The sequence below is a fragment of the Lipophrys pholis genome (genome assembly GCF_963383615.2).
Source record: "Lipophrys pholis genome assembly, chromosome: 1".
Taxonomy (NCBI): Eukaryota; Metazoa; Chordata; class Actinopteri; order Blenniiformes; family Blenniidae; genus Lipophrys; species Lipophrys pholis.
The window spans coordinates 31,621,947-31,905,552 of NC_137635.1; the positions used below are offsets into that span (position 1 = coordinate 31,621,947).

Below are 283,606 nucleotides of genomic sequence, written 5' to 3' on the forward strand. Positions count from 1 at the left end.
GTGGTATAGGTTTATGTTTGTCTCAGCCAACAAAAGCAAGATGAAGGAATAACTTAATATTTAATTTTAGGCTAATACACTTAGCCTAATATTAAACTGAGACACGAGTTGCAGCCTTCAGTTTCATCACTTTTTGATGCCCTCAAGCTTTAACTCTTGCCCCTGCCCCTTAGAATCCAGGGTATTGGTCCCTGGGATGTTTACTCCACATTTGTTGGGTCCAGGCAGTAACCATGGTAACGTAATGAGTCTCTGCGTTCGCAGCAACACGTGCTCACTCTGTCTTTCTTTCCAGAGTGACTCATTCAGCCACAGCAAGCACTTATTATTATTATTCCTCCAAGACAACTCTCCCTACCCGCCCATCCCATCTTTTATGACAGCTAGAAAAGTAAGAGTGCCTTCAGGACAATGCTTTAAAATGAACATATTTGGGATCTATTTTTTATTTAATTCTTTTACATTTGCACTTGTGAAGAGAAAGAAAATGTAAAAATGTGAACTAAAGTATTCAAAGACAAACCTGAAAGGATAGTAACGTGCATATGTACTCTAAAAGAAATCCAATAGTGGACTCTATCATGTAAACCTGGGTCTGAACACATGACTCAAGTACATGTGAACAAGATTGATCTGATGATCATCAGTCATCACATTTTATGCTCATTTGAACAAGTTCTTTACTGTGTTTGTGTTCCCGCTGACAAACACAGTAAACAAGCGTGCGCTTTCTCTAGCATTTCACCCATTTCTTCTTTTCTCGATATCAGTATCTCAGAAATTGGAGCAATTTTGATGACTTTGCTGTTTTTAGTTATTTCTCATTGCTTTTTGTGCTTCTGACATCTTTCCTGCTGCATTTTGTAGTCAACTACCAGTCTGACATGGAATGGCATAACGGGGAAGTTCCTTTCACAATCAGTCTGAAGATAGAGAAGCTCTGATGTGCTATTTCAGAAGGCTCTTATTTTGATATACCACATCAGATTGGGCTGGGACTTTGTGAATGACGTCCTGACTTGACCTACTATCAGTCTGACATGGAATGGGTTTATGATAACAGGCAATTTCCTGTTAATATCAGTCTGAATTTAGAGTGAAATAAGCCTCCACTTGGTGTTTTAGAGGGCTCTTATTTTAACATGCCACATCAGATTGGGCTGGCGCTGTGTGACGGACATCCAGACTTGACCTACTATCAGTGTGATATGGAATGGGTTTACGACAGAGGTAGGCAACCCACGGCTCTTCTGTTCCTCTGCTGCGGCTCAAGGAGCCCCGGTCCCGCTGCAGTACGGGGGCGGTGCGGTACGGTACGGTTAGGCAAAGCGCACCCGGGGGGCTTTTCCACCAAAAAGAACAAGGTGCTAGTTCTGGGTCAGTGCCGGATTTAGCACCAGTTCTTTGTGTTTCCACCGCCAATCCCCGGCCTATCAGGGACAAAACAGGTACTAAGCCGGCCCCACATATCGTTGCTGGGCCAGAGCAGAGTCATCAGCTGGGGGCGGAGTTATGGCTACCTACGAGGAGGAAGCGACGCCGTGTAATGCGCCGATGAAGAAGGTGATTAGCCGTTCGGTACAGGTCGTATCTTCTCTACCGTAAGTTCATGTGGGTGAACAAAGCCAGTAGTATTACTCGCAGAAACACCATAAGCACCGTCACTGTTGATGTTTTGTGGACTTCCGTTTGGCGGGCAACTTATGCTTCTTCTTCATATTCCTCATTCTTTTCCGGCAGTTTAGACAACTTTCGGCACATTGCTGCCTCCTGGAGGTTTTCCACAGAAGTGCTCGGGACTACGTATGCAGTGACGTGGCTCTCACTCAGCTCCCTTGACAATGGAAAAACAACCGCTTCAATAGCGCCGGCCCTGAACAAGCGCCTGGTTCTTTTTGGTGGAAAAGCCCCTACAGACCCGACTGTGTTTCGCGGTCCCACCACAGAGGGTGCGCTTAAAATGTAGGCAGGGTTGTGAACGCCACATGCCATGTAACGTTATTACGCAACAGTACTTGCCGGAACAAAGTTGCGGAATTTGAATTTTGAATTTATTGTAAGGAAACCAGGGGGCTGCAGCTCCGAGAAAAGCCGTGAGCCTCGGTTCTCTGACACAGTTTAAATTTTCTCATTGCGAACAGCAGCGTCCAGCTTCCACTGGATCTCCTCCTCTCCTGTCACTGAGAGGAGCGTCTGCACCTCGTCGGGATAAACCGAGTCAACAAAACAAGCAGGGAGCGCAGAGCGGCGTGTGTATACAATAACAGGAGGGTTTACGACAGATGAGATATTTAAACACTGCGGGCTTGTCGAGAGTGACGATCGTCGCTGACCAATCAGCAGACACGTGGAGGAACAACGGTGACAAGGGTCATTCACTTCTTCACCTCACTGGCACCGAAGGGGACAATTATTCACTTAACGTTAAATAAGGGCGACTCACACGGAGAGGGTGCTGGTCTATTCCTGGAGGATCAGAAGCTCCAGGGTTGGAAAGGAGCCACCGCCTCTCTCTCACCCTCTCCTCACTTATGTTTTGCTTTTTATAAAGGGAAATTTTAATTGGGGCCAAAACTTTTATTGAAAAGACTGAACTGGGTGATGTGGTGATAAAACCTTAGGAGGAACTGATTTACAGTGTGGCCACCGTAGTCCAGTGGTTATGACTTATACCTGCCATGAAGGGAGAATTTGTGTTTTTTCTAACTTAGAGATCTCATTTACTGGAATCTTTATTTTGAAATCCGTTTGAGTATATGCTCCTATGGTAATACATGGTGTATAGGCGTATATGATATTTTATTATTCTATTCTGTGTGGAGCAATGCTGTAAAAAATAAATCCCTTTATTTTAAGAATTTTTAATTTGTTATTTTGTATTTTGCAATTCTATTTAGTTATATAAAGGATGCATACTTTGGAATTATTGAAATTATTAAGGAATATTTGGGTAAACTGTTTTTTGAAAACAACATTTTAATCTATTTATTTCTATAGTGCTTTCCATACAAAATAATGGAACACTGTGCATTAAACAATAATAATAACGAAACAAAAAACCGATATAAGAACTACATTTAAAATCAAGGCAGGAAGAAAGTCCAGAGAGCGTCACAAAAGGTCATTTCTGCATTTAAGGACAAACAAATAAATGGTAAAGAATAACATTCAAACCCCAAGTAAAATACTAAGGCTTAAAAAAAAGGCACATTATGACACATTTCTCAAAGAACAGACAACAATCTTAAAATGAGACATTTAGATTTACGATAACAAGATTCAAAACAATAATAGCACAGTAATGATAAAGTATTTGGGTAAATGATTACTCAATAAAATTGGAAATATGTGAAAATCCTCAAACATATTGATAAATGATCATCTTGAAAGGAATTTCACATAATAAATCTGCACTTAAGTGAAGCATTGTGAGCATTTAAAAGTTAAAAGTTAACTAAACGCAGCAGTTTTGTCAATGAACAAGCAAGAACTGAGACGACAAGCTGTATTTCCAATCAACCGGTTGAAACTTTCATTTTAACGTGAGATGTGTCCGGTGAACTGGACGAGTTGCGGCTAAAAATAGACGAGAAAAGAAAAGAGTCTCACCGAGTGGACTCCGCCGCAAAGCCTCCGTCCAACAGCCGCACTTTGCAGAACAACACTCCGTTGACGAAGGGGACCGAGGACAGCTCCTCCAGCTCGAAGTCCACTTTGAATTTATATTTCTTTTTCTTCATGAGAATGAAGGACATGCTGCCGACTTCCTGGACTGGCTGCGAGAGAATCAAGAGACGAAGTGCGGCTGCGGCGCTCAGCTGCTGCGGACCGACTCAAAGTTCAAACGAGGCCCCGCCCACTCGGAGAAATACCAGCGTGACGTCGGGCGCGCTCAAGTATCTGATTGGTCAATCCGAGCAGGGGAATTAAAAAAAAGTACAAATATCGTCTGTCACGATCATAAACATTACCGGCGGAAGTCGGTTACTCCTGGTGAGGAATAGGTAACGGCTGCTGTCAGATTTGAGTCATTGAGTTTTATAGAACCAGAACAGAGATATATAGTCATAGTGAACCACGCTATCTTTAAAGTAAACTGCTGTTGGATTATTCTTTTCCTGCACAAACTTCCAGAACGACACCAAACCTATAGAAAAAAATACAAAAAACTATTTAAGTGAGTTCATTGTTCACCATTCTTCTATACCGGTTTAACCAGTTCAGGGTGTCGTCTATGATGAAAGCAGGTTACACCCTGGACAAGTCAACAGTCCATCACAGGACACACACACACACACACACACACACACACACACACACACACACACACACACACACACACACACACACACACACACACACACACACACACACCGACACACACACACACACGCACACACACACACACACAAAAGAAAACCCACTCACATTACAAGAGGCCTGGCCTGGATTTGAAGCCAACATCTTCTCACTATAAAGTGAAAGTGCTCACGACACCAAAGTGCAGAGTCATGATTGATCTTTATGAAATCTGGCGATCAGCGGAATGCCTTTGGAGGCAGTGGTGACTTAGAGGTTAGAAAAGTGGACATGAGATCGGTTCCCACAGCAGACACCACTGGGGGTCAAGACCCTGATCAGGTCCCCAGAGTTCCCTTCTGTGGCTGCCCACAACCTTGCATTAGGATGGGTAAAGGGGGATTTCCCCATGCACATTGACAGATAGATAATAGAGTATGATTAGTTAGTTCCTTGTGTGGAGCAGTGGTTAGCGCCGTTGCTCACAGTAAAAATGTCACAGGTTCAAATATCAGCCAGGCCTTTCTGTGCGGAGTTTCCGTGTTGTACAAAGCAGTAAATTATTTCCCATAATGAATATTGTGATTAAAAACAAACAATTGATCAGTTCTATTAAAATATATATTTTTGGACTGAATTTGTTGCAATTTTGAAGGAGATTGATTAAAACCATATCGTGTGCTTCAGGAAACATTAGTGCAACAAAGCAGGGCATGCAGAAACAGTTTTCCATTTTATTACCAATTCATCTCAACACCCTTTAATTTATCCAAAGTTAAGTTATCCAAATGTTAAAATGATTAGAAAATCCATCATTTGGATCCCCCAACTTTAAATGTTTTGGTATTAGTTCACTTCAAGGTGCAATTTTCCCTTTAGCTGTTGTCAGGTTGTTATATAAAGAAACAATCACCGGAGGGTCAATGAACCGAAGTGAATATATACGTAAAACCACAAAGTGAAACCGTAAATGAGAAGTAACAGAAAAGGAGAAGGACATATTCTGTCAGTTGACATGTGACAAAAGAGGAAAAGTAAATATTTCCTTTCCTTTACTGTCCATTTCTGTTGAATCAATGTGTGAAACAATGATCAATTGGACCAGTTTTAGCTCCCCTATGTATTCCTTATGGTTCAATAATGAGATCATATTGATGTTATTATTAAGTTAATATTACATGTGTTTAAGTTTACAATTGAATGAACATTTCTATTATATTTTACTTCTTTGGGTTCTTGTCTTTTACTGCTTTCGCTCTGAATATGTTGTCAAGGTTTTAGAAAAGAAGTTTAGGAAATATATTAAAAATATGTAAATTTTCAACCCAATGCGACCTCTATAGAAAAGATTTGGAATTTTATTTGGTCGTATAGTACTATAAATATTAAATATTGATATTAGCATTTGTTGGTACCATTTTTTGTAACAGGCTACAACTTGCTGTGTGGAGTTTGCGCGTTTCATGGGTTTTCTCCCGGTAATCTGATTTCCATTTGAGGTTAATAAATCCACCAATCTTCTACACTTTTTCTATATCCAGTTCTGTGTCCTGGGACGCTGGAGCTCATCCCTAACAATGGCCAAAAGATGAGTTCATCTTGAACAGGTCTCCCACTCACCACAGGGCAAATACAGACCACACGTACCTATGTGTAATTTAGACACCAATTTATCCCACATGTGCCTTTTTTGGACAGGGGACTTGGAAGATCATGCAAAATAGAGATAGGTTAATTTGTAGGTGTGAATGTGACCTTTTTGAGTCTGTACAGTCTAACCTGCATTCATTGATGGTAAACTGGGACGCGCTCAACTGCTCTAAGACCCTGGATTATGAATGGAGATCTTATTTTCCTCTCAAGCTATATGAGGTCACGCGTGGAGAGCAGCTTCCTCCTGTTCTTCAGAGATTATAACTGAAATATAAAAGCCTCACTGTATAATAAATTAGAAGACAGTGTGTTTGCAGTGAAATGTCGCCCCCTGCAGGCGGCCGGCGCCGTCACGCCGCCCTGTTTATATTAAAACCTCCGTAATGCTGCAGCACATATGACAAGGTGGGGTCAATAAAGTTCACCCTCGCAGCCACGAAGCGGATTATGTACAAGATTAATCCGGGGGTTATTTATTCCCGCTACTTTCTTTTTCGCCACGTTTTCCTGTTTTCTGCAGGAAAACGTCGCCTCGGTCGCTCCGCCCTCCATCACTGCGGCTCGGCTCGGGTTGCAGTCTGCGGACGGACAGCACTTCACAGCACGGGAGGAAACCGGAGGAATGACCCGGTTCTGACCGCAGGGCGGTCCGTACCGGCCTCACGATGTTTCGCGCGCTCCGGACGCTCGTGCTCCCGGACGCCCGGTGCTGGGACGCCGACAGCGAGAGGTCATACCAGGACCTGTTCGAGAGCCTGGACACGAACAAGGACGGCAGGGTGGATGTGGCGGAGCTCCGAGTGGGCCTGAAGGCGATGGGCATCTTCCGACAGGGCGCCGCTCAGGTCAGACACCCGGCCGGGTGTCAGGGCAGGGAGGGAGCGCGGGGGCGCGTGCATCCCCTTCAAGTCCGGGCCTGCTTCACCTTTTCCTGCATGACATTCCTCTTTCAGCTACGTGGGTGACACTTCAGGTGGTGCAGTGGTTCGTGCTGTCAGCTCAGAGGAAAATCCCCCAGTCCGAGTCCCGGCTTCTTTGTGGAGTTTGCATGTTTTTGTTCCTGTGACAGATCCATGCAGACCCCATCTTAACATATCTGTACTTACATCATAATCACCACTTTTAGTTCAATTCGTAGCTATTTAGGTCTTAATGTTGCTGGTTGGTGGAACAACTTCTTCCAAATATGGCTGCATCAATGGTCCACTGTTTGGATCAACATCCATCTTCTATACTGCTTTATCTTGTGCATGGTGTCGGGCGCTGGAGCTGATCCCAGTTAACTACAGGCGAGGGTAGGGGCATCGGGACAGGTCTCCAGTCCATCACAGGACAAACTCCACACAGAAAGGGATGGGCCAGTATTTGAACTGGGATCTTATCTCTGAGGTGCAAACCACTGCTCCACTGTGCACCTTTTTCAGAAACTCTCTGGAGTTAAGTTAAAAATACGGTTTACCTTGGTGTTTTTCCTTAGCTGAAAGAAAATACCTTTCACGTCTGTCTCATACCACATCAACTTCAGATTAATTTTACACATCAGGCTTTTGACCCAAGTGTCAATAGCAGCTATGGTTTCACCTGGTATCAGAAGTGTAATAACACAATATTTATTCGGTGTGTTACTGGATTATTCACCTAAGCAGTTGTTTTATGCAGCTCCAAAATGTCTTCTGTGAATATACATGATATGGTAATGGAACACAGTGGAGCGGGGCACTACTTTGATGCACTTTCTATGGTTTCCATGTCGGAGGTGCATCCTGCCGCGGCCTTTGACCCCGGGCAGGATGAATCAATGAGTGGACTCACACTGACGTTGCTGATTGTACGCGCAGAAAATCGTGTCCTCCGGAGACCAAAACAAAGATGGGAGTCTGGACTTCAACGAGTTCACCAAATACCTGAAAGAGCACGAGAAGAAGCTGTGGCTGACGTTCAAGAGTCTGGACAGAAACAACGACGGTGAGAGATCAGCTGACGGTCACTGGCTGTTCAGTTCAGAGGCCACATGCAGCCTGGAACAGTGAGAGGAAAGCATGTTTACATTTTTCAATAACTTCAGCACCACATGTTTCCCAAAGTACTTTAGGAAACATGAATCGATCTGTTCAGGTGTTTCTGTCCAGACTGAAGTGCTTGTGCCTTTATACACATCCCCACAGTATGCTTTGGATGTTATCGTAGTTTTGCTCAGTTTCATCTGCTACACGTGAAATATTGCAGTTTGTGTCTTCTGTGTAGTTTTTACTCGATCTGAGCTCACCCCGCGGGCCGGGAATGGACCCACCTTTGGCCAGCGGTCTTTAAGGTTTGACATACAAGTCATATATTCGTTGTTTACTGATGTGTTTCTTCATGTCTCAGGGCGCCTCGATGCTTCAGAGATCCAGCAGTCCCTGGCAGAGCTGGGGATAGACGTCAACAGAAAGGATGCCATGAAGATCCTACAGAGGTTCGACCTCCAGCACACGTTTGATTTTATTCGTGTTGGTCATGTTCACCCTGCCATTTTATTTTCACTGCATATTTCATGGCACTTTGGAATTGTTTACAAAGACTGAACAGTTTTGAAGGTCTCATATAAAATCCTGTAGTTTTCATTGGAGTTCATGATTTGGATGTATTGGCCTCTTGTCATATTTAGTATTTCATAAACGAATGGCAGTCATGAGTTTTTAACAGTCACTCTTCACTCCAGAGTTCAGTCTGAGTTTCCTGGATCAGCTCTTATAGGTATTATGTCGAGCCCAGATTTTGCAAACAGGAGCTACAAACAACAGAGTACTTGCAAGTATGCATTTTCAGTGAGTCGTTCCAAAGTCCATTCAAACAGTCAATAGGTCACAAGTGTCTCTCGAAGTTGTTGCGGCAGAGAGTACTCTAAATTTACATTTCATTCAAAGGAGCCGATTGCAAATATCTCAACACGGCCGAATGGATCAAATGACATTCAGCTGATTTTGAAAGTCAAATAGTTCAAAGCCAGTTCTTTAAAGGCTCGTGGGTGAGTGTCTTTCATGGCAGCAGTGAGAGTGTGTGTGTGTGTGTGTGTGTGTGTGTGTGTGTGTGTGTGTGTGTGTGTGTGTGTGTGTGTGTGTGTGTGTGTGTGTGTGTGTGTGTGTGTGTGTGTGTGTGTGTGTGTGTGTGTGTGTGTGTGTGTGTGCAAGATGGGTGGATGTCAGTGATCATGTGCATATTGATAGCAGTAGTAATGACATTTTTATTTATATATATGTGTCAACAGATGTCATTAGTTGCTTTTGGATCTGACATAGACAATGATACATTTTGGAATACAACCAAAATGTACTACTTGAGTGTGAGTTTAGTGTTAATTAGTTTCACTCTTAGTGACTGCTCTGTCTACTTGGATGTACTGTATTTGTTGTGGTTTTTCCAGTACTAGTGAAGTGGTGTCACACAGTGGTGTAGAATCAAATAGAATTCATTATTCTCATGGGGAAAGTCTTAATAGCGTTGTTCGACACAAAGAAAGTACATCTACATTAGATAGAATGATACGCAATCACATTTTAAATAGTGAATAGTTCAGATTGTGGTGAGGATGCTCGCTTCACATCAACACGGTCCCTGGTTTAAGTCCACTATGTGCTAGTGGAGCCTTTCTGAGTGGAGTTTGCATGTTCACCCAGGTTTCCTTCCACAATTCAGACTATGTATATTATATATATATATGCACTTTAATTGTTCCTCTGTTGGCCCTGCACCCCAAACAGGTCAGACTTATGTTGTTCTTTACGTTCAAACATCTCTGTATGTTTCCTCAGCATGGATATTGACGGGACCATGATGGTGGACTGGAATGAGTGGAGAGAGCACTTCCTCTTACGTCCCGCCCACAACCTGGAAGAGATCATCCGCCACTGGAAACACTCTCTGGTGAGGCTCACAGACAAGCACAGTGACACACATGCAGATTGCTGCTGTGATGATGAATCACATGTGTTTGGCCCGCTGGGGCTTGAAATGGATTTTGTCTGCAGTGGGCTATTTGGCAACAGTGCAGAAAGTCTAAACAGGTTGAGATAATCAGGTCAACGCAGCCCTCGACTTGGCTCTCTTCCACCTCCTCCTCACTGCACACGTTTACAAAGACCGAGTAATACGCTACAAATACTCTCGTATGTGTTCCTTAATAATCAAAAGTAAAAAAAGACAATTAAATGTCAATGATAGGTAATATAATTCTGTTGGAACATTTAAAATGGACCAAAATGACAAATTATAAACCCCGGTCCTGTAGATCTGTTATCATTCTTCTTTTTCTTAAACAGAAATGTGTCTGTGAGTCTGGGACATGTAAACACCTTCATGACGCTCTGCTGTTTCTGTTAATGCTTTTGGTAAAACACTGCTCATGTTTATCTAAAACAACCAAACCCAGAGCAGCTCAGTGATTAAAGGTTCACAGGCTTTTCTCAAGACAAAAATAGCTCAGTTTTTGTGGATTTTACAAGTGTTGTCTTATCTTGAACTCTTTATTGAGAAAGTGACCATATGTGTTAATAAGCACTGATTTAAAAAAAAAAAAAAGACAGCTCTGCTTAAAAACAGTTCATATATTGATTTAAAAACCAGCAGGCTTTGCCTCTTTGTTTTGGGGGTAAAAAATGTTATAATAGCAAATCTGAAAAATTGCGAGATATTTTATCACAGTACACATACAAAAAGTGACTACAGACACATTTTTAGGCGTCTTCAGCAGCTTGTTGCACATAAGAATCATTAAACAAGGGACTTGTGTTAAACTCTGTGGCAAAGAGGTGGAGGCTGATTCAACTGCCTCTCTGCACATAAAGCAGGAGCTGCCAGAGACAGGTGTGACAGGTGGAGAAACAGACAGCAGCCCAGAAGAGGCTGCGTCTGTGGCCACGCTCACATGTACTCAGGTTTTTACAAAAACGGATAATTCTCCCTCTACGTTTACAAAAAAAATCATAGCTGATTATGGTGTTTTCTGTGATTGTAGGACAACTCAGAATTTATGCTGAGAAAATAAATCCTGTACAATGTAGTTTTGCATATTATTTCTAATTGATATTTTCTATATGTTTCATATATCTAGTATATGCCCGTATATATTTAGTATAGTATCATATGGCTTTGTTTCTTGCGAAGAATGGTCTTCTTTGCGCACATGATGCCCCGTGGCGCCCCCCACCCCCCCCCCACCCACCCGAAACTTTGACACTGCCGTGTGCTGCACATTCCAGCTCGCTGATGACTATCAGTCATATTTTAATCATGTAACGTCGCTAGTCTATGAGCCCCGCAGCTGAAACGCATCACTCAAAGCCGTCATCTATGAAGTGGTGTTTTAACTTTCTGGCTTTTTTGTAATAAAAAGTCGGTCTGTTCCCTTTGGTCTTTTTCTCCTTCGTTCTTTGATCTTTTCCTTTGAAGATCCCTGTGGCTGGGTGTCGTCCTCCACCGGCATTTCTGTGCTTGTACTAACCTCTTCAGTGATATGGGTGCTGAAGCACTGTGAACTGTGGTTTTGGTCCTGTTGCTGTGCTTCAATTTGATTGGTTGCTTCGTAAGACGTACTGTTCAGTGCGAGTCCCTGGACTCTGCTCCCTCAAGCGTCCTCTCTTTCCTTGGCGGATCTTCAACCCCCTAAGTGATTCCATATTTTCCCTGCCAAAGCTGCACACCTTTTGCCGGGATAAAAATCTTGAAATATGGTCAGTTTCTGTCAGATTCACACTTTCCTGCACAAACTCATTTATAAATTTAAGCTGCAAGCAGCTTTGATCGGGACCTCGCACTCGTGATTTTTAGGTCTTGATGAGACAAATAATTGAGTTTTGGTTTGATCTCCCTACGATATTCCTACTAAAACGGTGGCCGTTTTAGTGTTTCTAGGTGGTGCTAGAGATCACATTTTAGAACTCTGGGTGTTAATTTTTACATTTCCTTAAAGTTTTCACCAGTTTTGATGAGCGTGCTGAATTTGATCAACATTTGAGTGTGTTTAGTGGGTCACATTTGGGCCCAATGAGGCGCCAGGAGTCAAAAAGAAAAAGAAAAAAAAAAAAGAATTAGAATCATTACAAATACAATGGGGTCCTGGCCTTTCGTGCTCAGTCCCTAATAAATTGCACATGTTTTAATGCACCTCTAGAATTTTCATTCCTTAAAAGATTGTTCAGCAATGAGTGGTGAAATACTATTTGTGGTGTTTATATAGTCATTTTAAAATGCTGAGGAAATAGAAAAGTAAGTTGAAAAGTTTAATGTAAGGTTTTGTGGGTTCTTATTTTCCTATATAGGAACCCATTTTGCCGTGCAGATTAAACATGCTGAAGACTGTGAGTTGAGATGATTTCTAGTAAATCCATCATGTGATCATCAGGTGCTGGACATAGGCGAGAGTCTCGCCATCCCAGATGAGTTTACAGAAGAGGAGAAGAGCTCTGGCATCTGGTGGAAGCAGTTGGTAGCCGGCGCGATGGCGGGGGCCGTTTCTCGTACTGGAACCGCTCCACTGGACAGAATCAAAGTCTTCATGCAGGTAGAGAATGTGAAATAATGAAAGATCTGTGTGGAAGACTGTCCTGCTCAGTGCATGCCTCTGTACCGCAGGTTCATTCCTCCAAGACGAACCAGATCGGTCTGGTCGGGGGCTTAAGGCAGATGGTTACAGAGGGCGGTCTAAGGTCTCTGTGGAGGGGAAATGGAATCAATGTTTTGAAGATCGCTCCAGAGACGGCAATAAAGTTCATGGCCTACGAACAGGTGAGGGAGTGTAGCCCTGAATAATCCATGGTAATGCCAGAGGCTGTGGTGATTCATCATTTCCTGTGTTTTCTGTTGCAGTATAAGAAACTGTTAACGGCTGAGGGTAAAAAAATTGAGACACACAAGAGGTTCATGGCGGGCTCAATGGCTGGAGCCACAGCGCAGACGGCCATCTACCCGATGGAGGTGAGACACGGCGTTCACTGCTTTAAAAAGCTTCAAATTGTGTTTGTTTTTTATTTGTGAGTGTGGGACTGGCATCCTGTGGGGAGCGCCACTGAGCTGTGGAGACAATCAGACAATCCAACTGATGGTGACTGTCAACTATAAAACCACCAAGTCCCAGGAGAATATGAGGGGGTTTTCTGGAAAGCGGGTTTTGTGAAAACTCCGAGCATGTGAACACTGAAATGAGGGAAACTCTGAGTTATCGGTTCCAGAAAGAGAGCTAAATGTAGCTCGGGGTGAGTCACCACGGTAACAGACTCTATGAACTGAACCTGCTCGCTGGCAGGTTTTGTAGCGGAAACCCTGAGTTTCTACTGGCTCCTCCCACCTGACGTTCCCAGAGAGTATTTGAGATTACATACGTCATGAGAGAGTATTCGTGGGGGAAATCCCTTCCTGAATTGCCCCGTGCCTCACAACAGAGCGCATTTAATGCACAGCATTACGTTTCTTGCGTAAAGGTAGTTTTCTTTATAATATTGTTAAAGCAACAGTGTGTAGAGCGGTTAGAGAATCACCCTAGCACTGAAACAACAGCTTTTATTTTATGTTATTTTACTTATTTATTTATTTATTTATTTATTTATGTAATAATAATAACGTAGTAATTTTAGTATTTTATATTATTGAGTGTTGATTTACACAGGGTCACATTTGAAATGAATCTACTCTACTAAAAATGTGTAAACATTGTGTTAATCTACTCAGTAGGATATTAACGGAGGACGAGTTCAGACATTTTGTTAGGAGTTTAAATTACTACTTGAAGTAGCGACTGAATTTATATTTTTTTAATTTAATAGCCTCCATCAATATCCAACAATATAAAGTCTGAAATTAAAATGAAAGTGACGCACAATCATAGCATATATGCATATACGCCTTTTCATTCTGAATTACGTTTTTTTATTTCATTTTTAGCTGCTTTCAATTCCCCTTTCTCCTGTTGGATTGCACCTAAATGAAATTCAGATTTTATACCCATTTACTATTTCTACCTGTCTGCTGCCACCTAAAGTTAGATGTTAAGTCAATAGAGTAGATCATTCAACCTTATGCGTTGATTCATTTCTGCAACTCTCTCCCGGTCGTCTCTCTCCTCTGCTGCTGCAGCGCTGGAACTTTTACGGCAAAATAACTGTTTTTTCAGTCTGTTGCCATAGTGACTGGTGGTATCCTTTTATGTTTTATACGTTTATCGTTTGCTTATTCATGTTTCTGGATGTACCTGTTGACTAGCCATATGTGCAGGTTTTATGTTCGCCCACTAGGTGGAGCTGGGGCAAGGTGGAGGTTCTAAAGCTTCCATGTAATTGATGGCAGGTGTGCAGGAAGTGGAGAGCAATCCCTTCCCAGACCATGTCAGGGTGACAGGTCAGGGTGAGTGAGAAAAGCTTATGTGGTCATAGGAACTCAGTATTGGTCTGAGTAGTTGATGATAGGCAACAACTTGCGGAAACCACATATAAATAAACGGATTGTCATACCCAAGGACAAGTGACGCTTTGGACCTTGATCATTGTTGCCCCAGTACATGCATCGAAACCAGTTACCCGTGCCACCACAGCGGGTGATAGACACTGTATTGATCCTTTATGAAATTGCAATCCGCCTATGGAGGAATGCATGAAGGGAACTTCAACCTGAAGAAATAAATTCATGAGTATTTTGCCCACATATCCACGTTAGTAATTTGTGTCGAAAAAATAAGGAAAGATACACGTGAAATATCTATACTTCAGGTTAATGCTGCTTTCTGCACACACAGCCTGCTGTTTTCTCACAGTGCTGCTGTGTTGTGAAACCTTTGGATGTTTTCAGCAGCATCACGGGGCACTTCTAATCCAGGGCTCCTGATCACACCCCCAAATATACACCAATCAGCCATAATAATATGACCACTTACATCACCGTTGTAGTTTCATTAGTGGCTGCAATATATCAGGCAGAAATGCACCCCCCCCCCCCCCCCCCCCCCCAAACCTGATGTGTTGGAAGCAAAAGTGAATGTATGACTGGGTCCTGTGGGGCGTGTTCCCAGTCTGCAGTGATCAGTTTCTATAGAAAGTTGCTCGAGGAAGACAGGAAGGGAAGCCTGGACCCTTTAGTCCACTCCACCGCACCACCTGTTTCTGAGGGTATCTAATGTTTGCTTGTTTTCTTTTTGCTAAAGGTTTTAAAAACTCGACTGACCCTGAGGAAAACCGGCCAGTATGCAGGGATGTTTGATTGCGCCAAGAGGATCCTGAGGAAGGAGGGCGTGAAAGCTTTCTACAAGGGCTACGTTCCAAACTTAATTGGCATCATCCCCTACGCTGGAATCGACCTGGCTGTTTATGAGGTCTGCAGACTTTATGATGAATGCTAACCCCCCTGATATTTCACAACAGAGTGCACTTTGTTAAATTAACACAGTGATTTGCACAGTTAAGTAATCTGTCTTGGATTGCAGGGCTCCATTAAGTTTAAGCATAGTACAGTTCTGTCATACATTAGATGAGTGTCAGGCTGCGTGGTGGCGAGGGCTGGGAGATTCTATGTGCAGTTTGCCTGTTCTCTCTCTCTGTGTACATGTTTGGTTTTTGTTTTTTCCGAGTACTTTCCCCTGACGGTCCAAAAACATTTGTGGCAGATTGGCGAATTTCGCCGTGTGTGAATGTGTCTGACTGTGCTGTGTCTTCACTCTTCTATTCTCAGACTCTGAAAAACACCTGGTTGTCATATCACACCAAAGACTCTACTAACCCAGGAGTCCTGGTGTTGCTGGGCTGTGGGACCATCTCCAGTACCTGTGGGCAGCTGGCCAGTTACCCACTTGCACTTGTACGCACACGGATGCAGGCACAAGGTGAAGTCAATGGGACGTTAGAAAGCAGCCGTGGTCTCTGTGTCTGCCGTTTTGCCTGTTCTTACCCTGTAACTCCTCAATGCAGCTGAAAGCCTCCACCTCCCAGTCGGGATGTTTCCGCTGCTCCGCTGCCAGCTGTGTTTCCTCATGTGGGATTGTTGAGCTTTTCACTGTAAAAGTGCAAAGAGAAAACAACCTTTTAGACACAGTCATGTTTGGAGTTGAAATAGACAATATGATCTTTTGTACAGTTGTAAACTTTGTCTTTTTTCATAGAGTACAGAATAACAAATGATTGGTTACAACGTCTCTCATCATGATCTTTCCCTGCAGCCTCTCTGGATGTGTCATACCAGCCGTCCATGACTTCTCTGATGAAGAACATTGTAGCCAAAGAAGGCTTTTTTGGACTCTACCGAGGGATCCTGCCCAACTTCATGAAAGTCATTCCTGCTGTCAGCATCAGCTACGTGGTTTACGAGTACATGAAGACTGGTCTGAGAATCTCCAAATGAAGCCCAAAGCAAACACAAAGAACATTTACCGTGTTTACCACACTTGAAAATGACTGAAGCAACTCCCCCCTCCCAAAAAAAACCAAAAAAAAAACAATAAACGCAGACAATAGAACAAACAGAATAAGACTTCTGCCTGGAGGAAAAACATTAAAGATTTGTGGCGCATGCTTTAACCTTTTAACACTCCCTCATGTACAGGCTGTCCAAAACTAGAAAATACTTTGTTTTCAAAGTGTGGGAGAGGTGGGCCTCCCTGAGAGGAGAGCAGCTGGAAACATGTGGGTTAATTACTGGTTGATAAACAGCATAGTGATATTGGAACATTCCCAAGAAATTATAACAATAAGAAATAGTTTTAAAGTAAAAATATCGTCTTATTAAAAAACATTTTTACAACTCACATAGCAAAAGTTCTGCTCTTGATGCCTGCAGCTTCCAACTACCTCTAATAAGTGAAAGAAAAAAATCTGATATGCTGTTGTTGAAACAGAAAGTGTTAGTTGGTGCGTTAGGGGGCTGCCATGTGGTTCAACCTCAGCTCATCCTCCCACACTTTGAAAACCACTGCTGTTTATAATAGAGAATAAGTCTTGTTTCACTTTAAACTGTGGCGAAAAAAGAGTGGTAGTGTGTTTTTGTTGAAAAAAAACAAACAAACCTGAGATTTGAAGCATGCCATGTTAGATTTTCTAATGGAAAAATGACACTTCAGACCATCACATGTGCACAGTGACACCACCAGCATCTGCAATCAGCTGCTGTCCACTATAAATACCCTGCCCTGAAGTATCAATACCCTGAGACACTGTGTGTGTGTGTGTGTGTGGGGGGCATACATCATCAAGTAATAATTAATCTCACGTTTTTATGTGCCTTATGACGTGCGTGAAGCCTGTAACATCAGGAGATGCATTTTGTAGCTTTACACTGTGTATTTATGTCCTGTGTGCATTTATTTATGGTTTACTGTGTGATAATTAATGGAATGCACTGATGAAACAGGTTTTTTTTCAATGAGCCACTGCTGATTTCAATACATGCACCACACACGCACGCACGCACGCACGCACGCACGCACGCACGCACGCACGCACGCACGCACGCACACACACACACACACACACACACACACACACACATTACAGTTACCCTTTAGTTACTTGTTCTTCCACACAGCCCAGTAGTGGAGAGTTTCTGTGGAGCCATCAATTAATGAATGTTTGTTTTCTTGAAGGTGGTTTTAATTTATTTGACGGTGAAACGTCATTTCAACTGTCATAGTCTTCCTGCACTGTGTTGGCTCTACAGCGTGCATGTCGCAGGTTTGATGTTTGTTCACAGCTTCAGTTGTAGTAATCCATAAAGAGAAAAAAAAAAAAAAAAAACTTCAATGCATGCTCCAGGAGGAACTGAGAGGTCATGAAAGCGAATGTGTTCAAGAGATAACAAAACACACATACAGACAAATTCAAAAATTTACCTTTGTAACCGAAAAGAAAAAAACATGATGGAAAAGTCTATTGGAATAAATATCTTTATACGAAACCTTGAGTTGTTTTGTTTTTAAGAGAAGTATATCAAATCTCAAAATTGTCAATTAAAAACAATTGTATTATGTATATATTGTCAATTATCATAACTACATGTCTGTCGTTTGTAAATTCATCCAGTTATGATTATTGTAATTGTAGAAAGTCGTCTTTCCTCATTAAATGTAGCTGACATCTTGGATAGGTCTTCCTCAAGGACCCATCCAAGATGGCGCCTCCTTTGAACGCGCTCCATCTGTCGATGAGGCGCTCTTTATTCATGGCTCACTTCTATTACAAATGGTTCATAATTTAACCCTAAATTTTTGGGGATACACTTTGGGGTATTATTGATGACTGAGTCCAGCCATTTCTTTGTTTGTGCATATGTTTGTTTCCTCTCAGTCGACCTCGTAATTCTTCACCTTTAGTTTGCTCCCTTGTCGCTCGCCGTAGCCGGGGGCACCGCCGCAGCAGTAGTTTGAGGCGTTCTTCCCCCTCGCCTCCCTCCGTCCCTCCCTCCCTCCGATAAAACACAACTGGAGCTTGAAGAGCGTCTGTCGGTGAGTTTCACCACCTTCACCGTCACTACGCGCTCATAAAAACACTCTGTTTTCACGGCATTGCTTCATTCCCAGCAGTCTTTGAGCGAGGGGGACTTGTTAGCTTAGCAGTTAGCAGCGCGCTGACTTTAACTGTTGCGGCTAAAAATATTCTGCAGCCGGAGAGAAGTTGACCTGAGCTGGATCCACCGCAGCCCAGCACGGCTGAAATACCCCCACAACACTCCGCCCGTTCAGCCCCTAAACGTGACAGAAAGTGTGGATATTGCAGCGGCTCAGGACAGTGGACGTTCGCTGGTGGATGGAGTATTTACGTTAAGCTGCTGTCTGACCTGTGCAGAGTTCAGGTTCTCAGTTACAATCCTACAATCTGGTCACTGGAATAGAGGGAAAAAAAGTAACTAAATATGTCCTCGAGTACTGTCATTCATATGATGAAACTATTAGGTCTCTTTTAAACAATGAATTGCTTGTATACAATATAGTATATTAGGGAAACAAAGTGTATCTGACATGTTGGTCAATAAATGTGGACACAAAACTGGGTTTTCTGTGTTAAAACAATCAACTTTTTGGCTACAAACATCCAGATAAAAAGGTTTGAATTGTGGAGGACGATACAGTACATGATATTGTATACTTTGTTAGATTGATCCCTGAGTATTTATATTTACGCACTAAAACCAAGCACCCAAATCCTTTTAAAGTAATATATTTTTAGGTTCCAGCTGTACCAGAAGTAAAAATGGCAAGAAAGTTAGTACTCTGTTATAATTATGCTGACATTACAAGTGCTCTTGTTAAAAACAAATCAAGTAACAGTTCAAAATTCTCTTTAAAAAAAAGTATTAGTTACTTTTTAACCACATCTAACTGTCTGATCAGTGGCAGACGTGTATATATGATTAAATTCCAAAAGTGAACTGATAGTATTGTAGTCATAAAATTATTTCTCGTTACCCCCAAAACCTTTTAATTACTGTAATGTGAGTATTTGGAACGTAGTACCTCCAACTCTGTCAGGGATGGAAAGAGTACTGACTATGTAGTTACTCTTACACTGGTTATTTGGTACTAAATTATAAGTGAAAGTACTGCTTTTAAAAACTACTCAAGTACAACTCCTGAAACCACATTCACTTTCATTGTCAATAGCAGACATTCAATATTTATCACTGAAATTATAAACTTAAAAAAATAAGTACTACTTAGAGAAATGCGAGTGTTTATAGTTTGTTAAAAGTACAAGATCTAATTTTGAAAAAACTACTGAAATGGGTATTAATTACATTTTATATCCACCACCTTCTTTTGTTCGTAGCAGGATTATAAATTAGTGGGAAATTACAAGCAATAAAATGGATTACATGGTGTAATTTGTATTTAAGTGTGATTAAAATGTCATCCAAGTACCAGGGTAGATCTTAGCTATTTTTATTTTGTTATTTCCAACCTTGACAGAGATCAAATTAGTAAAGACAATGCAGTATAATAATGTGTACTTTGGTGAAATTGTAAAATAAATAAACAAAACAAAGAGGGAATATTTGAGGCGATCCAGAGAAAATGCAGCTGTGGATCAACTGTCACTTTATCTTAGATGTTTATAATTAGGTGAAACAAAATTATATAATCATAAATAAAATACATAAACTTAAAATCAACAATCTGTCCTTTGCAGTCATGAAACTGTTCTTCCTCCTCTGACCTCAGATGCAGTTCATCAGACTGTGAATGACTGCAGGCAGTGACAAGTAAACCGTCATCCAATCAAATCGCTCCTTTTCTATAGTTTCTGCAAATAAATATCATGGATCAGGAAGAAACTTTTACAGCATCCTCTTGTTTCATCTTCTTTCTGTTAATGGCTCAGAGAAGTTTCCTGTTAATTCAGTTAAATTTGATTGAAGCCCCACCAATCCTAAGCACAGTAAAGTGTCAGTGTGACGTGTTGGTTAAAGAAAGTCAACAGAAATGAGGAATTTAAAACAGATTTATTAACTTCTCTCAATATTGAGACAGTTACAGCCTCAGGTCTTTGTGGAGATGAAGCCACGAGCTCGGTGCAGCATCAATTGGTAGACATGGCGATGATGATGATGATGATGATGATGATGATGATGATGATGATGATGATGATGATGATGAAGGAGGTTAAAATCTGTGTCCTGAACGTTGACCTTCGCTGTTCGTGGTCAGTCTGCTCAGACTCTCAGCAAGGTAAACGAACAGATGATAAACCAGGATGAATGGTGGTGCTGTCGCCCCATCGCAGGTCGCCCAGCGGCGCTATACATAGTGAGGCATCATGGGAAACACGAGTGACAGGGTGTCTGCGGAGCGCCACGGGGCCAAGGCCCACCGCTCGGACAGCAGCGGCAGCTCGAAAGATCAGGAGCCCAGCAGTAAGATGGTGGACAGCACAGACGACCCCAACATCTTCAACACGCACGGCCTGGAGTCCAAGGTAGAGCTGCAGCGGTAGTTTAGGGACAAACCTCCGTCAGAGGAGTCGCGCGGCACGTCTCAATGTCTGTGTCTCCTGCAGACGTCAGGAGAGAAAGAGTTCACCCCAGATCTGGACGACCTGGTTAAAACTGGACCTCAAGCTCGTCCCACTGTGATTCGCTGGGCCGGAGGCGGGAAGGAGGTCTACATAGCGGGTTCCTTCAACAACTGGAGCACCAAGATTCCTCTGAATAAGAGGTGAACCGTCACTTCATCCCCAGACTGAGCTGTTCCTGGTGTTAACACTCCTGCTTTCTTTCTTCACTTGAAGCCACAAGGACTTTGTAGCAATTCTGGACCTGCCGGAAGGAGAGCACCAGTACAAGTTCTTTGTGGACGGGCAGTGGGTTCATGATCCTTCAGAGGTACAGTCCTGGTTCTATTCGACTCGTTTCAGGTGGCAGATAAACAACAAAGGTAGAAGAGAAAACAAACAAACTATAGGAACATAGAAAGTGGGGCAGGAAGTTTCATACTGCTCATGTCTTTTAATAATGTGCATTAGAGTTGGGTGACCCGCCCCTTTATCAGATCGTCCAATCGGCTTCCTGTACGATTGGTGTTTATGCTGGGTGCGTACAGACGCTGTAGACGCCTCTGACACGATGCACGTCACCGTGTTGGATCACAGTCGCTTCCTTAAAGTCAGTGATCACAAGTTAAAGCTGTATTCTTTATAAAAAATAAACAAATGTAAACATATCAGAAGAGCCTGATCGGTTGCAGCAGCAGCTTTTCTCCTGATCAGGTTAAGATCCAAACGCTTCAGTTGATCGTGTTGGAGTGACTGCAGCCTGTCGGTCTTTAATACTCTTAAAGAAGATGTTCTTTTAAGAAAACCCGGTCTCCCGCTTCTCATTCCCTCCGTGATCTTTGTTTTCTGCGTCCAGCCTGTGGTCACCAGTCAGCTCGGCACCATCAACAACCTGATCCGGGTGAAGAAGTCCGACTTCGAGGTGTTTGACGCCCTGCAGGTCGACTCTCTGGAGTGCTCGGACACATCAGGTCAGCGCTTCACAAGCCGTCGACGGAAAAACCTTCACGCTCACAATGTAGATGCAGGATCGAGAATTTGTAACAAAAAGGCAGACAACACATTTGCCACCAAAAATAATCAAACTCTAAAAAAACCCCAAAAAAGCCAGTAAAGCTATTTGTTGGGTTGGATCTGAGCTGCTCAACGGTTTAACTCAAGTGTGACGAATTCTGACGACATGATTTATCGTGTGTGTGTTTGTGTGTGTTGTGGGGCCAGACCTGTCCAGCTCCCCTCCTGGCCCGTACGGACAGGAGCAGTACGCCTTCCGACCGGAGGAGCACTTTAAAGCCCCGCCCATCCTCCCCCCTCACCTGCTTCAAGTCATTCTCAACAAGGACACCAACATATCGGTCAGTGTCGTCACACTCCCGCCGTGTGTTTCACTGAATCACACCAACCCGGGGAAGGCTCACGCTCTTCTCTCTTAACAGTGTGACCCCACCCTGCTGCCTGAGCCCAACCACGTCATGCTGAACCACCTCTATGCTCTGTCAATAAAGGTAGGGACTCGCTCCTCGTCTGGTGATTCATCCATTCGTCTTCTCAAGGACGAAGGTGAAGGAGGCCTGCAGATACACTCTGAAGAGAGGCGCAATGTATTCTTCCGCCTCATGTGTTCAACAAGGCCTCCAGAGAGTTCATGTGTTGATCTTCTGTGACAATGTGAAGCAGATGAACTCGCTTTAATCCTCCGTGTGTCGTCTCTCCTCCGCAGGATGGAGTGATGGTGCTGAGTGCCACCCACCGGTACAAGAAGAAATACGTCACCTCTCTGCTTTACAAACCGATATAAGCCTCAGCCTGGCGGCGTGTTTCTCCCCGCTGTGTGTGTGTGTGTGTGTGTGTGTGTGTGTGTGTGTGTGTGTGTGTGTGTGTGCGTGTGCGCGTGTGCGCGCGTGCGCGTGTGCGAGCGCACATTTAGCACTGAGATGTGTTTACAGCGGGGCTGAAGGCCGGCGGCTGCTGAACAAAGGTGTCAGAACAGAGACGGGCTGAAGCAGCGAGTGTGTTGGAGGGTTCGCTTCACTTTGCTCACATGCGTCGTTGTGTCAAAGGAGATTTGTGTCCCGGGTCGGCTTCAGGGAGACGACCTGGGAGTAGATGATGGCGTTTCTTCCCTGATGGGCGCCGATATTGGAGCAAAGGGACTTGTGCATGCGAGTGGAGATTTTGTGTCCTTCATGTACAAAGTGTGTGTGTGTGTGTGTGTGTGTGTGTGTGTGTGTGTGTGTGTGTGTGTGTGTGTGTGTGTGTGTGTGTGTGTGTGTGTGTGTGTGTGTGTGTGTGCACGTCTATTAGGACATGTAAATGTCTCTGTCCTCACCTCCAACACGGCCTTCTTCTCTCTTTGCTCTGAACTTTGATTCGCAGGCTCAGTGCCGTCAGGCTGCATGTCTTTCCATCGGTACCGTGTCCATCTTTTTATTTTTCTGCACCATTTTATCCAACTTGGGTTTGGAAGGACGTGTAAAGACTGAGAGGTTTGTGTGGATGGAGACATTTACAGATCTCAGATAACATTACACACACACACAAATCTGACTACACACCCTCAAACAAATCACGCCCGACTCGAGGTAGACGCACACTTGGCCCTGCGTGTCTGTTCGGAGTCGTCCTCTCTCTGCTCACTTCAGTGCATTTCTACTTGCGGCCTCTCGTCAGTGTTGAGGTGCAGAAGGAGCACCAGACTTTGCTTGAACTACAAAGTGCAATAATCCAATAATCCGCTGTAAAGAGAAACAAAAAGTACTAAATATGAACCGTCTTGGCACTTTACCGCCGCGTACCGAGTGTCGGCGAGAGAAAAGCTTTACGTTTGTGTGTATTTATTAGACAGGGATGTCTTTGTCTGTCTCTTGTTACCGTGAGTTCTGCTTCACGTTTGTTTGCTTTGCGTGAGGTTGTGGACGCTCATGTTCCTCCACTGCGCTACGAGGACACACACACACACACACATGCCTCATATTGAAATACTGTACAGTTTGCTCATGCCTTTAAAAAAAAAAAAAAAAAAAAAAAAAAGGTAAAAAGCATTTGAATGTGTGTTTTCCGATGTGGTGGCTTTAAACAGTATTTACTGATTGATTGTGTGCAGTCCAGTTTACCCGCAGGTGAAACACGTCAGACTTTCATCAATCCGTGTGGCGTTTACCCAGAAAGTATTTTGTGAACGTCGAGCTTGTCCGAGGAGTTTCTAAGATTTTGTGATACGCTAAAAGAGTACACGGACAAGCTCCGCTGGGGAGAGTTTTAAGGCTAAAACCACAACTTGAATTTTCCAGCTGTTTTAATGGACGTTTGGAGAAGCTCTGCAGGAAACCCGCCGCAACGAGGTTTTATCTGTTTGCAAATAAAGTGAGGATGTAGTGATCCTGCCTCACCTTCCTTTGTCCTCTTCTTTTATCATTTAGGAGAAACGATGCAAAATGAACTTTGCACAAAGCTTTCTGTTCCAACTTTCTTTGTCTTCATTTCTCAAAGCTGAAGCAGGAGAGCTGCTTCTTTACTTTGACTGTTCTCCCTGACACTGCTGCTCCAGCTCTGCGTCTGCTTTTTATCACTTTTCTCTTTTTTTTTTTAAAAGACAAAATGATAACAAAGGTTTTTCACGTGTAAATAAATGATCTCAATGACGTCTGTCTTCATGTTGTGACAAAGTAAATGGCTTTAATAGTCGTTTTAAAAGGTTTGATTTTAGCAAAGAGACACGGGAACTAAGCCTTAAGAAGAAACAGAAATAAACCTCCATATATTGACACCAGGTGCAGACGATCACGACACAAGAACATTAAATGTGAACCATGTCATTTTTTTTTATCCACATATTCTTGCTTTATCTACCCATTTCTCATTTTTTATCAACTTTGCTGTTGTTCAAATCTACTTTATAATCTTGTTTTAGTTATATTTTTTTGTTACTACCCACATTTTCCTGTTTTTCTCCATAATTTATTGTATGAGCCACGTTTTTTTTATATACGTTTTCTTCTTTTTAATCCACATTTTCCTTTTTTAATTCATATTTTCTTGTTTTAGCCACATTCTTTGTTTTTTATTCACATTTTGATTCACCTTTGTATTTTTATCCACATTTTCTTCTTTTATCCACTAGTTTTTATTCACATTTTCTTGACTATATCCACCTCTTTCATTGCCAACTGTATGTAAAGCTGCCTTTCCTTCATAAATGTTACGCGATGTGCTAACTGACAGTGCTAAAATAATATTTCAATTTTATTAAATTGCTTACTGAAGGAAAAGGAAGATAATGTCACAGTTTAGACCTTTTTCAATATAATAAAGCTGAAAGGTTTGCTGATGAACAAGATAACCAGACACAAACTAGGAACCAAAATGAAAAGTCAACACAGGAGAATCTTATTTTTTTAAGTCTTTTCTTTATTCAATCTGAAAATCTTTCATTGCTAATACTTTTGCCAACACAACACGTTATCTGTCATCAGAGACAGGATCCATATGAACCCTGAATCGGCTTTCTAGTTCATTGTGCACAAACTCAGGGAAAAAAAAAAAGAAAAGCTGCACCAATCCCAAAGCATTATATACATATGCATCTCAGTAGCAACAACACATCTCCTCAAACTGCTGTTTAATTCCCTTTTTAAATAACAAATAGCAAAAAGGCTTTGTTTACGCTCTTAACAAGGTGCTGCTTAACAATCCTTCTTGTCAATGGCTTATTTTTATTTTACACAATTCTAAAAAACATCTGACTGCTTACCCTTTTGAAACACTTAGGAACTTCAGTCCTTTTCTGGAAAACACAAGCGTAAACAAAACCTAATTTTTGGCAGGAGTCAGGGAGTCTTCCTCAGAGCAGGTGGAAGAAGCTCTGGAGCTAAATTTAAAGGCAGGCAAAGCAACAATAATCCATAGTTTCATTATAGTTGGGCAACAGTGCGATGAGTGTCTTAAATATCAAGAAGGCATAGTTTGTGATTATCAGACACAGCCTATGTGACTAACTCATTCAATCGCCTAACGGACACTGCATAAAAACCATACGTAGCAAACAGACTCATAACACGGTGATGTTTAACATCAAAATCATATCAAGCTATTGCACAGCTACCCAGATGTTCAACTTTGCCAAAAGCAAACGTTGGATGATCACACACACGTACAGGTTTTGGCCACCTTGTGGGGTCCGCCTTTTTCTGAAAGGGACCATATTAAATTTTTTTCTTTTCCAGACCAAGATGTTGTTTCCTGTTGATTGCAATGGTCCTGCATGTGGAGCCCTTGTTTCAGAGCCCATAACAAAAACAGGTCCCCCCCAAATTGTGAGTCTTCTATCAGGCTGCGAGCCCCACCAGGATGCAAAAACAAGTGGGCACACACTCAGATAAGCAGGTTATTTACAGCAGAAAATTGCAAATGTACAGCCGTTAAAACACATCAAACCAAACGTGGAGATGGAAGAAATTATGGAACTATAACCACACCAGCAGCCTGCCAAAGTTTACATCATTTGTGAGAACCTATTAATCTACATTGCCATTGCCATGGGAATGATGAGACGGCCTGAACCAAGAGAAGTAACAAGACAATAGCAAATAGCCTTGTGGGGAAAAGGAGAAAAAAAAAAAAGTCCACTAAGTTGACTTTTGGTCCAAAAAGGAGCTCATTTCTGTCGCACAATTCTCAATAAAGTAAACCAACTGTCTAACGGTTACCGTCTCTGTGGTTCAAGAAGCCCTCGAAGAAGGCGTTTCGGGTTTTGTCATTCGCATGGACAAGGCAAGTCAGAGAGAAGAGTTCAATGTTGAAACTTTGGCATTTCCTGGCTAACCCTGGCTCCATAGCTTCGATCTTACGGTTAATCTCCGTCATGCATCGACACTTTAGAGTACAATCGTCACATGAGTGTGTGTTCTAATATCATGATAGTCCAGTGTCAGGCAAAGTAATAACAAACCGGTGCAGCATAAGTATTCAAGAAACATCGTTATTGCACATGCTCGTATGAGAACTCCTGCAGAGGAGTGAATACGCGTGTTTAGCCTGGTTCCATTCGAGTACTTCAACCTCTTTTTATATACCGGCGGAGGATAATCACACAGACCTGTCTCCCCTTAGTTACCATTCATTTTGTACTTTTGGGGGGTGCTAATGAAGCACTGTTGGGGCTTAAAGGAGGAGGCTTGAGACTTAAATGGAACTTTAATCTGGCTTTTGTTCTGCTAACACTATCTTGTAATCCATAAGCTCCCTCCACATATACAGCTACTACTAGTACACAACTACTCAGCAGTGACCACCTGCCTACTGCACATTCCTCCACGGTATCCAATAATACATTGTAGGTGTCGTTTTTTCCCCCGTTTGTTTTCCTTTGCATTGCTTTTGCAAAAAGATGTCCTTGTGTTCTAAAAGTGCCATGAAATGTGAAGTTGCATTTCTGAGGCAGTCTTGCCCTTGAGTGAGCTGTGTTCGATCACACACACATACAGGATGAACACGTTTATCTGCATGTGTGCACGCGCAGAATTCCTCCCACAAGCCATTTTCAACTTGCATGACCATCTTTGTCGTCCACAGGTTGCCTGGTTTTTCAGGCGAGGATGCTTTTAGATGCAGATCTGGGAGTGTATTGAAGGATTGTAATAAAATGTTTGTGTGTTTCTAAAAAAGTTACTATAATATCTAGATTGATCTTCATTTGCTGCTTGAAGCCTCATAAATGCAAAAAGCACAGAATTTATATTCCGAGAGTGACTCACTACACCATCTTGTGGTAAAAAAATGGTATTACAACTCCAGAACTATTTAATTTCTTAGCGATTAATGCAAACGTTGAAATCCTTCAAGATTTTTTTATGTTCATTTAAATCCTTTCTGTAACACCACCCAGGTCTGCATCTGACGGCATCTTGAACCCGCTCCATCAGTAGGACGCACCTCACCGAGACCACCAGAGTCACATTTCAAACACCTTCTTCTGTCACACACAACAAGGAGTCACTCAAAGACAAACGTAGTGGTGGGGTGGAGGCGGGGATAAGGCTGGAGGTACAGAATTTCCACTGCACATATTAACTGGAGGGGGGTGGGGTTTGGGGGTTTGGGGTGGGGGGGGGGGCTCTCATGGCGGGACGGAGGCGAAGGTGGGTGAAATGGTCGAGGGCAGGCTGGTGTGCAGGGGGACGAGGGGAGGGGAGGGGTCTTGGCTGTTTCGGCAAAGAGGTCAGAGGTCGTAGCGTTGAGGCTGGTTTTATGTAAAAGTCTAAAGAAGGTATTCGCTGCTGCGTTTCCTCGCTGCTGGGTGCTGAATGGCTGTAGCCCTGGAGCCCCCCAGAGCCCAGGAGAACCCCGGAGCCCCGGGACCCCCTGGAGTATCGGAGCCCCCCGGGGTCCCACCGTCCTTCAGGTAACTGCGATCAGCAGGCTGGTCTCTGGCAGCACCCCCTGAGTCTTCAGCTGGATTGGAAAACAAAAAGAGTAAAAGTTTGATTTAATGAGTCGGCTTTGCTCAAATTGATGAGGGTGAAATGTTAGTAATTTCACACCAAACAAACTGAACTGCCAATGGAACCGATCTTGTACCTCCAAAAACTTCTTTGAATTCTAAAAACTGAATTTCAATTGTAAAACTTTAAATTATAATACTTGAATCTTTGTTTTTGAAACTTGAATTTGAATTCCGAACAATTTTGTTTAAGACACAAAGAGACCAGCAGTGTAAAAAATAATATGCAATTTCCATATAAATTACATGAAGACAAAACCTAAAGTTATGCAGGATTAAATTAGAACAAAAAAGATATTTCTATAAAATGCATATAAAATTATAAAGTGAAGTATTTTCAGTTCAATTCTGTTTTTAGAATTTAATTTCATATATAATTTTCAGTTTCATGGGAAGACGATAAAGTGCAGATCCAACCTTTCCTGCATTGAAAGAAGAAAACATGGCTGAGTTCAGTGGTTTCAGGTCGAAATGCACTTTTGGAGACACATCACCCGAGATGAAGCTACACTGAACTCCAAACTTTCTCTGAGAAATAGAGTTTGGGTTCAAATGTCCCACTCCTCTCTGCCATGTTGAAAATGAAACTCAGTTTCTATTCAGCTTCTGGTGCTACAAGATTCCTTTTTTTTAACTTTCATTGAAAAAAAACCCATAAAACAACAGATGAAAAGCTGTGAATCAATGAATAGAGAATAACACACACACACACACACACACACACACACACACACACACACACACACACACACACACACACACACACACACACACACACACACACACACACACACACACACACACACACACACACACACACACACACACACACACACACACACACAAACACACACGTTTGCAGTGTTTTTGCTGCATGCTTCTTGGCGTGAATGAATCCAAGTTTTCAGAAATAAAGGTCAAAACTGTCCCGCAAGCTTCTTGGACACGTGCAGTTTAAAAACCAGAATGGCTGAATCATGTCTTTTGTCTGCGTGGAGACAGGTAGGGACCAGTGTGTCGCGCACGATCGAAACGCAAATGTCAGGATGGAGTTTGCTGTCAGACGAGATGTTAAAAGCAGTGACGGAAACACGAGTGGAAAAAGCCACGGAATCTCCACAAAAAGGTAAAAGTTGCCCCCAGATCATTCACAAATCCACCCAAATACCGGGGACAACGTCCACCTATTTGTTAGAGCACAGGATGCCAGACGATTACCAGCATCAGGAGAGGAAGAGGAGTAGCTTAGAGAGGAGAGCCTCAGCTCGTTCTTCTGGGGGTTGGGAGGAGGAGGAGGAGGAGGAGGAGGAGGGGTGGAGACACAATAAGTGAGACAGGAAAACGCCAACAGTGATGAATTTGAAACGGAGAGAAAGGACACAGGCGGGAGTCCTGATAAAGACTGAGACCTTTGAGATCTGCAGCAACGTAAATGACGAAGACGATGACGAAGACGCTGCGCTTACCTCCAAGTTCGTCCTGGCTTTTTTCAACACATCATGAGTCCGTGACACTGGAAGACAAAGAGAATAATTATTAGCATTATTCAGTATTTATATTATTATCTGTCTTTCTGAAGGCAGCAGCCATGTTTCCCCGCTCTATTTATCCTTTACTTTCTGTTATGTGACAACTAGTCTTTGGCTTTACAAGGGAATTTATCCTCATGTTCCAATTCATACTGCTATTTGTCTTATTTAAGTTTAAACTTTCACTATAATAAGTTCCCACCTTACTTCATGTTACAGGATGTTGTGCCATCTCATTGCACATGTTGTATATTGTAATAGTAATAATATGTTCCATGTTCTGGTGTCATGTGATGCTGGATTATGACTGGTTAAGCCACTGTATGCTCTGCTGTGTCATGGTGTATGTTGTGGTATTGTATTTCATGTTATGTCATCTTATTGTTTGGTGTATAAAGTTGTGTCACGCCACGTTGAGTCATGTTTTGTATTCTAATGTTATTATGTCATAATTGTACTGGCGTGTGACATTGAAGTGGTCACATCATCTCATCCTATCTTGTGCTGGCTTATGGATGGTGATGCTGTTGTTTTTGTTATTTAATGCTATTCTGTCCATTATAAAGGTCCATCTCTTATCGCAAATACTCGCATAAGTTATAACAAATATTTTCTTTCACTTTCTATATTTGAAACTTTTATATGAGTCTGAGAAATGATAACCCCCCCCCCCCAGTTTATGGCTTCTATACCAGACCTAAACTGTGATTTACTTTCAGCGCTGCATGTTCAGACTCTGTCTTCCTCACTTTCTTCCATATTCAGACTTTGGCTTCACGTTCACACATCCCACATACTGTTTCACCACGGGAACACTCACGCTGGCTGACTATGAAGTGCTCCATTTTCTCCTTGGTGCGGCTGGTGCTCCTCAGTCTTTGGATCGTCCCCTTGAGGACCTCCTCCTGCTCAGAAATCCGCAGCTTCAGGGACAAGATCTCCTCCTGCATGCACTGCTCCTGCACACACAAACACAAAGGACTGTTAGAACAATACATGTTCGTAAAGGAGCAAAGGTAGGGAATTTCCTGTCTTGCTGTTCTAACCTTCTTGAGGTTCTGAATGGAAGGATCAGAGCTGGGAAGAGCTGCTCTCCAGAACATCTTCAGCAGAGATGTGGCCTCCTCCAGGATCTGCCTCAGAGTCTTTGTGTTGGACAGGAGACTCTTCACACATGCATAGTCCAGAAGCTGCGAACAGAGACGACTCAGATTAATGTCATTGAGTTTACATGTTTTGTCAGACACAGATAGCTCGTTGGAGTGACACAGTGACACGTCGGCCATATTGGAAGGGCAACATGAGAGTTTTTCTGGTAAAAAACACAACAGAAGTGTAAATTCACAACATGTGAAAGTCAAGATGTCAAGTTTTCACTTGAAAACGTTTAAGTGGCGCCTTCCTGGACTGTGGCAGAAGGGCTTGCGTGGTCTAGTGACCTTCAGAGCTATGCCGTCCGGAGCACATGCTCCTGGTAGGGTCACCCAAGGTGGACAGGTCTGGAGTGAACGCCCAGACCAACACGTCCAAACCTCACCTATGCAAACGGAACACAGAAGATTGTGTACCCTGCCCTGACTAGGGTCACCGGGACACACCTCTGGTGGAGGTCACCAAGGTGGTTAAAAAACGTCTTGGTAGCAAAGCCCCAGGTGTGGACAAGATACCCCTGGAGAGGCTGAAGGCCCTGGATGTTGTAGGGAGAGGCTCGGGGTCCCTTCAGAAGAGCTGGAGGAAGTTGAGGGGGACAGGGATGCCTGGGCTCCTCTGCTCTCTATACTGCCATCGTGACCCCAAACGGACTAAGCGAGAAGAAGGATGGATGGACATTCAAGTGGAACCTAAATGTGCTGTGTGTGCTACAGTGTGCTGGTTTCCATGGAAACAGTTGCCTGGTCCAATATGGCAGCGACGTTGACGATTGTATTCTGGCTGTGTGAGTGTATTGGAACCGACCGGCTCGCAGCTCCGGTCCTGCGAGTCCTCCATCAGCGGCGGGGCCAAGCAGGCCTGCAGGGTGGTCTCCATGTGCTGGACGAGACTCCGGCCCTCCAGGACCTGCTGCTGCAGCGCGCTGAAATCGTCCACGTGGCCGATGGCATGGCGACCATTTCGGTTTGCGTAGGATCCGTCGGGGGCCTCCCCCTCCAGTTCAGAGTGCGGGTCCAGAGGGTCTGCAAGAGATAACACAGGTAGAATGCATTTCTGGATGGACAATGTTGTATTTGTTGCAGCGGCGGTCAGTAAAGTCCAAACAAAGAGTTAATATTGTTATGAAGCAAAACACTCTGGAGTAAGATTAACATGCAGTTGAAGTCACACCATTGGCAGTGCTATGGCTGTCATCCAGGTCTGAGTAGGGGGGAGCAGGAGATCCACAGTTAAACAGACCAATGTCCCTGACGGGTGGAGACGGAGCAGGGTCTGCGGAGCACACACACACACACACACACACACACACACACACACACACACACACACACACACACACACACACACACACACACACACACACACACACACACACACACACACACCAGGCTTGGACACACGGCAAAACCACCGCACAACGGTGCTGAGCATCACAGACTTGTCGCAGTGCGCGGCGTGGACTCGAGCTGCCTCACCGTGAATCAGCTGCCGCCGGTAGAAGTTTTCTCTCTGCGGACTGGCAGTGAGGGCAGAGAGAGACGGGGTCCGGGGAGACCCGCCACCCAGCTTCTGCTCCAGCTGCTTGTGGAGCTCCAGCTGCTTGAGGGCGCTGTTCTCCTGGACGCTGTTCTGCAGCTGAGCTCGCAGACTCCTCACCTCCGCCAGCAGCTCGCTCAGATCCAGCGGGAGACCCGGCACCTCACACAGATACCCTAGAAACCCAAACACACAGTCTCTCACATCGGTCTGCTTCAACCTGCTGTTGCTGTGGGTAAGACGTCTTCTGATTCCACACACACCAACAATTAAATAAATGGATTAATACTTTTTTTTTTAACTTGGAATAGATTTGTAATGAAGTCGCAAAATATTGTGTATGTGTGGAACATGTATGCTGTGTATATACAGAGATTTATGCTCTTCTTGACCTCCACACATCCCTCCCATCACCATTTTGGTCTTTAACCCCAAGTTTTGTTTACCCCTGATTTAGCCTGGTGTGCAAATGTATCCTAAGACTAAAGGCTAATTTATATTATAGATGTGCATAAAGCTATTTATTTAAATACGTCCTTATTTCTGTCCGTGCCCTGGAAGAATATGCATCCAACAGGCTGTGTGCCAAGCCAAAAGCAGAGATGGTAAAAAGTTTGGAAAAATACCTCAGTGACCCACTGAGGCGACCTTAAAGACAAACCACAGCGTCCGATTGTGCCTCTTTCTCTGTGTCACCTTCACCATGTCATCAGTGGCTTTCCTCTCTTTTCCTACAGAGACCAACTCTTCTATTTGGCATTGGACTAGCGCGTTAATCCACAGTCTGCCCCCTAGTGGACTGATTGCCAAAGAAAGCAACAAACGTGAGGTTTATACCGTTTGCAGTGCTTATATCCATTTGTGTGCAGATGTTAAGCATACATGATCCTTAAGTAACACTTTAGTATTACTTATTGACTTGAAATATAACAAGATAGCAAACTCCTTTGATGAAACTGAGCCTGAGAGGCCAGACTGAGGGAAAGTAGAACTCACAGATATCTATTTAAAAGAGACGACCAGAATGATAACAAGGAATTAATGTGTCCCTTATGGCACACACAACCCAAATGTAGTACACACACAACTGAAGGTACAGAAATACACATTTGTGTATGCAAAAATCTAAGTAGGAGTTCACGGTTCCTTTCAAAGACACACACGTCTCATTATTGTCTCATTTTTTTCACACACATCCAGACCCTCCACATTCACAAGTCATTTTGCTGCAATACGAGCCCCATAAATGTCACAACATTTTTCCAAGTTGCAAAATGCTTGAAAACATTTTAAGATGTCTTTTTATTCAATACACTCTTCCAACCACTGGGTGTCGCCAAACTACGAAACTCCACCATACAGTGGCTTTTAATCATCATTTTGTATTCTATAAAAAAGGTAGAGCGTGGTTGCTGGCTAGAAAACCATGAACATACTGACCTTTGCTGGCCTTGGTGCTGGAACACACTCGATCGTAGACGTGCAGCTCGCTCTGCAGCGAGTGGATGAGGTCTCTGCTCTCACAGAGCTGCTGCTGCAGCAAAGACGCCTCGTGCTGAAGCCTGAAGCACACGAGCACATCACACAGTGAGAGAAAAACTTTGCAAACACAACTCCTCTGTGCACGTTGGAAACAAAGTACACAAACCTGTTGGTTTCTTCCTGAACGGCCCGTCGCTCCTGCCTCAGCGTGTGGATCTGCTGCCCCTGCTCCTGGCTGTGGGCCTGGAGTCTCCTCAGCTCCTCCTTCCACTGCTCGGCCTCCAGCTCAGACTGCTTCAGCCGGGCATGCGTCGTGAACACCGCCTCCTGCAGCTGAACCACCTCCTCACCTGTGACTGAGGGGAAAGGAGAGGTTGAATGCATCCGTGCAGGGCCTAGCTGGAAGCAACATGAGCTGAACATCTGTTTGCTTCACATGTAATACCTGAGCTGGTCTGCAGGCGAGACTGCAGAGCCATGTTTTCTTCCTTCAGCATCCGGATCTCGTTGGACAGTTGGGGGACTGTGTCCAAACCCTGAATGTAGATGTTTGTTGGCGCCCCTGAACAATGAATTAAAAAGCATTTAATACATTTCTTGAACATAAAGAAGTGACTGTGTTTCTTTTACTGCTGAAGAAACAGAGCTACGTCACCTCCATCACGCCCAGTGTTGGCCAGCTTCTCCTGCAGTTGCTGTCGCAGCCTCTCATTGGTCCTGATGGACTCCTCCAGACGCTGCCGGAGACATCTCACCTCCCGCAGGTGCTCCTCCATCAAATTCACCCCTAAAGACAAACCATGATGTTGTACCTTCTGCTTGAACTCACAACCCTAAAGTGTTGCTGAAGAGACGGTGCTGATGTGGTTCACCAGTAATGAGGAGAAACTTTGAGACTTTGAGCGGGACTACAGACGGACACAGTCTCCTACCTGCTTGGCTTCCACTTGTTTGATGTTCAGACGGTGCAGAAAAGCTCCCAGCTGGCTGAACTAAGTTCTCCATGTCCCGCAGACTCGCCCCGGCCAACAGGCCCGGGTCAGACTTCATGGAGTGGCTGTAGGTGACGCCACCCGGGTGGTACTGTTGAAAGGCATGATGGGATATCTGGCTGTAGCCCAAGAGATGGTGCTGGTTGTGGGGCCCAGGTGGGATGGCGAACAGAGCCTTGTCATAACCTGTAACGACACAAAAAAGAGAAGGAAGCAGTGAGAATGAGGATGTAAACGAGGTATAAGGATAATATCACGACACGCCGTGTCTCAGTTAGGGAGGAGGATGTCATTTGAAGGACGCGGCCATCTTAGGATGACCGGAGAGTGAAGCTAAAGAAAGGAAACCATGTAAAAGGCATCCCAGTTGCTAAGCAACAGTGTCATCTTGTCTGCAGAGAATTGATGAGAGAAATTTTTGAAATGCTGCATTTTTCTTTTTACTGACACTCTTTGGTATTTTTTCTAGTTGATGGTTTGATTGAATTAAAAGCTTATTGCCATTTACCTTGAGATCTGTAGTTGTCATGGAAATGAGTGGGTGAGTGGGGGTGGGGGGTGGTGGGGTTAGAGGAGGGTGACAGGAAGTGACATGAACAGAAAACAGAGGAAGATGAGCAAAAGAATAAGTTGAGGAACTCTGCAAGTCGCAGCCACCTGGGCTCCCATACCTCTGGAGGAATTCGGAACCGAAGCCAGACTGGCAGAGCAAAGCATTGTGGGACAGCTGCTGGAGGACTTGAGGACGCCATGAGGACAGGGGACAGAGGGACAGGCTGGAAAAAGGGGGATGGAAGGTGAAAGGATAGAAAGACACGCTGATGAAAAGAAGACAGGAGAGTTTGAGCTTCATCAATACCGATGGGTTCTGATCCGAGTCCTGGACCGGGTCCTGGTCCCGACCCCAGGTCCAGCAGCTGCTCCTCCTCCTGATATTCTCTAGAATCCACATCCGAGCACAGCTCCACATCTTCAGTGGTCTGGTCCTCATCGGACACCAGGGAGGTCCTGTCCGAGTGGTCGGTGGGCTCGGAGAGGGCGTGGCAGCTGGACGGGGTCTCAGGACGCTGCTGCAGCTTGATGTGGAGGGACTCGATGATTTTATCCTTCTCCTGCAGCTCTTTACTCAGCCTGCACATCAACAGCAACATTAGCTCAATCTTAACTGAAGAACAAATACAAAGACATAAGAATTAAACACATTTAAATCTGCAGTAATCAACGCTTTCATCTATGAGTGGGTCCGTCTGAGGTATTGTATAATAAACTTTTAAGAACATTGTTTCTCAAAATGGAAAAATCTGGGTATCAGGAGACGCCTTTTCCTTTTCCTATTTTGTGTTCTTAAAGGAAAATATATTACTTATGAAATAATGGTAATGGTACTGATATTGTCTTCCAAGAACTAAATGAACATAAGTTTCACATTCAACTAAATATGATTTCATGGTAGTTTCTATTGTGGGTCTTGACACTACGGGATTTCATTTTTAATCATATTTTTTTTTCTTTTTCTGTTTAATATCTTACAATTAAGCGTGGGCGGGTGGCGGCCTGTGGGCCACATGTAACCTCCAACACCCATTTTTACAAGCCCTAATTTAGAAAAACTCCTACATTGTTAGTTTATATCTCCAGTCATATGAAAACATTCAATGCAATAGAACTGGTAGTTAATATATCACATCTGTAAGTCAGAAACAAGTAGAAAATGATGCATAAGCTAACGGATTACCGTAACGCTACTAATAGGAAGTGAATCTAGTGGAAATGTACGTCTCGCTTACTGTTTGAGCTGCTGAAGCATGTGCTGCCTGTTTTTCTCCAGCAGCATCTTAAAAAAGAGAATGTCTCCTGTTTGGCCTCGACCAACAGAGAAAGACCACAGAGAGTCCCTGTAGATGGAGCTGCTCTGGGAAATCATAGATTTCCACAGAGGAGCCATTTGAGAGTCGGCCCGGCCCAAAAAACAAAGAGTTGGTGTGTTTAAAGCGTATAGAGTGGATGAAAGTTATAAAATTAAGTCAAAGTCCACAGCCGTTAAAGAGAAATTCCCAAAGGAAATCCTAAATAAAAGAGTCCATCCCATAAATCCAAGAGAAAGGGTCAGAGACTGAATGAGGTGCTGCTAGTAAAAGCAAAGTAAAACTGTGTGTCCTAAGCCAGCCTTGTGGGACACCTGCACGTTGCCTGTTGGACTGAAGCAACTTAAATGGCTCACGCGTTGGCCGGCTGGTGGATTATCAGCAGCCGTCTGTCTCCTGCTCGCCACCGGCAACCATGTGAACGGCTCGTCACATGACAGGGAGCTAATGACGAGCGCACAAAGGAAGCTTATGTCCTCAGGGAAGGTCAACAGATCACGAAGCTGCAGGTGATCCACTGTCTTTACGTGATGAGGATTTAAAGGCTGGATCTTCAGATTTTTTTTAATGGTCATTGCGTGAATTCTGCAAGTGTGAACGCTGAAAGTTGAATTTTTGTATTATTTGGGGGGATTTATTCAGAAATGGTTAAAGATATAAAAAGCACACAGCATAAGTTTCTGTTTAATTTATCCTCCGCTAATTTCACGATTTGTTTTCAGACATTTAAAGAAAAGGCGTCACCCTGACCCTCACATTGCTCCGATACTGATTAATCTTGCTTTGAAAATGACTCATATAAACATAAGAAGAAAAACTATCAGATTTGTTTTTGACATTTACGAGCAAAAAACAACAAGAAGAGAATTTTGCCCATGCATTCACATAAAAACACAATCTATTACTGTTAATGATAATATTCATCAGTCTCATAACTTCCAGAAGCTAGAGCTGCTTTTTACCTCCTGTACCTGTAGATTTTTGTAAATAAAATAGTAAAAGTTTAAGGATCAAATGTGCCAGAAAAGTCACATTATCTTTATCTACATTTAATTAAATGTGAAATAATCTGTTGCATATTTTGAGAAACTATTTGATGGCTTGGTGCACCTTGTTTCCACCATAAATGAGAGTATGCAGTCTTTATTATATTCTAAAACACATATTATATTAATGTGACTCACCGCAGGGCCAGTAGCTCATGTCCTGTCTTGTCATCGTGGCTCTCCGTACGCTCTCCTATTCAAAACAAAGAAGAGAGATGAACGGCAGTTCATTTAAAGGGTGAGAGAAACATCATTCAGGGTGTAAAAAAGCCGCTAAACAGAGATCAAACCCATCTTTACAGTTTGTGACAGTGCATGAAGCTCCAGTGCGGCTCTGCACAGCATCGTCAGGTAAATCCTGCTCTCGCCGCAGGGGAGATGTTTTTAGAAGGCTTTGTAGAGGAAAACATATCCAGTCACATAGAGGAGCAGCTGTGAGCAACACGGGACGGTTACAGGCAGAGCTTTATAACTTTTAGAAACATCTACTGAATAGAGCTTTGTAAACTTTGGAGCCATGAACTGAATGGAGCTTTATAACTCTCAGGATGGACGCGGGCTCTGTGCGTCAGCTGCCAACCAGCTGGAACAATATCTGACATAAAGCTTATCAAACTAAAACAAACTGTAGGTGTCAAACATATGGCCTGGTGGCTAAAAACTGGCAATGTACTCATGTGTACAATGTCTTTATTGAGGACTGCAGTGTTGTCGTGAGAGTAGAAAACACAAAACAAGGCCACCCTGTGTGATGCACGCATGCAAAATGCTGCAAAAGGTTGATGTGGACGTTTCAATGTGTTCCGTATCAGGAAGCTTTTTGAGAAACGGCACAGATAGGTGAAGAGATGTTCTGCATGCAGGACCGAGAAGAGATGGTCCTTACGTCCACTAATCTTGGTGAGGACTCTCTGTGCCAGCGCAGTGCTCTGAGCCAGCTGCTCCCTGAAGCTCTGGCCCATGTAGTAATCGATGTCGTTGGCCCGCAGGAGCTCCTCAAAGGCCTGAAAGCAGTGGAGAGTGTGAATCAGTACGAGGGCTCAGCTTGGGCTCGTCACAGTCTGTGGACGGAGGCGCTCGCAGCACCTTGGTGGTGTCCCCGAGGTGTTGGGTCAGGATGTGGCCGACTCCTTGGCCCTCTCGCATCCTCTGCCTCAGGTGGGACAGCTCACGAGCTTGCGTCTGGATCAGAGTGCTGTACTTCCTGGAAGGAGAGGAGCACGAGGAGCCTCAGTGTGAGTGGAGCTGGAGACTCACGAGGACGTCTTTCTCTCTTGTGGTAACTCACCCAGGCCAGGTGGCACATTTCTCCTCCTCGGTTTGGTTTTTGCTGCTGCTGCTGCTCAGTTGAGTCTCCAGGGAGGCGACTCGTGCCATCAGCTCCTGCAGCTCCGTGCTGGGTTTGGATTCGGAGCGGACGGCCTGAGTGTCGGACATCCAGCCTTCATCCTCCTCCACGGCGCTGGGTGCTGGCGACGTCTCAAAAGCCCAGTTGACCTGAAAAAGACCATATCAAATATCTAAATAAGCACTTAAACAACAGTTTGTTTATGTTTTCAGAGCATGTTCAATTGTACCACCCACAAAACTGTGAGCAACTTGAGTGTCATTGTCTGACTCCAGCACACTTTGGACAGAAAGAGATTAAAACACCCATCATGGGACTGGAAGACGGCTTGATCCACCATCTGAGCCCCACTAATGGATGATATTCTATATCAGGAGCAATCTTTTACCAATTTCCTTTCCTAACATTAGTTCGAAACGTCAAAACATGATGACCTAAAATATATTTTTTTTAAAGTGTAATGAATGACTGTTTGTATTAAATTATAGGAAAAACGCCTGTTTAGAGTTTCTATAAACGAATGGAACCACATAGACATACGGGTGTATTTCAATAAGAAGGAACAGAGAAGAATGAAAGAAAATGCCATCTATAAATTTTCAGAAGGAATTGAAAAGAATGAATTTTTTCTATTTGAGAGTTTTAAGTGGAACAAACTTTCAAAAATGAATCTAGACAACTTAGTGGAAGCTACAGGAGAGGCTGCAGGGCTGCAGGGCTGCAGGATGCAGACCCTGCGGGATGCGCGTACCTTTCGAGGCGTGCGCTCCAGGCTGGAGGCGTAGTCGCTGGTGGTGGACAGCGAGCGGACGTGCAGCTGCAGTCCACGGATCACTTTGTGGCAGCGGGTCAGCTGAGAGCGGAGGTCCTGGACCAGGTGCTGGAGAGAAGACGGCTCCTCCACCTTCCCTCGGTTGCTGCCGCTGCTGCTGCCTCCACCGTACCAGCCGCCACTCACAGCCTCCCCGTCCTGATGGTGGGACAGCGATGTGCACATCTCCAGGTCGTCAAACTCTGAAAGGGGGAGGGGCAGATAATGATGATGTGATGAAATCTGTGAGAACCTACTGGCATGTTTGGATGGGCTCATAATCAAAACATTTCCCAATGTGCATCTGTTGAATAACGTTTGCTGAATAAAGTGTCTTTGTGTGCCTCGGAGCTGGACCCCAGATTAAAGACCACGGAGGAAGGTGACGTGTGCTCCTCACCTGGACTGCTGGTGTCTTCCCTCTCTGCTTCGTTCTCACTGCGGCCGCAGGTCTCGTAGCCCAGATCCTGGAGATCCACCTGCACTTGTTTGCTGGCTTGTTGGACGGACGTCTCCGCTGCTCAGAGAAGAGACAGGTGTTACGTCAAGCCTCGCTCTCGGCAGCGTCGGCGGCGTGTGTTCTTCAGAGCGACTCACTCAGCAGGTCTCTGTAGTCCTTCAGCTGCTCAGCCTGAGCGTGGACCGTGGCCTCGGACACCATCAGCCTCTCCTGCAGCTCTCTGTTCTCCTGGTGGCTCAGAGCCAGATCGGAGCGCAGGAGGGCCGCCTGCTCACGGAGACCCTCGTCTATATCCCGCCAGAGCGCTCCCACCTCGCCGCCATCACCAGCTGTCCCCGCCGCCTGCAAGTGTTTAAAGGGACGGTTTCATTTTAGCTGTCAGGCATTTTCTAGTGAAGCTGCTTTATGTTTTGACTGCTTGGAGACCTTTACTGCTGTTTAGTGTCAGAAACCTGTTTGCTGATGGGACACCGGTTCGAATCCCTCATGTCATTAAAACTTTGCACATCCCCCCCTCAATGTGGACCACTGTACTTATCTAATTGTGTTTCAATAGTTAACAGGTCTCTCAGGCAGTGGCTGAAAGATAAACCAGGTTGTTTGTTTGTTGTTTGTTGTTTATTGTTTGTTACCGTCTCATGCTGGTGAAGATGTGACGCGGTGGTCCTCAAGTCCAGAGAACAGGGCCTCATGCAGTGCCTCTTCCCCGGCTCGTCACTCAAGCAGACAGATGGAGGACCTCGCTTCCCGACTGCCACTGGAGATAATTCCTCCTCTTCCTCCTCCTCCTCCTCCTCCTCATCTTCCTCTTCAATATCCTCCTCCTCTTCATCCTGGTCTTCTTGATTCAGGCTCCGGTAATCCTCCTTAGCCCTCGCTCGTTCCCGGCTTCGTCTTAAAGCCTCGTACTCCTGCTGCAGCCTGTGCAGGGCACTCCTACCGGAGCAGAAGAACGAGAGGAAGAGTCGTGTTCAGCTCCGGAGCAACACTGAAAACCCACAAGGACTGTCAAACGAAGACGCACCTCATCTGAGCCACAGAAGTGTATCCATCCTTCTCCAGCTGGGATTTGATCTCCCCGAGCTCCACTTCCAGGCTCCTGTTGGCGTCTTCCAGCTGCTTGACTTCAGCTCTTTGAGACAGCGCTCTCCTCACCAGGCCTCCGGTCACAGCCTCCGGTCCACCAGCCTTCAAACAACCACCAACAATCAGACAACCGGACTGAGATGCTTTTTAGCTTCAGAGCAGAATAATCTCTCACAGGATCTGGGACAGACTAATAATCCCTCCATGCAACTTCTCCACAGATGTATTGAGTTTAGCACCGTGGGGTGCTGGAGTAGATCCCAGCTTACAGTGGGTGGAGGACACAGCAGCGACACGTCTCCAGTCCACCACACACACTCACTGTGACTGGAAGAAAAACCATGGATGCACAGGGAGAACATGCAGCCCTTGGTCATATATATTATACTTTTATTTGAACGTATTCTCTCGCAGGCAGGTGTTTTGTCTACTTAAGTTCAATTTTTCAATGTATTCACTGACTTTTAAAGTGGACTTTTATCCCGACAACTTTCATGTTTTGATATGTACTATTTTTATATATTCTATGTTTTTATCCTTCAGAAATGCTACTATATTCTTCCTTTCAGCAAATTGATTTTAGATAATTTCCTTCTAAGTCACACACATTTGATCAGCTTTTATATTCACCTGTTTGGGGCTTGTATTGTCTCCCTGTATCATCTCCTTTGATTTAATCACTCCAGATATTTGCCTGTTTGCATGATGATTTATGCCGATGTGCTTGAAGATTGTTGGATTTGTGAAGCTCTTTGATGTGTTTTAAAGATTCTATTTTAAAGAAATCTATTTTTGTTTCTGATCAGATCGTTTGGATCTTCCGCCGATCATGACTGGTTCTCATCCTACCTCCCCCACAGGAGGTTGTCTGTTTCCGAGTGCCAGTTCATGTCCGACACAGCCCTTCTGTCCTGTGGTGTACCTCAGGGATCTGTCCTGGGCCCATTACTATTGTCATTGTATTTGTTGCCTCTGGGTCAGATAACTGGCAGTTTAGGTGGGATTCCTTACCATCTGTATGTAGATGACATTCAACCTGGGTGTGTCTTTTGGCCAGTCTCTGTCACTCGACGGCCTGCACCATATTTGCTAAACTAAAACGTATGGTATCAAAGGTGGAGCTGGAGAGGATTTTACATGCTTTTATCTATTCCCGATTAGACTATTGTAATGCTCTTTTTACCTATTTAAATCAGTCACCTCCAAACCGCCTTCAAACTGTTCAAAATGCAGCTGCTCGTCTTTTAACAGGACCAATCCGGAGAGCCCACATCACCCCGTCCTCTCCTCCCTTCACTGGCTCCCGATTACCTTCTGTGTTCATTTTAAAATACTAGTAATAACTTTTAAAGTCTTTCAGGGCCAAACACCTTTTTATAATGCCAACCTCCTTCACCGTACGCCCCAAATAGAACGCTCAGGTCTGGCCAACAAATGCTGCTTGCAGTCCCACACACCAAGCTCAGAAACCCTGGTGACTGAGCATCTGAAGCTCTTCCCCTCCAGCTGAGAGCTGTTCACCGCTGTGGTACTTTGATGAAGCAGTTAAAAACATTTTTATTCAGGCAGGCCTTTGACCTGGAGCTGCTCAATTTTACTTTTTTGTTTTACTATGTATGTTCTTCTTGCATCTATATTTTTAATGATCTTTTCTGTTTTATTTTTTCTGTTTTCAGTGGTGCAAAGCACCTTGTGACTCATGTCTGTGAAAGGTGCTATATAAATAAAGTTCTATTCTATTCTATTCTAACTTCCATGGTCACAAATTGTACAATTACATTTTGAATTTATCTGTTTACTCCATCATGATGATTTGCCTCTTATATATACATTTATGAGATTAAACTAGTGTAAACAGTGATGCAGCTTGAATCCTCGCACATTGCTTATGATCTAGTCCAGCTAAAGCATTTCCTCGCTGGCAGCTTAAGGACGGATTTAAAAACTCTTTTCTTGGGTTTTAAAGCACTATATGCTCCTGCATTCATACATAAAGATGACTGCTTGTCGGAATGAACTTAATACTCTGGAGCTGGTCTGTTAAACATTTTAATAATCAAATTAAAAGAAACGTGTGGTGAAGCTGCATTATATTGTTTTTGTTGACAGTTTAAGACGGATTAGGATCAGCCCACCTTAGGCAGTTTCCCCACATCTGCTCTCGATTCTACAAAGTGTCTTGTAGCTTTCTTTGGCATGAGCCAAATTACTTTCAATGTCAGAGCAGAAAAGTATTTCACTGTACCTGACTGGAGCTCAAACTTCTGGCAGCCACGTTCTCCTCATCGTCCTCGATGCTGTCTGTGAACTCGTCACTGCTGCCATCCTCGATGTCTCCTTCCTCCTCCTCCTCCTCTTCCTGCTCCTCGTCCTCCTCCTCAGTACTGAGCTCTGGAATCACAATAACCATTTAAGGACAATATGCTTTAAGCTCTTTACTTTTAATTCCGCCACTGTTCTCCTGATTCTTGTTAAGTGCAGCGTCTCTGCAGGCTGTGCTCTCGCTCTGTCTCTGCACTGAATCACCACTTGTTGAAGTCATGAGACTGAAGGGAAATGTTATGTCATACCTTGCCAACAAGCCAAACACAGTGGAGTTGGTGCAGCCCAGTCTGAGCGTGTTTAAATGAGCTCACTGGAGCAACTTTTACCATCTTAGCAGGACTGAATGTTAACGGACTTCAGATTAAAAACACATTTCGACACACTGAAGCAGGTTTTAGTGGTTGTGTCATGTTTGCTTTGAGCTGTTGTGTATATAAACATACACAAACCTGCATAATTTCAATCGTGTGGTTTGTAGCGTGCAGACGTTCACTGGAAAGTAACGGAGAGCAACGTCAAAAGGAGTCTTGTTATATATAATGACACGCCACGCCACAGGGCCATACACAAACACACACTGTGAGTCAGAGCTGCAGGGGTGTGTACCAACTGCTGCTCATGCTTATTATAGGATCACGTTATAGGCAGTCATATTTCAAAAGTACTTCATTATTGAGATGTGTCCACCCTAAGGTGAATATAGACGGAATCTCTTTGTGAACAGATAGGAAATTCACGGAGTAAAACCACTGGGCAATTATGGCTCAAACAATGTGCCCAGTAAGCCGAACAGGCTGAATGTGGGGCCCTGTTACCACACTGTGCCAATACACAACTTCACTTGGAATGTTTAATAATGGACGTTGTTTCAGGATAGGGTTCCCCCCCCCCTCATCAAATTCACTTAGATGTTGTGTTTTTCATGAGAGGGCCCAAAAGGTGTCCTTATTTAGTGAACTGTGACGATCCAACTCTTTATTACAGCAGAAGAGCCATGCAAACATGACAACCATGCCACAATCTCATGCATGAGGGACCGAGGACAAAACAGACTTGTTTGGACTAGATATGCATTCTATTGTCTCATTTGAATATATGCATATGAACGGGATCTTCTTCAAATATTTGACGTTGGGGCCTTATTTGAATCTGTGACTTTTGTGTTGTGCTTATAGTACATATAGTATAGTAAGTATGCGGCTGCAAGACTGGGAAAGGGAATGCATATCAAGGAATAGGTGAGGGGGGGATTTCACTTTTAAAATATTCCCAGTTAAAAACACAATAAAGAGGAAATTCATACCAGAAGTGCTTCGGACAAAGCACATGTTTATTTTGATGCAGTTTGAAATACAAAAAAAAAAAAAAAAGTTGACAATGGCTCCATCTTAGATGAAAGAGCGGGGCACAAATCCCTAGAAAATGGACTTTACTTGATATAAATATTTAAAAGGAAAGTTTATCTGGCATCCACGTCGATAAAGAGCACTGCGTAGACTGGAAAAATGCTCAACACTATAATGATTATATACTCTGACTGTATCTGGATAAAGCTAAACTAGCTAAGACACTGGAAAAAAGAAAAATCCATAATATATAGTTGTTTTAAAATGATCTAGGTTAACTTTGCAGCTTCGATCTAGCGAGGATGACCTTCTGATTCATGCAGACTTTGTGACGACCATGTAACTACAGCAGAGCTGATTCCCGTCACAGGAAGGTGGCGTATGAAGGCTGAAGTTCAAGGTTAGTTCTGAACCGAGGGAGGAATTCCTGTTATGGGGGGGGATTTGTTGAGTCTGCACATCCTTTTACAAACCGATGATATAGAAACGAAATGATAGGTGGTGAGACGCTGCACTCTAAGGCGTGAGCTGACATTTCTCCTCAGGACGTGACTTCAGTGTGACAGTAAGGCTGGAAGAGCGACACCAGTGAGAGACAGTACACAGAAACATGGCAATAGAGAAGCTACGAAGCCAATATGCAGGCAGTTTAAAAACAATATTAAAACAAGTTCACACCACACAAAATATATTAATAAATAAAACTCTTGACATTTCTACTTCGCACTAGTAATCTGAACATGGCTCTGTGAGTGTGAGTACTGCTTGTGCTTTCGAGATGAAGCTGCCCGCGAGCACGGGGTCGGGTTTTTTGGTCCCGCTTCAGACTTTTTCTCTGAGACGGACCCTCGCTGCTCTCGGGCGGCTCCATCTCACGTGAAGAGCGACTCGGGGGTGCCGTGACCACAAGCGGAGCATCACGGAGCGTTAGTGGGGGCTGGACTCTGCCCATTCCCACCTCCAAAGTCAGCCCGTCTTTTAGCTGCCCTGTCCAGCATCAGGGCCGTGTTACGGGTCCTCGCCAGGACCTCGTCCAGCTGTCCGCGGAGCGCCTGAACTGAATCTAACTCTGTGTGGAGGGCCAGGATCTTCTCCGAGCTGCTGCAAGGTCAAACAAAGGAGGAGGGGGAAAAAAAAATGCATGTTACATAAAGACACATAATGGTGCACGGAGGTGTAGTGGTGAGCACGCTCGCCTCACAGCAACAGACTCGGTCCGGCAGTAAATTCAAGTGCAGGATTTCACTTTCCACTGAATCAAAGAAGACAACAGCTTCCAGGTACTTCAAAAAATAAAAGAAATGTGATCCTGTACGTCATAAACATGTGTTATCAGTGCCTTCAGGAAGTCACTGAATGAAGCTGTTGTTCTGACGGACTTCATGTTCAGGGAAATAAATATCGGTAGTAGAAAGGGATCAATCATTTTACTTCCCTGAGAAACAATCGGTTTAGTGTTGCTTTGAATCTCATTTCCTGCTGCTTTTTCTATTGGTTGTCAGAAGCTGTGGCGGTTTAGCGAGTCTGTAGTCTGGGAGGTATTAAGTATTTTTCAGTTCTTCAGTATTACGGTGTGTTTCTGACAACTCTTTGTTTTGGGGTCTTCGCTGAACGCTGTCAGTAACGCCAGGATGGGAGTGAAAGGGTTAAACCTACCCGTCACTCTTGTGAATTTGCGAGAGACTTTGGTATAATCTCTTCTCTGCCCTCAGGGCTTCATTCAGCTGGTTGTACTCAGACACCAGCTGCTCCAGAACATACTGCAACACACAAACGAAAAAGAAAATGAATCTTTCAAAGCAGCGGAACGCCTGAGAACCATGAGAGCGAAGCCGAATCGTACGTGATGATCAGTCGCCTCTGTTAGGATGACTCCTCCCGACTGCGCACGAGCCAGAGACGATCGCAGTGCAGAGAGCTCCTTCTGCAGGCCCAAAACACAAAAGATGTAACTTGTAAGCACTTTTCTTTTGTTTGTTTTTGGTATTTTCTCAATGTCCACACAGATACCTGAGCCTCTTTCTCCCTCCTCAGCACCAGCTGCATCTCCTCCTGCAGAGCCTTCATCTCCGCCTCACCGTCCTCTGAAAGCGGCTTCATGCCCTCGTCGCGAGTTTGCATCAGGTCCTGCAGGAGGAAACATCGGAGCAGAACAAGACCAGGTTATCTGCACGGCAGGCAATTCAAAGTGAGAAGACAATCTAAGAACTTTGTTTGAGATCACCAAGTTTAGAGCAAGAGACTGTACTGGCACTTCACTGATTTAATTTAGAAAGAAACTAAACGTGATAACAAGATAACAAAAAACTGAATTAACACCAAGGTGCTCTGGTTTCCTTCCGCAGTCCAAAGACAGACGAGCCGGTACCTTGGTGAGAGCTTCCTTCTCCTTGAGCAGATTCTCGGCGCCCGTCTCCTTCTCCTTGTCCCGTCTCAGTTGGGACAGCTCCTGCTCTCTTTGGGACATCAGCCTGCGGAGCTCCTGCAGCTGGCCGGTCCGCTCGTTGATCACTAAGGAGAGCCTGTAGGAGTAGTCCTGAAGGACAAAGGGGTGGAGGAGGTGAGATGTTCTGTCTTGTGTTGACGTGTCCATATTGAGGGTCAGCAGCGCGGTCTACCTGCAGATACTGATCTTTAGAGCTGAGGGTGCTGAGCAGATCGTTGATCTGTGCTTGATGCTCATCGGACTGCCGGCTGCGGTCTGACAGTAGCTCCTGGAAGAGCTTCTCCTTCAGAGCCAGCCGAGCCTTCAGCTCCTCCACCACCTCAGAAGGACTGGCCTGAACTCGGGTGATGAGGGCGGCCGTCAGATCCTGCACGCACATGCAAAATGAGCCCGCATCAGCATGCCTGCGGTGTTTTGAGAAGCCAAACGGGTAGCACAGGTTTGTCTACATGTGCCAGCTACTCAGGGGAAACGTGTTGCACCTGTGTCTCCTGGCTGCGTGTCTGCAGAGCCGCCTCCAGCTGGGTGATGATGGCGTCCTTCTCCCGCAGGGTGTTCCTCTCCTTCGCCTCGCTCTGCTGTTTCTGCCACTGGAGGTTCCTGTAGGCCTCGGCCGCCTGCTCCAGCTCCAGCTCTTTACCTCGCGTCAAACCATCCAGGCTCTGAGGGACGCAAAAAATAATCACAACACCTCAAAAAAAACAAGAAGCCGTAGTTCCAGCAGGTGTCAGGAGTTCTGAAATAGGAGATCAGCTCACCGTGATGGTCTCCTCGTTGTTGGCCAGGATGCAGCGCAGCCTCTCCAGATCTCGCTCCTTCTCCCTCAGGGCGAGCTGCAGCCCCCTCACCTGACTCTCCTGCTCCTCCAAGCACCGGAACTTGTCATCGATGGAGCGCTGAAACAAATGAAAGGAGACGAAAATCGTATTACCATATTTAGTATGTCAGCTCGAGGACCTTAAAGACAATTTATTTGATGATATGGCACAAATTCACATATTGACACTGTTTTGACTGTTTGGGATTTAAATCTCAATTCCTTTAGGTTCTCCTGCAAGATGCTACATAAAAGCCCTGATGCATGAATGTTTGTCCCTTGTGTGTGTGTGTGTGTGTGTGTGTGTGTGTGTGTGTGTGTGTGTGTGTGTGTGTATACAGCCGTCCTTTCCGTTTTACCTCCAGAGCCTTGTCTCTGTCTTTAATACGCTCCCTCAGCTTGTCCAGCAGAGCATCTCTGGGTTTGCTGCTTCCTGCTGACTCCAGCATCTCTGAGTAATCCTGCAGATAATATTTATACACACAGTCAGTGGCCCGTGCACGTGTGTTTATATGTGTACCTTATGTAAGACAGCAAATATAACCTGCAACTGTTGCTCCTTGTCCTGCAGAGAGTGCTTGAGCTGCGTGACGCTCCGTTCTTTCTCCTGCACCACTGCGTATTTATCTGCCTCACTCTCTTTCAGCGCTGCTTCTTTGGCCTCCAGCTCAGAGCGGGTCTTCTGCAAGGCGCAGCGCAGGTCCTGGTTGTGCTTCTCGGTGACCTCCCGGTGCTGCAGGGCCTCCTGGAGGTCGGAGTTGAGTCTGTCCTTGAAGCTCAGCAGATCGTCTCCTTGCCTCTGGCTCTGCCTCAGACTCCTCTGACTGGCCTCCAGCTCCAGGCCCAGGGAGAACAGGGAGCTCTGCACACCCACCAGCTCACCCTGCAGCTGGGCTAACGCTAAGGACTCACTGACCCCAACTGCAGTCTGTGGAGAAAGAGGGCCGGAGTGTGAAAGGTCCTCCACCAATGATGACAAATGATTCCGTTTGAGGGACGTGGGAGCTCACCTTGCACTGAGAAAGCTGGTTGCGATGAGCCAGTTCCTGCAGCTTGCACAGAGTGGTGTTCTGCCCATCGATCAGCTGGTAAAGCTCCTGGGCCTTAAGGAGAAGACATCATTAACAACAACTTTCAGAAACAGACACACAGACACAGAGACACAGAGACACACCTCGCTATCTTTGGTGCTGATGGACTCGCTCAGGCCCTGGATGGTTCTCTCCTGACTCTGAGCAGCTTGACGGAGCGACCGCAGCTCACACTCCATCTCATTCAGCTTCTCCTGCAGCTTCTACAGACGAGACGAGCATGTTTACACAGTCAGAGCAGGGAAATCTTAATCACACTAACTGGAATGATGTTTTTACTCAGGTGCATCTATCATTACTTTATCTATTGGAAATAGCATTTTGAAAGATCCTTTCAGTGTGTTCAGTTCTTCATTTAGCCAATTTATTTTTCTTTGTGAAGAGGGTAGAGAGAGGTTGGACGTGTCCTTCAGTGCGGTTAATAAGCTCTTCAGCAGAGTCCAGCAGCTGTTGTGATGCTTTAGCGTTCCTCACCATATTGTTGGCCTCACTCTCGTGGATCTTGGCCTGCAGCGATTGGACCTGCAGCTGAGCCTTCTGCAGCTCGCTGACACACTGACCGGCTGCACACTCGTACTGGTTCAGTTGACTCTGCTGCTCTTCAACGAGGCTCTGTGAAAGAAAAGGTGAGGATATTAAAAACAGCTCACCCAGTGTACCTACGGCTTTTCGTCAGTTCTTGTGACTGAATCGTTTGTGCTTTAGTCTTGAAATCATAAAAGACTCAAGCTGCGCGGTGTACAACCATCATAGTGGATTGTGTAACACGGTTCGCATACAAAATATAGAAACTCTGCTCATTTGAGTGTGAACTTTGTAAAAAGCTACGACGAGGAAAGAGCCACTGGAGAGGCTTTGCATGCATGAGTTAACACGAGTGCCCACTATGCTTCTGTAATCTTTACATAACCGGCATTTAGAGGCTTCCTACCCTCACAGGCTAAAATGTGTTTGAATGTACTCCCATTTGCACAAATTTGAGTTTTTCCTGCAGACTCTATTTTCAAGGGTGACATATCACTAAATCGCGTCACTGTAGAATCCGACCAGTGTAGAGATAACTGGGTGGTCTGACATGGCGTGGATCACTTCGCCTCGAGGGCTCTGGATGAAACTAGGCCAGTGGTGGAGTCACTCTGTCTTAATGTCTCCCCACATGCAAATGACTTCGGCTGAGCAGCAAGACCATCTAGTGTTATTCAGAGGAAAAAACATCTCATTTGGATACAAACAAAATGATCAACTGGAATAAAGTGCAGCAGAATTGGCCGGACATATTGGTGCTGTGAGACTGGAAAATACTCATCTGCTCGAAGCTGGGAGTGCGTTCACGCTTCAGACGCGTGTAGAAGCATTAATGGTCACTTTAGAGCCTCAGTATCCTCAAATCATGATTTAAAAGCTTTAAATTTTATAAGCCGATACATGTTAAATGCAAGTCATTATTGAAATTGAGAAAAATGGTAATTTTAAGACCATTTTTCCTCTCTTGATTTTCTGCTTTACAGACACACCACCACACACACACACACTCATGGGGTAAATAGGCCACGCAGTGTGTCCTCTCTTTACCCACAGCTGACTGCTCCTCTAATGCATGCAGTGACCTCACATACACAGTAAAGCTTTCCTCCTCTAAGCTAAAAGCTAGTGACAGAGGCTGCAGGCACCTGTATTATTGGAATAGTTTTTGTTTTGTTTTTCAAATAAAAAAGTGGGACAAATGTTTTTTTGCAAGTGCTGCTGATTTCCAGTATTTGCAGTATATTCACAACTCCTTCAAACGTTGTCATCATGATGCAGTTGTGAGATTATTTTCAGCATCACGACCTTGTGAAGCTGTTATACCTGGTGGGGAGGAGGGAGAGGATACTCTTTGTACAAATCTTTCAAGTCCTCCATGTCGGCCAGGCTCAGATGCGGATCCACGTCAACGTTCAGCCTGATAAGTGGAGTTTCCAGCTCCGGCGTCAGTAAGCGGGCGTCTCGTTCACCGTCGGGAGTCCCATAGGACACCCCGAGAACAGGATCAGGAAAGCACAGCCTGGTGCCTCCGTTGCTGGAGCTTCTCCGGTGCAAGACGGGCAGCTTGCTTCCTTTGGCGCTACGGACTGGGCGGTAAACAGCGTAGCTTTGCAACAAGCAGAGAGCCAAAGAGAGGCTGGGTCCTGGTGAGGCTTTGCCATGAGGGTCGACCATGGGCTCCTCAAACAGGGAGTCAGATATCCGGTACTCTAATGCGTCCTTGGGGGAACTCAGCAGGCCATCTGCTATGGAACTGGGTTGAATGTATTCCTCAGTTGTCTCCAGGGATGCCAAAGATGGGCTTGAGCTAACCCGCCCAGCCAGAGTTTGGTCACTGTCTGATCTCCTTGAGAGGTCCTGAGACCCCGGAACCAGAGTGAGAGAAGACGGGGGCTCGTCTGAATCGTCTACATCTTTACCGTCTCCACCTGCACCTCCTTCAGCCATGCTCCCCCCGATAACGCTGGCTGAATATCTCGTTGACGGCCCACACGAGATACTCCGAGCCAACTTCCTGGGCACCTTACAGACAGCTTCATAGTCGGAGTCCGCCACCCGCAAGTGGGAACACCCCCGACACCTCCTGGGAGTGCTGGGTGCACAGCGGTGTGAGCCTGTGACCTCTGACCCGGGGCCTGTTGGACACTGAGGGTGGTGGTGATGGTGGCAGTCCAGACTGTCTTCAGCCCAGGACTCATACAGAGAGTAGACCAGGTCCTCCTGGAGAAGGGCGCAGTACTTGGCATGAGTTAGGCCCGAAATATCCACCATACCATCACCCGCCCTGTCGTCAGCTCCAGTTAAAGCCACAGCGGCCTCCTCGGAGTTGGTTTTCCGGTAGAGGCCGCCGATGCACTGCCTGAGGCGGTGTTTCTCCTGGAGGAGCCTCTGCAGCCTCTCGATGGACAGAGCTTCCACGCGGGCGATGACCGTGTCAAAGCGGTACATGCGGTCCAGCATGAAGGTGCACTTGGAGCAGGCAAACTCTCCCCTGCCGTCCCGGGTCAGGTCTTGACCAAGAGCGTGGGACAGCAGCACCTGCAGGTTGAGCTTGGCGGTGGGGTGAAAGATCCATCGCCGCTGGTTCCCACACAGCTCCCGTCCGCAGATGCGGCACGCCTCCTTCATCTTGAGGTCAACGATTAAAACCATCAAGAAGTGGCAAGATGATCTTATTTAAGAATCTGAATCTAGCTTATGAATCTGATCCCTTTAAATAAATATTGACAAAAGATGCATAATGTCCAGCTTCATCAGAGTAGAATACAGATATTAAATGTATGAATCCTGACAATATCCTCCCAGAAATGAGGTAGACGAGACAAAGGCTGGTGAAGGAGGGTTGCACGTGTGCTCTTGGCAAGGTAGAAAACGCAGATTAACACATATTGTGTCTGTTTAACAGCTATCCATCATCTCAGGATCAGCCTCCATTCGCAGGAGCTGCAGGTGCATCGGTAACATGGCGCACGCGCGTCATGTTATGTCCATTCAATCCATGCGGGGGTTGATATTTCTAGAATATATTCACGATGTCCAAAAAACATCAACGGTAACCTTCGCGTTCCGCCCCTAAAAAACGCCGCCGCACGTGCCTCCGCACCATCAATCGGCTGTCACGGACGTACGAGCTCCAGCGCACGCGTGCGCGCGGGGAGTTTCGTGATGATATGGGTGTGGTGATCACGATCCACCGGGGAACCGGAACGATCCTCTGAATCTACTGCGGCTGTCTGCGTCCAGAGCCGGGAAGCTGGAGACGGTGGAGGGCTGGTACCGACTGGCCCACGGGGAGTGGCGGAGCTCTGTGCCCGGACAGTCAGAGCTTCTCAGGGCGGAATAACGACGTGTCTGCCTGAAACAGACCCGCAGCGGCGGATCATACCATTCAGGAGAAACAGGGGAGGAGCGGCCTAGACCAAACCAACAGGGGTGCATAATAGTCTAATATTTCCCATGATACAAATTAACAACTACAAAATAAGTGCATATAAATATATCCATGTATAAATATAGGAAATATTAAATTTATTTTGGCTGTGGCAAAAAACAAGAGAATGTAACTCCCCCTGAGACTGTGTGACTTTCTCCTGGCCTGTTTTCTCAGTTCAGTATGCATGATTGAACAGATGAAATGCTCCATGGAAAAATATATAACCCTTACAGTAAAAAATATCTATTTATGTCTTTGTTACACAACACGATATTTATCCTATGTTTACAAAGGGTGGCAGTAACGAACTACAAATACTCAAATTATTGTAATTAAGTAGTATCAGGGTACCTGTACTTTTATTATAACAGCCAGGTAACCATCATACTTGGGATCCCCCCCACCAAGCTTATGTACAGTTTACAAAAGTGATATAACAGCAGTGCTTTAAATCGTTATTAATTAGTACAACTTCAACTTTCTTCCTCTGCACGCTTGCATCAATCATTTATTTTAGAAAAGTGGAAGTAGTTAAATACCCACATTACAGTAATAAAGGAAGATTTGTTTTGAGTGCTTGTACCTTTATGATTGTTTTTTCCCCCCAGTTTTACTCATACCTAAGTACAATTTACAAAATGTAATCGTTTGCTCAATGCAATAGGATGTGATTACTATAGTTTTATCTTTTTATAAACAGTATTTCAACTTGTAATTGAGTACAATTCAAGCAATGTAATTGCAGTTGTACATATTTTCATAACTTTTTCTATCTCTGCCCTCTTCTATCAATCATACAGGTTTCCATTAAAGTAAATGTGGTTCCTAATTCCTCTCTATGATGATAGGTCTGTACTCCCCAGTTTTTCATGAAGGTACTCACAAATATATCAATTTAAAAGATATGTCAAGTCGGGAAAATTTACTTTAAACCAGTGATGTGTGAAGAACAATCTATAGTACATAGATCGGAGTACGTCTCATGACTACTGCATTTATAAACAAATGTTTACATTATGAAGAACAGGGGTGGCAAATACGAATTATTTTGTAGGGCACATGTATTGCTTTAAGTATTCTTTCATGTATTGAAGTATAAAGGAAATAATATAATCTACTTCACGAAATTTAAATAACAAATGGCTTTTATGTGTCATTTCTTCAAAAGTCAAACCATTTTTAAAAGCCAGTGCTTTTAACAGAGACAACTCTGCTTTATATTTATGTTAGTTTCTAATTGTATGATTCTTTATTCACTGTACTGTGCGTCTGAGAGCACAGATATTATATACAGGTGAATCAAAGGCTTTCACATCATTTGTCTCTGAGATTGAGAGTGTCCACAGTGTTTGGCTTCACTAGCTTTGGCAGATAAATTGTCAGAATAAAGTGTATGTTTTCTGTTAAATCTCAGTTTTAGGATAATACAACACTTCCACACGTCATTATAAAACAGCATCAAACTGCTGAAAGATTTGCTCTTTTAAGAGCTCTCCATTCCAAATGTCCAAAACCTGTTGTTTGCCTGAGGTTATTAGGATGATTATTATCTCCTGTTGCCATGGTGCTGATATTTCAACAATGCTTTTACTGTGAAATATCAAACAACCACATGTTTGTCCCTGCAGTGGCCATATTTTCCTGTTTCCCCAGGAGGAACCGACAGACGGTCACGCTGACACGCTGTGACTTCCAAACACACACAAAGTAGAAAGTCATCAGGAGGGGTCGTTGACCTTTTTGAAGCTGAATAACCAACAGAAGGATTGTTGTTCCAAACTTCCTGAACAATGACAGGTTCATATAAATTAAACCACTATTTTTAGAGTATGCCCTGTGGGCTACTCCCAAAGTCCCTGTGGGAGACCAGATAGATGTGCCTGGACAACAGTTTGGCTACCAACAGTTTCTTTCTTTGAATTTTGTTTTTAAACAAATCTAGTTACCGCACAGATCTTAACCACCTGCTAAACCGTTATATAACCAGATGATCATGAGCAGAGTTTACAAAACACAAACAAGTGCATAAAACAAGAAAATAACCAAAACAGACACACAAGTTAATAAATTCAGCATTTTAGCGAGCAATGGCAAAAATTAAACAATACCAGCAACACAATTTGTGGTGTGTGTGTGTGTGTGTGGGGGGGGGGGCCCGGCTGTGCACCCGGCAGCCCACCAGACCTGAGAGCCCCCAGCATATCAGCCCAGAGAAGCCCACACCTCCAGCCCAGGAGGCACAAGAGGCAGGAGACAGAGAAGAGACCCACACCCAGCCAGGAGAACCATGTAGGAGAACGGACACCGGGACTCAGACCCCGACAATCCATCAGGCCAAGACCAAGCAGGACCCAGAGCCGCCAGGCCGCACAGCCCAGTGCCCCACCCAGACCCAGGAGGGGAGCCGCCACGCCCCCAGGAGACCCAGGAGATGAGGGGCCAGGCCAAAGTTATGTCGCCTCGACGGCCCATCTCATAAAGCACCATTGTTATATGTGTGGTGAGTTAAGGTAGGGAGGCGATGGGGGAGGGGGAGAGGGAGGGACTGCCCAGCCCAGCTGGAGGTTTGGGAGAAGCACCTGAAGATGAAATTCTAATCAAAGACCCTACACAAACTACACAAACTACACAACCAGATATCAGTGTCTGGCACTCAAAGGTCGACCTGACCTATTGACAACCGACTGAAACCAGAGCTGCTCATGAACACACACGCACACGCATACGCACACGCACACTCCCTTAAAGTGACCTCACATACATTTTGATCTTTGGATAAACCAGCTACCAGCTACAATTTCTTGAAGAAAACATTTTTGACCCCTTTTCAAAACACACTTTATTCCCAGTGTACTCCAAGTGTCTCACACACTCTTTTCACTGTCTCACAGCAACTCTGAGTTTACAAAGACACACATCCTCTGTGCTGACCTGAAGCCTGCATTTCCACACGGAGTGCAACAACTTTTACATCCAGAAGCTCACAGTTTCCATTGTGACTCAACGTTTTGGACACGTGGAGTAATTGTCTTCAATCATGAGCTATTTCTCTGCACCAAAACAAAAGGGAAATTCTGGAGTATATTTTTAGGTTAGTATAGTCATGTGACTGGTCCAGCCCAATTAGGATCAAACAGTGACTCCTCCGCCTCTGCGTTCACATTTGATTTGAAGAGCATCATTCAGATTCAGATCGGAGGGCAGAGAGCCTGCTTACTGACAACATTTGCATTTTTTATTCAAAGCTGATTTACAAGTTAAAACTCCTGCAGCATCACACTGAAAACAACAAGGAGCCTTTAACCAGCTCATCATGGGAGGAACTCATGAATTACACTGTATCATAAGAAGGCAGTATTTTGGTTGTACTTGGATTTTCTTTGGTGGATTGTTACACAAATACTACTGATCTTACAGAGTACAATTCATACAATTTGTATTCAAAATCAAACCCTTTTATTTGTATGTTTGTAGCAAACAAGATAATTGTTTTTAACAGAGGCGATTCCCATTTTTATTTACCATTGTGCACGTTTTGATTTTCTTTATTTTTACTATTTAACATCAATATTTCTACAAGTAAAATAAATCAAGTGGCTGCTATTTACAATGTGTTTAAATAGAGTAAAACAGTGACTAATATCACTACAGTAAAAATATTAATATTTCAACCTTCAGCGTAGTGGAAAGGGTTTTTTAATTCCGTTGCAACAGGAGGAGAAATTACTACCCGAGTAGCACGTTGCAGAGAGGCGCCATGCCAACCAAGAGGAACAGTAATTGCACTCGGGGGACAAGAAGTGGAGGGTTTGAATCCCACTGAGTTTTTAGTCTGTATCAACTCCAAAGTAAAGTATGACGATCAGGTTCAAGCTTTTTTAAGGAATAATTTCCAGCCATGAATTATGAAATTTATGTGATGTGATTTATTAAATGTACAAATATTGGCATTATGATTATGGTGTTTCATATTACTGAATTTAAAAGGTCAGTAAAATGTAAAAAGAAGCTTGCAATATACTTAAATGTGGATATTTTTCAATGGTCAAGGGTTAAAAGCCTGAGTTTTTTGAGCTTGTGAAGGGTAATGCTCCTCCTTCATCTGCACTTGAAGAGAGAAATGCGTCCTTGGGGACGTCGTTGAAGCTCAGGCCAGTGAATGTAATGAGATTGTGGTACTTTATATGATGAGACAAGCTCTCTGTTCTTTCACTGGGAGCTTTAATTGAAGCACAACCAACCACCACAGGCTCCCCGAGCACAGGCTTCTCTTTGCATCACACAGCAGAGTAGATATAATACAAATACTCACATTAGAGAAACGCTATTTATAACGGCTCCAACTTGCATTAAAATCACAGTGAAATTAGTGTAAAACACAGAAGTAAGGATGTTTTTAAAGAGAAAGTAATTTCATTGTATAGATTTCTTTTTTATCTACCTGTATAGGCTAATAACAAATTTTAAAATGAAAGCTGAAAACTGTGCATGGATGGAAGAATATCTGATAAAAGCTTCTAAGTAATGTGATGACATTTTTAATATTTCATCGGTAAAACCTTGTACTTCCACCTATTAAACATCCCCTACACAAATAACCTACGTAAAACAAGCTGTCATTCATAGCTGAGGACATAAATACTGTAGTGTGTGGCATTATATTGAGTTATATTCTTTTTCCCCTGCACCCCTGCTCTCAGTTAAATATGTCATACACCATTTGTCCACAAGGAGGCAGAGTTGGACAAACCCACGACTGCACAAACAAGAGCGCTGCTCTGACACTTCTGACACACTGCAGAACTCTGATAACATGTGATGGACATCCATCCATCCATCCATCCATCCATCCATCCATCCATCCATCCATCCATGAAGCTGAAGCATGTGAAGAAAACCCCCACAAACTCAGTCACAACACGCAAACTCCACAGAAAAACCTCTGAAAGAGGAAACAACACTCGGAGGCCTCGTCACTGTGAGGCAAAACCAATATCCACAAATTGAGCAAACTCTCGCACAAAGACATAAATAACATAAAAACATCACACAGAAGGGCCCACAATCAGGTATGAATTGGGTGTTTATTCTCCGTGAGATGAAAAGGGGCAAAATTGAAGTTATCTTTAGCAACATACCTGCATCTCCTGTTCAATTCGTAGCCTCTCCTGGCCGAGTTCCTCCTGATAGAACTGTGGGGGAAGAAATGAAGAGAATTAATGAATGAATGCATGAATGTAAATATTGCCATTGTATGTAACCTATGATATATTGCTTGTCACTCCTAAGACGATAAATATAATCAAAATACAATTTACACCACTGGTTATCGTACATTAAGTCCATAGCCACCTGTTCAGAGTTTATTTATTTATATAGGGCCTCATGATAAACCTCCAGGATGATATGAAATAAATATATTTACTTTATTAAGTGTTCAGAATAATCCGGGACAGAAATACACACAGAAACAAGAACGGTAATAAATAAACCTGCATATGAATAGAAAATGATGCATGCAGTGGTGAAAAGAGTACTCATACACTTCATACAAACTACTGTACAACCACTCAAACTGTGGTAAAGCATTGTGGAACATACTTAAGTATATAAATACAAATACTACATGTAATAGCTGTAGTACAAATAGTAAATGTATTAATACTATTACACTGTTTAAATTGCACTTAACTACAAGCACTGTTGGATAAAAATACTCAGTAGTCAGAATATATGGTAATATTCTCTACTTGAACATTTTTGAAATGTACTCATTTACAAGTAAGCATTCTGTGGTTAAAAAGACTAGCAAAAGGTACAAAGTACTCTTTTCGACTAATCTGTGTAAAATTGTTTGAGTGATACTCAATCACAAGTGAAGGTACTGTTGTTAAAGAAGAGTCAAGTAGAAATACAAAGTACACTATACTTTAAATGCTTTCACATTTCTGAAATCTTACTCAGACACATGCATGCACGTGACGCACACACACACACACACACACACACACACACACACACACACACACACACACACACACACACACACACACACACACACACACACACACACACACACACACACACACACACAGTTGTCAAAACGTCCTCTTAGCAGTTACTTATGAAATCAACAGATTACATGACAAAGTCTGCGCTCGGATTGGATTAAAATCACCGAATTAAAAATTGTAACTTGTATCCCTGGTCGCAGGAGATGATGCTTCTTTCTCTGCATACGTGTGTGTTTGTTAAAAGCGTTGGGTGCGTGCAGACCTCCGTAGTGAGCAGCCAATAAAGTAACTGTTCCAGTATGGCTGAGGAATGCTCCGTATGCTGCTGCAGGAGACGACACACGGAGCTCCACACTGATGTACCAACTATAGACGGCGTGTAGAATTCGCTCAGGGTTTGACTGTAAATCTTCACACGCAAGAGGCAGAAGTGGAGACGTGTAGAACACGGACTCCACATGTTATCTACAGCATTTCCATTGATATCAGTGGATCAAATATTTATATACGGAGCACTTCGTGCCGTGAAATGAAGCACATAAACATGTGAAAGGTGAAAGGTGAGGCCATGACTCCTGGTGACATCAACAAATGGGGGCATGTGTAAGTTAAAGAGCCAGGGGCCCAAGAGGCAGCCTTGGGGTACTCCGCATTTTAAATCACGTAGGTTAACTTTATCCTGCACGATTTTAGTTCCCCGGCTAATTCATGAGAAGCAATATTTAGGGAAGTATATAAGTGCAGGGTATTATTTCATCATTAAAACACACACTTTTAAATTGTAATAGGAAGCAATAAAAATGATTAATTAAGCTTTAGCGCAAAATCTTTCGGTCCTAAAGTTTAATATCCCAGGATTGGCATGAGATTTTAGTATTGCATTTTAAAAACACTTGTTTCCCTCTTGCTTGCCACCAATGTGCGTCCGTGAACAACGCCCCGAAACCATCTTATGCCCCGATCTCCATCGCTCCATCAGGAGTAATGAGGATGGGAGATTGAGCTATGTGGAAGCCACCCAAGCAGATTACTGGTGTTGATTTTAAAGGTTATAAATACCTCTACGTCCTTGTCCTTCTGCACCAGAGACGAGGACAGCTCCTCAACTTGCCCCTCCAGCTCTCCCACCCTGAGCGTGAGTGTTTCCTTGTCTCCACACAGCTCTGTGATGAGGGCCTCTTTGGAGTGAAGCTCTTTTGTCAGTTCCTCGATCAGCCTGAGGACAGACGGACAACAGACAGTTGGAGCTGGCTCGGTTCACTCCGGAACATTTTCTAGTTGCGCTGCTGGAGGTTTAGACCGCTGGCAGACCATCTCTAATGCACAGAGGGGGGACCAGCTCTAATATGTAACGTATGCAAATCCACATTTACTAAAGAGACATCCCAACGTTGTGCACCTGTCTTTGTTGGTGTTGGACGGCGAGAGGACGCTCGGAGGCTTCTCATCCTCGGGGATGTCCTCCATGGCGGTGTCTAAGGAGAGCAGGGAGGCGTGGGAGTGCGATCCAGCCAGCGAGGCCATCCGCTCAGCCTCGCTCCGAGCCAGCTGCGCCTCCTGAAGATCACACACACACACACACACACCACACACACACACACACACACACACACACACACACACACACACACACACACACACACACACACACACACACACACACACACACACGCACACACACACACACACACACATAGAGAAGCAGTTAGGGTTTTGCGACGCCGTCGCTCTCCTAGCTGGGATGTAAACAGTGGGACAGAGTGAAGCGACCTCCTGCAGGAGCTGGATCTTTGTCTGGAGCACCTGCTGCATGTGGTCGATTTCCTGCTGCCTCTCCTGACACCGTCTCTGTAACTCTGCCTCATTGTGATTGGTCAAGCTCTCTGCTGCCGTGCTGGAGAAGGAGAGGAAAGTCAGCATTCATCACCTCACTGACCAGATACCATACAAAACACCATTCTCGATCGGCCAGCGTTAGTCAGACATCGGAAGGGTTTGGCCTGGAGACCGGCTTGTATGCTTCAATCGAGTAAAAGACAGAATTTCATCACACAGAGTTGATCTTCATAGTCCTTTATGCAGAACCTGAGTATATGAAGTCACTAAGGACTTTTCAATATGTCATCAGACTTGTTTTCCACTGCAGTGTCATGAAAAGGGATTCATTAGAGAGTGAAACAGTTTTTCATATCATTTAAAAAAAGATTTAATTAAAATTAGCTACAAGTTACAATTTTAATTGATATTATTATAAGATGAAGTGTTATAGTCAAGTATTTCTTTTGCAGAGACTGTTTGACCTCCCAGTGGACAAATGAGGAACAGTACTTACATTTGTTTATCAGTAAATTATTTATTTTTTGTTTTTTATAAACACTTTGCACTCATGGTGTACTGTTAATGGAGTTCACTATTCATGCTTCCTCGAGTTTAACAAAACAAAAATGTTTATTTATCATTTCAAATAGCTTTAATGCTATAAAATTCCCCCTTTTTCACCGGAGCAGCTGTCTTAAAGCTCGTCCACCCATTTATGCAAACACTCACATCAATGCTGCAGCTGCCCTGCAAGGTGCTCAACCTCCACTGGGAGCAATTCAGGGTTCAGTGTCTTTCCCAGACACGTTGATGAATCATCGAACCACCAACACGGGACTGGAGGACTGCCTACTCTACCCACTAACCCACAGCCACCCGAGAGGAGACATTAGTTGTCTCCAACCTATTTCAACATCTTCAGTTCATACAATTTGGTGGAATTACAACTATATAGCTGAATAATCACACAAAGTCATAACAATGAAGTTGCAATCCTTATTAATCAGTATAATCTCACGCTCAACATTGTAATTAATCACATTAATCAGTGATAAACTATGTAAATTGGCCTAATTTAAGACTAAATATCCAAATTAAATACAATTTTGTGCACGAATGCATGATGATGTGTTTAGTCCATTGGGGGGATTGGTTTTATTTCAATTTTTTGGTATTTGTGTGTATGAGCTGCTATTTATTCAAGTATAAGCAATGCTTTTTTTATTTCTGTCTGTCTGTTAAAGACAAATGAGGGACATTCACAGAGGGGCTTCTTATTTTGGATTTGAACCTGTTTCCATTGAGTCAGACCCCCACATCACTTTATCCGCACACACAGATGTAGACAGTGAGGTCAGCTTCAGGACATGATGGAGACGTTGGTTAAAGCCATAAAAGAATCACACGTCATCTCTTTTCAGTCTGTCCCTGTGCTCATGGGACACACTTTCATCCTTCCTCTTATAGCAGCGATGAAGTGAGCGCCTCGCTCATAACCTGTGCTTTAATTCCATTAATTCACACAGATCAGCATTTGGGCAGTAATCTAAACTCTCGGTTGTAATCTAAAGATGCACAAATCGTCTTGTTCTCTGTTCATCTTCAGTCATGATTTGTTCTCCTCCCTCCCGAGCAGGCGTCTGCCCGTATCCCAGAATTCCTGCTCCCAGAATGGCAGACGCCACCCTGTCGCCACGAGAGCCCGTTCTGGACCTACTCGACAAACGTTTTTAACTCCATCTGCTGCACGCAGCAGCTCAGATATCTGGGATATTTTCACCCGGTCTGCCTCACAGACAAGTGTCCTTTATGTGGAGTGGACGAGACCTTCAGGGCCCGGGGGCAGCCACATGGACGGTGTTTACTAATCTGGGTTACAAACTATTTTAAGTTCCAGCACACTGTTGTGGCATATGCACGGACAAAGCGACAGCTTCACATTTCGTCATCTGGTTATTAATGGAGTCATATATTGAAAATATGTAAATTGAAATTTTCAAATATTAATCAACAACAACAATAGTAATAATAATAATAATAAAAAAAATAATAATAAAAAAAAATAATAATAATAATAAATAATTGAAATGACAAAATATTTGATCATTTTTCGTATATTTATTCACCGAAGCATTTAATCGGATTATTTATTGACGCATTTTTGAAGTATTTATTTAATCTCTTCAAGTTTTATATAATATGAATATACTTACTAAAGATTTTAGCTGAACATTTATTTAAAAAGCAGTGATTTAAGCATTTATTTTGGGTTTCATATGAGTATTAACTTATCAAATCTTTGGAATAAGTATGTTTAAGCATTTATTTTAACTTTAAATAAGCATTTTACAAGCTTGTATTTAGGCATTTGTTATTAGATCATCATAAAAAAACATCTATTTAGGCTTTAGGATTTTACTTAAGGAATTCCTAAGCCATTTTTTAAAAATTCATTTCAGCAGATTTTTATTCATCTTTTTTTTGGGCCTTCATTGAAACAATACGTGGAAAATGACTGGAAGCTCCAACTCACATAATAACAGCTTTGTAGAAGAATAGGCTCCAAAGCTACAGAAAGTACAGAGAAGGAGGAACGGTGGAACCTAAAATAGAAAGCTGTAATAAGAGCCAGATTATCCCTTCCAGGAACAGTAACAGCTGGCATGTGATGAACAACGCTGAGTCGCAGATCAGCCAACGCAACCGGTCAACTTTCCTTCTTCAGCTTGGTGAATCGAAGCAAAATATGAAACTACGACCGGAGGGTGAAAAGAGTGATGGAGGATGGGCTTGAAAGTAGCTCGAATACCACTTAATCACAGTAATCTGAGTATTCATAATTTGCCACTTCTTTCCTTGACAGCCTACACAGGTAAACACAGTCCGTCCTCCGTCAGATGAAACTGATGGAGCTTTTAGTCGTTAGGGAAATTCATAACTCATGACTCTAACCGGACGCACAAAAGTCTCGTTACTTACATTTTCCTCACAGCACCTTTAAACACCTTTACCCCAAAAGAGAAAACATTTTGGCAACGCATTCGTAAGTTTTTAAAGAGCATTTCATTGGTGAAGGGTGAGGCGTCACTCTGCCTTCCTGTGTTCACGTGTGTGTTTTCTCCATCAGCAGCTGCACACAGGCTGTTAGAGATACGATAACAGGACTATGTGGAGATTAGGTAGATGTTCTCTAGCGGGGACACACTCCAACACCCAAAGATGGAGTGACACCACACACACACGCACGCACGCACGCACGCACGCACGCACGCACGCACGCACGCACGCACGCACGCACGCACGCACGCACGCACGCACGCACGCACGCACGCAGCAGCACAACACTTTTCATGTTGAGATCGACACGTGAATATTCTGAACAGATAGTTGTTGAGCCAGGGCCAAGCATGGAGGCTCCAGGGACGTATGAGCTGGTCACAGTGACCCAGCCGCCACTCAGAACTGTCTGTCAAGCCAAAATATCATCGACACACGTTTTCATGTATCAATATAACGTTTATCATGCTGCTGGAAATGGAGCAAATTCTGGGGCAATTTGTAGTTTTGATGCTAAATGAATATATATAAAAAAACAACAACACAACAACATGTAGATATTGTGACGTTGCTTGGGCCCTTGGAGGAATTTAGTGGTCGATATCTGCATTCCTCATGTTCCACTGCGAGTCAAAGCAGACTTACTGTATGTAGGACTTCCGCAGACAGCTATTGATCTTGATATCCGGTTTGATGCCGACATTAAACAGCTAAACAACTGTAACATCATCTCTAACACATGTCAGACGGTTATAGCTCGGCTTTATATGTATATATGAGCCGATGTTTGGATCACAGAGTTACAGAGTAGTATTTGTGGACTTACAGAGCTTTGTCCAGAAGGTCCTGCTTTTCCTGGAGCTCCTGCTTCAAGCTCTCTACTTCCACTTTCAGCTCGATGTTCTGCAAAAGACGAAGGGCGGAGAGTGAATCAAGATTCTCTACAAGCATTTCACAGTGACCAACATTAAATGTAGTACTGTCAGAGTAGAACATGAAGTACAGTAACAGGACGCCAGTGGAGACCCTTTCAACCAGACTGTGGTGAAGCTTTCTGGTTTGTGTTAAAAAGCACCAGGTCTTAAGGTTTTACAGGTTTTCATTCTCATCTGAGAGGCTCTGAGAGTTCTTCAGCTCACACACACATTGAGTCTCATGCATTGATGAACTAAATATTTTTAACTTCTTGGATTACTTTAGAAGTTCACGGTTAGGAAACTTCTCTCTCTCTTCCAGAAGTAACTTCCCCACACCTTAAGGCTTCTTCATTGGTAAAGCTTTGGAGCAAGGCGTTTTCTTCTGGAATTAAAAACAGACATTTGGTTGTTGAATGAGTTTGTTTATTGGTTTAAGTTTTTGTGTGCAATGACATATATATACTGTATGTGTGTGTGTGTGTGTGTGTGTGTGTGTGTGTGTGTGTGTGTGTGTGTGTCCTCACCCCCAACACAACACAATGTCTCTCCAAACTGAGCTGGATGAAAACGTGGCAGCACACAGACATAATATCTAACGGCTTTTTTTTAGAAGAACTAGAGGAGGGCTTACTTTTTTTAAAAAACAAACAAAGCCAGCTTGTGTTTCAGCGTCAGACTGTGTTAGTTTCTTCTCCCGTGCAGAGTGAGCCGGTCCCGGTCCTCGCTCTGCTGTGTGAATCAGAGCAGGTGGGTGTAATGTGTCCTCAGCGTCAAACCGTGCAGATAAATTTAGAGCTGCAGAATTCAGGGCGGCTCAGATACTCACTGGAGGGGCCAAAAGGCTGAACGCCACTGTTTGTTTACCTGCTGGGGGTTGAATTGAGGGGGCGGGGGTGGGGGGGAGCATGGGGGGGATGTTAAGGGGCCAGGCGGTGCTCTTTGTTATGAGCAGGGGCAAAAGAGGATTTACACAGAGGGAATGGGATCCATTCTTTCCATTCTGACCTCAGACAACAGACCAGAGGACACTTTATCTGTGACCCTGATGAACGGATGAAGCTTCTCTGGAGATTCAAACGCCGGGATGTGGAAATGTGTACATGCACACACATGTTACATACGTATATTATGGATTTAGCCTGTTTGTCTTAATGGAATATCAGACAGATGGCGAACAATGCTTGGAGCAGACAATGATGAATAATTAATGTGTGAAAATGTTTGCATTGTCGGTGATTTTAATAAGCTTGACAAGAAGGTGAAGATCAGCTTGAGAAAAAAAAAAACAATCCTCAACTGGCTCCTCGCAACTTTGTTTTTGTGGACTTTATTCTTAGATATAAGATCATTTTGTACCTCAGATTTAGATTCTGTGACTAATCACCTCCCACAATGCATTTTTCTTTATACTTTCTGCAGAGTTCACATTGATTTTCTGTCACACGCTTCATATGTTTGATAATTTCCTCCACAAAACCTTCCCATATATACTCCTCCAGGTGAAAACCACCTGAAAATGAACGCAAACTGAGCTTGCAATTACTTTACGCAGCATCTTAATAAATCAGACCCTGAGACTTGTGCGGTATTTCTCAAGCAACACCAGACACAGGCTCGCTTTTATTCAGCACATTACAATCACATTTAAGTACCGCACATGACTCCTAAATCAATGATATAAACTGAGTCTGTAGTATGTACAACAGAGAATGAAATGAACTCAGCTCCTAACAGAAAGCGGCTTCTCTTTGAAGAACTGTGGCTGTAATTCTTCTTCCCTAAATAATTGAACTGCCTGTTGTGAAGGTTTGATTTCCCGTTTCACCGCATTAACGGGACAATAAAGGTGCAGAAAATAAAGGATCGAGCTCATTCACTCTGCATTTCCACATATCTGGTGTACAGTTGGTGTTTTGTTGTTACAGACCTTCATAGTTACAAACGACAAGTCTACTTCTCTGAGAGGGAGTGTCATCATTTATTCTAATGAATATAAACAGAAAAAAACTAAACAAAACAACAACTTATTTGTTTCTATTTTTCCCACTGGGAAGTGGTACATTTCCCACCTCCCAGTTACTTATAGCACACCACTCGCCTTTTTAAAATAATTTTTTTACGATGCTCCCACAGGTTTGCTGGGGGAGGAGGACTTCCAGCCCAAAACCACAAGGTTCACACACCTTCATGACAGAAAGCAAAGCAGCAGCGCTGAACCACTGACCTCTCATGTGAGATTTAAAATGCTGATTTGCTACATCTTCAACTCCTGATAGGTCTGTGGTGGCGTGGTGTCAGATACAGCACGCGCGCGTGTATGTGTGTGTGTGTGTGTGTGTGTGTGTGTGTGTGTGTGTGTGTGTGTGTGTGTGTGTGTGTGTGTGTGTGTGTGTGAACAACATTGTTGACAGTCAGAGATGGTTTCCATCTCGAAAAGAGCTCTATATATAGAGCCTGATGGTTGCACCTGCCCCTCTGGCCCTCTGGCCCTCTGCCCCGCGGTGGAGGATCTGCCCTCAGCAACAGATCCCCTTTTAGCTGACGGGATGGAAAAAAAAAAAAAAAAAGAAGGTTTGTGTGCACACGGCAGACACATCTGCCCCACTGTGTATTCATCAGAAATCCTCATTCAGTCTGAGTGGAAGTTAATTTAATCAAGACAACGACCTCAAAATACAGAAATCATTAGTTATCAGGTTTGATGACATCAAAGAGCTGATTATGGACATTAAAAGAAAGGAGGTAGTTGTAACTGTGATTAACTGTCAGGATGAGATGGTTAATAATAATATACAAATACTCTGTTGCTATATGTACTTGATTACTTATTTCTGCTAATACTTTTTCCTTTTTTTTTTTTTTTTTTGCACAAAATGCAAATATCTGTGTTCATTTGAAGTCTTTCCACTCTGGCTCATAACTATCTTCTGTACTCACAAGGTGGTCAGATAATGATGAAATAGAAATGGGTTAAACAGAATTCCCTACCAACACCTGGTTAACTGGAATACCTCAAGACTAAAACTACTGGCTGTGAGACGACTGGCCAAGTTTTTATCTCTCCTCAGTTTTTTTTACTTGTTTAATCAGCAAAATGCTGTAGCGAGACGTCAAACAGGCGCCGGCAGACGATGCAGTCTTGGCTTCCTCTTCATCTTTAATTCATTTTAAAAGACATTTTTAGGGTTCCGCGTGGCTCAAGCTTCCCAAAATATCTCTGACCTGCTGAGACCCGTCGTCTTCTGAGGTCCACAGGTCAGAATCGCTGTTCGACCGAGGAATTCTGTGCCATCGGGGGTCGCCGACCTTTTATCTTAGTGACATTACAGACTCGTGTGTGTATACACACATCTAAAAAAAATATATACATCACATGCATGTGCATGTTGTATATGGAAGTATTATTGGTGAAAAAGGTTTGAGCACTTGAAAAAGTGGAATTTGTAGTTGTGTACCGTAAATTTGCAGTTGTGTACTGTGAGTTGTGTACCTCTTTTGCACACCCACACGTTCACAAATTTATAATTACAGGAGCACAAATTGTTTTCTACAAGTCACAGATTGAAAAACTGACGTGCTCACATTTTTCCTACAATTGTTGCAGTAAATGTGGTGAATATCATATTTGTGCACCTGAATCAATGTGAAGTTTTTCACCACGAGTCACAGATTCTGTTTTCTTCAACTACAAATCAAACATCGCGGCTCTCAGCTGAGAAAAAGTACCTATGAGTTCAGTCAATGGAGAAAAGGGCGGGGCTTATCTGAGATTGACGGATTTCACAGCCAATCAGGAGAGAGGATTTTGTCCCGGAGGAATGTGTGAGTGTGGTGTTGTGTATTTGCGTTTGAAAAAAATTCTACAGGTACACAACTACAAATTCATGGTGCACAACTACAAATTCCACTTTTACAAGTGCTCAAAGCTTTTTCACCAATAATACCTCCATAGGTTGTATTCCTAGATCTGTCTTTTCAATACTTCAAAAAGTGGCAAAAGAAAATTGACTAACATAAACGAGCATGTGCAAATATTTTAAACATTTTCTCTATTGCAAAAGTATGTACATTTCATTCCTTAAAAAAATTGCAAACGCGACCATTCAGGTATAATAGTATTCACCACCTTATGCTGTTCTCATGAATGTCTTTATTTGCGAGACGACATGAGTCACGTGTCACTTTCACTGGATGGAAATGAACTGGTTGTATTATGTTTTGTTCTGATATTGTCAAGTGCTTTTATACCAATGAAAAGCGCTCTCTAAATCAATAGATAAATACAATTTACTCACTTATTTACACATTGGATGCACTGACTTAACGACACAGATTTCATGCACAAACAGGACGTGTGCTCAATAACAATCACAGTCAACTATCATGATACCTCACACTGCGTATTATTATATTCTACATGAATAATACAGTTACTAGAGTGTCAGTAACTGTGTTATTTTCACAATATCATTTTGAAATCATGTTATATGTATTTACATTTTCTAGCTTTCACCTCGTCCTCATTTCATTTATTATATCATGTTTCCCTGATCACATTCTGGATTTATGAAAGCAGAATTACTTTGTTTTTTAAATATCAATAACCAAGGACTTCCTGCTTCTTATCATGACACCAATACTGATCTAGTTAATTAAGAATTCACACCAGAGGCTAGAAGGCACTTTGTTAAGAAGAAAAGCTATTGCTTATCTACTGTATAGTTGAAGATATTTCTTACACTTAGGTAAGTAAAAAGTTTTTAAAATTAGTACTTTCTCCATTGCAAATGTATGTTTTTTTAATAGAGGTGGTGACTCAAAGGAAATCAAAACCTTATTGACTTTGTTAGCGACATAACAAAAAATCCATGAAACAGGAGAACAATGGTGCTTCATGACACGAAGGAAAACGTTTACAGAGATCCAGTGAGAAATGTTGTGAATTTTGAGATTTTTTAAGCAAGAAATGTTAGAATATGTGATGCTTTTAAACATTTTTTGTGTGTAAACAGCACATAAGGTGGGAGAGCATTGAGCTTTCCTGGGAAGACCTTCAATGCTGTGTGTAATTTAAATTAATTTCCCATAACAAGACATTTTAGTGAGCTTCTTTTTTAAACACTTCTGAGGTAAATAAAAGGGGAAAATAGTTGATCTATTTGAAACTATACTAATCTAAAATAATCTTTACTATGGGGACCTCTAAGCCCAGATTGTGAATGATAAAGCAAAAACGACAGAAACATTTCAGTTTATGTGTAATAAATCTAAAAGATATGTTTACATCAAAATGTTTGGAAATATTGTATTTTGGCTCCTGTCTCAGGACAAACAGAGACACACACTCACATTCACAGCTCTGAGACACGTTTAGATGAAGTTTTTTGACTGTGGAAGGATATTGGAATACCCATGCATGCACAGGGAGAACATGCAAAGTCTCCACACGCGCACCCCCCACGCACATGATGAATAAATCAGTGTACTGAAGCCTGCTCTATAAATAGGGAGAGATCAGTATGTGCCTGGCAGCAGCACACCTCGCCTGTACTGTATTACCCTGAAACCCTTCAACACTCAATGCCTCGGGGTCAGATAACATCTGTGGAATAAAGATTTAGTCTGCAGAAGAAGAAGAAGAAAAAAACCGGCTGATTGGACTGATTAACCTTCAGCTGCAGCGAGGGAGGGAGAGTATTACAGTCTGGTTCGCTGTCAGTGCAGCATAAGATCAGACGACTCAATCAGTGCTGGTATGCAGGAATTACCAGGAAGATCTGAGCAGAGCAAGCAGAGAACAGCTGACCACACACACACACACACACACACACACACACACACACACACACACACACACACACACACACACACACACACACACACACACACACACACACACACACACACACGCCTTTTCCCAGCAAGAAGTTTTTATCCCTTGGACCCTCTATTGTGCAGCTTGGCAACTTGTGCTGTTTATTTCACACCAATAATACTGAACAATTGATGACAAGCATAATATATAACTGTATTGTTGGTGAAAGTTTTTAAATGTACGCCTGTTTCTTTCAGTAAGTCAGATTTAGATTACTTTTTATTTTGTTGTTGCAAAAAAAGCCTTACATAGTGGGACTACGTGCATGATAGCCTACAACCAGTGACATTTATAAAATTCTGAAACGTTTGAAGCTAGAAATGGTGAAATAGCTTTGATTTTGGTTGATATTATGCTTTGCAACATGTTTTACCCTGTGTAAGTGGTAAATTAGGTTGTTTAACACTTTAAAGCATTGAAATATCTTTAGATAACTGTATGTGTGTGTGTGTGTGTGTTTGTTTTAAAAAGAAGTAAGTAAAGCTTAATACTGTGAGATGAACGTTTGAACAAAAAGACAGAATTTATTGTGAGTGTATCGTAATGGTGTGGCGGTTGCCATAGTTACAAGCTACATATAAAGACCTAACTCATAGTTTCTATAACAATATGAAATTTAATCCATATAACATTTGAAGATGCTTATTGCTTCATCGCTTCAACAATACTTCAAAAGTACAAATAGGAGTACTTTTGTTCCAACTACTTGACAACAAAACACTTTTTTAAAGACGATTTGCAAGTTTACCTGTATACAATATCTCAATTGAAACCACATTGAAACCAAAAATGTACAGTCACATTACTTTAAAAAAAAAAAAATTGGATATGAAGCAGGAATTTCCTCTTTTAATAAAATCCACTAGTTCCATTCAGATCTCCGGGTGAAATTTGTACTTAAAAGTAAAACGACATCCTAAAATATACAATTTAACTAATTTCCATCTCATGATTAACTGTTCGAGTCTCTCCAGAGGCAATTTAAACTGATGTTACGGGGCTGGAAGTGAATAAATAAATCACTTAAATCAAATAATATAAATGTGATATTTTTGTTTTCCTCAAATATGTAAGTTCATTCGAACTTCATTCATTCACTTTATTGATTAAGTACCCAAAAGTTTTGAGTTTGACTTTGAACTTGACTTTGTGTTTTCGTGTATTTGGGTACGATTACAATGTAATGTAAATATAATTATACTCAAGTACAAATTTCTAGATTTTTTTCAAACCTTCTCACTTTTAACGTTGGAGGTAACTAATTACAAAGTATTCGATGGAGTTTTTGAGAGTATTTTTCAAATATGTAATATTACACATCAAACCAGCAGAGTGGCTGCTATAAACATTGCAATTGAATGTAGTATTTGAGTACACGTCATCATTATTACTCTTTTCAGCCGTCAAGCATTAATTTTCCAGGCACGAAAGTAATGGATTACAAATACTCACATTGCATTGTTTATGAGTATTTCATTAAAATGGGTACACTTCATGCAACAATTTAACAATTCAATACCTGCAACTGACAACACAAATATATCTGATTGAGAAGTAACTTTCTTTTTTGAGTACTTTTTTACCCGAGTATTTTCTTTTTTGTCACAACAGTACTTTTATTTCTACTAGGTTTTAATTTAAATAGTTACAGCTCTCAGCAGTGAAGCCAATTCAATTACTTTCACATTGATGGAAGTAACTAAATACACATTACTGTAATTAGGTAGTATTTTTAGGTTCTCATTATTTTTTAATTATTTTTTTATTTTAATCGAATTGAATGAGGACAAAAAGTAACTTATACTTTTAATTCATTCATATTTTTGACAACAACTTGTAATGTATTTTAAAGCAAGGCCGCAGTAGCAGGAGTGCTGCTCCAGCCTCCGCCCGCTCCTCGGCGGTCACTTCCTTTGGTTTGGCGGACAGAAGAGAGGAGTGCTACTCACTGAGCGGTAGACATCTTCGCTGCTCTCCTCGTACTTCTGCTGGATCCTCTCCTCCAGGAAGTAGATGCGGAGCTTGAGGCTGAAGTTCTCCTTCTTCAAGTCATTCAGGTGCTGCGACAAAGTACGGTAACCGTTAGACATGGCGGTCAGCGAGCACCGACGCGTCTCCACGTGTCCATTCTACGGTTCAGAAATCAGATATAGAGTCTCTGTGGACGGAGTCCATGTTATTAGAGGACGGCCGCCGTCCCGGCGTGTCCTCGTGTCAGAGTCCGGTAACCGTCAGACATGTTATCTCCACAACAGAATGAGCATCATGGCACAAAAACGATAAAAAGTCCTGGCCTCTAATCAGCCATGGAGACAAAATCCACAAAACCACACACACACACACACTAACACACACACACTCTAGTGTAAAGGGGCGTTTGCGGTGCAGAGGGCTCCTCTGCAGCCCGGCGGTCACAGATGCAGCCCGGTCTGCTCCATGGTGTGTTGTATTCTGACTGCAGATGGGACAGCAGCTTATTTTACCAGAGGAGACATCCCTGGAATCCCAGACTGCCAGGGGAGATGGATGGAAGGAGAGGAGAGGGGGGAGGAAGGGAGGAAGGGAGGAAGGGAGGGAGGGAGAAGAGGCGAGGGGGGGGGGGGGGGGGGGGGTGCAAAAGGCTCACAGGCACTTGTGATATGACAGGAAATCTCACTCCACTGCAAAAAGAAAGGAGAGCTGATAGGAATGAAGCAGGAGCTGGAAAGGAGGAGGGCTAATGGGAGCCAGTTTATTGTGTCTACTTCCTTTCAGAAACATTAAAAATCAATACTAACTGATGAGTTTAATCGGCAGCTCCGTCACTCAGGGGTCACCGCTACTCCGGATGCCCTTCCTGCTGCAGCCGGGATTCAAACCCAAGTTCCCCAAAGCTCATGCTAATGCCAATATTTCACATTTGTTTGTGGGTGTCAGAACAACAGAAAGTCTCCACTTGACTCAGTGTTATATGATCGGAGCTGCAGAGGCAGATCCAGACAGATTTTAGGAGGGAGGGAGGGGGGAACTGGAGGGGGGTCAAGGCGTAAACATGGAGTGGCACGCAAACGCAATCAAACGCAATCAAAATTGAAGCTGCTACTTTTGTTCCTAAGACATTTTCCTTCTTCAGTTGCTGCAGACACTGCAACCATGCAACTCACACATGCAACAATGGGAGGGTTTTTCTTTCCCAAACCCCCCCCGCAAAAACCTTTCATGACAATGCACAAGTAGCATTCTACAAATAACTATCTTACTTGATTAATTGTCCACTAACAATCACTTATTACCATGTTTTAATGTTTTTATACCAACTAATTGCATTTAAATGACCACAGCTTGACCACAAAGACATTCTTTCATGATTATATTGTAAAGAAAGACCCTGTTCACCTCGATCCAACATTGACTGTATATTTGCACAACTGAAATATAAAAAAAAAATCAGGACATTGCACTGATAAAGCTGGGAAATGAAGGTGAAGCAGGAGACACGGGCGAGTCGAAGGAAGTTTGAGGAAATCTGAGCGCTGTGAGCCACAGTGCTAATAATAGAGAAGGGACCTGAATCTCAGTGTGGTGAATCCCCGGACGTCCCTCAGAGGAAAGAGTGAACCAGAGATTAGAAACTGCAGCAAACCTTCATCAAATTTACACTTTCTTTGAAAAAATATTATGAGGAGCAGCAAAGCTCAGTCAAATTCAACGCCAGAGCTCAAAACAGTGAATGAGACAATGCGGTGACATCATTCCCAGTTCCTAAGGCGTTCATTGAGCTTGTCCATTAAAGTGTCCTGTTACATGCTGCTGCTAAATAATTCAGTGCAAAGTGGGCGAGGCGCCAAAATGATCCTCCGCACAACATTCGGGAAGAAGACATCATGCACGTCTGGAGAGTTTGAGCATCTCTACATGCGATGCAGACACGCTCGCTTCGTGTGTGTGTGTGTGTGTGTGTGTGTGTGTGTGTGTGTGTGTGTGTGTGTTTGCGTGTGAGGCGTAAACGTGACACATCGAAGACATGTCAGCCATGTTGTGAGTGCAGCTGGCAGCTGGCTCCCGGTGTCACCTCAGCTTTCCTCACTGTGTCACGCCTCCTCCTGTGTCAGGAGCTCGGCAGCTCCACCAACTGTTTCTTTCTCGTCTGCTCACGTCAACAGTCGTGGCGAGGGAGGCCACTGGTGGGCATCACAGGAAGTGCATGGGATGTGGAGGAGTCTGTTTGAATATTTTTAAATCTTTGCCAAACCAGATTAAAACTCAAACAATGTGTGAGTCTTTTCCACCTGCTGATCAGATAAACACGTCACCCTCTCAGCCTGGTAGGGTGGCATCTGTATTTCAGGATGAAATGTTCCTTTGCTGCCGGATAAATCCCAGGCATGAGGCATGAGAAGAGACTTCAGCAGTCAGTGGTCATAATGCTGTGGCTGGTCCATACACGCGCCAGTGCTCATGACAGCCTCTTTTCTACTGATATTAAAAGGAATTTTTAATGCACATATTCTCTGTGTTACAATACCCAGCGACAGCAGCAGAAAGTGGGCCACGAAGCCGCCAGAGGCTTCCCGGGCTTTCCATCCTGCACGCAGAGCGCCGGGTGCTGCCGGTGCTCTCCTGTTCAGAACAGGCTTTTTTTTTGTTTTTTAAAAACCTGGTTAGACTGCCTTCAATTCCAGTCAGCATAGAGATTTATTCTTAGTTTTTGCAGGTACCACCCGATGACTGTGTAGTCATAGTATTAATGATCATGGTGAAGATGTAAGTATTTACACTCACATTAATGGTACAGCTTGTAATATTCTAATTTAACAACTTAAGAAAACACACAAATAAAATAATGTGATTGCAATGATTTGCTAACCAACAAGCTCCAGGTTGTCTGATCACATTGTGACTCTGTGAAGCTCTGATTGATTAGGTTCTTGGCTTTTTTACCACTTTATGTTGCCAAAAAAATGAATTGTCATCCATTCTTATTAGTCTCTTCATTCTCATTGACTTTGAAGGAAACTATCTGAGTCTTCAGAGCATCACTGTGTCACTAAAACCTTGGCTTCAAGGGTTTAGTTTCAAGAATTCAGATTGGTTTTAAAGACTATCAGGGACTTTTAAGACTCTATGTGTCCCTGTCAAATAGTTTGGGTTTCGTTCAAAGAGTCTGGTGCAAGAATTCAAAGTTTATTTGTCGGAGTCTGATTCTAGTATAAAGAGATGAGTTTTTTTAAGGAGTTAAAGTTAAATCCAAAGAGTTTAGGACAGTTTTCACGTGTGATTTGGCGGTATCAGGTGGAAGTTTAGTTTTAAGAATCTGTGTTTGCTTTTTAAAGAAACACACTTTTTATTCAAGGAGTGCTGATAGGCATCCAGGCATATTCTAACAAGTTAACTTAGTTAAGTCTAGTTGGAAACAGTCGAGGTCTCTTTTGAAAAAAAGTTGCACGTCTAGTTTGGTAAAAAAAAAAAATAAAAATCTTCAATAATTCAAAGAATGTGAGTCTGCCTGTGAGGAGACCAGGTGTTTTTTGTTTTTTTAAGCATTTTGTCACTATTTAACTCCAGGTGAAGTTTTACAGTGGTTTCCAAAGGTAATAATACTGCTTGAATTTTCCCACATTTTGTCACATTACAACAACAAATGTACATATATTTTATTGGGATTTTATGTGAGACCACTTAAAGCACAATATTGATACTACGTCACATACTGCTTCATTAAACTACGCTCTGTCACTTTGGCCCACAGTTTTAGGCAGAAATTGGTGTTTTGGGTGTCCATCCAAAAAATCAGGGTGTCCAAAATATATCTGGGCGGCGCTTGTCGCAGTTCCTTCTGCTCATGCACCAATAAACAAACATGGCGGCCCCTGAAGTGGAATGACTTGCGGTCCGTATTCTAGTTTTATCGTCCATATCGGTAGTTTAATAGTTGAGACTCACCCCTACTGGAATCCGATTCGTCATCAGTCCATACGAATGTTCTCTGCACGCATGTCTGTGTGGTTTCGTTAACAAAACAAGCAACAGCGCCCCCCCGTGGCCCGGCATAAAAACTACATTGTCGTCAGTGTGTCCGCCGCTGCAGGGTAAACGCAACTCTTTTTTTAAGGGATTAGGTGTTGCCACATGAAACGTTGTCGTGTAAACAGGGCCTAAGAGGAATCGCAGTGCAGCACCACACTGCAGGGGAGGCTGTCCGCTCATTAAGGTGTGTGAAGAGTTAAATACGTGTCTGTGCACGGCGATTTGTCCACTCAGTACAGGGTGTCTGCTCTTATCTGGTCCCCTCGACCAAGGTCCGACTGAACACATAATTTAGATGGCTTTGAGCAAACCATCAACTATTTTTTGGCAGTCTTTTTCGAAAATTAACCATCCTACTGACGGCTGGGCGGCTCGCTGCCTAAAACAGTACTTTGGTCTAAAGACAACAGGCTTCCCCACTTCTAGAAGATCCATCTTTTTTAGAGCGTGTACATACACTTATGCCAATACTGTTATTGTGAAGGTGGTTTGTTTCAGAGATGATATTTTAGACATGGGAGAGGGGCTCCCGAGGAGGAAGAAAGTGAAGGAAAATCTTCAGAGTTCTTATCTGAAAAGCAGCAGAAAGAATGGAACCAAAAAAATTCAAAGATTAAAGGGATTATACATTTTCCCATTTTAAACATTCTGGATTTACCACTAATTGGACATAGCAGAAGATGAAGTGAACTGGGACTATCGGCTGTGTGTCCTTCTTTTTGTCTCCCACACAGTTGTGAGTTTGAACCCGCAGTATTGCTCAGTCACCTGCGGCGAGCTTTGGACAGGAAAATTCTCCCCCTTAACGGCTGTGAGTGAAAAGGTGCAATATTGCATACTGAACCGCTGCAGACTGTGGACCAGAAGAGTCTCATCACCAAAGCTGTGAGACACATGCGGCTGAGTTTTTCTTGCTGCCCAACATGAACACACAATTGTAAAAAAAAAAAAAAAAAAAAAACTGCGAAACACTGCCTAAAGAACAATAACAGAAAAAAAAAAAGTGACTCACTACTGGCACTTAACATGCAAAGATAATCACATGAACATACTGCATCGTTAACCCTTTATAGAGCATGCACTACAGCCCCTGTGAAGACTCAAAGTCAGTGACACAATTGATTACTACGGTGCGGCAAGTTATTGTATTTGCACAAAGTATCCATTACTGGTTAACTTTATTGTATACACCACACATGATTAAGCACATCTTTTAGTCATACTCTCATCTTTATGTTTCTAAAGGTAAATGCAACAAGACAGCCAAAGCATTGGGAAGCACGATATTACCCTTGGTTTTTATTAATTTAACAATCATCATTTTGGAATAGACATGTAATAATGCAGCAGTTGATAAATATTACCACAAGTGCCACAAAATACTGGATATAAATGGTCTCACCTGTTCAAACTGCTTGAGTGTGTGTGGCTGGAGAGGCGGCGGGTTGTCTGTTTCATCGCTGCACAGATCTGAAACAGCAGAAAAGGAACAATCAAACAACAGCAGTGCAAAGCTGGAAAGGATGATTATTGTGTCTAGAAAATAAATAAACAAAAAACACTCACCTGTCATGTGACCTGTACTTTTGGATGAAGATTCCTCATCCTGTGCACTATGAGACAAACACCAAAAAGCAGAGTTAACACACAGCACAAAATAAAAACACACAAAACTGGTTAAAAGTGGAACTTTTACAAAATCCTACTGAGATAAAGCCATGGCGGTTCGGTCCAGATGGTGAATAAGCAGATAAATACACTTTCTTTGTGATTCTGTAAAACAAAGTTCCAATGAACCAGTTCCTCTACAACAGCACGATGGCATTTGCACCTCTGTGGGAGACTTTGGGGGGTCATCTGTGACTCCCAGCAGGGGGGGAGAAAGACATGTGAGGTGGTGGGAGGAGCCACTGAGGGTCAACGTTACACCAAGCCAATACACCTGATTATCTGCTTCCTGCCAGTCAAAGCTTCGTCTAGTTATCACCAGCTGATAAAGCAGCTGACAAGTGCATATTTCAGGATAATGTTTGTGATACAATCACTGAGATTTTAAACAATATTCTTCACTCCTGTTTCTATAAAGCGCACTGCACTTGAAAACTCAAAGTTAGCTTTACGAATCTGGAGAGGTCAGCAGGTCATCACATATAGAGAAACCAAATCACCGACATTTACACCAAAGGGCAATTCAGAGGTACTAATTACCCTAACATAACAGTCACTGGATTGTGAGGGGAGCCAGAACACCCACAGTGACAGAAGGCTTACATGCAGAGGAGCTATAGCTGCATTCAAAAGAACCCAGATACCAGGTTGCTTAAAAAACTAAAAATGTTTTTGTGCCCAATATATTGCCTCACATTTCAGTCCAGGGAGTATGATGCCAGTCAGGCTGAAGATACAATGGTCGATACAATGAATGTAATACGCCCCGTTTACACGACACGAGTGTATCCACAAAATTCAGTGACCTGGCATACTAACTACATCGTTATCAGTGTGTCCGCTGCTGCAGTGAAAACCCACAAATTTTTTTAACGGATTAGGTGTTGTCACGTGAAACGTTGTGGTGTAAACGGGGCCTAAGACGACAATGTTGCCGTAAAAGTGAAATAGGCCACATCTTAGGACATCTTAGGCCACGGGGAGGGCGCTGTTGCTTTATTTTGTAATGAAACCACACAGACGTGTGCAGAGAACAACACACTATAAACATGAAGGAAATGGAGAGCACCTGACATCCGCATGGACTGATGACACATCGGATGATATCAGGGGTGAGTCTCAACTATTAAACTATTTATATGGACGATAAAACTAGAATACGGCCTGCAAGTAATACCACTAGATAGCCGCCATGTTTTTTCACAAAGGAAGGGGGGGCGCATATGCAGCAACAGGCTCTGTCGCCTCCATCAGTCTCTGCAGAAGGGAATAGTGGCCGTGAAAGAATCTTTCCACTTTGGGAGCCGGATTAAAAACTTCACGGATACAGTGCATCCGCAAACTGGTGTCGTGTAAACGGACCCCCCCAAAAGTGAAGAAAGTTTTCCGGATACACTCGAATTTGTTGTCGTGCACACAAGGCCGTAGTTTGACGGACTCATGATGGAGGTTCAAGTTGTTTTTGATGGTGCTTTGCTGCATTGACAGATTTATTGAGTAAAATCTGGTAATGAGACCTGCACTCGTACCGTGAAATACTCCAACAGTGGAGACAAATGAGGAAAAAGCATCAGCATTGAAATGCTAAATTTAGACCCTTCAGGAAAGTTCCTGCAGTCCAAATGCAGCTAAACTCCACAATGAAAAGCTCTAGAATGAAGTAAGAAAACAGTGCTCACCACTAAACCACCAGGACGTCTCGCTCTGCCAGTGGAGAAGCTCGAGCTTGTACAGTGTGCTTGAGACCATTGCAAAGTTTTGTAAAGCGTACAAGTTAAATCTGCTTCAGATGATGTAAATACTGCTGAATCTTTGTATGCAGATCATCGTGTAGCTGCAGATCATTAACAACACAGACCAGACAGGATGAAGGTGCACAGCACGACTGGCTCATAGCTGCTGTTATGTAACGTTCATCCGTCACGTAACACAGAATTTCTGTATGGATGAATGCAGGAGAAACGTTCTGGCCAAATGTGCAATACATTGGTGAAACAGTAGGACTTTTGTAGTTTCAGGTGGCCACCATTCTTTGGACAATTTCTGGGTCGTATCACAATTTCAAGAATGTTTTCCCGTACCTGCTGCTCTGACAGCACCACACAGGTTTTTCAACACGGCGGTGCAACTTTAAACTATTTACATTTGCGCCCCCCCACAGTTGGAACAGGCCTGCAGTGCTGCCTCATCAGTCCCCTCGTCTCCTTCCACTTCACGGTAAATCCTGCTAACAGCTGCCAGCCCAGCCAGGGCGAGGACAGCTGCTGCATACCGGAGCAAAGTTAAACGTCAAAAGTCCACCTGGTGGGTAAATAGTCGACATGCTGCATTTTTGGGCAGGACGGGACATGACACAAGTGTTTCACAACTGTTTTCTTCTTCCTACATAGTACCTCCATCTACAGTCACTGAGTCTTTCTCTTTCCTCCAACAAAGAAAAGTGCTGTAGTTAAAATATAACCAAGTGAAGGTACATACAAAAACTACAGTGGCAGCATTTGATTCAATCGACCTGTGTAAATAATCTGAATCTAAACCATGTTTATCAGACAGATAATGAAGTAAGTATAAAGGACACAGGGAGTTTCTCGAGCCAAAGAAAACATTGGAGTTAGAAAACTCAAATCAAAAGCTTTGGAAATTCATTAGAACTGTAGGTGATCTTAGCAGTTACTTGTGATTTTGGCAAAGTATATTACATAGTATGAATTGTATGATACTCACGAGAAACTACAAAGTATTCTGCAAAAATGACTCCTAAAGGGGATTCAGTTATAGTGTATGAAATATCCACATTTACAGCGTGTTTCTGAGACGAACAATGTAGGAAAAAAGAACGATATGTCTCTAAACACTTTTTTGGTTCATATTGGTTGCATAAATAAAAAGGTTGTGACATTTATTAAGTTAGTGGATTTCCTCAGTCTTTACTAAATGCTGATAAGTGGGCAGAGTTGTAGAATATTTTGTCCCTAATTAAATTTACTGAAGTTACTTCTGTAGTAGCACTGTAGAATATGTTGATTAATGAGTGAGATGACATACTTGGCAATAGCACACTGAGTTAAGGTAATTGGAGTATCTCTTGATTTGTTAATTCCATCTTAATATTAGGAAGGAGTATTCAATATTTGTAAGCCTTTACATTACTCTATTTGTCCCCAGTTACAACCACTTTATTAGAACAAATACTCAAATAGAAGTACAAAGTAGCATTTCACCTAAAATACTATGTGATTACTGCATTATGGGTATTATTTTATTTGCTACTTCGGCTCTGGCCAGTGACCCACATTAAAGTGAGAACCTGCATAAAGTATAGCTGCTTTAACTTTAAATAAATCATCGAATATGATTTCATATTTAGGCTATAAACCACGAAGCTGTTATTCCAGCTGAGGTGCTCTGAGTATATAAAGGAATTTCAGTGTTGGGTATCTTTTTTTTCTGGGCCAGCTGCAGACCGTGTGTCCCTGTGCTTTCTGCTCAAATGCACAATGGTGCCCCTAGAAATAGGTTATTTATGGATCGCATTTGTGTTCGTTCCCTGCGAAGTAGGCCAGAATAAGCCGGCATTGTGCCGACGTCAAACATGCGGCGGCAGAAAATTGGCTATTAGGTCAAGATTTCTGATTAGTAATACCGCATAAAGCTTTTTCATTTTCCTCTGCTGATCCAAGAAGCGCGCAGAGGACGATCCATCCTGCTGTGGACAAACGGCCTTAATTTAACTGGAGCATGATCACCTGATGTAAGGTGAGCGATCGAAGACAAAACACAACAACACACATCCACCAGGAACAATATACATCTTTTGGAGTGTTTTATCAGCCAAAGCAGCGTGAACAAGGCCGGTTCATGTCCCCACTCTCCAGTGTCTCCGTCCCTCCTCGCCCCCTCAGCAGCCTCACCTCTCCGGATCTCCCCAGACCTGCTCGGGACACGACGAGCTCCAATCCATGAAGGCAGCCGTCAGTCCTCCATCCCGGGAAGCAGCGTCCTCACGAATCACAAATCACCGCTCCATCGCTCCGTGTTCTGCCGGTCACAGGGGAAAGCAGAGCACCGAGGGGCCGCGCAGGGACGCGTTTCTCTGCTGCAGCGGTTTGGAGCGGAGCGCGGCACGCGGCACGCCGCAGGCGCAGTTTGGAGGCGGCGTGAGGGACAGCGAGCGACGCGCCCCCTCCGAATCACAGAGGAGAGCGCCCCCTACCGACCACTCAAGGGCCCTCATCCATCCATCCATAAACCCCGCAACCCCTCCACCTCCTCACCCCCTCCAAATTACAGGCGAAATGTTAGAGAGCGGCCCCTCAACTCCTCACCCACCTCCTCACCCCTTCACTCACCTCCTCACCACTTCACCCACTTCCTCACCCCTTCACCCACCACTTCATTCACCTCCTCATCCCTTCACTCACCTCCTCACCACTTCACCACTTCACTCACCTCCTCACCCCTTCACTCATCTCCTCACCCCTTCACCCACCACTTCATTCACCTCCTCACCCCTTCACTCACGTCCTCACCACTTCACTCACCCCCTCACCCCTTCACCCACCTCCTCACCTTTCTCCCACCTTCTCACCACTTCACTCACCTCCTCACCCCTTCACCCACCTCCTCACCCCTTCACCCACCTTCTCACCCCTTCACTCACCTCCTCAACCGCCTCCTCCAAATTACAGGCAGGATGATAAAGAGCGGGCCCAACATGCCCTCAAACCCTTACCCAATTCCTCAACCTCTCACCCCATTCAAATTACAGGGAGGGTGTTAGATAGCGCACTCACGGACGCCTCACCCCCGCCTCACCCCCGCCTGCTCACCTATTCATCCGACCCCTCCAAAAATACAGCTGAGGAAGCGACCCCCCCCCCCCCCCCCCCCCCTCATCCACCCCCTCCAAATTACAGGCAGGATGTTAGTGGCTGCATTTGAGTGTAAATGTGATAATTATTGTGTTTAAATAAGTCAACTCCAGTTGTCTCTGATATCAGTCAGTGGAGGAGGTTTACCTTCCATGTTCAACACTCAGCGAGAAGATGGTCATCTTGGAGATATTTGCAACAACATGCAAACAATTGTCAATGTTTTTTTTTTTTAAATATTCTCTCTAATTTAAGAAGTGACAAAATATTATTAAGATAATGGATCAAAACTCGTATTACACTATTAACAAGTTACTACATCGTTGGCTTTATTTTAATATCCCCTGCATTATGCAGGTAATGTCTTGCAGTTTCCCCAAGTAATTACGCAACTATCCAGGTTGAAAGAAGAAACAACCCCCCCCCCCCCCCACTCCCGCACGCTCTCCGACCGGAAATCTGCGTCACTTCGTTTTAATTAATTGAGAAATGGCAGGTATGTGTGTTAGCACCCCCCTCCCCGTTCAGGACGGATGTGACAAAACGAACGCCCTCAAAAAAAGCTCCACGTCACCCACACTTCTCGAATTTATTTATTTATTTTGAAGCCCAATACAGAGCCGCCCAATGTAAAATGCAATTTAATCAATTAAAAAAGAAGAAAAAAGCAACACAGCACAAAACCGGTATATTGCTTGTGGACTTTATTCAACACAACGTAATAAACGTTAAATTCATTATGACAAAATACACACATTTTGTAATAGACAGCCTGAACACAACATGTCATATAGTTGTAGTAATTCTTATATATTCCCTTTGAAAAATAAAAGAAGAAGACTAAGTTGCATTGTCAAATAACCAACCTTTCTGGCTTATATAAATTAACGTATAATATATAGTATAACAACTTCTCCGTCTCGCAGGCCAAGGATACACATGAGATTTCAAAAATAATCTTTTTTGTCACCCAGATTAAAAATTTGAATTATAGGAGGAACAGGAAGAAGTTACCAGTTGTGGTCACTTGTCCAATAAAAGGTGAAACTGACTTTCACCTTTAGTTTCAGATGTAATGATCCCGAGCAGACACTAGATGTCAATAGTGAACCACCCAAGCACTTTTGCTGCACTCACCTTATTGAGAATTACATCTTACCAGCTTTGATTCACTTCACGTCTCAGTCCTCTCAGTGTTCATACAATATCATCTTCTGCATTTGCCTCTGGTTTCAGATCTGATTTTGTCTTCTTTCTGGTTTTGACACAGCTAAGGCTTCTTCCCAAAGACCACCCGGGGTCCGGTCCTGGTTGCCTGTGGTTCTGTGGAGATAATCCAGATGGCAGGGGATTTCATGAAGTCCCTGTCGACCATCTTGCTCTCCTCAGCCCGGGCCATGGCTTCCAGCTCGGGGGAGGTTTCTGGAGCCCAGTCTACCATGAACTTATCCTTGGTCTCACAATAGTTCACCACCACTTCCTCTGGCTGCTCCCCTAACAGACAGTCTGGGAGAACACAGAGAAGCAAGTTGGGATTAAAACACAGCAGAAGCAGCGTATTCTGCTCTAACTTTTAGTATGGCAACCAACCTGCAAAGTCATGGATGAGGTCTTTGATCAGATGCCCGATGATGGCGTAGAGAACAGAGAGCACAATGAAGATGGCCATGAGCAGGTAGAGGATGTAGGTGGGCAGGTAGATAGCATCTCGAGAGGGTGGGATGTAAGATTCAAACAACACTGAGCCGTCGTCCTCCCGAAAGTGAACCTTCAAGCCGTCCTCTGTTACTTCCATGGCAATATGCTAGTTTCTTCCGTGAGCCAGTGAGTCCAACGCATGCCTCACTCTGACTGCTGCATAAGGACATATCCATCAACACATCGAAAGTCAGGATGAAATCTAGCTCTTTCTAACTTTGAAGTAGGAATAAACTGCTATTCGGATTGAAAGCTTTCTCATGGAGCACGGAGGCATGCAAACATTTCCCCACGAAGCAAACAGAACTTACAAAAAGAGTCAAAACTTTGTCTCACCTTGAGGAGTTTTTCCATTTTGGTTCTCTGTACAAAGTCTTTATCTGCCTGTCGGCGGAGCGATGCAGATGGAAACCAGATTAGCTGCAGCAGCTTGAGGTAAACTAGTCAAGGTCAGAAGAACGACTCAGTGAGCGCAGTGTTCTCAATGAACTGGATAAGGAGCTCGTATTTACCTCCTATGCTCACACTACATCAATATCTATCTATCTATCTATCTATCTATCTATCTATCTATCTATCTACGTACCTACCTGCCTGCCTGCCTGTCTGTCTCTCTGTCTGCCTGCCTGCCTGCCTGCCTGCCTGCCTACCGACCGACCGACCTACCTGTCTGTCTGTATACTGACCGACCGACCGACTACCTGCCTGCCTGCCTGCCTGCCTGCCTGCCTGCCTGTCTGCCTGTCTGTCTGTCTGTCTGTCTGTCTGTCTGCATACCGACCGACCGACCGACCGACCGACCGACCGACCGACCGACCTACCTGCCTGCCTGCCTGTCTGTCTGTCTGCCTGTCTGTCTGCCTGTCTGTCTATCTATCTATCTATCTATCTATCTATCCATCCAGTTCAATTTAGTTAATTTCAATTTTGCCCGACACCCAACAATTCCCCATCAGCAAGCATAGGAGACGGTCGAAAAGGAACGCTCCCTTCAAGAGGAAGAACCCTGCAGAACCAGACTCATCTGGAGACTTTATATGGTTCCGGTTGGGGTTATGTGATGGAAGGAGAGAACAGGAAAGATCCTTGACAGAGAGAAACAAGCAAAGAGACATGCATCCACCCGCTGTAGAAGAGCGTCTCTTTGTCCATCTGTGTTTATCTTTGTGTCTATATTCACGTTTCTCTCTATACGCATAGAATTGATCTATCTATCATATATCTATGTAACTGTGTCTCAGTCTCTGTGTTTCCATCAACCTGTGGACTGATCTATGTAATTATCAACTGTATGCAGAAAGGGTTTGAATTGAAGCCTTTCTCAGTGGAGATTTTATGTTCTATCTATCTATCTATCTATCTATCTATCAATCTATATATCTATCTATCTTTGAGCTCTGTGTTCTCGTTGTGCTTACGTCAGTATTAAACAGTGATATGTACAGTAATCCTCGACACTGCGGAGAAGGTCATCGCTCCTTACATGAGCAGGTATTAGAGGAAGGTAAGATGGATTAATGAAAGTAGACGAGACAACAACACACTTGTGTTATTCAGCTGTTTACTGGACAGAAGCTTAGTCCAACATCACAACAAGAAATAATCATCCCGAAACATCTGACTTAATGGGGGTGAAAGTGATTACTGAGTCTTCCACCCGGTGTGGAAACATGCTGTCCACCTACGTTTTACATTTCTCCCAACTAGTTCCACCGCAGACACGTATGTCATGGTGGCTCCTTGGTTCTAGCCATACATAGTGTGTATTCATTTTACACTTAATAGCATGAGGAACTGAACTGCAAATATCACAATAGAATTCAAAGACTGGACAATATCATCTATGTTTACATTTCAGTTTAATATGTATTCAAAGAAAGCAGTGACTTGTAGAGAGTACAATCAAAACTAAAACATTTAGAGCAAGTAAAATGCCTGAGCCCATGTGTGTCTATAGCGAAGAAAAACACTGATCACTGCACTGAAATTAGAAATGAAGTCAAATCTGATTACAAACTGCTGCAGCGACAGAGTGATGAAAACTTAGAGCGAGGTGACATAAGGGGCCACGGGGCAGACGAAGGTCACACTATGCGTGGATGTTCTCTTCTCTCGGGGGTATGACGAGGAGCTGGCGCTTCTCAGCGGCGGAGGGAAGGGTGGGGGGCGGAAGCCGCTGTCGTCATGGTGGAAACCGGGCAGCAGACCTTCCTTCTCCTTCTCCATCCTCAGTTTGTCTTTTTGCATCAGTGCACTGCGAACACCGCCGCCTCCGGACAGCCGGACATCCCCCTCGACTTCTTCTCGCTCTTCCTCCAAGTCCTCCTCTACTGGTTTGGGGCCGAAAATACAGTCTGCGAGGAAAAAACAAAAATATGAAGTTTAGATAAAGTTACTTGTAAATTTGAGTTTGTGTTTGATGCACTATGCTAGAATTGAGCTCATGCCACTGGTGTACACTGGGTGGCAGTGTTGAGTCACTTTCGCGTGGTTATTTGAGATTAAGCTCATGTTTTTGGTTTAGAAGTTGCAGTGATCCAGATCGGTGAAGAGGTGTGCATGGTTTGGATCAGTATTGGGTCTTGAACCGGCATCTCTGAACTGATACGTTAACATTAAGTCATTTTGAAAAAGAGAGTTTCACACTAAACGTATTAGCCATCTGCAGTTTTCATGGTCACACAGTAATTATGTAGAATTTTTGGACGGTAAATGACATGAACACCATGAATACACTTTCTGTGGAGCAGCTAAGAATGTCTGACATTCATCCGGCTTTGAGTGACTCAATTCATCACCTTGTGGTGCAAACCAGTATTGCAAGACTTAATGAGCTGGGGGAAATTTGTGAGCTATGTTGTTTTATTTTGCTGGTGTTTTCATGTGATATGCAGTACACATTTAAAAGGGGTCAGCATAGTAATTCATTGTAGAATTGATTAGTTTAACTTGACCCACCACTAAAAGAAGAACTAAGAACATGCCATATTTGATCTTTGAACGTGGCCTCCACTGATTTTAGGTTAAGTTCATTTCCAGAGAAGAAATCTACTGGAACTTTTAAACAGCACAAAGTGTAGATTTGATCTGATTAAATAAGCTTTTTTGTTGCATCGTTGGAATTATAGGAGCCATTGTTCTGAATCATAATGAGAAGGGTTCAGGTTTGAGCCGTTCTGTTTGGTTCTCTGGTTTCCTCCCAGTTTAAAAACACACGTTTGAGGTTAATTATTGACACTAAATTGTGTGTGAATCTCTGTCTGTCTCTATGTGTTTGTCCAAGGTCAAACCTGCCTTCTTAATTAGTCAGCTGGGATTGTAGGAAATATCTGGACGGATGTGCCTCTTTAGTTTTTTGGCGTAGTGAGCATAGTGCTAAACAGGTAGTGTGTTCCTTACAGGTGTTTAATCAGTGGCTGTCATTGTGAAGAACATTCACCTGAATGCAACAATAGACACCGATATGAAGGGTATCCAAAGGGCCAACGTGATGGGAAATGTTATCAAATAACACTCAAGAGGGGAAAAAAGGAAAATGACAAGGCTTTGCCGGAAAGTTCAGGAGTATAAATGTCCCAAACACGCCAACGAACACAGATGACGATGTGGACACAGTCACAAGTCACACGGGGACATCGGTTTCAGTTTCTGCCTGATTTTACCTGCCAGGTCATGAATCAGGTCTTTAATGAGGTGTCCCACTATGGCATAAGTGGCCACTGTCACCAACACCACCCCAACCAGGACATAGACTACATTGCGTGGCAGAGTTATCGAGTCTCTGGCGGGGGGGCTGTAGTCCACAAAGTAGGCCTCCTCCTCCTCCTCCTCCTGCCTCTGAAGGAGGCGTCGGGGTTGGAACGCCGCCTTCGTCAGGTTCAGAAGCAAAGCTCCTCCTGAGGCTTTCAGGGACACAGTCGACTGTTGGTTCATGGTTTGCCTGCTTTGGTCGAGCGGTTTCTTATTAAAACGGTCTATCTATGGAACGTGATGAGGCTTTGCGGTTCTTTCTTTGGGTGATTTAATGTCTCGCTGCAGATCCGCGCTCCTTTGTATCACTGTGAATATTTGAGATATAGGTGCACCAGGGAGGGGGAAGGAGAGGAACTTATCATTAGATAGATTCAGATATTTCTGTTTGAGAAACGACAGGAGGAAGCGAGAGATGGAGGTGTTATGACAAATTGAAAAAGGAGCACATTTTCACTCAGCAGTCACAGTTCTTGACTAGAAAACTGACATGACAAAAATGTAGTTCACCAGACAAGCGAGAGCTGATATTACATGTGTGCCAATTCTCCTAATCTCTTGTCTAGCTTTAAATCCCACCGTTCCTCCTTCTAGTTTCCGAGTCCTCGGTCAAATTTTCATCGGAGTGTGAGACGGAGGAGAGGTGAATATAGGACAGACAGAGTTAATAGGATTGGGTCTGTCATAGAGCAATATCAGCTTTCCATCTGCAGGGATTAGAGATATGAGCCAGGAGAGGTGGACAGTATTACAGCAAAGAGGCTTACGGTCGGCCATGACCACATTGCTTTCACTAGTATAGATACATATGATACATAAATTACAATCCCCCTTGGGTTTAAAGTGCCATCACTTTATGAATACTGTCACTTTGAATTCATCTTAAGCGCACGTAATTCACTGATATGACACAATATTTTCACAGCTCATTTCTTGCCTCATCGCGCAGCAGATGGTAATATTTCAAAACACAATCTGAGCGTCATGACGAGGAAATAGCTCTTCTCATTTGGTCTGAAAAGTGCATGTCATTACACATTTTTATGGATGATACACGGGAAATTGATGGAGAGCAACAATTTACAATCCCTGTCAGAGAAGAAAGATGACAAATACTTGGTACGGAAAGATGAAGAAGTAGAAATATTAAGATACTGTGGTGACGTTGGAGTGGAAAAGAAGAAACCTTACCTGTTGTCTAGGCTTGAAGCTGCTCCTCAGCTCTACTATTGTGGTTTGAAGGATGTGGAAACTGGTACGAGACAGCTCTGAAAATAACCACAAACACACAACAGAGGGTTAAGGTCACATGAAGAAAAGAGTTGCTCCTCCACCACAGCAAATACAAAACCAAAACTCCCTCCAAGAGTGCAGGCAAACAAAAAGCCAGAAGCACTTATTCAGTCCTCACGGGTGTTTTTTGGTGCCGCATCGGGATGTTGACAGGTTCCTCTACGATTTAGAAGCGCTTTCTTTCTCTTGGCTTTCTGCCGACGAAATCTTCACAAACTGTGAAATGAGAAACTGCCATTCAATGATGGTGATGGCCACGTTGGCAAAGAGAATGAACCAGGAGACTGGATGCAGCCCGCAGTAGAACGTGTGTGTCATCTTGTGGGGAGGACGGAGAATGGAAAAGATTAGGGGGGGAAAAAGAAGAAAGTTTGAAAGAGCTGCGGAGAAAAATCAGGCTTCAAGTTGTCAGGTGAAGGAGAGGCAGACAAAAGAGGAGGTGGAAAAAGCAGAGGGAGGTCTCCGTGTGCGTCTGGATTAGGCTGTCAGAGGAATAATGCTGTCTGTGTCAGTATCAAGGTGTTCTTCAGTAATCCTGGACAGGATTTGGTTGACACACGCCGCCGTCACCAGCAACGTCTTTTCACTGAGTCAGAACAATGGATGAATTCTGATTCACCCCCAGAACCTGCCGCATGTGACTGGAGCTTTGGTGAGAGAAGTCGGTTCCCACTTGAAGCAATAAAATCATCAAGAGTTCCCAGAGAATAAAAACACACGTCTAAGCAGGTGCAAATGGTTGAAGCTACACTTTACCTGTTAGATCAACTTCTTTCTCGTTCACTTGCAGGATTTCTTCGGTTAATGTATTTGCTTGGAGGTTCCTAATGGGTATCCAAGGCTTCATCAGGTCAGGATTAACAAAAAAATAAAAAGCAGCTCAATATGCAAACTCCACAGAAATCACTACGAAGCCAAACTGCTCTGGCAGACTGACGCTAAGCGAAACGATACACAGTCACTCAGTCGGGTAGGTCCATACTGGCTCCAACACCCTCAGGCTGGGGTGACCGCCTTCTTGGGTTTGTCCTCAGGCTCCATCATCCACTTGAAGTAGGCATCACCCAGGAGAAAGGCCCAATAGAGAACAGTTAGAGACGTGTTGACGGTCATAATGCCGATGATCAAAGGGTGCCACATGGTGGCAGACCAGCTGGGCTCCTAAAAACAATCAAATTTAAAAAAAAAAAAAAGAAGAATGTCTGGTGTTTGGGTGAAGGGCTTTCTGTATGTCTACCGCTGCTCTGCCTGCATCTACGCTCTTTCAGGACTCCCCACCCCACTCTACTCTCTCTTTCCACTGGTCACTAAGTTTCTGTAGCAGCAGCATAATCCTCTTCAGCAGCTTTGTTCCAGAAGATAAGGTTGCATCAGATGTAGGCCTGCTTTATAGATGTTGTTTATCCATAAGATGCTGCTACATACTGTATGTCCAATCTTCACATTATTCTGCAAAAACAAAAAAGTTGTATAAATCAGGATTTTGCATTTAAACTCTAATATATGAATGAAAGTTGTTGGTGGGGACAGATTGTGTGTTTGAGAGCTTGTGCATCTCTCTCTCTGTTGACCCTGTAATAAATCATCAACTCAACGGGAGTTTCCACATTTGAAGTCACACAAAGCCACTATAGCCAATAAATAAATGAATGAATAAAAACATTTTTTAAATTAAACAAAGAAAGAAAGAAAGAAATAAAAACCCAGAAGAAAGAAAAAACTTCTTTGAAACGATTTTGACAAACTCAACTCACACAGAATAAGATACACCACACCATCTATCAGGTAAAAGTAGTTCATTATTCAAATCTTCAATCCATTAATCTCACCGTAGTTCACTCATGCACTAAACCAACATAACACCCCCCCCCCCCCCCCCCATCTGAAGTCAGGGCCCCCCTTTGGCCTCTTGTCTACTTCAATTCTCTGAATTGTTCAGATCAACAAGCAAAATATGTTTCATCAGGCTGCAATTTTAAGATGAACCGACCAAACATAATCTTTGCCTTGAACTTTAGGTTCTCTCTCAGATTATAATCCACAATCTAATCAAGACTGGACCCACCAGACGAAGGACTTCTTAATCTTCCATGAAGCAGGACAGATGGCTCTCTGGGTGAACCCCAGGGGGAACCATAGTGGTCCAGACGACATGTGCAGTGTGTGCGAGATTCGGCTTATCTTCTCTGATCACACACTCTCCAAACCGCAAAGTGTTAGAAGGCAAAAGTAGAAAAATGAGATGAGTGTCGAGGGAAGAACTGAAGGAGGAAGACCAGCCACTAGGGGGCAGTCTGCACAAACACAGCCTGAAAGCTGACGACAACACAGATGACCCCAAGAGGGTCACACGGCACATGATGGGTTAAATACTGGGACTTCCCCTTTCTTCTCATTACAGATTAATAATAATAATAATAATAATAATAATAATAATAACTGCCGTTACTCTTTTCTGCATGTTAATGTCTTTCATGTAATCTTCCTCGTTATGTACGATTACAAAATGTAACTTTTTTAATCCTCTTATTCTATCATATTTGCCTTCAGTATTGGATTGGGGGTTCCCTTCATTTGTCACTACAACTGCACCGAAGAAGCAGAACTCAGGAATTAACGAAGCATGTTTATCCTGCTGTGGACGATGACAAGAGAAGACATCGTATGCAGCCTCTTCACAAAGAGACACAATAGATATAATGCAAGAAAATACAATAAACAAACTGCAGCACTACAAAATCAACTTCTACTTTGTAGTAATGCAGTGAAATATTATTGGAATCTTTTGTTTTTATCACTTTTGATAGACCCTGTCGTCAATACAACATAAGATTGAGTATAAAATTCCTTTCATTGCAGTAAAAGTGCTGGCAAATACCAAAACCCAGTGAAATAGCGCAGGTCTGATGTGTGAACCCTGCATTGCTCTCGCTGACCTGACCCTCTGCCGGGTTGAACTTTGAGACCAGCCAGATAGCAGAGCCTCTGCTGCACACTGTTGCTTCGTCACTGATCAAAAGGCAACCGGAGACACTCCTTTTAATCATCTGCCTCCTCAGGACTGCAGCTCCAGAGGCTCTAACATGCGTCTGGCCGCTCACAAGCCCGTTTAGCTGGGATCATTTCCGACTGGGATTCCTGTTCAACGTAAACAGAGTTTTGAGTGAAAATGAGGCCGCCGGTGGAGGTCTGCGTGCTTCTGCTGTCCCTCCTGGCTCCGGGAGTTTTGTACACCATGAACAACATCCCTGCACTTCAGGAGTGAGTTTTATTATTCTCAGTCTCACCTCGCCTGTTGTTTGGAGGTATTGGAAGCTACAGCTGCTGATATTCAGGAGCTCCTGTTGACCTGCATGAGGGGAAATGATGTGTTTTATGCTGAGCGAACCTGGAGAGACTGCTGGAGAGTTTAGATAAACCTGGAAAATACAGAAAGATGGTATGAAACTCTGAAAGGTGTTGGAGATTAAAGAGTCACCTGCGGCTTCAAGATACAGCAACCTAAAATCAAAAAAAAAAAAAAAAGTTTACATTAAGAAAGTCAGTCATGTTGTGATTCCATTCGGGCCTACGTGCTGTAGGGTTGGCTACTGGATAAAACATGGAAACCAGTTAAGCCCAAAGGATCACACCCTTTTACAAGAGAAAGAGGCGTTTTAACCACTTTCAACTAAATAGAATTCATCTGGAGCCGCAAAACTTTACAGTGAAGTTAACACATCTTAAAGAAATGAATTTGTACTTTTTTCACAAAAAACGTTTCTTAGGTTGGTATTTATGAAGTTTTAAAGTTATGATTTAAAATAGTAGTGATTTTATTGCATTTTTAGCTGTTTTGGCTTTTATTGCTATTTTTTCAAGCCGTCTGAATCTTTCTGCCATTTTTAGCCATTTTACTTTTTTTATAGTTGCAATTTTGGTTCTTTTTGCAGTTTTGGGGAATTTTAGTATTTCTATTTTAACTGTTAAAGTCATTTTGACCGTTTTAGACACTTTGCCTGTTTTTCCTTTCTATCTGTTCTCATGTTTGCCTCTATGGAAGCCAAACGGTCTGTTAATACGACCATGACCAACTGAAAACGGCATCTTTTATGTGTTTTCGTTTCAGAAAGGTTTTGCGTTCAGACGGCGAAATGACAACATTTTCAAAACGACCTCCGTTCACATGGAAATGACAAACACTGAACATGATATAGTTTTTATGTGTGGCCACTAGTAGGTGCTGTGTTTCTTTAATAAAACCACCTACTTATGCGTGCAGAGACAGTAAGCTGTGAAGGTTCACGCTACTTTAACCTGTTATTTCCAGGTCATTTCTCCACATGCAATCCAGATGATGGTGAAGTAAATATTAGGAAATGGAAAAATGATGTTTAATTGCTAAGAATGAACAGCACAAACAGAACCTGGACTCAATGAATGTTATGAGTGAATCCTTCCGATGTGTCTTCAGAACTATTGACTATGACTGTCGTGCTCATGTGTAGAACTGGATGTGCCAAAATATTAACTTCAATGCATCATTAGCATCAAGTTTACTGTTATCTTAAATCATTAATGACAAAAAAGTCCACTTCCAAAAACAGCTATATTAAGTCTTTAAATAACCTTAATTCCGATCCAATTTATACAATAGTTGATTGAAATTAACAGTATTTTAACATTTTTAACTGCCAGTTTAGTTGCATTTTATCTGATTGCATTTTATTCAATTTATATTTATTATACAAAGAAAACACACTAGAATGAGTTATTTTCCATATAATACATGATGACTGACTGGATGATGTTGTTTTTAATCATTTCAGAATATGTCAGAGATTATCACAAACATTGACTCTGGTGTATTATGAGTTTTAATATAGGATCAAATTCAAAGTTTACAACCATCTGACACGATTTGAGGACAAACTTCATCTTTGTAAATATACTATTTACTCATGAAAGTCTGACTTTCAGGGAGATTTTAACAGCTTGAGGGATATAATGAATACCTTTATGAAATATAATTAATATATACAGCCATCATCAGTGGATGTTTTTACTGTTTAGTTAAAAAAAAATTTGGATAATGAATATTTTTAAAAAAGAATTTTGTCTAAAACAAATCACCAACAATTAATTATCAAATGAGTAAAATGTTGTCGCACTATTGGGTGATTTGTAATTAAGAATCCTGCTGTTCGTCCCCATTAATGCTCTCATTGTGCCTCCTCAGGCCTCTTCCCATCCTGGGAATCGGGATGGTGGTGCTGGGATTGCTTCTTCTCCTGCTGCTCTTCATTGTGCGGCACAAAACCAGAGTGGACCCGTTATTTTATGGTACGGACATCATCCCAGACGAGTGAAATGGCCTTTTGGTGCCGTTTTGACACGGCGCTCTCGTGTGCTTTGGTCCCAGTGTTTGCAGAGTTTTCCTTCACGTGCTTGGTGGGCATGACCAACGCCTTGGAGCAGGACGGCTTCATCTCCGGCTTCATGGGCTTCTATCTGAAGAAGGTAACGCCGACTTTAGCTTCTCCCAGACTCATGTTTCATTTTCATTTCAGAGTTTACAGCGTCATGGTGTCTTTCAGGGTGAGCCTCATCTGAGCACTGCCTACGCTGTCATGATGTCTTACTGGGAGGGGGTCGTGCACTTCATCCTCTTCCTCACTATAATCCGCCGCATGTTCGCAGGGTAAAGAAAAATCACTTCACTTCAGCTTTTTTTTTTTAAAATCAGAAGAGGTTTTGAAATGTACCACAGTATAAAATACAAAAATAAAATAATATATAATGGCTTTTTAATACATCTTGAAGCGTTTCATAACCAGGCTGGACTTCATAAAAAATAATTCAGCTCTTATTGATGCTACATGATCAATCTTAAAAGACTTATTTATTCAATTCATTTAATCATTTTACTTTGAAATCTTTCGTTTTGAAGACGACAGCGACAAGGAAACCATTTATTCTGTCAAATCATTTCTTTTCTGTTGTTTCTGTAAAAAGATCACAGATCAAGAAAAATACACAGAAACTATTAAGACATCCTCTTATTTTATGTTATTTTAACCAATTACTTTGTTACGTTTCCTGTTCATCAATTTCTGTAAAATTTTGGTAACAGTCCTAATTTCAGCTGAACTTATTTTTTATTACTATATTTTTACCTGTTTGTTATTTTTTATTCAACATCTATTTGCCACATCAAGTTATTTTAATAATCATTCCAATTACTTCTTCCAGGCTTTTAAAAAAAAAAAAAAAAGAATTCTTATTTATTTGGTGTGTACTATCCAGTCCTTGTTTCATCTTGTTGTTGCTCTTTTGATCTTCCCGTGAAGCGAAAGGCGCTTCATAAATAAGGTTTGCTTGATTGTTCAATTAAATGAATCTCTTACTGTGACAATCAGCTGCTTTGATTCTTTCACTGTCACTCTGAATCGCCCCAGTGGAGGTTAAAGGAAGGGTGGAGAATGTGAGGCGGAGAAAATACAGAGATTTGTCTTCACATTGAGCCAGAAAAATATCCTGTTAAATCATTTCTCATTAAATGATGATTTTCCCTACTTCCAGGAAGTCTTATCGCAGCCTGGGCCTGCTGTGGGCCGGCTCCTCCATCGCACACCAGGTCGTTCACATCCCAGGAGTCGTTATCGGTGAGAGCTTTGTTCCAGCACATCTGAAGTGTTTTTAGTAAACTTCTTTACTGATGATGTTCCGTCGTACAGGGAAGTACGGGTCCAGCATTCGGCCGGCGTTCTGCAGGAACGTGCCCTTCTTTTTGGTTCCTTTCTGGGCAGCGTTCCTGCTCTTCAGCAGACCGAGGGAGATGCCCATCATCACAGCAGACAAGGTAGAACAATAGAAATCACATACTGTCCATGAAAGTACAGGATTGGATCTTGAAGGTTTTTGAAATTTTAACCTGAAAAGATGATTTTCTGAAATCCTTTTTTAACCTAATTTCCTGAGATTATTGAACTATTTGCTCCTCTAAACGGCTCTTCTTAAGCCACATCCCGATTTTCAAGATTTAATAGTTTAGTGATGTGGCAAGAGGATTGTGAGAATTGCACTTGATGGAATCCTTTTTCTTTAATAATTCAATTCAATATTTATTTTATCAAAGAAAATAAAAAGGTCATTTTTAGTTTTAAAATTATGGAAGAAATAATGATTATTTTTAGCCTTCATCAGACGACCATTGAAATACTTGTGAATTTCAATCCTAAAGAGTCGATTAAGTGACTTTTTTTTACTTTTTACACTCAACTTTGAAAAAGTCCTTGTAAATTTTTTACTGCTAGATTGGTTTATATTGAGCTCATGTCTTTTATCAATTAATGATTACTTCTGGGTGGGGCAGTGGTTAGCGCTCTCACTTCACAGCGAGGTCATGGGTTCCAGTACCAACCTGACCTGTGTGTGTGTGTCCTGTGATGGCCTGGTGACTTGTGATTGGAGGACGAAGTGGAGATGATAAATGCTCAGCCTTTGAATGAAACCAACATGTTCCTGTGTTGAGCAGATTGCTTCAGAGCAGAAGAAGAGTCTGCTGTCTCGACCTGTCGACCTGCTTCTGTCCCTGCTGTTACTTGGAGCTGCAGCCTTCTCTGCTTTCAGAGGCTTTGTATGTGAAGTGACTTTATCCCCCCCCCCCCCCCCCCCCCCCCCCCCACTACCTATTCAAGCACTTTTGCCACTCATACATGAAAGCTGATATTTGAGTGCTATGCTTTTCTCATAGGTGGTGCTGGACTGTCCATTGGACACGTGTTTCACCTACATCTATCAGTACGAGCCGTACCTCAAAGACCCGGTTGGTTTTCCTCGGGTTATGGTCAGTCAAAACTCACTGCATGACCAAAACAAACATGCTGTTGCCAGTGAAAAAATAATGCGTGATCCTCTGGTGTGAACTCGTTTCAGATGCTGGTGTATTTGTTCTACGCTCTGCCGCTGCTGACTGTGCTGGTCTGTGGTCTGAACACACCAGGGTGCAGCTGGATGTTGGACTGGACCCTCTTCTTCGCAGGCGCCATGGCCCAGGTACGGCAGTTCTGTGGTTATTGATATTCCCTGAAAAAGCAGACAGCCTGAGGTTTGCCTCCTTCTCTCCCTCCTCCTCAGGCCCAGTGGTGCCATATCGGAGCATCTCTGCACTCCCGCACTCCTTTCACGTACCGAGTCCCAGCAGACAAATGGTGGCCTGTTATCAGCCTCAACATGCTGCTGGCTGTCGCGCCGGTTCTGTTGGCCCTGCGCTGCCACACCAACCCCGCTTATTTTATGAAACCCCTTCCCAAGGGACAGGCCAACAACCAGAAGAAGAAGAACTAGACCACAAACACACACACACACACACACACACACACACACACACACACACACACACACACACACACACACACACACACACACCAGCCGTGGACTGTCAAGGAATACTTCATAGTGGCAAGGCTAATGTTTTCTGGGACTTTCTTTGCGGCACAAACTGCATTAAACACACAATTCTTCAACCTTAAAACCCAGAGGAAATCTATAAACATCGCTCTCTGGGTAAACTGTTCAAAATCTGTCACCTCACACGGCACTCCCTGCGCTGCTCGGACTATTGAACCCTGATAAGAAGGCCGTGGACAGATTGCACAGCTTTCAGGTGAATCATGCAGATACTCAGCTGGTCTCGTCCCAAATTTAGACGTTCTAACCCGGATCATTGAGGTCAGGATTGCATCTCCGGAGAGAGACGGTCACCTGTTCTACACCTTCACTTTATACCATAAAAAAGAAGCTTTCAACCTTTAAAACATCTGTGAGTGACAAAATAAATGCTGTAAAGATTTAATGAACACCTGAGTTCCTGATTCATTTAGAGGAATCTGATAAGGGAGATAATTCAATTTAGCTGATGTGATAATGAATCTGCACTAAAGTCCATAAAGATACATTTATTTTTTTCTGTCCAACAGTCCAAAAACATATATTTTCAGTTTACAACACTATAACACTTAAAGAAGAGGTACAAAATGCAAAAAATAATCACATTGATAATCATCCAGTTTCGTTTTCCATCTTATTCACCAAATCTTTTCAAAGTTTAATGGCGTCAGTTAGCCATCAGTCAGTGAGGAGCTCCAGCGAATAAAATACACAAATATTATCCTACTAGTTACATTATTTTCATTCTGAAGCAGTTTTTTCAACAAAAAAAAATTTCTATAGGTAATAATGTTAACTTGACTGGTACAGCCCCTCGGAGGTCAAACTGGGCTGCAGGGATCAGTGTCTCTTATCGGTTTCTGCTTCTAAATGCAAATAAACACAGATAATCAGTGAACTGCGTCGTTACCTCAGCGCTCACTGCGGTCTCTGGGTGATGACGTCACTAAACGGCGCCCTGCTGGCACAGTCACCTCTGCTCCAGTTTGATCAGGGGTGAGTTCATCAGTCACACAGACTGGAGCTCAGCTCTTGGCTTTGTTTCGTTTTCATGCGTTAGGGGAAAGAAATGTCACTAATGGCACACCTCAAAGGATTCAAGTTTACTGTCCTTTTTTTTCTTTAAAAGATACTTAGTCTGGATACCAAATATTTACTTTAAGATGTCATATCATTTTTATTAAACTAAATGTATGGATTGAGAATTCGTAAATTCAGTTATTTAACAAAATACTATCTCTATAATCAGAGTCACACATATAGTTTACTCGACCTGCTTTATTATGCAAAATTAAATAAATTCCAATACTGATGAGCGTTTCTTTTTAATGAAATATATAAAAAACATGAATCAAATTTTTTGTAATGAAAATTAACAACTAAAAAAATCTGTAGGCCTAAAAACAAAATTTAGGAATAACGTAATTTTTGGAGAGAAAAGTTGAACACATCAGCAAAAAAATTAAAAAATATGTTTGTGCTGGTTTTGCACACTCTTCTTTATTCTCTGGCGTGTTTCACATGCTCCCTCCATGCGATATAAATGTTTCACTTGTATTAAACCTTGAGTTCTTTCTGCGGAGCCAGTTGACAATTTGTCAGTGTGCATTGAAAACAAAGCCAGATATATTAATTTTCTTCACTTTATTAAGAATGGAATACAACAGCAGGACAAAAAAGTCATAAGAACACCAAAAAAGTGAATGACTGATCAAATATCAAAGGGACCAAAGACAAAAAAATAGTGACATTCTACCCATCGTGTAAATATAGCCGTGCAAAGACCGAAAGAATTAAGCAAATCAGATACAATCAAGTGGTTATCTCAAGAAAGTCCTTCATCAGCCAACCCACATGATGTATGTCGGGGGGACGGACCCATTAGCTGAGAGTGCTCACTTCTGGGGGTGTGGGAATCTATTAGGTCGGACAAGGTCCAGCTATTGATCGGGGATCAGCCAATAAAACACATCACAATATTTACAATACAGAGATTAGAGGCAATCAAATGATTAATTTTGTTACTGATTGATTGTTGGACTTATCGGTGTAGAAAAATGATGTTACGTCGGCTCTCTGAGGTGTAATTAAGAAAAAGAAAGCATATTCACTAGCGAATGATTCATAATAAATAGTAACATTACACAAACATAGTAGTAAGTATTAGAAAAGAAGCATGTCAGTAGAATCAGCTATTCAGGTGCTCTATGGTCAAATTAACAGCTACAGTAACAGCACACGAACAAAAGAAGCTCAGGGTTACCTGGGGTGGGGTGGGGGGGGGGGGGGGGCTACCTTGCATCATTTACATCTGTGCTTTGTAAACAGAATATGACAATGGGAGTTCTTTTTCAGGTTGAAAAGACTGACCAAAACAAAGTGGCTGAGACGGTCTCTGTCTGAAATACAGTCGCACACACACACACACACACACACAGGTGGAGGGTTTACTGTTCCTTGATATGAACGGTGGGAGTGTGTTAGGAGAGTTCTAGTTAGTGTTCACATGGACCTCGGTTAACGGAAGTGGAAAAAAAAACAAAAAACAGGACGCATCGAAGAACACCCAAACTCAATGGCGCATTTAATGAGATCATCTGTATGTCAGAAGGAGGAAACCTTGGTTATCTGCAGGAGTAAAGCTAAGCGGAGAGCATGGTCAGAAGCGGAGGAGTGAGTGCGAGTGACGTGAACTACTGTCTTTCTGTATGGGCCATGGTTAGCACCTAGGCGTTGCAGATGTGGTATTATTTGGTTCAGTAGTAGCTGTGTGCGTCCTCTCTGGCCTTGTGTCCCTCTCCTCCGTGTCTCCTGTGTCCGCGGTGTTCGTGACGCTGATTGTGGTGATGGCGTCGGTACCGGTGCGACCGGCGGGCTGGAAGATAGAAGAAAACAAGCGAGTTTAAAATGGGCACAATATGAATTTTAGGCCATTTCGGTATTACTGGTACAATTAGGGATGATATTGTATAAATGAGCTATTTTTGCAGCTGATTCTTAGTTACTCAATACGCCACCTTGTGGTGCAAACTTGAATTGCATAACAAAGCGATGTAAGGCAAAGTGGATTACTGCCTGACAGTGTTTATTTTTTTTTAAGGTTATACCGATTAAATTTAACAAAAATAGTCATAAAATACTCAACACTTATTTATCTGTTAGCAAGATTACGTCAAAACCACTACTACACGAATTTTGTCGAAGAGATATTAGGCTGTGGAAGGTTCCATTAAATTTTGGAGGTGATGCTTTTTTTCTTTTCTGAGTCCAGGCCAACCTTTGGCGGATGCCAGAAATCTCTGATAGCTCTTGTTTCTCAGTGTTTTCATTTACTATTGTGACCTTGTGGGTATTTTGGACTTCCCAGAGGAAAGGGTATTTAATTGAAAGGAATCTGTATTAAGATGCTTTACAGATGAAATGGACTGTCGAAGCTAAAAGAAACTCTGGCATGTATATGTTGTAAATATAGCATGCTGTTCAAACAGTGCATATTTTTCTAAAGACAGCCCTTTTATCAGTGGATAATGTCTCGGTCTCCATGTGTATCCAATTAATGTTTAGTATGGAAAAGTACCATGAAACTTTAACCCTGACCCCACATTGACAATCAGCAGTTAGAGCTGCGGACTCAAGTTTGCACTTGTTGTTTAAAGTAGCTTTATTAGTGAGTCGGTAATAGAAAGATGACAAGGAATGCGATGATTAAAAAAAAAAAAATGCAAATTCTATTTAACTTAGCTCCCCGGCTGGGCGTCATTTACTTAACCTGAAGCCCACCCAGGAGCTTCTCGTCTGCTCCCCGCACTTTGGCTTGATTGCAATTTAACTGATTTAAATAAATAAATAAATAAATAAATAAATAAATAAATAAATAAATACTGTTTCACTGCTGCATTAACTGTGCTAGTAAGTGTCTGACAATTTGAAAAATAGATTAAATTTTACCCCACAAAAATGATTGCAATAACAATAATCTTTGAAAACGAGGTAACTGGTGAGCAGTGTGATATAAACTCATAATTATAACAACTATGATAACTATAAATATGAAGCCTAGAAACTAACACAATGCAGCAAAGGATAAACAAGAAAGAGCACCAAGGTGGTGGTGGTGGTGGGGTGTGTGTGTGTGGGGTGGGGGGGGGGGGGGGGGGGGGGGGTGACCAAGAGCTATAAAGTGAATGCAGAAGACAAATGTGGGGGTCAAGGGAATGTCATTCTCTCACACTAGAAATAAAAAAATTAACTCAAACTTGAAGAGGATGTTGACTTTATATCACTCTACCGAAACAAAGAGGAAAGCTTCTTTGAATGCCTCACACGTGATGCAGGTTTGAAACAAACACTCACACTTTGTGCAGATGATCCGGGGTCGCTCCCAGGTCCCGTCGGCCCGGCAGCGTGCAGTGGGGATGTGGCGCTGGTAGAAACCCTCGGAGCACTGGTAGCGCACCACTGAGTGGATGTCATAATGCGATCTCCGTCGACCTATCAAGTGGGCGTTCTCCACTGCGGGCGGGGTGCCGCACAACACTGTCAAATAACAAAAGTATCTTATACAGCTGCCACTCAATTATTTCAAGTCAAAACAAAACACAGGATGTATTTCTATGTTTCGAAACTTTTCACTAAAACAGAACGAAATGTTGGACCTCTGGTCAGAATACGTATTTAGATTCCTCTTATGAGCCTTCGTGGTTCGCGCTCTTGTCTCACAGTCACAACATTGAGGTTTGATGAGCTTTTCATCAGTGGTGCATCTTCACCTAAACATATTTGTGTGTGTTTGTCCTATGATGGACTCAGGTAGAGTCCAGATGTGATCTGCCTTCACCCATAGTCTCTTCAGGATGAGGTTTTGTATAGCTGGATGGATGGATTGTGAGTGTAAGAAAATATATATAATCAATACACAAACGTCCTCTGGGTGGCAGCCTTGTCACTGTATCAGATGACCGAGTGAGCTGTGGTCAGAGTGGGGTGATGTGTCGGGTAAACTGGGAACTACAACCAAACCACTGAGCCATGCAACCGTGGCCACACTTCCTCCAACCCAATCCACCGAAGTCAATCTCCTTGACCCTTACCTCAACTTAACTCAACCCTAACCCTAACCTAACCCAATCCCTCTAACCCCAATCTAATCCTCACCATAACCCTGTATGCCTTTATCTTCCTCCGTCAATTTCTAACTCCTCCTCATCAACCGCACCCTGGAAGAGCTCACTATATTCACGTTCAGTTGGTCTGAGTCCAAAAAGCAAAGTAGCTGGAGAGCGTCAAGTTGGGAAAAAAAAAGAAAAAGTCTCGAGGAATTTCACTTGGACAAGGTAATAATTGGCAATAACTGTTGCTTCCTGCCTGGACAAGTGTAAGTGGGGCCAGAGGAAAAAGAGACGCCAGAAAGAGGAAGATTGAGATTGATATTACGCTGGAAAATCAATACAGGTCTGAGAGTGAATAACAATATTCCCCTTCAGTTTGTGCTTGTTGTTGGATTTTTGCAGCACCTGCTGCTGCCGCCTTTCATTTAGAAAAAACAAAAAACAAAACAAGTGATGTGAAGCAGCTAATGAAGTCAGTCGACTACTGATGACTGGTATGAGAGGGATCTTTTATACATGAACAGCAAAAGCACCGATGATGAGCGGTGATGACTAATTGTTGGCCAGCTGGTCGGGGAAGAACACACGCGTGATGAAAACTGCATGAGGACACGCTGAATCTCTGCATGTGATGTGATTATTAAGCTTCGAGAGGGTGTGATAATATCACAGTAGAGGAGAGTTTGTCAAGCAGAGAAGGAAAACAAGTTATTGTTTACTAGAAATCTGCTGAATCAGGAGATCTGGAAGTGTGGGAGGATGGGTTCCCCCCCACCGAGCCCACCCAGCTACCCAAAACTTCACGCTGTTAAGATCGACAAGCAGTAAAAAGCATAACACGTGTTGTGCGTTACTTTAGACTTATTTCATAATTTAAACCTTCACTCTCAACACATTCAAATGTAAAACAGTGTAATTAAAAAAAAAATCTACAAAAATGCAAGGGATACATCCAGTGACGTGCGGTGAGCACTAGGGTTGGGTGGACAGGGCGTTGCTAATCGAGATCACCAATGACAGGTTCATATGTTTCGGCTGGCAAGTGTTAATCTAAAGGCCCCTGCATACTCCCATTTAGAAGCCATAAGAACAAGAAGAAAATTGGGCAGTGACGTCACCCAGCTGCCGTAAAAGATGCTTGTTCGGCAGGACTGTTCCTACTCCGAGGAGAAGCTGTTGAACTCACAGGCCACGCCCCCTCACAGCAGCCACACGTCTGTGAAGCGACTTTGTAACTTTTCAACGGCGCAACTTATGTCTTGCTTCAAATGTTTTGAGAAATACATTTCGCTGAACTGTTTCAGTAGTAAAAGAGAACGAGGGTGTGGCCTTCAGGAGAGGGTGTGGCCTGTGGCAGGGGGTGTGGCCTTCAGGAGAGGGTGTGGCTTTCAGCAGGGTGTGTGGCCTTCAGGAGAGGGTGTGGCCTTCACAGTAAGACAGCGCAGGAGTGAGTGACTTGTACAGCCTCTTTGCCGTACCAGGAAAAAGCGGTGTTGAGTCATTTGGGCTATGAAAAGCACAAAATGCTGACACTATCTAACCTATAGGTAGTGTAGGATAACAGACATTGAAAAATAAATTATTCCTTTCAATTTAGCCTTACATAGGCACTGCTTACCCTGCCTTCACTGACTGCACGTCACTGGACATATAAAGAAATAAGACCTTCTCCATCTGTGACGCTCTCTAGCGCTCCCTCGAGGAAGCCTGCCACTCAGATTAAGAACCACTGTGCTAAATGAGTTAAAATACTGAACGCTTTATTCTGTTGAAACAATGAGACGATTGCTGGGTGTGATTGGCTGAGATGAACGGGTGAGATAAAACCACCTTCAGGCCCACAGGGGGATTCACTGCACACAGAATAGTGTGCAATTATACAACGACATTTCATGTGACATTTATCATTTTTGCATTTTCATTTCAGAAAAGTTTCGTATTTATACGGCAACCTTTTGAAAACAATGAAAACACATGCACATGCGCACAGAGAACAATACCCTATATTCAGTAACAGTGGTGATGGACAGATTTCAAAGTTGGATTGTTAGTCGGGTGACTCTCAACTATAAAACTACCAAGTCCACTGTTTCCATTGAGACAGAGCATTTTCGAAAAGTTCCATCTTGGGAGCAGTTTTCATAAAGTTGTACTTTCAGTGGCTCAGTAGCGACAAACATCATGTGGTTTTTATTAAAAAAAAATGGATCAGACCAGAATAATAATAATAAACTACATTTGATGTGTTGTGTATTGGCACTTGATAAACATCATCAGATCACACCGTGTGACTTCAGCTTCGCTCAGTTAGGAAACCTTCCGGCCTGCTTTTATTACAAGTCTTCTCCTGCCTGCTTGGTTGCATTCAATTTGGCAGTGTTAGAGTACCTGTGCCTTTCCTGCAGATGTAGGGCAGATTGTAGTTGCAGGGCACGTCGTTCCACTTGCCATCCTCATGGGCGATGGTCACCACACAGTCCTCTCCGCCTGCAAAGAAGTTATCCGGCTGGCTCTCCCTCCAGTTCTCATAAACCTGCAACAGGGTTCACTTTCTTTTATTTGTCATATTTAAAGTGGACATGTCTTGAGATTACTTTGTGTGTGGAATGTAATGGGCAAATTTCTAAATATTTAGTATGTACTCCACTGAGAGAACAAAACAATACCTAGATACCTAAAAGGAACATGCAACAGGGAAACAGCCCAAGAAGAGTCTTACTAGGCATACTTAGGCATACCCATATACTGCTCACCCAGATCATTCCTTCCTGCATTACTACTTTGTACCACAAGGTGGTGTATGAAGTCATTCAAAAAAAGTAGATTTAGGAATTGTTAAAAGATTAGTTGAATGTTTTGGTGACTACACAGGGATGTAGCCTACGACAGCAAGTTTACACCATTTCCCCACCAACACTTGTTCATGACTGCTGTAAAATCACAGCTGAAATTACTCAACACTGCCCCCAATGTCCAGGTGAAAAGAAGGTCTTTGATTTTCATAAAATAGAACATACGTCAGGCCCCCGACTTTCATCTTATCCTATTCCTGCTATTCGTGACAGATACTCTTAATAAAAGCTTTTTCTGACCATTTTTGCAACAGGGATGTGAAAATGAACAAATGAATGAATTCTAAAATTAAAACAGACCAGATCATTGCCGTCAGTCCACTGGAAGTCTTCCTCTACCGTGCGATCGTTCAGACCGATCCAGGCGTTGTCATGACCCAGACCTGAAGCACACAGCACTAGAGGAATTATAGAAAGAAGACTTCAAATCTGGTTATTTGTGCACCAACTCAAACATATATATCTGTATTCTGTGCTTAATTCTTCTCGGTTTTTAATAAGATTGACTTTTAATTATGCCTGCCTCTCACTCTAACTGTATTATCATGCATTGTTTCTGTTGTATTTGTTTGATTATGGTTAAGTAGATATCCCTCAAATAGACAAAATACAATCCGTGTAATGCAAACCTCTCTGAAATTGTCCTCGATTACACTTCCAGGTCACATTTTTAAAGAAGTAGCGGAGTTAATTAACTCCCTGCTTAAAATAAAGTTTTTTTTCATAACATTGTATTTATAGGTATTTTTTAATAATATATTTCTCTGGGTATGTAATAGTCAATTACAATCGAAAACATGTGATGTACTTTTAAAACCATACTCTCACTTCTGAGTAAATCCGCAGTGTGATTTCACATTTTTGTCTGCAAGTTTGTTTTAACAGGAAAAAAATAAATCCTGTTTCCTGTCAACATTTCTTCACAGTAGTGTAACTATTTGTGTAGTTTATCTATAACATGTTTTGGACATAGATACACTATACAGGTAAGTTAGATGACAATACAACATGCAAATAAAAGTAACTAATACTTTTGTTTTGTTTGTGGGGCTGTCAGGGAACAGCGAAGAGGTTACTTACTTTTATACTTGAAAAACAAAACTTCCACTTATACTTGAGTACAATTACAGTAAGTTTATAGTAGTTGAACTTGAACACAGCTTCTCGCTACTCTTTCCCCCTCTGTGCATGAGTTAGAGGACAATCAGTCCAACGTGACGGAGCGGACGCACCGTTAATGAACTCCTGCTCGGTGGTGGAGGTGATGCTGCTCAGGTGAGCGCTGTGCTCTCTGCAGTCCTTCTCCGCATCCTCCCAGGTGTGTCTGTGGCTAAAATACCTGAGGGACAAAGCCGAGATCAAAGTGTGCATTTCATACATTCTGCAGAAGGACATAAATGCTGCAGAGCGATGAGGAGCGGTAAGTATGTCACCGGTGTCTTGAAGGTTGAAAAGATGAATGTAGGTAAATGAGACACGTGTCGCTGAAGCTACTTTTGTTGTGAAGGTAATTATTCCCCCAGCAAAGTTTACTCAAAAATGTTTGGTCGATATTGAAGAGTCAAATTTTACTTTCCTTGTCTTTATATTCTGTTTTTTTTCCCAATAAATCATGTTAAGAGAAGGAATAAGAAGAGAATAAAACTCATATTTCAAACTAAAGCCAGAGTTCCAAAACATTATAGTAACAATTCAACTAGTTGTAATATTTAAAGTAAAAGAGAGAACATTCTTTCATAATTTATTTCAAACAGAAGAAACCATGTCGTTTCAATCTGTCACATGTTTTTGCTTTAGTCTGTATAATTTGACCTCATAAGTCATAAAAATCAAAGCAGCGATACCTAGAAATATTTGAATATTTCATGATCTGCTGATCATTACATTAAAACGTTTTAAATGCTAGAAACCTTTTAGTTTATATGTGATAGATGCACCTATACATTATTCAATATGTAATATTTTTATTTAAATCAAATCAGAGGAACTTAAATTGTCCAAATGTTACAAAGCAACAGGCAGGCCTTCGCCTTGTCTTGTCGTCTTTATCAGGTGCCGCTGGTTTATCGCCCAAAACCAGCAAGTTATCCACCTGACTCCAGCCGGTTTGGTTCTGCAACACTAATTTACACCACAAGATGAAGCATTGAGTCAAACAAGTAACTGGAAAAGTGAACACACTAATATCTGAAACTTGTAGCTCGGTGGTGAAGTCAATATCCAAATCATCCTCCACTTCCCACTCCATATTCTGGTGGGATCTGAATTTTTTTTCTGCTGTGGTGTCCGACAACTATGGTGTGAAAAACAAACGTGTGACTTTTCCAATCTTCTCCTATCGGGCACTCTGCACTTGTCTTGAAGTTGGAAATTTCCTGGCTGGAACTCGCTCTTGTTTTTGCATCTCGAGAAAACTAATTCAGACGGAGTAGCCTTGCTGCGTATCTTTCTGTTCCTACCTGTAGCAGTGACCGTGAAACTTCCTCCAGCCGTGCTCACAACCTTCGATGTCTGCACAGAAAAGAGGAGTGGATATTTTATTGATATTAAAAAAAATATATATATATATATACAGTTATGATGAAAAAGAAATCAGACGTGTTCCATCTCATTTGGCAAATAAAGTCGAAAACTGCATGACTTTGACATTTAGAGTAGCTCAAAGCATGAACTGTAATTATTCAGCCTCATTTTCGATTCAGGGCACATGTGGCCCGTTTTCTGCACTATTGGTATTCATTAATAACACCAAGGCCTGTGGAATCATTTATAACAGCAAAGGTTAGATATTCATTAATCCTCATTACCAACAGAGCACAACAAAGACACACCAACACAAGTATCAGGAGGAGAGACGTGTGTGTGTGTGTGTGTGTGTGTGTGTGTGTGTGTGTGTGTGTGTGTGTGTGTGTGTGTGTGTGTGTGTGTGTGTGTGTGTGTGTGTGTGTGTGTGTGTGCGTGCGTGCGTGTGTGTGCGCGTGCGTGCGTGCGTGTGCGTGCGCGTGCGTGCGTGCGTGCGCGTGCGTGCGTGCGCGTGCGTGCGTGGCAGTGTTGGGGTTATTACTGTGGTGTGACACACAGACGTGCGTGTGCGTCTTCCCTTTGTGCTCGGAGTCAAACTGCACACGCTCATGAAACTGAATGTGCTGAATTACACGCTGCTGAGCCTGTATTTGTGTCCTGATTGCCGCCGTGCACCTCTCTGATTACCAAACATGGATTTCAAACAGCCTGCTTTTTTTTGTTGTTGTTGTTTTTTTAACCTATTCGATTGTTTGCATCAAACTGTTTTACATGCAGCATAGGCTTATTGTCCTGTTTATATATAGAAGAAAACCCCACATCAGTCCGCCTATTGACCGACTCACTTATTTCACTTCGCTTAGCAAAAAACCTGAATACGGGATGTTTTTTTTGGGACGGAGCCTGCTGTCTCGTTTCTTTTCTTTCCTTCAATTAAGTTACCATTTGGATTTTTGGGGTGGGCTCAACTCTACCCCCACATGAAACAGCGACTTGCTATAATAAAGGCATTTATTAAACTTGTTTAATTTAGAAATGATTGTAGTGACTTATTTGTTATTTGCACGTTGTAAGTTGAACTTCATTTAACAACATGAGAGGGTTAATTAATTTCATCCTCGTCCTTATTTTGTGTAATAATTCCCTCTCAGGAAAAAAACAACAAAAAAAAAAAACAAGGAGGGGATTTGCAGACACTTTGAACCTCTGTTGGAGAATTGCTTGCAGGCCTCATTTAGATGAGATTTTATTGCACATGCTGCAACTCTTTTCAGGCGCTGTTCCAAAAATAAAATCAAAAACTAATGAGATCTGTGGTGGACCGGCCGGGCGACCTGTCCAGAGTGCATCCTGCCCTACATCCAGTTGTAGCTTCAACTTGGACTCCAAACTCTTATACGCAGCGTCCACCCATCTTATGGATTATCAACAAATACAAATTGTGTACAAGAGCCACGCAACACATATTCCTGCCACGAGTTTCAAGCTGTCCTGTTAATAAACAGGTGGCGATGAGGCCCAAAAAATCCTGGCTATGTAACACTACTTCATCCAACCTGGAAATAACTGAAGCAGCGTTTGGCCGGGATCCCTCCATAACATGAGTTGGATGCTGCATAATTTCACATTTTCATGTGTGTATTTCTGCAAAGCAATTCGCTCGTTCAAGGTTTCTGAAAGGAAAAGCAGTGTGTGAACACATTCACATCTCAGGTCCTGAATGGACAGCTGCATACAATACCTACACTATTCAGATCAAACACGGTTTGTACAGTTTGTCTTGCTGACTGCAGCGACATATGGGAATTTGAGTGTGTGAACTGCCTAATAAAAAACGCGCAAATAGTATCTGATCCTTGCAAAGTTGTGTGTGTGTGTGTGTCTGTTTTTGTGCATGAATTGTATTCAGTCAGTGTCTTTCCGCCGGCGCAGCCCTCTGACACTGATACACTGTCCGATAGCAGCTCTGTGTTATGACATATCGCAGTAACAGACGCTGCACACTGATCGGGATTATTTCCACCACTGCAGTTTTAGCAGCAACAAACCTTCAGCAGCCAGTTATAAGACGAATGGGAATCTGAAGTTCATCACAATGGCTGCACAGCAGGGGGCCATTTGTAATGAGACTGGGGGGGTGGGGGGGGTGGGGTGAGAAATAGATGTTTCCCGATGAGAATAAGATGTGTTAAAACTGATATTTCATTCTGTTAAAGCACAATTTACAAGTGAATGTTATGTCCATTAAATAAAGGGGCCATTTTGGCTGTGAAGGACTAGAAACCTGTCCAGGTGTAACCTGCCCTCACCTGTCTAAGTGAACCTACCCTCACCTGTCCAGGTTTAACCTGCCCTCACCTGTCCAGGTGTAACCTGCCCTTGCCCATAGCTGGGATCTGGATCAGGGGTTGTACATCCCTCAGACAGTGTAAGAGGTGGATCAGATGCATATAAATGAAAATAAATGCATTAAAGAGAAAGAGATCCAGGGTGAGAATGATATACTACTTTACAATGCAATGTGGGTAAATATTACAGACTTTTAGTCAAAATAAAAGCCTGTACTTACATTCTGTAAATTAATATCATTTACTGTAAACAGGAAATCAGATGAAGGAACAAAAAAACAAACAAAAAAACAAGGATGGTAATAATATTATTTGAGTAAGGCACAAATAAATGTACAACCAGAATAAATGTTACAGATGCAACAGAAGCAGAGAATATGTATGTGTCATGCATATTTTGATTTGGGCAAATACTTATGTGACGTGATGATCTTTATACCCCTCCATGCCACATTCGACACACAGGCCATCATACTGAATTTATTAGCTCTGCACAGTCTTGTAACACTTTATATGTACACAGAATGCATGAGGATTGCTGGATGTGTGTGTGTGTGTGTGTGTGTGTGTGTGTGTCTCACCTTTCTCACACGTGTCTCCTCCGTAGCTAGGCAGGCAAAGGCAGAGGAATGAATCGATCTTGTCGATGCATGTCCCTCCATTTTCACAAGGCTCCGACTGGCAGTCATCAACGTCTGCGGGGAAGTGAAAGAGCTCAGAGAACAGACGGGCTGCAGATCTCATTAGGGTTCAAATTAAAAAGGACGTATTCTGCTGAAGTGGTGTTTTTCATAAAGAGAGGGGGCGGGAGGGACCGTGTGGGAGTTTGCTGCCATTCAATACCAACAAAAGATGAGCTGGTTATTAGTCCTGTTTTCAACACTGAAGTGTGTCCATGTTGGTGAGCACATTATCATAATTCAAACAGGGCGTGAGGAGAATACAGACAACCTAATTTGCCTCACATTTCTTATTTATCCTCATCCGCTCACGAAGGAAGACACCCTAAAAGCTTTTCAAGTGTTATTACATTCTCCTCTATGCGCTCACAGAGCTTAAGGCTGACTTTATATACATCTAATCTCTTCCTTTGTCCCCGTATGTTGTCTCCATTTACAAACAGCTGCAAGAGGAAGAAAACGCAGCCTGCGGTTTTACATTGCTTTTCCTTTTTAATGCAGTTAGAGAGCAGACATAAATTTGGTGGATGTGTCAGCGGAGAGGCTGATCCTGACCAGGAGGAAAGAAATACGAGTTTCAGCCTCTATTCTGGCAGACTCCCCTCCTGCTGAAGAGGCCCGAAGCAGCAACAGAAACACTTCTCGCTGGAAGGCAGCTGCTCTGCAGTTATCTGCGGTTCTCTAACCTCTGTGTGTGAGAGAGAGCCAGGAAAAAGAAACATTTCTCTTCGGAAATCAATAGAGTATCATTTTATCATTGTGAAAGGGCACCATATTATCTCCTTTTACCACCGTGTGGATTTTCTTTTGGTGGGGGTGGGGTAACAGATGCACCCCAGGATGAAAGAAATCTATTAAAACTCGTCGCGAGAGTACAGAAAGACCAGCTAAAACTTACTTTAAAGGATTTCCTAACATCTTAACGGCTGCTTAGTTGCAAGCAAAGAGCTGAACAGTGAAAAAGGTCAGTGGTTGTGAAGTGCTAAATGTGTCAGAGAAGAGCGAACCAGAGCGACCTTTAGCCTCGTCCAAAACACCCACATTTCAGTCTGTCATCACCTGGAGAGCTGCGGCTGCAAAAAGCTTCAATTCCAACCAACTTGTGGTTGGTGGGCAGAAGTTACTTTTAGGCGCTGAGGTATTAAAGCCAAATTGAAAAAAAACACCTGCTGCCAACAAGACAGCTTCGCTCTGGTTATTGGCACATTGTAGACCTGATTTTAGGATTGTCCTTTAAAAGTGAGGATGGGACTGAAATTTGTGTACCTCACTGAATATTTGACTTGATATGAAGGTAGTCTGAGGTCCTGAGGCTTGTCTCTGTTAGTGATATCCAGAACGAGATTAAAACAAAAAGGCCTTTCTGAGTAAAGTGGTTAACTTCATCACTTCTCTGTTGAAAACACACATTTTTAAAAGCCCCTCTTTGAATTAACTATATTCTGTCATCATCTCATTTTCTATTTCCACCACATTTGGGACTTCAACACTATAATTCAGATTATCTATAAAATGTTGAAAATGCATGTGGTGGTTCAGGAGGTTGATTTGGTCGAGGGGCAGGAGGGGTTGTGTTTGAGGGAGCTGGAATGTGGTGATCGCTACGTGGAGTGCAGTGAATTTGTGTTTGGTGGAACATTATTCTATGCTTATTTTCTGTGACTTTTTATGATTTCACCTGAGGAATGAATGTGAGCGTTTGTGGTTGTGTTTCCCTCTGTGTTGGCCGTGTGATGGATAGGAGATTTGTCCGGGGTGTATTCTGCCCCCGGCTCCAGCGCCCCTTGACTTTCCATGGATGGACGGATGGATTTTTCTTTCACCAGTCGAGCTCATGTTTAATAGCATACAGGTGCTTTAAATGCAATGTGAACATCAATGTGGACGTTGTGTCTGTGGCTGAGTCTTGAGGGAGTAACAATGGTGAATAGTTATAACTCTCCAGAAATCTAGAATAAACCACAAGACAAGCTGTATAAATCGGAACCCTCTCTGACCTAATTATGAGCAGTGTGACATGAAGTGATCTTAAGACTTGTGAGTTCACAGTTTAGCGCACACATGCGTCTCTCATTCTCCATTAAAATCAGCGCTGCTCTTTGTTGTTCAGTGTAAAACACTCTGATCCCTTTGTCCCTCTCATCCATTATGCAGTGGGGAAGCTGCTCCTCAGAGGGATAATACTGCAGATTCTGCAAATCCATAACAAAGCCTCCCAGCATTCTCACACATCTGCTGCTGGCTGTCAGTTTGATTGTCTGTGTGTCCCTCCGTCTGTCGCTCGGTCACGCTCAACACGCAAAACCTTGCGAGCGCGGGATGTTCACGGCCCGAGTGGGACCGTGAATACAGACGACCGAGCGACTCCGCCTGGTTCATTTATTCATGAAGTGTTAAGCTCCTTAAGGAATGGCTGCTTAATGAGCTGAGCATGTGTTAAGGAACAAATTAGGGCCCTCAGGGCATATTTATACTTTGGTGTCAAAGTGTCAGACGACCTGTGCAAAGGTGGGCCCGGTGTCTCCACAGGGATGTGCAGGGACATGACGGGGCTCACCAGCCCTGAAATGGAGCTATATTTGGGAACTACTTGAGTTTGGGAAGTGAACGTAGGAGTGCATGTGCTGAAGACTGTTTCTCAACATTCAACCAAAATGTTACTTCAAGGCAGGCGTGTATTTGTATTCAGCAAATATAATCTGGCTTTCTGACACTACTAAACTATACCACACAGTGACAGACAAGCACAGTTCAGATGCAATCTTCTTTAAAAAAAAAACCCTCAGGTTGTGAGGGAGGAAACTACGTGCAGAGAAATGAATAATCAAAAACATCTTCACAGAAGATGTTTTTGTTGCTTCTCATCATCTAAACCACCCTACTGGGAGGGAAGCTGGTGACTCGAAATTGGCTGTAAATGTGAATGTATTTGGGTACCACTTTGTCTCTGTGTTACCCTGTGATGGACCGGCCACATGTCCATGCTGTCGCCACCTTTTGCTCGGCGAGGACGAGTTCCAGACTTTGAGCGGTGGTATCCAACCAGTGACTCTGCTGGAGGGCACTCTAGAGGCTTAGCGAACCCGAACCGCTTGCTCTGTGCTAAATATGCAGACAGGTAAAGATAGAGCCTTCTGTCTGTTGCTTGTCTACATTACCGTGTAATTTGGATAAATTCCACTGAGCTTAATGATGTGGAAAGAGCAGACAAATACCACTGATGACCTGAGGGGGCATTGTTGAGCATTATAGCTCATGTGTGAGCAAAGAAAGAAACAAAGAAAACACAGAAATGTGGAGCGCTTGTGAGTAGTCCCTCCTTTCTCCTTTCCTATCTCCTTTTCCATAACCCAGTGGATGTCATCACAGGGTTAAGGAAAGGTGTTAGGAGGCTTCCTAAAGGAGTTAGGGAAAGAAAATCACATTGTTGTGACAATTGGACCGCACTTACACTAGGTGACGTAATAATAATCCGCCAAAAGACAAAACCATCACTGTGACGCTAAACAGCAGTGGACACACGCATGCTGAACAACATACAAAAGCATTTTGTAGTTTCACTGGTCGGTCCTAAGCCCTAGAAATAATTTTATTACAGTTATTTTTAAACTAGTTTTGACTACATTTGCCTGTGGTCTCCCAGGAAGTAGCAGATCGGATATTTGTCAAACCTCTTTACTTGTTTTGAAGGCATGAGTAAGTGTAAACTAGAGGTTTGCATTTCCAGAAGAAAATGCAATTGTGAATGCTGAAGGCTGGCAACAAACGCTGATCTCCTTTGATCTGCTTCCTTCCCCTGCGTCTCCATGGCAACAGACGCTGATCCGCTCGATCCACAATTTTTTTTTCAAGATTTATTCGAAAACGGCTGAAGATATAAAAAGCACACAGCATAGCACTCAATTCAATTCAAAACTCAGTTCAAATCAATTAAAGCTTGTAGAAGAAAGCGCGGCATGGAAGAAGTTAGAATAATAATAAGAAAGATTTGGATCACTTATGCCTTCAGCATTCACACAAAAACATGGATCCATATCTATCAGCGAACACCCTGCCTCAGATATATTATATCTACAGTCCATCCTTTCACTGTAAGAAGCACATCATGAAGATACTTGAAATAGTTTTGGGTTTGAAATTTCTACAACTTCAATGATAAATGTCTTTTTCTGACACGATGAAACTAAAAGAGGTTTTCACATCTTTAAACCTTTTTTCTTTTTTTTTGGAAAGGTGCGAAAAATCAATTCAGCTTTAAAATTCATGTCAAACTATTGAGGTCTACAGGTGTAAAGCTAAAGAAAAAAAACAACAGCAGAGCACTGGCCAAGATGAAAGCCATAAATCATGAAGCAGAAACTGATTTTTGTTTTTGTGATGCAACACTCCTTTAGTTTGTACAAAATAGAAATCAATCTACCTTCGTATGACCCTGACAGTCTGCACATAACCTTTGACCTCAGCCCCCAATCAGCCTCCTCTCTCAGTGTGATGGACAGCAGAGCATTACGTCATTGTATACAGGCTGACACAGGGCGGATTTCATTTTGTGTGTGTGTGTGTGTGTGTGTGTGTGTGTGTGTGTGTGTGTGTGTGTGTGTGTGTGTGTGTGTGTGTGTGTGTGTGTGAGCGTCACCCACCGATCTCACAGTTCTCCCCAGTGTATCCTTGTGGGCAGTAGCAGCTGTAGCCCGTTCCCTGAGGAAGGCACTTTCCTCCGTGCAGGCACGGGTTTGTCACGCAGGGCTCCGCCTCGGCTACCAGAGACAGACGGATGGGGGTGGAGGTGCATTCAGGAAAAAGAAAGCAGTTAGTTAGTGAAATTGTGGAAGAAAATATCTTTGGAAATGTACTTTTTTTCCCAGTTTGTAACTGCAAGGCTGCCATCTCTCAACTTTTTAGCTTGATGCTGAACTTCATATTGAAAGATGACATTTAAACTACATTTGGAAGTTATGGAACCAAACGATCAATTACTGCTAGAAAGCTTGGATGTTGAAAGTGTCACTCGTTACTTATTGCCATCAACCATCACATACATCATTTTACATCTAGGCCAATTTAAGAAATGTTTATTACATTTTGAAAAACACACTCAGTTCTTAAACTGTGTTTTATCAAAAGTGAATATCAAAATTGCCCTTCAAAGTATTTGTTGCGACTTCTGAAATATGACCAGGACAAATTCCTGCTGGGAGTTATGAGTGTGTTTCTTCAAAGTCTGTCTCGCTATCTCGCTGTATATCTAGAAAGCCATTGTTTATGCACAACTTGGTCAATATAGATCTGATCAGTCTTGTGGTGCCACTTTTAACCACAACCTCTTTTCTTCCTGCATTCTGTCCAAAAGAAGAAGAAGAACCAGAAGAATTCATCAGGCACTGAAGCTTAAAGAAAACTGCTGAATATGTGACTCGCTACTGGCCCCTAGTGAGCAAACGTGGTTTTAACTTTTATTACCTTTTGATAAATAAACAAAGCAAATCCCATTCGTGTCAAAGGTCTCCTTCTTCAAGGAGACTAAAGGAAGATATTGAAAGCTACATTGGCCTGTAATAAAAATGCTATCATTTAAATTTTTCCCAGGACTTTGGATTTAAAAAAAAATAATTAATAAATAAAACAGAAGAAAAAAACAAACATGTCACCTCATCTACCATCCCAGTGCTTACAACACATGCATATCCATTTCACACTCTCCCTCTTTTCAAAGAGATCAGAAGCCAGAGAGCCTCAACCTCGCCATCCACTCACAGCCACAGTTGTCATGGTTACCATATGGAAAGCAAGCCTCGGCTCACTCCATCGGGCGTAGTGGCCAGTGTGAGAACTTCAGACATTAGCCATCCTTGACAGGAATGAGCAGACCCCCCGCGGAGTGCCTCAGCCCCACCATTCAACCCTTAAATGTGTGCGAGTGTGTGGTCTCCTTCCACAATCGCACATTTCCATATCAATTGTCAGACGACCACGTGTTTTTCCCCCAGAGCCGCTCATTATAGCAACTTAAGCTCTTTGAAAAGCACCACTCGTTCATCCTCGCCACGAAAGCTCGGCTGTGGGAGTCTTTGTTGTTTCAGCTCTCGCCGACACCAAGGGCAGCTTGGGGGGGTGGGTAGATGGTGTGTGTGAGTGTGTGCGTCTGTGTTTACATGGCACGATGAGCGAAAATCAATCGCACGGCCATGATTAGCCCTGAACCCCAGCCTATCCAATAACTAACCAGAAGCAAACATCTCAGGCTCACATCCTACTGAATTATCATCCCGCTGCAATGTGAAGGAAGAAAAATAAAAGTTCAGGGACTCAAAGAAGATTGAGGGTTTTCAATCATCAGAACGTGGGTGCCGAGCCACATTTCTCCACAGCTTCGGCTCAGTGATAAATGTTCTGAGCTGCTTCTTTCTGTTCATGCTTTGAATTCCGCTGAAGTCAGGTGCTAAAACCAGCCATGCATTTTATTTAATGTACATCAGGGGTGGACCAGCATGCACTCGCACCGTCTGCATTAGTCAAGGTCATGGCGCGTCCTGACAAATATCAACTGTTATGACATCTGGATTTACTACTCACTGTGTGTGTGTGTGTGTGTGCGTGTGTCAATGCGTGTATGTGGGCGATAAACCTTCTGCGTTTGGACTTTGGACATTCATTAAAGCGAGTGGTGCAAAAAAAGAAAAAAAAATCAATAGTGTGGAGAAGGAGCTGACAGAGTGGACTGTCCCCTGGATCTGCACAGCCACCGACACACCACAAACAACAACAATGAGCTGGCAATAGCAAAATACAACTAATAGGTTTACAGAGATACGACAGTTAGCGAGTAATACTTCGCTGTGATGCCTGTAAGTACCAACGCCTACATACATTGTCTGGTTCTGACCCAAACCCAAGAATTCCCTCAGAGCAGTAAAACATGTAATCATAACATATAGATGTGATAGACTGGTGATCAGTCCAGGATGATTTTGCCCATTGATAACTGCCGTCCCATAATGCATGGTTGAAATAGCCATGATTGATAATGCCATCGCAAAGACAGTTTTTGGTGGTTTTCTTTTTTGTACCTAATCAACATCAGCTAATTATCCCATTTATTTCAGCCTTTTTGTCTTGCAGTACACGTTTGCACCACTAGATGGTGTTTTCTGTGGGGCGATGGTGGCTCAGCGGTAGAGTCGGTCGTCCAATAACCGGATAACCGAAGGGTTGGCTGTCCGTATCCCACTCTATCAAACAGTCATTGTCGTTGTGTCCTTGGGCAAGGCACTTTACCCACATTGCCTCGTATGAATGGTGCATGAATGTTGGTGGTGGTCGGAGGGGCCGTTGGCGCAAAATGGCAGCCACACCTCTGTCAGCATGCCATTATTATTATTATTTTCCTAACTCAAAAACATGAGCCAAAACTCCGAAAGCCAGTCAGAGGCCCGAGAGTGACTCAACACTGCCACCTAATGTACAGCACTCATTTTGAGTTACTGCACAATATCACACGTCTATGTTATATGAATAGATGCAAATGCAACAGCTGCTTGTCATTATTGATTGCAGCCGTATATTTATACAAATACAACAAAAGTATAGCCATTTTTGTTGTTGCTTTTTTTGGGTCACTTAAGGTAAAGCATTCAAATTTCATTATTTCTCCTGCTGTCAAATGTCAAAATTTTTACATTTTTGGTCGCAATCACAGTCACACAAATGTAGTTCCTATGCGATATGATTCACAGAGAGGTACTAACAAAGCAAACGACAACAAGAAGATAAGAAATTAGATAGTGTGTGTGTGTGTGTGTGTGTGTGTGTGTGTGTGTGTGTGTGTGTGTGCGTGCGTGCGTGCGTGTGGGTGTGTGTGTGTGTGTGTGCGTTACACAACAATGAGCTTTGATGAAGCTCCTTGAAAACAACCTGAGGCTCTTATTTTCTGCTGTCTCTCATTGATTGAACAGACTGATGAAGTGCTCTGTGATCCAGTCAAGCGAACAGATGGGAATCCACCACCACCACCACCACCACCATGAGACACCCAACCACAAGGGACTGAACCTGGACCTGGAGCGTGTACACGACAGAGCGATGTAAGCTGAAAAGCCATTATTCAAGCTACGATCTCCAGCGGGCGCATCCGTCCAGCCCTTCTGTTTGTCTAGCAAAGATATCACTGTGTGTTTGTGTGTTTATGGCCTTCTGCCTGCATGACTCCGGGGTCTCTCAGTCAATCAATCAACCCTCATACTGTGCACCAGCAGCCCAGATGGCTGCCCTCGGCTTCTTGTCGATACAGTTTACAGCTGTTTTCCATCGGAGGACTCCTGGCACTCTGGAGCGGGCGGCTCACCACGCCCGCCGCAGACATGAGCAGCTCTCACAGGGAGCGGAAATAAATCACCATAGAAATGTGTGATAGCATGAAGCCCATGGGCTTCTGAAACACTCAGCGATGGGATGTTTTCTGGATGTGCTCTCATTATCAAGCAAAAGAAGTAGTAGTAAACCAGGTGGCCAGCCAGGAGCTTCTCCGAGATGCACTGTGCTGCAGACTTAATCATCAGATTGTGCTGGGTGGCAGCGGTGGAGTCTCCGCTGCTGCGGCTGGTGGAAATCAAAAGCTATGCAGCTGGGGAAAACTCACTGAATCTTTTGAATAAATAAGCCCTCGGCAAGGTCACAGGAAAGAAAATGAAAAGGCAGTCTTGGAGTATAATTCCATTTTTTTTGTTTTTTTTAACCACCCAGAGCCTTATATTTCCACACTTTGCACAACAATCATTTTAGCTACAATGACAATGCACAACTTCATTCCTGGGGCTTGACAACAAATACACAGATGATCCGATAATTTACTGAAATATCCAGTTACCCTGATTTTCTTGATTACTGGTTCAACAGCAAAACCTAATTATTGTACATGAATGTTGTTGCTATTCCCAGTCACATGTGTGGTATCCAGGAAGGGATTTATTCCAGGGGTCAACATATTCGGGTTATCATATCCCCCCCCCCTTTGATGGGTCAAATATCTTAAAGGGGAACAAAATATAACTGTCACAGCAGACAAACACCAAAGTCTTTCAAAATCCAAGTACACAGAGCATATTCTGCCTATACGTGTACATTGTTAGTCAATAGTGATGGAAGATGGATTTGGAGCCGATGGGAAGAACCACAGTTATATAACTGTTGAGTTTGATCAAGTTGAAGGACAAGAACAATTTGATGTTCTGTCGACAGTCATGGAGTGACGTGGGTTTGGTTGAAAGGTAGAGCTGGGTGTCATCCGCATAGCAATAGAACTGCATGTTGTATTCATGGCAAACCTGGCCAGACAATGATAAGGATGGGATCTAGGACACAGCCCTGGGGGACACCAGAGGAGAGACGAGATGGCTTGGATGTAAACGATTCTAACTGAATGAAAAACAGAGATATGACTTGACCAGACCACAGGTGTGTTTATTAGTCCAATGGATGTCAATCTGTGAAACCTTTAAAATAAGGATAACACAGATCATAAAGGTGTGCATAGAATATTGCTATAAATAGAAAAAACATATTCTAAATTGTATTTATTATGAGCGGTTTTGGTCCTTGTAGTGATTTTTTTGTCATTTTATATATATTTTTAACCATTTTTAGTGGATTCAGCAGTTTTAACTATTTCAGATGTTTGTTTTTTTCAGTTTTCAGGTTTTGTATATTTTTGATAAATGTTTGTTAGCAATTTTGACTCTTTTGCCCTTCTAGTTTGTTTTTGTTTTCTAGTGGCTATGTTGGCCATTTTAATTGTTGCAGTTGTTACTTCCATCTTACTCCCCCAGGAAGTAATCCAGAACCCTCAGTTCATCCAGATGACACATCTGACTGTTTCCACTCTCATAAAGGAAATAATTCTTTGAGTAAAGGTCAAGTCATATAGTAGCGAAAAAGTCACAGAGGCCTTTTCCATTCTAACTCCATAGTCGGTTTGGGACGACTCTGGCCCTTTACAATCCCTCGAAATGACTGTGGAGCGGCCGTAACCACGATTCATGAGGTCAGCCCCGGCGGCGCCTTGAACCCTCGGGGTCTTTAGCGTTTAGGATTCAGTTAACTGGAAAGCCAGTTGGGATCCAGCAAGCCACCCTTCAAGCAAAGGTCACCCCAATGAAAGTGTATTAAAATGACAGAAATCTTCTTTGAACATTCAATTTTGAGGTGTAAATGTACTTTTTCGCACCACAGGAAAAGAAAATGTGAGTGAAAAAAAATACAATGAATTCAGTTCATTGTTCTTTTTATTTAGATTTTTGGAAAATCTCCATTCCCATCATTTGCACAGGACTTCCTCAGCATGACGCAGCACACGAATAAACTTTACTGACTCAATATTGAACGAGATAGAATACTAAGCTGCCAGATCTTTCCTTTATGAGTAATTGTAGTTGTACTAGACTTCTCCAAGTGGTGAGAAACTCCAAACTAAAACTGTAAATGTGAACGATAATTGCTTTTCCAGTGCTAGTGGTGTTACTGCTGCTTGTTTTTCTCATTGTGATTTTCGAAACATAAAAATGAAGCCAGAAAATTTGTCGACATAGAAAAGAAAACAACATAAGAAGGTCCAAACACAACTCCAACCTAATGAAATACCAAACGCCATTTTGTCAACACATTTTAAAGCTTACTTTACCAATTCTCTTGGAAAAATCTAATTTCCCACATTACCTCTCTGTCATATTCCAGGGGGCTGATGGGGGTCAAGGGTCATGCTCAGAGACAGTGGACAGCACCACTGTGGGATTCAAACCTGCAAACTTTCAATCCCAAGTCCACGTCTCAAATCTCTCGGCCACCATTTTAGACTAATTATCATGACACTGGAAATATGTGAACAGACGTGGTGTTGGCAGAGATATACCACTGCTCACTGGGGAGAGAAATCTGAAAGAAATGAAATGCTCACCTGAAAGGCTGAGGGTTGTTGTAGTGACATTAGCGCCTCCTCTGCTGCTATACTCCTCCGTATTGGCGGGTAGGAGGGCTCCGGAGCCCACAGCATGGGACCAGGCAGGCTCCTCCTCGAACGGCAACAGTGACGGGGGATAATTCAGAGAGCCTTTGGCACTGACCTTCTCCACTGGGAGCGAGCGAAGTGTGGTTGGAGGATCAGTGGAGCTGTCCTTGGTGTCTGGGTGAGATGATGGCGCCGACTCTCCCAATCCTTCAGTCTGAGTGAACGATGGAGGGTCAGAAGTGGGTGAAAAGGACGTTTGGGTAGAGGCTGGAGGTGAGGAGGGGGAGGAGGGGGAGGAAGAAGGGGGAGAAGACTCTGACTCATATCCAGATGGAGGAAACACCACGGATGTTGAGGTTGATGGTGCCAGGGATGAAGATGAGGATGTGGTTTGGTCTTGTGAGGTCAACACAGACGAGTTTTCTGCAGGAGGTACAGTGGACTGAGCTGTGGATGTGGGAAAGTCGTCTGTCCCAGTGGAAGACCCAGTGGGCTCAGGGGGACTTGCAGTGGTTGTGGCCGTGGTGGTCGTGGTGGACTGTCCTCTCCTATGACCCCTCTCTCTAGATCTCTCCCTGGATCTTTCTCTTGGTTTACTTGTTCCAACTGGTCGACGTGAGACTTGTATCTCCCCTTTTGCTTCTGCACCGGTGATCTCTCCACTGCCCTCCTCCTCCGTTTTAACCTTCTCCTCTTTTCCCTTGTCTTCTCCTCTACCCCTGTCCTCCCCTCGGTTCTTCTTCCCCCTTCCTCTTCCTCTGCCACTGGCCCTAGTGGTCACCGTCTCCTCCCTCTTGTCACTCAGCTGGGTTGTGGTCTCCGGATCGATGCGGATCCAGGGACCCCCTCCAGAAGAGGAAACTTCTGGCGCAGGGCTGACGGTGGTGGACGTCTGCGCTTCTGAGCTCTCCGGAGTCTTACTGCTCTCCGTAGTGATGGAGGCTGCCGAGGTGGATTCCAGGTGGGTGGGTGAGGCTTCGCTGGCTGTTGTGGTGTTTTTCCTTGAGGGACCGCTGAACCATGAACCTCCCCATGAAAACAAACCTGTGCAGGGCAGCAAGAAACAAGAAGAGGAGGGAAAGTCAGGAGTGTAATCCTTGTAGCCAGAGTTTAAAAGATGATCCTGCAAGTGACAAAGTGAGAAATCATCCTACAGATTCTTTCTGCCTTACTGAGTGACAAAACAAACACCTACGAACTGCGAAAGATGTTTCTATCACTGTAGAAGCGCTGCCAGTACTTTCTTATTATTGCTACCAGACAATGTTGAGAAACTGCTTTTCAGGGCCGCAAAACATATTGGAAATGTTGATGGGATTTCTACATGAACATACACGCATCATAAAAGTCTGCATGCACTCTGCATTCATGCTCTGCATGCCAATCAGGTGAAGCCCTAGCGCTCCGGGTTCCCACTCTGTTTGTGGAAGCGAGAGGGTGCAAACTGAACACTGCTCATTTGGATTATTTCGTGTCACTTAAAAAAAAATGTAAGTTCTTGTTTGTGTTTTGACTCTAAATCATTTGACCAATCAAATTTGCATCTTAGCATTTACATTGTCCCAGCATGTCTGTTATTTGGAGAAAAAGTATAAATCAAAAACACAGTAATGCAGGACAAACGTAGCACAGCTAATTTCCATACAGATCTGTAGGAAGCGAGGCACTTTTAGCAAAAGCATGGCTGCTAATGAAAAAAAACAACAAAACATTACAAAGAAAATGTATAAATAAAACTGCTTGTGGACGTTGCATGTATTTCAGGTAAGTTCTATACAATACTGTGAGCAGAGGGCTCCACAGGTAGACGTAACCATAAAATGTAATGTTGATTTATTGCCAGGCATATCTTCATCACAACACTTGACTGTATCATTGCATGTTGTCCTAATATTGTGAAGCCACAATGCCAATCTGTCCAAAAACCTGTTGTTCTCCTTGGTTCCACATCAGATGTCTGAGCTGTATTGTTCAGAAAGAAATATATGTCAAGTTAAAACCAGGAGGCTTTAGTTTCCCTGCAGACGGGAGAGAATTAATAGGCATTCGCTGAAAAAGTTAGACGAGACTACAAACATGATTTGTGGCATCAGAAACCAAGTCAATCCTGTCCAGTGTGGATCAAGTGAAAGCTTGAAAACCTGCAAGTGTTTAAAAGTAACAGGAAGAAACTTGCTTCACAGCCACAATATCTCTCTTTCCCTCTATATGGAGTTTGCATGCTCTCCCTGTGCATGGATTTTCACCATGTACTTTCATTCCCTCTCACAATCTGTTTGGGTTTTTACTGACCTGTAAATGACTAAGAATGTTTATTACAGTTTAAAATTTTGGACAAATAAACTACATTGAAATATTTTCATTACATTTACCATGTGTCATAACAGAGTGACCACAGTGACCAGATTGACCAGACGTCTCCATGGCAACACTTGGTTAATCTCACATGATTGTTTCCTACAAGAGGCTTGATTATAAAACAAATGAATATGTCGGCCCCACATCAACCAAAATTTTTATTTAATTAAAAGCCATAGCAATTAAATTAATATTATAAGTCGAAACTCATTTCTAATTCCTAACAGCTCCTACTCCGCAATCGCACAATCCTCTTCAGTAATCTAAGCGCTTGTAATTTGTAAACAGCTTTCATTTGATGAAGCCTGAACAAAGAAATGCCAAAGTCACAGGAATAAGTGACAGACAAATAATAAGTGAAGCTTAATAATTCTCTAATCTTCTGAAAGGAATAATTTCAATCCGTGACAATATGATGATATATATTAATGAAACTTTGAATCAAAGGTGACTTATATCAATACCGGGGCTACATACAGTATAATTTGATCTTGATTGGGCTGAACAATTAAAATTATAGCATATTAACCTTTGAATAACTTTTACTGCTGCTCATGTTCAGCCGCAGGTATCAGTATGTTATCTCTGTTCCTCTTATTAAAACAGTGTGACCCCAGTGAATAAATTAGCCAAAGCTTTTGTGTTTATTCTGCTTTTATAATTCCCCGGATGTCTTGGCAGCACCAGCATCGCCGTCATCGTGAAGCTCCATCAGTATTCTGAACTCAAACACGGGTTTCTTAAGGTTCTGGACCTTGTGGCTGTAGACGCCGATGTTGACAACTTTCTTCAGGCTTCTGAAGAAAGTTATTTATCATTATGTTTAAAATATTAAAGAATCCGATGTGCACACCCTTGTGCATGTTATTTCATTTTCTTGATAGCAAATATTCTGAAGCACTTTTTTAAGTACTGAAAAAAGTTCAAGATCTTTAAGAATGCAACATGCACATGATGGATTACATATTTGGATGATTGTCTTTTATTTATTTTTAAATTATGTTTGTTTCTCTTGTTTCTTTTTAACAATTTTAACATTTTCTTTGGAAATAAATCAATCAAATCAAATCATGTGAATTTAAGTTATATGATAATATATAGATACATACATATATTCAGAATATACAGACAATACACAGATAACATGTTTTAGGTCTGAAACAAGCACATTCATTTGTTCTTTCTGGGAATTAGCTGTGTGAACATATAGTACAAAACATGACAAGTTCTCCATAATTTTAACTTTGTATAAGAAGCTCCCAGAAGATAAAATGTTGGAGACCCCTGATCTAGACAGATCATGAGTCCATCATAGGGACAATCAGAGGACCTGACAAACACCGACTGACTGTTTTTAAAGTGACTGAGTGACTCAGAAACCCAGTGCCCAGAAATAAAAGGAGAACATTTAAAAGTCCACACTGAAATCCAACCAACTTTCGCTCTGTGGCTTCAACCACTGCAGCGTCACTACAGGGCCGTGCGGCCTTTACTAAAATCTTATTCAGGTAATCTTTAATATTTAATAATCAAATGGCCAAATGTATGGGACTTCCTTGAAAGCATTTGGGACATTCATTGATCCTTTTTACTAGTTTTATTCAAGTTGGGCTAATGCAGCCTGGCATCAGTTCCAGCTGACGACCTGTTGTGTGCCTGGACAGTCCATCACAGGACACATAAAGACCTGCACCAAACACGGGGAGATCATGCAAACTCTATAGAAAAGTCTATCGAAGAGCATTCCTGATGTGAGAGAAGAGTGCAGACTTCTCCTCTATGATATTATCTTAATGAATATGGCGTGGGCGAATGGACAGGCAGACAGATGGACAGACTTAATGGCTCAGCCCTGCAGCTCTGACCGGTCAGATACATAAACCGCCACTACAGAGAAGATAAATAAATAGAGGCATTAAAAAAAAACACATAAAACCTCCCTGGACACCAAGTCTGACCAAACAGAATAAAACCACAGGCTCAAAAGCTGCATCCAAACTAAACCAACAACTTTGTAACACAGTTTCAACAAACAGTGAAAACAGTTATCTTCTGCTGAAGACTCACCAAAATCCACTTGCAGCCCTTAAACGCCCTGTGAACTCATCTGAACTCCTGAGATTTCAGTCAGTCGTCACAAAACAGGCCAATGACTTTGATTTAGTGGCTTTTCCATCCAGTTCAAACATTGATGTATTAAGAAAACTTGAAGATGGCGCCAAAAACCAGAATGTAGGATGCATCATTCCTGCATGCGCCATAGAAAGACACACGGGTGTTGAAGAGGGACAAACATCCTCTCCATCAAAACACATGTATACTGAAATGTCTGTATCCGCAGTGGGTGTCCTTTAAACAAAATGCTTTCAGCTGCTCTTTGGTGAAAAATCTGGAGGCGTAAAAACCATTTTATTAAAAATATAAAATAAAATAAGATCCCCGAATGAGTGAATTTCACCAAGGAAGTTTCCACCGTTCAGGAAGGACCTTCAATCCTTTTCTTTCTTCTCTGATTATGAATAAATACTTGACAGATTAAAGCTCACTTTTGTTTAATCTGCTTGGATGGTATGCATCGTGTTTCATGTCAAATGCAATCTGCATGTTGTTTTAAACTGTTAATGATTTAGTTTCTTGCTCAAAATCACGATACAACGTCATCTCTAATGATAAAGCAGCTGTATCCACACTAATATAGCATCGGATGAACAACAGTTATAATGGGGGTGTGCACATGTGCATACATGCACTGTGTGTGCAGAGGACGGCGAATCATTCCCTCTGAAGGCAAAAACCTTTTTAACCACTTAGATTGTATCTCAGAGTGAATCAAGAAGCTGTTTGTTGCAGATGTCGCACTTGGTTCCAACCACAGCTTGTTAGCATCCCAACAGAAGAAGAAAGGTCAGAGTGACCCGACCTGGGAGGTCTTTAGACTTCAAACTACTCTGCCTCTCGTGCAGAGCAGCAAAAGGTTTATGCTGCACACATCTTCTCTGCTCCATCGCTTCTCTCCCTTAATGTGTCTGTTTTGGAATAAATTTAGTTCCAGAGGCCTGTTTGTAGTATAATTAATGTACCATTGTGTTAAGTTGCCTATTCCTAACATCACACACTGAGCAAATTACTGAAGCGGCAGTGAGATGCTTAAAACGCACACTCATAATCATAAACCACCATCATGTCTCAATAGTCCCTTTTCTACAATATATTAATTGCAGCATTGTAAACACTGACTATGTTAGTGGATGAGTACTGTTGTGCAGTATATGTTGTAAAATGAAGAGTATCAGATGGTAAAGCCTATCAAATTTCCGGAGTTGGAGCCTATCCCAGGTGGGCAAAGGGACAGGTCGCCAGTCAATCACGGGGCTAACCCAGAGAGACGGGCAACAACCCATTTACCCACAAAACCATGCACAATAAAGTCTGTGATCGACCCTAAACAGGCCTGTTTATGGCTTGTGGGGGGAAGCCGCAGTGCCAACACAACAGCTTTACCAAGCAGAAGGTGAACATGCAAACCCCACACAGAACGGACATCTTGGTGGCAGTGCATCACTTCATTTAGAAAATGGAAAACACTCTGGCCGAGTTCATTTCATTCTCACACCAAAGTTACATTCGACATTTTTTCCCCCCTTTGTTTTCTGTTCGGCAGCTGAGGCGTTCAATATTACAATATTAGATGATTGAAAGCTTTTCTGTCTCGAACAATGGAGGAAATTAAACAATAACGGCAAAACATTCCCCTTTAGAAAGCTGGACAAAGTTAGTGTGTGTGTGCGTGCATATTCTTGTTAAAGCCATTTATAATTTTCAGTTCTTTTCTTCACTGCTTTCTATTTTGTGTCTTATACGGTAGCCGGGCTGGATTCAGGTGTTGAAGATCTAACGGTTCCACCGTGACCTGAATGACACTATTATCAGTCACTTACCTGGAGATGTTGCACTGGATGCATCCGACTCCCCGTCCGTCTTCTTTGTGGCCGTCTCGTCTTCCCCTGACTCTCCACTTGGTGTTTGGGTTTGCTGCGGACTCTCACTTCCCACCAGGTAGTTCCAAGGCTTCCAAATTGACTTAACGATCTTAGAGATCACCTGAATTAACAAGCAAACAAACCGAAACTTAGCGACGCTGCTTTGGTTTTTAAACTGCAGAAAACCAGCAGAAAACAAACCTTCTTCTCAGCAGGAGTTGGTTGGACCGGGGGGCGGAGAAACTCCTCAGAGTCAGGACCGGGCCCCAGCAGGTCCCCCCAGTCAAAGGAGCTCTGTCCTGGGATCAACTGGAGGGTCATGAATGTCCCAGAGGACTCTGAAGACCAGGGGTCTGGGGCTTAAAATGATAGAAAATAATTATTCAAATGATCCCTTTAACATGATTTGCACGAAATCTCTCCTCACTGTTCTCACTGGTGTCACTTCTCTGACTTACAGGCACTTTCCTCCTCCTCGATGTCAACCAATCCTGTCCAGTTGGAAGGTGAGAGATCATCGCCACCCGAGGACCCTGCATGGATGAATTAATACAATCCTGCTTGTGAGACATGGCATGTAGTTTTCTTGTGTCTGTATTGACTGATTCTGTGGTTCATGTCCCCACAGATGTGTGGATCACAGATAAATGTCGAACCCTTGGCTGCGGTGGTTTGTTGTGTAGTGGGATCGGCGCTGCGTGTCTCTGTGGCGGCTGCATCACTGGAGCCTGTGAGATAGCTCCAGGGCTTCCACAGGGAGGAGTAGATCTGAGAGATGGAGTCTGTGTCCTTCACTTTGCCTGGGAAACAAATTGAAGATGGACAAATCACAGAAGGATTCTGTGTCTTAAAGCTTCGCCGTGGTTTAATCTCGCTGCAAATGATCCAATATTAGTCAACACAAAAGCCTGAACTGACAGCTGAGAGTCAAGATATTAAACTTCAACACGTCCTGTCGTCTCTCTGCTCTCCGACTATTTCCCCCACAGCTTCTGTCAATCCCTGATGGTGGGACATGTATTGTGGATCAGAAGTCAGTGTTGCCATAGTTACAGCAGTGGCAATGACATTTATTGTCATTGGTACTGCGTGAATCACACTCACGGCTGCAGTGGGAGTGAGATGGCATTTTGATTTGAATGTTTAATATTTACAATGGGCACAACTTGGCTCCTGGTCATCTTGGGGTGGGAGGGAGGGCCTTATAACACGTAATGTCCATGCTAGTCTATGCTCTTCTTTTTCATTAGTCTTGTTTGATATTTCAGAGTACATCATCAGAAAAGGCTGTTCTTACTGTAAATGCACTAATGTTATTGTGTTGAGACACGTTAACTTCTCAGGGCCTCTACAAAGACTACATCAGGGGCAAGTTGTACATTTTGGGACAGAGAGCTCTGAGAGTGTATGGCTGCTATTTAAATGTAATTTGCAGTATTATTATCAGCCCTCATAAAGAAATGTTTGTCCTGTTAGAATCTATGAGAAGTAACCTGCTGTATAATAAAGAATTCTACCATCTAAATTGACTGTATTTCAGTTGCATCCTGATCAGTGTTTTTCTCCCTCTTACCAGGAAATTCCCTGGATTTCTCTCTGATAAACCAAACCATTACAGTGAAACCAAACATTGGTGGACACACCCATTGGACTGTTTCTCAAGTTAGTCTGAGACAAAAAAAAAGTCATTTCCTGGGTTTTTTTGACACGTGCAAATCACATCTTGAAAACCTCAGAACAGACAAAAGCCTCAAGTCCCCCAGTGATCTCTGGCGCCACCAAGGCGGTCCCATATCACCAGTCGGGAACCGTTGCTCTGAATCATCAATAATCATTTCCTCCACAAACACATGCATGTAAATCCGGAGCTTTTCCGCAGTACCTCTGTAGCAGTAAGCATCGTAAAGCGCCGTGCTGTTGTCAGCAGTGTTGTTGGGTGTGACGGTGCGGACCCCTGGCTGGCAGCCACAGTCGGGGCAGGGCCAGGTCACGGGGAAGCGCACGCTGCCATCAGACACCCAGCCTGGGGCACAGCTGTGCAGACCGGCTCTCCAGGCCAAATACAGCTGCCCCACGGTGGCCAGCTGGCCCCCCAGGGACACACAGCGGTCTGAGGCCGAGGACAGCGACAGTCGGCCCGGGACTGAGGAGTGGAAAACTTCACCTGGAGGACGGGGAAAGCAGACCGTATCAGTCTGGTGGCTTGTAGTGTGAAATAGAACACATGCTGACTCTAAAACCTGCATACGTTACAGCACTAAAGCTTAAACTGCTGACTTTAACTTCTTCCCTCTCCAGCATGTGGCGTCAGTCCAGAACTCATTCATTATTATTAAAGCACAAATACATTAGGAAGTGAGGATGAATGGACCACGAAACGACTAGTAGGGTCTAAAGACAATAAAAAAATAAAAAGATCTTAACTGTTCTCAATCTGGTTGGATTATTTGAATTTGAAATATGAGATAATCTGCATGTAAAGTGTTATATGTACGTGAGTGTGTGTGTGTGTGTGTGTGTGTGTGTGTGTGTGTGTGTGTGTGTGTGTGTGTGTGTGTGTGTGTGTGTGTGTGTGTGTGTGTGTGTGTGTGTGTGTGTGTGTGTGTGTGTGTATAATACCATCCAGTTCGTCTGCCAAACAGTAGACATCGAAAAGCTCTTTTGGGTCCCGTTTCCCATAATTCCTCACTCCAGATGAGTACTCCTTGTGTCCATAGCAACCAAGCTCTGGTGACTGGACAGAATAACTGTGGGGGGAAGAAAAAAAGAAAAAAGAAATTCACACTACGTCTAAACTAATAATGGAAGGTAAGCAGCATATTAGGAGTGTGGTATTTTGTTGTGTGTGCAGATTATTGCGGCTCACATAACGTGTTTCTTTTCTTTAAGCCTTTAAATGTCATTTAAGAATAAATTTGTATTTGCATGATTTTTTAAACGACATGGGATCAGGCTTAATTCAAATCCAATTAAGAGTACTGAAAAAAACAGGAGATAAATGACTCCAATTCTGAAGCACATAAAATGGAAAGATCACAATAATATCAGTTGACACATCAGCTGATCTCAAAGGGGACAACATGCTTTCATTTTGGGGAATCAAATTGGAAGAAAGTCTGTTTGTTAGAATAATTAGCTCACCATCTAAAGATTCTTTGTTTAGAATTTCTCGCTTTGAATTCAACAAAAACAGCTACAAGGAAGCGCTGGTTCACCCAAAGAGAGTAGAAGTGAATCCAAACAACTTGTCTGGCTCGAGGGCCAAACTGCATGTAAAGTTCACTAATAAGCTCCGTCATGTGTGTATTTTTGGCCAGAGTCCAGTGCAACAGCTCCGGTTGGCTGGATGCTCCGGTGCCACTCATCTTACCATCTGCTGAAATAAGCTCCGCATTCAGCACAAACCCGTAGCTGAGACATTAATCTTCGTATCTGACCCGCGGGTTTTCTTGACGTCCTTTTATCATAATTGACAAAGCTTTTAAATCAAAAAAATGTCTTTCAACTGTAACGCTGTTATTAGGAATATTGGGAGTAACCTTCCTTTCAGTTCATTCACCACATGAAGTTAATATGGGATATTCTCCGTCTTGCTTGAGTTTTTAAAGTTTGAATGAAGCAAAATCGAGTTAATCTGTGAAACACAAAGATGAGCTGGGTTTAATTTAGTTAAGTTTGATCTGTATCAGTAAAGGATTAGTATTCATCCGTGATTCTAAATAAATCTTTATAGTCTAAATTAACCCCCCCCCCAACCAAAAAAAGTTTTATAAAGTGTCACAGACACATTTGTGAAGTATTCAATGACGCCAAGATCAGGTTTGAGTTGCACAGCTTCTTCCTCCAGCAGCTGGACTTCAACAAGCAAGAGAGCTAACTGTCCATGACAGGAAGAAGGAGGCAGAGAACGTTATTGGTCGTCTCCTCACCGCACGGTCTGATCCTCCAGCCAGCCGGCTGCACAGCTGGTGAAGCCGTCATGGTACGCTGCCCACAGCTGGGCCGCGGTGGCGATCCGAGCCGAGTTTTCCTGGCAGGCTGTCTGAGCATCGCTAAATGAGAGGGCATAACGGGCGCTGGGAGCCTGGTAATGAAACACCACACCTACACAGACAGGAACAGACACCGAGACAGGTGGTAAACTCTTTAAAGTCTCTGACAGCTACAGCAAAATAAGCAGATTTCAACCAATTAAATGATGGGAATGTTATCAGGGAGCAGATCGATCAAACGTGAGTTTATAGTAAAATTTCACAGGTGAAGGAGCAGAAGAAGAAGACGTCATTGGTATTCAGTCCAAACACTTTAATTAAAGGAATTAGACACAATTAGTCAAGTGGAAAACTAGATAACGCAAATAACACAAGCAGAGAAAGCATAAAGCTCCAATAATGAATTCCGTCATTATAAATTTGATACGGTGAATCAATGGTTTTAATGCTTAATTAAATAAAGAAGTTGAAGATTGAGTGGGCCGTGCTCCTGTTTTAGAAGCTGACATTATCTGTGATACATTAGCACAACAAGTGTCGACCGCAATAAAGCACACGATTCAATGGACTGGAAACAACTAAAGTATTTCCTGTTAATGCAAATTGGTCTTCCACCAACTTCTCCCTGTTTTGGTGCTGCGCCACAAAATCCGTGATCCGCTGCGGCGGCACTTACCCGAGACCACCAGGGGGATGGTGTCTCGCTCGTAGTCGTTTCCCATGACAACCTGACAGTGGTAAGTGCCTGAGTCGTTGGTGCGGAGACTGGAGATCTCCATGGTAGCGTTCAGAGGATTGGCAGCATATCCTGGCAGCGTGACGCGGCCGCTGAAAGCCTTATTCACCTTGATTACATCACCTTTGGCACAGAAAGAGGTTCCTTCGTTACAATCGCCAAACTGCATCCTGCAGACTTCAGAAGCAAAAAATAAACTTTGACCCTCCTGTGGCAAAGAGCGTCTGCACTTATTTTAGCTTTCATAGCAAATAACGTGAAATTCAACTTTCCATATCTGACAGACGAATATAACCACTGATAACGACGGTGGTACTCCTGCTACTCCACTCTAACAATGAAAGTAACCACTGCTAATGGTAAAGTTACTACTGACAAGAATGAACCTAATCACTGATAATAATGAATAGAATAGAATAGAATAGAATAGAATAGAATAGAATAGAATAGAATAGAATAGAATAGAATAGAATAGAATAGAATAGAATGGAATGGAATGCTTTCTTTGACATTATATGAGTGATATAATGAAATTGCAGGTGCTTCTCCCTTTGGCATCAAATACATACAGTGAGCAAAATACAGTTAAAATCGATATACATGTCACTGTATAAAATCAATCATAATAAAAATTAAAAAATAGAAAAAGTCTAAGCAGGACTGCAGTAAGATTAAAAACATTATTTAAGACTCTGATGGCCCAAGGATGAAAACATTAAGAGTCTGGATGTATGGGCCTTCACTGATGAAAAACGAATGAAAGTGATGATTGTCAATAGAGACGGTAAACTTCACTGATGATGAAGCTAATTCTGCTAATGAAGATCGGCAAATAAAATACTATTATATACAAGACAAAACATTTCTAAATCTAAATCCCAACTAGGGCTGAGACTTTAATGTCTTACGTTCTATTCATTGATAACAGAAAATGATTTACTCATCAAAAAAATGGAAAATGGAAAGTATCAGTTTCTAAAACTCCTGGATGGAAGTGTGAATGTTTGTATGCAAAAATATGCAAGAAAGAAATGGAAAACTTCTAATGCAATTCCAGTCTCCTTGAATGGTTAACATGTAGGGGTGTCAGGCTTTCCCCTGAATCAAGAAATCACCCCGAGGTCACATCACCTCAGTTGAAAGTGAGAGGTCATGTTTCCATTGCAAGGTGGGTGGTTTGATTCCCCATCCTATCCTGTCCACATACTGAAGTGTCCTTGTTTAAAACGCCGAACCCCGAGTTTCTCTTAATGGTGCGAGACCACCTTACATGGCAGCCATGAGTGTGTGATTGTGGAATAAAACCTGCTGTATCAGCGAAGGCCATTTACCTCAAAGCTTTTAATGTTTGTGTTTTACCTTTCGCAGAGAGCACAATCTGCTCCTGGTGAGCACGTGGTCCTCCCGCTGGTGGGCCGGTGCGAGTCCACAGGAGGTGGGGCGGCTGGTCGGAGGAGCCGGTCTGCAGGGTGAAGACACAGGGAAGGACGGCTCTGCCCGCAAGCATCTGCTGTACTGCCGGATGAGTGATCCTACGCATGTTCACAATGGAGGAGGCTGCAACTGCAGACCACAAACAACAGATTTTATAATGCACTCAATTAAACATGGCAGACATCAACATTTTCTAAAGACACAGATACATACGTATTGAAAAGTCTGTTAGAAATATCTTATCTGTAAGTGGACGGTTGTACTTCAGAAGTCATGTGAGCTGCTGTAATGTCTAACACATGAGAGGAAAACTCTACTTTTGGGATTTTTGAACAGTCCAGAACAAGCCAATTTGACCCTGAGTGGGCCAGATTAGTAAACATAGCAGAATTTAGAATTCCCTCCCTTATTTTCATGAAAAATAAGTGCAGTTTTATTGTTCTCCAAAAATTTCCCCTCACTGTATTCTAACTTTTACTATTTTTCTTTTGCAATGTGTAGAAGTCTGGAGCATTTGACAGGCTGGTTTCAGCCCCCGGGCCTCATGCTTGACACCACTGATCCAGGAGATATGGTTAGCAGGAAATGTCAAATAGTGTCAGGGTATAACGAAAGTGACAAAAACAATGGGAGCACAAATACAGTATAATTTACTCACACAGATGATTCAGCAAGCACAAGTTTACTTTGAGCCAAAGAAACAACAGAGTTCTGGTTGAACGTGCCCCAGTAGTGCAGTGTGGAGGATATATAGAAAGTGTAGGCTGTGCTGTTGCTTCCCACCAAGGTGTCTGCTAACAAGACCTTTGGGATTCATTAACAATTTCACACTCATATTTCCACACAGGAGCCAAGAGCTTGTGTTGTCATTCCAGAAAAGGAAGACAGCGCCAGCCCATTATAGGAGTCCAGCAGTCACACGTACACACACACTTATACACAAACACACACACTTATACACAAACACACACACTTATACACAAACACACACACACACACACACACACACACACACACACACACACACACACACACACACACACACACACACACACACACACACACACACACACACACACAAAGACACCACACGCTCCCACTCAATTATTTAAATTCCTATTTTTCCTCTTTTATTTTATACTTTAACTCTCTGTCACTCATGCCAGCTAATTAATTTAAAGGAATTTCCTGCACCAGAGGAGTCGATGGTGCAGCCATTAAAGTGGTCCATTCTGCAGATTGATATCAACGATTCACTCTGCTTGGTTGCCATGGCGTAAAGGTTCAACGTAACCATGACAACACCATCACCTGTACAGACGTGATCCTCCAACCAACCACGTCTTCAAGCCTTGTGGCCCTTTGTGGCTGATTGTGAGAAACCAGGCTTTTGTATAATGACAATGATAATAACAAACATTTTATTTTGTTTGTATTACATCACTACATCCATTACATTAATCTTGTACTTTAACAATAAATCATGCTTTTGCAAGGTCTTGTGTTCTAATGAAATATCTATATTATGTTTACACTTTATTATTATTATTGAACTTTTAATCTGATATGAGAACATTGAGAACATCCTCTCTTCTGCATTTATAACAAATCACAATCTGATTATAATATATTATTGTTTAAAGTTGTTTAGATCGATAAAAATACAGTATACCATTTCTTGTGGTATTTATAGGCTTTTAGTATAAAATATATGCCAACAACTGTAATATCTGTCACAGTTTTTGGACAAAAGTTGTTGGTTCTTTTTTAAATTATTCTAAAGTTTCTCTCCTGGACTTGAATCAAATTCAAGTGGAAATATGTGTTTAAATAAAATAATGACTAGATTAATCATCTTCTGAGAAAATAAGGAAAGTCTCTTTCTGGTAAAAGGAATCCCCCTGAGCCCAAGTTGCTGTGATAAAGTAGTTTTTCTTAAACATTACAAATTTTCCAATAATGGAAAAGTGAATGGATGTTATGAATAATTTACTGAATGAAAATGGTAAACAACTCAGTGCTGATAGAGTGAGGAATGACACTACTCCATCGTGAGGACTGATATAAACACCAAATCTTCTGAAACGGCTCCAGTAAAAGGAGCTGTTGTAATCTTGTATTTACTTCTGGAATAACAGCAAATAACAGCATTCAAAACAGACTACCGTAGTCCCACAAATAATCCAATTCTAGTTCATGAGCTGCTTCTGCACCCTCGCAGCTCAAATCCTCACTTATAGGCAAATTCTGTGTCTGTGTGTGTGTGTGTGTGTGTGTGTGTGTGTGTGGGGAGGGTGCTCTCAAGGGTTTCATCTTGTGAAAGCCGTCCAATCTAAATGCAGATGGAAATATCTCAGATTCAATTCCAACATGTGCGATAATCCAAAGAGGGCTTTTTGTCCTCCACCCCCCCCCCCCCCCCCACCCCCACCCCCACCACACACACACACACACACACACACACACACACACACACACACACACACACACAAAAAAAATCAGATGTAATAACAAATACGGAGGTAAAGCGTGGGATCAACAGAGAACGAGACAAGGAATCAGGAAAGAGGAAAGTGGTTCATCGAAGAAGCTCAATAGTGGAAATTGAGAGTGTAGCATGGTGGTGACAGAAAGAACAAAGGGGGGAAAACAGGCTAAAAAGAGGTGAAGAGAGCTGGTGGTGACATAAAAAGAGAGTCTGTCATTACCAGACGTCTCTCTTCTCTTCAGAGTGCACTCAGCTGTAGTGGACTTACGCATGAACTGCAAAAGTTGGTTCATTATATTTCACCTTTTTTACAAATTTCTCCCGAAACGGGTTTTATTTCATCAAAAGAAAATGTTGGTATGGATGTAAACTGCTTCGCTTCGTTTTTCTTTAACAGTTTCATGAATACTTTACGGAGTTGCAGACTTTTGTCGATTTGATTTCTCCATCTTTTCTTTTCTTGTTTCCAGCTGCTCCCCAGGCTGCACAAACTTTTTTACATTCCGTGCTACACAATAACGCTTTTCATTATTAGTTTGAAAAAGAAAAACAGCAACTCTGGAACAACTATCAAGTGTTTATCGGCGCTGCATATCACGGGCGTCCTTGGCCCGAGCTGATCAAAACAAAAGCGAAACAAATGTTTTTCTCCTGGGAAAGTAATCAATACGGTTCCAACGGTTCTTCGGTTTAAAGGAGCAGAAAAGGCTGGTTAAGATATATTGAAAATATTTACATTTTTATGAGATTTTCTACTCCCATGTGTCCTCTGCAGAATCATATGTGGCCGTCCCAAAGCCACAATAATACTTATCAGTGCTGCAGCGACTTCTACTTCCTTCTATTCCTTCTACTTTAGTGTGGGAATTTTTGAGGCTTCTGCTCTCAACAGCAGCAGACTCCAGGACAAGAACGATGATCTAACGAATATCGTTAGAAACATTACGTTTGATTCAATCACCAGATATTTGGCGTTGATGTTTCGAGGCACGGCGGTGAAGCAGAGGTTAACGCGCTCGTTTCACCATGATGAGACCTGCGCCCAGGATTCGGCTTTCCTGTGTGAAGATCTTATTTTGTAAACATCGAGGAGGAAATAACAATCTTTTTGTAAAAACTCAACGTGGCCTCATAACGACACAGATAGATGCAAACTGAGGGAGGAGACAATTCGACAGTTCGACAGAGGGGAAGACGCACAAACAGTTTATCAACCTTCTTCTCACATTGACTGGATTCATTTTGATTATATGTCTGCAAAGTTCTCAAAACAACGTGCATCGAGTGAGCACTTTTAACCTTTTTCTCATGTTAATCGCACGGTTTAACATCTGGCAGTTTTTCCAGTATCATTTCCTGTTGAAACGTGCGACTCACTGGTGAATCTTGTCTGTGTAGTTTTTGAATGATCATAAACAGTCTGTGGGGATGAGAAGTACACACGCAAAATACTAATTCTAATATATATATATACAGCTGACTAACAGGTTAAAGTTCTTCTATTGAGGAAATAAGTGTTCTTTTGCTGAAAAAAGCAGTTAAATGTATTAACGTGATTGAAAAAGGTGATGGTTTACATATGCATGAGTGGCGTCAAAGCCTCCGGTCCTCCAGGACTGTTTACCACGGAGCTCTCGGGTTCATAACAAACGTTAAGTCTCTGACTCATCATCGCTCATCGTATGCTCCAGTTGGCTGCCTGCATTGTCAGAATACCAAATCGCTGGCATGTTTTCATTCCTCAACTTGCTTCGTTCTTATTTATGAAATTCAGCTAATGTGAAAATTGACGGAAGTCTGCGTCTTTGTGACTCAACCACAAGACTCACTTCTGCTTTCTGATTCCAGGAAAAAAAAAACAAAAGGGGGTGATTTAGGTTCTCCTGTAGGGTGGAACCTGCTGCAGGGATATTTGTGTCTGAGGGATAGTTTCTGTTTAATGTTGTTAAAGCAGACTGAAGACATTTGAGGAAGACGCTTTTGGAAGACGGCCTTAAATGTTCATTTATATTGTGTTTCAGGATATGCTGTGTTTTAAATGAGCCTGGACAATCTCGTTAATGAGATTTTGTAATCTCTATGAGATTTTCTGGCGAAATCAAGTTTAAATTGACAAAAAAAAAAAAAAAACGAACTATATAACGAGAGGATTAGATTTAGATAAAAAAAAAAAAAAAAAACTCCAGGATAAGTCAGCTCAGTGTCAGTTGTCTGAGTTTGGCACGGACACTGGAAAAAAGAGGTGAAATAACTTCCCTTTCTGAAAATGTTAAAGTGAACCTGCCAGCAGCTCCAAAGCAGCCTAATTAGCACATTAGTCTGGACAAAAGTGAGGAGAAACAATTATGAGCAGTGGTTTTCCACTGGGTGGAGAGCCGGGCTGCTTCTGGGCTCTCAGAGAGGAGAGGAGCGACTTTGTGAAGTGCGTTGATATTCGGAGTACAGACATGACATCTCTGCCGTCCCTGGGATTGTAATTCTTTAAGATCAGGATGTCCTGAAAGTCTGAAAACTCTAATTGAAGAGCTGCGGTGAAAGGAAGTCGCAGATTTCCCTCGTATCAGTTACTTGTAACAACCAGACTCCATCATATCTTAAAGAGCTGTTATTCTCACATCGCCCCAGAAGGACACCTCGTTCTCAGAGTGCTGGCTTACTGGAGGTTCCTAGTTTTACTAAGAGTAGAATGGGAGGCAGAGCTTTCAGCTCTCAGGCTCCTCTCTTGTGGAACCAACTCCCGGCTTCAGTTCGGGTCGTTAATTTTAAGGTTAAGACTTAAAACGCTTCTATAAACTGAAGCTTACAATTAGGGCTGGTTCAGGACACACTGGACCATTTTCTACGGAAGCGGCGAAAGAGTGAGACTGATTTGATATTTAAAAAATGTCTTTCCCTTCATAGATTCCTCTGTCATTGTTGCATGTCAATAACTAAAAGTGTCTCTTGTCTGTTGGTGCTCTCTCTCTCTCTCTCTCTCTCTCTCTCTCTCTCTCTCTCTCTCTCTCTCTCTGCAGGAATGCCGACTGTGCATGTGTGAGCTTCATGACCTGTGCTTCTTTATATCAACCAGTCTGCAGGGTGTGTGTGGGTTATCTTGTATGATATAAGCTTTATTTGTTTTCTGAATTTCTTTGTAATTCTTACTCCTCTTTAATCCCAACTGTTGCAAGCTGAAAAACCTCAGTGTCTGATGAAGGTTTATTCCTTAAAACAGATATTTTTTCTTTTACACTGATGCTTCCTTGTCCAGAAAGAAAACTTTAATTTACGTAGAGTTCTTAACGAGGACCCATCCTCACATGTTAAAATGCTGTTTGTCCCATCATAACCGTTGACAGAACACAGAACTGCTTATTAGAAAATGATGCTGCTGTTGGTTTATTTCTCTCCTCTCTTAACTCTCATCTCTACTGTCTGTCTTTCTTTCTGTACCTTCCTGCAGGACCTGGCCCAATCTTCAGCCTTTCTTATTCTCTGTACAATAAATTTTTTCTCTGACTGTGTGCTGACTGGGACCCGTGCAGCAGAAAGTTGGACGTTTCTTCTTGTTAAAAGGGAGGTTTTCTTTTCCTGCCTTTCCAGAGTCATCTCTACTTACTTATGTGGGATTGTTAGGGGTTTTCTCCATATTTCTTTTATTGCATAAGTACCATGACAAGGCTATGAAGTAATGGCTGCTATATAAATTAAAGTGAATTGAAACTCCATGAACCAAATGCGTAAATCTTGAAAGGAAAGAAAAGCAGCTCCTCCAATAATGAACAGGCTGCAGCCTGAAATCCATTGTGCACCAAACCAAGATTTATTAGCACATTGAGTTGCTCCTCGTGAACTCAGAAAATATCACATAATTTTGCGTATTTGCCAAAGAGTTTTCAAGGTTATAGATTATAAAGCGCCACAGACGGAAGCCGTAAACCACACTCACTGTTATCAGCAGACTGAGCATGTTGTGAACCACAGGGCAGCGCAGACAACTTATGCATCCACTATTAACCTGATACACTGTTTGCCACCTGTCTGTCATCAACTCGTACTGTAAACGTCATTATCCATATGTCCCAGTTTGATATACTTTGTTTTAAGCTGCTGGAGGGCAGCTTTGTGCTGGTGGGGAAATTACAGACTCAGAAAATAGAAAAGTCTCTTAAGTTGGGCAGAAATCACAAGCTCCAGTCCTGCTTTTCATTCCAGTGGAGATCCGTTGGTTTAAATTCATGCTGTCAGACCATAATCACAAGAAAGGTAATGTTTTAATTTAAAAAATGTGTGATGCAGGTTCCCATTTTAATGAAAATCCAGGCTGACCACCATCATGCATGCCAATTGCAGAGGAAGTAATTAAAGAGAGGAACTTATCTTCACGACAGGCAGTCGGCAGGCTGCGTGAGGGACTCAGACCTGCGATACCATCCAGCAGAGACCTGAACCTCTGAGAAGGTTTGGTCTTTTGTTCCATAATTGTGAATTTTATGCAGGGTTGTAATGGAACAGATGGTCGACTAAACTTGCATAAATGGGTTTGGAGGTTTTCCAGCTCAGTCCCACCGAGCATGTCTGCAAACATCCCCAGCATGTCAGCGCTCACTAACAACACTCATATTAGTACAAGTCTCTTATACATTTATATCTGCGGAAAAACACTAAACAAAAAGAACTCGTGTGGGAACTTTTTAATGTGGTACTTCTGCATCCCTGCAGTCCTTCCACTCATCTATTCCCTCCTTTCCTCTTGTCCCGTATCCCCCGAACACACACTCAGACTGTGTGTTGACATCGAGCTTTACTATTGAGTGTTTACATCCAGAACCGCTGATTAATTCTCGCAGCGCCAGTAGATGAAGCGGCTGATGAAAATGAAGTGCATGGGAGGGAGACTCACCCGAGCCTGAAGAGAAGAGCAGCGTCAGAGCGAAGAGGATCATCCTGGACCTGCAGGGAGGGAGAGGAATGGAGCAATGAGGCACAGAGGACGACCAAAACAACCAGACGAAGAAACACTCAAATCTGATGGAGGCTCATCGTCCAATGAGTTGTATCTTTAATACATATAATGACTTTTTCAAGTTCCATGCACACTGGCACCCAGGTAATACAATTCATACTTTATTTGCTGTAAACAAATGTTTCTGTTAGTTATAGACATTTCTGCCTCTTTCTTCCAAACCAAAAATTCTAGAGTTGAATCAAAATTATAACTCCTATCTAGGGTAAATAGTGCATTTAATGGTGAAACATTGTACTTTTACAGACCTTTAGAGAGAGATTTGTCCAATTTATTGGATTTTGTACATAGTGATGGGTGAACTATGGGTGATTTAGGTCTGCTTAATTATCCTCAGCAGATTTCATCATCTCTAAAATGTATATCAGAGAATTTATTTACACTTGAAATATGCAATGACTCACATTTCCAACTTTCAAGTATATATATATATATATATATATTTTGCCTTATAACAGTTTTAAGCAATATTGTAGATGAATTAAAAAGAAACCTACAATAATGTACCAGACAAAAATCACATCCTTCCAATCGTGTTGACTGTTACTGTGTGAGCACTTTGGAGAAAAGCCCTACGCCCGCGTTACCCATTTAGCTGTCAGGTGACACTGTTGGGATTTTTCATGACACAACAGATAAAAAGCTGCTTGTTCGTCTGTGTGCCAGAAAAAATAAAACCCCCACAGCTGTTTTGTTGGGATCTAATTAGCTTTAAATCTTTTAAAAGCTAATTTAATCAACTCAAATTACTGGCGATTTGTGAACAAAAACAAAGCATATTTCTTAATTACTTGCAACAAAACAAAAAAAGGTTCTCAACTGATGTAAAGGAAACATACCGTTTTATTTATGCTGCTGTTTATTGTTTTTTTAATACTCCACATCTATTTCACACATACGTCCTCACACTGTGTTTTTGATGAGCTGTCCATGAAAACAGCTTTCACAAGCTCGAGGAAGAACCAGTGAAGGTGTCACAAATGTTACACACACATCTTACTGACACAAAAGCTAATATTGACCTTTTCATGCTTTTTTTTAAAAGTTTTTTTCACACCTGCATTATTTAGGTTTTCTCTCTTCCGTTTTTATAGCTCCACATTACTTCAAACTCACCACTGACACCGCCTATAAAAGTGAACCAATTACACCTAAAATAGCTCTGAACACTGAAAACTCCATCACAAATGACGTCCCACTTCATTTGCTATCAACATAACATCAAAACAAATTTGCAATGCTGCAACAGCTCGCCACAGCTCGCCACAGCTCGTCTTCAGTGTTTTTCCTTCTTATTTTTTCTCTCCACAGTGAGCTCAAGCAAAGCTATTGTGAGAGAGAGGCTGTAAAGCATCGACACTCAATGAGACAAGGTGACCTTTGAACCAATCCGCTCCTGGAGATTAGAGGAGGCACTATTGGATTCTCCACATACATTTATCCGATGCTTTTGTTCACAGGAACGAACATTTATGACCCGGGAGGACCCGCTCCACTACCTGTGTTACAAGGGCCTGTAATACCAGCATGCTGCACTGTGCTGCTACCTGTGTGTGACAGAGCTTCGTTCCATCAGGACTGAGATCAACGGCTTTATGCAAATGAGACCTGGTCAAGGTAGAAGACAATGAAACCTGGAAAACATTTATCTAAACACCACACACACACACACACACACACACACACACACACACACACACACACACACACACACACACACACACACACACACACACACACACACACACACACACACACACACACACACACACACACACACACACACATATACATATACACACACGCACGGTAACAGAGGACCAGCCACATGGAACTTTTAAGCCTTTTGTAGTAAAAGATAGCTACTCCCAGAGTGTTAATAAAGAAAATTTCAATAGCTTGAGGTCAGTGTGAAACCATCTATTATTCCAGTTACATGATAAAATACACATATTCCAATATTTCTGGCTTCCAGTATATTTCTGATATATTTCCCTGTGGGTTTCTTTAAAAGAATGGGTACATATTGTTAAGCACCATTGTCCTACAGCATAAAGTATTATTTGCAAAAAAAGTACCCTTATTATGAATTATTCAAAACTGTAAAACTTTGTGCACAATTTTTCATAGTTATTACATTTTCAGTATTGTCTATGTCATTGTTAAGCATAACAAATCAATCACGTATTATATGATTGTGTAGTTATTAGAAACACAGAACCCGAACACAGGCCAAAGAAACGAAAAGAAAACTTTATTAAAGACGACTATATCCCATGGGATACAAATGCTAAATAATGCTGCATAAAAACTAAATTAAACAAAAGACCGACTGCAAGAGGTAAAAAAAAAAACTTGCACAGCACAGACGAGTAATGTCATGGGCTTAAAAAACGAATAGAATAGAATAGAATAGAATAGAATAGAATAGAATAGATATTCCCAGATGGGAATTCCTTATTGATTTTTCACAAAACGCTCTGAGAAAAGTGATAAAGTAGTGAGATTTAAACAGTTTGACGTGCACGTTTCTGCCTGAGCCTTAAAATCGTTGTACAGTGAAACGAGTTTACAGACAGCCACCGTCACTGTCTTGAGACAAAACGATAACCTGAGACAATCTGATGATCTGTTTGTTGCTTGCTGACTCTGTCTTCTCTCTTTCTGTCCTCTAACCTCCAACCAGAACAGCAGAAAGTCTCCAAATCAGTCTTTTTCTGCAGACTAACCCTAAAATGAAATTTAAAAAAAGAAGTGCTAAGACAATAATAATAATAATTTTGAAGGAAAACATAATTATATGTTCATGTTCATACAAACACATGATAAAACACTGCATACATAGTATTTGAAAAAAAAGTATCATCTCTATTAATGAAAAACTGCTGTTATTCTTCATCTCCGTGTGCGCTGTGTGAGATAAAGGGCTGGTGCACCTTGTTACAATGAATCTAATATCTGTGAATAATCCTCATATCAGGAGGAAACACGTCTCCTTCGAGTAAACCTGCTGCTATTTGTTCAGGTTGGTCATATTGGTTGTATTTGGAAAGCAGACCATGATTTCAGAGGGGAAAACAGTGTGAAAAGTTAGAGACAAGCACTGCTTATAACCAATAGATACACAACAGGAAACGTGACGATCGATACGACATTAACGTCAAACCCAAACGACAGTTTGCAGATTTCCATGTCGCTTTAAGGATTCGCATTCTCTCCGTGCATAAATTCTACAAGAACAACAGCTTCATTCTTTGTCAGCTTCGTATAGTTGTTCTCGGGAGGCATGCAGAAGATGTGCAGGCTGACATCGCTTATTATGGAACTCTTGACAGTTGTCAAATCCAGTTCACTATGCATTGAAAGTTACGATTCTACCCTAGTTTTCCAAACCTACCTCACACTGCATTGCAGGTAAATAACTTTCTGAAAATGCTAAACTCATGCAGCCCACATAAAGGTTTTACACCAGAGGTTCCCAAACGCCATTCCTGAAGATCCCCTGTGCTGCATGTTTTAGATGTTTACTTGCTTCAACAAGCACAGAGTGAAACTTAAGTTCTGTACAAAGACAACAGAGAAAAGAATAAGTTCCTTCTTTTGATTGGATCCCAGACAGTTCTCAATGCTTGTTCTTGATACATCACCTGGGCAGAACCTTTTTTCTTTTGTCATGTCTGACAATGGCCACCCCATCGCATCATGGATTCTAGTCGGGATCTGTCCTTTCTGTGTGGAGTTTGCATTTTCTCACTCAATTTGTCGTTTTCTCAATGTTCTACAGTTACATCACAACGTCCAAAAACATTTGAGTTTGAGGTTGAATTTGAGGTCATTGGTGATCCTAAATGTCCCATAATGTGAGTGTGTGTCCTGACACGATCCGCTCACCTGTACATTGATGGATGTGTTTGACTTCAATTCATGTTCAGGACAGTGAAGGTGAACACTTTGTTATAATGTTACCACTCTAATAATGAGAACATTTACATCAACAGCAGACCCGACAAAGCACAACATTTCTGTTAACGTTTACATTAATTTAGCAACTTACAATTAAATGAACTCTAAAGTCACACTAAGTAGTATATTTTGTCAGAATAATGCCTCTTCCTTTAATCTAATTTATTCCAACATTTTGTTGACCGGTGACACTTTGAAAGTGAAAGTTATCGGAAGTCTCGGCAAATAGCACATCAATTACATTTCTGATGGTTTCAGGGGTTTTTTCTGTGCGTCACTTGATGACATTTTCTGCGGAAGAAATTAATTTCATTTTTGTTTTGTTCTGATAAAACTATAAAAATGTGTATTTTCTTAAGTAATTAATTTTAGCTTAGTTCTAATTCCTTATATTTTGTTTCATTTCTTGTTATTTACTTGAAATGTCTCTCTCCAAAATCAACTTGCCAACCAAGGAACGTTTTCCCGAACCTTCAGTCCAGCAAAAAGCGACCAGAGAGCAGCGTCGCTGCTATCCTTAAGAACAAAGGTTTCAATCATGCCAGACACGGAGTCCAAACGTAATAAAGTAAACTGGACTGAATTGAATAACTCCAACAGCACTTATTAGATTGGCAAACTTCTACAACACTGCAGTGGGGGTAAATAAGAAAGCAATGTTGGTGAATTCCTACAGCACAACATCGAGGAAATCCTTGCACATCAGAAATGAGCTGCTGACTTTGCCAGAGGATTTGGCTCGGGGCCCGAAGCCTCTCAGTTCGATGGAGACGGAGCTTTATTGCTTCATACTGGTATGAAGTGAAGATGAAGGCGAGAGGAGCAGTCTGATGAAAACACAGCACTGATTTAAAACGCTGACTTTAAAGGGAGTTAGACAACAAAAGTAACCCTAAAAATTTCATTTCCTTGTGGGTAAATTTAGAGCTTTACACCTTCTGCGCCGCGCCGGTTTCATCAAGAGAAGCCCGTGAGTAGATTCTTGGGAGAATCTGAAATTACTCTGAGAGGAAATTTGCCCGACCTCGCTGGGTTTGTTTGGTTTTCAGTTACATAAAGTAAATAATTCATCCAAGAAAAGCGAAAAGGCCTTTTTGTATTCGCCAAGGTAACAGCGACTCATGCCAACAGCATCCCTGATGCTGAGAAAGAAGATTATGCAACAGCAGTTCGGTCTTTTATAAATTACAGAAATAATGGTGGCTCTCTTTCCTGGCCATGTGAACGCTCTGTAAAACCTTCCTCTTGTATAGAAGTGAAGCGTGTGAGACCTGCCAAACTATGCTGTCATTAAATAACAATCTGTTGTGCAATTTTTAATAGATTGCACCCATTTCAACCTAAAAAAGGGGGATTCTGGTGGTGGGGGGGACTTGCCATGCCACACACTTTGTGGCTTCCCATGTCTAAAGGTGGGCTTGGACCTTGTGATGGGCTGTGACAGATTGGGGTCGAGCAGTTGGACTCTTTGCATGTTGAAGGCCTGAACCATTGGGTGAGCTTGCTGGGTGGGAGACAAGAGATTTCTAAAGGCTTGGAGAGGGTCGTGGCACGAAGGAGTTTGCCCAGTCTTGGAAATGGAGAGCATTAGAGAGTGTTGTATCTGAAGGCCTGGGACTGGCAGGGGGCCCAGTAGCCACTATCCATAGCAACAGAATACAGAGTTGAGCCTCTGGACATCTTTATGCGATACAACATACAACACTGTACGCCTATAGACAGCCTCCATTCAGGGTTTGACCAGAAGGGATTTACGACATACAGAGCATTGGTCGTCCAGTCACAGCAGCTGCATACTAACCAGAAACACCTTTTGTTCAGGATGAGACATCAGATGTTGTGAACGCCTCCCTCTAAATCGCCCCTCTTCACTCTCACAGGCGCAGTTGTGTCTTGAGGAGAAAAGAGCCAGAGGTCTCTAAAATGCTTCAGTGGACTTCAATGTGGATGTCCATCTGACACATTTCCACCACGTCGTCTGAATGGGACGCCTTCTCGGCTCATTGTGAGAGCCGGCGAGCCGAGCGACGGAGGTCCAAAGAGAGCAAACAGACGAGGCTGGCAGACCTACATTATGGCTCAGCACTAAGCTGTCAATCTGCTGAAGCTGAAAACTGAGTGGCCTCATGATCATGAGCATACGGGGAAGAACCCCCCCTACCCTCCCCACCCCCCGTCCCTAAGTGCTCCAAGAAAGAGCAAACGTGTGGATCACATGAAGTAACTGCTGGTGATGATTAAAATGATAAATGAGCACCCTCAAAGCACTTTACACTGTTAGTCACATTCACACACACGCTCACACATGCCGGGTCATCGCACCCTCAACCTTTGGCCTGGAAGATGCCACGCTTTACATGCTGAGCCACAGTGTCTCTACATTTATCGGATCTTGGGGCGTCTCAATCCTGTTAAACAGCGTTGTGGAAGCTACAGAAAATTCATAATCAATCACAATCGATCAGAATTTAATCTATTATCGTTGTTTTGTTATGTGAATAGCAGAGAGCTGGTAGAAAGGAAGGTAATGTTAACTTAGGGCCACAAATGCTGATCACAGCTAATATAGGCTAATGTAAACTTACCATGGGTCATCCATAATATCCCTGCAAAGAGGACCGTGTTACTTCACCTAGTTAACAAGAGCTTTAATTAACGCTGATGCTACAGTTGGTACAGGTAACAGAACATAGAGAGAGCGAGAGAGAGAGAGAGCAGCTCCACAGTTGAACATGTTCAACAAAAGTACATTTGATGTGCTATCTAAGGTATCATGTTATGCAAAATTGACTTTCTAATGGTTTTCAAACAGTAACAATCGTCCCCATACCTGGACGTGAAGTGTTGCTCCAACCAGCCAATCAGAAATCAAACCCTATATAGTGTCATTGGGGGTTTAGCCAATCCTAATCAAGGTAGGCCCTCCCTTTGACCCTCCCACATGGCACCACGAGAGGAAGTACTTTCTCCTCTTCCTAAGATGGGCATGTGTGGGCGAAGCCAGTCCAGTTCACACAGACACAGCAGACTCTGATGCAGCTCAATATTCAAATGGATGAAAATGAAAAGCTGGATTAGGGGCAATAAACTTTGAATACGATGGTTTAGACCAACGAGACCCATGTCAAAGTGTTGAAAAGCTGCATGGAATAGGAGATCTTTAATTTATTAACACTAGTGACAAGTCAGTGACAGGCACATTACTGTCAAAACTAGTTGTACTATGGTAACACACTAGTAAAATGTAGTTCCACCTTTAAGATTTGAGTACCTTAAAAGACCTAGTTTCTTTCCATTTAGTCACTCATTACATAATGGCCACTGAGAAATTAATGTAAAAACACTGATTGTTGATTTGATTGTTGGGTTTCTCTCTGACAAAAGCGCCTAGAAATGACTGTGTTGTATTTGGTGCTATATAAGTAAAGTTGAATTGAATTGATAATGATCAAAAGTGGTCCAAGGATGAAATAAAAAACAGTGATAAGGTGAAGTATGTGGCAGCATGGTGGCCCCACCTCACAATGTCATGGTGTCAGATACCAGAGCACATCTTAAGAGGTATAGTAGAGTCCCTACTTTGATTATTAATTGTTGTAGCCGCAAAAATGGGAACCACACATTATACATTACAGAAAGTTCCAAAACCGCATGAAGAGGCAGTAAAATAAATGTCCAAAGATGTAACCCTCTGTGAGCAAATACAGAAGTAGGTTTAGCAGTTAAGTCTCAAACTCTCTTGTCTTGTTTCTCCTGATGGGACATGACAAAAAAAGGTGATTCCTCCCCTCCCCTCCCCTCCCCTCCCCTCCCCTCCCCTTCCTCTTTAATCATATCTCACTAAGCTATTACCTCCGGAGAGCGTGAACGGCAAGAATAACAGCCCCAGATAAGTGACAGACAAAGTGACGGAAGGAAGGAGATGAAGGAAACGGGATGAAAGGAAGGTCATTTTATCAACGGTGTGACAATAACACGCTGCCATGATGAAAGCTCCTCAGAAAGAAACCTGCTTTGCAGCCTCCTGCTAGTCCTCATACTCTGCAGCCTAGCCGTCTGTCTTCTATACTACCTTATCCAGCTCAGCATCGCAGGACGCTGGAGCTGACCACAGCCGACTGTGTGAGGGAAGGTTCACCTGCACAGGTGAGCGGCACATCACAGGACACACACACACACACTCACACACACACAACACACACACACACACACACACACACACACACACACACACACACACACACACACACACACACACACACACACACACACACACACACTCACTCACTCACTCACTCACTCACATTCACACCTACAGCTTTATCGTCGACAATCACCTCAAACACATGCAAAAGGTCCCAAAGCCTGAAGTCAAACCGGGGATCGTCTCACTGTGAGGCGACAGTGCCAACCACTCCACCATGACAGCAGCCCCCTTCTGCGTGCAGCGTTAATGAATTAATTGCAAAAGTCAGGAGAGGAAAAAACAGAGTGAGAGCAGGTTGCGGAGGTGATTGTGGAGCCATAAAAGAGACATTAAACCAGAGTGCGTGAACATTAATTGCTCAAGAAATTAAAGAAACAAGAGGCGGATGCTACATGGGGGGGGGGGGGGGGGGATTCACTTCCTGCTCTCGAACACAGAGATAGGCTTTGTGTTGAGTGTGTCTGTGTGGTGACTAATCACTCCTGGCTCAAATGGAGGGGGACTCGGGAAAGCTGCTCCTCCCTCCGATTCAAGATTACACACTCCGTCCTCACACACTGAAACCATTGATCTCTCTGGGCAAGTGGACGGGGGTTATTTAAACCAACACGCTTAGGAGAGGCCAAGTTGGAATTTGGCTCTATGCATGTGGTCGAGGAAGAGATAAGAGTGAAGGGTCCTTGACGGACAAGTCCCAAGAGAACGAGAGAAGCAACTCTTTGAGCTTTTACTTGAGTTTATAGGAACAATATTCCAGGTTTTATTTTAATCTAAATATTGAGACAAAACACAGCAGATGTGACGTATGTATGAAGCTGCAGTTGAGCGATATTCACCAGCATGTGAGCTCTGCTCATTTCCTTTAGTTTTCTCAGCCGCTCTACCGCTCGTCCCTATGCGAGGTTTTGTGTTGGGGTCGAACCTGTTCGAGCAATTCAGTGTTTCACTTTCCTGGTGTTTTTATTTTTGGGGTTTCAGTACTTTTTTTCGCAAGGAGGAAAAGACTGATGTACACTTTATGGCCATACTTTATTCCATTCTGTTTAAGAGGAGGATATCCCTTATTTGAAACAAGTGCAATACTTGGTTGTGAATTTATAATCTTTAAACACTGTGAAGATGGGTTAAGCAATGAAATAATCTTGCCCATCGTGCACATTACATTTCTTTATTTCTCAGTGACTAGACTCTGAGAAAGTGACCACCAGAGTGCTGCAGTACAATGCTGCCCAGCTCGACCCTCTTTGTCAGATTCTCCCACTCTTACTTGTTTTCTGGTCTTATAGGTCTTGTCATGCAATTGTGGACATTTTAAATTTGGCTCTTGGTTTATTTTTGTGGCATGTCACGTATACTTAATGACCATCTGGAATTTCTCAAAATATTTAGCAAAACTTGCAGAGATTCCCAATTTCGTCACGTGATGCTTAGAAATGACAAAAAGTCTCATAGTCAATGCAGGTGTCTCAAACTAGTCTTAAACTTTCTCACTTTATTTCACGTGAATTACAGAGAACTCTGCTCTTCATTAAGCAGCTTAGACACTCTAGTTTTAAAAACCTACACTTGGCTTGATGTCCAAAATGAGTGCTGAACTGGAGGGAGACTTTGATATGTTCAAGAATTCTCAATTGTCTCATTAATATTTGAACAAAGGAAGCGTTGTGATTCCATCTGCCAAATGTTGCGTTGCTCCTCGATCCACATCTAGACCCAAAACATCCATGTGACATACACAAAATATAAATCCAGCGCGATTCCAAATAAAAATGGTTTCCTATTAGAATATTTTCTCTCACTTGTGTGTCTGAGACTTGTAACAGGTCGTCACCGCCCAAAAGGTTTTCTTCATGCTTGTCCTTTTATTAATTTTTGCATTATCTCACCATGATGGTGTGAACGTCACCTCTGCTCGTCTCTCGTCTTTTCAGTTCAGCCTCTGTAAGATCTTATGGTCTTCAAGGGGCGATGAAGGGCCAGTAAAATGTTATTTTACTGTTTTATTTGAGCGAATGCCATTTTACGTTCCCTGCCGTGTCGCATGTGTAGCCTCGGTGTTGTTTTGTCGATTTGTTGGATCGGGAGAGGAGCCAAATAAACCAAGTTGTGTTTTGTAACGCTGCGAGGGAATTGGATTGTTGTCAGCCCTATCCGTTTCTCTCTTACTGCCCCCTGACCCCACGCAGAAAGACATCACTTCTCAGTCTGGATCTATTGGAGATTTTCTCCTGGCAAAAGGACGTTTTTCCTCTCCACCGTCTCCTTTGCTGCTTATGTGGGTTTGTTGGTCTTTTTCTCCATATTTAATACCAATGTAAAGTGGCCTGTTACGGCAAAATAATATATACCTTTCAATTAAAACTGGAATGAAATGGAATTGAATCTCATCTTGTCATACATCATCCTCTACTTTTAGTTTTCTTACATAAAGGTCACTGTTATTTTTATTCCCCATCAGTACTCTTATTTTCTATTATGTGTCTTGAACGCACACTGTAAATCTGGCAAAAAATTGTTTTAAATGGACTCGATTGATATGGGAGGGAGCTGCTTTAGTTGTGAGTGTATCTACATATGTGTGAGAACATGGTCTTGTCATACTTCTTTCAGGGAAAATAGATAGCAGGGAGCATCACGCAGCGCGGGCCTCAGTGAAATCAATCTGCTCATTTCTCTAACGGATCAAAAAGGGTCAAATCGCAGCGACGTTATCGATTTCCGACCAGAGGAACTTTTACTGGGAAAGCTTAAATGTTCTTATTTTACTTCAGAGTGAAAAAAAAGAAGAGTATTTCTCTTTTGTCTGGTTGAAACGCTACACAATCTTTAAATAACGAGCAGGAATCTGTCATTTATTTGTTTATTTCATCGCAGTGGGCCTTTTCTTCTGTGCAAATGTGAATAATTCATTTAAAAGCAGTTGCTTGCAAAATTGTTAAAAAAAATACTACAAACAGTATGTTTTTAAATAATATCTGCATAATTGTGACTTAATAGACTTTAAATTGCAGCTTTTTCAAACACCCAAGGTTTCAAGGTTTATTTGGATCCCCAGTTCAACCCCAGACACAGCACAGGTTTTCTGAACTCTTCTCTCAAACATTATTGAAATACTTTCATTATTGTACAACAGCAGGTCACATGATGCCACAAATTAAAAAAAAATAGCCCACATTAGAATATAAGCGTACAACCTGGGAATACAGATAGGACAAGCTCCTCTTATTTAAGCTTCATTGAATGAAGGATCATAAATCTATAAAGACACACAGCAGCTTAAATTTCTATATAAAAGGATTAAATCATATTCAGTAAATGCCTTCAAACCAACAGTTAACAGGAATATGAGGAAGCTTCTCTCGGAACCCCTGTCTAATATTTTACCATAAAAAAGTCATTTCAAGGAGGTTTTCTTTCGAGAGAATAGTGGGATGATGGTGAATCGCTGAATATACTGGTGGGCATAGAAGTTTTACATTATCTTGGATAGTACTTTCATTTGGTTTGTTTGCTTGAAGTTCAATTATTATGGAAACAATTTGACCATTTAACGTTGGACAAGATGGTTCATTTAACTAATAAATGAGAGGCTATTATGGGGGGGATATTTAAGAGACTAATTTAATTTTCATAAATAAATAAATAAAGAACCGTGTAAAAGCTTGTTCTTACCAATTCTACTAACTCCGCTCGGTGCTCGGCTGGCACCTTGGTTCTAGGTTTATGGAAGCGTTGTGTGACCTAACATAATTACCTGAAATAGACTGAAATGCTCCAAACCAACTGCTTCAACTGCAGAAGAGCAATGATTTGATCTGCTGCTCTCATCAAGAAACAGTAAGATCAGTATGAACGTAGAAGATATAAGGCCCTGTGTGCTTAACATTTCCAGCGAAAACAAATTGTCTTTGCATCTCAGTTTCAATAAAGTTTTGCGTTTAGATGTCAATGGCAGAAACGCTAAAACCGATGTAGTTATCATGGCAGGCCACAAGTTGGCGCTGTTGGTTGGATTTTGTAAAAAATAAAGACACACATATAGAGCAGACAACAATACACTATAAACATTAACAATGGCCAGTGCACGGACATACGTATGGACAGACAATGATGTTGGATTGATATTACTGGTGACTCAACTATAAAACGACCACGTCCCGGTAGAATATGGAATGTGAGTCATGATACTCTGGACTCAAACGTTGTTGGCATTGTCGATCTACTGATGCATGTGCAAAAGAACTATTCACTACGACTGTGGCACACACGAGCAGTAGCAGCATTCCCAAAAAATTGTGTTTTTCCCCGTTTCTACGGAGATGGAGTTGGAGCGTTTTCAAAAAGTTGCATTTTCAGTGGCTTCAAGCAACATTGTCGTGTTCATGGACGCAAAAAACACAACAACAGTTTTCTGTTTTTACTTGAAAACATTGTGTGAGTAGGGCCTCGGTTGTAGTCTTTAATAATGCTTCATTTCAATTAGCAGAAAATTGGCTGATAAAAGAATATCACTGTTATCATGCCATGTAGTTAGTACAGTAACCAGCGAGGTCCAGCCTGTCCAGTTTTGTCAATCCAGCATCAAGTCAGTCCTCAGGTCAAAAACAGAAATAGAGAGTGAATATTCAGCACTACAGAGACTGGAAGTCATGGTAAATACTAACTAGAAAACAAAGTCTCAATAAAAACTGAAATTCAAACGAGTGGGACTGACTCACTGCTGCCACCTAATGGGCAAAAGTGGTTTTCCTTACATTTTACACGTTGCAACTTTAAAAAAAAATATTGGTTTACTCAAGGGTCAGAGGTGTAATATAAGCAGTTTGTGGGTTTTAGCATTTTGTCTAAATGACAACGAGAGCAGCTGTGTCTGACAGACTGCAGAGGTCAAAGGTCAGGGGCTGAGGTTAGCTCCTGCTAGCAAAACCAATAAAGGATCAGGTGCATGAGACGCAGCTATCCTCTCGAGTATATTACCCCCCCCCCCCCCCCCCCCCCCCCCACACACACACACACACAGTGGTAAACAGGCGGCGGTGTGACCACATTGATCAGACAAGCGAGTGGCTGTGAAATGAAATGGAATAACAGTCCCAAACACAGACATGCTGGTCAGCCTTCGTCCAAGAATTCCTTGTCTCTAATGACGTGCTGAGTCTGTGGAATATCAACTAGGCAAGGAAAAGGGGGAAAAAAAAGAGCTCTGTCCTTCAAGTGTTTATCACCAGTGCCAAATGCCCGGAGACTCAGAAGCTATCAGCTCATTCTCACATCAAAGCTCAACAATAACCACAAAGATTTGTTGAATGGAGAGATTTCAGACAGTGACATTATAAATCAAACACAACATAAGGGAAAAGACTGACAGACATGCAGAAAGTGACAAATCTTTGGCCGTCGTGTTGCAGAAGCTGATTAAACTTTGGGGCTGCCTTAAGGAGCTTCTTCTCATGCAACTGTAAAGCCAAACGTTTGTCTTGCAGCAGGCCTTCCAGGAGAGCCCCCGGCCAAAGACAAAGAGAGGGACCTTTCTCTTTGTGTGGCTGAGCTGTTCAGCTGTGGTCTCATCTACGCTCGTAATGATTGGCCTGGTGGGTTGCTTTAGTCCCTCCCCGGTGATAGGCTGGAGATGACTGATGGATCGGTCTGCCCAATCCCCTTCTGGTTTCGGCGGCTGCACGGGTACGCCACTCAGCAAGACGGTTTTCATGATTCCACGGAGGGAGAGAGCGAGCGAGACTTCTGCATCAAGTCCTGATCTGGTGGCTGAAAAATCATGACTGCTCACTGCTTTTTTTTATTCTTTTTTTTTTTTTTTTGCTATTTGATAGCTGGCCTTTGAAATCCCTCAACTCAGGGTGCTTTGGGAGCTGTCCAGTGCTGAAAATATGCACTCTCTGTGAAATCATTGCTAACCTCTTTTCTGACCGTAAAATCACCATAAACTTCAAAGAGATCATTAAATTACAACTTAAGTTCACATTACAGCTCACAGATTTTTATGAATTTCCACATAAGCCACACAGAGGTCTCCTTTTACTGGGTGGATTGTGCAACATTAGCCTTCCTATTCAGAACCCCATGAAATCAACCCATTTTTAGAGACTGCATTATCACAAAGCAGCAAGCCCAGTGGCTCTCTCAGAGGTGAGGTGTGTTTTGATCATACCTAGGCTGCTATACGGGGCTGCTGGTGCTCATTTGCATTTATATAGCCCCATTCCGTTAGCTATTAACACTGTATTAGGAGGGAATAGTACCCATAATCACTTAAATGACATATCAGAGTGGGCGCTTTCTTACCAGAGAGAATAATATCGAACCCTGCCAGAGAATTACCTTTTGCTTCCACTGAAAATATCAGCAAAGCTCTTGAAAAGGCTTCATGTGAGCTAACTGGCCAAACCAGTGCATGTTCAGGCTCTGCACAGTCAAACTGCTTCAGTTACTTTACTGATGATTGTTTGGATCAGAAAACAATATCAAATTAAATTAATTTAATCATTCTATCTACATACAGTGAAGAAGGAGCAGCGTGTGGAGCCCAATAGAATCTAGGGGTTGAGGGGCAACAGTGGGTCTCTTTTTCCAGAAAGAACTCTCTGGTCAGTCCAGGGATTTAAATCCGAGACCTTCTGGTTGTAAGTTTTCATCATCCACATATTCAGTTGAATCTTGACACAGCCTGCAAAAGAGAGTTTATTTTGTCCTTCAACGGTCCAATTAACTGAAGAACACCTCCAGCTATTACATTTATGTCTATCCGCGACAAAAAAGGTTGAGCATTTAACTTTTTTATGACATTTTGTCTTAACTAACGATCCAAATGTAATGAGAGTAGTTCGTCGTGTGCAGAAATTATTAATCACCTCTCATCTCTCCATAATTTTCTCTATCTAAAAGCATCTCACATGACCTCTTTGTCGTCTTCCACTGATGCAAAGTGCCTCCTCGAATGGCTGAGCCACACATGATAAACAACGCTGAGACTGAATGAGTGCAAAGAGTGCTGCAACAGACAGCCAGGCAGCCCAACTCCACTTGCACTCTATTTTAGAAACAGACCTTTTTTCTTTTTTTCTTTTCCTTCCCCACAACGCCGCTCTGTGATCCCTGTGCACGTCTGAGTGCACTCATCTACATACATACACCAACATACACGCAACTACTGCAGGCGTGCCAGGGTGCATGTGTGTCACAGACACACATGCACGCACACACACTTCCAAAAGGCACAAGCACACACACATCCGGACAGAATGAAAAATACATGCTGTAAACTTTCAGCTTCATCCCTCACAGTTCTGCTCTCCTCTGGTCCCTGTGGCTGTGTTACCTCGCTCTCAGGAAACATACATTCAACTCAGCCCTAGCTCATCTATAACGGGGCATTTCCTAGTTAACCTCGTTCTGCTTTATGGCACCGGCACACAGCTGGTGGTGGGCACGCTAACAAGGCTGGGGAAGAAAAGACTTGGACTCCTTCACACTGGAGCGGTGAATAGAAACACAACGGGCTTCATTGGGCTGCAGGGGCTCTCATATTCACAGACAATACAGCTCATTTGTCAAGGTGACCCAAACTGTTCTCCCCCCGTCACTGTGATTTGTACATGCCAGAGTTTGTTTACAGGAAGGCCAATCATCAATATAAGACACACAATGAACTGGTCACCACCTCCAAACCTGGCCATCCATCACGCTTGAATCTCATTTGCTCACTTTTTGAGGCTCATTTGTGTCTCAAACAATCAAACTGAAAGCAAACTTAGTTTCACAAGCGACTACAAGTGCATAAAATACTTAGACGTTACGATGAAATACCATGTGAGGCTTCCAGTATAGACAGAGTGATCACAAGCAATCTGGTTTCAATAACTCCGTCTTTGATGTCATGCACAGGGAGGTGGACTGATATAAGAAGAGATTTTTGGCGGAGAATCAACACATGTTGTTTGTTCAGGGAAAAGCTGTGATTTACATAATAGATTTCTCAAACACCTGTTCAGGTGTTCAGATCTGCTTCCACAGTGGCATAAGAAGGCAGAAGGCAGCCTCTCCTTTGATTTAGGAGATCCGTGAACCACAGCTCAAGTTTCTGGTGATATATATACGAGATCTCTTGAGGGGGAATCATGTAAAGGACACACTAACAAGGTTACTTGGTGGGTTGATGATTTATGCATGAACCTACACGGCTCGTAAATATAGACCAATATTAAAAGCTTTGACCTGTAAATAATTAAAGATATCCCAAACGGGTGCGATTTGTGCGCGTCTCAGAAGCCGGCGCTGTGGTCTTACGAGAAAGGAAGACATTAATTGGTCTGTAGGAATTAAAAAAAACTACTCTTATTACTTACACTTATTGCTTTTGCATGTAATTATAGTGAGAACCAGAGAGAACTGGGAGTCTTTTTGTTCCGTATGTTGCAAAAAAAAAAAAAAAGTGTGTGTGTATGTGTATTTTCAATTGGTTTTTCCCAATTGTGGAGTGTAAATGAAAGACCTGGACTATATGTGAGCGGTTCCAGGAGCCTCCAGCCAGCCGGTGACTTGAGCTCCATGACACACTGACCAAATGACTGATTCCTCCAAGCATTCCTGCGGCTAAATACGATTATCTCGCTTTCACTCTTACCGTGTTATGACAAGTCAAAGATGCGTCTCGGTGGTGCAATCCTCCGGAATGTGAGCGAGGGCTTTTGCGCCTCGGTGCAGGTGCTGATCCAAACGGGACGGACGGACGGACCGCAAAACGACTGGAACAAGGGGGTGAAACAGCACTTTGCAGACGCAGGGGGGGGTGGGGGTGGGGGGTGGGGGGGGAGGAAGAAAAAAGAAAAGAAAGAAAAAGCAGGGTGAGTGTGTGAACGAGCGCTCCGGGGGCTTGGACTTTTCACTCCTTCGACAACATTATCCTCTCCTCAGTGAGCAGCAGCAGCCAATGCGCCGGTCGGTCAGTCATCCCGTCAGACGCGGAAAGACGCACAGAGCGCGAGGAGAGAGGGAGAGAGAGAGAGAGAGAGAGAGAGAGAGAGAGAGAGAGAGCGAGAGAGAGAGCGAGAGAGAGAGAGGTGCTCCCTCCTTCTTTCTCCTCACCAGCAGCCACGCTGAGGGAGAGACGCAAAAAAAAAAGGAAAAAAAAAAAAAGGGTTTGAACAAAGAGGCAAGCGCTGGTTGGTGACAAGCAGACGACTCCAGCGCCCCCATTCATAGTGTGTGGGGGGGAGGGGAGAGAGTGGGGGGTGAAAGCGTGTGTGTGTGTGTGTGTGTGTGTGTGTGTGTGTGTGTGTGTGTGCGTGTGCGTGTGCGTGTGCGTGTGCGTGTGCGTGTGTGTGTGTGGCCATAATCCGATCCCAACATAAACCTCAAAAGGTTGATCCGGTGTCTGTGAATTAAATTAGAATTTAACCATGAGCTTACTTTTGACAGTCTGACCCTCGATTAAAGCCTCCCCCCCCCAAACACACACACACACACACACACACACACACACACACACACACACACACACACACACACGCACACACACACACATACACACACACACCCTCATGTCACGTCCACTGCCCCTGCCACAGTCACACACTGCACGGGACACAAGTTAAAGTGAAATCAAAAGCTCAGGCCTTTGATACCGAAGAGACAAAAGAACAGACGCCATGGCAGAGGCGTCAAACTCACCATGTGGGGCCCCATTACATCTACGAGTAGATCCACGGTAATATTTTAAAAACAATGGCATATGTATTACTGTATAAGTGTATGCACATTGAAATACAAATATCTCCACACATTCTGGACAGGTTTTTGAAAAAATATTACTCACATATTCAATGTATGTATGTATGTATGTATGTATGTATGTATGTATGTATGTATGTATGTATGTATGTATGTATGTATGTATGTATGTATACCCATGGTATATTAGTAGCTATCATATATGTGAATCTGTTACATCAGTACCCGTGTATTTGGGCCTATTGTACTTTTGTACTTATTCTACCTTTCCATCTATTCATCCATCTTCTATCCTGTTCAGGGTTGCAGGGCACTGGAGCCGATCTCAGCGTTTATTTTAAAATTGGGCCTATTTAATTAATGTTTGTATTCATTGAATGGGACATTGGCCTCAATTCTATCATTACCACTATGGTACATTTGTGCCTATTGTTTATTCATACCTGTGGTATACAAACAGTGCAATCGCCAATGAATAAATTATACATGGCAGCTATTGTTACTGCAAAATTAAAGGTGATGCAGTCAAAGTTATTTTTACGCTCTGAAAGGTTCTTGCATTGGTGCCTTAAGGGCTCTATATGTTTATCACTCCCAGTCTATGCGTTCAATTCATGTGTGCAGCAATAACATTTGAAATTGTTAAGTACAGAGTTAATAGCAATGGCACTAGATGTATCATCCAACAATACATTTCATGTGCTCAATACAATCCAGCACTGAAATATTTTTGCATCATGAAAACAGAAACTAAAAAATCAAGCAGGGTGGGGGGGGGCATGCAAGGTTCTGCATCTCCACTGATTTCTGTCAGTGATAAAATGAAGAGAAGAGCAATGGACTCCTCTTTGTTATTCATCATACTGTAGTCTGCAGTCTGTTGCTCTGCGCTCAAGATGGTTTTGAATTATGCATCTTCCCCTGTGTAATAGACACAGGAGTTGGTTTTGGAATCTTAATAGAGCCACTAATGATGATAATCACAATAACTCCAAGTAAAATCTTTATTTGACTGATTAGTTTCTCTCAGTGAAATATTACTTTTTTTCAGTTTGACACGATTTATTGAGGTCACGCTTGGGAGAGAAAATATTTCTGTTGTCTGATTTGTCTGTGAACATCAGAAATTAAATCCTAGGAATTATTGAAGAATAAATGTGATCTGGATCAAGCCTCACAGCTATTCCAGGTGTCTTCTTTCAGTGGAGACTGCACATTCCCACTGTGCCTGGGTAAGTTTCCACCATCCGCTATACAATTCAAAGTCATGCCTGTTAGTCAAAAGTTATATGATGTGCCTTTCACCAATTCAGTTGTATTTATGTAGCACAAAGAATTTACTCCTGGTAAATTAAAATCTCAAAAATACGGAGGGAAAAATCCAATAATTGAATATAAACCAAAAGTTTATATTCAATTATTAAAAGTAAAAAGTAAAACTCATTTTCACCATCATTTACACCGATCCAGACTGTGGAAGCTTCTGCTCCTTTTTTTCTAGGGGAGAGAGAGAGAAAAGGATAGGACAGAGATAGAGAGCTACAAATAATAAACATGTTCACACTAGACACTGAGCTGGCCCCACCGCTGCCAACGTGATGGAGGCAATGATCACTAATTCCAGCTCCACATTCAGGACGGTGAGGGGAGAAAGCACAGACTGCAGGAGAGGGACACTCAGGGTCTGATTTTCTAAGATCTTGCATAAACCATGCTAAATGCATGTTCAGACAATAGACTGTACTTTTATATGTAAACCTTAATTAGATCAGGCCCACAATGTTAGTGAAATGCATGGTGAGACATGGAGGGTGGGAACAGGAGAGCAGCTCGGTGTAATGGAGAAGCTCTCTCTCAGCGGTCTGAACTTATATCACCTGCACTGAGAAAATTCATTGAAACTATATTGAAGTATGCAACATGCATTTAACTTCATTTATCTATTATCTATTTTTTATTCATGAAACTAGTTTAATAACTCAATACAGAAAAGTTGTTGAAGCTTAAATTACGTGATTTACCATGTTTGTTTTCATATCAAATAGAATTAAATCAGAACTTTGATAAAAGAGGATTTTTTTTTTTTAATCTTCAATCTATTTTAAGATTATATATTTTTTCTATGGTTGGATAGTTGTTAGCAATGTTCACAGCAAAACGACCTCCATTTTACTACTACCTGGTCTGGAGCCTCTCAGTGTCGGGTTTCAGTGTCAAACTGAACATCAAGGTTGGTTGAGAGCAGAGGAGAGTTGATCGTCCAGATCAGAGAAGGTTAGAATAGTTGTGGATGACTGGAGCTGATGAGCGGTTCAAACCAATATGAAGTCCTTTTTTGGAGCAGTTTAATTGAAAAAGCTTTGGTTCATCCTTGCATTTACGATATGAAGAGTAACGACAAAGCAGTTTTTATGTAAACTAACAACATGCTTGTCTGCTAGACTGTTGTGAGCTCCTCATAGATGTACATGTGTGCAAAGGGGGGATTGTGTCTCTGACCATGGATGGATGGATGGATGGATGGATGGATGGATGGATGGATCAACAGAACCAAGTATCCCACTCTTACCTTCCATCATATTATGTTAAGTTACACTTGTGAATTTGTACTTCCACCATACATGGAGCTGAATTAGTATTCACTTGGAGTTGTGCAGCCACATAATGAAAACAAGTTCAATATTTCTGTTTTGGGTTGCGCCAATTCACGAAGGCTTCCTCTTTAGCTAATAAATGCTCCACTGCAGTGTTTTTCCAAATGTTTCGGCTCCCCTGGGGAGATTTCTGTTGATTTTTGAGATGAAAAGCAACAACTACAACCCCCTGCAGCAAGCACATATTAAGATTACATTTTCTTTTAAATATTCAAGATGGAAAACATTATTAAAAGCTGCATATTCATTCTGACATGTGAAAAAATATAGTTTATTGACTTGTTTAGCCTTGAAAAAACTGGTCAAGACTGTAAAGCGGGTCAGGAACTGTCAATAAGAGATAGCTGATGGAAGTGTTGCGCTTAAATACATCCTCCTCAAACATGCTGGTATCCATCGGATAGCATGGGTTTCTCCCCCAGCAGCCGACTGATAATTTGAAATGGAAGCTAACTGATGCCTACATAGCAGAGGATGGCGATAAAAGCAGGTATCAAACTGCAATTTCCACCCTTTGAAATGTCACTGTGAAACATCCTGTTAAAGGGAACTGCGTAAGTCAAGATGAGATCTGCCAGCCCAAGAAAACTTGAAGCTGCATGGCTGCGGGGCGGAAAGACAAAAGCAAGAAATAAATATATAAAAACCTTGACATGACTCCAAAGACACTGCAGTAAAGAATAGCTGACACAGAAGTGGTGGCACAAACAAACAAGCTCTGCATAGAGGAGCCATCAGAAAGAAGCTTTACCTGCAAGCTCATCAGAAAAGCCAGAGTTTAAAGGGTTGGATGTAACAACTGGATAAGTCAGAGTCACTTTGGAAACTAATGCTGTTGTCAGATGAAGCGAGCGTGGGTGGTTTCTCCTAAAACACAGAGCTGCCTATCAGAAAGGTCTCCAAGCTGTGATATATGTTGAAGCAGGTCGACAGAGCGCACACTGAGAAAGGTGTCCAAACTGTTGTTCCTGTGCTACAATCAGCGTTTTATTCTTTTAAAGATTGTGACAAAGAATGGAAGGTTTTGCTTTCATGTATGCCTGGGGGGTGGTGGTGGTGGTGGTGGTGGTAAGGGGGGGTTACTTAATTTTAATTCACAGCTGCCTGCGGCTGCTTCCTGACAACAAGACTGATCAGAGGTGTGGGAGTGAACCAAAGCAGTAAAGCTGAAGGACATAAACCCCAAATAATGAACCGAAAGATGCAAAGCAAAATGCAGGAGCGGAGGGAAGCGGTGGAGTTGAATACACATCCTCTTCTATTAATATGAAATTTCAATTAGAGAAGCTTCAGGTGGGGAATGTGTAGGGAGATGTAACTAAACCTTCTTTAGTTGTGGTTTTTAATACCGAAATATGGTATTATCTATCTATCTATCTATCTATCTATCTATCTATCTATCTATCTATCTATCTATCTATCTATCTATCTATCTATCTATCTATCTATCTATCTATCTATCTATCTATGGCCTGTTTCTGGAAAGTGTGCAGGGGCACTTCAGATGTCGATATCTTCGTATCTTTATAAAAATGTCAGTGTTTGTGTCCTGAGTCTGACATTAGCAGGATTTCAGAGTTGACTGAGGGACAAACAAGGCCATGGAAAGACTTGTCGTGACTTAGACGGAAACCGATCCGCTGGGAGCTCGAGGCGGATCTTCTGTCCACAACGCCGCTGACCTGTTTCCACTGAGGTATACTACGTTTCAGATAACATGTGCTGATTACTCCTAATGAGCAGTGTTGACTTACGGCCTGTGATCTTCTCACGTCCTTAAATGTAGTCTGGTATAGGGAGCGCCTGCAATTATATTGCATCTGAGGTGGGATAAATGCTGGTCTGACTGACACGAACGCCCTTTCATATTGGTTGTCAGTGGGAAGATGCGCAGCAGAATCGGATGGGTGCAGCACTGAGTGGCAAGACAAAACACCAAATACATGACAGCGAACTGTGAGTCAGCTGAGCATCCTCATGGAAAATGATAGTTGATTCAATCGTTTAAATGTTTCGTCACGCTCTCTTGGTGTTTATGCATTTCTTTTCATCTCACAGTCGCTGCATGAGATGTGTCAAACCTCAAAGGGGGAGAGAAGGAGCGATGGGGATTTTGTCTTGGCGTTGAAACACAGGAACAACTCCTCACTCTCTCGCCGGTTATCAGGAGGATTTTCACAATCCAGTCTGTTTGGAGTGTTTCTACAAGCTCCCTGTCCCAATGGTTTGTCTGTTCCTTGAGTATGTTGTGGTGCTATCTGGTCTGTACTTCCTGCGTCCACATACTCGGCATTAGGTCGGACTCTTCGAAGAGGGTGGAAAACCCTCCGAGATTGTTCTTTCTCACCTCTTCAGTTTGTGATTTTAATGGAAAGCCTTTTAAGGTGCCGCCAAGGTCAGGGAGGCATCAGGTAGGGGAAGCTGGACGCCTCTGCCTTTCACAGCAGATGTTGCGCTTTTCTCTCCATCGCCTGTGAGGCTTCATGCACTGGAAGAGTTTGCGTCTGCGTTTGAAGTGGTTGGAATGTATATTGGCAACTGCAAGTCTGAGTCTCTGATCTCCCCGATGAAAGATCTGCAGCGCAGTTTACAGCTGTTTTTCAGTTCCCTTCAATTCTTGGACATCCTGACTCAGTCACTTCCTCGGAAAAACAGATAAATCACCACATGTCAAGTCGCACATAACCTTTTCTTGTGATTGCATTTTCTGAGAGCAGATAAAAAAAACAATATTATGGCATTTAATTTACAAAAACACAGTTAAGTAGATGTAGGCAGGAGTCCCTGAAACTGAGGAAAAACTACAACATACGGTGAAAACAGCCTGTTAAACACCGTTTCAGCTCACGTGGAACGCTGCACACAGCTGTTTTTGCAAACCAGACCCAGGGTCCTTCAAGCAGTCCGGATTTAAAGAGGGCATGTTTGTCATCACTTGAAAAGTATACTTAAAAGCATAATTTAAATCGCCTTGGGGTAAATTTTTTCTAGTCTGCAACTCCGAAAAGGCTTGAAATTCAGAGTGCTGAGGCAACTTCAAAGCAGCGCACTTTCTCGGAGTCTCATGAACGGTTGAAGGGAGGAGGGATTGTGAGGTCGATAGCAGTAATGCTGTCACAGTACCAGACTTTGTGGCAGAGGATGAACCGAGGCGGAAGAAAAACTTCTCTGTTTCCCGGTCTGTGTACATCCAACACCTCGCCTATAGTCAAGAACTTTAGGAGATAACCGAGGGAATAGGAATGTTGATACAAGCAGCTGAAGTTAGTTTTCTCCGCAGAGCTGTGGGCCTCACTCTGTGTTGTACAGTGAAGAGCTCAACAATTCATGAAAGAGAGAAAGTACCACTAATGGCCAAATCAAAGGGGAGGGGTCAATGTTTAGACTTGTTGGTCCATCTTCTCCATGTCTTCGGTTCTCGCCACTTCTTCTTCAATGTCATGGGACATCGGCCCTGTGAGGTTCCTCCCTCCTGAGTTCTCCTAGCATGAATCTGACTCCGTGTGCGTCGTCTGACTCTTTCCACCTGCAGCTGCACTTAATGGGCTTCCGTCTGTCCGTTCTCTCTGCTTGTGCGATCGTCCTTGAGGGCTCGGCACTGAGATGTACTGTCCTGCATTTCTGTGCTTGTGATACAGGAGCCGAATAACAACATGAGCCATCAAATCGAAATGTTCCCTCATCGTGTTGTGTGTGAATCATGTATGTGATGAAAGTAAACATAGTTTGACTGTGAAGTAGATGAATAGTCTTTATTGATGCACAGTGCTAAAAGATATATCCTGACACTTGAAGTACTCCGAGAGAAAGTGGAAAAAGTTATGTGGCTCCTTTGTTCGCCATAACTGCCACCACACCTCACGTGGAATAACCCGGAAAGGAAAAAAAAATAAATCCTCTTACAAAATCTCCATTTCAAATTCAAGACCTCACGTTAATTAAAGCTGTTTGATTTCCCACTTCAACATATTTTTGTTCTAATTAATCATATTTAGGGCGTAAACGTGGCTGAATTTGGGTTTCTCACTAATCCTTTGGCAAATGTTTTCACTCGACTTGATTCCGTTGGCATCCAAACATAATAATGTGTTTTGTAATGCTTTGATAAGACAGAAGGAAGAAATATATGCAAATGTGCAGTGACTGACTCACACAGTCCTGCAGGAAAACCAGCAGTTGAGGTCCTTCACTTACACTCTTGGTACAGCCAGTCACTGTGTTTATTTTACAAGCAGCCACATTTGCAGTCGGGTTTGTAGCTGGAGCTATCATCAGAGCTGTGAGCGCTGATGAGGGGGGAAACAGAGACAAACTGAGCAGTGGGGGATTCATCAAGTCTCTCACTGCATCTTGATTTCCCGTTCTAAACATCTCGGGATGAGGAACAGAAAGATGCAGAAACCCTACACACAGCTCTGAGAGGTTTCACTGCAGAGGCCACACGGGGAGCTGCTCCGGGGGGCTGTGGATGTGTGAAACACCCCGAGATCATCTGCACGCTGGAGCCAAGATTGCAGGAGGAAAATATTTGTTCTTCTGCTTGTATTGTTTGCTTTGTGGCTGCGCTGCTGCAGCAGAGCAAGCTCTCCCTGCACTGGATATAATAAATCATATTTGTTCACGGTCAACGTCACTGCGGGAATTTAAAGCGAACATCTGAGAGGTTAAATACTCAATTAGATATTTGAAAAAGCACATACATGCATGCTGCATTGCACAAGCCACCCTGCAAGCATGCACGGAAAGGTTCGGCTCAGCCTCTATGTGAGCTGTGACTTTTGGAAATGTCAGGCGCCTCGCCAAACAACGTCAGTCACTCTCCAACGAGGGAGCAGCCATCCGCGCAGAATGGAGAACACAGCGCGCAGGGGTGGAAGCAGGATGGCGATGATGGCACACACACACACACACACAAAAAAAGATTTCTGCATAACAGTAACAGCATCTTAACTGGAGCAAAATGATGCTTCCGAGCAGCGCGAGCTGCCCTCAGAAGGAAGCGGGGAGCGTAATGAGGCTCTCAGTAGTGTCAGGATTTCTGCACGCTGGTTGCGACAGTGTGTTTAGGCTCCGGTGTCGGATTATTACGTGCTGTGCGTGCTGTAAACGCAAAGAGATCAAAAATGCCAGTGAGGCCACATAAAAAGAGAGGAAACAGGATCTCTCCCGGCAGAGAGAAGACTAGGGGAGGATGGATTTCACAAACTGCAGTGTTTTTGTGCTGATGGGGCAGACTTGGTTCAGCCGCCACGCTGTGTTTAAATGTTTCCAATCCAAGTGGCCCCATCTGGGCAGCAGCAGCAGGCCAGCCATGGAGGAAGTCAGGGAGACGGTGTTGGCACTCGCCACATGCGCCGCCTTCATGCTGTCTAACCACAGGCCCATTAGCTTCTGCATGCTTTGGCCTGAATTTTCCCTTCACCATGTCTGAACTTTCTGGGGTCGTTTGATTCCAAGCCATCACGCATATTGTCCTCACAGGCAAAGGAGCATTTTAAGAATAGATTTTCCTGCTTCAGCACAAGGACATTATTTCCCTTTAAGGATTTGAAGTTTCATTTCATTCTATTTATTTATATATATTCAAATGGCAGTTAAAAAAGGTCATTTCAAATATACGGATATTTATGATACGGGAAACAGGATAATTTGAGCATCATATGCAATATTGAGATTCTTACTGTTATTGACTGAATCCCAGGATTTTCATAACTTTAGTAGAATAAACCAAGACCAAAATACAAGACCTCATAGTTTATTCTTGTAGTTTTCACACAGTTTGGTAAGTAAACTCTCCAGGATGTGATTTAGATTTCATTATTGCCTCTTTTCTGCCTTAAAAACATGAAATCTGTCGCTGCATTGAGTGAACTTGACAACAATACTAAAGTTTAACTTTCCGACTTTCCAGCTTTTGTCTGAGGCGATGGCTCCTCTTAACTGTACCTCTACTACAAACTTCCTTAGTTATACAGGTACATTCTTTTTTCATCCTGCCTTCAGGTACTCCAAACACAATGAGGCAGTTCTGATGATCATTCTGTTCTTGTTCATAGAGATTGTTAAACCGGTCATCGTACTTCTGTTGCAGTTCATCCAGTTTATCAGAGATTTCTTTGAATTCATCCTGTATCGCTTCTTTTACCGTCTCTGTGATGCAACATCCAACAGGTTCAATCAGGGAATCCACCAGCTTCCTGCTGAGTTTCTTAATGAAATCAGCATCTTCAAATCAAGTGTCCACCTCCTTACTTATTGCATCCTTTATATCGTCTTTGTCCCTCCATCGTAATGGAGACGTTTCAGACTACATGATGAAAGTCCTGACCTCGGTTGGACGACTGGAGAGAGTTCAAAGAAAACCTACAAACACGATGCCCCGACTCTGATCGTGAACTAGGTTATAATCTCATCACCAATATGGCCACTGGTTCACCAAAACGTCCGCCTTTCATCAGGTCTGCCCCATTTCAAGGTTTCAGCCTTTTACCAAACACCAATTCATCATCAAACTGACTGAGATATTTTTTAGTTTGCAAAAAGTCTCTATTTTATTTAAAGAAACAAGAAAGTTCCTTCTTGACTGAATAAATGTTGGTTTCCCAAAACAATATCATAGTGATAAATGGCAGCATTCTTCTCCTATTTGGACTCATTGTGCTTTTTTTGACATTCATTGGCTCAGACTAAAGTGAATTCATCCTCCCACACCCCTGAGGCATTTTTATTTATTGTGATTATTTATCTGACGTTCAAAGGCTTTTAAGATGGGAGATGGTAAAGTAAAATATTGGAGGGGGATGCATTTGAAAGAGAGTCTCAGTAGTCTGGGAATGTGGGGAGAAATGATGAAGCGTAAAGCGATGATAAACAGCAGAGGAGGGACAAAAAGCAAACAAGGGAACGGAGAGTTAAGAGGAGGAGAGAACAAAGGAGCTTCAAACTCACAAATCAAAAATAGTTTTTCATTGATAATACAAATGTTGAGCGTGCTACTTCTGAGACGAAGTGAGACTATTTTTGGTGACGCGCTCCTTCTCATATTTTACTATTTCATCTTTTGGGTGTGTTTTTCAGTTTAAGCATTTGTTTGTGTGTGTGTGTACATCCAGGCTTGATTTACAATGTAGCTGATGCAAAAATAGCCTCCAAATAGGTTGAAACGCTCCCAACCCCCAACATCTGACAGTCACACATGATAGCGTGAGGACCAGGGAAGAAAACAAACCAAAAAAAAAAAACCTTTTACATGCTCAATTAAGCAGTCATCTACCTTGGTTAGAATTCAGGTCATGAGTGGAGGAGCAGCTGTGTGTGTGTGTGTGTGTGTGTGTGTGTGTGTGTGTGTGTGTGTGTGTGTGTGTGTGTGTGTGTGTGTGTGTGTGTGTGTGTGTGTGTGTGTGTGTGTGTGTGTGTGTGTGTGTGTGTGTGTGTGTGTGTGTGTGTGTGTGTGTGTGTGTGTGTGTGTGTGTGTGTGTGTGTGTGTGTGTGTGTGATCAGCCTGTTTCTGTGCTTGTCTCCAGATCTGAAAACTGGAAGTCGCTCTGCTCGCAAAGCTTAGTGCCATTTTCAACACACACACACACACACACACACACACACACACACACACACACACACACACACACACACACACACACACACACACACACACACACACACACACACACACACACACACACACACACATCATATAAAAGAGAATGTATGCAATGATCCAATACATACATTCTATTATTATTTTTAACTTCAGTTGATCGGATCAGTTTGACGTCAGCGGGTTCATCTCCGATCATCTGATTTCTGTTTTCTTCAGTACCATAAGGAGGATGGCATAATTTCTTTCCCAGGCTGTGTTGTGCATGCACTGCAAATTATTTGGCACTTACCAAGATGTACAATCTTATTTTTAGACATGACAGATAATTTGGCTGCTTTTAAAATCTATTGACTTATCTTAGTTCTACATTTTACAGTACAATCTTGGTATAATCTAGATGTAAAAATCGTATCTGAAGTAAAATTTAGTTGCTGCATTGACAGATAATTTTACTTGTCTTAAGTAATTTTCAAATTTAGTGTTTATACCCTATACTCGGGCTCCCCTTTTTTTGCAGTGTGTAAACTTGCGTCTTTCCAATTTAGAAATAGCTCCAGATTGAGTTAGTTTGTCATTGGCGGGTTGTCGTGCCGTGCTCATGTGAACACAATCTTAACCATCAGTCAACAGTGTTGCTGTGATCATAAATATCAAACAGAAGAGCTGTGAAGGGAAGGTGTGCGGCAGAAACTTTAATCTAAATCGGGGTGCTTGTAGTGTCTGGAGTTGCACCGTTTTATGAAGACTTCCCTGAAACCACACTTTTTTCTATTTTGCTGCAGTTGTGCTCGCAGCTCCACTCTGGACTATTTGAATCTTCTCTGCTGCACTTTTACCTCTAATCTACAATCATCTGCTGTCTCCCTCAGCCTTCATTCCTCCACACATCATTACTCTGATCACTCATCTTGTCTCCACCGCCTGTTAGAACACACTGATTTAAACTGTAACTTAATGAAGGCTGCAAACAAGTAGGTCTTTATTTCTTCAGCGCTGCAGGTGAGACTTGGCCTAGTTGGCCTCTGTTAGAGCGTTTCATTCTCATTGCCTCACTCTGCCGCCCTGACGCTCAAAGTAATCTGACTACACGATCATCTAGATCTACAGACGCACTCCTTTAAATTACCTCCCTCCAGTTTTGACCCTGTTTCATCATCGGTAACAGGTTTTGAATCTGTTTTTTTCTGCCTCATTCTGCGTTGCTCCACTTTCCCTCTGTGACGGCCACCGATGCTTCACCGAGTTTAAGGACTGTATTTCATTACAAAGTAAACACTTTTCATGAAGCCTTTCATAACGTCTGTCTGTTTTCACCGCTGCCTGCTATTGAAATGGAAAGCATGGACCTTATTCAGTCACTGCTGACTGGATGCTTTGCACAGAAATTCAGGTACTTTTTTTTTGTTGGAAAAAGGGCTATCTTTATCCCACAGAGAAAAAGCTAATCACGTTAAAATAGAAAGGCTGCAGGTTGCTTCTGGAGGCTAACCTTCTGGATAGTTTCTATAAACTATGTCTTCCATTAAATGTTATGAAAGCAAAAAAAAAAAAAAAATGCTCCAGCACGTTATACTGTAACACTGGCTGGATTTCTTTCACAAAACCTGCAAATTACCTCTGTAAACTTTAATTAACTCCCTCTCTCCATCCTGCTTTTATTGTGTTCCAGCCACACACACACACACACGCACGTGAACGTGCACGCCCGCACGCACACACATGCACACACGCCTCTAATGAAAATGCCCATCTGTTTGTTTTTCCTAATTGCAACACATTTGGCTTGTCAGAACATTAACACAGCGTGAATCCAACATATTTTTCAGAGCGCATAACGCTGGAAATATTGAGCATCGTGAAGGTAAGAGGCTGATAAAGAACAGACAATTAGTGCTTATCTCACTGACACTCGCCGCATTGTCATGTTTAGCTAAAGGGGGAGTTTTGAATATGCTTCATGACAGGAAAGTCAACTACACAGCCTGAAGGCCCAAATCAGTCAACTGGAGGGGTCAGCTCACAGATTTGATGCAGCAGACAAAGCGAGGGAACTAGAATTAGGATCAAAGCAACAGCAAACATGCCAAATTTCAGCTTTGCCCGGTTACACCCGGTTGTCTAATTGTTAGACCTGGAGAGGCCTACAAGCCACAGTGTTTTGCACCTACTGTGAAATTTGGCGGCGGATCGGTGATGATCTGGGGGTGCTTCAGCAAAGCTGGAATTGGGCAGATTCGTCTTTGTGAAGGACGCAAGCCACGCACAAAGTTATCTTGGAAGAAAACTTCTTCTGCTCTGACAATGTTCCCCAACTCTGAGGATTGGTTTTTTCCAGCAGGACAATGCTCCAGGCCACACAGCTCGGTCAATCAAGGTGTGGATGAAGGACCACCAGATGAAGACCCTGTCATGGCCAGCCCAATCTCCAGACCTGAACCCCATTCAAAACCTCTGGAATGTGATCAAGAGGAAGATGGGGGGTCACAAGCCATCAAACATAGCTGAGCTACTTGAATTCTTGCGCCAGGAGTGGAATAAAGTCACCCAAGAACAATGTGCAAGACTGGTGGAGAGCATGTCAAGACGCATGACAGCTGTGATTAAAAATCAGGGTTATTGCACCAAATATTGATTTCTGAACTCTTCCTTAAACTCTTCGTTAAAACATTAGTATTGTGTTGTTTTAAAATGAATATAATCTTGTTTTCGTCGCCTTATTTGGAGTCTGAAAACATTGCATCTTTTTTGTTACTTTAACCATTTGTCATTTTCTGCAAATAAATGCTCTAATTGACAATATTTTTATTTGATATTTGGGAGAAATGTTGTCAGTAGTTTATAGAATGAAACAAAAATGTTAATTTTACTCAAATACATACCTATAAGTAGTAAAATCAGAGAAACTGATCATTTTGCAGGGGTCTTTTAATTTTTACCAGAGCTGTATATACTATAACATTATCCTAACAGGAAACACTGTGGCTGAGAGAAGGTCTGTTACAGGTAGTGTGTTGCATGTAGTGTGTTACAGGTACTCGGGCAGTGTGTTACAGGCAGGGTGTTACAGGTACTGAGTTACAGGTACTCAGGTAGTGTGTTACAGGTACTCAGGTAGTGTGTTGCAGGCAGGTGTTACAGGTAATGTGTTACATGTAATGTGTTACAGGTAGTGTGTTGTAGGTAGTGTGTTACAGGCAGGGTGTTACAGGTAGTGCATTACAGGTAGTGCATTACAGGTAGTGTGTTACAGGTAGTGTATTACAGGTAGTGTGTTACAGGCAGGGTGTTACAGGTAGTGCATTACAGGTAGTGCATTACAGGTAGTGTGTTACAGGTAGTGTATTACAGGTAGTGTGTTACAGGTAGTGTGTTACAGGTAGTGTATTACAGGTAGTGTGTTACAGGTAGTGCATTACAGGTAGTGTGTTACAGGTTGTACATTACAGGTAGTGTGTTACAGGTACTCAGGTAGTGTGTTACATGTAATGTGGTACAGGTAGTGTGTTGTAGGTAGTGTGTTACAGGCAGGGTGTTACAGGTACTGAGTTACAGGTACTCAGGTAGTGTGTTGCAGGCAGGTGTTACAGGTAATGTGTTACATGTAATGTGTTACAGGTAGTGTGTTGTAGGTAGTGTGTTACAGGCAGGGTGTTACAGGTAGTGCATTACAGGTAGTGCATTACAGGTAGTGTGTTACAGGTAGTGTATTACAGGTAGTGTGTTACAGGCAGGGTGTTACAGGTAGTGCATTACAGGTAGTGCATTACAGGTAGTGTGTTACAGGTAGTGTATTACAGGTAGTGTGTTACAGGTAGTGTGTTACAGGTAGTGTATTACAGGTAGTGTGTTACAGGTAGTGCATTACAGGTAGTGTGTTACAGGTTGTACATTACAGGTAGTGTGTTACAGGTACTCAGGTAGTGTGTTACATGTAATGTGGTACAGGTAGTGTGTTGTAGGTAGTGTGTTACAGGCAGGGTGTTACAAGTAGTACATTACAGGTAGTGCATTACAGGTAGTCTGTTACAGGTAGTGTATTACAGGTAGTGTGTTACAGGTAGTGCATTACAGGTAGTGTGTTACAGGTAGTACATTACAGGTAGTGTGTTACAGGTACTCAGGTAGTGTGTTACATGTAATGTGGTACAGGTAGTGTGTTGTAGGTAGTGTGTTACAGGCAGGGTGTTACAGGTACTGAGTTACAGGTACTCAGGTAGTGTGTTACAGGTAGTGTATTACAGGTAGTGTGTTACAGGTAGTGTGTTACAGGTAGTGCATTACAGGTAGTGTGTTACAGGTAGTGTATTACAGGTAGTGTGTTACAGGTAGTGCATTACAGGTAGTGTGTTACAGGTAGTGCATTACAGGTAGTGTATTACAGGTAGTGTATTACAGGTAGTGTGTTACAGGTAGTGTATTACAGGTAGTGTGTTACAGGTAGTGTATTACAGGTAGTGTGTTACAAGTAGTGCATTACAGGTAGTGTGTTACAGGTAGTCAGGTAGTGTGTTACATGCAATGTGGTATAGGTAGTGTGTTACAGGTACTCAGGTAGTGTGTTACAGGTAGTCAGGTAGTGTGTTACATGTAATGTGGTACAGGTAGTGTGTTACAGGTACTCAGGTAGTGTGTTACATGTAATGTGGTACAGGTAGTGTGTTACAGGTACTCAGGTGGTGTATTACAGGTAGTGTATTACAGGTAGTGTGTCACAGGTAGTGTGTTATAGGTAGTGCGTTACAGGTAGTGTGTTACAAGTAGTGCATTACAGGTAGTGTATTACAGGTAGTGTGTTACAGGTAGTGCATTACAGGTAGTGTGTTACAGGTAGTGTATTACAGGTAGTGTGTCACAGGTAGTGTGTTATAGGTAGTGCGTTACAGGTAGTGTGTTACAAGTAGTGCATTATAGGTAATGTGTTACAGATAGTGTGTTACAGGTAGTGTGTTACAGGTAGTGCGTTACAGGTAGTGTGTTACAAGTAGTGCATTATAGGTAGTGCGTTACAGATATTGTGTTACAGGTAGTGTGCTACAGGTAGTGTGTTGCAGGTAGTGCATTACAGGTAGTGTGCTACAGATAGTGTGTTGCAGGTAGTGTGTTGCAGATAGCCAAAGAGCTGAACACAGTTTTTTAAAACCTGGAGAGCATTTATAGTCATTTAATACACTGCTGTCGCCACTAAAACTGCCATTTTCTCTCACCAGTAGGAAAAAAATCCCCAATATAAATTCCACTGTCATTTGCAATTACACTAATAACTTAAAAAGAAAAAAAAGACACAAAGCGTTTTTTGCCAGTCGCCTGGGCAAATGTTTAAGTAATGAACGTAATCTTATTCCCATATGTAGGGTTGCTTTTTTTTTTTTTCTTCTTTTAATTGCTGATGATGATCACCATTCCCTTAAAGTCGTAAAGACATGTTTGGGCTACATGCCACACTTTGACAGAAAAGAGTGTCAAATATGTCAACACATCGCTATGGTCATCGGACATAGGAGGATCAGTAATTCTGTATCCAGGACTGAAATGATATAGATTAACTGATGTAGACTCCTGGCTTACATCAGTCTGTTCTATAGCTGTTTACTTGTTTTCATTAGATTTAGCAAATTATTTTTAATCTTAAACACTAAAAATAAGTAATTTTCCTCTTATTAATGACATGGCCAGACTTTCTTCAGAAAATGTTAAGTTAAGGAGGCATGAAGGGAAGTCCCAGATCTTCTCTGCATTCTGCCATTGTTAGCTGGGACAGCACAGATCATTTTTATAGGGCGTTCTTACACATATATAGACAGAAAATGCATAAACAACTGCACTGTTGAATTCCAGGTCCATAAATGTTCCCTAATTTGATCATATAAAAGCCAAACATCTTTTTCTGTTTAATTATTGAGTAAGGAAAGAATTTGTTTCGTCTGTAGTTTTGATTATTGCTGAACTTTTCTTGAGACGATTGAGTGGATGTTGATTTCAGCACAGAACACACAACAGAGAGAATTCAAGGTTCTGCAGTCAGTGTTGGAAGCCTTCAGACACTTAGATGGAGCACTGAGCTGCACTGGAACCATAGAGACATTACACATCGTGGACAGAATTTACAATGACTGATGAGTTTATTTGAAAGATTGGATTCAATACATTGACAAGGAAAGGAGAGACGTTTTGGCGTCCTCCTCCTGAGGTTCCTAGTCTGCTCTCCTGATCTTGATCTCCTTTCTGTCTCTTTTGCAGGCCAGCTAATGCAGATGGACGACTGTCCATTAGGACCTTAGCGTCTTGTCTGGTCCTCTTGGTTGCTTCCAGACATTTCTTGTCCTTCTCTTCTGCATTCCTGGATGTTTGAGCAGCTCGGGACTCTGCTGGGAGATCTCCTGCTTCTCCCTGGTCTCTTCTGGTACATTTGTGCCTGTAACTTTTCAGCGTCGACTCATACGCAAACAATAATCTCTTCAAGACCATCTTTTCATCCAGGGCGCTGGTGGCTGCGGCTTATTTTTCTGTCGTGACGAGACTCAGCTTTCTTTTGTTGTCCTCATGCGAAGCTGCCACCTGTGGAGCCCCCTTCTTTTCTCCATTGATCGAGGATCCGTTCAACACTGCTGGCAGCTTGAATTGGTTTTTGAATTGTGTTGATTTGTTTGGATTCTCCTTGGCGTTTTTTTTTTTTTTTTTTTTTTTTAAGCTCTCTTCCGTATATTGAGTCAACAAGCGTTGCCATAGAAGACAACTTCTTCCAGCTCTTCTGAGAGGATCCCAAGTCACTGCTCAACCAAACCTGATGTGACAAAATGGTTACGGTTGCAGAGATCTGACAGAATATAAAGAAATGAGTGTTTTGTTTTTTCTTTAGGTACCATTTTCGAGAACTAAGAACTTTGGGCTACTTCGGGCTCATTTCTATGTCTTCCTGCTGATTGATGAGCACTGTCCGTTTCACGATAAATGAGACAAAATGGGCATAAATGAATAAATACCCCAGCAGCTGCTTGGGTGCCATTATTTCTTTTCTCTGCCCAGAAATTCATTATTGTTGTTGAACTTTGTCAAAATCACAAAGTCTCCCATCCCTGATAAGCACTAATAATTGAGTGGTTGCTGATTTGTCTTCAAAAATGGAACACAAACTGTCAAAATGCTCTTCATTTATCTTCACAACTGATATATTGGCTCAATGAAAAATTGCTTATCAGTTAATAAGCTTTGGAGGCGATGTTATCTGGATTTGGTTGGTCCTCCCATGAGTTCATGTCTTTGTATTAACTGCTGCAACAAAAGAGCAGCATCAGTGTCCTCGTGTCGGTTTAGAAAAGAGGACATTCTGTTCACCAAAATGTCAAACTATTCAGTCGGCTGCGGCCTGGATGGCCGTTAACTCTCAGCTCTGTCCTTCATACCTCATCATGATTCGGAGCTACCTGGTCGTCCTTCATTTATCCACGAATCTCTGAATGTCTTTCTTCTTTATCCCCGCCGGTTGTCTCAGTCAGGAGATGTGAGGAGGGGTGAGGTGTGTCTGGAGGTTCAGCCTTCATTCTGCTTTATACTGACACTATCTTATAGATATGCTCCAGAAAGAAAAAGCATCTCTCCCCATATTGCTATATCCATCTTCCCTGAAGATTGTAAAAGGTGCTCCCCCGTTCAATTACAAATCTCAGCTTCCACTTCCTCAGTTGCAGGACTTTAGTTCCTTCTTTACTGAGTCAGTGTCTCGGTGACGTGACGTCTCTCTTAAGGCTAGGAAAGACAAGAAATTCTTTAAAGATCAACAAAGAGTTTCATGATAAGTGGTAGCCACTTTTCTTTTTTTTTTTTATTCTTCTTTAGCTCCCTTCAATCTCCAATGACAAAAGTATTAATGATGAGTTGCAGAGATTTCCAGCTCCAGCTCACTTACCCTGAGCGGGTCAACAGTCCATCACAGGTGGACACAGTCACACCCTTTAATGAACTCTAAAGTCACCAATTCACTTACTACACAGGTCTTTGGACCGCGCAGAGAGACTAAAGTACCTGGAGAAAACCAGCCCACAAAAGAATAACATGCAAACTCCACACAGAAAGTCCAAGTCGGGACTTGAACCAGGTTTTTCCTGCTGTAAGTTCGAACTGCGGCTGCACGATATATCGCACATTCAGAAATATTTGCAAAATATCTTTTGCAAAACATTGATAAATTGTGTTTCCATGCAGTTTGCAGTCAGTACAATCAGAATCAGCCGACTGCACTGGATTAATTTACATGTGAGCTGATGGAAACAGGTCAAAAGCACAATAGTCAAGGAAAATGACAAAAAACAATAAAATACAAGTACTAATCCAAAAGCACAAAAATAACAACACCATATTCTGAAAAGTGTATTCATCATAATCCATTCGTGACATCGTTATAGCATATTTATGCATTTTCAACAAAGTGTGCAGCTTCTCAAAAGGAGAAATCTGGGGCTCGGGGGGGGGACGCCTTCTCCGTGATATGTCCTTTGTAGAATCATAATGAGAAGAAATGAGTGGAAGGAAAAACCATTGATTTTTCTATTGAAACACTACTTTTTTAAGCTACATGTATTTTCATTGAAATGGAGAGAAATGAACGTGATGAAATACAATTTATAGATGCATCCTTATTATATCAGCATACAGACAATCAGCACAGATATGAGATTTGTTGTAGATAATTGTGTCTCTATTATTCACCCAGATGAGGATCAGCAGAAAATCACACTAATTATACAAGCCTCTTGGTTCCTCTGTGAATGTATCCTTCAGTTTCAGTTTCAGTTCAATGTCCGTTTGTGTGTTTGTTTGTTTGTTTGGTTGTTTTTCTGCTTCACTATTATGATCCTATGGATCCCAACAATTTTTAAAAAAAATTTGTCCAGCTTATTACTTGGAAATACAACATGTGCAGCTTGAGAAGGGGCTGGGGGCCTCACTGCACCAGAGTGCACACACACACACACACACACACACACACACACACACACACACACACACACACACACACACACACACACACACACACACACACACACACACACACACACACACACACCTGAGCCAGCAGGCTTCCAGTCCCATTGATCGCCGCACATAGCTGCACTTTAACCTCCGGGGTAAAAACACGGTGGTCTAATTGAAACCTCAGCAGCCTCAGGAGAGCTGAGCAGTGCTGAACTGTGACATTCACCGAGTCCTGGCATCAGGTCAAGCCCCTCTGACCTCCGTCCTCCTCCCACCCGCGGCACTGTGCCGCTAATGGTCTCATACCTGCAATGCCACCAGGGTTTCTGCAACATCCGCTCTCCACTCTCCGGCTCCCTGCTGCCACTTCTGAAGTAATAAACACTTGGAGGAGCTTTGGTGAAGGACGCCACGTTCCAGGCAACAGTAAGGTTCACCTGAGGCAGAAGTTTGACTCTGAAAAGGGAAGAAAGTGGTGAACAAGCAGCTGTAAACGTCGAGGAAGAAAAGCCCGGAGAGGGAAATAAATATGTGGAACATACAGAGTTCTTAGAAAGATCAAACTCAGTCTTTCTCATCCTTTCCACATATGACCGCATGTGAGGGACACGAGGAATTCATGGTGATACTTTAGGGCCATCTAGTGGCCACAAGTGGTGTCACATAGTGAAGACGGTTTGTCTTCTGCTGCAGGGATGTGAAAACTTGGGTCACAGCATGTTTTCCATTGCACCAAAGACTATTTAACAACAACATATTGATTTAATGCTAAGTGCTCAATGACTGGATGTACATCAGTGGAGATCCTATCTGACATACAGGAGAACCTTATTCTTGTGTATTCGCCTCGTAGATGTTGTCGCTTCCAGTTGAGTAGAAAGTGACATCCTGCTGTCAAACTCAAGACAAACACCCAGCACACAGAGGAGCAACTAACAGATTGATAAGACTGGTGAACTCAGGAGGAGTTTAACTAGTAGAAGTGCTTGGTTACATGTGGTTGACATTGACATCATGTGGGTGGCTGATATCCTAATATAAACCTTTAAAACATAATCAGAGTGTTAGAGGAAAACGTGTCACACACAGTTATTGACTGGTCAGTCTCATTTCACCCTTACAGTATGCAGGATATAATTTGTTGTTATTTACTATGTCTGAAGGATATCTTCAAGTTTCTCTGTCATCCTGGCACTGCTAAAGACAATTAGAACTGAAGCACAAGTGCTAATAATACAGCAGAATATACTTTATGACTGTCCACAACTCCAAAGACTGATGGGATTGTCTTGACTGTTTTATAGTTATTTCAACAGTGAATATTTGAATGTTTTCTGTTCCTCCTGGTGTGATTCCTGATCTTCTGCATGTACCACCACCTCCGCCACCCTACCTTACATTTTACCATTTTACTAATAGGAAACCTGTTGGATATACGTATTTCAGTGCAGAGCTCCTGATAAGTCCTTTTAAGATCATGTCTTGTACTTTACCATTTTCCTTTCTCATCATGCATATCAGCCTTTTAGCCTGAACGTAATCACATAGTTGAATTATTGTTATCTCTCACTACACTCTTACATTGGGATCAGACATTACTCTCACGCCTTCACAATAGAGACCAGAAAAACTCTACTCACCTCATTCAAGCCAACCAGCAACTATGGTTGCCAAAGATGTTGTACTTGTTCAGTGTATCAATGTTATTCGTAGCAGACAACTTATAAAATGTAATATTGAAAAAAACATTTTTAAATCTGCATGTGGTTCAAGAGGAGGAGCTTCTAAATGTGGGTGCTAACATAACCAAATGAAAAAACTGTTTTTGTGATCCTTTTCAGCAGCCGCACCGTGTTGTAGTGGTTAACACACTTAACTCACAATGAGAATAATAATAATTTTAGACTGAGAGGAGATTGTACTCTGGTTTCCTCTCAACGAGCAAAAACGCGTTAATTAGTGACTCTAAATTGCCCTGAGCTGTGAATGTGAGTGTGTGTGACCCTGAGGTGGCGAAGGTGGGACAGAGGGTGGAAGGACTGCTTCAATTCATTCAAACGAGCTCTGCTGAAGATAAAGTGGGTCCTACAGAGACTCACTACTGCTCCCTAAGATGTGCTTACGCTTTACACTGCAGAAATGGAAAGCTTCAAAGAGTCTGTTAAAAACCTGCTCGTCTGATGGAGATGACACGCTTTCTTCCTGTGATACCAACATCAGGACTATCCTGTTTGGTTCAAGATCTCCTGTTGGACAGAATAATTCAATGAAGTATTATCCTTCCATCTAAGTTCTATCCTATCATTTCCAACTGGACCTCTCACTGGACAACAGAGGCAAGGCAAGGCGAGTTGTATAGCAACGTTCATACACAAGGCAAGTCAAAGTGCTTCACAAAGGCAAAGAAATCCATAAAATGGCATTGAATTTATGAAAATAAAACAAGATATTAAGAGAATAAAAGTGCATTTAAAATGCAAGAGGAAATTAAAACACGAGGATAAATAGAATTTAAAATGAATAAAAATGTGACACTAAGTGAAACACACACGCACACACACACACACAGGGTGAGAACATGCAAACTCCACACATAAAGTGCCAACCCGGGGACATTTCACACATAAGACAAGAGTGCAAACGTCTATGTCGCTGTGCAGCCCCATTGGGTGCCATGTTAGGGTATAAAAACAAGAATGAGATGTCCTGGAAGTTGTAGGAACTCTTCAGAGTAATGATCTGTTTGGGTTCACATAAAGAATCTGTGCCAGCTTACATCTGAGTGATTTGAAAACCTGATTTGAATCCCTGCCTCAAAATGCTGCAAAATCCACAAACATTTATAATTTCAGTGCATTAAATTCAGATATTTCTTCTGTTCATTACTCTTGCATTGCATTAAGAAATAAAAAATTTCCAATCAAGGCTTTTTCATTGTTCACTTGTTATTTCATTGCGGGAAAAAAATCAATATCAGTCCATAGTGCACACCAGATAACCAAAGATACGTCACCACACAAACAGTGAATAACTACAGCTGAACAATATAATCAGATAGCATGTCTGAAAGGGAGTGGGAGGAAGTATAAATCCCACCCCTTCTCTATAAATAATTTATAATTCTCTTTAGCTTCCACTTAATTAATATTCAATTAATTTAAACATGTTAGAACTATTATATTAAGACAAATTATCCGATGAAAATTTATCATAAATTACTTATTCTTTTAAATATTTAATGATATGTAATATAGAATAAATATAATAATGCTGTTTTATTATACATTACTATAAGTATACATAGATACAAACAATTTGTATACAATTTATATGCATAGAAATATATTCACAGATAGACCCACATGTAGAAATATACCTCATGTAGGCACATTTGCTCACACTTTTCTGAGAGCATTGCCAATTAACTGAGTGTTTTTCATCCCTGCATGTATTTTTCTTACATGAGAGAACAACAGTTCTCTCAAGCAGATGTGAACTGAAGTCCACATGTGGATATTTTAAAATGAGCAGAATCAGACGTTTTCTGAGTTGTTCACATTAAGTCCAGCAGTGGGCGCCCTCTGCCACAGTAGCCGCCTGTAAATGGCGGTGTGTGTGTGCCTTCACCCCCACCCAGACAGAGCTGCAGTCCTCCACCCATTCATCAGTCTGCTTTTATTCACAGTGACAAAAGAGACATCAAATAGGGAGGTGTGGGAAAACACAACAATGCTCCTCAGAACACAGACATGGGCTAATATATGCAAAGTGGGAATAAAAGGGGGTGCAGCTTGTGTGTGTGTGTGTGTGTGTGTGTGTGTGTGTGTGTGTGTGTGTGTGTGTGCGTGCAGTTAAATTTGTTGATATTTCTGTTTCTGTTGTTATTGACATATTTTATTGTCTTTATGCGTCTGTACGATCATAAAACATTTCATTCAATCTAAATTGGGGTTTTGTGTGCTTTTTCTTTTTTGTTTAGTTTTTTTAATCTTGGTGAAATGTTAGGAGAACGTTGACTGTGGTCTCATACATTGATAGTGTATTTTTGTAGTGGAATTACAATAATCTTGTCTTTGGCCTCTCAGTCTACAGACTGAAGTGACGTCTCTCTCTCTCTCTCTCTCTCTCTCTCTCTCTCTCTCTCTCTCTCTCTCTCTCTCTCTCTCTCTCTCTCTCTCTCTCCTGCTCGCTGGTTCCCACCCAAATCAAAAGAGGTGAGTCGTGGGGGGTCATGTCTGGCCACCCCTCAGGAGAATAAGGGGGTCTCTGTCGCCCCGAAACCACCAACAGTTCTCAACATCCCTATGGCAACAGCCAAGGGCCCTGGAAGGCCCCCAGACTGGGGCGTCCAAACAGATGCCCATAATTAACGTTGCTATTCGGCGGTGTCAGTCCTGCCAGTCTGCCTTCCATGGAGGCAGAGCCTCTCCCAGACCTGTCAGAGGCCCACCGGGCTGAGTGAAAAATGACTGCCCCGCGGTCTGTGTGTGTGTGTGTGTGTGTGTGTGCGTGTGTGTGTGTGTGTCTGCCCATTCATATTTCAAAAAGAAGACCATCAAGCACAAAAAAAGCTGGAAAAAAAGCCTTTTCTCAATCAAAATGTGCTCAAACAGCATTAAAAACATTATATTTGTACAAATTGTGCCTCCATGTATGCCCTGCATTATGCAACGATGATGGGAATTTTATTTTTATGATTATATCTTCAGTTGTGTCTATTATGCTTTTCTTGAAGCTGAATCCGTCACAGATCCAACTTGAAGCTGCCAAGCTTTAGTAACAAACTTCAGACTGGATAATAATCATTTTACTAACATGTGTAACCACTCTCTAAATGATTAACTAATTGATGAATTGTAAAGCGGATTAAATTCACACATATTTAACAATGACTGGCCTGAAATAATCTTCAATTTGCAATTATTTCCTTTGATTCCAAACACTATTCACTATCACTATGCTACAATACTGTGTGATATGTAGAAAAAGCGTATGGTACCACAAATGTGAGTCACTACATGTAGTAGGGGTACATTTGAAAATGGTCGTGCAGTTTGCATACGTTGAAGCTCACTTTGAAATATCCTTATATCTGTGTTGTCTGATGACATACAAAGTACAGAAATCTACACCAGAGACCTTGATGTCAGATTTATCATAAACTTTATGTCATCAGTTGGCAAATATTGTCCCTCATGTTTCTACCTTAAGGTCTTGAATATTTTTGACGATGTATAACTTAAATAAATAGATTTTTCTTTTCTTTTCTGATTTTTTTTTGTGTGCAAAGAACTGAGCTTAATTATGACGATGTACTAAATACATTAGTTGTCTGCTTGAAAATGGACATCATGTCCTTTTGCAGTTTTCTTTAATTGTTCATATCAACGTGATCATGAAGTCAAATGTAGTGCCGGGTATTTTGAAATTTCCAAAATACACCATTTTATATGTTATTATGGAAAGAATTAGACAAAAAATGTCACTACTTTAGAAATTACTCTTATTATTTATTCATATTCCTCGACAGGGTTTGATCTTTCACGTGTGACGGTCTTCTGACATACTGAGCATCATCGTCCGCCGGTCAGCCGATCACTGCTGATTGGTTCACAGAACCATCCGTCTGCTGTCCGTCCGGCCAGTGACACCCCGGGTCAGCCGATACACTGTCCACTGGTCCGCCACTTCATCAACAGCCCCGCGGTCAGCGGCACGCTCCGCGGCTCAGTGGGGGTCAAGGGTCAGGAGTTCGTCTCCCCTCTGACCTGGCCGGCCCTCTCTGTCATCATTACATAATAAGATGTTTCCCTCTGCGCTGATCAATTAGTTTCTTTCAGGGGGACCGCTGAGAGTCGAGTGTAAAACGTCTTTATGAGGTTGTGCAGCCTTTCAGCCGCAGCCTAGCGGGTCTGTAAACCGCAGCCCAGTGGACGGCTGGACAGGCTTGTAAATGTCGAACAATGTTAACAATGCAGGCTCCCTGAGAGATTCAGAAACACTCAATGTAGTTTTTGTTGCCTGCCGCAGGGTTGTGTTGACCACAGTGGGACTTATTTACACAGCGGATGTGGCTTTTCTACAAGATTAGAAGATTTCCACTGTAAATAGAAATATGCAAACATATTTAAAGTTAAAGTACCAAATACCCCTCCCAAAGTAGTTACTTTTTAACCATTCGCACTAATTTGTACTCAAGTATAACTAGGGATACATTGTTCAACTTATACTACATTGTGATAGTGATGTAAATAAAAAAGTACTCAGGGAAAAAAAAACAAGTATCCTTTTTAAGAGTTATGCAAAGTATTAGTTACTTTTTATCCACATTTAATGTCATTGTAATAACAAGGAATTTAATTTTTTTTCACCTGTAATGAAAATCTACATTACAAGCACATAAAGTACTCAAAAGTACCTGAACCCCTAAATCATATGTAGGCAATAGACGTTTGGGTAGTGTTGGAAAGAACGCTGTACATTAATTTCATACTGCTTATGAATAGAATATAATAGAATAGAATAGAATAGAATAGAATAGACACACAAACATACACCAGTTGATGTATATTTGAGTGAAGTTTCATTGCAAAAGCTCACAATCAACTACGAAGAAACAAAGACCAAAACAAAAAAAAAAAAATGATATACAGGAATTTAAAATACAGCAAAAAGAAAGATTACATGTATATACAATGCACATATAAATTGTATTCAATTGCAAGGACCACAGTGTACTCTTCTCAAAAAGTACCCAAAGTACTACTTACTTTTATACCATTGGATATTGGACCATTGCATGACACTGTCAGTTTCAGGCATTCAAGTTAATTGAAATAACCACAATTTAAACAAGACAAACAATATAAACGTTTCATCATATGAAAGAATAAAAATGTACATGTATATTATTATACATGTATAAAGCTTAATTTTCCTGTTAAAAGAACGTATTTGCTGAAAAGGTTTTAAGGTAGGAACTTGTAACTTTAAAAGCAGTTTAAAAACTAAAATAAGTTTGCACAGTGTAAATTGTACTTTAATCATTTAAAGTAACTTCCTTCTGGGAATAATAAAGTAATTCTATTCTATTCTATTCTATTCCAGCCTCCCTGGAAGTGACAGATAACAAGTACATCAGTTACACTGCTTGAATTAATCTAAATGATTATCAAATCTAACGTTGCTAGAAAGTACTTCTTTAAAGTACTGACAGTTTGTTTCCTTTCTAAACATATTGTATAAAACATTTCCAATCAAAGCACAACAGAATAGAGTTGGAAAGAGTACTGGACAAGTAGAAGTAGTGCTACGTTGCTATTGTGAAAGCAGTATTGTTAAGAAAAGAATTCAAGAAAAAAGGAAAATTGCCTTGACAATAGTAATATAATGGATCAATTCAGAGTAATCAGAGCAATGCGGCAGCAGCAGCAGCGGCGGCAGCAGCAGCGGCAGCAGCAGCAGCGTTACATCAGGAGATCCTGTTCAGACGACATGGGCGACGGCAGGATACACCTGTACAGGTAAACAGTCCATCACAGGACAAACAGAGAGACACACAACCACACACACACTCACATTCACACCCTGGGGTGATTTAGGATCACCAGTCAACCTCATACAGTATGTACGTGTCAGGACTGTGGGAGGAAACCAGAGTACCTGGAGGAAACACACACACACACACACACACACACACACACACACACACACACACACACACACACACACACACACACACACACACACACACACACACGCCCAATTCCAGCATTAAAGCACATATTTGAGAACCAAACATGTCTAATTAACGTCCAAACACATCCTTAAATGGAGATTTCAGTCACACTATAATACACATTAAATTAATTATTGTGAGTAACAATTACATAAAGTTCAGCATCTCTCTGGTCGTAGAACATATAAAGATGACTGGAGTAAAAGAGGACTCAGGATTTGGGGTTGCTTCACCTCAGGTCCTGTGTGGTGGAGGTGGGGGTGAGTTTGTCAGTCTGACGGGGTAATAGCTGTTTCTTAGCTGAAATGACTGTTTAAATAGAATATTGTGCATCGTTGAGTTTCCCTGAGTCATTTCAGGCAGGACCAGCTGTCCAGGACCTCAGCACGATACGAGGACCACTAGATTCCCACGTGCATGCGTGTGTATGAATCGGATATAAGTGTGTGATGTGTCTAGCCATGGTATAATTGGCTGGCTGAGTCCCAGACAGCACCGTCCCACCTCCCCATGTTCCTCCATTTGAGGGGTCCCGTAAAACGGTGTCTGGCTTGCTGATCCCACGACCCCCGAGGGAGTAAAGCCCTCACTCACGATCTGGATTCTCCGGCTCTGTCTGTCATCATGAAGTGAGAATTTCTTACGGATCAGATCAGTCCTCTGTCATCTTTAAATCTCCTTGTACTAGTTTCACATTGGCAGCAGGGAATAGAAGAAGAAGAAAAAACCAAACACATCCACTCAATTCACTGTCTTTAAGTGGTATTTTGACGTGTTTGTACTCTTATGACTATTTCATTTCAGTACGAGCTACATAATCTAAAAATCTTGATTTTATCACAGTGAATTTAAATCAAACCCTTTGATCTGTTTGATAAGTTTAATGTTCTACCAGGGAAGATTTATGCTGGATTTAATATGAACTTTGAATGAAGATGTTCGTTTCAAATACACTGATTTGAGTGTGGTGCAGTGGTTCGTGCTCTCGCTTCACAACAGGAAGGTCATGCATTAAGAGTCCAGCCGCGGCATTTCCATGTGGAGTTTGCATGTTCTCCCTGTGTGTGTGTGTGTGTGTGTGTGTGTGTGTGTGTGTGTGTGTGTATGGTCTGTCTGGTTCTGGTCAGGGTTAAAACATGAACCAGAGTCCAATAGTCTTGTTCACAGTCTGAGTGTGACGTGAATAACTGTAAAGAGTTCAGTTTAAAAAGTTAATCTGATCTGTTCAGGTCTGGTATGAAGGATTCAAGTTCATCTGCCTGTCAAATGAAAAGTTACCGCAGTTTTTAAGACGTCCAATCAAATGCGAATCAAGTGCAATTTGAAGGATCCATGTGTTTTCTACTGTCCCTTAAGTTCATAGAGTCTGGGTCCTTCCTCAGGAATAAGTTTACTTTAAAGAATCCACTCCTGTTTTAACGAGTCCAGCTCAGGTCTGAAGAGGAGAGCCGCACTTTAAAGAGTTAAAGGCCAGTGGAAAAGGTTTTTTAGCATTCAGGTGTTTATTAAAGAAGAAAGGAAAATCTACTTCTAAAAGTCCAGATCACGACTAAGACAGATCCTCATTGATCTAATCTGGTAAAGCAGACATGTTCTGAGTAGTGCAGCTCTACACATAATTCTGAGTTTAGACTGCAAGTCAAGCTTACAGTTCTGTTATTAATAGTTCAGTTTAAGTTTAGGTTTAGGAAATATTAGAAAATACTTTATCTATTGCTTTGTGTTTCTTTTTCCAGGGTTAATATAAAAGAGTTTAAATAGCTTCTGATGATGTTGAATTAAGATTTGATGTCTTATGAAATGTTGTAAAGCTGTTTCTGTAATATTATTCATACTATATTTTTATTGCTCTTTTATTGACCTTTAACCCCCCCCTTCCCTTTTTTCTTTTATTATACATCTGAATTCAAGGTAATACACTCCACAAATTACAACAATGACCTAAAATAGATATAAAGATAGATATAGACACGGAGGGGGTGATAAACAGGAGACGCCTGTTCTGAGGGTGTTGCTGACAGCCTCACAGTGGTTCCGTCATTTGAATACGGGGTGACGAACTCTCCCACGCCGCGCGCTGCGCTCCTTTTTGGGATTAGCCGCACGGCACGCCTCGCATGATAATGGTGGCTCGCGCTTTGAGCTTGAACTTGAACCGGAGGAATGTGGCTCGTGGGAACGGGGGATGGGTGGGGGAGGGTGCTCGGGGGTGGCCTCCACCATTCAGTGTCAGCTGTGATTACCATAAAACCCAGCCCGCAGGCCCGCGGTCCCTCTTTCTCTTTCTCTCCGGGCGGAGGAGGACTACCGCAGCTGCGGGGTGAGCGCTTAATTACGCATCTTTCGGCGCGCGCTGCGCGGCACGGCGCGGCGCGCGTTTCACATCGATCTCTCCGTTTTGAGCCCTCTTTAAAACTTTCAGTTCGAGGCTTAACGACACTTCTGCAACTTTATCAAACATCTGCATTCCTCTTGCTAAAGGTCATCCAGTCTCGTGCTTCCGTTTGTAATATTGCTGTTTATGTTCTTACTGCGGTGCAAGTTTTAGCAAATGTCTGTCACTCGCTGCATCCCTCTCTTAAATATTGAATTGACTTTTATTGAGTCTGTGTGAGCTTTGCAGACATTTTGCAAAATGCAAAGTGTTTCGTGGATTTGTTTGGAATTTCAACCATCCTGCTGCAAATATATCGAACATCTGACATTTCCTACTATTGTTTTCCATTTCTGACCCATTACAGCTCCGCATCGTGCTCAGAGCAGGTTTCTGCTATAAGTCACACCTTAAGTCACCTCTTAAGTCTGAACCAAACCTCTGCACTTTGTTCTTTGCGTTAGTTTCATGCAGCTTTGGCCGAGTCTGTCCAGTTCTGCAGCCACTCTACAAGACGTGTCGAGTTTCAACACTTGTTAAACCAATTTATATCTTTATTCGGTCAAACGGACGCAGATTTATCAAACAGAGCGTGCTGCACTTCGTTTGTGTTTCCTACACCTTAATGCAACTTCTCAGCAAAAAGCAAGTTTTAAATGGGATGTCACGTGTTTCCAGGTTTTAAAGCTGCTGAACTTCTTAATGGTTTTAAATAATCATCTTCACATTGTTACAGGTTAATGCAGATATACTGTTTCTCTTTTGAACTCTTTGAACGCTTTTATGTTTTTTGTTTTTTTGTTTTTTAGCCACAATCAAACTGGTGCAACTGTTCTGGAAGATTTTCATGTGAAGGTCTGAAACTGAACTTTTACATGAAAATAAGCATTAAAACTTTCAAATCAATGTAGAGTGCCGTTTAGACTGAATGAATCAGTGACGTTTTGTTCTTAAATCCAACTGAAACAGTCACTTTACATTTTTGCAAAACGAATCCTCTTCTAACTTCTAACATGTTGTAATAACATTATTCAAAGGAGGTTTGTTAGGTGCGTTTATTTTTAATATATATATATATTGTTATTTTTTTGCTCTTTTAATGCAGCATTAAATTACTTGATTGACTTATCCCAGATTAAAGAGTAAGTTACAGAAATTGTTTTCAAACATTGTTTGCCAGAGTTAGAAAATATGAATAATGAAATCTGAAGCATTTCTGCATTTAACCAGCTGCTGGTGTTGGTGTTTTTGTTTTTTTGTTTTTATTAAGAGTTTCAGTTTATACATGTGAAATATTCCTTATATCACTGTCTTCTTTTTTTGAAGTCTTCTATATATTTGAAGGAAGTATAAATATCACCATTGGCATGGTGCATGAGTTGTATGATTAAACGTATTTATTTCTATATAAATCAGTTCAATCATCAGAGTGGCACTTTATAAGCTAAATCTTGAGTAACTTATCCATCCTCTCTGAAAATACAGTCACGATCACTTTAAAATTACACTAAAGGTTTTATGTCATTCCTAAACTAACATTGCATTTAATTATTGTTAAACAATTTAATTTCCTGATAAAAACTCAATCAAGTCAAACATTTTTATTTATTGTTTTAAGTCTGCAAAACGGAAAGGAGCTGATTCGATGATATTCCATTTAAATGTTTTGTTTTTAATTGAACTATTAAGACAAAATCTAAGTTAAGAGGCCTGAACTCGAGCCTGACGTTCAATGAGTTCAATCTTCTGATTGGCTGTTGAGTTCAATCTGAGGCCTTCCAGTCAGAACTGGCTGCATTTACTCCATAACACATAATAATAATAATAATAATAATAATAATAATAATAATAATAATAATAATAATAATAATAATAATAATAATAATAATGCATTTTGTAAGGATTTATCAAAGACAGTAAAAAGAGATAAAACAGCAAGAACCAAAAGTCTAAGATCAAAAGAAATGAAACTGAGAAAAACCATCACACACAGTCACTAATGTGAACTGAAAACACTCCTAAATTCACAAAGATTTTAGTTATACAGAATTTAAATATGTGCTTGATTACATTTTCTGATTTAAGATAATACTAATAAAAAAATAATAGCAATGAAATAATATAAGTAGAACTCACATCAGTTGTGCACCAAATGTTTAGACAATATCAGAATAAATATTATCTTTTAATTTAATTTCATGCTAGAATGAATTCATTAGTCTTTTAATTTAGTTAATCTTGCACAATAACATCAACAATACACAGAAAATGGGTTTTAATGGATCGGGGGAATATTTTCAGAGGCCAAACACACACATTTGCTTGTAAAACACATGAAATGAAACCTGTGTTACAGTGAGGCAGAGGTTTCACAGCTAAAATCCATAATAACATCCAAAAGCATAAATACTGTCGATGAGAACATACAGTTGTCTACAAGAAAACACTTCTAACATGAACTGTAGATATTTATCTACAGGGGGATAGCCTAATACTTTCAACACATGATGCTCTTTTCTTTTAAAATTCAGACAGTTCACTTCAATAGAAGCTCACAGGATGAACCTTGTTATTAAAACTGGATTATCCTGAATTATCCTCAGACACAAATTCAAAATGGAAACATGAAGTACAAAGCTCAGTGAAAATATTATAGATACACTCTTATTCGTTTAAAAAGAGGCTATGAGGAGAGAATGAAATCAAACTTGTGAGGATGTAGGAATTTAGAAATATAGAACATTTGTATTAGAATAACGTCTTATCTTGTAATTGTAATTATTGAAATATCTTATAATTTCTTCAGAATAATTTAAAGACCAATTAGAAGGTTTGAACATTAGTACTGAGAATACAAATAATGTTATTGAAGTTAGCAGTTAATAATAACAATAATAATAATAATAATAATAATAATGACAAAAGTTGTGAATCTTTGACCAAACCTTTAAAAGCATCAAACTCCATTTTTAGTTCTTGCAGCTAAAAATCTTGAATCAATAGTAAAATTATGATAATTATAATAATTCTATTTTGCAAAATGTACATTTATTCAATTCCAAATTACTATTTTTATCTGCACACACTGTAACGCTGCTGCTTGTGTTTGCAATGGCATGAAATCATTTTTATCAATGCATTTTTGTGTGGATGTAACTTTTTCCACCATTTGAAAATCAACTTTTTTGTAGACAAATCAAGATTATTTCCCAAGAAAACATTTAGATATTGAACTATTATTCTTTTATCAGATGCATAAATCATTGTTATTATATTGAAATACAATTTTTTTGCGATTCTTTGTTTTCTCTGTTTGTTTGTTTTTGTTGTATCTCTGAGCAAACACACAGATTTCACAAAGAAATTAACATATTTCGATGAAATAAAACACATCTTGTCACTGTAAACTGCTTTTTGGGAAAAGATCTTCTTCAGTCTCACCAAAGTGTGGCGCTGTTTCTCATTGTACTGCCTTCAGGTTTTATACTGTATGCTGTATTTAATCCGTTCATAGCGCGTCCCTTTTAGAATATAAGCTTACTCTGAAAATAATTATCTAATTTCATAACCGAACTAAAATGTACTGCTATCATTACTTTTACTGAACAAGTGAGAACCAAATAGAAAAAAATGCATCGTTCCAATGTCAGTGGGATTTATGTCACATGGGTGTGTGTGTGTGTGTGTGTGTGTGTGTGTGTGTGTGTGTGTGTGTGTGTGTGTGTGTGTGTGTGTGTGTGTGTGTGTGTGTGTGTGTGTGTGTGTGTGTGTGTGTGTGTTGTGGACAATCAGCATGTATTTATAGAAAATCTGATTTTTTTTTTAATTTTTTTTTATTTCATGTTACTAAAGAGCATTTTCTCTGTTCAAACTAGACTAGAATGAGATTTGGATTAATAACAAGTATCGAACCAAAGAAAATCCGACTTGAAACAGTAAAATCTTCACATTTTCAACATGAATCCACAGCTCAGTGGAACATGCAGGCTGCACGGTGTGTTGAAGAGAAACTCATCCTGTGTGTAGAAGAGGTTGCACGAGTAGGACAACCATTTAAATGTTCATGGGCTGCAGGTTTCACGCCTTCCCCCTACATCTTCCTCACCAACATGTTTGAAAAAACAAAACAACAACATAAATCCAGCTCCAGGCTTCTCATTTATAGCCCCGATTAGTCCCCCCGAATATTGTACGGCCTGTTTGACACATGTGATAGGCCCTGAGCTGGCTGTATTCCCTCCTCCTCCTCCTCCTCCTCCTCCTCCTCCTCCTCCTCCTCGTCCTCATCCTCATCATCATCATCATCATCATCATCATCATCATCACCACCACCACCACCATCATCATCATCCTCCCTCCCTTCCTCCTTTTCGCCTCTGTCGCTGTCTGCAGCCGCAGCTCTCGCGCGCCAGCCTTCTCCCGGTAAGAGAGCCTTTCTCTCCTTAATCACGTTAAAATATTAAGATTTTTATGTAAAGAGGGTTTTTATGTGCAGCCGCACTTTTATCATCTCTGTGCCTCTGAACGTGGAGCCCAGTTTGGATTTGGATCATGTGCATGAGAAAGAAGGAGGAGGAGGAGGCAATATAATGTTGGTGGTTCTTTTTTTTTTTATTGTTTCTAATAAATAATTATTTTTGATAAACGCTGATGCAAATGCTGATTTATTAGTATTTGAATATGATGCGTCACGTGGACGCAGCATGGTGCACGTTATTTGGGGCTTTCGCTCTCATTTCAATCAGCTACTGTAGGCTAGTGTGTGTGTGTGTGTGTGTGTGTGTGTGTGTGTGTGTGTGTGTGTGTGTGTGTGTGTGTGTGTGTGTGTGTGTGTGTGTGTTGTGGGTTTAGTGGTATATTAGTGAAGCAAATTTCTGTTTTTTTTATATTGAAAGTTTGTGTTTTTTTAATTCAATAAAACTGTTGTGGAGGTTTTAATGAAGGACTTTTAAACAATTAAAAAAAAAAAGAAAAGTTCAAATTGTGATGAAAACAGAGTAATAAGATAGAATGGTTGGTGTGGAAGGTATTACAAAAAGTACTGATTACTGTAATTAAGTGGTATAAGCTGGTTGTGTTACCTGTACTTTCATGAGTTTCTTTCAAGTTAAGTACAAATTACACCAATGTACTTCTCAACTTTAAAATCCCAATACATCCACAATCTGAGTTAATCTTCAAACTTCATTTATATTTGTTTAAAGTGTAAGTTGTATTTACTTTATTGTTTGTACTTTTAATGTAGATATTCTATACAGGTAAAGTGAATTGAATGATTACCAATGTGTTTAATATGATTGGAAAATACTATGACTTGATTTTGGGAAAACTACCTTGTTCTTGAGTATTTTAAACTAACTCCAAACAGTACAGTTACCTTAACTAATATGTAGTGTAACTGTGATTGTACTCAAGTATACAGCATTAGTACTCTGTCCGCTTCTGCACCTTTATTACCGTTCAAACACGGAACACATTCTGAGTACTGACAGTTTTATAAAGAAGTTGTATTTTTTTTATAAATATTTATTTCAGGATGTTTAACTTTACTCACAATTAAGTGCAGTTTACAGCAGATAGTTTACTTTTTAAAGTACAGTTTGAACATAAAAAGATTGTGACATACGTGCTTACACCCAATATGTTTATTGTTTTAGTTAGTATTTTTAGTGCCATAATTTGTCTTCATTCGTTTACAAATGATTTTAATTTACTTTAGCGTTTATTGTGGAACCGCTGAATGATACTTTTTATAAAAGTAACTTGAATTGATTGACACTCTTGACAATTAAATGGGGTTGAAAATGAATAATCATGTAGTTTCCGGGGAAAGTATAGCAGTGTATTGAAGTACTTTTTCCAACCCAGGTTTTCCTTCTAATTGAGTACAGTTAAAGCAATATGACAGTGGTTGCACCTCTGGTTCAATGTCTGGAAAGGATAAAAAAAAACAGTCAGGGTACAATCAGGAAGTGAAGACATAGTACTCGGTCATAGTACTGATAAATCTTTAACCCCGTTTATTCACTGAGCTTTAACTGGCTGTCAAGCTTCCAGAGTTTATGCAAACTCTGGAATAATTAATGGGGCTTCACTGTTATGTGGGGAGTGAAAAACAGCCTAGAAGAGCAGGAGCAGGAGCAGGGGGGCCAGGAGGCGGAGGTGGATGATGCACCAGTTGGAGCAGGAGGAGGAGGGTGCAGCAGGAGCAGGAGGAGAAGGAGGAGGGTGCAGTAGAGGCAGGGCGCAGGACAAGGAGGAGGCAGATGAAGGCGCTGTAGGAGCAGGAGGATAAGAAGGAGGAGGTGGATGGTGCAGCAGGAGCCGAAGGAGGAGGAGGAGGGGGGGGGGGAGGAGGCGGAGCAGGGTGCAGCAGGAGCAGCAGGATGAGGAGGTGGAGGAGCAGGGGGAGGACCAGGAGCAGGAGCAGGAGGAGGAGGAGGAGCAGGGTGCAGCAGGAGCAGCAGGAGGAGGTGGAGGCGCAGGAGGAGGTGGAGAAGAATAAGGAATGTGCAGCAGGAAAAGGAGGTGGAGGAGCAGGAGGAGGAGGAGGAGGAGGAGCAGGAGGTGGAGGAGGAGGAGGAGGAGGAGGAGGAGGCCCCAGGCAGCGCTGCAGTGCAGAGTTCAGCAGAGATATTGTTGTGAGCCTGGGAAAGTGTAGCAGGGCTGACGCCAGACTCTGTAGAGCGGCTGGAGGTGGAGGGACCCGAGGATCCAGACCTCATTGTCATGTAAATGTTCTCTCCGGCACGTTGTTGAACTTGATGTTGACTTCTTTCTCTCTCTTCTTCTTCTTCTTTCTTTTTCTTTTTTTTTTTTGAGGGGGGGGGGAGAAATGGGGGGCAGCGGGTATAGAGAAGTGGGGGATTTTTTTTTTCCCTCTGTCACTTATTTGTGGGAAAATCCAACCGAGGACGGACACACACACACACACACACACACACACACACACACACACACACACACACACACACACACACACACACACAGTTTAACACATTTGTCAACTCTCCAGTCCACTTAGAGGTCTAAACGGTCCCCCAAATTTGTACTTGAGCGTAACTACTGCTTCGCTGCCTAGATTGTACTAAATAAGATGTATTGTTGCTAAAAAATACTCACGTAAATGTACTTTTCTCAACAGCTATTCAAAGAAGTAATTCTTTTTTAATCACAGGTAATTGCAGTGCCACTAGCAACCAAAATGAAGTGACTGTAAAGTTTCATAATACAAGAAAAAAAGTACACAAAAATGCAGCTTAATTACAGTTAAGTGAATATTTGTTATAGTTACTTCTAACACTGAAACATGAATGGGAACGAGCTTGACCGGTGATAAGTTAGTACAGATGGAAATAATGTACTGGAAATGTGAACTCGAGTACAAGTAGGCTTATATTATTTAAGTTATAATCAAATACAAGAACTTATGTTAAAAAAGACTCGAGTAAAATGTTTATGTACTCAAAATCTACTTAGAGTGTTAGTGAGTTCCAGGTTTGCATTTCTGTATTTGTGCAGGTGTTTGCCTCCACTTATAAAATATATATGTTCAAAGTGCAGTTTAATTTAATTGAAATTTAAGTTACACTACTGTAAACAAAAGTAAATATAAAGCAAGGATGAACTGTTTTAATTTACAAATGCAGATGAAAATGTTTGCATATTAATTCAAACTGACCCAGTAGTTTCCTGTGGTTTTAAAAGTACCAAGTACATAAAGTATACTTGAATAAAATAATTAGAATAGCCTAAGTGCCCCAAAACCCAATGACAATAATATGAGCGTTTCTAATCGTCTCTGGATAAAGTTGACTGCATGGGAGCTCTTTGTCTCCAGGAATTTACATCATTTTAGTATATTTTTACACCCAAAACTCGCCAATAACAACAAATAATATCCAAAACTGTTTAAATGTCTTTTTTTGACAAACAAGATTAACAAGAGAGAATATTTTACAGTGAAAGCACAAATAATCCATAACCTCGGTTAAAAAACAAACAAAAAAAACCCTCAGTGTCCCACTGACTTCAGTGCAGAACATTTCTGTTAACGCCTTTTTCTTTCATGGAAGAAAATTAAAAAATCCCACGTTATTGTAAATTTTTAACAAATACAGGAACACACGTGCGCGCCAATGACTTGACCGCGCATGCTCAGAAGCAATAAACTCATGCAATGAATTAGGAATTGTCGCGCTAATGTTGCAGGTGTAGACTGGACATGTCGCAGGCCTGCCCTGCTTCTCTTCAACCAGTCCGAGCGCAGGATGCGGTGTAAGTTCAATTACAGGCTTGACAACAGCTGCTGATTACATCTGTTTATAAACGATGCAGAGTAGAAGAGGATTCGTGCAGTAAAGTCCGACCTGTGCTGCAGGGTGACAGGAGAGCTGCACCTCCATGACGCTAACAGATTGCCCATGCGCAATCATCAGATATGTAACTGCTATCTGATGCAAGCTTGGTTTGAAAACCCCGGACTGGGGAGGCTCTCCGCTCCTGTTATTGGTTTACACGCATACACACACACACACATGCACACTGATTCCTGCACATTTTTAAATATCCTTTCAAACTTTGGAGAGATATTGCAACTTGGCTATCCGGTTCTTGTCTCTGCCACTGGCTTCTTCAATCAAAGGCCACGGTTGTTATCGTGCGCACCATCTCATCTGCTCAGCCCACGTATCGCTCACATCATAATATCGCCCTCGATAAGGCTGCATACATTCCCTGAATCCTATCTGGATTTGGTTTGGACGTGAGCCTTTTTCTGCACCAAGGACAGAAGCTAAATTCCTCTGCTCGGTGCCTGAAAAGGAGACGATACTGCAACATTTCCTGTCTTTTCGGGCGTTTCGAGAAACAACACGAACCGTGTATTTACAATCTGTGGCTGAGACTTGAGATCTGAGAGCATTGGTCACAGTAGTGTAGTAATTATGGAATATAATGCAAGCTGCTCTTATAATTAGGTCACAACTGAATGTAGGGCAGCTAATTGACCCAATTTCTTCAATATTCATGTCAAATGTGGCCCATATGCAAGCATTACATGAAATGTGCGTTTCGAATTCAGAGATGTCGTTACCTCTTCCTATAATGAGCCGAAAAGCAGAAACAAACAAATCCCGTGCGTCTGTTCTTGTGCATTTTTTATTTTCGATTTGGCTTGTGGGTCTGATTTGAAATGAATGGAAATAAACCATCTTATACTATTTCAATAGTATCTCTAATCAACAGAAGGCTCTAGGAGGGTATTAGTTCCCTTGATGCATTTAACATCCTGCAGAATCCTGTGGGGGGAATCAAAAGGCGTCAGTGTTCCCATTTTACGCGCTCGGAACAGAAGCGCCTGGCTTTGTTTTTATCAAAGAAAACGCGTAAAGAAAACGAGTCCAGCAGAGTTTCAAACTCATCAAGGAAAGTTTTAACACATGTGTAATTAACTTCTTGAAGCTAAACTATGCAGTCTGACCTTTCTTCTTCCGCGTATATCTTGATTTGGGTTTTAATTTACGCACTCATCTGAGAATTTAATGAGCGTAATTGGGGTGGAAATGAGCACCTGACTGACACACACCTGCGTTACATTTTCAAGTTGATAATTTTCAGATTCCCGCCTCTACCTCTCTCTCTCTCTCTCTCTCTCTCTCTCTCTCTCTCTCTCTCTCTCTCTCTCTCTCTCTCTCTCGCTCTCTCTCTCTGAGGCGGAGTTTATCCTCTCTCCGCACGCCGTGTGGACTCTCCGCACTTGTCAGTCGCAGCCTCCGTGTGAGAGGGAGAGGACACCGTGTCGTTGCTTTTACAAGTCCACAGAGACAGATAGAAAAAAGAGGAGGGGACACTTTCTAGCATTATCCTCGCTTATGATGTTCCCTTTCATGGGAAAGCGACCAAAGCGACGGAATCACTGGGAAATCCGCGACTGGCTTTGAAATTATTGGAGGATATTGGCTGTGGTGGAAGTGGAGTTAGCCGGATGTGCAAGTAAGTAGGATGTTGGCTCTGATGGTGACAGTGAAACGCGCTTATTTGAACTTGAAATTGGTATTTATGTGCTTATAAGGTGTTTCTCAGTCACAGTGGCTGTAGTATTTTTTGTATTCTAAAATATACATAAAAAAAAAAACTCATCCTATGACTTCTGGCTCCCAATTACAGGCCGTTGAGTGGCAGCTTTGCGTGCATGTGCTTCAAAGACACATTGTTACCAGAAAGAAGCAGAGCTCTAAGGTTATTTTTTGGGTTTGGTTGTTTTTTGGGGTTTTTTAAGTGGGTAAATCTGCATGTTCAAGCTGCACATTCATACTTGCAGAGCACGCATTTTGACTGGCCTTTAGTGTCTTAAATTGGGGGGTAAAGTTGGATTTGATGGTGCCTCCTGTAGTTGAGGTGATGGCTGCACGTCAAAGTGTGAGTGAGTGTGTGCGCACAGCATGGGTGCGTAAAACGCTTTAAGCATCCAAAGACATAAATTAACGTGATTTTATTTCTTGTTATTTTGTGTGTTTGTGTGATGGGCCCCGGTGTGACAACAGGCAGGCTCTCGCTCTCTCTCTCTCGTTCTCTCTGTTTTCATTTCTATCCTTTTTTTATTATTATTATCTCTGTTGATCGGAGAGGCGGCCCCTTTAAGAGACGATGGGTTAGTTTGTGTCTTTGGTTATCTAGCTGTATGAGTTTTAATTTCATAAAGCTAGAGAACCGAAAGTACGAACTGATGCCGAGCACTTCGGAGGAGAGGGGTCCAATCTCCGGGAGGAGGAGGAGAAGATGCCGGGGCAGGAGAAGGAGGAGGAGGAGGAGGCTGGAAGCCCTGATGCTGAGGGAGGCTGCCTCCGCCGCTGTGGAAGAGCGTGGTGGTGCTAGTGGAGGTGGTGGTGCAGGGGGTTTGAGGGGGTGGTGGTTCTGATCTTGATCTTCTGAACATGGAAGCACCGGCAGCACCGGCGTGCATGTCGTCCGGGTTCGACCGCCTCTGCCGGAGAGGCGTTTATGGCACGCGTAAAACGGAGCTGGTCTCGCGGTGATGACGCCGCGGCCTGATGACGATGGCCGCTATTTCATTCAACTTTACACTACAAAACAAATAAAAAAACATGCAAAAAGAGGAGGGGATGCCACTCTGCATGCTGGCGTGTAGTTGTCACAACTGTGTGGGTGTTGTAACGGCAATATCTCAGGAGGAGAGACAGAAATAGTTAACCCGCTCCTGTGATTGGCCGACCCGGGACTCACGTGACGGTGCTGGCAGCAGCAGCAGCAGCATCATATCGCATTATGAGATCTCACATGTTAGTTATGGCAATTTCTGCTCGGCCTAGAAGTTTGCACAGGCTTCATTTGAGCCAATAATCCTGCAAGTCCGAATTCATCCTGCAGAGCTGCGTGCAGACTCACTGACTCCTCTAATACTCTCAATGTATTTCCTTTATGAGCAGTGAAGTCTGAGTGATGTCCCCTGGCTGTAATTAACTTGACATTATGAGTGTGATGTATAATTGCATGCACATGTACATCACTCGGTGCAAGATGAGGCCACAAAGTATAGTGGGGCGGCCCAGTGAGTGCTCACACACCTGCTTTCAGTGTTTTTCCATCATCTGGCTACTGTGGGCTGTTTGATTCCTACATTCAGACTTGTGCAGGTTACTACACATCAAACAGAGAAGAAGAGATCGGCCACCGCCGTTCTGTATTAAACCTGCTTTGGGAGATGAATCCGAGTCAGATATAGCAGATATGTTCAAATTCCATCGTGTGGATTCATATTTTTTTCCTGCTCGATAAGAACAAAATAGGACATGAGCTCAGAGTTTGATCTATTCTTAGAGCAGAATCAGCAAGCCTTAGAGATGACTGACTATCCCAGAAGTCGCAGCATGCTCTATTTAGACCATGACTGACAATATTTGATGTGCACCGTTAAACAAGCCCGTGTGTTTGTGAGTGTGTACAGTTTGTGCATGAGCCAGAACATGTGATTTGACCTCTGTAACCCTCCCCACACACACGCACGCACGCACACACACACACACACACACACACACACACACACACACACACACACACACACACACACACACACACACACACACACACACACACACACACACACACACACACACACACACACACACACACACACACACACACCTCCCGAATTGATGCAAAGAAAGGCACGGATTAAAATAGTGTGGGATTACTATTCATATGACCCATCTGTTCAATTTTACAAATCGCAGGGATGTTTGGGGAATTTCAACTGTTTATTTTACATACAAGTAGTTTTTTTAATGTCGTATCTGATATTTTAGTAGCTTAGCAACTGTAATGCTGCATAGATAAAGCACTGTGTTTACCACTGCTTTGTGGTATGGTTTCCCACAGCGAACACTCGTTGTGGCTTTTTCCTTTTGACACCTTCCATTTCTTGATCCAGCGTGATTTGCTGTTTACAAAACACAAAATGTATTTAACCTTGCATCGAGTCAAAATAATGTGAAGTGCTTAAAAAAGCAGCACTCTTGTAGAAACTATAACAATTTCAGGAGAATGCTGTTAGCTGCAAGGTCGACACAAATGCACTCATTCCCCTTCTGTCTTATGTACGTTTGCACTGCTGTTAATTTAATGCTCAAATGCAATGTTGTTGTTGTTTTGTTTCTTTTAATTACGCGTGGTAGGCTTGGGAGTTTACACACATTAATTCTCTTTTCTCTTGTCTTTAAAGGAAAATGTCGGCCCTGAAGTTTGCATTAACTCAGACGGAAGACAAACTTCCAGCAGGCAGGATGAAGAGCTGCCATCAGCCCGCAGGTGAATATTCAGAATGCATTGCAGGGCGAACACAGATGTTTCCTGCCAAGTGCAGAAGCAGTGTGCCACATACATATATTTTGGGTGTAGCAGAGAGTCCGCGGAGTTAAGAGGTCAAACTTAAGGATGCTGGAGGCTTGCAGATAGTATGTGTTTGTGTGTGTGTGTGTGTGTGTGTGTGTGTGTGTGTGTGTGTGTGTGTGTGTGTGTGTGTGTGTGTGTGTGTGTGTGTGTGTGTGTGTGTGTGTGTGTGTGTGTGTGTGTGTGTGTGTGTGTAGCATCATCAACCAGCGTTTGGAGCCTTGCTGGTGGTTGATTGTTGTCCATATTCTGTGGAGCGGGCGGCCAGGGTTGGCCGTGTGTGGGTGTGAAATAAGACAGTGAGAGACGGATATACCGAGCTTGAATTTTAAGATATTCTTCTCTTATTATTCTGCATTAAGGCTGATTTTGGAAATGTGCTGCTCTGCTGTAATCCTCACCATCACATTCAAACACAAAGAAACACTAGGAGAGACATTTACTGCCGTTTCTATTTGCGCTCGCTGTAAATGTCAGTTTTAACACCTTTCATGTATTCCTGAGAATATGCATAGAGCGAGGAGCAGCAGTACACCGTCCCCCGCAGCAACAGCCAGAGTGTAAACGGCCTGATTGGAGCGCATGAAGAAGGGCCTCCATGTTGAATCATTCCTTTCTTCTTTTAAACATTTTTCACATCACACCCCCTCCACAGGCCCCTCTATCCTCCCCACTCTCAGACACACGCAACTCTCTTTTTCATTCTCATACATTCAGCGTTTTATCCCTTTAAACACTGATCCTATTTGTCAGGTAGAGTGTGTGGTAGGTGCAGGGGAGGTTGCCGTGTAATCTTCGCTGCGGTTCTTTATCCCGTTAGGGGAGCACAGGCGTAGGGTCTCACCCAACGTTTGGACCCGCTCATGTGGAAAGAGTATTTGGGTGGCTCTGTCCTTTTTGCCCCTAATACCTTCACGAAGCCGACCTCCTCCTCCTCCTCGTGCAAAGTCTCCTGATTGCCAAAGTGTTGATTTCTGCATGCATAATTCAGCTACGCTGGCACAAATAAAAGATTGTCCATTTAAATCAATTATAAGATTATTTATGTCACAGAATTTTTATGTTTAACCATAAAACTAAACAAGGTATTTATTCTTTATTTTTTAAAAACCTTAAGATGACGTTGCTGGTAGGAATTTCAGCTACAGGAGAATTCCTGTTTTTCAGGTTGTCACACTTTTCCCTCCAGTTTGCCCTTAAATAGCTGGGAATCAGGAATTAAACAGTAAGTACATATTGTTAGCAAGGTCAAATCTTCATGGTTCCACAACCTTGAGGCTCAATAGAAAGCTCAGTTATTCAAATTTAGTATGGAGTTCTTTGAGTCGCCCAGATTTTCCCAAGCTTTGTATTAGCATATGCAAGGACCGGCCTGTGCTGCTGTTTTCTAAAGTGGATGTAAATTATAACCTCAGTATTATACAGGCTGATAGGAGATAAATCTTTGCAGTAATGCATTGCAGCGAATGGGGGTGGGGTGGGTGGGGGTGGGGGTGGGGGGTGCTGTTGTGGAGGGTTTGAAGTGTGTGTGTGTGTGTGTGTGTGTGTGTGTGTGTGTGTGTGTGTGTGTGTGTGTGTGTGTGTGTGTGTGTGTGTGTGTGTGTGTGTGTGTGTGTGTGTAAGGTACAGTACAATAGCCAGTGGCAGATGGAATACAGACAAGCAAAGCACTTGTTAATAGTCATGCTAAACGTTCTTTTCACCGGCTTTTAGTTTCTCCAGATTTTCTGCCTCAGTTTGGAGAATTCTTCTTTTCCTTTTTTTACATTTTTTTTTTTTTTTTTTAGCTCTGAAATTTGCGTGCGGCTACATTTTTTTTCCGGCTACACTGGTGTTGACGCAGCTCTGAAAAGCGTGCACGGATCGTTCAAAAACAAATATTAACACAGGGAGATTACTAAGTCGAAATTTGCACTTGTGCGGTCCGAAAAGGCTGAGGGGTTTCAGGCCTCACGAGCAGAGTGCAGATCTCTTTGGGATCCCTATGCAAACTAGGGCTTGAATAATGAGACGTATTTATGAAGGGATGAGAAGGGGGTCCTGCTTTTGAAAGCCACTAGGCTGGAGTCTGAATGGGATAGAAGGAGGCGAAGGAGAGGTGGGGGTGTTGGTGGTGGTGGTGGCGGGGGGGTTAGACAAGGAGGGAACGGGGTGTGTATGTGGGTGAGTGAGTGTGAGTGTGTGGTGGGGGTACAGGGGCCCCCAGCAGTCCCAGGCCTCGGCCAGGCAGCTGTGAAAAGGGGTCCCGTCTTTTTCCCACGCCCAGCAAGACGCGAAACAGTGCGGCAGCTCACTAGGGTCAAGTCCCATCGCTAATACACACACACACACACACACACACACACACACACACACACACACACACACACACACACACACACACACACACACACACACTCAGAGGCAGAGATGGCGTGTAAAAGTTGTGCAAATTAACAAGCTGTCTGGGAGGCTCTGTGACATGGGGGACACCTGCTATTCTCCCAGAATGCTTTGCGGCCGGGCTAGACGAGACAACAATCAGGTCATAACTTCAACTTGAACTTAAGATTCTGCTCAGGACCTAAAACAGCCTGAAGTATGATTCTCTCTCTCTCTCTCTTTTAGTGCACTTTGAAATGCTCCTCATTCTTCATACATTTTAGGATTATAATCATTTATTTAATGTAGTTTTGAAATATTATTTATGCACATTATTCCTGACTGTTTAGGGTGTATCGATTATAGTTTGGAGAAACCGTGCAATGATTTACAAGTATGGTGTTTCTCTGTGGAGACAAACTTGGCCTTGTGCTTGATCTGAGACTCCAACTGTCAACTTGGCATTGTCTGTGCCACACACACACACACACACACACACACACACACACACACACACACACACACACACACACACACACACACACACACACACACACACACACACACACACACACACACACACTCAAACGCATTAACACACATTCTTTAAAATGTTCTGAAAGATTTTTAAAGAAGTAAATCTTGAAATAGTCTTGAACATGAAAAACCTAAACTATTTTCAGTGACTTGTTTTTTTCTTCTAAACAATATTCTGTTTAAAGAAATACTAAATAGCTATTTACTCATACTCCCATATGTGTTACTTTTTTATGAATAGTGTTGGCATCACAGTGTTTGACCCCTTTACTTTAGCAAAGCATTTAATCCCGGTTAGTGTGTCTAATTAATGCATTTATCTTGAGACTGTGAAGAAAAATATGAAAAAACTGAGCTTGAACATTTGTACTGTTTACAAAAAAAACTGTTTTTAGAATTTCGGTCCTGTCAATTGTATTTTCTGTAAATAACACATTTTATTGAAGGACAGTATAACTCAATAATGCATTTGAGGGATTATTTTACTATTATTATTTTTTTACTAGAGATGATGAAATATGTGTGTTTTGATCAGTTTTATATTGGTATTTTATTGCATATGTCTCATTTAATGGTGTTTCCTGATACTGAATTTGAACTTTTGAAGTATGGAAATGACCCTCAACTATGGTCTATGGCTAAAATTTGAATTTTCACATATTCTGGTGAGTTGTCTGTCGGAGGTTAAGGAGCTGAACTCTCAGTGTGACCGTCCATTATTATAAAAGTATAGAATGTGTGGCGCTGATAAAGAGCGGCAGTGTTTCGTAGCATTTGCATCATTTCTGTAAAGCTTTTTAATGAGCTGAAATTAAAAAGCGAAATAAGGAAGTGTTTTTATTTGCTTCAAGTCTGACACTTTACTGCACCTCATTGTTCCCTGTCTTCCCTCCTTAGTTTAATCTTCATGTTGGCCGGCGAGTTGAGACGCTCCATAAAAACGCCATCCATGTCAGCAGCTGCTCTTTTACCGCCTTCACCATGAAGTCGGGGTCCCACCCATCCCTTCCCCTTTATCTGGCTCTCCATACTGGCACACCAATCAAAATGGTGCAGCACTCACTTCCCTCCCCGCTCGCCTCTGTCGCTGCATCAGGGCTTCACAGAGCGGTGTCACACTAATTCAGTTCCCCCTGCCAGCTCAGGCTCCTTGCTTTAATTCCACACTGTGGAAAAAAAAAAACATGCCCGCCATCTCTGCGAATACATTAGTGAGCATCCTCTTCTCACACACACACACACACACACACACACACACACACACACACACACACACACACACACACACACACACACACACACACACACACACACACACACACACACACACACACACACACACACACACACACACACACACACACACACACACACACACCGCCAGCACTGGCTCAGTCGCACAGTCACACCGTCCCTCCTTCTCTATCTCGCCTCCTCATTATCATGTTCCCTCCTATTCAGATGAGTTTCAAATAGAGAGGGGAACCCTTCTAATTAGCTCTGTAAAGATGCTTTGTTGCGGTCAGTGTGGCCACCAGTGTGTGCACTGAGTGAGGATGTGTGACAGCTAGTGTTAGCATTGAGAAAGTGTGTATGGGCCCTTAATGAGGTTTGTTAGCTGAGTGTGTATCCTGCTGTTTGAATACACCCTCGGCAGCCTTTGAAGGAACAGAGATGAAGAGAGCGAAGGAGGAGAGAGGAGGAGAGAGGAGTCTTTCAGCGTGGCAGCTCGCAGAATGCAGATGATGCATTAGGCCCAGCGTGGTTTCCATTCAAACTACAAAATGAGAGGAGAGTAACGCTTTGCTTTGGCTCTGTCCGCCAAATCTGTGGGAAATATACGAGGGTCACCGTGCTCATCAAGCACCTCTGACACCCGCAGACGCAGTGTACCTTCAGTGGGTCAAAAAAACGGTGCAAGAAAGTGGAGAATATCTGAGCCCGCAGACATTTTGCTAAAAATAGTAATCATGTCTTACATTGGCGATGGAAACTCACAGGGATACCTCGTACTTTGTGTCGAATAAGAGTCCATTGTTGGAGTTAACAGGGAGATATCCGAAGCCCTGGTGAAAATCACTAGTGTGTCTGAATGAATACTGACGATTTGTACTCAGTTACTGCTACAGTTACCTTGAGAGAGCAAACAGTAATGCAAATTAAATAAAATCCTCTACTGTTAATCAATAACCCATAGCAGGACTTTCCTGTGTTTAAAGACAAAAAAATTATAAGATTAATTCAGACATATTAGTAGTTACATAATATTATAAAAGTAGTTTCCATGTTCTATAAAAACAATACTCAAGAACCTATTTCTTTACTGTATTGTGAGTATTTGCAGAGCTAAAAAAAAAAAAGAGTACTGAAAATGTGTACTCATTTATACCTACAGTTACACTACAGTATTGTTGCTAAAAAGTAGTAAAGATTTGCTCATTTTAAAATTTTTTATGATTAATTGAATTCAAAGTTACGCTGTGCTTTCAACAAATACAGATAGAAAGCAGAAATTCTCATTTGGATTCAAATTGTGGCCAAACTCAGTAGTGATTTCCTACTTTCAATGTGTAATCTTAAAAGTACATATATTTTTAAAATACTACGCCATTACAGCAATGAGAGTATTTAGAAATGCACAATGATTGTACAAATAGTTAAGTAGATTCAATGGTGTAAATAGTCCTCTAGTAGGAGTAGAACACTGCTTGCTGTTTGGAGTAGTGTGTCTAGTTTTCAGATTTCTACTCAAGTACTTCTATTGTAACAAATAAGGAGATTTGTTAAATAATAATAATCTCATCGGCGACAAAGAAGCAGGTCAAAAAGTGTGAATACTAATACAAATTTCTTACGTATTCTGCAGTTACTTCTGGTTTAAAAAAGTGGTGAAGTAGATTCAATGGTGTAAAATGTATTTTAGTATGGAGTAAAATCAGATTAAAAAAAAATTTAAGTACCCAAAAATAGTACTTAATGACAATGTTAGCACTTCAGATAGTACTCAATTAAAAGTAAAGGTGAAAAAGTAGTCTTTACCAAACCTATAAATATTTTGTTTTACTCAATTCAATCCAAAAATATATATAAATCTGCAAAATTTAAACCACGATCCTGTCAATAAATGAAAATGTAAAAAGGTATTGACTCAATGCACACATTTCTCTAATAAAAAACGCAAAAGAAAGGATAAACAACTGAAAGTTACACTTTTGTAAACAAAAGTAAGCATCAAGATGTTTTTAAAAAATAGTTTTTGGCTCCAAACATGCAGATCAAAAGGACTGAATATTAATTCAAATTGTGCCACTCTTGATTTTAAAAGTAATCAAGAGATTACACAGTGTGGAGTTTAGTTAAATACTAGTCAGAGGAGAAGTATTCCAAAATACTTATTAATTATGGTGACGAGAGAGAGGGGGGGAGGGGGGGGTTGGTGTGTGTGTGTGTGTGTGTGGGGGGGGGGGGGGGGGGGTGAAATGGGGGATTGGATGGAGCCACACAGCCGACCTGCTGGGCCTGCCTGCTGCCTCAGAGATTGTAAACTGTCACTCAGGATGCAGACAGACAAGCAAGACAGACATCATTTGCCCACATTACTCTGTAATACTGAAACTGTCGCCCATGCAGCCTCCTCTGCTCCCCTTATTTTTCAACCCTCGCTCCATTTGCAGGCTTTTCTTCCTTTTTTTTCCCCCCCTCTCCCCCTTCCCTCTTCTTCTTTCCACCCATGCACATGCATGTATATGAAATCCCTAATCTATTTTCTCCATCTTGCTCCAGTCACACTTCCTCCAATACTTTGTGTTGATGAAATGAGTCGGCTTGCGGTGTACTCTCCCCTCGCTCATTGTTCGCTGGTTCGTTGCCTCTCTGTAGGAGGTAGAGAGTGTTTGGGCTCTTTCCCCCTGTTTTACCAGTTTACCAGTGTAATCCTTTACACTGGCACAATGAGCTCTCAGTCCAGCCACAGGATTCTATTAGGCTCCCAGAGAGACACAGGATCTCCATAAACATTTTCCTGCTACCCCCTCCTCTCGCCACCTATACCGCGGCGTGGCCTCAAATGCAGGCGAACTGATAGCTTCCTTTATACATTCTAAACAGAAACCTCCCCTTTTGTTTCTCCAGAGCAGATTCGTACCTGTCTGGTAAAGCAGGGTGGAATAAAAGCACATACTCTTACATTACCAACGGCTTGTTAACGCTGTCAAACTGACTCCCAGAACAGCGTTCCTTTACAACTGCCAAGTATATAACAAGCAACTGCGAACAGGCAAATGCTTGTTATATGGTCTTTGGAGGAATGCTAAAAGATGTTTCAAAAAAATGTCAAAGCCATTGGAGGATGGGATTCCTGCTCTTTGCTGCAAACACGATCCCATTAAAGTCTGCAGATGAAGCTCACAGATTCCTCATCGCATGCACGTGTTGGACGTCAAACTCACACGCTGGCTCGGCACTTCCCCAAAACAAGCACAAGTCGACATCCAATTTGGTGTTTCAGCAGATTGGAGATTTTGTAAGATAAACAGCAGTCAATACAGTTAACCAGGCCGCAGATCTTTCACTTGGCCCATTCCGATTGGTGATCTGACAGTAAATTCAATTTCCTTTAACAGTGCGAAGAAAAAAAGATGTTCCGTGGCACAATGTTGATGCTACGTTCATGCTAAGTGATGCTAGGTGGCTTTTTGTCGCAAATGTTGACCCTAAATCGACCAGAAGCAGCTCACACACAAAACAAGGCATCTTATCTGTGCTGCATAACGCCAGTCGGTCACTTCAAAGACTAGCACATGCACAGCACTCTATTTCTCTGCTTTCTGGTAGTTTTGACATTTTCAAGATATCGGAAACCGTGTCGGGGTTATCGAGATGAGAAATACGCGGCCCAAGGCCCGCTCGCCATGACAGAATAGAACAGCCAGAAAAAGACGACTTCAGCTTTAAGAAATAGCTGTACTGAGTTACAGAGCAAATATGACAACAGTTAATTATGAACTGTACAGCATGAGTGCGTAGTTCAAAGATACAGACAAGAAATTAATGGTGAAAACAAAAGGTTACTGGTTCAGATCACAATTGGGGCACCGGAAGTATGTACACTGTTAACAAAATGCTATAAAAATACAGTGAAGTTTTATTGTAATTGTAATTAGAGCAAGCTGCTGTCACCATCTCATAGTACCGTACTGTATTTTTTCATTTTTAGGCAGTCTGACATTTACGGTCAAATTAGACTCTAAGGTGTGTTAGTTATTGTTGGATCACATTCCAGATCACTTCATAAATTGATAAAGTGGTCGGTTATATTTTTTAGATATATCAAACATTAAAAATCTCCAAATTTTACATTTCTGCCTCTTTGTTGTTGAGATGAAACATTTTGATTCACGGAGCAAATACGTGTTGAAGCAACAGAATATTCTGGTACAATAATAATAATTGAATAGAAGTGAAACAACAAAGATCTGTTGGAAACAGGTGGAAAAGAATAGAATAATTGGAACAATAATCGACGCACAATGCAATGTTCCTGCATCTGCAGAGACATCATCGGTGTACTGAGGTCAGTGCTGCTCGAGGTACTCAGGTTTCATGAGAGTATTATGTAAAGCTATTTAATGTCCTGAATGAAGCCTGTTAGTGCAGCTCTGGGTGAGTAAAAGCAGATATTCTTCAATAAAACCTAATTGGTGAACTTAGTGAGTTTTTCTCTCAATTAATTACCCAATAAAACCAAATATCGAATATAAACACTGTGAGCTCAAATGTAAAGTCCAGACTTTTATAGAGCAACAAGAGAATATAAATTGTTAGAAAAGATTTCTCTATTTTCTGCACTTATTTTCCCGACAGAGTTTAAAGCTGCTTCACCTGATTTAGAAGACGCAGTCTGAATCACAAGACGTCTCCTTTGATCCATTACAGAGGGAATTGATGGTTTGTTTGATTGTCTGATGAGAAACTGATTGCTGGACGAAAACCACGATTTCATTTGTCCCGTGACATTTGTGCGTCCATTGTGGTGAATTATAGTGCGGATGTTGAGCGAGTGTCGTGAGAATGTCTTACAAGTGTCGTCCAATGTAGAATGAGTATCTCAAGCGAGTGTCGAACGGTGTTGGGTAACTATTGTACAAATCATGTGCGACATTCACGACAAATCCAAGCAAACAGACGCAGTTCTTTTGAAATTCTTCTAGCATTCGTGCGAGATGCACAATGTACCCGTTCAGTGTGAGAAGATTCCTGCTAATTGGAATCTTTTCCTCACAGTTCGTTCCTCCAGACACGGTCATGAGTTGCTGCAACCCAGTGAAAATTTTAATATGATGACAAAAGTACACTTGACAAAATAGAGACATCTGAGGTATTTCTATAAGCTCCTGGTGTTACTTCTCAACAACCCAAGACTTTATCAGCATAAGAAGACACTGTCAGAGTAGTTCCAGATGCCCTGCAGCAGAGGAATGTTTTCACACCCATGTACCAGTATTGATCATCTTTGGATGTATGTATTTGTTTATCGATTTGTATTTTTTTTTTATGTATTAGTGAACAAAACAGCCTGTTTAACTGTCACTGGATGAGATTCAGAGTCAATCAATTTTCTCAACCACTTTGTCAAACAGAGGGTTGGACAAAAACTGGGCGAAGGCAGGTGACACCCTGAACAGGTCTCCAGTCTCGGGACATTAAGAGTCACTAATCGAATAGAATAGAGTAGAAATACTTTATTAATTCCAGAGGGAAATTCTTGCAGCAGAGCAGAATAAATAGCATAAAAGTTCAAATATCAATATGACAGAATAAAGTGAAATGAGTAACAATAGATATCGATATGTACAGGGCAAAGCGTTAACTGGTATCAGCATAGAAGAATGAAATGAACAGAGAAACACAAGCAACACCATCTACGAGGTGGAGTCTTTTTGCTACAGGATGGAGGGATTTCTCTGTGGTGGTGGAATGAAGCTGCTCCTGCTGCTGATCAAAACATCACGGAGTGGTGAGAGACATTGTTCAGGATGGACCTCAGTTTGGACCAGATCTTGTCCATCTCCACCTCCCCCACCTCACTGGCCTTTCTGATGAGTTTGTTGAGACTGTTGGTGTGAGTCACCCTCAGCCTGCTTTCCCAGCATGCAAAGAGGATCACGCTCGCTACTGACTCACAGAACTCCTTCATGAGGTGCGACAGACATTGAAAGACCTGAGAAATATAAAGACGGCTTTGGCTCTCCTTAGAAGGCTTCAGAGTTCTTAGCCCAGTCTAGTTTATCGTCTCTGTATACCCTCCATATACCAGTCCTCCACACTGGTCCTGGATGGAGACGGGGACACAGACACCCTGTTCCTCGTCACGTCCACCTCAAACTCCTCGGCCTTTGTCTCACTGAGCTGCAAAAAGTTCTGCTTGCACCAAGTTACAAAGTTAGTATAAAGTCCACCGTCGGCCTGTTTTCAGTCTCATCACTCCCACTGATACATCCAACCAACCAACCTGAGTTGCAAGTTTTTGGGCGGTGAAAGGAAAATGATTGAAGAAGACTGTCTTGTCTTATTATAAATGGATTCATTTGAAAAATCCTAATGTGTTGCTGAACGTGTTTACGCATGGATTATCTTTTAAAGTCATAGGGCTCCAGAATAATCTCTGAATCTGCATCTTGCGTTTTGTTCCCCAAGTCCAAAGCCATGGGTCACACGGCTCCTCCTCCTCCTCCACCTCCCTCCTCATACTCAAAATAACCCTCTATGTCCTCCTCCCACCCCCCCTTCTCCTCCCATCTTGATAATGCAAGCCTTTTCTTTCTCCCCGGGTAGAGGGCTGCCCTGAACCAACATTGTCCCCTACGCTGGCTCTAGTGGGGGGCCCTATTGTGTGTGAAGGAATGGCGAGTTAACACCCATGTCTGAGCCTTCTCAATAGGACCATTGTGTCTGAATCTTCCTCCGGCTCACCCAATCTCACCCCACGTCACTGCCCCCATCTTACACACTCCCGCTATTATTTGATGAAAACATGCACGTGAGAGCGAACTCCAAATTATCGAACTAACCATCCCGTAACCAGTTTTAACCCGTTACTTTCCGTGTCTTCTTAATTTTCCAGCAGAGCACACAGAGCTGAATATGTCTTTGTCGCTGTGTTTGACAGAAATTGAGGCCAGTGGGTGCATTGATTGTTGAAGGAGGCCCCAGCAATTCATTTTTCTTATGGAAAAGAACAAAGAAGTGCACATAAAGGACTGCATTGTATTAGCATGATAACAGGATGCTTTAGAATACTTTAACATGCAATAACGGACAGAGGTGCCAGAAGTACTACCATTTTTCACTGAAGTTGGAAGTAAAATGACCAGCAATACTTCTTTACTGAAGTTAAAACTTACATGTATTGTAAAAGTAAAAAAAAAAAACTTTTATTGTTATCAAGGTAGGAAACAAACCAACTGGACAGAAAAAGGAAGTCGTAGAATTCAACCATTTCTGATGTTTGTTGATCATTTTTATAACTGTTTCAGCTGCTCTGATCTTTTCAATGTAACTCTGAATGATCCTCATCGACGTAACAAACAAGGAAAGAGGCAGTTTCATGAACTAAAAGAGGAGAAAGTAAAGATGTTTGTCTCCACATGGAGGAATGGAAAGTGGAAAAGTCCACATGAAAATACTACCTCTAGTAAATGATTGTATTTCCAAGTTTCAAACAATAAATGTGAAGTCTAATGATTTTAACCTTTAACGTTTGTATTTCCGAGACCATGTTTAAAATCTGAGCAGAAAATGGACGCGCTGGTGTTTCATGCAGTATGTTGAGCATTTTTATTTGTTTCTGTACAGCACTGAGTGCCTTGGGGCAGGTTACAAAAGAGCAAGTTGGCGTTTTCTTCCCACATATTTTTAATCAAAGTGTTAGTGTTTACATTTGCATTTGCATGAAGCAGAGGGATGCTGAATGCCAAAGGTGAGATTTTGAAAAACACTCTATTTTCCTTTTTTTCAGATGGAAACAAGGGTGGGTGGTTGGAAGGCTGGATAAAGGCTGGTAGATGACTGAACTCCGAGACCCGGCGCAGCTCATCATCATTGCCACGGGCTCTCGTCTTCCTCCTTCTCCTCCTGTGGCTCCTACCTCCATCCAGGGGTCCAGCAGAGCCAGCGAAGCCCGAGCGGGGAGCTAGTGAGTGGGCCGGGAAGGATGGAAAAGGCCCCCAAAGGCTAGAATCACCTCTGGAGCTACCGGCATGCAGGAGAAATCAATATGAAACACAGAAGCTCCGCAGCTCTGAGTGGGGTTTCCTGTGTTTTAAGTGTGAGGCCTCGGGGCCCGCAGACCTCCAAAAGACAGGCCCTGCGTGGCTTCTCAGACTGGACCTCAGTCCTGATCTCCACTGGCTGTGTGTGTGGTTCCGCTGAAGGGGATTTCTCCCCAAATAATACCCAGAGTGTTGAAAGACTGCCAAGAGGGATCTTCTTTTCTCTTGATTTTTTTTTCTTTTTTTTTTTCCATGATAAGATTGACACACAACCTGGTCCAACACCACCTTCTGCCTCTGGCTGTTTAAAAAACAGTTTGGGAGTTCTGCTTTTGACTCCGTCTCCTTCCTCGACTTGCCTGTTGTTTATTCCCCAACTAGTTTTTATATTTGACAAAGAGACAGTACGATCTCTATTTTCTATTCCTCTCTTGGCTTCACTGTTTCTATGGTGAGCCGCAGCCGACACGTGTCTGTTCAAACCAGAAATACTGACACACCAAGTACAAGCATCGCCTAATATTCTATTTCACAGTTTTTTTGTTTTTTGCTTCTTCTTTTTTTTTCTTCTTTTTTTTCTTTTTTACTGAACTGCAAAGAGACCTGGAGATCACAGAGAGAGACCTTGTAGAAAATGGCAAGTATCTCCCTTTAACACTCCACATTTTCCACTCGGTGAACAGCTCTTATTACCTCACATGCTGCCTAAAATAGTGTGTGTGCGTGCATGCGTGCGTGCGTGTGTGTGTAACTTGGCATCCTCTGAGAATAATTCAGGATGATGAGCACCGCTATGAAAGGCATTTCTTCAAGTGTAAAAAAAAAAAGAAAAAAAAGAAGCCCCTCAAATCTGAACATTTACGACTGCTGCGCTGTCGGTGTTATTAGGATCTACATCAGAGTGTGTGTGAACGGGCGTGCATGCTCGGCCTTGAGGAGTGTTTGAGTGCGAGCGGCAGCAGCTCCCAAAGTGCTGTCGTCGTCACAGTAATGCAGCGTGGTTGTTTCCATCCAGATGGGCACAGCTTCAGACAAAATGGCCGCCAGTCTTTCCCTCTGCCAAAGATGGCGAGTGCATCTCCCTTGCCTGCCATCTGTGCGTCCGTTAGCTGTCGAATGTAAATCTGGGCTAATTGCATTTGCATAACCTCCAACCATCGCATCGTTGCCGTGCGCAGATAATTGATCCTGTGTGAAGGCGGTAAAAAAAGAAAAGCGGGCGGGCAGGAGTGTGAGCAAAGCGATGCTTTAAAAAGCGTTTGTTGTTGTGAGCCTTTTTGAATTCTTTATTTCATAGCAAGCATTCACGCCCTGCGATGTGTGTGATAGGTGTTGGGTGTGTGTGAGATCAAGTGTCTGGACGTACTGCACCATATGGTGCTCTCGTGTTTGCATGTGATTCTCCCGCATGCAAATGTGAGACACTGTACAAAAGATTAAGCCGAGGCTTTGTTTAATCAGATAGCGCTCCGTCACGCATGCACACTCACAGTTTTTTGGGGTTTTTTTTTTACACGCAGACATACATAATGCACAGAAGAAAGCATTAAAGCAAACAGAGGAGCTCAGACATGCACGTAGACTCTAATTAAGAAGGGATCCATGGGCCCAACAAACTCCAGACGGGCAGACCATAATAGTCTCATTTTCATGCACATGGGTGTCTGGTTACCATGGCGCTGAACAAATTGTTGGGTGACTGATTTTGCTGGAAAAGAGCTGCACATGAAACATAGAAATAGGCGGCAGCACGAAAATTGCTGCATGAAGGCACGCGGATTGTAGCTTTGAAGTATCAACGCTATTTTCCGAAGAAAACAAGGGACGACCCCACTGATTCGCATCTGTTTCAGACTTTGGAAAAGCACCTTTCACCAAACAAGGGGGGATGCTGCCCCTGTCTGATCACTATAATAACAGCCATAGCGTTGGATTAAAGCACTGTATAATTATTACGCCACGTTTCTGCGTCGTTTTTCTCGTCACATTTTATGGAGCAAGTTTTCTTTAGAGGGGGGGGGGTGAGGAAGGAGGGTGTAGGAGGCGGATGGGCTGGCGGACGTTAATTCATGCGATCAGAACAGGCGAGCAACAATGCAACACTCGTATTTGCATTTGCCCATCAAGGCAGCTGCTGTGCTGTACAGTTAGGTCTACTGTGGGCAGCAAAATGGCGGTCACGCGAATCATAGGGTCTGTCTGCCTGGTCGTGGGAGCTGAGAGGAGGAGGAGAGGGGAGGAGGAGGGAGGGGCGAGGAGGGGGAGGAGGGTTTTGGGGTGTCTGGTTTGAGAGTGAGAGGAAAAGAGAGGGTTACGGGGTCTAGACTGGGGGTGTGGGGGGGGGGGGGGGGGGGGGGGGGGTCGCCGAGGAGGGGAGGATGATGTTGGGGGTGTAAGTGGAGGGGTTATTATTTGAGGAGGGGGGCGTCTGGTGTTGTTGGGTCGGGGGGGCATTAATAAGGGACTGGAGGGTGATGGTGGTGGTGATGGTGGTGAAGGGGAGGAGGGGGTTAGTTTGTCTGCATTTGTGAACATGTGTCTGTGTCTCGGCCATTTGCATAGAGCGACGAGTGCACCCATATGCTGCCCGGCGGGACAAATTCAGCTCCGTCCCCTCGCTCGGTCCCACCGAAAGCCTGCAGAGCATTTCACGTCACCTGCTGGAGGGAGCGGGAGCGGGAGCACGCTCTCACCCGTTCCTCACAATAACACTTAAACACTCGTACTATAACAGCAGCCTCGTGTCGGTCGCATCACTGTTTCTGTCCGTCACGGCGCCCAATGAGCCTCCGCGCAGCTGCTCGCAACCAATAACAGACGGGGAAGAATCAGGAAGAGGAAGGAGAGTCACAGGTTTACCCCTGATGTGCCGGAGGAAAGAGAGTCAACAAAACGGCTTTGACGCCAAGACATGAGGGGCAAAACCAGGGCAACAGATCGCGTCCAAGGCGGGATATGCAATGAAAGGAGAAGGAGGGATTGTTTAAAGCCTTTACAGCTTTACAACTTCATGTTACAGCAGTAAAATAAAACAGACAGAATACAATGTAAGACCATAATAAATGTTATAGATGCATTTGTTACAGAGACTCAGAATAGCTTTTACTTCCAAATTAAAAACCTCTCGCTATCACGTGTCAGCTAGTGCGAGTTGTTGCTTATGGATCCGTCCCAGCAAGTCACACACTGGATACAAGTGCCATGGTTTTATAAGCACTGCCTGGCTGAGCAGCACAAAGACACACAGTTAATCGAAGCAAGAAAATGCAATAACATTTGCATGACAATGAAACCAGGCACTATATATTGTTTATAGATACATTTAAGGGGGGAATAAAAAAGTCTCTCCTCCACTGAGTCATGAAGACAGAGAGGTCATCGTGAGGACCAAAGAAATTCGGACAGCCTCGACGAGGAAACAAAGCACATCTCCGTATGAATGCTGCTGGAGGCCCGAGCTCGGAGCGTGGGAATCTCAGAGGAACATATGCAAAAGAGTCGGGCGGCGGCGAGACACCAGAGCTAGCATGAATCCTGTTGTAGCAGGTGAAAGAGGACCCGGGAGTTCACAGGTCAAGGCCAGCGACCGGGCCGTCTGGATGTGTGTGTGTTTTTGTGTGTGTGTGTGTGTTTTTGGGTGTGGAGCAGCATCAGTGTTTCTATCTTCCATTGAGAGTTCATGTCGCTGCTTGCAGCCAGTGGCCAGTGAGTAAAATAATCAGGAAGAGGAAGTAGAGGCGAGAAGAGTTTGTCCTTAATGTGCTGGAGGAACGACACTAAAGATAAGAACTTTGAAGGCAAAGGATGAAGAACAAAAGTATTAGATTGTGATATGACCCTGGTGGGATTCACAATGAAAGTCAAAGGGGGATTCCTCAAGCGTTACGTTCATTAGGGCATAGATCTATACAACTTCATGTTTGAGTATAAAAATTGTCTCATAAATGTGATGTAAAACAAAATAAGAGTTGCACATCAAAAATTGTATGGACTTGTTAGTTTATGTTTTTTTCCAAATCCAACTATTACTATGACCCGTCAACAAGCATAATTTACTATTTACTGCCTCTGGGGTAGCCTTTTAAAATAATAACTATATTATATCTCAAAAGTGCCTGATATGGGGCATTTAATCACATCATTTTTAATGTGTGCAATAAGAGTTGAGAGTAATTACGTGAGTTTCATGAATGCAAGGTGACAGCTGTGCTTTACATAGATTTTTGAAGACATTTATTTGTTTTTGGTCCGCTCTGCTGGTGATGGACATTTATTCATAGACAATAAAGATAAGAATAGACCAGAGGGAGGGTCGATTCCCAACAAATCGCGCTCAAAGTTACACAGTTAATCAAAGCAACAACAACAAACATTAACACAGGCACTTAGGCACTTCTTCTTTGCATAACAATCAAGCATGGCACTGTGGATTGTTTACAGATGAATTTAAGGGAGAGGTTCAAGTCTCTCCTCCACTGAGTCATGAAGACAGAGAGGTCATCGTGAGGACCAAAGAAAGTCGGACAGGCTAGACGATGAAACAAAGCACATCTCCGTATGAATGCTGCTGGAGGCCCGAGCTCGGAGCGTGGGAATCTCAGAGGAACATATGCAAAAGAGGGCGGCGGCGAGACAGCAGAGCTAGCATGAATCCTGTTGTAGCAGGTGAAAGAGGACCCGGGAGTTCACAGGTCAAGGCCAGCGACCGGGCCGTCTGGGTCTTAGTGTGTGTATGTGTGTGTGTGGGTGTGTGTGTGGGTGTGTGTGTGTGTGTGTGTGGAGCCACATCACGCGTCACACTGCGTTTCTTGACATCATGTTGGCCAATTAGCGTTTGTTGAGCTGTTCGCAGCCCACAGCTAATCAGGAAGAATCAGAAAGAGGAAAGCGAGCCATGGCTGTAGCCTCAATGTGTCGGCGGAGAATCAACACAATCCACAGCTTGGGAGGCAAAATAAATGTTTCACAGTTTCACAGCTAATTGAAGCTAAAGTAACCATGGGCACTTTTTTGTTTGCATGCCACTATACATTGTTTATAGATGAATTCAAGTGAATGGGTGAAAATATGAAAAGTCAAAAGAGTTTGACAAACAGAGACATAGAAGTAGTGCACATATTTGTATGAATGCTGCTGGATGGTTGCACTGAAGAGCGTGAGAATCCGAAAAACATATGCAATTTGAATCAGGGGATGGCGAGGCGGGCGTGCCAGCATGAATCCCGTTGGATCAGGTGAAAAGAGCTAGAGAGTTTACAGGTCAAGGCCAGCGACGGGGTCGTCTGGTTCATGACTTTATGAGTGTGTATGTTGAGTTGCATCACTGTTTCTGTCTGCCAATGAGAGTTTGAGGAGCTCCTTGCAGCCAATGGCCAATGAGGAAGAGTCAGGAAGAGGAAGGAGAGGCGAGAAGAGTCATGATTTCACCCTTAATATGCCGGAGGAAAGAGAGTCAACAAGAGAGCTTCATAGGCAAAAGATGCGAGGCTGAATGAGCACAGCAGAGGCGTACACAGTTAATCGAAGCACGTCTTCTTAAATCATGGCACTAGATTTTTATAGATTAATTGAAGAAAAGAAAATACAGATGAAAGCGTCTCCTTCACTCTGAGGTCACCGCAAGGCCCAGAAATGCTCGACGATGAAACAAAGCACATCTCCGTATGAATGCTGCTGGAGGCCCGAGCTCGTAGCGTGGGAATCTCAGAGGAACATATGCAAAAGAGGGCGGCGGCGAGACAGCAGAGCTAGCATGAATCCTGTTGTAGCAGGTGAAAGAGGACCCGGGAGTTCACAGGTCAAGGCCAGCGACCGGGCCGTCTGGGTCATGAGCGTGTGTGTGTGTGTGTGTGTGTGTGTGTGTGTGTGTGTGTGTGTGTGTGTGTGTGTGTGTGTGTGTGTGTGTGTGTGTGTGTGTGTGTGTGTGTGTGTGTGTGTGTGTGTGGCCTCTCCGGCTGCCGTCTGGGTCTTGCGGGATGCAAATGAAGTGGCCCGGCTGTTTGATAAGCGCTGCTGGCTATTATTAGCCGGGGTCTGGTTGTTCAGAGAGGAGCGGTCCGTTTTGGACAAGAGCTCCTTCATCATCTTGTAGTTGCAGCAAATATCAGACAGTCAGATAGACGGGCATGTTGAAGTCAGATCCCCCCCCCCCTCAGCACAACGTGTGATTGTGTCGTCTGGAAGCTTTTTCTCGCCACATCTCCGCTTCCTGTGACATTTCTTGTGTGAGTGACGCGCTGCTGGCCTGCCGCTCTCTCCCGTGTGTCTTTGTTTCTGACTGATTGACGGCAGCTTTGTAGCGAGGCTCCGCATTTCCATGATGGAGGAAATCATCAGGAGTGCACCACTTCATGCCGTGTATTCAGACGACGAGTGTACACCGTTTTGCTGCTACGCTTTCATGCTGACAGAGAAAGCTGGCGGCACTGGGAGTGTCAACAAAATGCCTGTATGTAAAAGAAATCTACTTTTGACATATAGTGGCACGGATATGGGATTTTTCTAAGAAATGCTGGAACAGTTTTTTCATTAAAAACACAGAGTGACAGTTTGTTTCACTCAAGGACACTTTCTTTTTTTTCAAAATATATTTCATATCACTTTTTGCTGGGTCTGCAGCCAAACACAGAAAATAGAATAAAACCAGTTGTATAAAAATTCAACACAAAAGATCATTTTACAAAGCGAAGAAACATTTAAGATGGATACAGGTGAGACTGTGAAACAAAATAGAGTAGAGAATAACAGAATAGAATCACTTGACAAAACTGAACAGAAGATATGTTGAATCGGAATATAACCTTAAAAGTAGTAAAGTATTATATTTTAATATGGAATGAATAGCATACTGTATAAATAAAATAGATGAAATAGGAAGCATAGAATCTGTGCCTAATGAGAATGATCAGAATCAATAAGTAAGTAAAGTAGAACAAGACAGAACAATCAGAGTAGAATCTGTTAAACAAAGCGGACCAAAAAAGAATATTTTATATGGAACGGAACATTTAGGATAGACTAATAATATACCTTTGGAGTAAGAAATAATGCTGGTAGGTCAATCAGTGATGAAAAAGATTTGAATCACTGAATGAAGTCAAGTAAAAATATGTATTTTTTAGAAAAGAGTGGAATGAGGTAGAATAAGGGATCAATTAGAATCACTGAAGAAAACAGAAATGGACAAAACATTTAGAATCACTTTCACTAATTAGAAATGCAAAGAATTTTCTTACACAGAGCAAAATATTTAGAAAGCAAAAGAAAGGGTTTTTAAAATCGAGTAAAAATGAAAAGAATCCAGTGAAATAGGACCAATGACAATAATGAATGAATAGAACAATAGAATACAACAGAAGTGATTTCAAACAATAAATCAAATGTTATAACCAAAAACATTAAGCATAAAATGGAATAAATTGAACAAAAAAATATCAATAGTTTATACAGAAAGAAAAACTGAGTTACAGTAATATGGCTATTTGTGATTTGTTACTTCCACTCCTGGACATGAGAACACAAATTGTTGACTCTGTAGTCAGTGCATGAATTGTTCTCAAGTAAAGTTACACACTTTAAAAAATGATTGAGAGTGAAGTGAGTATGTGTAAAATTGTACACACTCATGTGTAAAGGTGTACGTACGTCTGTATAAAGGCTGCACACTCATGTGTAAAGGCTACGTACTTGCATGTAAAAGCTACCTACTTGCGTGTAAAAGGGTACGTCCTCATGTCCAATGGGTGTAGGTACTCGGGTACAAAGGTTACGTACTTGTGTGCAAAGGTGTACGTACCCATGTGTAAAGGTGCACATACTCGTGGTATCGCTTTAAGGGCATTACCTCCTCAGGAGCTGAGTGAAGGGAGGAAGTGAGTGAATGGGTGAAGGCGAGCCGTGCTAACGCTCTGCATCCAGGCTTCATTAGCTCCACAGAAAGGGACGGCCTCCTCCCGTCCCCTCAATAGACCCATAGAGCTGTCTCTGGCACAGTGGGGAGGGTGTGTGTGTGTGTGTGTGTGTGTGTGTGTGTGTGTGTGTGTGTGTGTGTGTGTGTGTGTGTGTGTGTGTGTGTCTGAACCATTGACTCTATACTCATAGTTTCTCAGTCATGCCTAAAGGAAGCTTGCCATTGACACTTTCTTAAAGACCCGAGTCTCTCTCGCTCTCTCTTTGTCCGTCATGCTTTTGTTTTCTCTCATGTGCTTGCCATTATTCTCCAAGTCTCTGTTTTTACTCTTTAACTCGTTTCATTCTTTGTCGCCTCTCACAAATCTGAAGACTCAGCCAAGGACCGTGTACTCTATGCAGGATTTCGACTTTTATTCATTCACTTTAAATCAAGGCAACTTTTCTGTCTGACTCAGAAAATCTTAATCCCGACCTTTAAAGGACTTTTAAAGAAAAGCTTAATATTAACACATATTTAGTTTGATCACTATTGAAATTATGCACAATTACCATTTGTATCGCTTTTATAGTTGGCACACTACATTTGGTTCTTATTCATCTAAATATTATGGTTCTCGTTAGAGGTCTTGGCCTGAAGGGGACACTGGTTTGAATCCCGGTTGCAGCAGGAAGCGATGCGGCGTAAAAACTAGTCTACGGTGCAAGTTGCATTGAATTTCTGTGGTAAGCCCTGCAACAGGGAGCAGCTGAATAGACACTTCTTTTACCGGTTGTGATTTTCATTTAAATATTAGTATTTTGGCCGCAAGGTGGCAGAGTGGTTGGCGCTTACGCCTCACAGAGAATGTCCGGGTTTAAATACCAGCCGGGGACTATAAACTCCATGAGGAGTTTGCATGTTCTCCCTGTGTGTGCGTGGGAATCTTCCGAGTACTCCGGTTTCCTCCCACAGCTCAAAAACATGCATGTGTGGTTAATTGGTGACCCTACATTAAATATAGGTGTGTGTGTGTGTGTGTGTGTGTGTGTGTGTGTGTGTGTGTGTGTGTGTGTGTGTGTGTGTGTGTGTGTGTGTGTGTGTGTGTGTGTGTGTGTGTGTGTGTGTGTGTGTGTGTGTGTGTGTGTGATCTTCCTCTGTGTTTGCCCTGTGCATGACTGGTCGCCCATAGAAGATGCATGGATATCAGTATTTTGTGTAAACCTATGGACAGCTATACCTGTAATGGTGCTTTCACACCTGACGTTTTTAGTCTGAATTAACATTTAAAAGTGTTCATGTTGTCGATATCCTGTCGCTTTCACACGCCTGAATCTCATGATTATGTCGTCAGCAAGCTTCTAAGAAAACTGAATCTCTCCAGCCAGAAAGCAGCTGCCTCACAACTCCTCGCCTTTGAGCTAAAAAGGCTCCCATAGTCCGATGAGCAATGCATTGTGGGTAGCTCTGAGCATGTCACATATGATAAAACATGATGCAGACGATTACCAACAACAGAGTCCACACCCGCAGCCAAACACAGATTAAATGTCTCATTGATGTTTCATCTCACAACTTCATAAACTCATAACCATTGAAAACTCATATACACGGTGGTGTAAATGTTGTTTCTGGAAAAGACCACATAGAAAGAGGAACAGGGATGTTTATTTTTTTTTAAAGTCTTCTCTCCAAAACGAGATAGGATGACTTCCCTGTGGAATATATTCGTAAAACAGAAAGTGATGGTGCAGAAAATGAAACCATTACTCAACAAGCTGCACAAAGTACCTGGAGAGAAGCAGAAGTGTGCTCCTCCAGTAGTCGGTGCAGCATTCAGACCCGATCGGCAAATCTAGATGTGATTGAAAACCAGATTAACTATATTACATCAAATTCACAGTTTGGTCAGGGTCTAAGAAATATTGACTGGAGAGGTGAATAACAGTGGTTATGTTTTAATGATGGCACCTGTTAGTGGGTGGGATACATCAGGCAGCAAGTCAACAGTTTGTCCTCAAAGTTGATGTAAGAAACAGAAAAGATAAATGAGAGAAAAGATTTGAGGCAGTTTGACTGGGACAGAGCATTTCCTGTTGAATTTCTGTCAGAAGTGTCCTGAAGATGGAAAAGAGACAAAGCAGTTAGATACTATTGGAGACGAGATGCTGGCCTGTGATGAACTCCTGTTGTGTAAACTGCTGGTTCTGATGAAAGCGGCCACAAAGCTCAGTGCAGCACGAACCTGGACAATATTAGGCAGGTGGTTGTAATGTTGTGGCAGGTGCACGTCTGTTGCAGCACTGTTCTTGTAGTCGATGGTCTCTTGTTTAATTACATGTAAAAGGTTTAGTTTTTTGCTGTTTGTTGCAGAGCTGTCCTCTTGTAATCTTGTTTTCAAAGAGTTAAAAGAAATACCAAAGTGCAAGTCCTTTTAATGCTTTTTAACTCCATGTAATTATCAGGGGCAGACATTTGATTCAATCCAGCTGTGTGAAATATCTCATTTCAAAGCACATTCCCACCCTGAGCTCACTACAAGAGCTGAGATTTTGGTTTAACTCTTTGCTGCTGGATACTATTGTCTTTTTCCATTGGTGGTGCACAAATCTTGGCTTTTGTTGTGGGGGAGTCGGGACCCTGATTAGAATTTGGGTTGATGCAAGAAGGGCACCTAGTGTAAAAATAAATAAATAAATAAATAAAAAAGAACCAGTCAAATCTGCAGCCATGGTTAACCACAGCTGCATTCGTTTGCTGTGGTTAACCGTGTAAAGAGAGCGCAGATTCTTTCTTTTCTGTACCGTTCTAACAAAAACAAATACATTAAAAAAAATTTTTAAAAAGAAGAGAACTTAATTTCTTTTTAAATGACCAAACTAGATTGTAATGTGACTTGTTGGATTGATTCAAGATGAAAGAAGAGCTCGGACCATCACTTTAATGTCAAACGTAAAGCAAAAAAAAAAAGAAGTTTTTCCATCAAACTTCTTTGGTTCTATTTTATCAAAGTTGTGAGATAAAACTTGGACAGGGTTGTTGCCATTGACGACGACGGGAAGCTCCTTCCCTTCCCTGAATCTCTGCCATGGCACAGTGATTCCCATCAGGCAGTGTGAGCGGGCAGCTACTCCGGGTCCTCTCTACCAGTGAGAGGGGGTGGCGACATGTATGAATGGTGGACGGTGGCGGGACAGCAGAAATGATTAGTATGCCGCCACCACTCCTTTTTCTCATTGTTGCAGCGCTGCATTAATGAGCTTTGTGTGCACTGGACAATCACACACACACACACACACACACACACACACACACACACACACACACACACACACACACACACACACACACACACACACACGATTCACAAATAAGCAAAAATATTTTTTTGAAGTCGTTATTGAATAAATTCCAGGTTTAAACAGCAAGTTGAGACGTGGACCCTGATGATTAGTTTAGTCTTTAGTAACTGACGGCCAACTTTGGGTCACATCTGTGTTGTTGTCGCTGCAGAAAGATGCAGGCTTTTACTCAGAAACACTCGAACTGAGCGTGTGCGAGGCTGAGAGAGTGAGGGAGGGATGACGGTACCACACTGTGTCCTGGTTTGTGGCTCCACAGGGATAGAGACACTTTTGTATTTCCCCTGCAAAATGCGATAGGATGAGTTCTTTTAGCACACACACACACACACACACACACACACACACACACACACACACACACACACACACACACACACACACACACACACACACACACACACACACACACACACACACACACACACACACACACACACACACACACACACACACACACACACGTTCTTCCTTCACTCTTACTGCAGCTTTGCTGTTGAGGCAGCAGGAAAAGATTTAAAACACTCACACGTCCACCAGTTAACTGTTAAAAGACTTCAAACTCAGCTCCAAACTGTTTTTTATTACTCATATTTCCGCCTCACTGCTCAGTCTGAAGCTCCACAATGAAAATCCAGAAGACTGCATACAAATACAAATACATATCTACATGTATTTGCACTATTACACTGACCTTTGACCCTCACTTGCTGTGAGACTTTCATTCCTCAATAGGCTAATGCTGCACGTACGCACGCACACACACACACACACACACACACACTCGTGGTATAGCTGTCGCTCGGCCACCCATTCAGGGCTCAGTCACGGCCACTTAGAGCGCAGCAGACTCGGGGATTCAGACGAGCTGTGATCCAATGACATGTATTTATAATGAGGGAGCTGCAGGGACGTCTTTGTTGGTCGGACACAATGTCAGCTCAGGAGTTTGTGTGTGTGTGTGTGTGCGTGCGTGCGTGCGTGCGTGTGTGTGTGTGTCCACCAAACTCTCTCTCTACAGTTTGGCTCTATCCGTATTGAACCCCAACCTCCTTCACACACACACACACACACACACACACACACACACACACACACACACACACACACACACACACACACACACACACACACACACACACACACACACGCGCGCGCGCGCTCCTCATGGGTGCAAACCAGGCTTCTTTCTCAGATTGACCTCGACCAGTGGAGGACAGAAGGAATTTGAAGGGCAGAGTGCTGGTGCATGCTGGGAAAGTTGGAAAAGTTGACTAACAGAACAGCTTTTGAATGTCTGGATGTTTCAACTCTTTCATCTCGATAATGTAAATCACAAAAGGCAAGTTATAGTCCAGACCCAAACATCGATGGACTCTTCCAGGCTTTTAATAACGGAGGTGGAAAAAGTATGGAACGCTGAAGCAGCTACTGTTGTGTTGCCTTAATTGTTATTGAACATAAGCAGAAGTACTGTTAGTCAGGTTTCCACTTGGAAATATCCGATTTTTTTTCATCACGTTTATTGCACGTGTCTACCAACTATTCCATTCAATTCATGAGTTTTAAATATCACAACAAATTGCTTCAAAGTTACACAATGGAAAGTCACGAAGAATTAAATCTTTCTACGTTAAAAGAATATATGTATTAACTACAAACATGCAGATCAAAAGGTATTTTAATTATTCCAGCTCGTAGACATACTCACTTGTTACATATGATTTTAAAAGCAATGAAACAAATTACAGTGTGTAAGTTATTCTTAAGTTTGACTCAAATTACACACATAAAAGTACCTAAAAATACATTTAATGAAAGTAATGTGAGTATGTCGAAATTAAAAATGGTGGTCAAGTACATTTACTAATACATTGTTAAAAGTGTAGTTAATTAAAAGTAGGAATATTAATTGAAAAAAAAATACTTAAGTAAAAGTTTAAAGTATGCTCTATTGTTTATAAGTCTGTCAGCAGCATGTCTTCAGTCTACTGATATCAAACATTTCTCAAATGAAGAATAAAGTATACATCTTTTAAAAGTACATGATATAAATGGTATAATGGAGATTTAACTCAGGTCTAAACAGGACTGGAAACCTTTGATGGACGTACTCAATAGTTCGGCACAAAAATGTTATCCAATTACAGTATTGTGAGTATTTGTTATCATATTGGTAAAAACTTGGATTTGAAACTCTTTAAAGAATCGTCACTCCATATTCTAATAAAAATGCTGATGTAAATTTAATTATTTGAGAATATTTCACTGTGTGCAAGTGTTCCTGTGAGTGTGGTGAGTGCAGAGCGGACTGCCCCCCCCCCCCCCAGCCCTTTCTGTACATACATTAACTTGTGGTTGGGCCAGTGGAGGCAGAAGAAGAGCCCTGGTGAGCCCTACTGGCCCGGGAAGGCCGCTCATAATTACCCCTGTGTCTGAAACCCTGCATCCACCCGGGGACTTTAACCCCCTCCGTGTGTGCCACCAGACCAATATGACTTTAGACACACAAACACACACAAACGTAAACACACACACACACACACACACACACACACACACACACACACACATTCTCATCAGTCAGAACTGGTGGGACAAAAAAAGAATGAAATAAAAGAGTGACATTTGAATTATGTCAGGATGAAGTGACTTTAATGGCAGGTTTTACTGAATGGTTTAAGTATGCAGAGGTGGAGGTGATGGAGGAGGGGGAGGGGGAGGTGGAGGTGGAGGTGGTGGGGGTCCGTCTGCATGTTGCCATTTTACATTTATGGCCACGATGAGTGAAGTCTTGACGAATTAGGATTACTGCCGTCTTTCAGCACCAGTCTGATACGTATCTTGTTCAGCCATGACGGTGCAAAACCAGACAGCAGAACCGTGTGTGTGTGTGTGTGTGTGTGTGTGTGTGTGTGTGTGTGGTTTCCTTCTGGCATTATGGTGGGCTCCCCAGCTGAAGGCGTGTGTGTGTGTCGTCCTGATGCTCCAGACTGGAGGGGTCAGAGGTGAAGGAGGGCAGACTCAGACTCAGACTCAGACAGACATTGGTAGTCATGAGGAGGGCAGCTTATTTGTACCCCCCCCTCCTCAAGCACCCCCCCCCCCCCCCCTTTTTAAATGTCCCTCATATCTGCTGCGTCAGACCTGTGACAGTTGAAGTGTCACTTCCTGTGATCATACTGAATGTAAAACATGAGGATTTCAGTATTTTCTGTTACTAATTCTCACCTCTTCTCCTCTTTGCAGATGTTTGGCTGCTGGAAAAGCCTCTGATGGCCTTCACCTTCACTCAACAGAATTTATTATTAAAAACCTTTTAGCACAAAAAATTTGTGATTTAAAGAGAAACTAACATCAAATATATGTATTTTTTTAATATATTATTCCCACCATTTCTGCCTTGGAATATATTTTTATGTTCACAATGGAATATATTTATTAATTGAGTTGAACTTTGTTGATTATTGTTGAATGAAAATATCTGGATGTGCATTTGACTGTTACATTTATTGATGTTTTTCAGGACTTCATGGAATAAATCTAATTAAATTTCAAGTTTGAGTCAGTTAAAAATACCCTAAGGTGTTTTTTTCAGGCACTCTGTAGGAAGTTTGATTTATTTGCACTTGCGGTTGCTGTTTTTTGCAGCTGTATGTATTTTCTTTTAAATAAAACCAGAAAAAACATGAGTTTTTTTTCCTGTGGTTATTTTCTTACTTGATGCATCATACTATCAATTTCTATTTATTTCATTCTATTTTGACTTGGATATGTTGTAATCACATATTTAGCTAAAGGTGTGTCACATGACTTTCTCCCAATCAATTGAAATTGCACACATTTTTATATTCCTTATTCTAGTGCAGACATGCAAACATTCTTCACACAATAGTTTAGGTGAATGAGGAAAGGTGTGTATTTAGGTTTATGTTGGGTTAGTTTTGATGAGTACAAATCACAAAAGAATATACAATATTTACAAGTCTGTCTGCCTGATGGGTCTGATTGAGTTAACTGGGTCACTCTACATGTCAGACCCTAAAGATTTCTTGTATATCATCTTGTACATTAACTTTTGAAATATAAACTGAAGTAAAACTGCAATAAAAGGCTGGTTGGATATATTTTTTTTACTGTATAATAAGAGTTTTTTATGCTTAATTTGAAGAACAAGATATGGCCTTCTTTTCTGTGTCCAGGCCTGAATTACAAGAGTTTCTGTGTTTTTATTTAATTTACAAAACATGTAAAATAGTTTAATTGGTTTTTCAAGGAGGAATAAAAAGAGGTGGCAATCTGGCTTGACACATACGAAATGAAATCATCTAAAAATGTAACTTTTCATCCCATCAAATCTCAAATCCGAAGAAAGAAGAGGCTCACCAGAAGAGCGGATGTATTTTCCATCAAGCATAAGTAGGTTAATGGTAAATTGTAACTCAATTTTCACAAGGTTTTACATTGGAATTAAAATAAATGTTCTTTTTAAGGAAATTGGGTTACAAAGAGGTAGCAAATTAAAATAGAAGAAATTGTTCTTTTTGGTTTTCTTATTCCACACAGAGAGTGAGAGAGAGAGAGAGAGAGAGAGAGAGAGAGAGAGAGAGAGAGAGAGAGAGAGAGAGAGAGAGAGAGAAAGACAGAGACAGAGACAGAGACAGAGACAGAGAGAATAACTGTTGGAGCAGCCTTCATCTGAATGAAGGTAAATTGGCGCTGCCTTCATCCGGCATCATGCCAAGTATCTATAGCAACCACATCCTGACAGCCTCCATCCATCCCTCCCTCCTTGGCTCTCTAATTAGCTCTTTTCTTCCCCATAGCTCCTTTCTTCTCTTCTTTCCCCCCTAAACGAATGTGCACAAAGGACAAAGCTGTCCATACTGTACATAAAGAAACCCAGACACTGTTTACCCTGAGAAAGAAAAACCTGTCAATATCAAAGGGGAATTCATTTTCTGACTAAACCCTCGACTCCTTTTAGAAATAAGAAAAAATCTGTATTTTTTGTTGAAATAATCTTTTTAATTATTATTCGTTTTTGTTTGTTTGTTTGTACTGGTGTGACGCGTCTCTGTGGTGCGTTCACGGTCAGGGTCAAAGAGGCTGCAGGGCCTCAGAGCCGAGCAGCAGCTCCACCTGCCCCGGCTCACCTTCTGCCTCCTGAAAGCCTCTGCCGCCATCTACCGGCACAACCTGGAATTCCATGAAAATAGACGTCTTGACTGTGAGGGTGGGTCGACACCTAGTGTTCATTAACGGTTATTACACCCCCAGAAGCGTGCATATTACTTTATAAACATGTAATATTGTTTTACATTTTCAGTTTATTATACCTATATGGAAATATCACGTCTTGGTTATTTTAATGTTCTCACATTTCTATTTATTGATATTTCCACTAGTTTAAGGTTTCGTTTCTACTTTAATATAAGAACTGGATATGCAATTGTGAGTTACTTTGGCATTACAAGCGTAACAATTATTTGATTTGACAGTTATTTACAAATTCATCATATATGGACTTTATTTTTTTTACATATATTTTTAGATCAGTTTTATCTCACTGGATATGAACCCTTTACAGAGAACTTTAAGCACAACATATAACAGTTGTATAGTAGACTATTTGAAGACTTTTTTTTTTTTAAAGTAAAAGAAAAAATATATTAAAAAATGTGTTTGTATTTGACAAAAAGCTTCCAAAAAAATATTTTGTTTAATGTATTTCAATAAAAATAAAAAAGGTTTGGATGTACTGGGCATATTAAAAATGCTCACACTGCATATCATGGTGCACCCAGGGGTGTTTATATTATGGCGATTGTGAGGCAAAAGTTTTGTCCGTTTTCATAATTCTAACAAACTCTACAAATCCTTCACAAGCCATTTTCACTTTATAGTTTTTTTTAATTAGCTTATTTAATTAGACTTATGGTTAAAGCGTTGAAATATCTTAATGCCCTTTAAAAGGTTGATGTAATGTTGGGTGCAATGTGGATTGGGTGGCAGTCGACGGCAGGGGCCTCGACGACCTGATCCCCGGACACGGAACCTAGCTTTTGGGACATGGAACGTCACCTCGCTGGGGGGGAAGGAGCCTGAGCTTGTGCGGGAGGTAGAGAGATACCGGCTAGATATAGTCGGGCTCACCTCCACCCACAGCTTGGACTCTGGAACCCAGCTCCTTGACAGGGGCTGGACACTCCACTTCTCTGGAGTTGCCCGCGGTGAGAGGCGGCGGGCTGGCGTGGGCTTGCTTATTGCCCCACAGCTCAGCCGCCATGTGTTGGAGTTCACCCCGGTGAGCGAGAGGGTTGCGTCCCTACGCCTTCGGGTAGGGGACAGGTCTCTGACTGTTGTCTCGGCCTACGGACCGAACAGCAGTACAGAGTACCCGACCTTCTTGGAGTCCCTGGGAGGGGTGCTGGATAGTGCTCCAACTGGGGACTCCATTGTTCTATTGGGGGACTTCAATGCCCACGTGGGCAACGACAGTGTGACCTGGAAAGGGGTGATTGGGAGGAACGGCCTCCCTCATCTGAACCCGAGCGGTGTTCTGTTATTGGACTTCTGTGCTAGTCACAGTTTGGCCATAACGAACACCATGTTTGAGCACAGGGGTGTCCATAAGTGCACTTGGCACCAGGACACCCTAGGCTGGAGGTCGATGATAGACTTTGTGGTCGTGTCATCTGACCTCCGGCCACGTGTCTTGGACACTCGGGTAAAGAGAGGGGCAGAGCTGTCAACTGATCACCACCTGGTGGTGAGTTGGATGCGCTGGACGGGGAGAAGGCCGGACAGACTCGGCAGGCCCAAACGTGTCACGAGGGTCTGTTGGGAACGCCTGGCCGAGCCCTCTGTCCGCGCAGTCTTCAACTCCCGCCTCCGGGAGAGCTTCTCACAGATTCCGGGGGAGGTTGGAGACATTGAGTCCGAGTGGACTATGTTCTCCACCTCCATTGTTGAAGCTGCTACTTGGAGCTGTGGTCGCAGGGTCTCTGGTGCCTGTCGTGGCGGCAACCCCCGAACCCGGTGGTGGACACCGGAAGTAAGGGATGTGGTCAAGCTGAAGAAGGAGTCCTATCGGGCGCTGTTAGCTCATAGGACTCCTGAGGCAGCTGACGGGTACCGGCAGGCCAGGCGGGCCGCAGCCCGGGCCGTGGTGGAGGCAAAAACTCGGGCCTGGGAGGAGTTCGGGGAGGCCATGGAGGAGGACTATCGGTCGGCCCCGAGGAAATTCTGGCAAACCGTCCGGCGCCTCAGGAGGGGGAAGCAGTTTTTCACCAACACCGTTTACAGTGGAGGTGGGGAGCTGTTGACCTCAACTGGAGATGTCGTCGGGCGGTGGAAGGAATACTTCGAGGACCTCCTCAATCCCACCATCACGTCTTCCGCTGAGGAAGCAGAGGCTGGGTTCTCAGAGGTAGACTCGTCCATTACCCGGGCTGAAGTCACCGAGGTAGTTGCTAAGCTCCTCGGTGGCAAGGCACCGGGAGTGGATGAGATTCGCCCTGAGTTCCTTAAGTCTCTGGATGTGCAGGGACTGTCGTGGCTGACACGTCTCTGCAACATTGCGTGGCGGTCGGGGACAGTGCCTCTGGAGTGGCAGACCGGGGTGGTGGTCCCTCTTTTTAAGAAGGGGGATCGGAGGGTGTGTTCCAACTACAGGGGGATCACACTCCTCAGCCTCCCTGGGAAAGTTTATTCCAGGGTACTGGAGAGGAGGATCCGGCCGTTAGTCGAACCTCGGATCCAAGAGGAACAATGCAGTTTTCGTCCAGGTCGTGGAACACTGGACCAGCTCTATACCCTCCACCGGCTACTCGAGGGTTCATGGGAGTTCGCCCAATCAGTCCACATGTGTTTTGTGGACCTGGAGAAGGCGTTCGACTGTGTCCCTCGGGACGTCCTGTGGGGGGTGCTCCGGGAGTATGGAGTCCGGGACCCTTTGCTAAGGGCTGTCCGGTCCCTGTACGCCCGGAGCAGGAGTTTGGTTCGCATTGCCGGCAGTAAGTCGGACCTGTTCCCAGTGCACGTTGGCCTCCGGCAGGGCTGTCCTTTGTCACCGGTTCTGTTCATAACTTTTATGGACAGAATTTCTAGGCACAGCCAGGGACCGGAGGGGGTCTGGTTTGGGGACCACAGGATCTCGTCTCTGCTTTTTGCAGACGATGTGGTCCTGGTGGCTTCATCAAACCTGGACCTTCAGCGTGCACTGGCGCGGTTCGCAGCCGAGTGTGACGCAACTGGGATGAGGATCAGCACCTCTAAATCCGAGGCCATGGTTCTCGACCGGAAAAAGGTGGCTTGCCCCCTTCAGGTCGGTGGAGAGCCCTTGTCCCAAGTGGAGGAGTTCAAGTATCTCGGGGTCTTGTTCACGAGTGGGGGGAAGATGGAGCGTGAGATCGACAGGCGGATCGGTGCAGCGTCTGCAGTTATGCGGTCGCTGTATCGGTCCGTCGTGGTGAAGAAGGAGCTAAGCCAAAAGGCGAGGCTCTCGATTTACCAGTCGATCTTCGTTCCTACCCTCACCTATGGTCATGAGCTTTGGGTCATGACCGAAAGAACGAGATCCCGGATACAAGCGGCTGAAATGAGTTTCCTCCGTAGGGTGGCTGGGCGCACCCTTAGAAATAGGGTGAGGAGCTCAGTCACCAGGGAGGAGCTCGGAGTAGAGCCGCTGCTCCTCCGCATCGAGAGGAGCCAGCTGAGGTGGCTCGGGCATCTGTTTCGGATGCCCCATGGACGCCTCCCTCGGGAGGTGTTCCGGGCATGTCCCTCCGGTAGGAGGCCTCGGGGCAGACCTAGGACACGCTGGAGAGACTATGTCTTTCGGCTGGCCTGGGAACGCCTCGGGGTCCCACCGGAAGAGCTGGAGGACGTGTCTGGGGCGAGGGAAGTCTGGGCTTCCTTGCTTAGACTGCTGCCCCCGCGACCCGGCCCCGGATAAGCGGAAGAAAATGGATGGATGGATGTAATGTAACGTTTCTCCTTTCGGTGGCAGTAGTGAGCCTTTGTCAAGATCCACCTCGTCCTGTCTAATTACTCATTGCAACATCTTATGGTAGAAAGTGGTATTACAATGTTAGACCACGGGTCTGAGCTGGCAAGCTGCTGCTTTCAGGTTTAAATTCTTAAAATAAAATTTTATTCATGCAATATAGGCAAGTTGTGGATGAAAAATTGTAATGATCAAACTCGGTCTCAAAGAAATAAACACAAAAGACTGTTAACATCCAGTTTAATGAGATTTTTTTTCTTACATATACAGTCATCTCTACTGACTGGACAGCAACTGTGGCTATTAGTACATTCATGTTGGCACAAAATACTAGGATTTACAAAACGGCTGTTAAATCACTGAAACATGACGACTTGTTGCAACACAGACAGTCCAACTGTACGTCTGCAAAGAGGCTTGAAACCTTCCAATTTTTACAAGAGGAAACAAAAACAAAGATCACAACTTGTACCAGAGTTAGTTGCTGTAGCGTTTCACTATTTCTTCTTGTTAGGCCACTCTCGGGTTCTCATCAAAGATTAATATAGTTTTTAACACAACACACTTTTCTTTTTTTTTGGCATTTAATGATTGTCTGGGAGTCCAGCGGACGTCCCCGTTACCGAGTACAAAACTGTTTTTAAGCTAAAGGCAGATCATGAGGGAGATCACCACATTAAAACCAGATTTACCTTCGACCCGTCCTAATCGGAGTGGCTCAAAGGTTTTCACTGTGCTCTCAGATTCCTGCTGAACCTGTTGGAATCGACACAGTGAAAGGCAATTTCTCCTGCACTTCGAGAAAAAGTACTTTGTTAAATCAATAAACTCCACATCACCGTCCAACTATCTGCCTCTCATGAAGTCTGAAATGAGAATGAAAAACGGAAGCAACCTTCAGAAAGGTTGATACTAGGAGCTCAGTCGCAGCGAGAGAAGACGGCTCACCAGGCACTTAAGGGTCAGTAACGTCCGTGTAGCTTTCAGTTACTGTGTACTTCCAGAAGATGTGCTGAATACAGACCGACCTGTCACGGGCCAGAGTTTTCCCCACCGATACTAAGGCAAGTGGGAAAGATGAGATTGATTGATTGGCACAGCAGCTGATGGGGGAGGAGCACTGAATCACCTGGACAGCAGCTCTGGACTCACAGCCTATGATGCTGCTTCTTCTACTACGTCCTGCTCACCTCCCGCCTACATCCATCCAGATGTGGAGACGGAAACCGGCAGGCGTCTAAAGCTTCAAATCCAGTGTGGGGACAACTAATGAGAACTATCAGGCTGTTTCACACCCATTTTACACTCCATTGTCTGATTTGATTCCCTCTTTTCCCTTTAAGATCAGCTGCACAAGATGGTTCAGTCATATTTGAGGGAAGGGAAAAAAAAAAAAAAAAGACAAATCATCAGCCTCAGAAATCCAAAGATCACAGGATGGACTGCTTATTTAAAACAGTTACCGACTGAATTTGAATCAATATAAAGTTTCATATATATATATATATTCCTATTCAACCAATCTAAAGATTAGCTGCTATTATCATTTGGCAGCCCTAATAAAGAAATTCTAATATTTAACTATAAAGAAGTGTGAACAAACTAAATTTGAACACTCAATCGTCTTTGTTACAAACAATAAAATTGCTCCAACACAACTGGATTTAATAAATGTAGGACTGTTTTCACTATTTCAATATGCATTGAATTTATTATATTGCCGCTCTTTTGTTTTGATTATTAGTTGAGATTTATATTATAAGACCAGTTTTATTTCTTCTTTGAAATTTAACTTTTGATTTTGAATTAATCTTTGTATTTTAGTTCATAAGTCAATGAAATACAATATAAAAATCTTATATTTCAATTTCTAATTTTAAATTTCACGAGATCAAGTGTTCTTACTTTTCAACTAAAGCTCATATCACAATTAACAAAACTGAAAACGAATTTTTTTTTTTTTTTTTAAATTGTTAATGAAGAACCAGGAGTGAAACATATTTTCATAAAAGGTATGTGAAGAGTGGTAATCACAATTAAATGTAGTAACATTTAAACTATACTGAAAAATTTAAACAGAAAAAATGTTAATTGAACAAAGGAAAAGGTGAAAATGCTGTTTTTCTCTCCATTTCAGTTCATGTCCCTCAGGTTTCGAAGGAACATCAGGCCGAGGCTGGACCTCCAGTAGGAGGGTCCCAGGTTTGAATCCTGGGTGCAGCAGGAAGGACATCAGGGGGTAATCTTTGTTTAAAGCCAAGCTTACAGTGCAAGTTAGAATAACTCCATTATAAAATAGAGACTTCATGTTTAATAACTGTAAAACTCAGAAAGTCCAGTTAATTAAATTGAGAAAAATTAAATTCACTGTATTTTCTTTTCTTATTTTTTTAGATGAACCTGAATTTGTTGTCTCATCATCACCTTTTCAATAACCTCCCGCTCATTACTGACCCACAGGAAAGGTGTGATATGATCTAAGCGCAGCAGAAAGCCTCTCAACCATCCAGTGGTCACCTTCAGGAGTGTGTACGGTCAGACTTTCTGCGGTCCGTGTTCATCTGCCCGCTCAGCAAAGTCACCCGTTAGAAACACTAACACTGTCAACACCTGCCGAGCGACCACGAGCCTCATTATGCCACAAAACACACGTTTGTTAATCTGCTGAGGTAAAAAAAAATATCAGAAAAATGTCAAAGTAATTCATTGACAGCTTTCACAGAGAAATTAGGCGATCTCTTCACTGTTTGCATATTTCCAGTCGTATTAGTTCATTAGACAATCCGGCTCCATCTCTCCACTGTCCTGACCGAGCGTTCAGTCTCCTTTAGTGTCCCGACAAAGTTCTTCAAGGCCAGAAGGGCAGAGAAGAGATGAACTATGAAGTGAGTGCACAGGCAGTATGATGGAAGACCACGTCCGGATACTGAGTGTGTGTGTGTGTGTGTGTGTTCAATACAGAAGACATTACAATGCCTTTCCTAAATATTAAAATCCAAACTATTATCACAAAAAAGAAAATATATAAATGGAGCATTAGTGGACCAGACAGCAGAGCTTCAGCTGGAGTGAAGCCAACTCTTTATGACTGCAGTTCCCAAACCTTTTGGTTTTACCGGTGGGGCAGCAGGGGGGCTTCAGATGGGGGCAGAGCACAACTAGTTAAGAACAAAACTATTTGATCAAAGCTCATATTGCAGAACTGAAACTTGTGTGATGGAAACAACTTAAAAATAAAAAAATAAGTCACGACTGTTACAGACTTCATGCTTCATTTTAGTTTATGGGTCTGAGCAGTAGGGGGCCATGCAGTGGCGCAGTGGTTGGCACAGCAGGAAGTTCCCCCGGTTCAAGTCCAGGCTTGAGGGAAGGTTCTTTTTGTTTCCTTTCACAGTCCAAAAACATACAGTTGAGGTTCACTGGAGTCTCTAATGTCCTTTAGGTGTCAATGTGAGTGTGTGAGTCTGTTTTCACACACATCCAGCTGGGATGGGCTCCAATAGAATTTGAATTAAACTGTTATCCTTAAAATTCCAGTTATAATTAATAATTTCAGGCTTTGTTTAATACTTATGTACCAAAGAGGATTTTAATATATTCAGTGCGAATGAAAAATAAAAAAAAACATTTGCGCATAGTGATAAAGTCCTGCGCTCTCTGCTGGGAGAAGATGTGCTACTAGAAAGGCGCAGCATGTCAAGTTTAAGTAATGTCACTTTTGTGCATTAGGTGGCAGTAGTGAGTCACTGCATAATTGAACGTCAGTTTCACAAGTTTGTTGTTTAGTTAGTAGTTGTCAGTAGAATCTGCAGGACAGGCTGGGGCGGGCTGGTCAACATGCAAACGTCAGTTTCCAAACCTACAGCAGAACACCAACGGCATCATGACTGTCGTTTTCATTCAAGTGTTTTACTTTTTTTTTATAAATGTACATACTGCACCTTCAAACAAACAAACCCTGCTATCAATACACAAACTGCAGCTAGCTTAAATCATCAACCTTTGGTATAATTCATAAAAATCTCACAAGAGCATATTTTACTTGTATTATATCAAATGCTTCTTATTTTATATTAAAAAGAAGTGGAGGCTTTCATCACATTTGGAAATGGGCGACTGAAGCAGACCTCAGTGTGTGAAAACCCTAACTCTCATTCACAAGTGCTCTGCTCGACACTTCCTTTGTGTACGTCCCTTAAATCAGTGATCAAATTGCACTTGGATGCAACAGAGGGCAACCTGCCCCACTGGACTTACCTCTGTTGCCCCCAGACAAAGCGAGAGGATTCTTTATCATCATCTCTGCATCCTGAGCCTCTGCGAGTTTGATTTAACTCGGCCAAACACATTTGTCACTCTGCCAGACTCCCTTCACTCCTGAGTTCCACTCCGGGGGGGCTTGTGTGGATCTTGTCATGCGCCCACTCTGGATCATTACTATCGAGCGGTGTAGCCCATCTGATGCAGCTTCCTCAGGAGGATCTGGGTGAGGTCGAAGGTGGTGAAGCTGATCCCCACCGCGATGGGCCCTTTGACCCAGTTCATACTCAGACCTTTGTAGAGTCCGCGGATGAGCCCCTCCTCAGAAACGATGTCCCTCATGGTGCCCAGGATGGTGCCGTACGTGTGACCTGTGACCCCGGCTGTCTGCATGCGCCGCCGCACCACGTCCAGAGGGTACGACGCCGACTGGCCGAGGAGTCCGGCGCAGGCTCCGAAAGCGAGGCGCTCATACGAGTAGGGCTGCGGGCGACCGCTTTGTTCTGTGGGGGAGGACATTCACAAAAAGAAGCAATATAACACCACCGTCTTGTTTCCACTGTATTCTTTGGCAAAACTCAATAAGATAATCCAAACTCCATTAATGTTGCATGGAAAAAGTATTAGAGACCTTATCAATAAATTATCAGATGAATAAATTACCAAAGTTGTGGTTTGTTCTGGGACCAGAAAGCACTCCTAACCCACCTGAAATACTCTTATCAGCCATAACATTATGCTGTAGTTTGTTATGAATGCATCCCCTCACACTATCCAACTGTGCTGCACTGTGTCTTCCAACAGTTTTCTATTGGAAGGGGGGGGGGGGGGGGGGGGGGGGGGGGGGTGTTCATTCCCCTCCTGCATCAGTGGGCCTCGCTGCTCATGATTGTGTCTCATGCATCCAGTGCGATCATATAAATACTTTGGGACTATTATTAACGAACAACTGGACTCTGATGAAAATTGCAAGTCCGTCTGCACAAAGGGCCGTAAGCGCCTGCACTGCCTCCGAAAATGTGCATTTCCCCACACTGACCGAACAATCATGACTCTGTTTTAACTCATTTATCGAGTCTGTTTCATCGGTGGCACAGTTCAGTCAGACCTGGGTGAGAGTGGAAAAACTCACTAAAACAAATGGTGACATGGTCCCGTCATCTGATTGGCGTCTTGTCCAGCCTTCCTGTTCACCACACAGGTCCAGAGGATGGTTTCATCCATTCTTAATAATGACGCCCATCCTCTACGAGGCGAATTTCAGCTTCTTCACTCTGGATGGAGGTTTTTAGTCTCAAGGTGCAGGAAAGTGTAATAAAAGCACCTTTGTTCAAGTCGCCATCACTGAGCTGAATAAAGAAAGTGACATTGCACTTTATCTTATGTATTCATTTTATTTCTAAGCTCTCTTTATTATCATGATTTTTTTTTTTAGTGTATTCATATCCTCCTGATTTTTATGTCAAAGATTGCTTTTTATCTCTCTAAGGTTTGTATTCGGTTTTACGATGGTTTGTGTTCATCTAGTTTGATCTTAATTTATTTACTTATTGGTGAATGGCGGAACACTGAGTACTTTTTCTTTGTTACTCGACCAGTACCAGTACCTGCCTGTCTGGTTCATTGAGCATGTTGGTTTTTGTTTGCTATGGCATGCCAAATGCAATCACAATCTGCAAAACAAATCTACCCACGGGAACGACTCAAGTGACCTTGAGCTCACTGCTTGGACCACCTTTCATAGATCAAAGCAGGACCACCTTTCATAGATCAAAGCAGGAACAACCAACAAGAGCTGCAGGTTTGGAGATGTTCTGGTTCAGCTCTTGTTCCAAAAATCCACTCCAAGGACAGAATGTCCACATGTTTCCTGACACAGCACACCTGCTAACAGGAGCCACGTCGGTGGTCATAATGGCCGACCCGTGTAGACATGTTTGAGTTCAATACCTGCATGCAACTTCTTCAGGGTCTCGTAGGTGAAGAAGCTGAGACCAGCATAGGGGACGACCCCCAGTATGGTGGGAGTGAAGCCTCGATACAGAGTTTTCAGGCCTTCTTCTCGAGAGATCCGCACAAATACATGGAGGATGTTACTGTACCTGAAACACAAACAAAACACTACATATTATTACAAGCATGACAAAGCAGTTAATGGCAACGTTTGCAAGGTGGAAGTAAAAATCCACCCAGCGCACATAAACATGAGTCATGTATCTCACTTCAGTGCTCCTCTGCTCAATAATATTATAATTCAAGATGAACTCTACTTGATATTTATAAAAAGACAGGGAAGCGTCATTACTATTTATTACTTCTATACAGAAAAAAAAAAAAAAAAAGATTTTGGTCAAAGCCAGGGCCCGTTTCATCATTTTTTGTTCTTTAGTAGTTATTGTTTCAAATGTTATACAATTTTTTTGACATCGTCTTATTCATTTACAAATGAGAAGGCAATCATTTAGATTTCATTTAGATAACATAGATTTGTTTGGGAGTTTTTCTTAAATGGATTTATAAAATTCCTTTTTGCTCCGTTCGTACTTATTTTAGCTTACAAGTCATCTGTGACAAAACTAAAAATAACAAGTTTCAGACTCATTGCAGACATAACTTAAAAATCCATTGATCAGGTATAGGTGCAACTGTACATGTATGCATGGATCTGTTACAAATAGACCTACATTTCCTTTGGCGTTACAGCCATCCTTGCTCGCACCATGTCCAGAGGATACGTCAGCATAGCCGCCGTGGTTCCAGCCAGCGATCCGGCCAGCAAGCGTGGAAATGGAGGCAAGGCTCTGAAACGGAACGTTTGAAATGTGTCTCACCTTCACAAACTCCTCATGAATGGCGGTTAAAAACATGAACTTACTTCCCCTGGAAGCCGTAGTAGCCTCCCAGCAGCCTCTTGTACTGCTCATGCGCACAGAATTGGATGGCTGCGTAGGGGATGACCCGCACCATGGTGGCGGAGTTTCCCCTCCACAGGCTGAAGAAGCCATCCTGCAGGTAGGTGCGGTAGATCAGCCTGTAGGCCTCCTGTAGCACAGAAAGTGCTCCGTGTTAATAAAAGGCATGAATACAGGAAGAAAATACTTCCTAAATTTAAGTGGCAAAACTCAACACGAACCTTGGCAGAGAATCTTGCTGAAGACACTGAAAAACAAAGCAAGCAAAGTAAATACAGGGAGTTATTGGAGCGCAGCACTGAAATGGCGGTGCTTGTGCTTCTGATTTCTGACCTGTTGCCGCGAGGAATCCAATAATTATTACATCTTTTTAAATCTTTTGTGAGTTAATCAATCATGATTAACTGTTTTTTCATTTTGAATGTGCAGTACATTGAAACATAACGTATTGCAGTTCATTCAGCCTTTCACAATATGGAAATTGTGCATGTTGATATGAATATTTTATCAAGATTTCTTAGCATAAAACTAGAGAAAATAAGCCCCACAATTTAAATCAGATTTGATAAAAGAGATAATTCACTCTTAAGCAACTGAAAATAAAAGGTAAAATAAGAATACATTTAAAAAAAAAAACGCAGCCTGAACCCAAGTAATCCACATCTGTATATAAAACTCCATGATGTTCGTTCAGGCCATTTCCAGTTTGACGACTTGCCTTGGAAGATGATTTTCGTTCTATCCAAAGGGGCCACTGCCGTCTTGGCCACGGCTCCTGCTAAAGCCCCCGAGAAGAGCGAGTTGATGATGGAGCGCGTGTGTTTCAGGCCCTGCACAGCAATGGAGGATCACAGGTAGATGTCAGCACAAAGAAAACCCAGGGAGTTTCTAAGCCGCGTTAACGATGCAGTTGATGATTAAACCAGTAACATGGGCAGTGGAGGACGTCTGACTGAACAGCTCCGCTCGGTTCACCGATTTCACAAAACAGGAAAGCAATTATCACGGAGACAAAACCACTGAATTACATACGGTACACAGACTGCAGTACGGATACCTCTGCAACACAGCCATTTATTATGGCTAAATAAGGACATATTGTTTTTACTGCTGTGACTGGATCAGTGGGTCTGGATCTAATGTCTAAAATGAAACGATGGGTGAAACAAAAGGGGGGAAAAAAAATGACACCACATGTTGTATATATGGAACTATAAGTTTTTGGGGGGCATTATTTGCACAAATATGAACAGTTAAATTTTGACCCTTGTAGTTTGTACACAGAGGGGAAAACAACACTAAATTTAGTATCAAAATGTCTTTAACGTTCATCATTCTTTACTTGTCGCCAAATGTGTGTTTGCCTTGTTGGTTTGACCGTGTTGAGATCAAAAGGAAGCAGCTGTGTTGGTCTGATTAGTTTTCTTGGAAACAGATATGAGTCCTGTTACATCCAGCTCCAGGTGTTATGCTTAGTTTTGCGTCACAGCAACTTGGTGATCCCAGGACCCCAGACTGAGCCGGGACAATGGGCTGGACGGTGGACACTATGGTGAATAAGTCTGAGGACACTGATAAAACCGTATTTAACCAGGAAACACCAAAGACACAAAGGAAGAAGGTAATCTCTGTCCACAGATTGGTCACGCTTTAAGAACAGTAAAACTTCACACCCTGTATTTGTTCACTTTAGTATACAGAAACAGGCTGATCTTTGTCTCCCTTTCCCATCATATTTATATGCCTGAGTCATTTTACTTGTATGAACTCTCACTTTGTTAGTGTATCCGAATCATATCTATTCCTTCTATATTTTCATACATGTTTTACAGGCTGTTGGTATATCTGTTGGTATATCTGTTGGTATATCGCGTGATTTCTGTTTATATGTTACATGTTCTTTATGCCCTTAATCTTTTTTCGGGGTCAAAAAGTAAATTGAAGTTGCACTATTAAGCACAGCCATGTCCGAATACTGATATTTAATAATGTTTAGTTTGTTTTTATTCATGTGTTTATAAAAACATGATTTGGTCAAAGAAAAAAAAAATGATGATATAAATTGTCTTCTCAAGAGTTGAGATATATGCAGTTATTACAAATACTCACATTACTGTCATTAAGTAATCCTGTGGATTTTTATGATAAACCTGTTGATCTGCATTTTCACAGCCAATAATTAGATTATTTTATACATAAAATTCAGCTTTATTTCTGCATATATTCACAAAACATTTCAACTATATAATAAAACTTTACTCTCAATGCAGATTTTTGGAGAATATTTAAATTAGGTGGCTTCTTTTGACAATGCAAATTAATGGAGCTACAAAGTTACTTTCTGAACAAAGTACTTTGACTTGTGTGGCTATAAGGTGATTCAGAAACACATTCAGGACTCCACCAGGTCTCAACCCAGCCTACAAGTTAATACAATACTTGTATATGTCTTGTAATCATGGAAGCGCTGGAGAAAGATTCGAGTGCGATAACTTGCCTCCGAGTTGCCGTCTGACTGAGTGGAGGAAGCCCGCGGCAGCACTTCTTCCTGGGTTAGTGATGCCCGTTGTTCCTGGACTCCACTTCCCATTCCCGAGGATTACGTGCCGAGCACGCTCATGAACTCACCCTCCAGCCGAGGGGGTCAGCGGCGACACTGGGGGCTGAGGCCACAGAGAGAAGAGAAAACAAAACGCGCACACACACACACACAGGTCGGGTTTAGGTCAGCCTAAATATAAAACTAAAGCAAGCTATTTAAAAAGCTGAAGCTTCTTCTCTTTGTTCTTCTCGTGGAGCTGGATCAGGATCAAGTGACATGATCAGACTCTTTGTACAACAGCCATGCAAACACACTCATAATCTGATGGGAAGTCCATCAGGGAGTACATTTATCCAGAACAAAAAAAAAAAAAACACTTCAGGAAGAAGGTGTTAAACTTTCAACAAGATTATAAATACTATACACACAATCCAGTTACCTCTAACCTACTAAACACACCTGTGACTGCACTATAAAGGCTGAGAGCAAAGTGGAAACACAAGAAAGAAAAGTGAAGGACACTTGATGACTTGTGGGTGAAAGGTGTCTCAACAACATGAGCAGCCCCTCTGCACCGACAGCTGGCTGCAGTTTCAATCCAGATCAACCTCCCACACAGCATTACCTGGACAGGACGTCACAGGAGTTGTTGGGGTATTGTTTTCGGAAGATATTTCTTGTGTCAAATCAAGTAAAATAGTTTTAATTCATTTTGCACCAACATGCGCTCATACAGGTAAGTACAAGCAGAGAAACTATACGTTTATATACAAACAGCATGATTAGATGTGAATTACAGTTACTGAATTACTGAAGAGTTGTGGAACAGATACAGAGAAGAGAAATAATCTGTGAAGCCCCAAGAAGGTGAAACAGTGAGACTTCTCTAATTGAACAGTTGCTTTGTGATCTTTGTAACAGAACAGCAGCTTTGATACAGAAGAGAACAAACATTGTCACATCAAGTGCGCTCTGTCACGTCCTCTCAGCCCGCCCGCGACAAAGATCGTTTGCAAAGAGACCGAGACTTTTAAAGGGACCAGAGATCTCTTGTTTGCTCCAGTTCAGAGTTTGTGGGCGTTTTCATGTCGCCCTAACCAAACCGTTTTCCCCCGAAATGAACTGCTGTCCGGACCAAACAGGGGAATGTGAACACGCCCTTGGGTGCAAGTATATTGTGGCCCAGAGGTTAGAGAAGTGGCCTTGCAACGGGAAGTTTGCAGGTTTGAATCTCACACTGGACAGGTCATCACTGTGGCTGCCTAAGCATGACCCTTGACCCCCAGGAGCGCTGCACTGTGGCGGCCCACTACTCCAAATATGTATTGTTAACGTTAACTGCGAGGAGGACAGGTTAAATGAAGAGAAGGGCTTTAGGGGTTAATGTGTGACTGCTGCAGGTGTGACTGTGATGGACTGGCTACCTGCCCAGGTGTAACCTGTCACTGTGCAACTTGCAGTTTAATGAGTACGTAAAAAAAGATTAACGGATGAAAGAAACCACTTATTGTGCACATTTTTTAAATTTACAAATCTCCCCAACTTTGGAATCTACATGGGAAAAATGAAAGATTTAGTGCCAAGTTTTAATTGTTGACGTACATCTCTTAATACGTTGTCAATACCTTTCTGAAGGAAATTTGTCATTACCGGTACACTCATACAAGCTAGTATTTTCAGCATTTAAATTTTGCAGAACAGCCTCAGGTTTGATGACGTCTTGTGGTCACGGAAACTCCAGAAGATTCCCGAGCCATTGCGTCACAAGATCCAGTTTGTAAACTCGATCTCGCGAGGGCTTGATCAGCACTGGAAAACACCATTAACAATCATTTTCATAATATTTAAGACTATTCTCGTGGCTTGGGAAGCATATTTTAAAGATTATTTCTGGTAGAGTAAGTTTAAAGCTTCTTTAGCATTAACCGACTGACAAAAGATTTATTTAAGCTGCAGTGCACAAAACAATCCCAACGAGATTTGGGGATATTTATGCATCTCAACTCAAGCTGAGGGTGTTTGTTCCAGATATAAATGGCATTTCCAGTAGCCACTTGCGTTGGGGTACATACCCATCAACTCATCTCAATACCTAAAGTCGGTGCTGAACAGACGCCTGTATGTGCACATTTGTACTTTCTATTGCATCTCTATTTCTAAATACCTGCCAAGGCAGGTGTTATTAATTAATGTTAAAACACTGATAACATTTCTGACAATTACTAGGCACGGATCAAGAAATGGTTGATCTAGGTTCATTTATCTCCATCTGAAAAAAATAAAGAAATTACATTTTGCTGTGCATGTCCCATGAGGCATTTCAAGTGTTTTCAGATATTAGAGGTCAAAAGGGAGGTGAGCAGGTTCCTCCCCAGCTGCTCAGGAAATGCAGTAACTTGTGTAAAGTGGACACAACAATAAAGTATTTTACACAGCCACTTCAGGTGTGACTTAGAAGAGACTTTCCAGGTTGTTTTTTTTCACTTTAATTCTATATACAACATATAAAAGGCAGCAAAACCTCACAGATGGTGCGTACACAAGTTGAAATGTACTTAATTACAAATAAAAGTACAAACTACTCTGCATGCATCAGTTACTTTTTCTGCATTGTAAAAACTGACATTTTTTACAAACTTCTTTATTTCTTGCAAAGTAAATAAAGTTTACACTACTGTGCACATTATTTGGCAGTTTTAAAAACAGGACTTGGGTAAAAGACTAATGTTTGGTGTATATCAAAAGGTTTAAACATCCGTGTCGATGCACTCGGTCGCAAAATATTAGTATTCAGCCTGCCTGTTTTGAGCCCTGTATCCAGTACCGACAGGAACGCAGCCATCCTCCCAGCAGCCTGCTCCCTGTCACCGCTCACATACGCCACATTTCTCACCTGGTCAGCGGGACACGGCCGGAAGTCCTCTCTGCTCGGACGTCGCCCACCTGCTGCCCGTTCGGGGGGTCGATGTTTGTGAGTTGAGCTCCAAAAGCAGGTTAAGTAACGTCGGCTAGTCGTTAGCTCCCCGCTACAGCAACGGCGGCGTCAGTGTCGCCTTGTTGGGGAGGACCGACGTTACACTTGACAGAAGACGCGTGACGGCAGTGGCGGCGGTGTCCTCCGTGCGCGAGACCAGCAGAGACTCTCCGGGACAGACCCGCTCCATGCTGTCACAGAACCCCAGCGGACAGCTGCGCGTTAGCTTGACCACCGAGCTTTGACAAGGACGAGCACCGAGGCATTGTGGGAAATGTAGTGTGGAGGAGGAGGGGCCGGCTGGGATAGGCCGTTTGGAGGGGCGTGAGCAGGCACGTGAATTCCCCCCACCCCGTCCAAACTGTCCATTCTTCAACACCTTATGCCACCACTTTCTGGACGCTTTTCTTTTTCTTTTTGTACGCATTTGTTTGTAGTCATTATGTGTCCGTTTCTTGTAAATTGTATAAGTTTGTAAATGTTTTGTATCTGTTTATCAGTGTCTTTGTCACTTTGTTTTGTGTCCATCAAAAGTTGTTAAGTTTACAATATATATATATATTTTTTATCAGTTTGTAGGTGTTTTGTGCCAAAGTATTTGAATCAGTTTCCTGTCATCTAAATTTACTTTGTGTGGATGAAACGTTACTACTTGTCAGTTTGTGGCTGTTCTGTAGCTGTTTATTGTCATTTAGTGTTCCCTAAATGTTTAGATTTTCATCTCAGTTTGCAATTGTTTTGAGTTATATCTTTCTTGCAAATTTATATGCAGTATATAGTTTGTTTAGATTTTCTATCAGTTTGTAGCAGTTACATGTAAAGGAGTATTTTCTTTAATATCCATTGTGTTTATCAGTTGCATTATTTTGCTGTTATTTGATGTTGCTTATATTTACTTTTTGTCAATTATAGTTAGTTGTAATTGCTTTGTATTCATTCATATTTTCTTTGTGTAAATTAATAAACATTATAGTTTTTAGTTTCATATACTTTGTCAGTTTCTGGTTGTTTAATGTACATTTATAGGTTTATAGGAGTCAATTTATAGTTATTTCAGGTCAGTTTTTCAATGTTTTATGTTTGTGTTTTTTTTGTGCCAAGATGAGTTGTGTTATTCTATGTCTCATAGTAACTTTCTGTGAATTATAGTTATGCCAAGTTATAGTTATTTGTCAGTTTATAGCTGTTTTGTCGGTTTGCAGTCATTTAGTGTCAGCTTATTTTTGTTCTGTGTTAGTTTCTAGATTGTTGAGGCGGTGGGCTGTTATCTGGGGTATGTTTGTTGATGTTTTCTGTCCAGTTTGTTTTTGTGCAGCAAATTACACTCGACTTGTGTCATTTTATAGTTAGGGTGTCAGTTTAAAGTTGTTTTGAGTCTGTTTATAGATATCTAATTACAGTTTGTGTTGGTTTTGGGTCTCTATTTTTAATTCTAGTTGGAGATTGTTTTTTGGGGGATAATTTTTTTTAGGTTTGGGGTCACTAATGAATTAAAGTTTAAATTTAGGGCCTTTATTTTATGTAGTAATAGTAGTAACAGCAGCTTTAGCATAGTATGTTGTCATTTAAATTTCTTGTCCATCAACTACATTAAAAGTCAATTTCCCCACACTATCTTCAGCCTCGGGATCTCTAGTGAGTGTTTGGTGAAAAAACATATACTGCTCTTACACATACAAACAGATTAAAAAATGGAGGTGAGTTTTATGGTCATGCAAAATAAACAGTGCAATCCCAACATTGACTGTACAAAGAAAACGATGAACAAGTGTCAGGCATTCATACATGATTAAGTGTGGCTCTGCCAGCATGGGAATGAAACCTGCATAGTTCAGTGCCGTTCAACAAATTACATAAGGAAGCACATTCATACGCAACAACGCCACAAAACACATAAATCCATGTTTCAAATGTCATGAAAAACTCCGTTAAACCTTTAAAAGGCATTGTGTATATAACCCTCGTCTACGTAGGTACATCTGCTTAAATATTTGGCCGTATCTGGAGTAAACCAGCATCACAGCCATTATCTGCTCCGCTCCCGTTTCAGTTGGTCAGGCTGCCGTGTTTTCCAGTCCACAGCTCCCGGAGCTCCACCTGACATCCCAAGTCTCTGAGGGTCGCTTTCCCGACGTCGCCACAGTCCTGATGGTTCTGCAGCGCCTGGACGATCAGAGCCTCCACTCCCAACTCCAAGATTGGTTTGCAGTAGTTAGACATACGTGAAACCAGGTTTCTCAACAGCATGCATGCTTGTTTCTGTTTAGAAGAAACCAAAACAAGTAAACACCTGGAACACCATCACGAGTACACTTTCTCAAGTGTACCCACTATTTTTTTGAATAACTTTTTGTTTTTGTTTTTTTACCTGTACATTGACAGCATTGGTGTGCGTCTTCATAGCCTGGACAGCAGCTGAGGCGCCACCGTTCTCCATGATGACCTTACAGTTGTTGGGTTTACGTAAAGCGAGAACCGAGAGGCACGCGCAGCCCTGCTCGCACACCTGAAGCACAACATGAACACTTTCTCAGCAAAATAGGAACAAGTATACCCGTGTATAAATATGTATTCCACCTGTGAGGAAAGTTAAAATAAAGATGACATGGATGATCTCTGTAAATGTACTGGAACATTTTTATCTAATGGAGTAACTGTATGTATGTATGAAAGGACCTATAATTGTAGTATTGGATAAAGCCAACCACACAAATAGACACACGCTGTCCTTTTCAGCATTAACAGGAGAAGCTGAAGAATTCGTAATTAGTTGCATCTGTGTGTCATAAAGAATAACTCATTGACTGTTTAGTAGAGTTGGACGGTCGTCTCACAGCAGGATTACTGATGTGTCGGTTCATGGCGATGACGACCAGCTGGACGCCACCAGAGTTAACAACGGCGTCTTTCACGTCGTCGTTTCCTGCTACAGCTCGTATGGCGCTGAGAACCTGTCGGACCAACTCCTGCAGGGAGAAAGACAGGCCGTCTGAGAAGTGAGTGGACGCGTAAACCGGTCTGCAGCACAAAGCCCAGGTTGTATTTTGTTCTGGGCAACATTACCGCTGACTCATAGCTGTTGGCGAGCAGCGTCATCATGAGCTTCAGTCCTCCGAGGTCACAGATGTCCTGACAAAACTCGTTCCTCACAGCCAGACGGGACAAAGTGGCACAGATTTCACTCAGGACTGAAGTGCCGTCATTGTGAGCTGGAAGTAACAAAAACATAAAAGCATTGTGGGCATGAAATGTGTCTGCAGCTACAACAATAGACGAGGAACCCCAGTATCTATACAATACTATGCTGTGATATACAAAAGGACAGAAGACAACAAATGTGACGCAAAGGGGCGACAAATTTCATTTCATTTCAAAATAATACACTGGGCTTTTTCGATCATCACATTATTGTCACAGTGCATTTAATTATTGTAGTGATATCATCACGTCCAGGTGAAAGATTCTGCCTTACAAGGTTCATTATCTGATTTTATTAGGAGTGCGTGGTGATTTTAATTTCTAACGATGTGGTCTTCTCTTGTCACGGTCTGAGCTTTAGCTGAGTGTTTCAGTTCATCTCTTCTTTTTCTTTGGCTCATTTACAATTAAACTGAAATAGAATAAAAGCACAGATGTCAGAAGGAAATGAATCATGTATAAGGTATGTATGGACAAAGACGTCTACATATTGAGGGGAAAAAATTGTAATGCTTGTTTGATTGTGGGTAAAAAAAATTTTTTTAAAGGTCATATTATCCCATAATGGTCAGATTCTTTTGCAGTGTGGTAAAAGTTACTGTTTAGCCATGTTTGAGAAGCACACCGTCAATGTTAAATGTCTGTAACAAATGTTAGTTACGGTCAGAAAATGAACAGCAACCAATGGAAAGAAATGAAGTTTAAGTTATTGTATGAAATATAATTGCAATATAGATTAGGGGTGTGTTGTTTGTCATAGGAAAGCAGTGTTGTGGCTTGAATACACTGTGTGAGTCCTCAAGAGCAAGTTGTTTTAGTCCTTAAATTGCAGATATTTTATACTTTGCTTGGTCACCCCACGGGCCAGACTAAACACTCTCACAGGACGGTTACAGCCCTCCAAACTTTAATCCCCAATGAGGGACAGATATGATCATATGAAAGTACCTACATGCAGCCTGATTGCAAAATGTAATTCATAGAAAAACTGTCTGAGGATAGTTTGACGACTTTATATACCAAATTGGTACGAGTTTGCCATTGGTGATCAAACGTTGCCTTCTCTGGGTAATCGTGTCATGCTGTAAAGGATGTTTATACCTACATAACTTGTCGTCATGAGTTAAAAACTGGACTTGCAAGCTGCACTAAAAAATAAAAGTGTTTGCAACATTTTAACATGTGTAACATGGGACTTGAAGTTAAACACAGTAATCTGCTGGTCGTACCTTTAGCAGCTTGAATTAAAATCTTCAGTCCGTTGTGCTCCAGAACAATCATCTTGGCGTGTTCGTGAGCTTGCCCGAACATAACTCGGATGTCATCATCAAAGGTCATGACCCTGAGAGCTGCAGACACCTCTTTGACCAGCTCTGCACATCCGCTGTGCCGCGTGGCGGCGGCGGTCAGCAGAGGCAGGACGCCGCCTTTCACCAGGTCCTGCCTGTTCTGTTCGTGCTTTAGGCAGCAGTGACGCACAGTGCGGACAGCCACACACGTCACCGACCGATCCTCCCGGTACTTCTGCAGAACGTCCAGAAGCAACTGCTGGCCCTCCGCGTCCAGTAAGTCCGGCTGGCCATCGGTCAGAGAGGCCAGTGCAGACAGCGCCACCAGCAGGGCTTCCTGCTGCTCTACACTTTTTCTGCAGAACGACAGGATGAGCGGGTAGGCGTCTTTTTGGGCGGCCAGGTACCTCTGAGCAAATCCAAGGGAGCACTGTTCAGTGAAACACTTCATGTGCGCCGTCACTTCAGTTTCACCGGCAGAGTCCTTCCCCAGTCGGAGGGAATCCAAAGCCTGCCAGCAGAGAATCCATGACAACAGAGGAAAACTTTTTTTTTACATCAGACACTTTGAGAATAAAGAAAATAAAAAATCCCACCACCCTTCATCTGAATATTTAGAAACTCACCAGTAAGACCTGGTGTGTTTGCTCTTCTTGAGTGTCAGCAGACGCCGCAGCGGGGACAGCTTTTACAATACAGCTGAGGTCCACACCTGCAGATTCACATGATCAAGGTCCACATGACATGAATCAGGAAAGCAGGAGGTGAAGACTTCCCCCGGTGCTGATCCATTAAGGGCATTTTATAAAGATCATTGATGTGTACAGTGAGCAGGATACAGAGAATGGGGAGAAGAAACAGGTGGAGGACACGGGGGAGGGAAAGAGGAGGACAAGAATGAGGAGAAGATGGAGATCAAGATGAAGCAGGAAAAGAAGATGGAAAACGACCAAGAGAAAAAGGAGGAATATGAAGGACGATGTAAGAAGTAGGAGGAAAAAAAGTAGAAGTAGCAGAAGGTACAAAAAGAGGAGATGAACAGTCAGGAAGATGACGAATGGGAAAAGAAGAAAAAAGTGTAACAAAAGTAGGGGATTAGGAAAGAGAAAATGGGAAAGGAGGTGGATTGGAGAGAAGTACAGAAGAAAGAGGGAAAGAATAGAATCTAGAAAAGAGGAGCAGAAAAAGAAAGATGTCAATTGAGATGACAAGGGAAAGAGATAGGAAGCAGAAGATGAAGGAGGTGAAAGAGCAGGAGGACAAGGAGGATAAATAGATAAAGAAGATACAAAGAGGAAGAAGGAAGAATAAAGAAAGTAGGATGGAAGGGATGATACGAAGCAAAAAATGGCAAAGAAGATAAATACACTTTAAGTCAGAGTGTAAATTATTTGAGACCATTTTACTGTGTATTAAAGAGCCCTGGTCAAAGTCAGAGGTTTCCATGTTTAAGACGCGAACATTCAGAAGAAGGTCTAATATTTCACTTACCCTGGGACTCAAACTGCTCCACGGCATCCTTTAAAGCCTCGTCGGGCTCCATCTCGAACTCCTCCCTGTTTTCTCTGACAGCTGCATCAAAGGTCTCCTGTGTGATCCTCCGTATGGCCATTTCGTCCGGTTATCCTCCTCTCTGAGAAGAAACAGGAGGAACATCAGCACTCAGGTTCACACACGTCATACTACCATTGTCCTGCTCGCGTTGCTCTGGCTGTCTCACATCAATCACAGTTCAACTGACCTCTCGTTCGGGATGCTTGTTTCTAACACTTTCCTGATTTTAAGAGCAAATCCAGTGATATCGTGTTTTTTTTTTTGTTACCTCCGCCCAGTGCCAGCCTGCTCCCGGTGTAATGAAGGCAGTGCACCACGCTTACGCACGTTGCGTGGTCTGCTATCGTTACGTACGAATCCTACTATGGCGACGCAAGGACCCGCCTCTCTCGGCATCAGATTGGCCAAATTCAACCAATCCAAAAGCAGCTCAAAATGATGAAACGCTTTCATAGTATTATTTCACCCCCTGATATATTTTCTTTTTGATCTGACTCATTACATATATGTTTTTATTGAAGTTGTTGAGACGAAAAAAGAGAAATGCAGTGTAGAGTGGGTCATGGCGTAGCCATCGTAGGGTTTGTAAATGTGTGAGCGAGGAGTCGGTCTACGTTGTTACTCTACGTGAATAGCAGAATCCTCCATGTCCTTCACTTATATTTAGTCCGATGAATACTAGACAGTAAAGAAAAGGTTCCACACCACCAAAGGCTCCCCTTATTTTTAGTCTATCAACCTGATGACTATATTTGATAAACCCCGATTTTCATTACAAAAAAAGTAGAGACACTTTTGATGTGACTGTTTATTGGAGAATATTTTTTATTTTTTTTTATTTTTTTTACATTAAACTATACAGGTGTGGTTGGTATTATATTTGTGGAGGACTAAAAGTGGCAAAGTTTAATTAAGAAATAGAACATTAAATAATTACTGAAACGTGCCATCAATTCATTGAAATAACGATTGTCTTTATGGAAAAAACAACAACAACAAAAAACAAACGTGTGGAATATTTGGCAATATTTTGATATGACTTTTGTTAACGATTCGGCTGACCGTTTCCGAACAAATTATTATTATTATTATTGAATTACAGGTTTGCCTTTTGATTGACAGGGATTTCAACCAATTGGCAGCACGTTTGTTTGAGCCAATCAAAGTGCGCTCCTTGGGAAAGGGGCGTGGCTTGTGGACAGCCGGTGGGGGTTCGGTGGTCTGGTTGCTGGGGGAAACAACAACAAGCTAGCCAACATGAGGGCCTCTGAAACTCTGATTTGGGCCTCTTTTCTCCTCAGACAGGTGAGAGACACGGTGCCGGGATGTGTTTTCGTCTCATACCGGCACGCAGTTGACATTTTCAGAGCCTCTAAACGTGGCCAAGGAGCCGTAGCTTGGATGCTATGACTGTTACTAGCTTGCGGACCGTACTCACTTTTATATGTTCCATTAAAATCTGTGCGGATTAACTCTTCAGGAACCAGAGCTTTATTTATAGGAAGTACTTATGATCACGTCTTCCAGAGGCTATAACTTGAGAACAGTGAGACTGGATAGCTATAAGTGCATATAACAATCCATCCACTGATGAGTGTATCTGCACATTCTATTTGTGATAAGGTACCACAAATCTAAAATAATTCAAATCAAAAATCAGTGGGTTTAACGTTTGTGGGATCTTTAATAGTCTCCACATGGTGTGTGATCCAATTGAGCCATCACCATCAGGATATACAGCATCTTTCTGAGCACCCTGCTGCCTGTCTTTATGGAGATTTTCATCTGCTGTCAGTTGCCCCCCCCCCGGTCAGATGGGTACCCATACCCCCGGCCTTGGTGTGACCAATCCTGCTGGACATCGTCAAAGGCAAAATATCTGCTGTCAGGCAGGCTCAGGAAGAACCATACACAGTACTTTATCGTCAGTGAAAAAAATGTCTTCTGTACTTGCTCTTTTCTACTGTTTCTCCCCTTAAAGGAAGTGGAGACCCCCGGGGCAATAGGCACCCCAGAGTCCTTGGCTTGGGCAAATGCAACTATTATGTCTTCCATATCTAAAGACCTTCCAGAAGCGATGTACAGGCAGTAGCGTAATCTGAACTCGAGTTGTTAGCCTGAAACATGTGATATGTGCAAGCGTAAGCAGTTGGAAATGATCAGGGATAGTTCTAGATTTACCTGGTATGAGATATGAAAGGAGATCAGAGGTATCACACATCACATCTTTAAAGGGGTCTTATCATGCCAAATTTACTTTCTAATGGTTTTCCAACAGTAATAATCGTCCCAATACCTGGAATGACGCCCCAGAGGTGAAGAAAGTCTGTCCTCTCTCTCCCTGGCTTGTTTCAGTTTTTAAAAAAGTGTGTTGCTCCAACCAGCCAATCAGAAATCAAACCTTATATAATGTCATCAGGGTTTAGCCAATCCCAATCAAGGTAGACCCTCCCTTTGACCCTCCCACAATTAGGCAGCTCTGGGGTACATCCGAAAATTCCCTCCTATCCTTAACTATCGACTTTACCGTAACCCCGTGATGTCATCCACTTCATGAAGGAAAGGAGTAGAGGGCTTCTTAAAGGAGTTAGTGAAAGGCGATCACGTTAGTGTGGCGGTCGGACTGCACTTTCACTTAGTGACGTCATAATGCAACGGCGGCGCAAGTTAGTGACGTCCACCATGTTGGGGAAAGAACTACAAGTTTCCGAAAATGGACTACAAAAAATGCATTTGGGTTTCATATGATTTAAAGTTGTTCAAGGCAGATTATTGCTTTGGTAACTTACATGATCTGCTCCCTTTTTCCGACATCATGAGATTCCCTGAACGCTCGGATGAGCGGGTCCCTTTAAATGTTGTCGCCGCAAGGAATTGTGGGGCAGCATGAGCTCGCCTCCTTTGATAAAGGAAGCATCAGTGGTTCCTAAGCTAAAGGAGGCTCTAAAGGAAGCAACGAGCCTCCTTTCCTTCGCTTATTGAGAATTCAGACATCCTTATCATGGCCGCCACACAAAACACTTCTGGGGTTCAGGAAGAGTCGATAGTTAAGGAGTTAGGAGGGACAATTCGGACGTACCCCTGCTCTGGCACATGGCACCACGAGAGGAAGTACTTCCCCCTCCCAAAACGGGCATGTGTGGTCGGAGCCAGTCCAGCTCACACAGACACAGCAGATTCTGAATGTAGCTCCTATGATCCAATATTCAAATAGAGGGAAATCAAAGAAAAGCTGGATTTGGGGCAAGAAACTTTGAATACAACGTTGTTGGACCAACGAGACCCACGTGAAAGTGTTGAAAAGCTGGATAATATGACTTTTTTAAAGTTTTTCACCACAACTTTGACTTTAAACACATCCACACATGAGGTTAGCATCAATGGCATGGTTGTCTGTCATCTTCAGAGAGATATTAAGAACAAGATCACGTAATATATTTAGAGTTGTGGGCAGTTTTATTCAGCAATGTCGCCCAGAAGGTTCAGATTCAGACATTATTGACTCCAGAGTGTCATGACAGAGAGTTTGAAGCTGCTGTTATCAAAGAGTGGCTCTGAAAAGTGATAGCTCGCACTGTGCTGGAGTGGCAAAGATATTGGTAACGTGTCTGAAACCTGGCAAGTAGTAAAATATTGCAAATGCTTGGATAATCTTATCCAGTCTTTTGGTCGGTCGTTTGTTGTATGAAACGTTCGAAGAAAAAGACGAATGTTTCATAGACGCGCTGTTGTGTTGGGACAGGTGGTGGCGGAGTACGGCATGGCCCATTTCAGCGACAAGCCCAAGGGCAAAGGAAAGGATTACTGCATTTTCTTCAACTCACAGTGGGCACGACTACCTCAGGACCTCGACAAGACGGTGAGTCGCCCGTTACAACAGCTGGGATCTCTTTGTTATCTGGCTTCAGTTCACCAGACTTGAAGGAGATAAGTGGTGGTTCGAGGAAGTTTATCAACTGTCTAAAAGAACCCACGCCTTCGCAGTCTATGTCTGTGTGTGTCCACAAAGGCAGCATAAACACACAGGCCGCTCAACATATTGAAAATGTATTTAACATACGTTATTATAGTGAGACTGAGTTGTTGAAAAGTTGTTTGCTCGCACTATTCTTCATGCTTCATCAACTCAACATTAAAAAAAAACTGATGGTGATGAAGTCACATAGACGGTGCTATTGCTCATGGTGGTGTAAACTATGGGGCAAGAGAAAAAGGATGAAGACATTAAAATCATGTACTAAAGTACTTATATTGTTATTCAAATACTCAACATCATTATTGCATCATGTTCACGCCTTAACGAAAAGCTGTAGCACCTGCCATCCACTCAGCCTCACAGTTTGACGCTGATACTAAGTCACGAGCAGTTTGATGTTGAAGCTCGAGAAGCTTCCGGGTCACAGGGTGTGAACGTTGATATATCGGACAGATCTGGTCGAAGTTACAAACTGTTTTCGTCTCACAGTCTCACCTGCAGATCTACGACCTGACGCCTTCGGTCCTGTGCTCGCCCTCCGACGTCCCGGAGGGAGGCTTCCCAAATCACATCGCCATGGTGATGAGGGGCAACTGTACTTTCTATGAGAAGGTCCGCCTGGCCCAGATTAATAGAGCCAGGGGGCTGCTCATCGTCAGCAAAGACAGACTGGTGAGAGACACACACACACACACACACACACACACACACACACACACACACACACACACACACACACACACACACACACACACACACACACACACACACACACACACACACACACACACAACGTTTTGTAAACACTAATTTGGTTATGTAACTGTTATTGCTTTAGGATGTGGTTTATGTTGTTACTGTATGAGATTACTGCCCCCCCCACCCCCACCCCCACCCCCACCCCCTGTCTCTTTAAAAACCCATTGGACACCAAAAGGCTCTCAAACCTGTAATAGTGTACACCTTAGCTAATAGATCAACAACAGTAACATCTTTTTGTTTATTTGCAGACGCCACCAGCAGGAAATAAGAGTCAGTATGAGGAGATTGACATCCCTGTTGCGCTGCTCAGCTACGCTGACATGCTGGAAATAAGCAAGGTGAGCGTTGGACCAGCACACACTGGAGGGTGCAAGTCACAAATGCTCGCAGTACTTTTTTAAACAACATGACCAAAGGTGCTTTACCTAAATGCTGCTTTGCAGATTCCTGTGATCCACATTATCTTTCTCCTCGTGTTCTATTTTGTCCTCCATACATATAACACCGCTCCATTTTGAGGTTAGCTCCATCACACCCATCACTACCAACAAGCACAGTCTAGATGGACGAGGTACGGAGGGCAACGGCAGGATGAACAGGGGGCGTCTTCAAGGCAGTGGGAGGGGCTTAACATTAGACATTGTAGAGGTCGACACTGTGTCATCAAACTTGATGTAGCAGGCCTAACATTTCTAACTTTTACAGACTTTTGGTAAAAGAGGACTGGTTGCCATGTACGCCCCCAACGAGCCGGTGCTGGACTACAACATGGTGGTCATTTTCCTGATGGCGGTGGGCACGGTGGCCATCGGAGGCTACTGGGCCGGGAGCAGGGACAGCAAGAAGTGAGTAAACACTGTGTCCAGTCCAGTCCCTGTATGTAGAGACATAAAAAAGCAGCTGGGACCATTCTTTTTTTTATTTTTTTGTCCCAGAATTTTCCACCTTTTAATTTGCAATTCACAAGACATAAGAGGAAAGATTTGTGTAAGTCACGTTGCCCATTCCGGATGACCCTTCTAGTCCCAGCTACTCCATTTAAATCAGATTTCATTCACCCAGTGAGTCATTTGGAGAGAAAATGAGTCAGAACGCACGAGTGTTTGATTCCTCCGACTTTCCTCTGAGAGGGTCGGGTCCCGGGCGGCCACGTCATCTTTTCAAAGTGAGTTATCTTATGTTCTACATGTGCTGCTAAAGGGGAGCGTTATTTCCTCCAGGCCGGGCAGTGAACCGGCAGCCAGAGCCGATCGGAGGACGCTGTGGGACGGGGTCCCTGACCTGTCGCACACCACAGCAGTAAATAAAATTAAAAAAAACAACTCTGCAGGACCTGAGTTAGAAAGCAATCAAATTAGAGTTAATATTGTAATTTATGTCCATTTTCCATATTTCCTTCGTCTTTGAGTCTTTCTCTGAAATCAAAGCCTGTTTTAACTATGTAGTTTCTGGTGCTTGTAATTTGACGCCAGCCTCCTTTGAATTGGCTTGGGTTTGTCTGGATGGTTAATAACTAGAGGCACTCCTCCTATTGTATACTATTTATTATCTGTATTGACAGCCTTGTTAATTTGATCATTTTATTTCTTGACTTGTGAAGATTTTATCAGCTCAGAATCAGATTACTGATCTCAGACGTTCTTTGCTCTCAGGCCTCCCCCGTGCTTTTGAACACAGACGTGAACAGATTTTAAGCAGAGTTTTTTTAAAGTTATTCATTTCCATATAACCTCTGGAACAAACTGCCCCATTTCTGACCTCGCTCTTCACTAATCTAACCTCAATTCTTCTATATTTACATTCAACATGTAGTTTTTTCCGCTTATGCCTTTTGTAGTTTTATGCACTTGTATTTGTAGTTTTTATGTTTTCATTTTCTTATTGCGTTTTTTGGGTTTTTTTTGCATTTTAACTACTGGTTATTGTAAAGTCCCATCCAGCTAAATTCTGGTTGATTTATATACGATTAAGACTAGAACCAATGGGAGGATTTGAAGCTGCATGAGAGACTGGCAGACCTTTCCTCAGACATGTCTAAAAGCTTTCCGACAGTCTATATAGGAGGTCTTTGAGCGTGCGGTTGTTTTCTTTCCCCTCCGTCTTACAGACGATACATGAAGGACAAGCGGGACGACGGCGCGGAGAAGCACGACGAGGAGACGCTCGACGTCACTCCCATCATGATCTGCGTGTTCGTGGTGGTGAGCTGCAGCATGCTGGTGCTGCTCTACTATTTCTACGACTACCTCGGTACGACACCCAGCTGTCACTCAGCCGTGATTCACTCTGTGCCGTTCATTCTGCTGTGGGTGTTGAGCTGCTTGGGCTTCCTTCCTCTGCAGTGCTTTGCGTCATCGCCGCCTTCTGCATGGCCTCGGCGGTGGGACTGTACGGCTGCCTGCGGCCTTTCGTCAGGAGACTCCCCTTCTGCAAGTGCCGGTGAGTCTGTCCAGGTTGAAAAACCCTCCACACTCTCCTCCTGTCGACACCGGGACCTCAGCCAAAAGTAGATTTCCCATCATCAGCCGGTCAGCCGACGGGTTGATTCCTCAGTTATTTGTCTTTCAGAAAATCTGTCCTGCGCTCTCAGTTGCAGCCACGTTTGTTAATATATTTTATATATAAAAGCAAGTTGAAGTCAGAGAATATAGGCTAACGTGTGCTCCTCACGAGTGTCATTCAGAATCTGCCGTGTTATAGACGAAATAGAATAAATGAAAAGAAAATAATAGTGTTGCTGTGAGGACGTGTTGCTGACTAACTGGCGCCGCCGCAGGATCCCGGAGAACAACCTGCCGTACCTGCACAAGCGGCCGCAGGTCCGCATGCTGCTGCTGGCGGTCCTGAGCATCAGCGTGAGCGTGGTGTGGACGGTGTTCCGCAACGAGGACAGGTGAGCGCCAAGATTCATTCCTCCACACTGAAACCCAGCCGGCGGCCGGTTAAACATCCACTTCCTGGTTTAAAGGCTTCAGGAAGTTCAGCTTGAGAACAGCAGACATGCGATGTAGTTGTTCCAAAGGTTAATAAAGGGTTTTCAATTTAAACAATAGATATTAGCAGGATGTTTTAAATACCAATCTGAGCTGAATTTGAGTGTTTTCCTTTTCTTTTCTTTTTTTAGACGAGTAAACAGAAACCTGCTGACTGTCTCAAGAGACTTTAAATAAAAATATCCACCAAACAACCAACTTGTTTCATCCTAAATGGGAGACAAACCTTCATGTGAACATATTTAAGTATTTATCCTGCACCGGAGAGTATTTGGGATGAAATCAAACATCAAAATATATTTGAAGACTTTTAAACCGTTAAACTGTTCACATCCATCGACATGTGATGGTAAATACCCACTGTAGTTCCTTTGAGCCACGACAGTGGAGAGTCCTCTCAGCTGTGTGTGTGTGTGTGTGTGTGTGTGTGTGTGTGTGTGTGTGTGTGTGTGTGTGTGTGTGTGTGTGTGTGTGTGTGTGTGTGTGTGTGTGTGTGTGTGTGTGTGTGTGTGTGTGTGTGTGTGTGTGTGTGTGTGTGTGTGTGTGTGTGTGTGTCCCGTGAGCTTCCTGACGCTCTTAACCCTCCAAGTGAGGAGAGGCTGTTCTCCATTCAGCCATTCGTAGGCGGAATGGGAAGTTTATAGTCCCAGCAGGTGTTTGTGGCGTTAACAGAGGGTGTGTGATGCTGCAGGATGCTGGACTCATGTTGTGGTGTGTTGCTCAGGTGGGCCTGGGTGCTACAGGACATCCTGGGGATCGCCTTCACTCTCAACATGCTCAAAAAAGTCAGACTGCCCACGTTTAAGGTTCGTCGACTCATAAACAGATTCGGATATTATCCACGTTTTAAAAAGGTTTAAATTGACCTCTCTCTCTCTCTCTCTCTCTCTCTCTCTCTCTCTCTCGCAGGCCTGCACTTTACTCCTGACGGTCCTGTTCGTCTACGATGTTTTCTTTGTGTTCATCACGCCCTTCTTCACACGGGTACGTCGGCACCGTCGTCACCGGCGGTGTGCTCGTTCCGACATGACTCGGTACACTAACCGGCGCGCTCTCTCCTCAGAACGGAGAAAGCATCATGGTGGAGGTCGCAGCTGGTCCTTCCGACTCCTCCACACATGAAAAGGTGAGCTTCTGGTCAAACTCGTCCTCCGCTCATTCGTTCTCACCGCAGCCGCGGCGAAGAAGAGGATGACAGAGATGAACGGCCGATCAAGACGACAAAGAAATATCAGGAAGGTTAAACTGGAGCGCTTGTGGCTCCATCTCAGAACTCAGCTGTGTGGACTGACTTCCACTGGTTCACATGTGAATCTTCTGAAGCCTAGATTTGTTTCAGATTGACGTCCTTGTGTCTCTTTTGCTCTAAAAAAACAAACAAACTCCGTTTGCACTTCCTCCCAGCTTCCCATGGTGCTCAAGGTGCCGCGGTTAAACTCCTCCCCTCTGGCTCTCTGCGCCCAGCCCTTCTCCCTCCTGGGCTTCGGGGACGTCTTCGTACCAGGTGGGTCTTCCTCCCGCCAGCGAGCACTCGCCAATCAGACCAAGCTCTGCTGCACGACATCCCGTGGAACAAGGAGCGCAAATCACCTCCTTGTTTCCTCATCAGTGATCAAATGTCTCATGGAGAAGGGAAGGTTGATGCTCTTGACTTTCTTGTGTTCAGGGCTGCTGGTGGCGTACTGCCACAGGTTTGACATTTTAACACAATCCTCCAGGATCTACTTTGTGGCCTGTACGATCGGTACGTACTCCAGCGGAAATGTCGCGTGCTTTTCCTCCCTCGAATATATGATCTTTGTTCTCTTCACATTCTTCAAACTGGCTCGTTACTCCTTTAATCCTGTGAACAATGTTAAGAGGAGTTTAAAAAATACTATTTTCTTAAGTGTTTTTCATAAATTAAATTGTACAAGAATGCTTATTTTAACTGTGTGACATTAACCAAACCACATTGTATTTTAATCCATAAAGCAACAGGTTGCTAGTTTGAGACCCGTTTTATTTCTTCTGCCCTCCCCAGATTTACTAAAAAAAACAATAATCTAATTTCTTTTTCTCATAAATCACTTCAACTTTAAACCTTCTCAAAACTACCAAACATTCAGTAACTTTCAGGAATTCAGCTTATTTAATTGCCAGTTTACATATTTGAGGGTTTTATTATAAAATATAAAAATTAATATTTCCCAGAAAGATTATTTTAGGATAAATTTTAGGATTCGAAATGTCAGAAACGAACAACAATCCAGATGTTTGGTTTGAAATATTGACGTGACGTGTGAAGGATAAAAAGTGTAAATCCTGATTGGTTGTTCTCTCTAACCCCGCTGGTGTCTCTCCTCCCGCCAGCGTACGGCATCGGGCTGCTGATCACCTTCGTGGCGCTGGCCCTGATGCAGATGAGTCAGCCGGCTCTGCTCTACCTGGTGCCTTGCACTGTGCTCACCAGCCTCACGATAGCGCTGTGGCGCAGGGAGCTGCCCCAGTTCTGGACCGGGAGTGGATGTGTGGTGAATCCCAGTTTATGACTGCCTACTGCGGAGGAACAAACAAACAAACAAAAGAAAAAGACTTAAATAAAAACAAAAAAAAGCCCAAGAGAAAGAAAGAATCGAGAGTTCTATATGATGCAGATTAAGGCAGAACTTTTAAGTTGAGTAATCGGTTTAAATTCTTTCATCTCATGCCTCTTTCTGTTTCACACTGCCGTTGCCCTCACTGTTGGGGGGTGTGGTCGGTTGGCGCAGCTGTCTGTGATTGTGGCTGCAGGTATTCAGTCTGGGCTCTTCCTCACTCTACCATTAAACATCCTGCTCACACCGACACTTCCTGTCTGCTGTTGTTTGATTTCTGCAGAGCTTCGACCAAGTAGTGGGATTCCCTGGGTGGTGCCGACGGAGACGTAGATTAGCTCCTTTCTTAGTTGCTCCTTCCCTCGTCACCGGGACTCTCACACGTGTAGAAAATAGAGCTTCCCATACATTTCTGAGGGTTTCGAGGACTTTAGTTTTCTGCTCTCCTAGATCGTGACGTCCAGCCTCCTCTCTCAGACTTTTCTCTTTTACCCTCCCAGCAGCCTGCCATAGTCCTCGCACCGATCAGCTGCGCTCAGACGGCCGCAGCAGCTTCATCCTCCACCAAGAGACCCTCTGCTGAGCGCGAGCCGGGGGCCACGGAAGCCGCCAACCCTCCCCGGCCTCACCCGGCTCAGGAAGCCCCTCCAGAGGAGAGCAAGTCTGAGTGAATCCTCCTCGCTGGTGAGATTTAGTTCACCTCATCTTCTGCTTTTTTTTTTTTCCTTCTTTCCTATTCTATCATCCGCACTCCACAAAAGAAAAAAAGACTCCAAGCAATAAAATGAACCATATCTTTACTCAGTGGAGCATGTTAAATATTTTACATGTTGAGGGTAGTCGGCGGCAGTCGCCATGTTTTTACCAGAGAACATTGAGAACGTGAAGTTAAAGGTTCTATCAGTGAGTCGACTGCACTGGAGCCGGTCGCTTGGCACTTCATCTTCAGATAGACGGAAACGTCCTCGCGCCCAGTTCTGCACTTCAACAAGTGTACAAAGTCCACCTACTCTTAAAAAATACATTTACAGAAAAAAATAACTTGTTTGGCGATAAAATGTACATTTACAACAGAATCGTCCTGAAAAATACTAAAGAGGTCCGTGTTTTTACAGTTTCCCATCATTTCAATGGACGTCTTGATGTTTTTCCTTGTTTCCTGCAGCGGTCCCTGCCTCCTCCACCGTCCTCCGCCTGCAGACGTGCGCCGCTAAAGGAATATCACCCTCTCTTTTCCTTTTTCCAAGATTTCTTTGGGGAAAGGAGGCGGTGCCGGCGGGCGGCTGTCGCTGCTGCTCTGCTTGTTCGTGCTGAATGACTGAGACGTCTTCACACGGTGGGCAGAGCTCGGAGCTCTGAAGGTCTCTGCAGAGACAAAGAGGTAAAAATAAATAAATCAATAAAATCAATCAATAAATAGGAGGAGGAGCAGCGTGTGCACACACCTCAGCACCGCAACAGGAAATGTTTTCCAGCAGAAATGTTGCGATGGATATTTGAGGTTTGTTTTCCTGCCGTCTGTCACACCGAGAGTCGTTACAAGTCGTGCAGGTCGAGAGCCTCAGAACTCGGCTCTCGCGTTAAAAATCCCGGTCGGATTCAGGCTGAACAAGTTTTATTCAAACTGATCCAAAATATGGACTTAAAATACTAATTTCATTCAGCTCCATCATGGGATGTAAAAAGCAGAGCGTTGTGACATATCCTCCCATGTATTACTGTTCTTATTAAAGCTGGACTATCAAAGACAACCTTTCCAAACACTTTGTGTTTTCCATCCAGACCGAGCACCAGTTGAATAAGGACGATGTATTCCAGATACAGGTTATTATTCCTGCTTTGACCTGGAGTGAATGATTTCACCATAGTAAAATATCACTTTGTGTGCATCATTCATGACATCTTGCTTTGATGTTGAAGTTCACCATGGTATTTATTTTATCAGCATGAATACTAGAGTGTAGAAAAGAAAACTGTTGATGAAGAACAAGAAAAGCGTTTGGTGTCTCTGACTTGGGGGGGGGGGGGGGTTCAACTGTTTTCTCTCACCACAAAAGCTTTGAGTTACTTTCACTAAGGTGTCGCTGTCATGTCAGTATCGCTGGTTTTTATTGATATTAGACCAGAAAGAAGATACGCGGAGCCACCGGCGTTTATATCAACGACAGAGGTCACATTACATTGTATTATAGTATGTAAAGTGTAACGTGATAAAACTCCCTCACTGGGCATTAGCAGAGCGTCTCCACAAGGGGGCGATGATCAGTCGCTGAGAATATAAAACTACTGTGAGGGATGAAGTATGAAACGAGGACCAATAAATAAAATAATTTAAAAATGAATTTCTCCGGTGTTGTGATTTAACGGGGTATTTAGTGTTTCTGTACCCGAGTGTGAGATCCTGTGAGGACTGTCGGTCCTCGTGGCTCTCAGACTGCCTCCTCCTTTCCCCGTCACCCGGATGGGAATCACCTCGCTCACGACTATCGAGGCTGTGTGAGAAGAAAAGTATAAATAAACAGGACGGCTGTCAATCCATGACCAGCTTCAATCTACATCCAAGGTTTTCGTAATCCCAAAGATAGTTACTTCTCGAACTTTCAGAATCACAATATTGCTCACTGGTAGAGGAATTTGTTTTGTACAGATATACACACTAAAAGTGAAACTTTAAAAATACACTAGTTACTTCTCGAACTTTCAGAATCACAATATTGCTCACTGGTAGAGGAATTTGTTTTGTACAGATATACACACTAAAAGTGAAACTTTAAAAATACACAAACTGCTTTTAGCTGGTCAGCTGTAATGTGCAAGCTCTTCTTTCATTCCAAGTTCTCTTAATCAATGTGGAAATGAAGCCGCGGGGCTATTTCGTCATTATAGAAGGTAAGTAAAGCAGGTATCACCCAGAAACCAGGAAATTGATGCATGTTTCAGTGTGTACTTCAATTGGACAGGACAGTATATTTGACATTCTGAGCATATGAAGTACGTAAAGATGAACATTGTTTGTGATCACATCTGGACACTTCCGCCAGTCCCTGCTCATTGTGACAATGAATGTCTATTGGTTAGTGAGTGTGTCTGACCTGCGCTGTGCGCCCTCTGGTGGGTGGCCTTGGTCTTGGAGCCCTTCTCCTTCCCCTTGGACAGCGTGGCCAGCTTGGTGGGGATCTGCTGCTGCACACTGGCCGGTTTGTACACCTGGTTGGTGGCGCTGATCAGGTGGATGGGCTGCGGGCTGATGCTCTCCCTGCGTGGGGGAACCTTCGGAGGAACCTCCAGGGGATTGGAGTGTTTCGCAGATGAACCACCTCCGTTCACGACGCTTCCCCTGAACGATGGATTACTGGAGAGGCTCAAGACCTGCGGGAGGAAGCACAGAAATCTCCTCTTTACACTGTTGGAGTCTAAGGAATTTAAATACACTTGAATTCTACACTCAGATAAGATGTTTGTGATTTATTATTGGGTTTTTTGGAGGTAAATTGTTTATTTTTCTTTAACACCGAGGATAAAACGAGCCAATGCCAGTATTAAATGGACACATTTGTCAATTTTCTGGCCATTTGAAGTAACAGGTCAAGAACAGCAGCTTTCCTATAATTAGTAATTAAGTGGAAACTTGGGATCATTAGTTATCTGTGGTTAGAAAGAGGCTCCAGCAAAAGATTGTTGTACAGCATCAAAGACCAAGAACAGAAAGGATAAGTCATCTGCCATTTTCAAAGAGGCTTCCGCAAATACCAACACAAGACAAGCCAGTTATTAGAATCAGTCAGACTCCAGCAAAGGTCAACAATAGAAAGGAGAGTTACCTGCCAGGTTTAATTAGGCTTAAAGTTAAACAAAGTCTAAGGCCCCGTTTACACGACAATGTTCTACGTGACAACACCTAATCCGTTAAATAAAAGGAGTGTGTTTACACTGCAGCAGCGGACACACAGACAACGGTGTAGTTAGTATGCCGGGCCACTGGAGGGCGCTGTTGCTTGATTTTGTAATGAAACTACACAGACGTGTGTGCAGAGAGCAATACACTATAAACTTGAAGGAAATGGAGAGCACCCGACATCCGCATGGACTGATGACACATCGGATGCTATCAGGGGTGAGTCTCAACTATTAAACTACTGATCTGGACGATAAAACTAGAATATAGACCGCGAGTCGTATCACTACGCAGCCGCCATGTTTGTTTACAACTGGATGAGCAGGAGGGAGGGGGAGAGATGTGCATGCGCAGTAACAGGCTCTGTAGCCTCCATCAGTCTCTGCAGGAGGGATTTGCTCCGTGAAAGAATCTTTCCACTTTGGGAGCCGGATTAAAAACTTTGGAGATACAGTGCATCCGCAAACTGGTGTCGTGTAAACGGACCCCCCAAAAGTGAAGAAAGTTTTGCGGATACACTCGTATTTGTTGTCGTGAAAACTGGACCTCAGTCAAGATGGTTATCTGCCAAGTTTAATCAGGCTTCAGAGTTTTTGGCCTTTTAAACTGGCCAACAGGAGGCAAGATATCTCTCTGCCACTTTCTATAAGGCTCCAGCATAGGCCAACAAAATCATCTTATGTGTTGCTGGTTTTGAATGGGCTGTAAAGACAAAGAGAAGATTGTAATCTGCCAGTTTAAAATCACTTTGACTGTCAGTATATCTTGGTTTGGCAGTGATGTTTTTAACGTCGTTCTATCACTACACATGAAGGGTTAGCTTTTATCACTTTTCTTTCAGAATTCAGAAAAGGGACGAATTAACTCTGGATTCTGCTCACGTGTGCGGGGTCGTCGTAGTTCCCGGCGCTCGGCATGAACTTGGACTTGAGCTTGTCCAGCCGCTCCCTCTCCTGACCGAGGCGCTCCTTCGCCCTGTCCACCGACTGCGTGGTCTCCCGCAGCCTCTCCAGGTCCTGCTGGTAGCTCTCCCGCTGCCTCTCCAGCTCGGCCTGCTCGCTGTTCAGCTTGTCCTCCCGCCTCCGGCAGTCCTCCTCTCTCTGCTGCAGCTGCGCCTCCAGCGCCTCCACCTGGAGCCGGCGCTGCTCGCGCTCCTTCTCCCAGCGCTGCTGCTCCTCGCGGTGCTGAGCCTGCAGCTTGCGCAGGGCGGCCAGCTCCTCCTTCTGCTTCTCCAGGTTGCGCTGCTTCTCCTGCTCCAGCAGCGCGTTGCCGTAGTTGCGAGCAGACTGTTTGCTCTTGGATTGAAACGCGTTCAGCATCTCGATCCGGCTGTCCTGGTGCGCCACGATCGCCTGTGGGTGGAACGGTTGATCACAGTGATCAGTTTCCACGAAGGAGACAATTCAGCTGGAAGGTGAATGGAGCAGCGTCTCACTTGTAAGCTGTAGAGCCTCTGAGCCAGCAGGATCACACTGTCATACACCTACACAGAGAAAAGTCTAGTTAGTTCCTCAATGAATGGATGTCGATGAGCCACAAGGATTTGAAAAGTGTCTCACCTCAGCTTCAGGAAAGTGACTGAGGTTTGGGTATGCATTAGCCAATGAGGCGGAGTCGATTTCATCGTCCGCCTGGAAGCAGAATAAATAAAGTCACAATCGAGTATCTAACCGTCGGGATCTTTACTCAAGCCTCACTCACCGACTGTTCCAGGCCTTTGGCGTAAATATCCAGCGGCTTGTGGTCGAAACCCGAGTGGCTCCGGTACACCGGGATCTCCTCACTTTCACCCGACTTATTAGCAGCTTCGCCGTCTGTTTGAAGGGAATGGTGAAGATGGTCACTGAGGCAGCTTTAGAATCATTTCCCCCAAAGAGGGAAGTGATCCGGGCTTCAGTCTGACCGTTGTCGGTGTGAGACGCTGGGTTTGGAGCGGAGTCCGTGGAGGTGTGGGCCCTGCTGAGCGCCACGTCCTGCTTCTTACTCTCATCCAGCAGAAGGTTAGAGTCCTTTATCCTCAGGAAGAGCAGGTTCTGCAGGTTCTCCACTGGCAACAAAAGGAACAGAGATTTCTCTTAATCTCCTGCTCGGAAGAGAACTTTTTCATTAATCACTGATGGAGGAAGGAACGTCTCCACTTCCATTGTTCATAGGAACACGTTGTTTTTCAGGTTTTTTTTATTACAGATAGACATCAGTTTATTTGTATTCATATCTGATATATTTCTTTTAATTTCTATTGATAAAGTCACTTGTGGAACAGTATTCATATTTATATTAAAGAAGTACTGATTGATGTTGGTATTTGAATGTGTTTGGGTATAACTTTGGAGGAAGTAAGATTCAATCAGTTTTTCTTCCGACTCCTTTCAAGCATGTTGATTGGTGATAAATTGTTTATTTGCGGGTCAGAGAAGAGTTTTGAGGTCCTCTCACCCTCGTCGATGGCTCCGTTGAGCAGCGTCTCCCCCTGCTGGAGGTCGGTGGCGTCTCCTCGGAACTGCAGGCCTTTCAGGGAGGTTTCCCGCTCCGTCACGTTCTCGTAAAGAGCAGCGAAGACCTGCTGCTTCTCCACCAGGCTCTGTTTTATCAGGTCGTCTCGCGCCTTCAGGATGTCTGAAGTCAGTAAAATGAAGAGAATCTTAAATACCAAATATCAGCTCCGAGCAACGTGAAGCCAAGAAGATGAGCCGCATCTAAACAGTATGTCTTTGTTCATACATAACAGTCAAACTCGAAGGTCCTATTGATTTTCTATATGGCAAATGTTGGGAGAATTTTGATTAATCCTGGATTTTTGTCGGGATCAAATATTGACTTTGATGCATGATTACTTGTGGAGCATCAGATTTCAAGATGGTGGGCCGTCCGGATACAAAGTATTACTACACTCTCGTCAAAACAGAAATTGTTCAATTGAAAACTAAGTTTTGTTTTGTTTTTGTATCATTGGGCAAAAAACCCCCAATACTCAATAAAAGAAGAAACTATAATTGTTTTCTGTTAAGGTCGGGTTTAATCAGTCATTTGCTCAGAGGGCCTGTGCTTCACAAAACTCTGCTGCTTCACCTTGAAAGTACTGCAGCCTGGCGATCTGCTCCTGGTACAGCGTCTCCTCGCGATGGCTGCGGCACACAAACATTGGTCTCAGCGCTTTGCGCCCCGTCACGTTCCAGAGAGGAGAACATGTCGGGGCGCGGCGCGGCGCTCACCACTCCACGGCTCCTCGGATGAGGCCGGTCCAGGCGGCGCGCTCGTCTCGGGAGCCCGTGTGGATCTCGTACATCTCGGGCAGGCTGGTGGTGCAGGCGCAGATCAGGAACATGGCTTTGTCTTCGTGGGCCACTTCACGGACAATCAGTCTCTGAAGGGAGACCACCGGCGGCTTGTTGTCCTGCAGCGGAAACAACGACCCGGAACGTTTGAGTACGGCTCCCGATGAGGTGGCAGTTGTATAAAAAAAAAATAATCAGACGGGGGATCAGAACTCACCACGGCGGCGAACACAAACTTCTGGTCTTTCTCCTGCAGGAGGAGCAACATGTCCGACAGCAGCACGGCGTGGACGTCTGCGGCGAGGCGACAGCAGCTCAGCATCAAAACAACACAGGAGCTTTGTACGGCGGCGAGCTGGAACCCGGACTCTCACCGGGAAAGCTTGTTGTTAAACTGGTTCTCAGATCCCTTCGGGCTTTCACTGAATTCACTCGCGTTTGAAAAAGGAAACTATGAGCTCCTGCAGCTCCTCACTGAGCAACGTGATGAGTGGTTTAAAAAAAAAAAAAAATCATTAACCGTTGAACTCTTGACCTCCGATCTTTGAAACTATTTCTGCAGTTGAAAAACACTTTGTGGAGAAAATGTGAACCTAGGTTGTCCCGTGTGTTTGGAGTAGAGAGAACTCCTTGAGTAGCACCTGCTGTGTGTAAGGAGCAGGTTCCCTTACAGTGGTTCATCACACTAACAAGTATACCTGAGTGCTGCTCAGCGGTGACCGTACCTTTGTGTCTACCAGAGGACTTCCAGGTGACCGCTCCTTCGTGCAGCAGCGTCCGGTTGCCCTGGATCAGTTCCTCTCGGCGGAGCTGCCGGCCGTCCTTCAGCCGAGGAGGTTTGGGCTCCAGACGGTGGACGATCTCTCGCAGGCGAGCCGCTCTCTCGTACTCGCTGACCCGAGCGTCCACCTGGCTGATGCTGTCTTTGATCAGCCCCTGACCTTCCACCAGAGACTTGTGCTCGTCCGTGTCGGCTGTTGAACGCCGCATCAAACGACTCAATTAGTCAAGGAGGAAGTTAAAAGGGGGAAAAGTGTGGCAGCAGATCATCACATCAGTAAACAGGAAGGACTAAAAGCAGGAGGTGCTGAACGATGGGACTGAAACCACGTGGTACTGCTGTAAACTTGAAGTTACTTTTACGCGTTATGTAATCTGTTTATTCTGATATTCCTCAACATATCTTCTACTGCAAAGGTCTCAGGGTTTCCACCGTCTGCTGGAACTGTTGGTTTTTCTCTGGGAAACTGTCTCGAGATGACTGCGATATATTTAGTGCTGAATAAAAAAAAAAAAACACCCTAAGAGTCTGAAACATGAAGAGATTTTATTTTGTTTTACCCTCGGTGTTCTGTATGATCCGCTCCACCAGGACGGGGTACTTCGTGATGCGCTGAGTCACCAACAGAAACAGTTCGGGGATTCCCAGCCTCCGCACCAACGGCAGCTGACCGATTTTCTGTGGGGAGAGAAAACGTTTGAATTCTACAAGCTCGATCAAATCGATACCTAACTTACATAAAGCTGTACCTCGAGTTAAGTTAAGAAGCTGGAACTTTGAAGGATTTTTAACAAATTGAGGGAATATCAATTTGTAATTTGTCAAATTTTAGACAGGACAGTTCATTATGTTTTTCAATCGTATATAAAAGTCATACGTAGTGTTTCACACCTGCTATACATTTTATATGGTTCATAGAAATATGTGTATAGTTTATAGAAAACCACAGTTACAACATAGAATGACAAAATTCCATCATTTCTCGCGTTCTCAGTGATTTAAAACACGCAAACTTATTTTATGTTGGAGGAGGAGGAGGAGGAGAAGACGGGTGGTTGGTGGAACAGAGAGGAAGCAGAGCGCAGGGCAAGACGGAGACGGACTTTCCTAATTTTGAAATTGCCTCATCACTTTCTATTATCCGTTTATTTTCAGACGCGCCTCTTGTTGTCATTGTCTTTTACTCAACTGTTTCGGGTGTGCCGACATGTAATTACATAGACTGAAATGGATTTGTGTGTCTGTGTGCACATGTACAGGCGCAGCTCCAAATAACTGAATACAATAGAAAATGTAATATTTATCATTTTCATTAATAAAAACATCTCAAAATATTCAAAGATTTCATGAGATGTTGTCAGTGTTTGACTGTTAAAGCTTTTTTTTTTTTTAAATGTTAAGTGTAAAAATATGAACAAGTGAAACTTTCAAAAGATTTTTTTTGTTTTGTTTTGTTTTAGATGAAAACTGAAGATGTGTGGAAGCGAAGCACAGGAGTGACGATAACTGGAGCGAAGCTTTTCTAATCTTTTTTTAACATCATTTATTCATTTCATTGCGGTCGGATCAGTTGGACGCATCCATCCTGTTTTAGTTTAGTTTGAGGACCAGTTATTACTCATTATTGAGTTTCCTCATCAGAGTAAAGTCAGTGGACTCCGGCTCCTGAAACATTCTGACGACAACAGAAATCCTTTTATGGCAATTGAGGGGCAGTTGAACATGTTTGCTTCTTTTATATAACTAAAGAGATTGATGGAATTCCATGTTTTCATGATCTTTATTATCTGGTTTATATGAGCCTTGGTGAAGGAGGGCCGATCCAACATCTGGATCAATACGCTAAACTGTCCCGTTTCCAGACATCACGCTATGTTGATGATGACATCATCAGGTGAGGACGTCTCACCCTGTTGAGGATCTGCAGCTTCTTGCTGTTCTGCATCTGGTCCTTGTAGAAGCCGAGGGCCTCGTTGGAACGGCTGCAAAACGAACTGTAGCACTCGATCATTTGTTCCCCAGTTGCACCTGAAAACTGATCCACAAGAAACAAAATATCTGGACTTGAAAAATGAGTTCATTCCGCTTTTCAGAGCATCATCGGAAAGCGTGTAATTCACAACAGAGCGCGTGTGGATTCCTCCCTCTGGATAAACGATGCGACATAAACCAGGTTAACACGACGCCGCTCTCGGAAATGTGGCTGTGACGCAGCGCCGTTCCTGCTGTGGAGCGTCTCAGACATACCAGCCATTCCTCCGGACACCTGTGCACTGCCCTCGTCTCGTGCGTGTGCACACAAGGTGCCGCCGAGCAGGAACCACAAACTGTTCGGTATTTCTAAAGCACCAAGCTTTTATTTCAGCAGGCAAGTGCCGCACAACATATAATCACTTATCATGTGATTATATAGATATAGATAGGAATATATATATATATATATATCGCACAAGACTGGCTGAACTGAGATGATTTACTTTTCCTTGCTTTCATATTCTGCATGTAAACATATTTATTCAGTCAGATTCCTACGGTCTGACAACAGATTGTGTTTCACATTACATCAAACCTGCTGACAACAGGCGAGAAGTCACAAACAAATGTAATAAATAAAATGCCAAAGGGTATGTAAAATAAAGAAATAATGAATTCTCAAAAACTGATGTTCTTGAGAACAAATGTCAAAGATGTTCATATCGCCTCTGTATGGTTTTACCTTTACCGTCACCTCATTATTCAACAACCTCGCGTGTGCTCTTGATATCGTGTGTCTCTGTGCTGAAGCGAACCCGAGTGAACGCTCTGACGTGCAGCTTATTTTCAAAACACGAGGACAGGTAAAGGTCACATCAGCTTGAAAACGCTGTCAGGTAATCCTGCTGCTGACAGCTGAGGAGCTTGTGGCGTCTGTTCGCTTCTGTTTGATGTAGACCTCTGTGTGGGAACGTAAACAGCACTCGCAAATACGAGCCGCGTACAGCGAGTACCCGACTTCTCTCTGCATACAAGACTCCATGTTTGTCAAATTCTTCGTGACCCCCCCCCCCCCCCCCCTCCCCCTCCAGTACCTGCGAGATGAGGACGTCTCCGAGCTGTGTGATTTGGTAGGCATTCGGGCTTCCCTCCTCCTGACTCCGCGTTTGTTGCTCTTTGAGGGCGGCGAAGAAGTGATGGTGGAGGCTGAGCAGCGTTCCCGCCCCGAAGAAGAGCCGCTCCAGCTTGGCCTCGTCCATCAGCTGAGACTGCCGCAGCTCGTGCATGTACACGTGCAGGAGGATCTTTAAGGTGCGGACGTGGTGCATCTCCGTCTGGATCAACTCTAGAAATGAATGGAAGATTGAGACCGGACCGCTTTATTCATCCCCCCCATCTTCCATAACGCTTTATCCTATTTGGGGTTGCGCTGAAGCTGATCGCAGCAAACGATATACATTTCCAGAAAGAGAAACCAGTTTAAATCGACATCACACTGAATTGATACTTTGCAGATGTTGCAGGAACTCTCAGTGAAATCTGATTCAGAATTACAGAGGAACAGCACATAGGAGAGTGGAACGAGACTCTCATAACACGAGCTTCAAGTCTAAATAACACAAGACTTGGACAACACTAGAACCAGGTCACTAGACTCAAACTACACTCGCATAGCACACACACACACAACAGTGTGGGGTTCCAATCCCACAGCCGACACTGTAGGAGGGGTTAAATACATTTGTGACCACCTCAAAGTATTTTGAAAACCCCTTGTGGATTTATGTTGGTGATTACCATAGATGACGTCCTGCCTCTTGACGGCCTCTTTGTTGAGGGAGCGTAGGTAGTTGGGGTCCACAGCCAGACTCCAGGACTCCGCCTCCAGACTCTGGGCGTCGGCCTCGAGCTCGCCTCGCAGCAGAGTGTAATGGGAGTCTGGGTGATACACACAGTCACAGTCAGACTCACGTCTTCCTAACAAAGCTTGTGTCTTATCGTCACAAGGCTGTGTGTGTGTGTGTGTGTGTGTGTGTGTGTGTGTGTGTGTGTGTGTGTGTGTGTGTGTGTGTGTGTGTGTGTGTGTGTGTGTGTGTGTGTGTAAAGAGATTTATTGCAGGTTATTTTGAAATCTTTTTAAAGTGAGACATGATGATTTAAAAAAAGGCTGTGCTGCGTTTAATAAACAAGGCTTCATCTTTCATCCTGCAATCACGTGGCGTCATTTAACGGACTCGTCTGAACGGCAACACCTGAAGAACATGTCTGGATCTGAGTTGTCCCTGATAGATAATAAGAGTGACGGCAGAATAAAGTCTGGTCGAAGCCGTTTTTCTAGAGTGAACTTTAATCATGACAAAGGTCAGAGAGGCTTTCAGCAGCTCCTCATCCCGCTGACCTTCGAGGTTGATTGGCTCGGCCAGGGAGGAAGCCAACGACACCAAGTCCTCGGAGGAGTGCTTCAGCCGCACGCCGTCGCTCTCGTCCATCTGCGCCGGACCGGATCTAGTCGGTATGTGACGAGATAAGGCCCGAGCGGTTAGATTAAAATGTGACGTCGGCACAAAAACGGCTGTGGGGGCGTCGTCGTGACCGACCTGCGGCCGGAGCCGCCGAGAGAAGAGGAAGCGGGTGCGAGGCTGGACGTTGCGGGGGCGACGGTCATGCCGGGACTCGTGAAGCTCGCAGGAAGGCCATCGGAGGCCGGAGGGAGAAACGCTCTCCCCAAAGCTGAGCCCCAAACAGAAACAAGCAGGACAATAAATAGAGCGCCTCCAACTGTTGGCACAGTCAAAACAGCAGGAGGACAAGTCACATGTCACTTTTTAGGCAAACATCCAGAAAATATCAGAAGTAAAGGGGAAACAGTCCGAGTGTACACACATACACACATGTTGAGCGCCTGCAAATATCCAGAATCACAAGAATAAGGCAAACTAATACATGGTAAAACGTTTAAGGAAGCAGCTAAAATCAAACTAATGAAAATAAGGGGAACATTTAATATAAGTATTTCTAAAACCTAAAGACACTACATGTTGGTTTTAAAAACCTGAGGACAAAGTTAAGACATGAAGAAGTACAACAAAGTAAACCTAAACGTTAGGAAATACGTGTCAAACAGAAGATAGCAGGATCATTTAAAGAGACAAACATTTGAGAACATTACAAGTTTACGCGACCGTAAACGGGGCCTGTCCCAACTTTTTGAGATGCATCGCTGCGATAGCATTTTAAAGAGCTACTATCTTATTGAAACGGTAAAATGTCTCAATGTTTGTGTTTCAATTGGGAATATATTCTGAGTATTATAATACAAATAGAGAAGAAAACACTTGTGACAGACACATCCTTTTAAATCCAGCTGACAAACTCTTCCTCATCTCGGTGCTATACTGAGATTTAAAAGTCAAGCGTTTCCTCTCATCTGTGACTCACCTGCTTCATATATCCTTCTGCTTTTCTGGTTTGCACGTTACGTCTCCCTGAGCAGGACCTAAACACACAGAAAGACACACAATGTGAGAAAATGTCGTTATACCGGCAGATAAAGGCGACCAGAGTGTCACAGGTGTCATGGCATCCCGAGGTTTCAGCTTGACCAGCTCCACACACAGACTTCACGTGTGGTATTCAGTAAAGGACGAGAGCTCAGGGCTGGTGTTGATTTCTTTGACTGGATGGATGATGTTGCTTGTGGCGTAATAAAAGCTTTGTGCTGATGATGAGACGTACTTCAGCATGCTGCGGTCTACTAACCAGTACCGTCAGCAGCCCAGAAGGAATCTACCTGACTGTGATGGAGGACAGCTCAACTGCTGGACATGGCGTATGAACATTTCTGAAGCCTCTAAACCAGACGTGTCCAAGTTGTAGCCTGTAAGCCAGCTGCAGCGCAATGAGACAAAATCTGCAAACACACCTGGGGAATGCCCCAAATATGTAACTGAGACCTGAAAGTATTCTACCTTTGCGTTTCAACACTATGTGGAGTTTGAACAAGGTCAATCGGGGTCATTCACCTTTAAGAGATGAAGCTGCTTGTGCTGAACAGGTAAACAATGTCAAATAGGTCCAAGTGTAGCTGACAGCACCGAGCAGCAGCCCATGTTTTTCCGTGCAGTAATTATATTTGGATTGAACTTTTTCTCATCCTAAAAACTCCTGTTTTAAACTGGAAGAAAACCTTATATATTCCACCTTTACAATGCTGACACTCTCTGCACATTATAAGAGAAACACTGCTGAGGGTGCTTGAGCCCTTTTTTTTCCCAGGCCATTGTGTCACGTTACTGTCTTTAAAGACTCCGTCTAAGCCGCTCAGTGTGTTATTATCTATAGTGTGGTCGCACGGTTTGGCTCCTTGCTGAAAGTGGCTGCCACACCTCGGATGATTCACCTCCAGAGGGCGGAGGGAGGACGGAGTAGTACGAAATGCAGGTCATTCCCCACAGGAGGGAAACAAGCCCAGCCAGTCCGCCGAGTATCCTGCAGAGGACGGAGAGACGGACGGGTGGGGTGGGGGGGGGGGGGGGGGGGGGGGGGGGGGGGACTCTGCTGAATGGAGCGTGAGGATTACTTTCACCTGGCCAAAACACAGCAGGTCTAATCACACAACACAGCAACACCAGAACTGTGATAACATGACAAGACAACCACCGCCAACCACCATGAAACCAGACCCGTTAACCTGAGCAGGCTGTAATCGCTGACGGACACAAAGAGGCCAGTGATCTATGTTGCTCATGTTCCAAATTAACCCTGAAGGTGTTGTTCGCGTCACGCCGTCGCAGCAGGAATAATTAGTCAAAGATAGAAACTCCAGATTCCTGGGAAAGTCGCTCACCTCCAGCCTTGACACACAGTTTACTCATTAACGTACGGGTGGTGGCTACTTGCACCGATGTGGCGTAAACGAATGCCAATGTGCTTCTGTCACCGTGTGAACGCACGACGAGCTGCAGCCCCGAGTGACCCACAGCAACGCCTGACTGTAAACACACCAGACGACTGGAACATCAGAGAGCGGTCGGCCTCGGGGCCTTTTTTCCCTTTTTTGATCTTCAGACATCATCTGAGCAGTTTCATCCAGTCTGCATTTCTCTGGTGGTTGTTTCACGGTATCGTCTGAAGGTCAAGCAGGCCATTCCAGCAAGGTTGGAAGAACTCATGCAGATTACGGGACTGCAGCAAGTCTGAGGACTGGAATCACCAATGCAAGTCAATGGCTGCAAAATAGTCACACTTCCAAGGGGTGTCCAACGGGGGACGTGTGGGATATGTGACTCAGTCCTCTACTGGACCACTCAGGAGCTATGTCTTCAGGGAGCTTCCAGAAGCAGCTTAAGACACACTGATCTGGAGGACACATTTAAAATGTAGTGCAACTCTTTCACGGCTTTCATGATTTGGATGCAAGGACCCTGAAAATACAGCTGAAAGTTTTTGCTTAAACACATCAGTTTTATTTGAAAACCACTGTGGCAGTGAACAGTGTTTTCATTAATACTTTACATTTTTGAAGTTACAGCACTTGACATTATCTAAAAACTTAAGTATCCACACACTTTAGATATAGAGCTGTCAGACAACAGAAATTACATCACAATGTTCCCTTTCGCCCAAACTATATCATACTAATATATTGAAAAAAACGTTAAACAGAGCTTTATAACTACAAAAGTGTCACGTTGATCTACTTTTTGTTTTCTGAGAAATCTGACAGTGTAATTAATGACGTTTAAAAAGTAACTAGTGCTTTGATTTTTTGGGAGAAAAGTACTTCATCATATTATGTATATAACAGTAATTGGGTACAGCAGTATTTGTAGTTGAATACAAGTTAGTTATTTCCACCTTTTGGTGAGTATGTGAGGAAAGCAGCCTCAAAGTGCTGATATTTCCGAGCGCGGACAGGAGCCCTGAAGCACACACAGAAACATAGCAATACACAAAGGTGCCCGCGGTGCGTTCAGGGATCATCTAAAGCTTATGGAAAACAGAGCTCCACTAATTATCATACACTTGTAGCAACTACTTCTTGTTGACATATGGAGCTTAACTTATACTCATTCAACCAGCAGCTGACGGCCAAACTGTCCAAAGAGTTTGAGGAGAGGTGAAAGAGAAAAGTGAGAGTAAATGACAGGAGCTTTCGAGAAACAGCTCATCTGGTGGCCAAAAACTTGTCATATAAACGAGTTTAACTCGCTGGAGCTGTTATGTCGCGCGTGCTACAACCAAACTCTTCCGTGAAATCATAACGACACACACACAAACAAAGTGTTTTCTTCTTACCGGGTGTTGAAGTAAAGTGGCACGACCAAGAGCCGGTTCGGTGTTTATTTCCAACAAACGTACAGGAGCGACATTAATTCTCTCTGCAGCTTGGAGTGAAGAGAAGAGACGCGAGGGTTTCGTTTAACAGGAGGAACAAGTGCACAACAAATAGAGACAAGCGAGGGGGGCGGGGCGATCGTCAACACAGAGACGCTGATTGGTGGATGAACACGTACGTCAACGTTACCGCCATATTGGACCGGGCAGACGTCTTTATTTATTATAAGATTAATTCTATGTATGCATGAATACATGAAATGCACAAAGCCCAAAACAAAGAAGGCTTTAGCTTTATCGTAAGCCCTCATTTAAATTTGTTTTCCTCGAAAAGATTCATTTTGTTTTTACAATTGTAGTTTTTCTATTGTTTGCATACAAACCTTAATAGAAACAGATTTATATCTTGTTTACTCAATTTCAAATTTACTGCAATTTACTTTATAACCTGCAAAACACTGACATGTTATGAACCTTCGTATTTGTAAAATGCATATTCATTATTTGCTATTATTATACTTAAGGGGAGTGTATTTAGATTTCCAAAAATAAGACACTTGATCAGGGTTCTAAATACTCAAGTGATACTGGACGTTTCTTACTGATTAAATGTTATTGCGTTCATGGAAAAATGATCTTTGCCTGGTTAAATGTATAGGGATTATTGGAAGAAGCCCTGCCTCCTTTTCTCCAGCTGCGTCCTCCACCTCTTCTTCCTCCTGATTAAAAGATTTCAATCAGATATACCTCCTTGGTGTGAGAGCAGGTTCAGATTCTTCTCCAGATCCCACAAAATACGTGATATATTCTATTTTTGAACAGAAGATGGCAGTGCTGAATCACTGCAGCCTGCGACCTGTACAGTCACTTTTTTAAACCATAAAGTGACTCATGGCACCATCTTGTGGTATAAACTGTTATTACAGGATTGCAGGACAAACTACCAAAAAAGTTAAATCAACAGATTATTTTGAGTACAGATCAGCAGCAAGTCATAATCTGACCAAGTATATTTGTCATGTATGTCAACTTTGTCTTGATTGAATTGTTGGCTTTTCAAAACCTAATTTTACTGACCTGCTCCATGTAAAGACGTTTGACTGGAAAATTAAAAATACTTTTAGTAACATAATTAATAGTTTTTGCATTATATGCAACATATTTCTCAGGGATATGCAGAAAGTAGATCATTTTTTCTTATATATTTGAAATGATCTCTGTTGAATATTGCATTTCATCTCCTGCAGGGGATTGTTTTAACATGTTTCCTTAAAAATATTGCTTGTGTTATGATAATCAGGTACTTTTTTATGGCATCATTAAGTTATTCCTCAATGTGAACATAGTTGAGAATAATATTCAACTATTATTTGAATTATCTACAACTTTCCTGATTTTATGGAATTTTTCCTGGCTGTGGTATTTGAGTAGCAGTGAAGTCAAAACACAGGGTGAACTCTACCCCGACAGACCGAGAGCAAACTCATACCTCACTTTAGATTCTACCGGATGTTGAATTTCTCATCACTATGGTTCAATTGTCAGATATTTCTAGTGAAAAAGAGAATCTGCACTTCTATTTCAGTAAAAATACATTTGAGTCTCGTAAAAAACAAATATAAGTGTGCCACTGTTGTGTGGAAGAATTAACAAGCTCTCAAATATCCTGTGAAATCTGGTTTGGTGTGGCGATAGTCAACTCTCGTGTGCTGGATCATCCCTTCATACCAACCTGAAGCTCTGCAATCTGTTCAGAGGTGACAAAGAGAAACGCACCAACGGTTGGTAACAAATTTGAAACTCCCACCATTAAAGCAAGAAGACTGTAGTTTGGCCTTTTTGTGCAGTTTGCATGTTCTCCCTGTGTAAAGATAACTTTCCCCCTTTTCGCCCACAATCCCAAAACGTGTGTGTGTTAGTTTTACTGGTGACGCACATTTCCTATTAACATGTGTGTGACGAGACACTCAGAGATTCTCACCGAAGTCTCCACCTCCCAGTGGTTCTGCAGCTTTCTTCTATAAAGGTGTTATAGCATTTGGCGCTATAGAAAAAGAAGTGAATTCAATACAGGGTTGGACATTCCAACGAAA

At 42.7% G+C, this 283,606-nt stretch overlaps 12 protein-coding genes and 1 long non-coding RNA gene across 25 annotated transcripts in view; 5 read left to right on the forward strand and 8 right to left on the reverse strand.

The window, feature by feature from the left end:
• The window catches only part of LOC308122240 (EEIG family member 2-like), a 13,294-nt gene extending 9,440 nt beyond the window's left edge, over positions 1-3,854 (reverse strand). Inside the window, exon 1 of one of the 2 annotated variants that reach the window (XR_013936132.1) lies at positions 3,610-3,846. Coding sequence is in view for 1 of the 2 variants with exons in the window: in XM_080483953.1 (XP_080340079.1) it covers positions 3,610-3,755 (146 nt within the window). In the remaining variant the exon portion in view is untranslated. Of the gene's footprint in view, positions 1-3,609 lie in introns of both variants that reach the window. The other variant, XM_080483953.1, reaches the window with a different exon arrangement.
• A 2,460-nt stretch (positions 3,855-6,314) lies between these two features.
• On the forward strand, positions 6,315-17,853 carry LOC308122514 (mitochondrial adenyl nucleotide antiporter SLC25A24-like). The gene is made up of 10 exons (XM_080484345.1): positions 6,315-6,797; positions 7,791-7,917; positions 8,320-8,407; positions 9,744-9,855; positions 12,332-12,490; positions 12,562-12,714; positions 12,796-12,903; positions 15,119-15,286; positions 15,643-15,793; positions 16,127-17,853. Exons 1-10 carry the CDS (start codon positions 6,618-6,620, stop codon positions 16,306-16,308), a joined length of 1,428 nt encoding a protein of 475 aa, XP_080340471.1. The 5' UTR covers positions 6,315-6,617; the 3' UTR covers positions 16,309-17,853.
• Positions 17,854-18,282: 429 nt separating this feature from the next.
• prkab2 (protein kinase, AMP-activated, beta 2 non-catalytic subunit) lies at positions 18,283-24,581 on the forward strand. Its single transcript, XM_080462329.1, has 8 exons — positions 18,283-18,403; positions 20,679-20,870; positions 20,952-21,109; positions 21,183-21,276; positions 21,802-21,916; positions 22,167-22,300; positions 22,382-22,450; positions 22,666-24,581. The coding sequence occupies exons 2-8, from the start codon at positions 20,712-20,714 to the stop codon at positions 22,741-22,743; spliced, it is 807 nt and encodes a 268-aa protein (XP_080318455.1). The 5' UTR covers positions 18,283-18,403; positions 20,679-20,711; the 3' UTR covers positions 22,744-24,581.
• Positions 24,582-25,347: 766 nt separating this feature from the next.
• On the reverse strand, positions 25,348-83,242 carry LOC308115782 (myomegalin; the record flags this gene model as incomplete). 6 transcript variants are annotated; one of them, XM_080473535.1, is made up of 47 exons in its annotated part: positions 25,348-28,394; positions 29,662-29,716; positions 29,910-29,956; positions 30,793-30,931; positions 31,019-31,162; positions 31,929-32,146; positions 32,295-32,396; positions 32,600-32,836; positions 34,101-34,222; positions 34,309-34,498; positions 34,588-34,704; positions 34,798-34,929; positions 35,075-35,320; positions 35,806-35,910; positions 35,994-36,265; positions 38,184-38,238; positions 38,932-39,049; positions 39,132-39,249; positions 39,334-39,542; positions 40,145-40,407; positions 40,605-40,721; positions 40,802-41,006; positions 41,297-41,600; positions 41,689-41,852; positions 43,996-44,141; positions 46,380-46,522; positions 47,078-47,181; positions 47,265-47,345; positions 47,432-47,548; positions 47,790-47,957; positions 48,040-48,234; positions 48,350-48,529; positions 48,626-48,763; positions 49,044-49,145; positions 49,229-49,612; positions 49,695-49,787; positions 49,859-49,978; positions 50,250-50,387; positions 58,872-58,925; positions 60,807-60,963; positions 61,147-61,304; positions 61,518-61,641; positions 65,449-65,525; positions 73,364-73,474; positions 78,823-78,890; positions 78,987-79,033; positions 83,000-83,242. In XM_080473535.1, the coding sequence occupies 47 exons, from the start codon at positions 83,047-83,049 to the stop codon at positions 28,201-28,203; spliced, it is 6,828 nt and encodes a 2,275-aa protein (XP_080329661.1). In that variant the 3' UTR covers positions 25,348-28,200. The 6 variants fall into 6 exon arrangements, with proteins under 6 accessions (XP_080329661.1, XP_080329663.1, XP_080329662.1 ...); XM_080473537.1 differs by lacking the exon at positions 32,295-32,396; XM_080473536.1 differs by lacking the exons at positions 58,872-58,925; positions 60,807-60,963; positions 61,147-61,304; ... (4 more) ...; positions 78,987-79,033; positions 83,000-83,242 and adding an exon at positions 51,624-52,931.
• Positions 83,243-84,642: 1,400 nt separating this feature from the next.
• LOC308118214 (uncharacterized protein) lies at positions 84,643-86,504 on the reverse strand. The gene is made up of 4 exons (XM_080477530.1): positions 86,248-86,504; positions 85,994-86,097; positions 85,550-85,813; positions 84,643-85,465 (listed from the first exon to the last, which is right to left on the reverse strand). The coding sequence occupies exons 3-4, from the start codon at positions 85,752-85,754 to the stop codon at positions 85,230-85,232; spliced, it is 441 nt and encodes a 146-aa protein (XP_080333656.1). The 5' UTR covers positions 85,755-85,813; positions 85,994-86,097; positions 86,248-86,504; the 3' UTR covers positions 84,643-85,229.
• A 699-nt stretch (positions 86,505-87,203) lies between these two features.
• LOC308114248 (uncharacterized protein) lies at positions 87,204-92,006 on the reverse strand. 3 transcript variants are annotated; one of them, XM_080470966.1, is made up of 5 exons: positions 91,457-92,002; positions 90,819-90,916; positions 90,599-90,675; positions 89,320-89,715; positions 87,204-88,011 (listed from the first exon to the last, which is right to left on the reverse strand). In XM_080470966.1, the coding sequence occupies exons 4-5, from the start codon at positions 89,588-89,590 to the stop codon at positions 87,701-87,703; spliced, it is 582 nt and encodes a 193-aa protein (XP_080327092.1). In that variant the 5' UTR covers positions 89,591-89,715; positions 90,599-90,675; positions 90,819-90,916; positions 91,457-92,002; the 3' UTR covers positions 87,204-87,700. The 3 variants fall into 3 exon arrangements, with proteins under 3 accessions (XP_080327092.1, XP_080327090.1, XP_080327091.1); XM_080470964.1 differs by lacking the exon at positions 90,819-90,916 and having other exon boundaries at positions 91,457-92,006; XM_080470965.1 differs by lacking the exon at positions 91,457-92,002 and having other exon boundaries at positions 90,819-91,207.
• Positions 92,007-93,708: 1,702 nt separating this feature from the next.
• On the forward strand, positions 93,709-99,538 carry LOC308114261 (transmembrane 6 superfamily member 2-like). Its single transcript, XM_080470996.1, has 10 exons — positions 93,709-93,961; positions 95,919-96,022; positions 96,102-96,199; positions 96,277-96,380; positions 97,262-97,344; positions 97,417-97,541; positions 98,217-98,318; positions 98,436-98,528; positions 98,618-98,737; positions 98,819-99,538. Exons 1-10 carry the CDS (start codon positions 93,870-93,872, stop codon positions 99,026-99,028), a joined length of 1,131 nt encoding a protein of 376 aa, XP_080327122.1. The 5' UTR covers positions 93,709-93,869; the 3' UTR covers positions 99,029-99,538.
• A 1,232-nt stretch (positions 99,539-100,770) lies between these two features.
• On the reverse strand, positions 100,771-144,221 carry LOC308110106 (neurocan core protein-like; the record flags this gene model as incomplete). The annotated part of the gene is made up of 20 exons (XM_080464195.1): positions 100,771-102,005; positions 103,484-103,666; positions 106,627-106,771; positions 107,391-107,473; positions 108,323-108,429; positions 109,550-109,601; positions 112,543-112,656; positions 117,282-117,398; positions 123,587-124,681; positions 129,934-130,096; positions 130,177-130,334; positions 130,434-130,508; positions 130,632-130,775; positions 131,858-132,139; positions 132,595-132,722; positions 133,905-134,079; positions 134,644-134,826; positions 136,063-136,266; positions 143,508-143,557; positions 144,178-144,221. The coding sequence occupies 20 exons, from the start codon at positions 144,219-144,221 to the stop codon at positions 101,887-101,889; spliced, it is 3,621 nt and encodes a 1,206-aa protein (XP_080320321.1). The 3' UTR covers positions 100,771-101,886.
• Positions 144,222-200,645: 56,424 nt separating this feature from the next.
• LOC308124953 lies at positions 200,646-217,910 on the forward strand. The gene is made up of 3 exons (XR_013936350.1): positions 200,646-200,876; positions 203,623-203,708; positions 215,704-217,910. It is a non-coding gene; the product is annotated as an uncharacterized lncRNA (long non-coding RNA).
• Positions 217,911-238,083: 20,173 nt separating this feature from the next.
• slc25a42 (solute carrier family 25 member 42) lies at positions 238,084-249,163 on the reverse strand. The gene is made up of 8 exons (XM_080472710.1): positions 248,824-249,163; positions 245,886-246,051; positions 244,107-244,218; positions 243,610-243,635; positions 243,352-243,518; positions 243,161-243,277; positions 242,427-242,578; positions 238,084-240,979 (listed from the first exon to the last, which is right to left on the reverse strand). The coding sequence occupies exons 2-8, from the start codon at positions 245,976-245,978 to the stop codon at positions 240,654-240,656; spliced, it is 993 nt and encodes a 330-aa protein (XP_080328836.1). The 5' UTR covers positions 245,979-246,051; positions 248,824-249,163; the 3' UTR covers positions 238,084-240,653.
• A 931-nt stretch (positions 249,164-250,094) lies between these two features.
• Positions 250,095-255,297, reverse strand: armc6 (armadillo repeat containing 6). 2 transcript variants are annotated; one of them, XM_080478608.1, is made up of 8 exons: positions 255,133-255,297; positions 254,883-255,024; positions 254,018-254,103; positions 253,332-253,902; positions 251,968-252,113; positions 251,739-251,870; positions 251,273-251,410; positions 250,095-251,163 (listed from the first exon to the last, which is right to left on the reverse strand). In XM_080478608.1, the coding sequence occupies exons 2-8, from the start codon at positions 255,001-255,003 to the stop codon at positions 250,951-250,953; spliced, it is 1,407 nt and encodes a 468-aa protein (XP_080334734.1). In that variant the 5' UTR covers positions 255,004-255,024; positions 255,133-255,297; the 3' UTR covers positions 250,095-250,950. The 2 variants fall into 2 exon arrangements, with proteins under 2 accessions (XP_080334734.1, XP_080334735.1); XM_080478609.1 differs by having other exon boundaries at positions 250,583-251,163; positions 255,214-255,246.
• Positions 255,298-256,133: 836 nt separating this feature from the next.
• On the forward strand, positions 256,134-267,568 carry sppl2 (signal peptide peptidase-like 2). Of its 4 annotated transcripts, none has more exons than XM_080468346.1 (16): positions 256,134-256,250; positions 258,688-258,804; positions 259,411-259,593; positions 259,932-260,021; positions 260,389-260,528; positions 261,791-261,933; positions 262,026-262,122; positions 262,460-262,576; positions 263,401-263,482; positions 263,586-263,660; positions 263,740-263,802; positions 264,081-264,180; positions 264,343-264,420; positions 265,029-265,189; positions 265,753-265,936; positions 266,418-267,568. In XM_080468346.1, the coding sequence occupies exons 1-15, from the start codon at positions 256,203-256,205 to the stop codon at positions 265,921-265,923; spliced, it is 1,665 nt and encodes a 554-aa protein (XP_080324472.1). In that variant the 5' UTR covers positions 256,134-256,202; the 3' UTR covers positions 265,924-265,936; positions 266,418-267,568. The 4 variants fall into 4 exon arrangements, with proteins under 4 accessions (XP_080324472.1, XP_080324474.1, XP_080324473.1 ...); XM_080468348.1 differs by having other exon boundaries at positions 265,756-265,936; positions 266,418-267,010; XM_080468347.1 differs by having other exon boundaries at positions 266,500-266,995.
• Positions 266,034-281,622, reverse strand: LOC308112651 (rho guanine nucleotide exchange factor 18-like). The gene is made up of 21 exons (XM_080468334.1): positions 281,475-281,622; positions 278,616-278,673; positions 277,775-277,907; positions 277,576-277,682; positions 276,975-277,115; positions 276,272-276,522; positions 275,113-275,238; positions 273,764-273,881; positions 273,148-273,396; positions 272,640-272,716; positions 272,360-272,541; positions 272,217-272,272; positions 271,584-271,763; positions 271,051-271,194; positions 270,849-270,961; positions 270,707-270,778; positions 270,583-270,630; positions 270,029-270,499; positions 268,345-268,621; positions 267,640-267,744; positions 266,034-266,617 (listed from the first exon to the last, which is right to left on the reverse strand). The coding sequence occupies exons 3-21, from the start codon at positions 277,840-277,842 to the stop codon at positions 266,463-266,465; spliced, it is 2,940 nt and encodes a 979-aa protein (XP_080324460.1). The 5' UTR covers positions 277,843-277,907; positions 278,616-278,673; positions 281,475-281,622; the 3' UTR covers positions 266,034-266,462.
• Positions 281,623-283,606: the final 1,984 nt, after the last annotated feature.

What these genes read in the sequence shown, in the direction of transcription:
- LOC308122514 (XM_080484345.1), top strand. Translation starts at nt 6,618, where the DNA reads ATGTTTCGCGCGCTCCGGACGCTCGTGCTCCCGGACGCCCGGTGCTGG. An exon ending in GCCATGAAGATCCTACAGAG is followed by an intron (nt 8,408 to 9,743) that starts GTTCGACCTCCA and finishes ATGTTTCCTCAG; the next exon opens with CATGGATATTGACGGGACCA. An exon ending in TCGACCTGGCTGTTTATGAG is followed by an intron (nt 15,287 to 15,642) that starts GTCTGCAGACTT and finishes TTCTATTCTCAG; the next exon opens with ACTCTGAAAAACACCTGGTT.
- prkab2 (XM_080462329.1), top strand. Translation starts at nt 20,712, where the DNA reads ATGGGAAACACGAGTGACAGGGTGTCTGCGGAGCGCCACGGGGCCAAG. An exon ending in ACAAGGACACCAACATATCG is followed by an intron (nt 22,301 to 22,381) that starts GTCAGTGTCGTC and finishes CTCTCTTAACAG; the next exon opens with TGTGACCCCACCCTGCTGCC. An exon ending in TCTATGCTCTGTCAATAAAG is followed by an intron (nt 22,451 to 22,665) that starts GTAGGGACTCGC and finishes TCTCCTCCGCAG; the next exon opens with GATGGAGTGATGGTGCTGAG.
- LOC308118214 (XM_080477530.1), bottom strand. Translation starts at nt 85,754, where the DNA reads ATGGAAGTAACAGAGGACGGCTTGAAGGTTCACTTTCGGGAGGACGAC. An exon ending in CCTCATCCATGACTTTGCAG is followed by an intron (nt 85,466 to 85,549) that starts GTTGGTTGCCAT and finishes GTGTTCTCCCAG; the next exon opens with ACTGTCTGTTAGGGGAGCAG.
- LOC308114248 (XM_080470964.1), bottom strand. Translation starts at nt 89,590, where the DNA reads ATGAACCAACAGTCGACTGTGTCCCTGAAAGCCTCAGGAGGAGCTTTG. An exon ending in CCTGATTCATGACCTGGCAG is followed by an intron (nt 88,012 to 89,319) that starts GTAAAATCAGGC and finishes TTTTCCTCGCAG; the next exon opens with ACTGTATTTTCGGCCCCAAA.
- LOC308114261 (XM_080470996.1), top strand. Translation starts at nt 93,870, where the DNA reads ATGAGGCCGCCGGTGGAGGTCTGCGTGCTTCTGCTGTCCCTCCTGGCT. An exon ending in TGGGCTTCTATCTGAAGAAG is followed by an intron (nt 96,200 to 96,276) that starts GTAACGCCGACT and finishes GGTGTCTTTCAG; the next exon opens with GGTGAGCCTCATCTGAGCAC. An exon ending in CATCCCAGGAGTCGTTATCG is followed by an intron (nt 97,345 to 97,416) that starts GTGAGAGCTTTG and finishes TCCGTCGTACAG; the next exon opens with GGAAGTACGGGTCCAGCATT.
- slc25a42 (XM_080472710.1), bottom strand. Translation starts at nt 245,978, where the DNA reads ATGGGAAGTGGAGTCCAGGAACAACGGGCATCACTAACCCAGGAAGAA. An exon ending in CAGCAAGATTCTCTGCCAAG is followed by an intron (nt 243,519 to 243,609) that starts GTTCGTGTTGAG and finishes TCTGTGCTACAG; the next exon opens with GAGGCCTACAGGCTGATCTA. An exon ending in CCTGAAGAAGTTGCATGCAG is followed by an intron (nt 240,980 to 242,426) that starts GTATTGAACTCA and finishes CCTCCCCCACAG; the next exon opens with AACAAAGCGGTCGCCCGCAG.
- armc6 (XM_080478608.1), bottom strand. Translation starts at nt 255,003, where the DNA reads ATGGCCATACGGAGGATCACACAGGAGACCTTTGATGCAGCTGTCAGA. An exon ending in GGAGCAGTTTGAGTCCCAGG is followed by an intron (nt 254,104 to 254,882) that starts GTAAGTGAAATA and finishes GTGAATCTGCAG; the next exon opens with GTGTGGACCTCAGCTGTATT. An exon ending in GACACATCAGTAATCCTGCT is followed by an intron (nt 251,411 to 251,738) that starts GTGAGACGACCG and finishes GTTGTGCTTCAG; the next exon opens with GTGTGCGAGCAGGGCTGCGC.
- sppl2 (XM_080468346.1), top strand. Translation starts at nt 256,203, where the DNA reads ATGAGGGCCTCTGAAACTCTGATTTGGGCCTCTTTTCTCCTCAGACAG. An exon ending in GTGTTCCGCAACGAGGACAG is followed by an intron (nt 262,577 to 263,400) that starts GTGAGCGCCAAG and finishes TGTGTTGCTCAG; the next exon opens with GTGGGCCTGGGTGCTACAGG. An exon ending in ACTCCTCCACACATGAAAAG is followed by an intron (nt 263,803 to 264,080) that starts GTGAGCTTCTGG and finishes ACTTCCTCCCAG; the next exon opens with CTTCCCATGGTGCTCAAGGT.
- LOC308112651 (XM_080468334.1), bottom strand. Translation starts at nt 277,842, where the DNA reads ATGACCGTCGCCCCCGCAACGTCCAGCCTCGCACCCGCTTCCTCTTCT. An exon ending in GAGGCAGGACGTCATCTATG is followed by an intron (nt 276,523 to 276,974) that starts GTAATCACCAAC and finishes ATTCATTTCTAG; the next exon opens with AGTTGATCCAGACGGAGATG. An exon ending in CCAGAGGGCGCACAGCGCAG is followed by an intron (nt 267,745 to 268,344) that starts GTCAGACACACT and finishes CTTCTCACACAG; the next exon opens with CCTCGATAGTCGTGAGCGAG.